This window comes from Vigna unguiculata, chromosome 10 (assembly GCF_037176805.1).
Source record: "Vigna unguiculata cultivar grain cowpea cultivar isolate G323 ecotype 2 chromosome 10, ASM3717680v1, whole genome shotgun sequence".
Classification (NCBI taxonomy): domain Eukaryota; kingdom Viridiplantae; phylum Streptophyta; class Magnoliopsida; order Fabales; family Fabaceae; genus Vigna; species Vigna unguiculata.
The window spans coordinates 735589-1023946 of NC_140801.1; the positions used below are offsets into that span (position 1 = coordinate 735589).

Below are 288358 nucleotides of genomic sequence, written 5' to 3' on the forward strand. Positions count from 1 at the left end.
AATAAAAAAGTCAAAACTTATCTGAGAAGTTAAATACAACTTTTTTGTCAAAAAGTTATTGTGTCTGTCAGACTTTCGATTTCAAGTGATTTACAAGTTATAACTTTCATCTGTCTGTTCAGTGTCTGTACTTTTCAAACAGTAACTTCTGCAAAGAAAAAGCTAATGGAGCTGGTACACACCAAAATCTTTTACCAACTTTTCTTAGTTAATATACTATGACTTACACATATAAAAAAATTATTGTCTTATTAATATGTTAATATTCTCGTCTTAACCTCTAACTTATTCTTTCGATTTATTTTTATAAAGAGTGAAGACATATTCAAAATCTCTGTGGTCAAGGGTATAATAGGGCTAGCAGCATGCATGGTAAATGGAATGGTTTACAAGCTTTGTTCTTTAAAGATTGTCACAATGCATATTATAGGTGTTGTCTTGCTCATTGTTTACAACTAGCACTTGTTGTAGCTACTACAGAAGTGGGTGATGTTCATCATTTTTTCTCAAATTCAGCATTGATTGTAAATGTTGTGATAGTTTCTCCTAAGAGACATGATTCATTATAAACTACTCAAGCAACAATCATTTCAAATTCGATTGCTTGTGATGATATTGAAACTAGTAATGAACTCAATCAAATAGGCACTTGACAAAGAGTTATAGATACTCGATGGAGATCCCATTTGAATTCAGGTCATAGCTTGTTATGCATGTATAAGACTACTTGTGAAGTCTTCAAAAGTTATATAAGAAGGTAATTTGTTCCCTCCATGGTGATGCTAATAGTGCCTATGATATTCTCACATCTTTTGAATTCTTTTTTTTTTTTGCTTCATCTAATGAGAGATATCTTGGCAATTATGAGCTTTATCATGCTTTGCAATGTAAGAATCAAGGTATATTGAATGCAATATCCTTGGTTTCCAAAAAAAAAAAAACTTTGATTCAAAGAATGAGAGAATTAGGTTAGGAAAGTTTTTTTAAGGAAGTCATATCATTTTGTGAGAAGCATGGAATTAATGTTCTGAGATGACTACCTTGTATATTCCTATAAGAGGTCGAGCTCGGAAAGATGTGATAACATTATAGTTAAACATTATTATCATATTAATTTGTTCATTGCTACACTTGATACCTAGTTATCGAAGCTTAATAGTAGATTTTTTGATAATATGGTAGAGTTACTTCTTTGAGTACAACTCTAAATCTAAGAGGACTTTACAAATCATTTAATGTGGAGAAAATTTATGAATTGGCAATAAAGTTTGATCCTAATGATTTTACATAACAGATAAAGTTGTACCTAAGAATACAAGCTCAACATTATGAACTTGATATTCCATTTCATTCTAAAATGAGAAATCTATTAACAATTTTTGAACTATGTCAAGGATTGGTGAAAACAGGAAAATATTTGACTTATCCCTTGATTGATCATTTAATTCAATTAGTATTAACTCTACCTGTTTCAACTGCTACAACTAAGAGATATCTTTTAGCTATGAAGATTGTGAAAAATATACTCCGAAACAAGATGAAAAATGAATTTCTAGTTGATTGTTTGATTACCTACACTGAGAGAAGGATTGTTGAGAAGTGTGATACATATTCTATCATTGATAAATTTTATGACATGAAAGAACGATGTGCATGACTTAAACAAAAGGTGTCATGTATTTATTTATTTTGATTTAATTTTATTTCCTTTCGACCTATCTTTCTTGAATTTATGGATTTGCCCTTGTTAAAGAACTTTTCTAAATTTTGAAAATCCAAATACATGTGAGTTTAGGTTAGCTCAAGTTGTGAAAGGTTAGGTCATGTCAATCCAGGTAAAGAAATATTATATTGGATTGAATTAGACCCGACTCATACGAGGTCGAGTTGAATTAAGCTCCAGTCATGAAAAGTTAGGTCAGATTGGGCCCAAGATAAGCCAAACTAGGTTAGGAATGATAAATAAATTCGTCCTCATACACATTATTTAAATTCATCTTGATTATGAAGGAGAATCTATGCATTGACCATATATAAGTACATATATGAGTAATATCTAATTTTTTAAATTGAGTATGAGAACGAAGATAAATATATACATATTTATCTCATTGTCATTCATATTTTTCTTTAAATTATTAAAATAATAACTTATTAGATAATTTAAGAAACTTATATTCATTACACTGGTTTGACATTGGTTTGTTTCATTTGGCAAAACCCTTCTTTCTTTTCCTACACAATATTTTATTCTCTATCTCAATGGTTAGACTTGTCAAATATTCACAAAATTCACTCACAACCTTAATGTACTTCTGTCCTTATTACAACTTTAATTACATATTTTTTATTTGAGCAATTTTGTTCAAATGATGAATTGTATTTCAAGAAACACAAACCTTAATTCTATTAAATAAAATAATGTCTAGAACACAAATTTTAATATTTTTACTCCACTTTAATATTTTATTTATTATTTTTTTCACATAATAATGTTTAATTTTCTATTTTGAAGTGTTTAATCGCATAAACATTTAGCTTATCAAGAAGCTTAACTTCTTTTTTCAACGATTCAACTCGTTCGATATCTATTAAATTGACTCATATTTTTGAAATGTTTTTTCTTTTGTCACAATCTATACAAATTTTTTATTTTTTTTTTAATATTTTAACTCGTCCAGTATCTATCAAATTTGCTCGTACTTTTAAGACATTTCTTTTCTTCTAACAACCATTAATTATACATTATTTTCCTTTATATGTTTTTTTTTTTCAAATAGTATATTACATTTCGAAAAATGAAATCCTTAATATCATTAAATCAATTCATTTTTAAGATATATAATTTATTTTTAAATTTTATTTTAATATTTTTATTTATTGTTTTATTTTTTATCATATAAAGTAATATTATACGACTTAAATACGTTTTCAAATTATGCTCAAAAATCTATTTTTAATCTGAAAATATATTTTAAATTATGTAATCTAAAATATAATTTCGAATAGTGCAATCTAAAAATATGAACATTTTAGACTTTTCCAATAATTATGGAGGATAATTATAGAGGTGCAAGAAGAAAACATATAATATATAATGCAAAAAGCAATTGCCCAAAAAAGGATAGGGCTGTATAGTGCTAGATTGGCCCAATAGTAATATTTGCTACTATTTCTTTTTCATTTTCCATTTTCTTATTTGATACAAATTAATACTATAGCCTAAACTTCAAGGGTGTGTTTGAAGAAAACCTTTCCATTAAAATTTTTAGGAATGAAAATGAAAATAAAAATACTCATATGAATTAAACAAGTATGCTCGATTTACCTTAAACAACTTCTAATTTAGTTAACTTTGCATAGATTCAGATATTACTTGCAGTTTTGTGTAAATTTTAGCTATTTTCCAAGAGATCGAAATATATATATAAAAAATACATTTTTCTATATTTTAATGCATTTTCATATAATTTTGAATATTTTTTAAGCAATAATCTCGGGGACTTATCAGTAAGAGATTTTTTTGTTTTTTATAATGAGTCATGTATGAAGCTTGAAAGCAGATCTTATGTGACAGTAAAAGATAGGTTTAATAAGTAGGATGGTACCAGTTTTGTTTAAATGTGTCAGTTTTGTACCTTTTTTAAAAAATGTGTCAATCTAGTCCCAATTTTTGAAAAAATTGTTTAATCAGGTCTCTTTCAGACAAAAATTACTAAAACCATTAAATTAATTCATGACTTTTACCACTAAATTTTAATATAAATATCAATACTTAATTTTGTAAGTCATTTTAAATAACAATACTGTTAATGATGTTAATAATTTTTTGCTGAAAATGACCTAATTGAGACATCTTTTCAAAAGTTAATACTCAATTGACATTTTTTTAAAAGTGGGTACCAAACTGACACGTCTAAATAAAAGTGGTACCATCCGACCAATTAAACCGTAAAAAATAACTATAGTACAAGCCACATATAAAATGTACACCAAAGTGTCACTGAAACTGCAGCACAAGAATAAGTTGCAAACATGATAACTGAGCATTCACCCTCACCAGCTCCAAATAATTGAGTGATTGTACCTGTCACATTCATAAAATTATTTTAGACTAAGGTCTAAACCAATAATTATTCACATTTTTCTAAGTTGAAGATTACATGAATGTATTTGAACTTAAATGTGCAGTTAAAAATAACACTAATCAAAATAATTTTTAAGAAATTTAATTCAATATTTTCAAATTAACTTAAGATATGGTTTGCACAAGTCCATATATTCTACTAAATGTTCTGGTGTTGTCCTCTGAGCATTAAAGATACACTACATTGATACTTTAAAAGTCTTTTTAAAATTTTAAAATCATTAACGATCAATATATTTTGAAGGCACGATAGATGAACAATACAGGAAAATCCAACAAAGAGTCCAGATCCAATTTGCATTCATTTAAATATTATAAATTGGTCTTATTTCTAGTTGATATGAGATTATCGATACACACTCTTCACGTCAATATATTTACATATTTAATAATAGTTCAATAACATGTGACAAAATAAACTCTAAAACTAAAGACGGATTACGTATACACGAGTGTGGTGGATAAACATCCTGTTTTTATTAAAATTATTATTAACTATATAAAAAAGTTTATTATATAACTGTCTCCTTCAACATATTACCTCTACTCTTTAGAATCTTAGATCCGTCGCAGTTATAAAGGAAAGTTTAGGTTAGATAAAGAACTTACTGAGTGATACTGCAGGAGGAAGTGCAAACTGAAGCAGGAGAATAAATTGATACAATGGATCATTGTGGATGAACCCTAAACGAACAACACCTTTAACTATGCCTACACCAATTCCTGGCAACACAATGCATCTAATCACAGTGATTCCAACAATCAGTGGAAGTTGCTTTCCAACTCCATTCAAACCTGAACAACAACAACAACATCGAATTTTTAGCATCACATATTATGAATCCGAGTTTTACATGAATAGAAAATGAAAATCAGATTATTCTATTTTAGTGATCGACTCAATCAGAAAACAATCCCAATTTTCCCACACAACTTCTAAATTCAACTATTACACCTTGAAAATTTCCAAACACATGTTCTAGATTCAACTCACTCTTTGAGATAAAAAAAAAAATTACCTTTGATAAGATTTGCTCCGACCAACAAAGTCATTACTGGAATGCATGCATACCTAGGAAACAGAGAAAACAAAAGTATCTGTTAGGTTTTACAGAGGGGGTTTTATTGGAGAGATACAACACACTAATGAGATCTGAGCCTAATTACATAAGACACTGACACCACTCTCAACCCAAAACCTTAAAGCAATGAGTTTATGGGTCTTTATTCTTATATAATGCTCTACTTTCTCATTTTTTATCAATGTGGGACTTAGACTCACACTTGAATTCTTAACAGTATCGATTCATATAAGGTTGTTCCTCTTCGCTCTGAGTTTCAGTTTATGGCCAAAGATGGATGAAAGAAACACTTACCCCACCATCACTATAGAGTCCTCAACCACATGGAGAGGAGCTTTATCACCAATTAAAAGTTTTCGAAATTGAGGAACTACACCAATTATTAAACCAACTATCTGCATGCAAAGAACAGAAAATCAAAAATAACAACTAATAAGGTTTCAATATTGTTACCTAATTTCTCAACTAGCAAGTTTTAACTTCACTCTTTTAGATTTTTTTTTTTTCCATATTTTATAAGAATTTTTATGTTAATTATTGAAATATTTATAGAAAAAACTAAGACATATACATTTTCTTAAGTATTTTCAGTGTTATTCTTTAACCAAGAAGGTTCGAGTTTTATTTTGGTAATTTATATAATAGAAGTTTACATAAAAAGTAAGTATAACTTGATGTTACTTATAAAACACTAAAATTACCTAAAACTTGTAAGCTTTATTATAGTAAGTCTCATTCTAAATATATATGTTACTTTTATATATATGCAATGAATTGAATGAAAATAACAGAAAGATTATCAAATAATCAAACACAATTAAAAACACATTACTTACAGCCCCAATTGTGGAGGGTGTGAATAGTATCTTCAGGTTGATTTTTTTGACCAATGTTTTCAGCTGTTTCATGATCATTTCCCCTCTTTGTGCCTGTAAAACTCTTCAAATTTGTAATCATATATAACTATTGTTAAATATTCAAAACCGTGTTATACGAAATTAAAATTTGTCTATATTTTAAATGTTGATACAGATTAATCCTCAAATTTTAAAAATAAATAGATATAGCCTTTCAAATTGAACTTAAATTAATTTTATGTATTAAACGACTTTTTAGGTTAATATTTGAACTAATTACACTGTTTAATACATTTAAACTCAAATATTAAACCTAAAATGTCACTTAACATGTAAAGACAAATTAATATTATTGTCTTAAAAAGATTATATTCATTCATTTCTAAAGTTTGTATTAAAATTTGAAACACAGACTAATTTTGATTTCGCATCCAAGTTTAAGAATTATAAATAAATTTAATATTTAATTATATATATTTAGGAATAAATGTACTACACATACCTCCTCTGTTTTTCCATCATCACAATTTGTACACTGGATTTCAAAGTTCTTGACATGATCTTGAGATTGTGATTTATCACCAACAACACTGAGAAATGGTAATCCTCTGGAACATGTTGAAGGGTTCTCAGGATCAGTTTTTGTTATGGACATTGGATTCACCATGGAATTTTCTGCAATTTTGGCTTCGTTGCAAATTTTTGGTGCATATAATCGAACAAGGTTGTATGCATAAGACCAGATGTAAATTGATCCTAACTGAAAAAATAAAACAGAAAAAAAATACTTAAAAGTTTAAATAGTTATAAAGCTTAATCATGATATTGTTTCTTTAAATTTGAGATCAGTTTAGTTTTTTAAAAATTGATATATATTTTCAGTTTTTGAAAATGTTTTAGCCTTTTTACCTCAAATGTTTTCGAAAATTTCTCTTATGTGACTAATTATTACAAACTATTTGTATGGCAACATATTTTAATTTTACATTCTTAATACTAAATGTCTAATCACATGTTTATATTTGTTTTCTTTAAGAAATATAAGGTCTAAAATAAGTTTTTTTCTGAAACAACTAGAAGGATCAACTTAAAAGTGAAAGAAAAAAAATTGAGTCAAACTTAAATTCAACCAACTAAAAACAAATTTAAATTTAGCTATGAAATCTCATGACATGCTTACATTTTTCATTTGTTTTTATATTAAAAACAACATGCCCTTTATGATTTCACATTTATTTGGAAATTTAAGTTGAAAAAGTCAATAATTTTGTGATAAACTAATGCAAGAAGGAAAATGCAGAAAATATTTGTTTCAGGTTCCTAAATTTTAAAATTTGTCTGAAGTTAGTATACCATACCGCCATTGATAGAGAAGCATATGCTAATGCATTTTTGTAGCAAACATTCACATCTCCAAAAGGATTTCCACTTTGTTTACACACAGCAGGAACTATAATTATTGGCAAATTTCCAAGATTTCCTGCAATATCAAACATTCAAATCAAAAATCATTAGACTAAATATAAAATTTGGACTCTCTTATGAGTTTTACGTGTTATCCTACGTTGTGTTTTCAAAATACACTAATGAACACTAACTGTGAAGTTTGAAAATATATCAAAAATATTTCTAAAATATTAACATCGATTGTATTTTTAATGTTCAACAGAGGACGATACCAAAAAATTCAGCAGAGAATTTGAACTCTTTGGTATATACATCACACATATATATAAATATTATATTAATGTGAAGTAGACTTTATGTCTAATTCAATCCTACAAAATTGACTTGTAAGATAAAATTTGTATACTTTTTTATAAGTTTATTTTGTTAGTAATTTTGGGTCATGCATATATATGATACATAATTAAATGTGTTAGGGCCATTATTTATAAAGTCAAATAATAAAGTGATCTGACTAAATTAAAGATTTGGTTAAAGGCATATGTCATGAAAATAAATATTGTGTAGAGACCATTTAGTAATTTCTAATTTGATGAGGGGCCAAATTAGAAATACTAAAATTTAAGTAATTCAGTTTATAAATGGTCGTGGTCCCCTTCTGAGAAGACACTGAGTCATAACGTACTCTTCAAGTTCCTGTTCTTTTATCTTTATCCCCATCAAGAGAGAAAACTAAAGGGAAATAAAGGTGCTTTACAAGATCATTGTATCAGTAGTGCTCTAATATCATCGTTATGGCTAATTCAGGTACGCTTCCGTTTACTATTTACAGCATGATTATCAGTATGGGATATTGTGTATGAGTTTATGATTGACTATTAGGATCATATTCTGCGTTTATGCTTACATATTTGTCTTATTTCTAATCTATCTCAAATCTTTAACACATTTCTTTTTTTCATATTAAAATATATACATGTTGAACGTGAGACTATATATATTATAGATGGTCTAATAGTGACCCGATAATAAGTGACACGATAGGTCTAACAAACAATAAATCTTACCAGGATAGACTTTTAATGGCTGAGATATCATATTAAGAGGTGAAATTTAAGTCTAACTTAACTCTATAAAATAGATTTGTAATGTGATATTTACACTCAATTATATATTGTATACTTGTATTATCGCTAATCGATCTGGGATCTCCATATATATAGTATAATATAATAAAATATAGTGCAATAGAGAGTTAAAAATACCTACCTGCTGCACAACACCCTAAAACAAGTCCTTGAAGATGATGAGGAACTCTAGTAAGTTTAACAACTAACAATCCAAGAACTGATCCAATAACAAATGTGAGAAGAATGTTGATTGGCATGAACCACCTATAAAATATTTTTGAAACCATCTTTGATAATTCATCTATGGAGAATTATATTGCTTGATAAGAAGATGCAGAAGAAACAAGAAATAAAAACTTACAGCATAACCACACTTCTTAGAGTTATTGTTTCAGCTAGGCTGCTATAAACTAGGGTTGGAGAAAAGACAAAATATACCATCTGTTATAAGAAAAAGAAAATTCATATCAGTTATTCATCAATAAAATTGCAGCTTTGAATGAATATAAAATATTGGAAACAAAAAAAAAAATACAAAGAAAATGATTAAACTTACAGTGTTGAGATTTTTCCTGGCAGTTTCTCCGAGTATGTCAAAGCGATTAATTGCAAGGATTGTTCCCAATGCAGTAATTAGCAACACTTTCAAAACTGGCATTAATGCAACAAAGAAAAGCTTCCAAAACTCCATTTTTGTGTCTTTTTTTCTTTCTTCTTGTTTAGCTATTAGAAATCAAGTGGTGGTAACCCTGAAATGTGAAACAAGTTTCAAATAATTAACATCAAATTCATTCATTGCAAATAATAGCTTCATCTTCTTTCTAATGCAATGCATGTACAAATACAGTATATTGTTTTATATTATAATTTCTTAACTGATTTGTAAATCAGTTATAAAATATTAAAAATTTAAGTGTAAGTTTAAGTCTGATATTGAAAAAAAAATAAAAAAGGTGAATAATTGATTTGTGTATCAGTTATAAAATACAAGAAATCTAATGAGTTTAAGTTTCATATTAAATAAAAATGAAAGAAAATTTATACAACACATATAAGAAAAAAGACTAATAAATTCATTATCTTGAAGTATTGGTTAAAATCTGTATCGATCTCTTATATTTCTTGAACTCATATCTCATTGATACCGTGTCTTTCGAATAAATCTTCTAAAACAATTGCATGACATGTGCATAAGAAAACAAGAAAGAACAATGTGGAGTGAAAAAATCTTCATTACCTTGGACTTAGAATTTGGCACATTAGAATGTGGTGGTGAGGGTTTTTAAAGGGACTTTTTTGTGGCTTTTAGTGGGAGATTAAGTGCTTATATAGTGTAAGTATGAACATTGCGCACTATCCCAAAAGTAGAAGGCAAAACTAGTATTGATTACCAAGTATTGCACTCAACTCATTTTTTTTTAAGTCTTGTTACCTTCAACACTTCATGCAAGATTCGGAAATTTAACTAAAAAAATCTCATATACCAAGAATTTGTCTTTGTTGACATGATATTTATTTTATAAAAATGAAAGTTTAATTAAATGTTTAGGTGTTTATAAATTTAGATATTTAATTGAATATTTATTAACAATTTTTGTTCTTAAGTATTTTATATTTTTATTGAGTGTTATGTTGTTTGATTTTGTCGACAATACCATATAGATTTTTTTTTTTTTTCATTTCCAACTTGCTAATCAATTCGGTTTTTTTTTTCTTCAATTCTTTTTTAATTCAGTAGACAATTCGTTCTTAAAAAAGAGAAGAGGGAGTTGACTAATGAATTAAAGGAAATTGAGAAAGAAAAGAGTAAATTTAAATTAACTAAAGAATCGAAAATCAAAAGATAAAACTAATTATTATGTCGTTAACAACAAAAATCAAAAGGCATAATATTTAATATATATATATATATATATATATATATATTAAATTGTCATATTTATGAGATGGTTAAAGACTTAATTAATTCAAAATAAAATGAATAATGTAATGGTAAAATTTCACCCTCCCTTTCATTGGAAATCTTTTGAAAGAATATTTAAACTTTAAAATGATATTAATTAATTTTTTCATGTAATGTTGTATACATTCATTGTGAAATGGAGATAAAAGTAAAATAGAACTTAACTTTTTGATTTGGTTGATTAATGAGATTGCAAAAGGAAGAATGTTAGAAAATGACAGAAAGTGTAGAGTAGGATCGCACACAATATAAAAATGGAAAACTCATAGTAGGCTTAGGTGAAAGTTTTTTGCTTGTTAATGGAATTCCAAATATGGGAATCAGTGCTCCATTACTTCAAACTTTATACTTATTCCATAATAATATTTAATTAACTATAATATTAATATGTTTGGAGGAGTTTTTTCATAAATTATAACTAAATTACATATAAGTTAACAAAAATTAGAGAACTACTTAATTTTTTACGATTAAATATGTTTTTGTCCCTTAATTTTCAGTGAATTTTGAAATTAGTCTATTTTAAAACTTTAGACCAATTTAGTCCTTCATCTTTCGAAATACGTGAATTTTATCCTTTTAATAAAACTTTATTAGGTTTATTTTATGTTTCGTACGCATTTCAGGATTGTATTTGAATTGTTTATATTGTTTGATACATTTTTACTTTAATGTTAAGTCAAATACTATTATAAAACGTGCTTGAAATGTCAAATAAACTTAACAAAAATTGATTAAAAAAACAAAATTCACGTATTTCGAAAGATGAATGACTAAATTGGTCCAAAGTTTCAAAATGGACTAATTTCAAAATTCACTGAAAGTTAAGGGAATAAACTATAAGTTTTTTATATATTTTTTTCACCTTAAAAAAACAACATTCAAACATGTCCTTGATGATACAAGAAAAAAAAAAAGTTAACTTTTGCTCTCTCTTTTTGAGTTTTCCTAATTTAACTTTTATCAAACACACAAACTTTTTAGTAACATTGAATGGTATTCATTGAATTAGCTCTTTTAGCAAAGGTTAATCATCAATTTTGTGTCGATAAAGATCAATAAAAATAAATATAGTTTTTTTTTCTCTTTTATCACCACTCAAATATATTTTTCTTGTTGTAAGGGTAGTTGTACCTACCCACAATAACACAATCATAAAAGAAGTGGTAGTAGTCATAAAATGATAATAATAAATTAAACAACAATGATGATAATTAATTATAATAATTATAGTGAAACTAATAGTGATGATGACAACAAGAAAAAAATTATGATGATTGAAAAGGGAATAGTAACGTGGGTAATAATTATAGGAGAGATTATATTAGAAAAAAAGTCAAAATATAGGTATGTTGTTAAAACATTCATCTTGAAAGAAATTGTTCCAAAAATTTCCTAGTGTCTTTAAAACTCATTAATTATATATACTTATTTAAAAATTAAAAAAGAATCTTACTTCTTCCAAAATTAACTCTCTTTTTTTTTTCTAACCACTTGATTTTATTCAAAACACCTTGCCAAACCATTTAATAATAATAATAATAATAATTTGATGATAATGTACAGTAAATATTTTTAGACAGCATTTCATTTATTAGGCCAAACTTATTTGATATATATTTTTAGTCATAAAAAATTGGCATTGTTTTTGTCAGAAATTATTTTTAAATGTGTAAAAAATTACAAGAAATAAAAAAAATCTAGAAATTTCTAATTCATTTGATAATTTTACTAATGAAAGATACAAGACTTTATAGTACTATAAGTTTATAGCGTTATTTAATACGAGATTGTCCTACACCATCACACATTTTTTTTTCACAACAAAATAACAGTTTTTTATTATTTACTGAATTTTTTAAAATTTCATGAATTTCTCTCTATAAGGAGTGAGATTTACCAAATTTTATTATTTCAATAAAATAAAACTCTATCAGTGTCAAAAACAAATTTTTTGATCAAATATCAAATTTTAAATTAATAATAAAGAAAACTAAAGAGTAATTAATCCTAATAAATATGTTAATCTTCCTCTTTCAAGAAAGCAAGCACGTGCTATTATTAGGTAATTAACATCTATACACGTGACCTCTTCGTGCACAAGTGGTTGCACACTTACATTGGACTAAAGAGGCCGATCTCATTTGAGAGTTAAGCTTCGGGCTTTTACTTCCTACACCCCCACGATTTCTTCGATGGTCCCTCAAAATTTCAAAATGATATTTTATCCTAGAAAAGTAACTTTTGGAATATTCTGATTTTTTTTTGAAAAAATATATTTTTAGCAAAATTTTCGAAAAAAAGAATTTCGGATTAAAATTTTCATAATATAATTTTTGGAACAGAATTTTTTAATTTTCGGAACATATGAAATGTATTTTGAAATATGTTTTGAGGAATAAGATTTATGAAATAAACTTTTCAAAATCCATATAATGCTTTCTAAAATGAGTTTTTGGCTATGATACACGGATACGATACGTGTATCTGATACGACACGTATACGATACGTTGATACGTTTATTTTTAAAATAATAGGATACGATACATGATAGATACGTAATATATGAATATTAAAAAATGTATAAAAACATAATAAATATATGATTGTTATTGTGTAAATCCAAATTAAAATTATATATACTAAAGTTGTCAATATAAAAAATATAATATAAGTTATTGTCATCATAAAAGTACTATTACAAAAAAACTCTTAAATAATGACTAATTTTAGTAACCAAAAATATGTTAGAGATCGGTTTTTTAATTAGAGACCAATTATTTTGGTAGCCAAAATCTTAGGAACTAATTCATAATAAAAACTATTTTAATTATCAATTTAGAAACCAATTATAATTTTTTGTAACTATTTTAGTTGTCAATCACTTTTAGTTTTTAAATTGACACCTAAACTGGTCATTATTCACAAAGTTTCTTGTAGTGCACCCTTCATTGATAAGTATCATAAAGTATCAGACACGAATACATGTCGAACACGGATACATGACTCAAGTTGAATTATAGATGCATCGTAGTTTTTTGGAAATGGGTTAAATATGTTTTTGGTCCCTCAAGTTTCAGTAAATTTTGGAATTAGTCCCTCATCAAAACTTTATACCAATTTAGTCCTTCATATTTCAAAATGTGTGAATTTAGTCCTTTTAACCAAATTTTGTTAAGTTTATCTGATGTTTCAAGCGCATTTCATGATAGTATTTAAGTTAACATTAAAGCAAAAATGTGTCAAACAATGTAAATAATTTAAATACTATCATGAAATGTGATTGAAACGTCAAATAAACTTAACAAAATTTGGTTAAAAGGACTAAATTCACGCATTTTGAAAGATGAAGGACTAAATTGGTTAAAAGTTTTGATGAGGGACTAATTCCAAATTTCGCTGAAACTTGAAGGACCAAAAACATATTTAACCCTTTGGAAATTCACATGAATTGTGTTTTGAAACGAGATTTCCAAAATAAATAAAATATGTTTGAAAAACATTTCTTAAAGTGAGTTTTTTTTTTTTTCATATTCTTTCTTTGCAACACTATTCCACTGTAATAAAATACGCATTTAAACATATAAAGTTGTCTCTTTAATGTTATTAAAGTCATGTTAGCGACAATAAATCCTTTCAACAACTTCAAACTACCATTTTCTTTATTTTTTTATTCATATATTTGATATATTTAATCACTTATTTTCATCTATCATTTCATCGCCTAAATTAAATATGAATATTTTTCTTAAACGAAGTTTCAAAGAGTCAACTTTATACACCAATTTAAATTTTAGTTATGCAACGATTTAAATTCTAGTTATAAATTTAAAATATCTTTTATACATTAAAAAGCAAATACTTTATAAATTAAAAAGCACAATGCCGTTTATACATTCAAAATAGTTATTTACGTAAGACCTTTAATCACTTAAAAATGAGCATTTATATTGGTAAATCACCAACTAAAATACTAATCAAATTATAATATAGAAATTATATGATTATAAAAGTTAATCATATTAAATTCGTGAGTACTTATTGCATTCCTCAATGAAACAATTTTTGTATAATGTATTTTAATACACACAAAAATGTCTATTCATTATTGATGAAGCATGACCCAATTAAATTATATTGTCTTTAAATCATATCAAAGGGGTTCAATTATGTTGGGTTCACTACTTCAATTTTAAAAGAGGTCCAAAATTAGTTCTTTGAAAATAAAAAGAATAAAAAGAAAAGGTGGTTGTTATTATACTCCTAAAGTTCATAGCCACCCACCCAATTCATCATAGAAAAATAAAAGAAAACACTAACACAAAAAGTTTCTATAACGTCACTCCGTTAACGTCTGTTAAAGGGAACACAGACGTTAAAAATGATCGGTGATATTTTTGTAAATAAAATATCAATTTTAACATTTGTCCACGTAAGTCTCGACGTCCCTTAACATTTGTTCTCCACGTCTCCGACGTTACGCAAACATATATAAAAAGTGTATTCAATTAACACTAAGATAGTTATTAAATGTTAATGTATATTACCTAAGTGAAACTATCTAAGTGAAGACCGTATAAAGAATAAGATATATACTAATAAAATGTTGGTTGAGTGTTCTAAATTAAATTTTCTTTAATAAGGTTTTTAACATTTAACTTTTTTTTTGAGATGGATACATCATGATTAAAAGAAAAGAAAACTCAATTAAAAACGATCAATTACAATGTTAATTATAGTTTATTTTCTAATTTTTGTTTTAAGATTTTGGTAAATCATCATTTTCTATTTCACACCAAGTTCAAAAGCATTTTTATGAACCATATAAATATGAAAAAAAAGAAGATAAAATCTTACTTATTTTGAGTTCTTCTCTTCTATAGATTTCTTCTCTTCATCTTTCTTTTAGAACTCTCAATAATACTTTCCTTCACATTCTAAAATTGTTCCTCACTTTGCTATTTATAGATTTATCACTCATTTGCATTCATTGCATCTAAAGATTATTTGTATAATTTTTTTTTCCTTAATAATTTATTAGGGCAACTTGAACTTGTCTCTTTCAACTTATAATTGTTTTTATTTTATAAGTATAAAGTACCTATGTAGCAAAAGTAAAACGTACTATTGATGGAGAATGGATTTGAGCTTTTTATTCACAAGAACTCGCCTTTTAATATAACTAATTGGATAAAAAAATATTAATTAATTATAGACTAATTTTAATTCTTTTGATAGTCAAAGCCTTGATAGCTAATATTTAGTGACCAATTTATTGCTAGTAACTAATATTTTTTTTGACACTAAAATTGGTTGTTAATAAGATATTTTCTTGTAGTGGTGAGACTTCCACCATAACTTTAATACAAACTTCATATGAAACACATATACACACACTTCAAGCTAAACATTCAAAGTTTTAAATCTATAACAATGCAAACAAGTCTCAGTTTCAATCTACCTTAATAGAAAATCATACCATTGTACAAAACATATATTTCAAAATATTTCACCTTAACCTAAAGTCATATACTTTCTAAGAAGATATATTAAAAATAAAATTTTATCTGCTTCAACTTTACAAAATTAATTTGTAATGTCAAGTTTACACCCACTTTATACTATAAATTAATTTTATCTTTAATCCATGTGAGATATTTAAGACATCCTCACAATGAGACATATACATATCGAATATGAAATTAAACATTAATGTGTGATCCAACAGTAATATAGTGACACGATAGACCCCATAAACAATAAATCTTGTTATAATATATTTCAAATAACTCTCATATCATCGTAAAAAGAGAATTTTAAACTTAATTCAACTTATTTGTAAATTTTATTTGTAAGGTGAAATTTATCCTCATTTATATAATCTAATTTTGCTTAGTTTTTGGTTCACATGAATCTCTAACAAACAATTATAAAAACTTGGGATTCAAAATATAAAAGAAGAGAAATACTTATTTTAATTAAATATTTTATATATTACAATGCTTTTTACTTAATCTTTACTTCATTAGTGATTTTTATCGAGAAAATAATAAGATTAGTTTTGAAAGAAAAAAAAAAGATAAATAATTAAAATTCTAATTTATATGTCTAACTTTGGATATTATGTAATCTTGTGGGTGGGTGTTGAGATTGAAAAATGACAAAAATGAATTAAGAGTTGAAAGTGAAGAGACAACGAGTTGGTAGCCGTTGATGTTGCTATGTGCTTCCCTTCCACTAACTACCACATTCTATTAACTAGCTTTTTTTTATCCTATTTCATATTGTGGTTGAAAAAATTCTACATTTATTTGTTTATTTATGTAACTATGTATTTTTTTTTTATATGAACACCATGGTTGGAGTTTGAGTGTCTAAAGACATTATTGCTCACTTATTTGATAACACAAATCAAAATTATTTTTTATAAATAAATTAAATTAATATAAAATAGCATTTCTCTTAATTTAATAAAGATAATGGAATAGTTATACTAATTTTTTAAATATGAAATTTTTTGTTAGATGTTAAAATAAAATATGAAATTATTGAAAATATAAAAACGATAGTAATTTTCACGATTTAAAATGATATAAAATATTCACATAATCGTAATAATAATAATAATTATTATTATTCTTATTATTATATGGTAATAAATTTGAAAACAATAATCTAAAAAATACATAAAATGTGTAAAGAGATAAAAGAAAGATACTTGTGTAAAGAGATAAAAGAAAGAATAATATAAAAGAGTTACAAAAAATTAGAATATCACTTTTTCGGAATAAATAATCATATTTGTAATAGAAATAAAGAAGTATGTTGATGATTGATATATATAGTTCAACCTCCACAAAAAATGGAAAGAGTTATAGCAAGCAATACGAAAGAACATGTTCTCTCATAATTTCATTTTAGAAGATATTAATTGTCGATAGAAAAAAAAAGTGTGCATGGACATTTATTTGTAATTTATGCACGAATGAATGAATAGTTGGATGTACTCAAAATAGTATAATGAAAATGAAATTGAAAAACATTATAATACTAAAATTAAAAATCCTATTTAAAAAAAATGGAAAAAAAAAACTAAAGAACGAGTCGTCATCATTATCATTGGAATGTGTAGGGAAACCTACAAACAAACTATTGAAATATTATAGAAAATGACTAATGTCTATTTGTGGTGGTTTAAGTGTAGGGTGCTAGACTAAGAATGCAAACATAATTTCCTATAATTAATTAAAAACTATGAAAATAAGTTTAATTATATGGATGGATTAAAATAAGTCATAAAAAAAATTAGAACAATAATTTAAACCTTAAGCTAAGAACATTTTTTTCTCAAGCAAAAATAATGCCAACTCAATCTTGTTTTATACTACATTTTTACTCAATGGAATAAATTTTCATTTAATTACGAAATTTTCTTCGTACTTAATTTTTTCCCCTTTTCCCGTGTTGTCTCTTTAGTGGATGTAATGTGAATGTTAAATATAAATTAAATATTATTTTGTATCTTTGTTGGTTATGACGTATGACGATGGTCGTTTGGAATAATAAGAATTATATGAATTTTGGATAAATTTGAAACAACATGTGAATCATTGCTTGATTTGTCTATGAAGTAAAGACATGTAACAAAAATTCACATGCTTTATTGATGGTTTAAGTCATATAAATTTTAATATGAAGTGGTGAAAAATTAGAAAATGAGGGTTAGGGATGACGAATGCAGGTCGACCCGACACATTTAGATTTGACCCGCATTAGACTCGTACATTGCGACTGGATTGGACCGCCATGTAAAGAAGTTGCAGGCTTGAAAATGTGACATGCCCTGTTTACTTTTGGGCCTGTAGGCTAGCCTGCATATTTGGGCATCTTGACTTAAAAGAAAAAAGTCATGGACATCATACTTTTAATGTTTGAAGCATCAAAACAGTACAATAAAACGAACCTGGAGCATGAAAACAGTTCAATATATCAAATCAAAAGAGTCCATAACATTTGGAACATCATAATTTTAATATTTGGAGCATCAAAACATTCAAACAAAACGAGTTATAGAGCATCAAAACAAATCCAATAAACAACATCATAACAGTCCAATAAAAAGTTTAGGACTACCAAAACAAGTATAATAAATAACATCAAAACATGAACTTGTTATTAAGTTAGGGTGAGAGGTGTTAGGTTATGTGGATCACATGTTATGCGAGACAAACTTTGACAAACATGCAGGTTCAATATATTAGCTCGCCCCATGTATTGTTGGCGGCTCTGCGAGCTGGCCCACCGGGCCAAACTCACATCGTTATCCCTAAAGAAGGTTATTATATACATATGTAAATGTATAGTTCCAATTGTAACCTTTATCTATATTCTTGGATCAAATTTTAGTTTCTAATAGAATATATTTAATATCTTTTAAAGTATAAATTTATGTCCGGTCTATATGATTTTTATGTTCTTTTTATTTGATTGAACTTGAATTTATTAATTAAAATATCTTCTTTTACGTACATTTTCTAAAATTTATTTATTTAGTTTATCTTTGTATATGTATTTTTATATGATGTATTACAATTTTTTGTATTGAATATATATAGTATGATTATTTTATTTTGATTTTTTATGACATAGATTATTAATAACTATCTTTTTTTTTTTCAAATTTACTTTTTTAATTATTACTTTATAAATTTAAATAATTATTCATAATAAAAAAATATTTTTTATTTTTATGATTTTAGTAACTATTTTTTTAATTCAAATAATTACTCATTATTAAAAAATTATTTACTCTTTTATCATTTTATTAACTACTTCTACAAATTTAAACAATAAAAAAAATCATTTACACATTATTATTTATAATACCTTTTATCTATTTTACTTTATTTTAAATATCGTATGTCTATATAAAAATAAGTTATTTATTTTATGTTAATTTTGAATAAAAATATTATAGAAATGTAGTATAAGATTAATAGTAAATACAGAATGTTATATATAAATGAAATATTATAAGAATTTAAAATTTGTATTTGTATAAAAGTATTGTATAAAAGCATTGTATAAATGTATTTAATTTCGTCTTTTATTTTTATTAGTTTCTTTAGTTGATAATCTTACAAAAATTTTGTTAGTTTAATAACTTTCAGCTAGTTTTCTCACATTGTTATTTTTTTTTATCAATTATGGATTATATTTAAAATATTTCTTAATAAATTGATACACTTACCAAATATTAAAGTTAAACTCCTCTATTTAAAAATAAATTATTAGATAATTATTATTGGATTAATTCAGCTATGGTGAGTTCGTAAGACTTTTGGCCAAGCTGTTGAGGAACAGCAATCAGTGTGCGAAAGGTAATTTTTTCAAACTGAACTTTGATTCATTTCTTATCTTTCTCCCTTTACAATTGCTTCGCTGCTTTTCAATTTGCTTTGTTTGTCTTCTATTTGGTCTGCGTAGTTTGAATGATAATGGTAACCCTTTTATTCCCAAAGGAACCTGCAAGTTTGTGAAACCCAGAAGAAAAATGACTCCTTCTTTTTGTTTTTGAAACCAAAACAACTTCACGTGCTCATAATCTCATCTGGGTCTTGCTCAAACAAGTCTGAATTGGTAGTGCCCGTGACCTGCTTGTGAAAATTCCCGTAAGACCTTGCTGCAGTAGTGTGTGAAATGGATTTCGTGTATGAGAAATAGAGGGATGTGCAAGTCTTGTGAGCTTTAGCTGCCTTGTTTTTGGTTTTGTAAATAGTTTCTGCGAGTTTGAGGTTTTTTGTAACTGATACTTTAGTTAAATGAAATGTATTATCGATAGTCAACGAGTTTCATTCTTTCGTGTGAAGACTTATTTTTTGTGATGTAATGACTTTGTTCCTCATTTAGTATTTAATAAGATTGATTTGACAATTGATTACATCCTTTTTTGTTTTTGCTTGAAGTCAGCACCTTTGGCTTGATACAGGTCAACAGATATGAGTGAAGAGTCTGATTCTAAAGTCGACGCTATGGATCTCTTACGCCAGTTGGAAGATATCCTTGAATCTGATGCTCTAATGTAAGGTTTAGTGATTTCATGCGCACAAACTCGAATAATACTTGCCCTGATGATTGCTTGAGAAACTTGTAAATTTTCTGGCATTCCCATCAATCAATATGCTGTTTTCTATTCTAGTTTTAACGTTTTCATAACGGATGCTGAATAGTAAGATTTTTAATTTGTATAAAAGCTAATACTAATTTATTTTAGTAAATTTTGTGAGCTTCATTCATATGAAGTCTCTGGATGATATAAAATATTGTAAAATATAACCTTGATGATGGAATAACACCCTCTAAGCAATGCCTCTTAGCTATGGTCAATCTTGTTTCTTTGTTACTTGATTTAACTATATTATGTTTCCTTCTTTAAATATGTTTTCCCTTATGTTTTTGGATCTAGTGACGAGCTGGGCTTTATTCATCCCTCACAATTCCCCTTGCTAAAGGAAGAATCAGACATTTCGTCTAATTTATCTTATGAAGCTATCCATCAATCAGAAGATGGAGCAGTAAGCCCCGTGGAATCTTCCAAACAAGACAACATATATTTCTGGAACCGAGATCATAAACTGGGAATCTCAACTCATGTTCTTCTACCGTTATATAAAACTGCTAAACATGCATTTATGATTACATTTAAACAATACAGAATGTGTGACAACCAATCTGACAAAGTTGGAATTTGCTTACCTGCCACTTCTAGTGACCATCTTGAAAGTACCCTTCTGAGACATAGCAAGTCTCTTCTGCTGCTAAGCTGTGATTTTATGACAGCTTGGAATTGCAGGTTCTCCTCTTATCTATTAATGAATTTTTTATACTTTTTTGTTGTTGAGATCTGGAAGACTATATTGTAAGTTGACAGAGTCCAGTAAATTGTTTTAACTTATGATAACAGGTTTATTTGACAGCATTTCCCTTTGTTCAAATGTCTAAATGATGACATATTCTTTTTATGATAGAAACATGCCTCTTGAGATGAAAGTAAAATTTTACTGCACAGTCACAAGACCTGTGGTACTATATGGTACTAAATGTTTAGTGCTCAAGAGTCAACAACAGCATAAGCTTAGTGTTGCACAAAATGTTGTGATGTATGAGGGAACGTACAAGATAGGATTCATATTGAATGTACTAAGAAAAAGAATTGATAACCTCTATTGAGGAAACATGCTGGGAATTTGATTTTTGTTACCAACTTATTAAGTTTTTCTGTGCAATTGCAGAAAGTTAATAGTGTCCAAGAAGCAGCAGCTCTCAATGTTTGTAGATGAACTTCTCCTGTCAGAACTTGTACTCTCATATTCACCCAAAAGTGAACAAGCTTGGAATCATAGGTATTCATCTTCTGGCTTTGTCCTCATCACTAAAAGAATGAATATATTTTCTAGATTAGTTTTATATAGGTCTGAATTTTGAATATTAATTGATCCTCCTGAGGCTTTGGAATGCAAATATCAATCTAATGTATAGAAGTATTTTATTTAGGCGATGGGTGATCAAGTCAATCTCTGCAAACTGTTCAAATTTCAAAGAGATATTGGGAAAAGAATCTGAGCTGGTGGAAAAAATAGCTGAGGTCTAATTTCAGTATGGGAACATCATAATGTTTAAATTGGAAATGTTTTATTCTATGTTTGTATGATTGATGGGCATTCGAACATGAGAGAAGGATAATTGTTACATTACTTTCACCTTTGTTCTGACCTTTTCTCAATACAAGGGAGTATTATACAATATCATATTGTAACATTTGACACATAATTTACATTATCTTGTTAACACTTTTGGTATTTCAATCCATTATACATTGTTAATGTAAAATTCAAAACATCATCCTAAAGCAGGAAAATGATGGGGTGGGGGAGATCTGATGATGGTTTTAATTGTGGATTTATATAATGCTTCACCATTTTGCCATCATTGTGACATCATATTTTCATTTTTTTAATTAAATATTGATTTTTTCCTTTTTGTTACCTCATCATTTGCAGAGATCAAAAATGAATTATCGTGCATGGAATCACCGTTGCTGGTTAGTCTCATACATGACCATTGACCAGGTTTTGATTCTGTGATGTTTTCTTTTTGTTGTAAGTGTTATGAGCTAAGCATATTTGACTGAAAAAAAATCTTGTTATTTTTTGTTGCATTTTTTATTTTAATTATAGTATATCAAATATAAAAATGAAGTTGAATCAACAACTGAGCATTCAATTCCATTCCTATTTCCTCTCCCATTGCTGATCCATAAAAAATCTTTTCATTAAATTACATATGACCTTGCTTGTCAATGACATAATAAATGGTTCTCATGAAGCTGTACCTATTTAGGTTCTGTGTGAGTTAAGGAAATCAAGAAGTTGGGCTGCACTGCATATCGCTGATAATTGTTGTTTTCATTATCGCAGAGTAAGTTTTGCTTACCTTCTTTAACCTGACTAGTTATTGTTTCCATGCTATAAAAACATCTTGAGTAAAAATACAGCATGTTGTGTGTCCTTAGACAAGCTTATGATTTTCCTCTTTTACCAATCATGGTTTCTATTATATTGCAGCGACTATTACTGAGAATTATGGAGGGTCCAAGTTGTCTGGAAGATACTGTATCTTGTGGTCGTAATGTTAATATAGTCCAAGCCTTGAAGGTAATATTTATGCTTATTTATTTCATATATTGTGCATGATCTGGTATCTTTGTTGAGTATGTCATATTATGTTTGAATTGAAAGAAAGGGAAGGTATGCTTTGCAATGAAATAGAATGACAATGTACAGTGGTTGAGGTTGTTGCAGTGTTCTTGCTACAGCTGAGATCTTGTGGTGGCATCATGTGATGCGCTCATCTTTCACTTCTGTTCTTTAGGTCATTCAAAATAGGAAGGAAAAATACCTGGTGGATTTTATTCACTTCCATTCCATTTAATTAGACTATCAATCGGATATCCAAATATAGTCTTAATCTCATCTGTGGCAGAAATGGTAGTAGAATGTGCAAAGACATTAAAAAGTTTCCTTTCAGTTTAATAAGAGCCGCAGGTTCCAGTTGTTCAAGAAATATGACATAAAGCATTAGAATTTTCTTTTAGAACAACTCAAGCAACAATATGTGAGATATGGCATTTTACTAAATGACTGGTTTCGGTATCCTCTATTGTAAAATTCATTAGTGCTTATACAACAATATAAGTCTTATCCCACTAGATGAGATTGGCCACATGGATTGTACATCATTGGGTTGGTTACAGATCAAGTTCTTAGGAATATTATTCACACGATATGTCTCTTAACAATTAATTACATTGCTTTCTTGGTCTTCCTCGACACTTTTTCAGGGCCAAAAATCGATTTATGAATAAAAAGTTAATTGAAAACCGAAAGGCAAGTAAGTTGGAAGACAATAATGCGAGTAAAATTTCCAAACTAGTGTGATGCTCCAAACATCATAGCTCAATTTATTAGGTGCATATATGCTTCAGTTACTATAACATCATGATCATACTGGTCATGGTTCTGAATTTGCATAATTCTTTGTTGTTTCATACTTGCTTTTGTACTTCAGTTCAGGGTCTTGATGGTAGTAATCTATGTCCGGGGCTTGGTTTTGATAACTCTGTATCATTGGAATGAATATTCAATGTACTACTTACTGCACAATAGGTTATGCAGCATGTACCTCCTTTTTAATACAAGAACTGCATATTGACTGATGTAATTGACATTACTGTATCACCTAAACTTTATATGCATGCACATAAATTTAGTTTTTAATTATGTTGCAACTATGGTTTGACAGGACGAGCTTGATTGGAATGAAACACTGATAAAACGTTATGTTGGAAGAGAGGTAGGTGACTTTTGTCTGTAATTAATTTCATAATTGGTCATCATATTACTCACTAGAGTAATACACTGATTAGCTGGAGTTTTGTAAATAATCTCTATCCATTACAGGATTTTTGGATTCTTGAAATTTGAGAAAATTGTTTTCTTGCTTATGAAATCCCATCAGATTATCACCTTTTTGTGATTTTGGGTTACTTGAGTGCAAGTGGTTTTCTATCTCAGTAATTTTCTTAAAGGTTTAGAATTAGATGTTCAATGGTGCTGACTTTTAACAGGCTCTATGGCTTCATCGGCGCTTCCTTTCCACATGCTGGATAAATAATTTTGTGCCTGATTCTGGTGATGAGTCCTACCATTCCAAGGAGGCAATAGACCTGTATCATGACTTTGGCACCTTTCTGCAGAATGAACTGTGTCTTCTCCACTCCTGCTCAACTTTTGTTGATGATGATTTTGTGGATGTCCAAGCACAAGCTGCACATTCTGCTTGTTACATTCTGTGGTTGAAAGTGGTATGTATGTAGATTATATGTCCATTAAGCTTTCCATTTTAAGATTGCTTAATTGAATTTCTTTCTCTGGTGTCTTCAATTTACTATGTGCATCAGCAAGTCCCTGAGTCTCTGGTGAATCAGCTCCAAGAGAAGCTAAGAGATGATGATCTGAAGACCCTGCTGAATAAGTCATGCCCAGAGAGATCCTCACTGTTCAATTACTTCATGAACTAGAAGAAAGCGTATGAGCTACATAGGATGTAGTAGATCTTATTACTCATTCTAACAGTTAGTTTATCTTATTTTATGTCTGGTACATTTGTGTATGAATTTGGCTCCCCTGACATGAACCTTGCACTTTGCAGGTTAAAAGCAGAGTTTAAATAACTCCGTACATGTATTTGTAAAAACATCCATAGGAAGTTGCTTTCATAACAAGTGTTCTTGATGTGTTTCATATGAAACTATTTACAGTAACAATGTTAGTTTGAGGTCATATTTCATTCATTACTTGTGATTAAACACATCCGATAGTGATTCAACTGCACCTCAGACACTTAATTTAAAATTTTACGCACTCCTATATATGTACTTGTAAAGAAGGGAACTATGCAGCCTATAACAAATTTGCCTACATGGCAACAAGTGTGGGAAGCATGTGATATGGTTGGAGTCTGCATGGGATCAAGGGAAAAGGGTTTGATGATCATTTGGGTAGTTGTGGGTAGCTGTTGCCACAAAGAGAAGTTTTCCTTCTCTTATTTGTTGTTTCATTCTCAATTTCTTATTTTCTGAACATTACCTTTGTTATTATCAGAGCACTGCCTTCCGAATGTTTTCTCTATTAAACCACAGTAATATTAGTTCCTATCACAAACAATTGTATATAACATATATTAACCACATGCCAAGAAATTCTGGGTTAGCTGTAAAATCTCTTAATTTGAGTTGATATCATGCGATGAAACAGAATTTTTTACCATTTTACAGCTCTGGTAGAAGAAAATGACACCCATTTATTTGTACATTACTTTAATATATTGTTTAGAACTATTGCCATTCATGTTTTCTTGCAAAACTAAGAAAAATTTACAAATGAAATATTTTACTTTCCAAAGAGTGATATGTGTGAATAACATTATTATAACAATAGATACAATTATCCCAAAGAAGAAAGACAAAAGAAAAGAGCAAACAACAACCAATGGTTTGAATGAAAAGTACATGACAATTCAGCAGATACATTGTTGAAGTAAAACCTGTAGTCTGACACGAGACAAAGCCATAATACAAGAGCCACATGATATGTGAGAATCATGACAGATAGCAGTCATAAAGTCTTAGACAGTGTAGTGTCCGTTCATGGCATCTATGTCTAAACCCCTTAGCTTGGCAAATGATTCCACTCTACCTTTCAGAGTGTGAAGCTCTCTCAGCCTGCATCACAAGGAAGAAAATATTAGTAAGGGGGGAAAGAAAAACCATTTAAAGGTAAAATTAAGATTGAAAAACAGTTTGAAGATGAACAAAGACTGTGACCTTGCTATCTCTGCTCTCCTCCTTGCCTCTTCTGCCAGTGTATTAATTTCTCTGAAGGTGTGCTTATCTGTAAACCCTTTTGACTCAGCAGAGTGGAGGCCATGTAAGGTTCTCTGCTCAGTAGCCCATGCAGCCTCACGAGCTTCTCTACCAAAGTCGTTTTTGTTGATGAATGCGGTCTGTTAATTTGCATCAGCAAGATGTCACATAACTATGTAAGTGCTCTAGTCATTCTGAGTTTTAGAGACTATAAATATATGATAAATCATCTGGCCTATTTTATGTTCTCAACCTATTTCTTATTATTCATTCTCCGCAATTTTTTGCTCAATTTATGAGGTTCAGTCATAGTACTAACCCTTTGGTTTACCACCAGATTCCATGCCCTTCCACTTAATGCATAACGAACTGCAAACTTCAAAGGATCTAGAAGTAAATAAGTGACAGTATTGTATAGCCAAATGGCTCCTGTCCAGCCCCAACCGATACTTCTGATCCCAGCAACACTCCAAGTGAGAGTGGCAGATATAACAGTAGCAATCTGTCAAAATTATAGCAAAATCATATAAGCAAGTTCAAATTGTGTTAGAGGTTTGAATAAGTAATTCAGGAAGGTTGAGAAAACCATGTACCGCTTGAGCAATGATGAAGGCAGTGACAAGCAAAAGACCAGGTCTTTCTGTGTAGGACCAACCCCTTGACCTTGTCACGAAAATTAAGGCTTGACTAATGGTACTAACTTGAAGATAGACAGCAGACCCCAACATTCTTTTGGTTGGATCACTGTCCTCAGCATTTGGATTATAATGAAAGTGTTTCACGCCAAAATGGTTCTGGGGAAAAATACTTCATGTCATAGCATTGAGTGAAATCAAAACGAAGTAGTGAACAACTGGTAAGAAGATACTTACAGGAAAGAAGTCTGTTTCAACAACTATATAGAAGAAGATCACAGTCATTAGAGCCAGATAGCTGCCAAGAACAATCCCAGTTGCAAAAATTTCACTAAGCTTCCAACTATCAGGAATTGGAGAGGGCTTAACCCTATCTTTAGATATTGTCATGATGGTACCTACAAGGATGCTAACAAGTAAGTGGACAAGAAAGAAAATATTTCATGTAATAACCACCAAACTATAATGAAACTTTAGATTAAGATACTAGAAAGAAGTTAATATTACCATCATTGAGAATGGCAATGACAAGAACCATAAAGGGAGGAAAGTCAAATTTCCAAAAGCTGTTCAGTAACATGAAACCAAGCTGAAATGAAAAAAAAAAAAAAAAAACTGAAAATGAGAAGAAGGTTGGTGATCAGGTTCATTCTGAATATATTCTTCATGTACAAAAAGCTTACCACAATACGAATAGTGATAGATATAGCATATATCTGCAAAGGAAAAGGAATAGAAGTAATCATGATTTGTTGTCAAACAGAAAAGTTAGAATTATTTTCTTTTACATATATGTAGATAGTTGTGGGATTACTGTGTAATTTTTCATTCTCTGGAAAATTGCACGGCTAGTTAAAACTGCACTTATGATCACACTCAACCCAGGTTCTGTTAGGACTATGTCAGATGCGCTTCTGGCAGCATCTGTAGCATCTGCTACAGCAATACCTATGTCTGCTATCTTTAAGGCAGGTGCATCGTTCACCCCATCACCAGTCATTCCACAAATGTGTTTTCTAGCTTGTAACCTCTTCACAATCTCATACTTGTGCTCTGAGGGAAACACACATTATCAAAAATTGAACATAACATTAAAATGCAGCTTCCTTTTGATCACTGCTTTCTTGGCTTACCAGGAAAGACTCCAGCAAAACCATCAGCATTCTCAATGAGATCATCAACAGCGACAGCACCCAATCCATCTTTGTTTTCACCAAGTAGCGATGAAGAAGGATACATGTTAGTCCCCATCCCGAGACGTCTTCCTGTTTCCTTACCTATTGCAAGTTGATCACCTGAAAGGTTTTTTTGTAGCATAACATGAGTATCCATCAGTGTAAAAAGATGATTTAACTTTGCCTAATATACTTTGGTTTTAAGAAAAACAACATTTTTGAAAATATTTGCATAACTATAGAATTAAAACAGTGAAAGAAAGAATCTCTCACTAGTAGACCGAAACTATCGCAGAAATTTTTCTATGTTCACTATGGTACCCAATGAGATAGGCTTTACTGTAGACTTTGAAAAGTTCAGGGTGTTGGAAATGTAGCTAGATGTCATGTTAAGCCATGCAATTTTAATTTGATTTGTTTTAATGCACTTTCTTCACTTCTCCACTGTCTAGGACACATTGTTCAGTAAGAGCAGTCTAAACAATAGCAATTAAAGCATAGAAGAAATCAAGGTAACAATTAAGACTGTTTAGTCGTTCTATGCATGAAGACAATTTCTTTAAAGAAAAGCTAACAGTAAGAAGAATACTAAACAGTGATAGCCCCTTAATTAGTTTTCCAAATAGAAGATTTCATTTATGATCATAAATAGTTTTATGTCTAGAATTTGTTTGTTCACATACCTTAAACGTTCATATTGTAAGCGCAATCAAGATATTTGCACTCTTAAATGAACATAAAGTAATAGTTATACATACCAGTGATCATTTTGACACTCACGCCAAGATCAAGAGCTCTTCTAATTGTTTCTGCACTATCATGGCGAGGTGGATCGAAAAGAGGAAGAAGGCCAACAAACTCCCATGGTCCTCCTGGACTGTCTTTAGTTCCCTCAGGCACTTCCTAAATTGGAGAAAAGTTCAATTTTTATAAACAATGCACACACAGTATACCAACGAGATGATGATGAATTCTTAGGGCCTAAACCTGGCGGGCAACTGCAAGAGAACGAAGTCCACGTTCTGCAAACTTGTCAATAATTGCATGAACCTTTTGTTGTATTTCTGATTTGTTATGTGCAAGATTGAGAATCTACAAAGTATAGTTAAATAATGATCAAACAATGTTACTCTTGTTGGTACTATGATTCTTAAGACTTGGATTATGTACTACCTGCTCTGGTGCTCCTTTGCTAACCCTGTGCATCTTACCAGCAGCATCAAGGTATGTTAATGCAGTTCTTTTATCAGTTGGATTGAATGGAAGGAAGTGAACTTCTTTTATTCCAGCTCTTGCCTTGCAAAGTAAAGGACCATTAGTAAACTAACAAAATTTCAACTACAGAAGATGGTGGAAACTTGCTTTTCTGAATGCTACAATTAGAATAGTGAAAATTTGTCTGTTAATAATGGATATTAATTAAGCAAACATCTGCAAATTTATAGAATTTTGGAATGCGCAGCAAAATGCAATGGTAAAAAGGCTTTAGTCTTGTTAATCTAGTAAAGTATCTTTGAACTTGTACCTCCTTTGGGTCTGCTAACATTGAAACTATAGCACCATCAATTGCATCCTGGTTCTCTAGCCTTGATGCTCTTGCAGCCATAAGTACAACCATATCACTGTCAACGTCTTTAACAAAAACCTACCAGATATTGATAGTTGTTTGGAAAAAGAAAGTTAGCATAACACCATCACTCAGATTCATTAATTTCTATTCATGTATGCAAACTTTAAAGGTTCAATATATGAAAGGATTCTTTCAGTGCTTTGTCATAAATTGTAAGTTGATGTCGATTATTAGCATTGCTAATTACTTTCCCATAATATGTTTCTTTAAGAAGTTGAGTAGTCTAACTATTAGCACTGCTTCAAGGAATCTCCAATGTCTTGTTTAACATTCTGATATATTAACATGACCTTGGACATTCTGATCTACATGTTTCCTGACATTTGACCCATATGAAATTATACCAAACCGTTTTCTATGTTCAGTTTTATGGTAGGAACTAAGAAGAAAAAATTAAGACCTCAATGATATTCTTGTCCACTGAAAGCTTGTTAAGAGTTAATGTGCCTGTCTTGTCACTGCATAACACATCCATTCCAGCCATCTCTTCAATGGCAGTCATTCTCTTTGTTATGGCACCCTGCAAAGGATAAACCCATGATAGTTATTATTAGCTCAACAACAAACAGATTAATGGTCTTATAAAAGCCATTGAAATGTTTGGATCACAAACCTGCTGAGACAACCTGTGTGAACCAATAGCCATTGTAACAGAAAGCACTGTTGGCATTGCAATAGGAATGCCACCAATTAATAGCACCAGAAGGTTATCAATACCATTTCTGTATCCCTTTTGATGGATTGCATATATCACAATGATTTCAATGACCATACCAACAGCAATTGAACAGATGCAGAAGTTCCCAATAGATGTTAGAACCTGTAACAATTATGTGATGTCACTGAGCATTATCTTGACAAATATTTCACACGGATATGACTTTACTTGAGACTACATTAACATTAAGAGCACTACAAATTCTATATGTGAGAACCTTCTGGAAATGTCCAACATGTGTTGTGTTCTCCACAAGATGAGCTGCCTTCCCAAAAAAGGTGTGAACTCCAGTTGCAATAACTACTGCCTCAATTTCTCCTTGCTTGCAGGTTGAACCAGAATATACTCCTTCTCCAGGGTGTTTGCTGACAGGAAGTGACTCCCCAGTAAGAGCAGACTGAAAAACACATGAACATATTATAATTGAATGCAAGAGGGGAATGCATGTAATGCAATAGAATGATGATGAAGTTAATGTCACATTTCATCTTTGCATGCATCAGCAACAAGAGCCTTTTACCATTAGCTTAAGATCAGTTATACAGACAAATTTGGATTTTCTATTTTTTTTTTCTTCTATTGTGCTATTAATAGACAATGATTTTGATGTTTTAAAATATATTAAAAAGAATTTTAATATACCAACATCACTGTATTTTTAACGCTGAGCAGATTGATAGTACTAGAAAACCTACCAGAGAATCTGAAACTCTACATAGATCACCACACGAAGCCATTTGGTTCAGACCAGTAGTTTTTCAGAGAGCATGAGATCCCTCTTACTAACTTTCTCCATCTATCTATGTGTGAAATGATTAATTTCATACTAATATAGAAAAATATTCCCCTTCTCTTGAGAAAATATTGGAACCATTTCAGAAGTTTCCTATTTAGTTCACATCTTATTTTAGTTTAAGATGGCTGATATGCATCAACCTCAGCCATTAACAGCCAATTTTACCTGATCAATCTTCAAAGGATCACCTTCAAGGAGACGTGCATCAGCAGGAATGATGTCACCAAGCTTGATGCTTATTATGTCTCCAGGAACCAACACTGAAGCTTCTTCTTCACTCCATTTTCCATCACGAAGTACCTGTAAATGTAATTGGATGTCAAAGGAAATGTAAACAAACCAGTATAACAAAGACATTGGTAGAGCAACCTGAAAAGGAAAACAAAAGAACATGCAAATATGATGTAGAATTTGGATTTTCTACTAGATTTTTATTTTTATGTGTTGTTCCTTTGCTGCGCTTTAAAATATTTTGACAGATATTGATTTTAATGTTTTAAAATATATTCAAAAGAATTTTAATATATCGACATCAGTGCAACACCGTAAAACTCAGCAGAAAATTTGAACACTTATAATGTAGGAAGCTACAGTTAAATCAGTTGAGGAGGGAAATTACCTTTGCTTTTGGGGCTAATCTGGCCATAAGAGCAGCTGCTGCATTGCCAGCATTGTTTTCTTCTATGAAACTAATGGTGGAGTTTATAAGTAGCAAAAGAACTATGCCAATAAAATCTTGATAATCTGCTCTTTCATGCTGCAGAATTAAGGAGTTATTGTTATATCAAATGTAGTGGATAATGTAGTAAACACTGACTAATTGATAATGATATATGACTTTTACATTCAAACCTATGACAGTAACTAGTTACCACCAAAAATCTAATCTTGCATGAATTATTAGTATCTATAACTTTCAAATTAAAAGTAGCAAAAGGAATGGAATAAAATTCACCATGAAAGTTGTAAAACATCAAATCTCTTCTTAAAATTTTAATAATTGATATTTTAGTCTGAAATAAAAAAAAAAATCATGAAATTGGGAACTATTAATCATTTTAGCCTTTAACATTAGGGTTTGCCTATTCAATTCCTAATTTTTGTAACCATTAGTCAAACTGCTCCCAACTTCATAGCCAAATTTGTCCCTCATGTCAGAGATTGAATTGACTAATGATTTCAATATGAGGATTGTGTTGATTGATTTAGTAATGTTAAGAATCAAATGGAATAGTGATGTCAATGCTATGAATCAAACTCATTGTGTCAAATAATCATGAACTTTATTTATTTATTATAACATGAAAGACCAAATTGATCATAGCTGTCAGATTGTAGTTTTTTCTTTTTTTCATTAATTAAATTAAACTTAGCAAAATCATGGAGAATAGCTTAAACTCAAAAGCAAAGATGAAGACTTACCCCTCCATGTGCCATGCCTATGGCCATGATAGCAGCAGCTTCCATAACCCATGACAGAGGATTCCACATAAACCCTAAAAACTTCAGTATCTTACTTTCCTGTTCAATCATTAAAAGGTATATTCAGAAAATATTCATGAGAAACCTGATAAACAATTTGAAAAGGAAATAAGAAACTAAAAAGGCATTGAAGTTTGGTTTTTTCACCTTCTTTTCTTCAAGCTTATTGTATCCAAACAAGTCTAGCCTCTCTTGCACTTGCTGAGAGCTTAAACCTTCTCTTGTGCATTTGAGATTATCAAAAACCTCTTCAAGAGGAATGTTCTCCTGCATAACCCAAATTTCAAGTTCATCAAATTAACTCATAATTTGCATTTAAGAAACTAAGATATGTTTTCACATACCAGATCAACAGCTTCCTTTATGATAGCCTCAAGTTCAACGGATCCCTCTCCCATTTTGAAGCTGCTTTATCTTCTACTCTCTTCCAACAACACAATATATGCACTTTTGAGCTCTGAGTCACAGTTAGAACCCTTTAAAATGTAGATATTGATGAACCATATCAGCAAAACATAATAAAAAATATTGCCAATACTCCAAAACATATTGCAGTTGAGACAATAACATAAATCTAAAACTGTGAGGTTTTTCGAGGAAGACACTAGAAGATTTGATACCAATGAGATATTTATATAAGAGACCAGAATACTACTTTCAACCTAAAACCTTAAAGCTTTTGGTTGAAAGTGATATTGTAGTCTTTAATATAAGTTTATACTAGAAAATTTGGTATTGTAAATATATCTATATAAAAGATCAAGACACCGTATTCAACCCAGAACCTCTTAAAGTTTTTGGTTGAAACTGGTATCTTAGTCTTTTATATAAGCTTACATCAGAATATCTAGTACCAATGAGTTGTAAACATACTCGTATAAGAGATCAGGACACCATTTTCAACCTAAAACCTTAAATTTTATGGTTAGAAGTGGTATCTTGGTCTTTTATATAAACTTCTTCACACCTCATTGATATCGAATCTCCTCGTGTGTTTCTTTAGAAAAACCTACCAGAAATAATTGCAGAATTACAACTTTCCTAGTTCACATGGTGAGTTCTATATCATTCTACCCCCAAGAAAACTAAATTTTTGATTCTCTTAGCCCCACTAAAGTTGTGAGCATTACCAGAAATCCACCTCTCAAAGAGGTTTGATAATCTCTCCAAATCCTCAGAACACTCTTTCAAGCTCAAATGAAAGATGACCTTAGGAATGACATGTATATATATGTAAACATATAAATAGAGAGAGAGAGAGGAATGTGAAAGAATGAAGAAGATGTGCTTAGAATAACAAGAATGACAAAAACTAGAAAAGGTGTAGAAAACAACAAAAAGTGGCATATGCATGTGTAACTCCGCCGGCCAGCTTCTTCTACAATGGAAAATGGATGTATTAAACAAAGCTATGGAGTTATTGCACTCAAACATCTGCCATTTTTGCCGCTATCTTCATTTCTTTACTTTTTCAATACAAAAGTTCATATTATTGCCATTTGGCCATGCAAATCAAATGCAATGTAAAATAATAACGAATATTCGACCGTACATTTTCTTCTCGCTTCTGTACTTTGTCACTCACATCTTTCTATATTAAGAAAAATACCATTGCAACACATTCACAGCTTTTAATCATGTTTTCTTGCATCATCTTCTTCTATTATGTTGTGTCAGAATGTCACAAGAGAGATCAAAATATATAAATATATCTTTGATGAGTATGGCAGAGTCAACAATTTTATATAAGAAATGAATTTTACAGTTAAGTTATAATTTTATACTATCAAACACTACCGTAATTTTTTATATTATATGTGATTTTTCTTACAAAATAATTTATAAAAAAAAATATTTATTATTATTATTTTTGAAAAATTTTAATTACCAGTAATTCCTTCTTGAACAGTTATTTTTTAAAAAATGATAAAATTTATAAATATTTTTTATGAAAAGTATTTTATACAGAATATTTTGTCAAAAAAGTTGATAGAAATTTCTTGCAAAAACAAAATTTGTAAATATTTTTAAAAAAAAAATTCAAAACAAAATCAACAAAAACATATGAATTTTTTAATAGTTATAATTATCCATGTCATCTATTTAAGAGATTAGAGAATGATTAGGGAACGATGAAATAATTCATATTTTAGCTTATTTTTGAAAATATATATTATGTCAACTTTATTTTTAACTTATATAAATGAGATGTCAAATAATTACATACTCGCGGACAATTAGTTAGTAATGTCAAGAATTTAAAACAATAAATATTTTTACAGGACTAAAAATATATGAACCATCCTACGTACTAAAAGCTTATTTAAGTTTACTTTTTTATGATTAATAAAATATTACATTTTTGTAATTTTGTCAGTGTATAAAGTAATGAGAATGTGAAAAGAATATGCTTACTGCAGAATTCTGTAAGTGGGTGAGGTTAAGTCTGTAATGAACCCAGATTTGTTCGAACTTATCTAAAATAACAGATAGATAACGTTGATTCTACGTAAATGTAAATAATAGTATTAAAAAAATTAAGACTAAGATAGGCAATATTTAGGAATATATATATATATATATATATATATATATATATATATATATATATATATATATATATATATATATATATATATATATATATATATATATATATATTAAGGGTGAATTTCTTTATGTGGGAGAATTTTGATGCAGAGTGCATAGCAAATGAAGTGGTAGACGATACCATGAAAAAGAGAAAAGGGTGCATGATTTATAAAGGTAAATGATAAAATATCACATGATCATATGAATATAAATTTCTTTAAAGTTAAATATGTTTTTTTTTCCTGAATTTTGATTTAAAATTAGATTTTATTTATGTGTGAAAATTCAATATATTTTGATCCCTAAACTTTAAAAATGAATGAATATAATCCTTTTAACTCAATTACATTAATTTTTTTTAGATGTCGAACGCATCTCCGGACAGATATTGAATCGGAAATGTGTCAAACAGTGTAAACAACTCCAATACTAACATGAAACGCGTTCGAAATTTTTAAGATAAAAATGTATCGAAATTTTGAACATAGAAAAATTTTAATTTGGGGTCAAAGTTCACGGACTAAAAACATATTTAACTTTTTTTTTATTATATGCCGAAAAAGATGCTAGTAAAAAAATGATGAAAAAATGGTATCATGAATTAGGGAATTTCAATAGTTGTTAATGAAAATCCAACCAAAGAGTTTAAATTGAAAGGAGTTTTGACTCTTCACACCTTTCCTATTCACAATAGCATAAGAGGGATTCGGAGAATTTTGAGATATTATATCATATATCATTTGTAAAATTTTAATTTAATTTTCAGTTCTTAAAATTTGGAATGAATGTGGTTCTTCAACTTTTTTTTTCAAATATCTGTCTCTCAAATTTAGGAAAAAAGAAGAAGACAATTTCAACCCCTAAACACTAAATTAGGAAACTATTTGAAACTACTTTTATTCTCTAGACAATAAATTTATAAATTTAAAAACTGAAATATAATTTTTATTTGAATGGTCAAAATCAAATTTATTTCAAATTTCTATAGTTAAAAATATATAAGCATTTTACTTTCTAACAATGCTCTTGTTCCATAAAAGTAGAATGTGACAATGTTGAGTTCTCATGCCATTTGAGAATAATATTACTAATTAATTAACATTTTTATTTTATTATTCTGAAATAAATAAGATACAAGTATATTCATCATGGTATCTATCATTGAATGTGACAAAATCCAAGTGCTTAGGTCTCCAAATTGGGAAGATGAAGTTTCAAACATTGTTTCGACCATCCCAAGATGTTCCATTGTTAATGTGTTCAAGCTTCAGAAAAAGAGTAAAATAAATTGAAGAAAATTCTAAGTGGTGTCTGGTTTTGGTTGTTCTTGAATTCAATATAGAAACTCACGAATGATACCATCAACATAACCCTAATTAATAATGCAATCATATCTTTTTTGTCCCACCTAATAATTTATCCATTATTCTTTGTTGCTCTAATATACTAATGTTTGTTTTCAACAAGAAACTTGCAAAAAAATTGACAACACTATAACAAGAATTTCTTTGTCATTTTGATCTTTGTCCAACCACAAACTCACAAAAAACGGAAAAAAAACATGACAAAAAAAATCACTTTTGAACTAATTAAAAATTGTGTTGTGTCAATAGTTGTGCTATTTTAAATATAGGTTAAATATGTTTTTAGTCCCTTAAGTTTCAGTGAAATTTGAAATTAGTACATGTTCACAAATTTTGATCAATTTAGTCCTTCACCTTTAGAAACATGTGAATTTAGTCATTTTAACCAAATTTTGTTAAGTTTATCTGACCTTTCAAGTGCATTCATGATAGTATTTGAATTGTTTATAGCGTTGGACACATTTTTATTTCAATGTTAACTCAAATATTATCATAAAATGCGTTTAAAATATCAAATAAATTTAACAAAATTTGGTAAGAAGGATTAAATCCACACATTTCTAAAGATGAAAGACTAAATTGATATAAAGTTTTGAAGAGGGATTAATTCCAAAATTTACTGAAACTTGAGGGACCAAAAATATATTTAACCCTTTAAACATTATATATTAATATAATAGTCTCATTATAAGAACACTTTAAGAGATGGTTCCAAAATAAACCTAGAACTCATCAAAGACCATTGTTATGCTTATAACTTCATAATTCCATCCTCAAAAGTATCTTATGTTCATCTAATCTTGATATTTTACAAGTGTATAATTTAGAGTGTTTTTGACCAAATTTGTAAGCTAAATTAGTCAAGAAAATGACAAATCCATGATTAAATTGTCATTAAATTTACAAATTTGATTTTTTTTGAGAGATAATATTCTTGAATCATCTTCTTTTTTTTTAATTGGATTTGGTGATGCAAGTAAAAAACAAGAAATAGTATATTTTGATAAGTACATCACAATAAACTATGAAACTATCCATAACATTAATTTTATTCTCACCTCATTCTATTAAAATGGGGAAAGTGATTTCTCTAAAATTGTTGCATTAAAAATAGTTTTTCAAGTATTAGTGTAATATTTTAAGCTTTAATAAGAACTAATCATTTATTAAAAAAGTTTAAGAACCTCCTTAGCAAAGTAGTTGCATCCCCATCCTCTATTAAACTAAAGTTATCATAAGGACAAAATGGTAAGATGTTATATTTTTTCATGTTGGATGAGTTAAAATGAAAATATCTATTCTTGGTGTAAACATTTAATTTTAAGTTGATTTTTGTTTAATTTAAATACTTATTTCAATTTTTTTTCTTTTGTTTAATTCTTAACCTCAATTAAAATTTTAGTCCTTTCCTTGTTCTTTTAGTAAAACAATTTTTGATCTCTTAAAAAAAGTAAAATACTATTACATTAACATTTAAAATTAAAATATTCAAAATAAATTCCTAAAATGTGAATAGACTACTTTAGTTTTATATTAATATTGTCACTTAGTCTAACGATTCTTTGACTTTTGACTAAAATATTAGATTGTAATTTTGTAAAGAAAACTTATAGATCATCAAATTGGAGTGTCTTTCAAATTACACAATTCAAAAATCAATTTTCACATAAACTAAGCACATTTTTGTCTTTTACACACTCCCGTGGAGGTGGGAAAAAACCATGGGGTGGGGTGTAGGAAGAAATACCCCCAGTGGCTATAAATCCAATTGAACTATGTAAAATGAGCTGGCCCAAAAGTTATTTGGATTTTACTTTCTGCACCCCCATAAATTTTCAAAATGATTACTTTATCCTTTGAGAAGAGACTTCCAAAATATGTATTTTGAAAACTTTTCGAAGCAATAACCTCATTAAATAGGATCATCTACTAATTAAAGTATTACAAATTAAATGTCAAGCATAATTAGACTTATAAGTATGTAATATGTATTAATACTCCTTTTTGAGAATATATATATATATATATATATATATATATATATATATATATATATATATATATATATATAATTTTATAAATCAGGAAGATTTATACGATACAAAATTTAAATACCTAAACTCCAACTATTTATTATTTAACCCTTAATAGTGTCAGCGTTGCTCGTCTCTCTCACTTGTAATATCCTATGCTCATGTATATATATACAATTATTGCATATAGATACCACAACACTATAGAAACAAAGTGTAAGGTAGTGAAATTTTAACAAGCTCAAACCACACACTAACTCAACCATCCAGCACAGCACATAAAACCATTCAATCATAATTTACCATTAATTAAGACATTAACTCGACCACACACTAACTCAACCATCCAGCACAGCACATAAAACCATTCAATCATAATTTACCATTAATTAAGACATTAACTCGATCAAAACTCAATTCCAAAATAACATGTATTGAGCCAAATACACGTGAAGTCTTACACATGTCATGTAACCTTATAATGTAATGTCATGACCAGCACAAATTTACTCTAGTATAAAATTTCACCTCAGGACAAGGTTAGTTCACTATAACCTAGCGAGAAAAGTGCTCGTTCACACCAAATTATGCCATAAGAACCTTCTTTCAACTATCGTTACCTAAACTCCTTTTTTAAAATGAGTTTATGAGTTTAGTAGAGTTAGGATAACTTCACAATCAAAACTCTTATTCAATATATACTCTAACATCAAACAATGTGATAATTCTCTTTAGAATTTACCACATTCATACAATTCACAAATTAACAATATTTTTCAATCATAGTCTCAAACGAAACTTAGGAAATCATCACCATTACCATTGATACTTTATTCTTCTCTTCTCATTCATTAGTACCTTATTATTCACAATCCATCTTCATTCGCCTACATATTGTTTTCCTTTTCTCTCTTCTTCCTAATAAAGATATTTGCAATTTAAAGTTTCTCATATTTTAGTGGAATTCTATCTCTTAGTTTTGACTCATATCCCAAACTAGAATAAATTCAAATTATTGTCAAGATTTAGCTGATACAAAATTTACAAGAGAATTGTGGTAATTTATTTTCTATTTCTAAAAAATAATTTCCATTTGATGACATTATCACGAGTCATGTCCCTTATTTCCAAAACCTAGATTTATACTTTTCTTCTTTCACCCAAAATCCACTACATAAATTGAAGAAACCACTAAATTCACGAGCTATATAATTGAACAAATCCTTATAATGATATCATAGATATGTAGATCTATATGTTTTGCTTTAGGGGCAATGATTTGATGACCACCAAACAATGTAAGCATGGTAAAACACAATAATGCATTTTATTGTGAAAAATAATGTGGAGGAAGAGCGTATTAGAAAAGAAAAAAATAAACAATTAAAGAAAGAGAGAAAGAAAGAAAGAAAACGTGTAAAAAAAGGAATTAGGTAATAATGAAAAAAATGAAAAGAAAAAGAAAAAAAAGAGATATATTTAAATAGGTAAAAGAAAAATGAAAAGGAAAAAATTATTTAAATATATATAGGTAATAACGTGGCGTTACACTTTTATGTATTAAACTAACCATGGTCCATACGATATAATCATAGGCATAATAACAAAAAATAAATTATTAAAATAAAATGAAACCGAGCAAAAACTTATATTTTTGTCCACAAAATTTATATCAAGACACTTTTAGAATCCAAAACCCTTATAGAAGAAAAGGTTATGAATTCATTATGTATTTTATCTAATATTTTGGATTTACATTATGCTAAGTTAATTTTAATTTTAATTTATAAAAATACTAAATTTTTAATTGTTTAAGACAGAAGAACTTATATTCATAATTCTTATTCTGATCTGTTTGATAATTCTTTCACCGTCTTCATTAAAAAAAAATTGAGATTATTTTCAAAAAACAATCACATAATTCATGAATTTGTTGTAATCAACACACATATTCACTATTAAAATTTAATTCAAAAAATAAATCCAGACAAATCACATAATCATATGCCAAATTACTTCACCTAAAAAGATATTCAAATTATAAAATAAATGAAAAACTTATACTAAGAAAAATAGAAAGTCTTATTATGAAAAAATTATACATAGAATAACCTAGAAAATTACGAAGGAAAATAATAAAATATTCTCTTCATATATATCATTAAATTTTATAATAAATTTTCTTTAAAATCAATCATAAATATGACTCATTTTTCAATTTAACTCATCTGAGCTCATTTTAAATTTTGGCGCAACACTTCACTAAATCCAGCTTAGCCGTTACTCTTTCTGGCTTGGCTCATGACTTCCAATTAAATGAGGAAAATTAAGCTTAGCTTTGGAGCCACGCATTTCGAACGCGGCTCGATCATAAGCCAAAGCCGCACTCTCAGCCGAGTCGTAAGTCCCAAGCCAAACTCTCGCGCCGTTCCTCTTCGGATCTCTTATCTCAGCCGCAAACTTCCCCCACGGTCTTCGTCTCACTCCCTTGAACCTCTGGTACGACGCGTTTCCACCACGCTCCTCCGTGTATTCCCCACGCGCCGCCGTATATTCATCACGCGCCTCTGCAGAAGTAGTTGTTGGCTGTCCCAAATCGACGGCGGTGGTGAAAAGGGTGGACGTGGATCCTCCGCCGCCGCTCTCCCGAGGTGAAACACCGCTGGGTGCGGCCAAAACCGCCGTGAGTGCATTTAAGTCTTGGTTATCGTCGAGGAGGAACCGTTGAATGGATTGAAGAAGAGCATAATCTTGGGATTCAAGAGTGGTGTTGAAATTCATTTGATTTTGGTCTTTTGGAACATGAAAATGAAGTGTAAGTGTGTGTGTTTTAGGAGTAGAATGTGTTATATTTATATGACTAAGGTTGTTTTTTCTGCCATTTTTGTTGGGACAATTTCTTAGAACCATCCTTTACCTCTTAAGCACGTGGGGAATGGGTTTTTGAGGCATTTTTTACTCACCAAAAACATTCAATCACGTGGTAGAATAATACATAAATAAACGATGATAATAATGCTTGGTAATTATTTTTATTTAATTTTAAAATATTTTTTGTAATTTTGTTTCACTAATTTAGTATCTTAGTTTATTTTATAAAATGGAGTGCAATTAAAGCAAAATCACTCAAAATGAAACGAAATTAAAAACGAGGAAGATTGTGATAAATACTACTACAAATAATAAAAAAAAAAACAAGGAGAAATTAATAAGACTTTTTTCTTTCTTCTTTTGATTTGATATGTCACGCGCTTACGTAAACAAATTTCAACTGCAATTTTTTTCATTCACACATAATAAATAACTATAAAGCAATGAAAATTCACTTAATATTTGAATAAAAGGAATCTAATTGTTCTAGAATCAATGTACATGTTTTTGCAGAAAATCATTTTAGCTGAGTGAGATAATGAACAGTAAGTGAACAATTTTCTTTTTAGTCAACTATTAACACCTCCTATGGTGAAGACACAAAAATAATTTCAGTGAAATATTTTCTACATTTCTCACTAAGAAAAATATAAATATCGAGTAGGAGATAAAACAAAATATAAATAATCCAAATTATTGTTCAACCAAATTATATTATGACGTAATTCTAATTATAGTTTCAATATTTTACAAAAAATGTAATTTGTTCTTTAATTTTTTTTGGTGACCCTAACACTAATATTGATTTTAATTATACACATGTTTAGTGGCACTCTTTAATCTACAAATATTTGTAAGAAAAAAAAAAAATAGAGGTTATGTTTACACATGTTTCATTTCATTATAACTAATAATCAAAGTTAGGTATATTCATTGAATAAGTAATGATTGATGTATGAAAAGCTTATCTATGCACATAATAATGATATATGAAGACAAAGAAGACCCTTGGTCAAACATTGACTACTATGTTATGGTTCAAAAATGGTGGGCAAGATTTTAATCACTAAGGTGACAAAGAATGTCCCTTGTACTCTTTATATGTAATTAATTATTTTATTATGCAACAGAAAATTTCATTCAAGGGTCGACAATTTTTGAGTCATATCAAATGGGGAAGTTTTCACATTGTGTTAAACCCTAAGTTGCTTCCTACTTCCATTATTAGGAAAGAAGGTTTTGATTTTCTTATTGCACATCCATTGGGGAAGTTTTCACATTGTGTTACCTTTTGCTTGAATGATGAAAAATGATTAATTACTTGCCTTCAACTACAACTAATGCCCATTAAAATATTATTACTTTCTTTTTGTTATTTTAAGCATAAGAGTGTTTTTTAAGCTAAGAAGGAATATTTTATGCTCACAAAACAACTTTTTTTTATGGACAAAATAAATTACTACCATTCACCCAAAAAAACAAGTTAATCTATAAAAAATGAAAGATAAAAATTTAATAACAAATTCAATATAATTAATTTAAGGGTTAAATATGTTTTTTGTCTCTTAACCTTCAGGAAAAATTGGAATTAGTTCATCTTCGAAACTTTGGCTTAATTTAGTCCTCCAAATTTGGAACGGTGTAAATTTAATTATTTTAACCAAATTTTGTGAAGTTTATTTGACGTTTTAAACACGTTTCATGATAATATTTGAGTTGTTTACTCCGTTTGACATATTTTTTTCTTCGATTTTAGATAAGAAACTATCATGACATACATTTCAAATCTAACAAAATTTGGTTAAAAGAATTAAATTCACATTGTTTTAAAATTGAGAGACTAAATTGGATTAAAATTTTGAAGCGAGACTTATTACAGTTTTCACAAAAAAGTTAAAAAGAAAAAAAAAATATTTAACCCTTAATTTAATATTTATTTCTCTCATTTTATGCGGTAATTATAAATGCTATATTTGTTGGAAATAAGTTTAAGCTTCACCTATAAATAAAAAAGTTAAACATCTTATAGGAGAAAAAAAATCTATAAACCTATTGTATTAGGTTAAAATAGTGCTATATTTCTTATATAAATTGAATTTATGTCTATCATTTATGTGATATATTAATTATTTATTTATGTGATATATTTATTGTAGGCATCATTAAGGTAATAAATCCTGACTAAAAATGAGTAACTTTTGATCTAACCGGAGAAAATTCTCTTAAAATATCAATTTGTACTTATAATCGGTACTTAATTAGTGTATGTCCGAAAACAAGATTTGTTTTCACCAATTTGATATAATATTAGTGACACTATCTAAATATTCGCGTCAAAGTCATAAAGTTTTTTCAGATTTTCCATTAGTAAAAGAAGATAACATGATATGAACAAACCACACGTGGGGATCATTCTGACACTTCAAGTTTCAAACCTAATTCAAACACTCCTTGTAGCTTCAAAGAAACATCTCTCACACATGAAAACATATCATTAAAGAAAAAAAAAATTATCACCACGTTGTTCAAACTTTCAACAAAAAAAAAAAAAAAAACAACTCCAAAACCCAGTGGTATAAATACACACCACACTATTCTCAGTAACCACAAAGTTCTTCAACACCAACATAAAAAAAAACACCACCTTTGGAAACATGGCCACCACAACATCATCATCAACATCATCATGTGATTTCTCATCCTTGGAATCTATTCAACACTATCTTCTCGAACCAGATTATTCCGACACTCTCATGAGCGTTTACAGTCACAAAGTTTTGTGTTCTCCGATGTACAAACCACTCCAAAACCCTACTACCTCGGAGGGTGTCCATGATGCAGAGAACATGTTGAAAAAGGAGCGTGAGGGTCACGCGCCGCCGGTGTGGAAGCGTTTCCGAGGTGTGAGGCGGCGGCCATGGGGGAAGTTCGCCGCAGAGATAAGGGATCCAGAGAGGAACGGTGCGAGAATTTGGCTTGGGACTTATGAAACTGAAGAAGAAGCTGGTTTGGCTTATGATAAAGCTGCGTTTAAGATGCGTGGTAACAAAGCTAAGTTAAATTTTCCTCATCTTATTGATTCTCATGTGTCTCTGAAACCGGTTAGAACAATGAAAGGTTCGAAACAAAACGCTTTCAAATCTTATTCATCGTTTTCTCTAACTTCAGAGACAGAAGAAGGTTCTAAGAAGAGGAAAAACATGGTTGAGTTGTTGAATAAGTTGGCTAAGAATAGAAGCCAAATGCAAGTGTTTGAAACCAGTTTATATGATTTTAATGTTCATCTATGATTTAATTAGTGTAATTAAGTATGATAATTAGTAGGAATAGGATGAATTTGGAATTTTGTTATGTTGTTTATCTATTGCGTCATAATACATAGATTACATCAATCAGCTATGATACTACTTATGGGTTTATATATATTTTTCATCATATATGGATTATGGTTATTGAGAGATTGTGGTTCCATATGATTATATGACATTAGTCTTACACATATACAATTACATATATACAAGACATTTGACACTAGTTTTACACAAAAACCTTAAGGCAATATTATTATGGATCTTTATCCTTATGTAGTGTTTAACTTTGTCTTTTCTATCAAATGTGGAACTTTGATTCACATTTGGACTATTCTCAACAATTACCATTAATTTTGATGTTTTAAAATATATTAAAAAAATATTTAAAATACACAATGTATTTTTAATGTTTAGCGGATGGCAGTACCAAAAAAATTAGTAGAGAATCTGGACTCGAATAGAATTAGCTCATGTGTGAGCTTTAATAATCATCCTCATTTTTATTGGATTTTGTTGTATTTGAGTAAATTTATGGATAATCCATCGTCTCTTTTCATTGTTTGGAATTTTAATTTACATGCAATTGTTTTTTAAGCTATTAATTCTGTTTTAGCTTGAATATAACAATAATCTTATAAAAAAATAGTCACTAAATCAAGCGTATAATTTGTTACACGATAACATGTTGTAGGAATTGAAAACATAATTTTAAGAACATAGTAGTCTAACACTTTAATTCGATTTACACTAATTTGATTTTATAATTTTTTTTATCACAAAACGATTGATATAATAAGACTGGTGGAATATACTGTACTTTTTTTAATCTTGAACCTAAATTATTATTTTTTTCATTGAAAAAGCTCAAATTTAAACTCATATTCAATTAACTTAATTTTTTCCTATTAAATTTAAGATGGGTTAACTTGGATCACTGAAGAATGTTTATACCTTGATTATCACAATGTCATATATATATATATATATATATATATATATATATATATATATATATATATATATATATATATATATATATATATAATTTTTTTCCTTGACTTATCTAGACAGTGTATAATTATTTGTTTGGGTAGTTTGTATTATTGTAATTATTGAGTGTCTTTGGATGAAGTTCAGGGGTGGAATCTTTTGTCACGAGTAGGACAAGCTTTGAAAATGATATACAAAGGATCTTTACATAAATATTTTAAAATTCAAAAGTATAATATATATATATATATATATATATATATATATATGATTTTCATATGTTTTTTTTATCTTGAAATTATTATAAAATAAATTATTTAATTTTTAAATTAAATTACAACATATTTTGTTTTTACGCTTTATAAAAGTTATATGAATATCCATAGATTATATTTTTCATTAACTTTTATAATATAATAAAAATTTACTTAAGTCCGCACTTATTTAAGTTTGCATTTCGTTTAAATCTGTATTTAAAAAGTAAAAATTTTCAAATCAATTATTTTGTGATTTTATTTTAGTATATATATATATATATATATATATATATATATATATATATATATATATATAAATGTTTACTGTACATGACAATGTATTTTATAATTTAATTTAAAAAAAAATAATTTTTTTTAATAAAAATTAGAAAAAAATATATTAATCCTCTATACAAATTATTCAGAAGTTAGTGTCAATGAAAATAAATACATAAATGGAAAAATTAAATATGAATTAGTTTTTCTATAAATATTAGAATTGGTATATTTTTGGACATTATCTGTAGTGGGCTCCTATTAATGGGCCTTGGCCGGTAGCCCTGACTATCAAGCTTTGGGTAGTTTTAAAAGAAACATTTTTTACCCGTCTCAAAATTGATAAAGTTTTAACCTTTAAAACAAAATTTTAAACTCATGCTTTTGAATTTCCATGAAACATTAAATATTTTTTAAATTTACCATGAAATAAATTATAACAATGTTTACATTTACAACCAGTAAAAGCAATATATTATTAAAACAAATAAAATATTTTATTGAGACAGGAATTAATTTAGTTAGATACTTTTAAATGGCAATAGAAAATTCGCAAGGATATCAATGTTTTTTTTTATCAGTTTTAAATATTAAATAAAATAATATTTGGTGTCCTAACAATTATAGAAAGATACAATATTAGAATAAATACCATTAGGCATTACCTATAACAACAACCTATTCTATTAGATAGTACCTACAAACAAAACCAATTAAGCTTAGTTCACAACTCCTAGTATAAAACATGTATAAAAGTTTTACATGAATAACATAGCATAGATGTTAATTTATATGAAATAGAAGAGTGTGAATAAAGAAAATACATATAAATGAAAGAGATGAAAAGAATAATACAGATGAAGGAGATGTGAAAAAAAATGTGGATAAAAAAATGTGTATAAATAAATGAAAAAAATGAATATGGATAAAGATAATGAATATGAAAAAAAAGAAATGTGCCTGAAAATGTCAAAAGATTTATAAACGTGAATGAAAAAGACTAGCGTAATTATAGGGTTAAGTATGTTTTTAGTCCCTGAAATTTGGTCAAAAATTGGAATTCGTCCCTGGTCAAAACTTTGATAAATTTTGGTCCCTAAACTTTAAAAATGAATGAATATAGTCCTTTTAACCCAATTATATTGACTTTTTTTAACATATCGAATGTGTTTCATGTTAATATTGGAGTTGTTTACGTCGTTTGACACATTCTCGGCTCAATATTTACTGAGAAATGCGTTCAAAACCTAAAAAAAAGTTAACAAAATTAGGTTAAAAGGACTATATTCATTCATTTTTAAAGTTTAGGGACCAAAATTTATCAAAGTTTCAACTAGGGACGAATTCCAATTTTGGGTTAAAGTTCAGGGACTAAAAACATACTTAACCCATAATTATATTTATATAAAATGAGAGAAAAATATTATAAATAAAGAGATTTGTAATCTTTAAATTATTAAGCTAAAAATAATTCATTGTTCATATTGGTTGTCATAAACACATAGATTCATTATCTATATAACTTAGTGTAACTTTAACCAATTTAAATAAATATAAATACTGAAAATTAATAAGATTAGCATTAACTTATCCAACATTAATCTTAGTTAATGTATCAAATACTAATTGCACAGTAACATACATATTTATTTATTAAAAAAAAAATTATGCATTTTAACATTTTTCTAAAATAAATTTTTTATATCGTGTTAGAGTCAATAACATCACAATTTAACCAAAACTAATATTTTAAACTACATTTATATTTTAAAACAGTGATTATATATCCTTAACTTTTAACACTATCATTATGTTTGAGACAACACACCTAATCCCAACCCACTCAATAAATATTCCTTTGTTTTTTCATTGCAACCCCATAAACAGTTATTTTTTAGAATATTGAAAAAGAAAATAAAAAAGAAAGATAAAGACAATATCATTGTATTAACAAAGCTAATCTTCTAACAAAGGATAATAGTTTGTGTTTCCACTTCGCATATTTCTTCTAATTAAGATTTTTAATGATAGATTATCATATTTCTTATATAGGTATCTGAACATATAATTTTAGGATCCTACCAACTTTTATAAAAACTCATTTTAGTTTTGACTCATGTTCGAATGATATCATAATGTTTTTTTTTTAATAACCACTAGTACATCGAAATATATCACAACAAAGCTAAATTGAATTTTAGAATCTCCAAAGTATCTCATTGGGATTTCAATTGGAACACCTAAAACAATTTTCAATTTCCATCGAACACTGTACCAACATGTGAAGTCATCGTAAACTTTTTAGTGTTTGTTCAAATTTTAGTGAGAAAATTAGGTTAATTAAACTCGTTTGTTGAGAAAAAAAAGAGATCCCGATATTTGTAGTTTCTATACCTAGACATAAAATGAAATTGAAAGTTGTTCCTATTTTAAACTTTAATACATTTTAGTCGTTAAATATTAGAAATTAATAGATATAATCTTTTTAATCCAACAACGTTAATTTTGTACGTTTTAAATGATGTTTTAGACTGACATTTGAGTTGTTTATACAATTTATTCCGTTCTAACTCAAATGAAAACTTAGAACACCTTTTAGCACTCCTAAATAAATACATATTTCCTGCCAATTTTGTTTTAATTTCTTTTTAGAAAATACTTACAAATTAATTTGTAAGAGAAATTACTACCATTTTCTTCTGCAAAATATTTTTCATAGAAGAAATTATAGAAAATACTTACAAATTTTATAATATTGTAGAAAATAATTATCCACGAAAAAATTATCTGCGAATTAAAACTCTTAGAGAAAATGAAAAAAAAAATTCTTACAAATTTTATAATAAATTTACAAAAGAAAATCTCATGAAATACTAAAAATTATAGTAATATAACACAGAAAAAAAAATTTAATATGGTTGAACTAAAAAAATTATATCTATTATTTTTAAAATTTATGATGAAATTATATGAAAAGTTTGAAATACTAATAAATTTCAATTTCACACATAAATTTAGATCATATATTAAAAAAAAAATTATTTTAAGTTTTAAGCCATACTAGCTTATTCATGATTCTGAAGAACTTGAGAGATAGAGAAGTGAATGAAAGAAGTGGAAAATTTGGGTGAGATATTGAATATGTCGCGTAATGATAGAAACATGTACACGTGTTTGAAATGTGTTTCCATGCAAAAGCTGCCATTGTTGATCGATTTAGGGTATGTTCATTCATGCCCATCAGATTCCTTCACTTTTCTAGGACTGCGTGTTGTTGTTTGTTTGCATAATTTTGAATTTTTCTAATGTTTCTTTCATACCTAATTCATATATAAAAAATTGATATCATTTTTTAACCTAAATTTTTATTAATATCCCCTTTCTTCCACAAACACAAAAATCGATTGCTATATTAATATTTAAGACTTTAATTAATTGTTATAAAATTGGTGAGCAATACCACCACATTATATATCAACATCATCCAAACAAGGAAAGAATATTATGTCATTTTCTTTGGTGCCATATCACATCTTTTATTCTATCGATTTCTCTTTTGGATTCGATGAATTATTAAATATATGAACATGATTTTATTAATTGGAATATATGAGATGTCATTCTTAGCTTTATTTGATTTTAAAAATTAGAAAACCCTACTAAACTAAATTTGACATGATTTACACAGTCTTGAAATAAAAAATCAAAGATTCTAATACATCCAAACCTAGGTTGGTTATCCCAAAACAGTTGTTTAACTTTGATAAGGAAAGAGAATTATGGATTTGATTATAATTTTGTTATATTAATAATAATAATTAAATATATAAAATTTAAATATATTATTTTTGTTTTAAAATTTTTTTTATTAAGATCGCCACTGCATTTAACTGTTAGAAATTTAAGTAACAATTAAAAGTTTTATATTTGATAGAAATAGAAAATTAATAACATTACAAAAAAGATTAAATATTTTTTGTCCCTTAAGTTTTAGTGAATTTGGAAATTAGTTCATTTCAAAATTTTGGACTAATTTAGTCTTTTATCTTTTGAAATACGTGAATTTAGTTTTTTTAATCAAATTTTATTAGATTTATTTGATGTTTCGTACACATTTCAGGATTGTATTTTGTTTATACTGTTTAACGCATTTTTGTTTTAATGTTAAAGTCAAATATTATTATGAAACACACTTGAAATGTCAAATAAACTGAACAAAATTTAATTAAAATAACTAAATTCACGTATTTTGAAAGATGAAGGACTAAATTGATCTAAAGTTTCAAAATGGACTAATTCCAAAATTTACTAAAACCAAAAACAAATTTAACCCTATAAAAGAATATACATGAACATTCTTTATATAAAAAATCATTAATGGAGATTTCAAGCAAACGTATTATGTTATGACCATCTTTTTCACCTTTTCCTTGTCTAATATAAAATAAGTTTACATTGATATTATTAGAAAATTCAATTGTAAATTTACTAGAAATGAAAAGTTGAACGATGTAAAAAAAAAGAAGCTTACAATTCGAAAAGATGTTGAACACCACCCTAAAATACAAAATTTTAGAACTATACCAAAGAAAAATTGGTTAAAGATAATATAAAAATCTAACTATACTAGTTATTTTTATCACCAACATAGAAGATATAATTTACACTAGTGCAATTTTACTATTTTAACTCGTATTATAGGTCTTGATTATCACTTAGCCGAAACAGGTGGCACTTTTGCAATTTTTTTCAACTATGTCTCGGTTCAGTATATACCCAAGGCAGAAAATGTCTTTCTGCTTCGGTTCTCAGAAAACTGGTGCCAAAAACTGGTTAATATTTCAAAAATACCACTACTGCAGTGATATTTGGCCTCGGTTGAAATTGAACCGGTGCCAAAAATTGTTTTCTACCTCGGTTAAAATTGAACCGAGGCCAAATATTGTTTTCTGCCTCAAGTGGAATTGTACCGGTGCCAAAAACTGCTTTATGCCTCTGTTAAAAATTGAACCGAGGCCAAAAGGTTCGTTAAGGTTCAAAAATCGCGAATCACTTTTTTTCTTCTTCTTCCTCGCATGTGCATTCTCTCTCTTAGCCACCCACCTCCACTGTTGCTATTGTGCTCTGACCACTTGCGACTACTTGAAGTTTGGCTCATTCATGTTCTAGCTTGGCGAGATGTGTAGGTGGCGACAGCTTGAAGAAACTTTTCGTTGCGATGGAGGTGGTTTCGCAATTTGGGGGAGGAGACGCGATTTAGGATTTGTGATTTGCTGCAAATGGTTGATTTTTGTTTGCATTTATGCAAGTGTGGTGTTCACATTTTCGTGTATGAAAAACATGGAGGTTCCATGGTGGTGGCACGATTCACAAATTGTTCTTACGATGAAGGAGAAGATTACAGTGGTTGCAGATCTTTGGTTGTGAATTTCAAATGTAGCAGTGGCTGACAGAGCTATGGTGGAATTATGGTGGCTGCCTAGGATTTCTGGTGGAGAAGATGAGATGTTGAAAATGCAGAGAGACACATATAGCCTCGGTTCTACTGAGAACCGAGACAGAATATAGAGCTTCTGCTTCGGTTGAGACCCAAGACAAAAAGTTAACATTTTTTACCTCATCCTAATATGTCTTGGTTTCAGAACCAGAACAACATAATAAAAATAACCGCTGTCAAAAATTCTTTCAACACTAATGTTTCTGCACTAGTGTTAATATGTTATTTTTGAACCGACATATTAAGATCTTCTATATTATTTTGCATCTACTTAAAAACCCGTCTTTCATTTCATAAACATACAAATCCAAGCAACCAAAAAGAAAAAGGAAAACACGTTTCTCTTCTCTCGGCGGCTGCGACAGAAGAAACATCATTGAGGTTTTACGTGCTTCACATGTTCTTCTAAATGTTCATGTTTCTCTTCTTCAAACACGTATACACTTTCTTTCGATTTTCCAATAAATGCATATTAAAACTATTTCTCAGAACGCCACGTGTAATAATCTCACAGGAAATTGTGAGTTGGTAGAAGAAGTAGAATGATCTAGATCTCAAATTTCTCATCACTTTAATAAAAATACGAATTAAACATTGATCTCTCTTAACATTTTTTAAATTATACTATTTTTTTTTATATTTATTGTTTATAAATGTACCAAAGTTTCCTTTTAAACACTAAGAAAAGTGTGTCAAGGAGTGAATCGATTACCAGTTTCTTCACAGGGAAGAATGCTTCCTCATTATCACGACGGAATCTAATGGAAATTTCAAATTTGAATCACAAAATTTCCATATAGCTAGCCCATTCAAGATTTGTCTTATTATATATATATATATATATATATATATATATATATATATATATATATATATATATATATATATATATATATATATATATATAGATATATAGATATTATAATTTAGTCTTTATTTTTATTTTGTTTTTTAATATAATTTTTTTTTATTTAATCCTAATTTTCGTCAATTCAATTTAATTTAACTTTTTTTGTTAATATTATCTAAATAATTAACTAACGTGATAATTTCTCTCTTTATTTTTCTCATTACACATTTATTTTCCTTTCACGTATTATCATCATCTTCACCTCCATCATCTATAGGTATCATGGCTTCAAATGTGTATATATAATTAAATATATCTAAAAGACCAAATTAGTAGTAAAAGTGTTAAAATATAATTAAAATCATTTCTTATCATCACGAATATATAATAATCCACGTAATTAATATTACGCTAATTAATACCTCGGTTTATATTTCAATTCTACTTTCTTCTAAACTTCAAAGAACCAACCCTCATGCAATAGTAAAATAATTGAAATGACGTATTTCTAAATTCAATTTCAAAACGCAAACATAAAATAGAATAAATAAATCTCTATAAATATGCAAGGCATGAACATGTTAAAGTTATTACAAATTCAAAAGAAGAAACGAACATCATCATACATCACTCACCACCACCATCATCATACATGGATGCTACAACATATTGTGATTTTTCTTCATTGCAATCTCTTCAATATGTTCTTGAGCTTGAACATGGTTCCTCACACTTGGACTCTAATGGCATGGAAAGTATCATTGATGAGAAGAAAGTGTCTGAAATAGAACAGTCTAGGGCAGCGCGTGAAGTACACGCCCCTCCCAATTGGAAGACGGCGGTCGTGGGGAAAGTTCGCGGCGGAGATAAGAGATCCAAAGAAAAATGGAGCTAGGGTTTGGCTTGGGACTTATGTAACTGAAGAAGAAGCAGGTTTGGCTTATGATAGAGCTGCTTTCAAAATACATGGAAGTAAAGCTAAGTTAAATTTTCCTAATATTTTTGCTTCTGATGTATTATCATCATCAGAGCCACTGAAAAAAATAGCAACAAACAAGAAAAAGAAAACCCTAGTTGATTTGTTGAATAAGTTGGCGAAGAATAGAAAAAGGGTTGGGTTATGAGATTTTAGATAAAATTTGTTCTTGAGAGTTAATCTAAATGTTCTATCTTTGTATGAACTTTTCAGCTTCCAGAATATAAATCACAAACATGTATGGTTTTTTTTTTTCTGAATTCAAAGGAAGTGATTCAGCATTCCAACAATATGGATTGAGTTAAATCGAATATAGGTAAACATGTTTTTGTCCCTTAACTTTCCGTGAATTTTGAATTAGTCTATTTTGAAACTTTGGATCAATTTAGTCTTTCATCTTTCGAAATACGTGGATTTAATCATTTTAATCAAATTTTGTTAAATTTATTTGACATTTCAAGCGCATTTCACGATAGTATTTGATTTAACATTAACGCAGAAATGTGTCAAAAAGTATAAACAACTCAAATACAGTCCTAAAATACGTACGAAACATTAAATAAATCTAACAAAATTTGATTAAAATGACTAAATCTACGTATTTCAAAAAATAAAAAACTAAATTGGTCCAAAATTTCGAAATGGACTAATTCTAAAATTCACTAAAAGTTAAGGGACCAAAAACATATTTAACCCTTGAATATATATATATATATATATATATACTCTAGTATTATGAGAAATTGATAATAGAGAAATTATTAGATGATATTGCATATAGTTTATATTTTTGTGTAGCATATAATTAAATGTTATCGATATTTTTTATAAATCTTTGAAGTTTAAGTATGTTTTATATGAAAATTGGTTTCCGAAATTTCCTTATTACTTGTATTTGTTGCAATTCAATAATTTGAAGTTTAACACAACTATGCTTTGAGATGGTTGCAACATGTCTTAAATTTATATTAACTTGGGTTTTCTCGATCAACTGAGGAAAAAAGAAATAATGTTGTATATTTATATAAATTCTCCGAATGATTGCATCTAACACTAAAATTTATTGTCAACATTGATTTTTAGTTATCTTACTCACAACTCAAATATTCTTTAATTTTGAATCAGTTAGGTTTAAGTGTTTGAAAGAAATAGAAACAAAACAAATACTATAATATTATAAGACATAAATAAACATATAAAAAAAATACGATTTCACATTTCAAGATTTACAACTTCGAACACTTAAGAAAATTATTTTATTGTTCATTATGTAACTTTTATTAGAATAAAATTATAAACCCTTTTATACAACTTTTATGAGATAAAATTATAGACATTCTTATACAATTTTTATAAGATAAAATTGTATATAAATTTTATAAAGATAAACTTACAAAACTTTTCATGCAACTTTATAAGATATCAAAACCATTTAAGTAACTTTTAAATACGAACTCTTTTATGATATACATAATTACCCAAATTCCTTATATACCTCATAAAATTTATTTAGTTGTGATAAGCACACTCAAATCAACTTCTTATTTTGATAATAATTTTCTACTTTTTTTTGAATTCTAACTAAGAACAATATCGCTTTACCAAAAATTTCATAATAATTCTCAGTCTTTTAATCCTCTACTAACTACATTTTAATTGTGAATGTCTAATATACCATCGATTAGATTACACCACTCTTGTCACTAGTGACCTTCATAGACTCATACACTGTCAATTTTCACCAGTCGGACTCATTGTCAGTAGCTTGTCGATATTCAAGATGGAATCTATCACTAATGTCATCATAATGACCAAGTTATATGTCACACAATTGTTGGGTTATATATATTTTTCATATATGGGTTATAGTCATTGTCATTGAGAGATTGTGGTTCTATATGGTTATATGACATTAGTCTTACACATATAAGACCTTAGACACCACTTTTACACCAAAACCTTAAGGCAATGTTGTTATGGGTCTTTATTCTTATATAGTGTTTAACTTTGTCTTTTTTATCCAATGTGGGACTTTGACTCACACTTGGACTATTCCCAACAATCTCCCCTCAAGGGTGAGTCCCTTGTTTTTTTTTTTCCTTTTTCATATGGATATATTTCCCTTCAGGTGTATGAGTGACCCCTTTTTTTTGTTATGGTTATGTGGTCAGTTACTTCGGTGACCCCTTTTTATTATGAAAAAATATATACATAAACCTATCAACAATCATAACCCCTAATAAAGGAACATCTATGTTCAACAAAATCATTATACAAATAAAAATTATCTACACTAACCTCTCTTCAAAAGACCAATCAGCACACAACATTGATAGTACTTATGCCAAATTACTCATCTTCCTCCATTGATTAGAACCTTCTTTGATATCATTGTTGGGAATAACACAATTAGACAAACACATACTCACATCAAAGCACAAACAAGAGCACACAAACAAATATAATTAATCTGGTTCAACACCTTAAGACCTACAAAAGTATTAATCAACATGCAAGTTTTTGCTAGGATAATTGTAAACCTTCATTGCACAATTATCAAAGTCTGTCATATATAGAAATTTTTTATTGTGTTGTGATAAAAAATATCTGAACCAACTCCTCACTTTCGTAATAGTTTCCTTTTTTTATTTTTTTATATTATTCAATATAAGACTTAACATTTCTTTCAGCTCCTCAAAGTATTATAATTTACAATTATGATCCATTATATTTCAATAATGTAAATTGGATTCTTCAAGTATATCATACTTGTGTAGTTTTTGTTAGTCTAGCAATTGTGATATATTTTCAAACTTTCTAGTGGGAGGTTAATGTTAATACCCAATGTGTTTTAATCACATGTTATAATTGCATTAATGTAAGGAATTTAGTTCTGGAATCAAAAGTCCCACATTGAGTGCAGATGAATGAGGTGAGCAATATAAGGAGTGCAACTCAAAAATATATTGTCTTACTTACGTTTAGATAGAGAATTTATCAATTTCTAAATTTAATTGATCTCATTTTAAATTGATTTATTTTAAATATTTTGTTTGGATAAGACAATTTCAATTTTAGTGAATATTTTTCTTGTTTGGATAAAGCATTTCAATCACCACCAAATTCAAAAGAATAATATAAAATAATTGTTAAACATTAGAAAAAATATCAACATTGATAATCTTTCGTTGTCAATCTTGATTCATGTTTTTTTTTATCAATGTTTTTCAAGTTTTTTTCGATTAATATTTGCAAAAAAAAAAATCTCAATTTATATTAAAAAAATATATTTTTAAGCTATGAAATGATATATCAGGTTGAGTTGAGTCAGGGTAAGCCAACATTCAATTGAGTTAATAAGGTAAGTCCACATCGTCTAGGTTGGGATTGACCCACGTTCAACCAAGTTAAGCTAAAACTATGTCAGTCCTAGTATGGTTAAAAAGAGGTTGGGCCTAGCCCAATCAAGACAAAGCTGAATCAAGTCAAGTTGAGTTTGCCTGCTCAGATTGAGTTAGCCTGAACCCAATCAAGTTGAGTTGGCATGTGCTCAAAGAAGTCGAGTGGAGCCAAGTCGGTCTGGGTACGGCTTAGGTCGATCCTAGGTCAGGTTTGGTCTAGGTGGGATTGAGAGAAATCAAGTCAAGTTTTACCAAGTTGAGTTAGGCCTATGTGGACTTGAGATATCAAGCTAGGTCTATGTCAAACTAAGTTGGATTGATCTCACATCAAATCGAGCTGAGTCTACTTGGACCCCAATCGAGCTAAATCGACCTAAACTACAATGACCACAATATGAATTTTAAAATATGAAGATTTTAAAATTCTTACTTTTTAGCTAGAATTTAAAATTATTTAACTTTAAGTGATCCAATTACTCTAATAAAATTCTAGAATTTCAATATCTTTCAAATTTTCTTACCGAAATAACATAGTTCATCATAAAATATTTCAATTTTTTTAAATTACTATCTTAAAATGTCTTGTAAAAACACAAGGTTAAGATTTTGGGTTGGATGTGGCATTATTGTTGAAAGGGGGAGCCTTTCATCCATAAATGAAGAACAATTTTGATGATGTCTACTGATCTAGGATAAAACATAGCTTGGTCCAGTTAGGATATGCATTAGGCAATTAGCTTCTCTTTATCAAATGTATTTCAGGCCTGCTGTGTATTTCTGCATATGATTAGTTCTTTAACTAATGGATTAGCTATGAGTATTGTACAAAGTAAGTGAAAATATGCTCACGATAATCGATTAGGTAAATTGCTAATCGAATTAGTGACAGCAAAAACCTTTGTATAAAAGCTGTTTTGGAATCTGTTTTGGGTCTGGAAAAATCAGAAAGATCATGCAGTTTTCATCTGAGATAGAGCCATCTGAGAGACACAAAATTTCAGAAGATTCTGCAAGATAACTCAAGTACAGATCCAAGAAGAATTGATGGTTGATTCTACCATGATGGATCTTGCTTGATTCAAGGAGCATCAAGTCAAATCTGCACAACTTAGGTGTATTCGTTTCTTGTTTTGTTTTCTGTATTTTTGATTACAGTTGCTTCAGTGTTTGAAGTGTGGACCTAGGTGCAATTGTGTGGATGCATTGCTCCTAGGGGGAGTTCTTGATTGTTGAATCAAGTTCTTGGGTTTTGGGGGTTAGAATTACATAGGTGTGCTTGTAATTCTTGGAACCTTTCTGTTTAGTGGAATCCTCCTAAGTGTGTTACTTAGGAGAAGACTGGATGTAGATTCGCCTTGAATCGAACCAGTATAAATTGTGTGTCTTGATTCCTTCTTCTCTCTCTTAATCCTTCTTGATTGTTTTAAACAGTCCATTAACCCAGAACTGTGTAATTGATTAATTGAGCTTTAAAACCTAAAGATCTTTCCAAGATTCATCTTAAACCAGTAAAAGCCTATTAATCAATTCAGATCCCCTTGTGGTTAAGGTGATTAGACAGATCTGATTTTAACAATTGGCACCAGAGCTGGCTAATCGCACGATAATCGATTAGAAAGATCCTGATATGTCTAATACATCTCAAACCTTTGCTGAAGGGGCATTCATCAACAGGCCACCTTTGTTTGCTGGTGAAAACTACCCTTTTTGGAAAATTAGAATGAAAATTTTTCTTGAATCAGTGGACAAAGGGGTCTGGGATGCTGTAGTTAATGGACCTTTTCAACCCATTAAAGTTGTGGAAGGCAAAACTGTTCTTAAAGAGTTCTCACAGTGGACTCTTTATGAAAATAAAAGGGCACACTATGATGTTAGAGCCAAAAATATTATATCCTCTGCACTAACTTTGGATGAATTTTACAGGGTATCTGTGTATGAATCCGCCAAAGAGATGTGGGATGTTTTGGAGGTCACCCATGAGGGCACGGATGAGGTAAAAAGAGCAAGGAAGAACACTCTCATTCAAGAGTATGAGATGTTTAGGATGAAGTCTGGAGAAAGCATTTGTGATGTGCAGAAAAGATTTACACATATAGTAAATCACCTCCTAGCTCTTGGCAAGACTTTTGACAAAGAGGAACTCAATATCAAAATTTTGAAGAGCTTAAATAGGATATGGTAGCCCAAAGTCACTGCAATTTCAAAATCCAGAGATCTCACTAGCATGAACATGGCCACACTCTTTGGGAAACTAAGGGAACATGAACTAGAGCTTGGAAGACTCAAGGAAGAAGAGGATGGAGAAAAGAGGCACACAATAGCCTTGAAGAGTGCTGTAAAATCTGCAGCAAAACTGAAGAAAGCAGAATCTGCAGATGACTCTAATGATGATTATAACTTTGACAGTGAAGCTTTGAGACTAATGGTAAAGGGGTTCTCAAAATTTCTAAAGCACAAGAACAAATCTAACAGTAATTCTGCAGAAATTAAAAGATCTTCTAGGAAACAAGAAAAACATGTTCCAACCTGCTATGAGTGTGGAACAATGGGACACATCAAACCTGAATGCCCTGCCCTCAAGCTGAAGCAAAAACTAGAAGAGAAAGGTGAGGCAGACAAGCACAAGAAGAAAAGGAAAGCTTACAACAGTGACTCCAGCTCATCCAGTGAATCTGATGGAAGCATTGAGGAAGAGACCAACCTCTGCCTTATGGCTGGAACAAGCTCTTCTAAGAGCAGTGTGAGTAGTTTCAACTCCAATGATGATGAAAATAACTACTATGAATTACTTGATGCTTTTAATGAATTGCATAAGGAAGCCACAAAATTGCAAAAGTCAAATAATAAGCGTAGAGGAGAAATTAAATGGCTTGAAGGTAGAGTAAAGCAACTAGAAGAGGAAAATGAAAATCTGATAACAAGTCTTGAAAAACTAGAGAAATCTAAGAAACACTCTAGGTCCAAAGATGACACAAGCTCTCCCCAATGTGAAAAATGCCCAGGACAGCTAGAAAAGATAGATTACCTAATGAAAACTCTCTCAAAATTCACTTTGGGAAGATCAAACCTTGATGCAGTGTTAGGATCTCAAAGGAGTGTGCTTAATAAAGAGGGAATAGGTTACAGTGGCAAATCTAATCCATTAGGCACCAGAAGTTTTCTAGATATGAGTGAACCAACATCTGTCATTTGCTCCTACTGTTCTGAACTTGGTCATGCATCAAATTCCTGCTATTTTAAAAATTGTGGGGTTCCTAAAGGAGAGTACAAATGGGTACCTAAAGGAACACCTCAAACCACTAACATGAAAGGACCCAAGTTCAATTGGGTACCTGCATCTTCTCTTTAATCTTTGTTTCAGATGTGTCTTGATGCAAGGAAAACAATGTAGCTTTTATATAATGGATGCTCAAGACACATAAAAGGAGATGTGAAGAACTTCTGCAGGATATCTTACAAAGCCAATTATTGGTCATGTTACAAGAGGTGATAATAACAAAGGTCAAATTTTTTATCCATCACATTGATCTTGGTTTCTATTTGCTCTATACTTCCATAAATGTCTGCACTCTGATGTTAACCTGTGCTACTGAGTTCACCTGCTGCGTTGTTAGTATTGTCATACTTTGTATGCCTACTGTGTTCAAACTATGTAGTTGCTTGCCTAACCTTGGCCTTAATCCATTATCGTGTTCTGTCTGAAGCTCAGTCTGTGTTAAGTTCTGCATCACATAGTTGCTACTTAATTTCTCAAAAGGAGCCCGCGAATCCATTATGCGAAATTGTTATGCATTCTAGTTGTTATCCTAGTTGTTATGCATTATCTCCTGCTGCATCTCTTACATTGCTGTGCTGTTTAGATACAATTTTCCTGATGTCCTGTATTGCATCCTAAATCTGTCTGATTTTTTTGCTAATGTCCAAAAAGGGGGAGAATTTGATATATTGATGGTTTATTGGTAGGGGGAGTATGTAATGAAAATGATATCTGTTATATGCCTATGCTGTTGTTTGCTTTGTGTGCTTGTACTGCTGTTGTGTTTGCTTAATGTGCTGCAGGCAGGCTTATCACAGTCCATGTTTTGGACATCATCAAAAAGGGGGAGATTGTTGAAAGGGGGAGCCTTTCATCCATAAATGAAGAACAATTTTGATGATGTCTACTGATCTAGGATAAAACATAGCTTGGTCCAGTTAGGATATGCATTAGGCAATTAGCTTCTCTTTATCAAATGTATTTCAGGCCTGCTGTGTATTTCTGCATATGATTAGTTCTTTAACTAATGGATTAGCTGTGAGTATTGTACAAAGTAAGTGAAAATATGCTCACGATAATCGATTAGGTAAATTGCTAATCGAATTAGTGACAGCAAAAACCTTTGTATAAAAGCTGTTTTGGAATCTGTTTTGGGTCTGGAAAAATCAGAAAGATCACGCAGTTTTCATCTGAGATAGAGCCATCTAAGAGACACAAAATTTCAGAAGATTCTGCAAGATAACTCAAGTACAGATCCAAGAAGAATTGATGGTTGATTCTACCATGATGGATCTTGCTTGATTCAAGGAGCATCAAGTCAAATCTGCACAACTTAGGTGTATTCGTTTCTTGTTTTGTTTTCTGTATTTTTGATTACAGTTGCTTCAATGTTTGAAGTGTGGACCTAGGTGCAATTGTGTGGATGCATTGCTCCTAAGGGGAGTTCTTGATTGTTGAATCAAGTTCTTGGGATTTGGGGGTTAGAATTACATAGGTGTGCTTGTAATTCTTGGAACCTTTCTGTTTAGTGGAATCCTCCTAAGTGTGTTACTTAGGAGAAGACTGGATGTAGATTCCCTTGAATCGAACCAGTATAAATTGTGTGTCTTGATTCCTTCTTCTCTCTCTTAATCCTTCTTGATTGTTTTAAATAGTCCATTAACCCAGAACTGTGTAATTGATTAATTGAGCTTTAAAACCTAAAGATCTTTCCAAGATTCATCTTAAACCAGTAAAAGCCTATTAATCAATTCAGATCCCCTTGTGGTTAAGGTGATTAGACAGATCTGATTTTAACAGTTATGTTTTTGTATATAGGTTGACTCGTGGCTCAAGACTCATTAGTTTAAGAATTCCTAAATTTTGTATGAACTTTCTAATATGTCGACTCGAGAAACCCAACAATTATAATTTTAGCTAATAGATAACATGTTTTTGAAACTTCAGAAAACATAAAGTTAGCTTTCAAATACCAGTTTCGGTCAACTTATAACATTATTAACATCATCTTAGCCGACTCTGATACGACAAAAAAAATTAGGGTTAAATATGTTTTTGGTCCCTCAAGTTTCAGCAAAATTTGGAATTAGTCCCTCATCAAAACTTTTGACCAATTTAGTCCTTTATCTTTCAAAATGCGTGAATTTAGTCCTTTTAACCAAATTTTGTTAAGTTTATATGACGTTTGAAGCGTATTTCATGATAGTATTTAAGTTAACATTGAAGCAAAAATGTGTCAAACAGTATAAATAATTTAAATACTATCATGAAATACGCTTGAAATGTCAGATAAACTTAACAAAATTTGGTTAAAAGGACTAAATTCATGCATTTTGGAAGATGAAGGACTAAATTGGTCAAAAGTTTTGATGAGGGACTAAACCCAAATTTCGCTCAAACTTGAGGGACCAAAAACATATTTAACCCAAAAAATTAATTAAAAAAACTATAAAAATGTAAAATTATTTAAAAATTATTTTATTAAATAAAGGGTTAACTATGATTTTGGTTCCTAAATTATAATACAATTTTTTGTTTTAATCCATATTTCAAAGTTTGATCTTGCTAAGTCCTCATGTTTAAGAAATGTATTGATTCAGTCCTGAATGCCCAACAATGTTAACTCTTTTTTATGTGACAAACGATGTGTCACATCACCCCTCCGCTTTTGGACATGTGTCCTATTTTTAATTCCACCAAACCCTTATCCCCTATTCTTTTTCACTTGAGATGGTTCTCTCTCTTTTTCATCCACACATGCAAGCCACCCTTCACTTAGTCAGAGCCATCGATGGTGACTATGGTCATCATCGGAAGCCTTAACAACATTATCGTTGCACCTATTTTCCAACTTTTACTATCTTTTTTTTTCCTTTATGTTTTTAACTATTTTTGCCCCATTATTTTACATTTCACAAATTTATTTCACTTAGCAATACTATTAAGAAAATTCAAAATTTTTGTGTGGTGTTTTCTAGTAATGCATGGAGATTTTTCATGCTTTTACATTTTACATTCTTTTTTATGGTGCTTTTATAAGTAGAACATTCCATCCATTTAGTGTTTTAGTCATTTCTTCCATTGTATTCATTTATTCTAAAATCTTCTTATATGAGAGTTGTGTTTGTTATGTAGGAAATTTTTCATGCTCATAGGGATTTTTTTTAAATATTTTTTTTTGAAAAAAAACACACATTTTATGACGGTTATAATTTTTACTGTCATGAAAAGTCACACATTCTATGATGAGTCTTTGAAAATGATAAAAAGTTCAAACTCGCATGTATCTGTCATTTGTATAACCGTTATAAAATATTTGTTATAATCGTCATAGAAAGTATTTTTTTCATTAATGTCTTTCTATTTCAATTGTTGAGATGCAAACTTTATTGTATCCTGACATATTGTTATAGGTAGAAAAGTCATTAATATTACAAAATATCATTTTATGATTATGCAAAGTTTCATTAGCAAACACATCAAATGTGGGGATCTAGATCTAGATCCCACATAACACACCAACTTTAAATCTTCACCTAGTGGATCTAGATAAACATTTATGTCATTTTTTGACTGTTTTGAATCATAGATAATATAGATAAAATCATGTACTTTCTCTTCATGCATAATCAAAGAGATAAATTGTAAATGACGAATATAACATGCCAACAACTTTGGTTGATATTTAAATTACCAAACTGATTCATTCCATCTAGAACTAAGCCAAGGCTAAGATTTCTTGATTCATTATCGAACCTAGGGAACCAATTTATCTATTGCATAAATACAGTAGGATGACGAACCAATTTGTCTCATCTTATCTCATTTGTATGTCATCTAAGATTTTTATTGTATTTTGGGTTTGTAAAGAAACGCTTAATCCTTCAAACGATTTGAAGGTACCAAACAACCTTCATAAGGTGTGCATCCTTTGTCATCTATTGAGTATTATCTTTATTGTTATTTTTCTTGTTGTACCATGATAAGTCACACTACGAATGTGTTTTCAACCATTCAAAAATTTTTTTGTACAAAATGTATAGGACATGCATGTGTCCTTTTATATTCCATTCCCACCATACCAAGAACTTTTTTAGTCTTGTAATTATGATTAGGTGGTGGATTTCAATTTGGAAACATGTTCTTCAATAAAACATAGCAATTCTATAAAAGTTTTATCAACTCATCCATTGATCACCTTCAAATTTATCAACTTTAATATTGTTAACAACCGTGTAAACTTAATTGATTTAACAAATGTATCCAATTCAAGAAGATTTATTTTTCGAATTCATTGGTACATATACAATTTAAATAACATTCTTGAATTTTAGTAAATTTTGTTAACATTTCGCATTAGTTTCGTGTAACACAAAATGAAAGTGATTATTAAAAATAATTAAATATACTCTTATAGATTAAAAATATATAGTTAATAAAATTTTATAAAATATAAAAAATAACAATTAAATATATATTTATATTTTCGGTAGCTTAAAGTCTAAACTACCAATTTATAGTCAATTCCTTACTTAGCTACATTCTAATAAAAATGGAAAATTTTAGTTAAATTATTTTTCTTAAAAAACGCGTGGAGGACAATTATTCATATTCCATGTCCAAGGCAATACTTCTAATGACAAATACACACTAACCAAAGTTTGAATTGACAATAGTGTGTGTGATTCAGCTCTTTCAGATTCCTTTCTCTTCTTCTCTCAAACCATCAAATAAACTATTTTTGCTTTTAGAACTCACACAAATATTCTATTATCAAACTTAACCCATCTTCTTAACTATGGTTTAGAGTTGTAAAAATTTTTAAATTTAGTTTTTTCCTTTCAAAGATTCATTCTTTTTTACATAATTTTGAGTTGCATTTTTTTGGTTAATTGAAATAGTAAAAGTGGTACTAAAAGTTTTGAACATTTTTGAAGAATAAAATATTTAATATACATATAATTATACTTATAACTGTTGAGGACTTATAGAATATAAGGGGAGATATCATGTATTTTTTCTTTAATTAGAAAAAAAAACATATAATAAGTGTTATTTTTATAAACATATAATTTGAAATAAATCTTTACTTTAAATTAAATTAAATTTAATACCAAATGTAACTAAGTTTTTTCTATATCCTTCTATAATATTCTTTTAAATAAGTAATTGAATTTTTCTTTTTCTTTAAAATTTTAATGCTATTTAATTGATTTGAACATTGGTAAAAATTTAATAATGATCACTATATTTGAGGTAAGGATTGGATGTTTTGTTATGATTTTAATTTTTTTTAAAAAGACTCAATATAATTCTTCGATTAGGTTAGTATTAACTCATTCCTTCCATTTTGATATGGGAATTGGACAAAAAATGAATCAAAATAACAAATGATTGTAATAATAAATGCTAACTCATCATTTTTTAACACTTATCTATTAAAAATAACACATTGAATCTTTTTATAAAATACAAAAACTTGTGTAAAAAATAAAAAGAAAAAAAAATATTTAGTCATTATAAATACAAGGATTAAAAAAAAATGAAATTAAACCTTAATCAATCAAACATGGATTATTTTTCCTTATTTCATACATACATAGATACTTGGTTTCTATTCTTGGCTAACCTATTAAGCAAATCAGCTAGGTTTCGTCTCTTCTTTGACCCTTGTGGCTGTGAACCATCCTCCGCCGTAGACAGTGGTGGCAAACAAGTCTCCGGCAGCTTCCGAGCCACTCCCGCCTCTCCCACTTTCTCCGGCGGCGCGTGGGATCCAATCAGGTGTGGAAAATTCAACTTTGCTTTGCTACCTCTCATCTTGAAAGCAGCCCTATCGTAAGCCAAACCTGCTTCTTCTTCAGTCTCATACGTTCCCAGCCAAACCCTGCCATGTTTTCTCTTCGGATCCCATATCTCCGCCGCGAACTTCCCCCATGGCCGCCGCCTCACCCCTCGGAAGTGCTTCCACTTCGGCGGCGCGTGCACCTCACGCGCTTCCGTTTTGCATGCAAATATTTGAGTTGCGTCATCGACATGACAAGGATACGCTATATGATTCTCGTATGAGGAAGAGTATAAGGTTTCTTGGTCGGAAACATTTACAAGAATGTGGGGATCGTGTTCAAGCTCGAATGATTGAACACCTGAAGATAAATCATTGGCCATGATTTTGAAGATAATGCCAATGAAACTGGTTTTTTTTTTTTTCTTTCCTTTTTCGTGTTTTTTTTTTTCTTTTTCTTTTTGTGGAATCTGCTTCGCAGTTTTGGGATACAAATGGTTTTGTTCTGTGTGCTTGAAGAAGAAAAATGCTTGTATTTATATACCATTCTGGTTTTTGGTGGTTTTGTAGTTTTAGTTTTAGAAGCTTGAATAATGATATTAATTAGCGTGTTTTTCATACATATTTATCTTTTACAGTCACATTAAAATGACATCAATATAAATTATAATAATTATTACACAGTTAAAGATTTTTTAATTATTATCTTTTCAAAATCTGGTTTTAGATTAAGAAGTTTCTTTCACCGAAATCATATCTATAAAAGTTTAAAGAACTTCAAAATTGTTTTCATATATATTTTTAGAAAAAAAGCTATTGATTAGGGTAAATATACTACGAAAATCCATTAAATTAGAGACAAAAATTAATCATTGATTTAATCTATTTGAGAAATTGTAGATTATTACTTTCGAACTATAATATATTGTAATCGAATTTGAAGTAATCATTAAATTCGTTTTTAAAATTAAGATTTTAGATACTTAAATTTAATTTTTAAATTGTTCTCTAATAATTATAATTATAGTAACTCAATTTTCAAATATATGGGTGTCATTTGAACACTTTTGATAATTATATATAACACATTTAAAATTGAGTATCTCATGAAAAATGTGGGGTAAAAAGTTAAAAATAAAGTAAATTTTTTATTACCAAATTTCACTGTTTATCTACGAATATGTTACCTTAAATATCAAACTAAGTGCTGCCCCCACTAGCCTGTGGTTTTCAAATTACCATTTTTATGTGATTATTATTGGAGAATGATTAGTTTCTTTGATGCTTCGGATAATAGCATTCAAACTTGAGCTGGCAATAGTTGTTTTTATAATTTTACTTCACTTTCATTGACTCAGAAAAAATTCCTAAACAGTGAAAATATAATAATCAAATGTTCATATCCCTGTATAAAAGCTTTGCCTCATTAATAAAATAGAAAAATTACATGCATGAGATGATATTAAATTTTAATAAACGTTTTAGCTTTAGAAATTAAGTTAAGTAAAATTATATTTAAAAAAATTATTCTTTTGAAAATAAATTTTTGGAATTATATGTTTCTCATTTCAACCCTTTTCCTTTATCCTTTACAAGAATCTTTTCCCTTGCCCCCACCATTAGTGATACTTGAATTATTTCATTTGTATTTTTAGTCAGATAAAAACATCATGTTCACACCATAAATTCTAGGAGAAATCCACACCACTACAAATTTTAGGGAATTTCAATATGATGTTAAATGATATAACTATATTTTAAATTTTTCTATAAAGATATTAATATTGTAAACATTTTCTAGTTAAAAAAAATATTATACTTCCCTAATATTTGTAATAGAATAACATTAGCACCTTTAAAGTAAACATTTACTTTATAATAAATAAACTTAGTTTCCAATAATAAGGAGTATATGAGAGTCATTTTAATAAAACATAAAAGAAGTAAGAATTTGTTTTAAAACTAAAAGGATTCAAGTGTATATAACCTTGGAAAAGATGAGTCTAATTTCTACTAAATTTTCTTAGATTATTACTTATTGTTGTACTTATCTCAGAGTACTTTCTAGTATAGTGTTTTTAACATGTTGATCGTGTCTATAAAGACATTCTATTAGATAATGCATATATATATATATATATATATATATGTTTAAGTTAATTGTTAGTCTTTAATAGTTGGTAGCATTAAATATTTTTAAATAAACCGAATTTTAATATATTTTTTATTTTTTTATGGATCTTAAGAGAGACTATTATTTTCATAAGTTTCCAAATCAACTCAATAAATTTGAAAAGTTTTTGGAGATATTGTCATTAGGATTAATTTTTGTATTTAAAGTATTGATCAATTTGAAGGCTCAAATTTTATCATTTTGTTCTTAAAAGAAATTTCAAAGGATTAAAGAAATAAATATACATGTCTATTTTTTTTTTCTCTCGACTTAAACAATGTGACATTATTAAATTAATTTTATTTATGTAACTAATTTTACAAAATATCTATTTTTAACAATTTTACATTCTTTTTTTCAAATTAAGTTAAAATTATTAACTCGACATAAAGTCAACTCCAGACTAAATGATTCAACTTTGCAACTCTAATCGTAGTGATCAAGACTAAAAAAAAACATTGAATCTATTCAGTTCGATATTATAGGTTTAATTTTTAGAGAAAATAATATATAAACATAGATTAAGAAAATAGAAACAAATTAATTACTTTTAGTTTGAAAAAGAGTCCAGATTCTCCACTGATTTTTTTATACTATTCTCTGCTGAACATTAAAAATACATTGTGCTGTCATTTTAAATATCTTTTTAATATATTTAAAAACGTTAAAATAAGTGGAAATCAGTATATTATAGAGACGATACGGTAGAGAAACAGTACCAAAAAAATCGGCAGAGAATCCAAATTTTTTGAAAAATATAGCTAAAATGCAAACCATAAAATACATTCATAACAGAGAAATTGAATGATTTAATGAAGTGAAAGTTTTGAAAGGTAAATTGTATATGCGAACAAGGATTTCAGTCTTTTATTTTACGTTTTGAAATTTGTCCTTATTATTAGAGTTGAAATTCTTACTTTTTGGAAACAATTTACACGTTTGAAGCAATGAGTACGACGCATGCAGCATGAAACACAAATTAATGGACAAAGAAATAATTTATCAAACCCTTTGCTGTTTTTCCACGCTAATCACTCGTATTCTCCATGATATAGCAATTTCAAGTTTTCTCACTGCATAAAATTTTAAAAATAAAATGTAGAAAACAATGTCACTATGATCTGGAAAACATGTATAAAATGTCAGCTTCATTTTGAGACAATGGAGCGTAATTTTTGCGCAGAAATATAAAGTAAATTATATAAACAATATTCCATTGATTTGGAAATTTAATATATTCATGTCAGCATATACAATATAATAAAAAGGAAGATATTACAATAAACTAATACAGAGGATCAAACGGAAACAATAATCCCTATAATTACATAATTTAAAGTTATGCTAACACTCTTCTTCTTCGAGTTGGAGAGTAAATATCTTTAATTCTCAAAAATTGTCAAGAGAGTCATAAAAGATCATTCTCGATACTACTTTGGTCAACATGTCAGTCAATTGGTTTTCAAAATTGATATATGGCAAACATTATAATCTTGTCATCTATTTCCTACGTGATGATATTTCTATCTCATTCATCTATTAATTGGGTCGACCCTCACGACATTCAGTCCGAGATAATCCTTCACGACCATTGACTTGAGATGACTCGTCTCAAATTTCGGCTCGAAATGGTCAATCGCGACATTCTGCCTAGGATGACCCATGTTGACTTTCAAACCAAGACAACTCATCTTGACCTTCCATTTAAGTCTCAACCTTTAGCTCAAAATGGTTCATCTTGATCTTTTTTCCATATCGACTCATCATGACATTCGACTCGACCGACTAATCTCGACCTTCGTTCCAAACTGGTCAGTCTCGACCTTCTACGCAAACCTACTGTCACATCTGATTACAATTCTACAAATTTATCCCTTGAATCCTCACATTGTTTAGTTACAAATGTCTATGTAGCAACTTCAACTACCTTTATATAATCCTCAGCTCTTGTTGGGCCAATGTAGACTTCAATTGGTCCAACTTTCTCTTCTACAAGAAAAAGATGATAATGAATCAAAAAAGAAGGACATTAGTCGTTCTAATTTTATGATATGTAACATTTTTATATAACTTGTATTCAAGTGTTAACAAAAAAAATAAACTTTTGGTGCCTTTTTAAAGTGTAATTATATATATATATATATATATATATATATATATATATATATATATATATATATATAAGAGAATTTCACACACACAAAAAAGAGTCAAAAATCGAATTAGGATAAAGTGTGTCTCAACAAAACAGGTTAATAGAAGACGCGTTCACCTTGAGAGACATTAATTCTTTACTTTAAAAACTAGCCAAATGATTTTGACGTTCGTCACTTCCAAGTCTCAAATCTGACCAATCTTCTAAGAGAAATGTGAAAACAATAAAAATAGAAGTGGGGACGAACACCAACTAATCGTAAACACTTCTTTTTGTGTTTCGAAATTGAAAAAAAAAGAGTGAAGATTTTACCACGTGGGACGAACCCTAATTCACATGCGTAATTAAGAACCTACACGGAACCACCACACATATTCCACGGTTGAATTGAATATTATTTTACAGTACTAGTGCTTTTCTTTCTCAATCGTCACGGCACAACCTTTTCATATATAAAACCAAACACAACCTTCGACACAACAACACTCACAAAGTCATAAGTACTCACAAACCTCACAACCTACGAAACTATCGAAACATATCAAACTTGTACGGAACGATGAACCCTCATGCTTCAAACACCCACGTGAATGATGCCCTTGATCTCTCCGAGCTCCCTTCAACGACGCCGTTTCAGGACGCGTCGCCGTCGTTGTGGCCGACGGCGGTGTTCGGCCGCAGCAGCATTTTCTCCGCGGAGCTGCCGCTGAAGGAGGACGACGCCGACGACATGGTTATCTACGGCGCTCTGCTTGAGGCCGCCGCCGCCGAATGGTTCCCCGCAAATGGCGGTGGGGTGAGCAATGTAGCAGTTAAAATGGAAAAGGGGGGTGGGAGCAGTGGCACCAAAGGCGCGAGTGGAACTCACGCGCCTCCGGTGAAGGGGTTGAGCTACCGCGGCGTGCGGAGGAGGCCGTGGGGAAAGTTCGCGGCGGAGATAAGGGATGCTAAGAGGAATGGCGTGAGAGTGTGGCTTGGAACCTATGAAACTGCTGAAGACGCAGCTTTGGCTTACGATCGAGCTGCGTTTCGAATGCATGGCTCCAAAGCAAAGCTCAATTTTCCTCATTTGATTGGTTCTGATGAAGCCGAACCAATTAGGGTTACGTCAAAGAAACGTTCGTTGAATGTTTTACCGGCGAGTTTGTCGTTGGTGACGGCAAAACGGAGTAAAGATAATTCTTTGGTTGATTCGGAGATGAAGAAGTTGAATATGTGGTAGTTTTCATAAACAAAAATGGTGAAAATAATATCGGGGTTAGAGTAATTGTGATGATAACCTGTGATGGGTTGACATGTTTCATATTTTATTTAAGGAGAATAATATTTTGAATATTAAATTTTAAGAAATTTTCTCTTATAACACTTATAATACGATGTCTCATTTTTCAAGTGATTTTAAAATATTAGAAATGAAAAAATAAAAAAAAAATTATTAAAAAAATTCACCTAAGAGTACGAGAAAAAATTATTAAAATTTAATAGTTAAAAAAATTATTTTCTTTTATTTAAATATGGAACTCATAATTGCGTATTATTTTTATTTTTCTTTATCAGCACATTTTGGTTCAAACATATTCACTGCATTTCCTTTTATGTGTTGTATCAGCTGCACTTAACGAATATAAGTTAATTTGTTTAGGAAATTACGAAAATGGTGTCATTTAAAAAAAAAAATTGAAGTTGGACAAAACATCTTCATAACGAAAAGATTGTATTAGTATGAAATGAATTGACCAAATTTAATTTAAAAAATTTAATTTAAAGTAATGTTAACATAGTACGATTTTTTTGTTTCATATTGACATAAAATCAAAAAAGTCTTATCATGTTAACATGACTTTGAATATAAAATTTAGCAAAATCAAATTTTCTAAAAATTTATCACTTCTGTAATTTTCGAAAACTAATTATCATTGGTAAGATAACCTAATTAATATGCATTAAAAAAAAATTTCACACTCAAATTTTTTTTATACTCATTTACTCATTTGGTACTACCCTTTATTGATAAGTCTTTGATTTCAAGAAAAAACTAAATAACAAGACTTCTTCCCCTTCATTCTATTTTTTCTTTTATTTTCTATACGTTGAATTAACCGTATATACGTGTGTTTTTATCTTTCCTATAGATTTTTTTTCATTCAAACCATTCTCTTAGTAAATTCTAACATGATTGCAGATATATTTAGAGAACGTAAGCTATATGCAAATGCTTTTACAAGTTAGGTTTTGATGGAGAAAGTTTTATTTGTTTGTAAGAAAATATTATTATTTGTTTTAGGAATAGTTTTTAAGAAACATATATATATGGTTTGCATGAATTATGTCCTTAGTTTGGTTCCTTCGTGTGCTATTTTATTTACTTTTTTAATTAATTAGTGGTCGATTAAAAAATTAATTTCTTTAATAATTAAAATATTTGTAACTAATTTTTGAGTCCGATTTATAAATAAATTTTAATTTTTTATTAATAATAATAATGACTAATCGTAACATATATTATATATTTTGTTGTAGACTATGATTTTGGAAAAAACATAATATGTAGTATGTAATTTCAAAATATTGATAAAATATTGATACATAAGAGTCTCAATATAAACTATGATTTTTATCTCAACCGTAGTCTATGCTGTGATAATAATTTCAAAAATATTACTTCATTTTTATAGGTTACATTATTTATGGTAATCTAGCTAGGTAGTTAATTTGTATATTAGCACGGATGATTATTAAGTATTTGGTAAGATGTGAGACGATTCTAAGTGAAAAAGTTTTCTCTTCTATTTTTTTTTAAAAAATTTAATTAGTAATTAATTTTTTCGTGGATTATTATTTTTTTAAAATTTATAAAATTTGTAACTATTTTCTATAAAATTTACTGTAAAAAGTATTTTATATAAAATATTTTACAAAAAAAAAATTGACAGCAATTTTTTATAAATTTTTTTTTCATAAAAAAATTTATAAGAATTTCTAAAAAAAAATTCAAAACAAAATTTGTAAAAATATAAGTTTTTTTAATAGTTTTACTTTCGTCATTATTGACAATTATTTAAGTGGTTAATTATTTGTCAAAGTATCCGGTTAGTAATTAAGTAAAATTAACAGCTTTTCACAAATTAATCGATATTATATAAGTAATGTCTTGCCTTAATTTAAAATTTGTGCCCTTTTCTTTAAATATTTAATATTTAATTATGAAACCTCGATAAAATGAGAATAAAATTAACACATGTGTTTTTCTAAATATTTTAACTATAAATGACTCAAAACTATGGTGAAGTTTTCAAAGATACTAGGTGACCATAATAATAGAAAATGCGTTTTTGTCTTTCAATTGATGGGATTCTAGAAGTGTGATATTCTGAATATTCCCTTTTTTAATTATTATTATTATTATTATTATTATTATTATTATTATTATTATTATTATTATTATTATTATTATTATTATTATTATTATTATAATGAAAACATTTGACTATTGAGTCTAACTTTGGAAAATTTTCACAAATTTTAGTGTTTTAGATTATCGATCCTCAAAAGATTATTTTTTTTGGAAAATCAAACTATCTTTTTCCAAATAAAATCCATTCTAAGATCAACTTAGATATATCATACTTACGTTGCAATAAAGTATTCTACACTTTTTTTTTATCTTTTCTTTACTGATAACTTGTTTTAATTTTATAATTTATGGTAAACTATTCGTAATAAACTATCCTAATATAATATTGAAATTTTTTTATTATGTAACTAAATTAATTAACAAAAATTAAATTTCTTTAAGTTATTATGATCTATAATAGACGAGTTATAATGAACTGATTAAAAGTACTTTTATTGTATAATTAAAATACTAAAGAAAGTAAACTACTTTTTGCAATTATCTTTTATTTTAATTTTACTTGTACATTTTGATGATTACTTTTTATTATAATAATCTTTTTAATTATATAAAATTATTTTCATTATATAAAAGAATGTGGCTTAGCAATAGCCCCATGTTTCCATTAGTATACACTCTACGCAAAGATCTTTTGAAACTAGTATTAATAATACTAATAATAAAAATAATAAATATTATTATTATTGAGATTAATATCTGATCAAGTATATTCAATTTACGAAAAAAAAATTAAGTCAATTAGTATGAATAATTAATTAATCACATATGATAAACGTGTACTTTGATTGTACTTTTCATTTAATGCCTTATTTTGATGACGTTATCAAGAACGCCAGAAAGAAAATAATAAACAAATAAGATTACGTATCTCATACTCTTTCATGGAAGGTGATCACAAAAGTTAATTATTTATTTTAATTTATAATTATGGTCTTTTTTAACCTTTTATTGGAAATTTTGATTTCATATTCTTTCATGCGTTTTTCTTGTTTGAATTTTACAAAATTAGAATTTCTTTAATATTGAATTTTAGATATAGTTTATTTTGTCTATTTTGATCCAATTGAACAAAGACTCGATATATTCTTTACAATTACAATAAAAAAAATTTAATTAATTAAATATAACGGGTTCGACAATCATTGCGAAATTTTAAAACATATTGATTCAAAATCGTGAAAAAATATAAGAGACCAATTGAAAAGAAATAAAAATTTCAACATAATTTATTCGGACACTACTAAAAACTCTCATATTATACGAAAATTTTCTTGTAATTTTACTAAAAAAATTTGCAATAAAAGACTTTTTCCTGTTATTTTTGCTAAAAATTTTAATTGATAGGAAATTTTTTCGTGGGTAATTATTTTCTACAAAATTATAAAATTTGTAAATATTTCCTACAAAATTGGTTGCGAATAGTGTTTTTGACAAAATATTTTACAAAAAAATTGGCAACAATTTCCTGCAATATTTTTTTCATAACAAAATTTATAAGTATTTCCTATAAAAAAAAATTTAAACAAAATTGACAGAAAATATGAATTTTTTTAGTAGTGATACTCTATAATTTTATCACTAATTTGAATACAATTTTTTTTTTGCGTATTCTAAAAATAAAATTGTGAAAAATATATCTTCAAAGTTTTATATTAACAAACAACTTGCGTCTATTTTTACCTCTCCTAAATAGAACTTTCAATCGTTTCACATTTTTTTCAATAAGGATGTTTTATATATTATTTTTCTTGTCTTTCCGAGAAAAGAAAATATTTTTCAAAGAGCAACGTATAAGGTAACATTGAAATTGCTAATGTGGAATTTTATTATTTAGACAAGTCTTAGTTATTTTTCTTAAATTAAAGTGTGCATTTCTAAGTTCAAGAAAATGATGGCTAAAGTTCAAAGACAAAAGCAAATTCAAATACTGATGTATTACATTTTGTAAATAGTAATTTCTAGATGTAGTTTTAAATATATTTTTTTTCTATTCTTGTAATTTTTATCTATAAATTTACATTTTACCATTTTTAATTAAGTTACATATATTATATTTTGACAATTACACATCAACATAATAAATTTAAGATATTTACTAAATGTGTTATCTTTTATTTTAATATTAACTTAAATCCCTTTAAGACTTTATATAAGATGAATAGTACAATATGCAAAGCAAAACAATATAACGATTATCAATAAATAAAAATTATAAGAGTTTAAAATTAATTTAATAACATATTATAAAGACTTAAAAATTAGTTTTATCAATTTAATAAACACATGTATCTTCATTAATGATGCATTAAGTTAATTTAAAAGATTTCAGCCGTTGATTCTAACCTTCTAAACTCACTTTTGAATTTTAAGTTAGTTTTTGGGAGACAATAACCTTAGAACATAAAAAAATTAAATATCATATTCGTACAAAGCCGTGAATTTTGACAAAAATTAAACCCCTCCAAATATATTCTCTTTGGATTTTTGAATAAACCCAAAATCTTCCACTTTTGAATTTCTAATCGTACTTAACATCAGAATGTACTATGGAAGCAACGTGATTTTCGTTTTGTTAATAGTAACTTTGACTATAATTCAAAAAGTTTAAATTAAATGGTTTAATTCAACGACAATTTTATCCTCAGAAAATTAAGGAGAAAATAATTCAACTACATTATTATGCATTACGTATATATAATTTAGGGTTAAATATGTTTTTAGTTCGTCTTCGATATTTTGACTAAATTATAAGTCTCCCAACTTCAAAATTGATGTTTCATAATAGTTTCTTAGTTAATATTAAAGCAAAAGTACGTCAAATGGTGTAAACATCTTAAATACTATCATGTAATGCGTTTGAAACGCTAAATAAATTTAAAAAATTTTGTTTGAAAGGACTAAAAACATATTTGACCCTATAATTTACTAATCATGATAACATGTTGCATATCCAGTCATATGTGCATGTGATTTTTTGTAGAAAAACACGACAAGTTTAATATTAAATTTTGGATTAAAAAATCAATATTGTACACAAATTAAGTTAAAAATATTGAAATTAACTTTATTGAGAAAGTATTGATTACGGCTTTATGTAAAATTATATTTTATAATCTAATAGATGAAAATTACATGTAATCTATACTTTCAAGAAATTGCAAGAATATGACCACATTGCATTTATTATACATAATTAAAAACAATTTTTGAAGTAGTGTTTCAAAAAATCGATCAATATTACAATAAAACTTTAAAATAGATTTCATATAGTAGTTTGGACACGGTCTAAGAAGCAAATAACCTCCCATTAGTTTCTAACAAAGAAGCAAAATAGAAAAATAAGATACAAATTAATTAGCGTGGACCTAACAAACATTTAATAAACTCTAAAATATTATTTGCAATTTTAAAATAATAGAAGAGAAAAGCGCAAATGAAAAAACAAAAACCCATCACATGTCATTTTTTGAGTGGCCTACATAATAAGTCATACAATTGTATTAAATTTTCAAAATTTCGTTATTAAGCCACATGTCACCATCTGAGAAGTGCATCACGTTAATGACGGTATAGCGTGGATTAGACCAACGCTAACTATTAAATTGGATATAAGGGTTTGTCCGATACAAAAGGAAATGCAAAATGAAAATATTTTTTTTATCGAAGAAAAGTTGAAACTTGTAGTGTAGCTAACGTAAAGTGTTATTTTATTCAAGAAAAGCTAAACTTGTAATTTATTTTTCTCCTTGTACTTTGTCGCCTCCCATCTTTTTGCGTTCCACGCTTATATTTCATTTTCAGTCATTTCACTCCAGTTCTGCTCGCACCTTTCACATTTCTTCTTCGCACAACACGATCTTGCATTTGGGCTTCACGTTTCATCGCAGTTGTTCGCGTGCTCCGAGCTTCCAAGACTGGTTAACGAGGTTGCTGCTATAAGGTGTGAGCTTTGGGTAAGCATTATGTCTCCAAAACCCTCATTCTTTTGTTTCTTTTAGGGTTGATGATGATGTTTTTCATGTTTTAAAATGATTGCTTGAGGGTATTGTAATTCTCATTTTTGTTGAGAGTGAGTGACAATGTGTGAACGGAAAAATTGTGTTTTCTTGCATTGTTGCATGTGTTAAGGGAAAAAGTTACCAAGTAATTTTAAAAAAGACATAGGAATCTCTCACCAAAATCAATTTTATTTGTTTACCATAATTAAAATCATATATTGTAAACCTATTTAGAAAAGTTGGTTTGTTGAAATTATGTTATGGATTCATTAAAGATTATTACATGATTGTGCTTACATTTTAGATATAAACGAGTAAATAAGCAATTTAATTAAGTATAACTTTTATATTTTATATATTAGAATAAATTAAGAAGCTGATCTTCCCAATGGTTAATGCGTTTTACTAAAAAAAAGCAATATGAAACATTATAATATTCTTTGCCAATAGCAACGTAGAGGTTGAAACTCTTACAATGAGATAAAATAGGTTTTTTTTTGTATGAATGATGATGCATGAAACATGTTCAATATCACTGATATGGGAAATCATTAGTAGGCCATGTTTGACCATTAATTAGTGTTTTAACATTAATTTGTTTGTTATTCTTTCGAATTCCTATAGTATTATGGTTTTGAAAGTTTTAATTAAATTCTTAATTTTATACTTAGTCAACGAAATACTATTGGGTTCTTCATAATTCTTGTAGATAAGCCTTCTGTTATATTTTGCAAATAGAAAAATAGAATAGGTAATTTACATAAATAGTTGATTGAAAAACTAGTGAGAGAAAACAAATTTATATGCACGGACAAATATTCAAAATTTATATAATTTATTATTGTCATTAATATAAAAATGAATATATAATTTAAGATAATTATAATTATGAAAAAATTACATATATCTAATAGATTATTCTTTTTTCTCTCAAATTATTAAATTCATTAATAATTAAATTAAAACTTAAATTTTTAAATATTTTTTCAATATAAAAAGTATTTTAATTCAATGTAAATAATTATAATTAAACTCATTTTATTTTACAATCTTGTTCTGATAAATTATTATAGAAAAAATAAATAATCTTTCTCTACATGTAAAATGCATTTTTTGTTATTGTCAAAGATTATATAATTTAGATATGACTGATAAATTTTAAGCTAGTTTTATCTTGAAATAATATGATATTGACAACTTAATAATAAAATTATTAATTAATATCAAGTAAGCAAATAAGTAAAAAAAAAATCATGATAAATATATTTTTTTCATATTTTTAAATGGTTGTTTAAATTTGATGTTTAGAAAGACTATTTCTTTTAGTACTTAAATTTTAAAATAATTATAATATATTATTATGTAGAAATTTTAGCTCAACCCATAACTTGTAAGTTGAGTTTGTTGACTTTGATATCCTACTTTTCGGTCACATTTTTTTTATTTATGATTCCAACAACCTTTAAGAAGTTAAAACTTACTCAATTAAACAAAGCACTTACTTAATTACTTCGTTTATTTTAAGTTATTTTTTTCGTTTGAATCATGATTCATTAAGCATGGTCAAAATCATTGGTTACTAATTATTCCATGCATTCGTGCAATAACTAATATGATATTTAATCACATGCATTTAAGATTAGTCAATGACAAAACTTTGTAAATAATTATCCATTTTTCTCATTAGACCATAATTGACTTTTTTTGGATCATTGAAAAACAATTAGACCATGTTTGACTGATACTGTTTTAACAAACACATTTTTCATAAGAAAATATTTTATTGAATAGTTTATTACATTACATAATATTATGGACAACATAAAGAAAAGAAAAAGTTTTATCAGTATCTACTTTAAATATTTTATTATAAATTCATAAAAAAAAATTATTCAAAACAAAACTAAATTTTAGAAACCATATTATAATTTTTTATTCATAATAACTATTTTAGTGATCAATAAATTTTTATTTTGTGAATTAGTATCTAAATTTATCTTACTATACTGATTAGCAACTTCTTATGGTCACTAAAATTAGTTATTAGTGATATTTTTTCTTTTATATTGGAAGCTATATTAGCTTCACTCATTTAGTAAATTATTTGAATATATAAAATTGAGTTCATATGATACATAACTATTTTTAATTATAAAAAAAGAATAATAAATTAAAATTTAAAAATACATTTATTCTCCCTTAATTTACCCATAACTTTAATAAATGAAAAAATGTCTTAAACAAGGAATATTTTCCAATTCTATTATCACATGTTTTTTTTTTCTTGTCCAACAGAGAAATAGTCCATAGTTTTTTTTTCTTTTTTTTTTCTTAGTTAAATGTGGATTAATAATTTAATACCATTTTCCAATCTAATTTCTTGAAAACTTACATACACACTTACACCAAAAATCTTAAGTTGTTTTATTGAGAAAATAAAGGAAATAAAGTACAAGAAAACTAAATTACACGCACATGCACTTTGGAATACTTTCTTTAATTTAGCTCTTATGTGAAAACAAAATAAAAAATAAAAGTGGGAAAAAAAATCATCAACTTCTTGTGTTTTGAAATTGAAAATAGTGTATATTCTACTACGATAGACAAACCCTATTTCACGTGAGAAATTAAGAACGTTCCAGGAACCACATGTCAGATTTTACAAAGGAGGTCTCACTGAGGAGAAACGACACCAATGAGACCTGAGCCCAACCACATAAGGCATTGACACCACTCTCAACTCAAAACCTTAAGACAATGGGTTTATGGGTCTTGATTCTTATATAGTGCTCTACTTTTTCATTTCTGGTCAATGTGCGACTTAGACTCACACTTGGATTCCTAACACCACACTCTAATTAAATGAATACAACGATTTTTGAATAGAAAATACTACAAAAATTAAGTAATATCAAATTTGCCCAAATATATTAGTCAACCAAATTATTTTTACACCTAGAAGTAATTATAAAATATAGTTTGTAGATCAGTAAGCTAGATAAACATTTCTTAATTTATATTTAAAACACTACAAGAAAATGTTTAATTAATGACTAATTTTAGGGATAAAAAATAATTAGTCATTATAGTGACCAATTTAGATATAAATTTATAAGCTAAAAATATTGGTAACTAAAATAGTTTCTAAATTGATCATAGTGAATTGATATCTAAATTTGTCATTAACATTAGTTACTAAGATTTTAGCTACAAAAAAAAAATTAGTCACTAAATTTGTCTCTATTAGTGACCAATGTAGATACAAATTTAGAGATCAATTGTTTTGGTAGCTAAATGTTAGTAACCAATTTAGAAATGAATTCACTATAATAATCAATTTAGAGATCATTTTTTTTAGAAATTATTGTAGTTTCCAATAAGTTTTAGTTTATAAATTGATTACTATAATAATTAATTATTTTTTGTCACTAAAATTGGTAATTAATTAGATATTTTCTTATAAGGAAATATTGAAAAACACTTCATACATACAACTTAATAACTTTCCAAAAGGTCGTATTAGACCGAAGATATTGAAGTAGTTGATGAAGATAGTAATTTTATATCTTCGTATGAAACTTATCTTTATCATTAGTTTGTTGCAAAATATATTGAAAATATTATCATGTCTTGCTACAGTAAACAATCTCACCACCTTTGTAACATTATCAAATATGAAAGATATGATGGCACATGTCAAGGTTTTTTACTTCGACATCATTAGAACTTGGAGGAGAATCACAAGGAACATTCTCAAATCTTCCAGATTCTTTTGCAGTAGTAGATAACTTGTCAAAGAGAAAACACATGTTTAAAGAAAAATAGTTATTTGACACATGGTACACATAATAGAAAATATTGTTCAGAGGTGTAAACTTTTGAATCTCTCAAAGGACTTTACAAAGGACATTAATGGTCAATTATTGTCTAAAAATTATAAAGGATTACTCTTTTGTTATTGAGATAACTTTCAATGCAAATTAAAAAAACGATTTTCTCAATCTAAAGAAAAAGCTTTTTATAAGATACAAGGTGGATTGATTAGAATGAACATCAAATATGTCTTATATTCTATATATTTGATTCAACTTATCGTCGTGTAATATAAAATAAACATATATTTTATTCAATTTTTTTTTCTAGCAGTTTCTTCACATTTGAGCATAGCACACTTGTTGGCTAAAAACGAATCTTCAAGTGGGTTTTTTTAATGCATCAATAGTGTTGACAAAAAAAAATATTTCAATTAAATAATTACATGTCTATTATAATTTTTTTTTTCAGATTAAGGAAACAAAATTATTTTTAAAATAATTACATTTCTATTATAATTTGTTTATTTTTTAATCAATATTAAAGTCAATCCCTCCCATCCAATTTAAATTGTTACCGACTATTTTTATATTTCGTCATCACACTTTTGTATTCCTTTGTTGATAACTTTTTCTTAGATATAATGAACACACTTTTTTGTTCTTTTGTTCATAATTCTTCTATTTAACCAACACATGTTTGTGTCCTTTATTTTTATTTTTTTCTTCAAAGTACCACACTGCTGTAAAATAATGTTATGGCCCTTTAGGGTGTGTTCCTTTTTATGGATGGATATGGGGGAGAGTGTGAAGATGGATTTGTGTAGATTTAAGAGGATGGATATTTGTGTTTTTTTGAGTGGATTTGGAGGGTAAAGTGAGTGAATTTGGAGATAATTTTTATGAAAGTTGGTGAAAGATTTGATTGATGTGATAGATAAAATTATATGTTAAAATTGATATATTTATTACTTTACCATAATACCCTTTTGTCAAAATTTCACACTGACAGCTCCTCCGCCAGGCGCGGCCTCCGGCGACTTCAAACACCACCACGTCCACCTGCACAAAACACAAAACATGAAAAAAAAAATTTATATATGCCCCTCGACACCGGTGTCGTAACCGGTGTCGCCCTTTAAGAAACAAGGCACCGGTTACGTAACCGGTGCCATCACCCATGCACACAGCACCACACCGGTGCCACCGGTGCCACCCCCACATCACATGCGAAAAGCGACTGAAAAATGAAGGGTAAAATGGGTAAAGCACCATCTTTATTCGCTAATCTTCTCCTCAAAGCGTGGATGGAAAAATCCACAAATCCCTTAAATCGTCGCTCTCAAATCAGCTTCAATTCGTTCAATGGAACACGATATATTTTACGATCCGCGCTTCCTAATTCACTTTAACAGTAATATCCCTACAAACGAACAGGCCCTTAAAGACACTGAGTAAACAACAGAGTAAAAAAAGTGGACATTTTTGTACCCTGCATTGGAATGTGTAGTTTTATTCAAATCATTTTAAATTATTAGTATTGTTGTGTGTCTTAAAATAGATTGATAGACAATAATTTTAATATTGTAAAATATATTAAAAATGTTGATAAACTAATATTAGTATATTTTAAAAATTTAAGAAAAAATAAAAAGAAAATTCTGAATTCTTGTTTACCTACCATGAAAAGTTTGAACAGCCATTACAGATAAATTTGTAGAGAGAATCCTTTATGTGTCTTTTAGCTGAACGCATTTTAAGATGATAATTAAATTATTTACATCATTTTGATATGTTTGGATTCAAATATAAAAAGTCTAAAATAATTAACATCATTAAATTAAAAGCATTACATCCATTATTTTTTAAATTTAGATATAGAAAATATATTGAAACTTCATAAGAATTTGAATTCCAAGATCATTATACTTAACTCGATTTAAAACAAAAAGGAAAGGTAGAAACAGGCTTCAAAATGGAATCTAAAAACATGATAAGAAAAAAGTACAGTGAAAATGCAAAAGTTGTTGAGCAGATACTTTATGAACAATAAATATGATGACAGAAGTGAATCAGAGGAAAAAAAATGATGGTTGTTGATTTTAATAATCCTTAAAAAATCTTTGTCCCTGTTTGGCTTTTTAGAAGTAAACAATTTCATCATTTTCTATGTATTGTGATTCCCCACACAACACAACAAACCTAAAAGAGCTTTTGAGAAGTACTTGGGAGCTTCATTGCATCTTCTACAATTACAATTTTTTATCTTGTTAAGGTTAATTAAAGAATTAAAAGAAAGAAATTTATTGGAGTTAAATTAGAACATATATATTACAAAAATTATATGAATAAATTGCTTTTAACTTCTTTACTAGTATCTCTTAAAAGTGTTAATTAGTTACCATTTGTCTTACTTTTTTGGTACTCAAATATAGTTAAAACTTGATTTATTTTTACCAATTAAAAAAGTATGTAATATCATGTAATTTAAAAAAAAATAAAAATAAAAAGCAAAGTCGCATTCTTTAGAACGATATCTAGAAAAGAAAACAGATTAATCAACTTAAAGATATTTTCATAATGATATCATCAAATAAAATGAAAAAGATTGAAATTTATTTATATTTAGGTCTATCAAAAACTTTGTATTGCTTATATTATAACTCATCATTGAGTTGGGAGATAGAATTTTAATTTTGTAGTAATGGATATTTTGATTTTGTTTGTATCGGAAAATAGAATGTTCACTTCTCTAAGAGCTTTCAATGATCAATAATCTGTTTTTTTTTTTTAAAAAAAAAAGTCAAAAGCTTAAGCCAACATGTGCTTAATGATTAATTCTAGCTAGTGTTTTAAGAATAGAGAAATTAGAGTTATGAATCATTTTTTTCTTTTGAAGTGTGAATGAGTCAAAGGTTACATTATATAAAAGTGACTAAGCTTAAGAATACATAAGAGTCACGAATTTATTATTTTAAATTTTTGAGTTTTTTTGTGGTTGATTATTTTATGATTTTAGGTTTGGAGGTGAAGGAAATTGTTTGATTGGATTGGCTTCTACTCGATCAAACATACACAAGTTAGAATAACTCACGCCATTTGTATTTAGACTATGATCAAATAAATTAATTGGAACATATTTAATAGATTACTTCTGAATATAATATTCCGTAAGGTAAGAATAGTTTATGTATAAACTAAATACAAATTGACGTGAGACAACTTCCATAAATTTTATATATATATATATATATATATATATATATATATATATATATATATATATATATATATATATATATATATCATAAAAATATTAATTGTGTTGATATCCATAGTATTCTAATATTTTAATTTGTTGAAAGAACAATATTAACTTTTAAAAGAAGTAATTCTTAGAGGTTACATAAAAGGGTTATGGGTTATGGTCCCATATGAGAGCATGTATAAAATTATTATTTCTTTCTCTTCCTTCCCATCAAAAGACAAAATCAACGGAAAAACCAAATATCATCTACTATTCTCAATGATCAATCTTGGTAAGCTCTTCTGCACCTAGTTTTTTCGGATGTTGGGAACTATTTAATTCAATGTAAGATTTATTGTTCTTTCATGTTTCTATAATCTAATAATTGATATTAGAGCCATATTATATTTGTTATTAATATTATGTCCCCAGTTGGCATGAACCCTAATATGCTCTTTATCCATTTTTTTACCAGAAACCCTTGTGAGATTTAGGGTTTTTCTTTCAATTGTTTATGAAAATACTTGTGTGAAATTTGGTGGCACTCTATCAATCCAGTGCATTCTTCTTAAAAACCCCAATTCAAATCCATGGGCAAATTTAGGAATCCTAATTTTGAAAAATTCGAGACGGGCTATACGGGTGAGTCGGATCGGCCTGGCCAAGGTTGAGTCGGATCAGGCTGGACCGACAATCAAGATGTGTTGAGAAAGTTTAATAATAATATTTAAAAAAATAATATATTTTTTATATTTAAAAAGAAAGTTCATGAGTTGACCTTGATCCAAAAGACTTTTGTGGGTTTGTTTAATAGAGGGCTTTTTAGCCATGTGGACTTTTTTTGGTCCCAACCCAAGTTGGTCAAAGGCAAGTCCTATGGACTAGTCAAATTGACAACTATATATATATATATATATATATATATATATATATATATATATATATATATATATATATATATATATGATAGAACTTTATAAAAATAAATAAGCTTACCATTATGTCTTGTTTGTGGTTGATTGTCCACCTACTATGATCGTGTAATACACGTGAGCATAAAATAGTGTTGGAGATGGTAATGCTCAACAATAGAGGTTAAAGGTGAAGAAGTGTTAGTGTTGTTATGTGTTTTGAGATTAGAAGTCTATGTATATATGTATTTTGGAATTTAGATATATATTTTTATAATTCTTTGAACTTTTCCTTTTGAAAAATTATTGAACTTTATGGAGGACTGTATATTTCCTATATGTATATATCCTAATGGAAATGCTAGGTTCACTTTATATCAAATATGTAATGAAGTAGTTAATATCATAGTTGGATTAATCAAGCCATTATATAGATAAATACTACAACAAGTTAATAAATATATATCGTATTAATCTCCAATAGATATAGACTGTATTTAATAGGTATAACCACTAATAAAAATAACTCCTACTTTATGCTTTATGATCATTGGTGAGGTTCATCCATAAATAGGTTCTCCTATACTCCAAATCACACATTTACTCATCTTCTCTCTTTTCCTTCTTCTCTTATATCCTAAGTTTTCTGTTCTTTAAAATTTGTTTACTAATTTTATCTTTCCCAAAAAATATTCAAGATGTTCATGTCATATTTGAGGAACTTGCACATCACACTATATATAATACATTAATAGTAATGACAATCACGTCTTAAAAATGTGATCTTCTCAACAATCAATGCTTTAGTTAAATTTATTACATAATATATGTGTTGGAAGTCTCACATCAACTAGAGATAAAACTAATTTATGATATATAAGTGGATGCAAACCTTACCTACAAGTCAAGTTTGTAAGATTGAGTTAAGCTTAAAGTTCATTTTTTAACATATTATCAGAGTCATGAATTAAAACAAAATATGTTGTATCTTAGATTTATTATTTTACCTGTTCTATAGTTATTATCAGACCAAACCACCTCTAGTCTCACACACGAAATACATATCTTTTGATATAAAAAATATCTATTAAAAATCTCACATTCATTAAAAAATAAAATCAATTTATAATATAAATATATTTAAATCTTATTTTACGAGTAAATTTTGTAAAATTGGAGTTATTATGTCCTTTTGAAGTTATTATGTGAATATATGAACAAATAAGTATATATACGTAGCCTTGAATTTGGTGAGATTATTTTGAAGAATGTGTTCGTGTAGGGTTAGGGGCTCAATGTGTAGGGTAACTGTTGTCGAATCTAGGACTTCGTTTTTTTAATTTTTGTGGGCTTCTTTTTCTATTTTGGGCAACGTGCTTACATATTTATCTCCTATGTAAATTCTTATTATTTATAATATATTTTTTATTTTGTTTATCGAACCAATATCTAATGAAAAAAATGGTAATGAGATAGTATAAAGTTTAGTTATTTTTATTTTATTAACTAGTTTTGTGATATTGATTAAATATGAATCTATCTTTTTCTTTTTTAATAAAATAAATAAATAAATATACTTAAATACTTAGGATGTAATAATCTATATATACAAAATTGGGTAGTGGTGAGAAGTACTCATTGAGAGAACCATCTAAACTTAGTTCAAAACCAATTTCTTTAATTACCCAATCTCTTAATAATAAACTTTTATTTCACCAATATAGCAAATTAAGGTTAAATTTCCATCATCCGAAATATCTACATTTAATTTTACTTTATTTGTATTTTCTTAAGAAATATCACTCGTTCAATATTTCTATTTATAAAATTAGAAAAAAAGGTTATCTTTTTGTTAACTTTTTCCTCCTAAAATTCTCAAGTTCTTATCTTAATTATGTTCAAAATTTCCACGAAAACAGCTAAATCCTTTTAAATATTTTTATAAATAAAATTTATGCTATTAAATAAACAAAAGTAAATAGCTTCTGCACCTTATGCTATTTCTTCCTTCATGCAAACATATTTTACTTTTTCCCTTCACTTAATTTCAATTCCTAATTTACTTCTATTTCAATTTCTAACCTTATGACACGATAATTAAGAAGTTAAGGATTATCTTGCATCGGTTGAAATTTTAAATAAAGTAAATATCTATTCACTCTATTTAATCTTTTTCTTTTTATTTTCATAAAATTTTAGTCATCATTTTTAATATGGATAGTTGAGAGTGATCATCTCAACTTCATTTATTTTATACTGATTTTTTGTTTTATTTAAATTCTTTGGAATATATATATATTTATATATATATATATATATATATATATTATGAAATCATTTTAGATGGATCAATAACATTGATAACTAATGCCACTAAATATTTTTAATTCAATAATTGAAAGCTATTTTACAAACTTTTAGTTTTCAGCGGTAATTTCTACGAGACATGTAATCCATAAATTCTAAAGTATCCATCCATGTTTTTGTGAAACATAACTACTCTCGAGTATAATTAGAGAAATAAAATAAAAACTATATTGTCTTTATTTCTAAATTTATTGACATGTATTCATTACGTATTATAACTTTAACACTAGATGAAAATAAAATTAGTTGAAAGTTTTACATTTACGTAAAAGTAAATAATATATAAGTAGAAAAATTATGAATTTATTTTATTAAGGTTTTAGGTTATCTTTATTTCATATATTTTTGTCATTTTAGTAAGGAGCGACTAAAATGGGAAAGAAACGGAAGTTTAAAATGTCATTTTGTTTTTCTTTTAATTAAAATTATGATGATAAACGACTTTGTCTGAATTATTTAAAATCATAAAGTTCCAACAAATCTTACCAAATCCAAACAATTAATCATATGTGGGGGCTTAGCATTATTTTGTGGGTCTCATCCAAACAGAACAAATAATCCAAAGCTGTTTTTTTTTTTTTTTTCATTTATGTTATAGCTAGATAGTGATGATGACAGTAATATACATCTTATTTTTTTATAGTTTGTAGGGTTTTAGTCGAACTACATCCAAAAGAATTATTATTGTAAAGGATTGAGAAAAAAAAAATATTATGAATTATATTATCGACTTTACATATGAGAATCACAGTACAATGAGAGAAATAAAATTACTACAAAAATATAATGTGCAAATTTCAAAATCGAAGAAAAATTATAAGTATTGTCTAATGACAATATACAATCATAATAATATTATGTGAAAATTTTTATAATATATAAAAAATTGTTTCTTGTTTTTTATTCAAAGTGCACTCAGACTCTTTAGAATACGAATTTAACTATACCTCACAATATTCTACTACAAAAGTATAAAAGAAGTCAAATACAAATTCAAAGTGTCTTAGACCTGGGGTGACTAAAACCATGAACTTAGAGTTCATTATATAGCCAACACACACTTTCTTGTTTATCATAGGTGATGTGAGACTTTTCAAGACGTATTAATTTCATCAACTCCACAATTTCCACCATGATTAAAATAAGCGTATCTTCATTATCTATACCAACAATCATACTCCACCATAAAGAGTCTACTCACTTGGAATTAAACCATCCCAATAATTTCCTTTCACTATGCACATGCATCAAAGATAACCAATGATTGTGTATAATCACCACAACTTCATCAAAGCTCAAAGTTTCCTTGTCATATATCAAGACAAGCTTGAAAAGCTCATAGAAGGACGAAAGAGACCAAATGAGTCTTAATGCTATATATTCTTCCCAACCTTAACTTCAATCTTTTCTAATTTAGAGACAATTTCATTAATATTACTAAGATGATCAGAGACTTTCGTATCATCACCATTGCGTAGGTTATGAAACTTTTCCTTCAATAACAATGAATTTGAGATGTCCTTTGTCTTATATAAGCCTTTGAGTCTCTCCTAAAGTTCCTTTGTTGTCGGCATCTTTTGTACGTTTGCAAGAACATTCTAAGCCAAACACAAGCAGATTGCACTAACAACTCTCAAATCTAGTTTCTCGCATTCCTTCTCCATGTCAGAAGTTCTTCCTTTCAAAGTCTTATATAGTCCAAATTGTATCAACACATCTTTGACTTGACTTTGCCACATGCCAAAATTTAGCCTTCAATCAAATTTTTCTATGTGACATTTCACAGGACTTGCAAATGTCATTGCAACCTCAACAACCAAGGATGATTATCCAAAAACAAAGAGTTAATTTTTATCCCCGAGAATCACCCTATCGATAAAGAAATGTGAACAACATAAGAATATAACGTAGAAAATCCAAAGTCGAATAAAAACCATGATTATTATCTAATAACATCTAGAAAAGAACACTGGGAGATTGTGTACAATAGAGACAATTCTCTGATGCCTTTTGACCACAAGTACACTCACACCCTTCAGAACAAGAATTTAACTACACCTCATAACACTCAACTACAAAAGTATGAAAAAAGCCAAACACAAACTCAAAGTATTTTAAACTTGGAGTGACTAAAATCATGGACATAAAATCCATTATATAACAACCAACACACACTTCCTTGCCTATCCTAGTAATCAAATACACTCATATTTTTTTAGAATAAGAATTTAATAATATTTCACAATATTTTACTACAAAAATATAAAAAAATCAAATACAAACTTAAAATATTTTAAATTTGGAGTGACTAAAATTGTAAAGTTAAAATCAATTATATATTAACCAACATGCATTCATATTTATTCTGGGTGATACGAGACTTTTTCCGATACATTATTTTCAACCATTCAACATATATCGCATTTAGTCACAATAATATTTTCAGTTTTCCCGATGAGATTTGAAACTTATCTCTTTGATTACTCGAATTTATTGGCTTTCTAAAAATAGTGTAGAAATCGAGCCAAATAAGATAAATAAAAAGGGAGAAAGAGAGAAATATAATCGTATAACTTATTTAAAACTGCAGTGATGATTAACAATTTAGATAACTTTTGGGAGTTTGTATCTTTTTCTATTCTTAGTCAATTGGTGATTATTATTCATTGTACGTATAGCATTTAATGAATTTTCTTTATGCTTTTATTTTCTTTAAAAGGTAATTTCACTTTGTCCACGTGAGGTGGAAAGTGGACCACAGTTAGCAAGTAATCACTAATCTTTTGTCTTGTAATTTAGCTGTTTCTTTATTTTTCATGGTAGTTGAATTCATCTTTCCATTTGGAAAGTCAATTAATTTAATTATGAAAGATTTTAGATAGAATATTGTTTAATAAAGCATTTCATCTACTGTGGATGAAATTAATAAATAAAATTTTAATAAAAAAATACTCTATGCTTTGGCAGTATAGGTTTTTTAATAGTTTTTATGTTTTTAGTAAATTATTTATATTCGTATTTGAAAATAATTTATTTCAATGGAACTTATATTTTGTTGTCAAAATCTTTAAAATAACAGTAGAAAACTTTAGTTTGCAAACCTTGCTTATGATTATTTTTTTATTATTGTTTTCCCGACAATTTGTTGAATTATTGATTCAATGTTACACTTATTTATTGTTGTTTTAAATATTCAATCATTTTTTTCAATAAAATATTTATAAAATTATAGAAAGAGGGTAATTTTATTATATGAATAAAAAAACAGTAAATTTATAATTTACATACATGAAATTTAATATTCATTATTTAGGACCATTTCATTTATAATATATATAATTTCATGGTAAAAAGAACAAAATACAACAATTTGATCGCTTGCTTTATCATTCAAGATGTCGGGAAAAGATACAATAAAGCTAGACCTTTCAATCTATTGAAGTGAAGAAAAAAGTTTAGTTTTTCTTTAAAAAATAGTTAACACTTTACACATTCTTTTCTATCTTAATTCCGAAGTTGCATAGTCTCTTCCAATAATCCTTATACGAGCCAACCCACAGCAAAAACAAAATAGCACCCGCTTTCAGTATACCTTTTTTTAATTATATATCGTTAAATGTATATGTCAATAGAGATAAGAAAAAGAAAAAGGAAAGAAATATAATAGATAATATAACGTGATAAACAAAATTAAAAAATATTATCATGTACAAGAGTTGGATATTTTAAACAAAAGTGAATATACTTGTTACAAAATTTCTTGTTCACAAAAAAAAAAAAATTATACCCAAAATGGATAAAGAATACGTAAGTAAAATAAAGGCTTAATTACTCGGATCATATCTATTTTGATTCGAAAATTTTAAAATGGTACCCACTTTGAACTTTGTCTCAATTTAGTACCCAATTTTGATTATTGCATCATTGTAGTACTCTCTGTTAAGTATTCACAAACACGGTTAACTACCTTGTCACGTGTCAGCTTATGAATTTTTTAATTTTTTTTGCCGATATGACACGTGGCATTGTCAGTGACACGTGGCAAGGTACTTGCCAAGTGTCATTGTCTTCCTTTTAACTTAGTCCCCATATATGTCTAATTGTTTTAATTTAGTACCCATATATGTTTATTTGTTTCAATTTAGTACCCAATTTATTTGTTTGAATTTTATTCAAATATATTTTTTTAAAATGGAGAAATATTGTATCTCTTTTAAGACAAAATTTATTATTTATATAAAGGTTATATTGATATTTGTTACTAAAAATGAGTTATAAAATTAAGTATTGAAATTTATATTAAAGTTAATGGTAAAAGTCATGAATAACATATTTGTAAGTCATTTTTAATAACAAATATAAATATAACATTTATATAAATAATAAATTTGGTCTTAAAGGAGACACAATATTCTCTATTTTATAAAAAAATATTCAGACAAAATTGAAACAAATAAATTGGGTACTAAATTGAAACCAATAAATATATATGGGTACTAAATTGAAACAAATAGACACATATGGGGACTAGGTTGAAATGAAGACAATGACACTTGGCATGTACTTGTCACGTGGCAATTCACATCAAGGATTTGACACGTGGCAAAAAAAAAAATTTAAAAAATATTAAAAAAAAAATTAAAAAATTAAAAAATCTAAATGCTGACACGTGACAACGTAGTTAACACCGTTTGTGAAGACTTAACGGATGGTACTACATTGATACAATAATCAAAATTGGATACTAAATTAAGACAAAGTTCAAAATGAGTACTATTTTAAAATTTTCGAACAAAAATGAGTATGATCCGAATAATTAAGCCTAAAATAGATAAAGTGACTAAATGAAAATAAAAATAAAAATAAAAAACAAATATGAATAATATGCATTATACAAATATTTGTAAGAAAGATTACACAAATAACTTTTTATATACTAGATAGCTACAATCAATATGCTGCATTGTTCACCAAAATTAATACTGCTGAAGAATTTAATTGATAATCTTTAAAAGAAATATAGTTTTTATATAAGTCTATCGTTCATAAAATTTGAAACATTATCATAGAGCTGGAGCATTATATCCAGAACAATGACATGTTAGGTAAATCATTACAGTAATTATTTATATTGGATATCCCACTAAAAAGATAAATGGTCAATGATCGCACGAACGAAACATGATTACACGAGCCATCCCCTCTTTACTTTATTAGGACCAAAACCCCACACAAACAACAGATAAACAGTGTTCTTGGACTTTAATAAAAATGCTTTAGATACAAACAAACAAAACAACCACAGCTATCACACACTCGGATAAAAAATGGTAACACTAGAAAAACAAGAAAAAAAGAAATGAACATCACCACCACACCAAAACTCTTACACCACTCACTACTTCTTCTTCCACTCCAAAACCCCTTCACACCTCGCCACCCTTAAACCCAGCACCACCGCCGTTGTTTTCCAATTCAGAAAACAACACATTATATATTTTTATATAAACTAATTTCTGTATGTACTCGTAGCATTACGAGTATAGTATACGGTATACGCGCAAAAAATGGGTTGCACAGCATCGAAGCTGGGCAACGAGGAAACCGTGATGCGCTGCAAGGAGCGGCATCGTTTAATGAAAGACGCTGTCTACGCGCGCCACCACCTCGCGGCAGCGCACTCCGACTACTGCCACTGCCTCCGCCTCACCGGCGCTGCACTCTACACTTTCGCCGCCGCGGAACCCCTCTCGGTCGCCGATGACACCCCTGCCGTCCTCCTTCACAAAACTACCAATAATTCCCAACCGTCACCACGTCCTCCTCCCTCCGCCGACGCCGCTTCAGCTAGCCCTAAAATCCCCCGCATAGTAACCTCCGGGGCCACGCGCCGCCGTCAACAGCCGTCGAGACTCCATCACGTTCTCTCCGAATCGAGTCTCTGTTCCTCGCCGCGAAGCGAGTATTCGAACTTCTCAGCCGCTCAACAACAACCTGAACCCACATCTACTTCACATGCGCCACAACCTCCTCTTCCCGCCGTCACTCGCCGCCGCAAACCGCCGCCGAAGCTCCCTCACATACTCTCTGAATCGAGCCTCTTCTCCTCGCCGCGAAGCGAATACTCGAATTTCTTCGCCACCGCGCACCAAACATCCACGCCTACTTCGCAAGCATCTTCCGTTTGGAATTGGGAGAATTTCTACCCTCCTCCTTCTCCTCCAGGCTCCGATTACTTCCGCCAACGCCAAAACCACAAACCGCAAACAACGCCGAATTTCGAAACGTCGGACTCGGAATCTGAATCGATGTACAATCCGTTCCGTTCAAACTCTCAACGCAATCGCAAAATTGATAACAGTACAAACGTCGATTCACATTCACAACAACAAAAGACAGAACCAGGGATTTCCGAATCAGAAACGGAATCGGAAGAGAAATACTTACATGAACCAGTTCAGACGGAGCGCGAGGAGGTTCGGTGCAGCGAGTGGGAGGACCGGTACAATTCCTCGAGTTCGTCGGAGCAGGAGGAAAGAGGCGCTAGAGTTACCTCACCGTCTAAGACCGAGTATGTCGCCGGAGGCTATGCTCCGGCCGCGAAGAGCGAGAAGGTCAGCGATGACGTGGCGGAGGCGAAAGTAGCGGTGAGACATAGGGATTTGAAGGAGATAGTGGAAGCGGTTAGGGAAAATTTCGAGAAAGCAGCTGCGGCCGGAGATCAGTTATCGGAGATGCTCGAGGTTAGCAGAGCGCACCTTGATCGGAGTTTCAACCAACTGAGGAGTAAGGTTTTCGTGTTCTTCAACTGGTGCCGTTTGGCTTCTCTGAAAGTGCGCCAAAATTTTAAATTAATTCGTTTTAGTCACCTTTTTTAACAAACTCATAAAATATATTTAATTTAATTATTCCTTTTATTATGTAATTATAAAAACGTTTCTTTTTCTTTAGATTTTTCATTTCAAAATATCTCATGTTAATTTTTGCCTACCTTATTTTTAATTCTTAAACATAGAGATTAACAGTAATTTTTTTAGTTATGATTTTGTTAATGTTACTTCTTCTCTAATGCTACTACATAGAAATATAAAATTTAATTTTTATATAATTGGTTTCCCTCATAATTCTATAAAACATTGAACGCAGAAACACTTTACCATTCAAATAGTGTACTCAGCAAGCTTAGCTCGACTTGGACCTCTAAACCGCCGTTAGTGGTTAAGTACCGGCTCGACGCCGGTTCGTTGGACGGACCGGACGGTTCAAAGAGTCTCTGTTCCACTTTGGAACGCCTTTTGGCTTGGGAGAAGAAGCTGTATCAGGAAGTGAAGGTAATTTTCTGATTTGTTCCGGGGTAATTTTGTCTTCTTGCAAGTACAATTTTTTAATTGCTAAAAAGTTGCGCAAACCATTCTGAAACTTACATAAATCAATGTCATTTTTTAATATCTATTATTTGATTTCTTATAGAAAACATAATTTAATAGTTTTTAATTGATATATCTTTAAATGATTTAGAACTAATATAAGAATTTAATAAAACTTTGGTGGATTGAAAGTGGGACCCACGGTACTTTGGGTAATTATTATACTTGATGGGTTCGGACGAGTCCCTTTGGTGTATTTGACTAACTTGTGCATTGTTTATTGTGTCCGTATTAAATGTCTAAAGTACCCCTACGTCTAAAAAATTTAAACTTGTAACACTATACATATTTTAGCCAAAATAAATTCAATTTAAAGCAAAATAAAATACATAAAAATGAGCTGTGAATCACTTGCACAATGGTTTCTTTTACGAAATCTCTGAAATACTTGTTTATAATATAAAATCAAATTAAATTTTAATATTAGAGAAAAAAAAAACACACAAAAGTTCCCTAAATTTTTGTGATGAATTGTTGGTTGTCTAAAAGAGGGGCAAAAATGTTGTGTTAAAAATTATACATGTAATATGTCTGTCTAAAAATGGATAATAGAAAAAGTAATGTAATGTTGAATGTTTGAAATTTTTGATGTTGCATTTACTTATATCCAAAATGGTAAAGTTTTGGAAGGTGTGTAGTGGTGATGTATTTTGGTTGGTTTGCATGTATAGGCAAGAGAATGTGTGAAGATTGAGCATGAAAAGAAACTGTCAGCTCTGCAGAGTGTAGAATGCAAAGGTGGTGATGAAGCAAAGGTAGATAAGACCAAGGCTTCCATAACAAGGTTGCAGTCATTAATTGTTGTTACATCTCAAGCTGTATCCACCACCTCAGATGCCATTAATGGCCTTAGGGATGCTCATCTTGTTCCTCAGCTTCTTCACCTCTGTCGTGGGTATGTATGTCTGCTCATTATGCAATTACTTCACTGTTTCTGTGTGTGCTCATACATGAAAGGATAATTAAACACTCTTACCCTTTTGAAATTGAAATTCTATAGCTACATCATGAACCCTATTTCTTGTTCTATGTTTTTCAAATAGTATTCTTCAAAGGGTATTCAATTATTAATTCACAGTGAGGAATTAGATACACAACTCATCAAAATATAAAACATGCTAGTGTGGTGGTTGAAGGAATATAGCTTACTGCTATACTACATCACTTGCTTCATCATTTGTACCAGAGTTTCTTTCCACCTACTGCCCAGCATCTGTAACACAATCTTGGCCCACATTTTACCCATCAAAATCTTGTCCTTTTTAAAATTTGAGGATTCATACATTGGTAAAAAGAATTTACTGATGGGTCAGAAATGAAAAACTACTTGGTACTGTTCATAGACTGTTCTCTCATGTCTGTGATATTACTTATGTACTAAATGCAGAATCATGTATATGTGGAAGTCAATGCATGAGTACCATGAAATCCAAAGCAACATTGTGCAGCAAGTCCGTGGCCTTGTGAACCAGTCCTCCAAAGGTCACTCAACATCTGAATCACACAAGCAAGCAACAAGAGATCTTGAATCAGCTGTTTCAGCTTGGCACTCCAGTTTCTGCCGCCTCATAAAGTTTCAACGTGACTTCATCCTTTCTCTGCATGGCTGGCTCAAGTTGAACCTTATTCCAGTCAACAATGAAAACATCAACAATAACACTGGATCATCGTCATCTCATGTGTTCTCTTTCTGTGACGAATGGAAACTTGCCCTTGACCGTGTTCCTGACACAGTTGCCTCAGAAGCAATCAAGAGCTTCATCAACGTTGTGCATGTGATATCAGTGAAGCAATCCGAGGAGCTGAAGATCAAGAAGAGAACTGAGAGTGCCTCCAAGGAGCTTGAGAAGAAATCTTCATCTCTGAGAAGCATAGAAAGGAAGTTTTACAACTCATATTCTATGGTAGGCATTACCCCTCCTGAGTTAGATCCTGCTAATGGACAGGGCCTGGATGCAAGAGACCCTCTTGCTGAGAAGAAACTGAAACTAGCATCTTACCAGAGGCGTGTTGAAGATGAAATGGTGAGGCATTCAAAAGCTGTTGAGGTCACCAGAGCTATGACACTCAACAATCTTCAGACTGGTTTGCCTGGAGTGTTCCAGGCTATGGCAAGTTTTTCTTCATTGTTCACTGAGGCTCTTGAGTCAGTATGTAGCCATTCACATGCTATGAAGTAGGTCATTGATGCTCTTTTTCTTTGTGTTTCGATCTTAAGTTCGTTGAGATAACATCATCAGGGTTAGTTATTGTATCTAACACTAATTAACCTGAATAATATATCTCTAACGAACTTGAAATTGGAACAATTAGGAAAAGGTTAGTCTAGAATCTAAAATCCTCATTCTGGATTACCTGCTGTGGAATTTTGAACAACAATATCAGTCAACACCTCTTCTTTGAGGTTAATCCAGTGTATGAAATCTTTATTTTGGACTGTCTAATCCAGAATTTAAAAGGGTATTATATAGACTGAGATTGTTGGAGTGCAGAAAGAAATACCCTTCATTGATTTATTCTGCATGGCAATTGAAGTTTAGCTTTTGATCAATATATCAGTATTTGATGATATGTAAATGGATTTCTCTCTTTTTGGTACACACAAATGTATTGAATCACTAAAGAGGATGGAAAATTTTTTATGTATGAATAAATCTCTGCATTGTATTTTGTTTAGATTTTATGCATATCAAAATGAGTTCATATATGGGCTATATAATATTTCCCTAATGAATTCCTCTCAAAAAAAAAAGAAAACATAACAAATTATCTAAAACAAACTCCTATTAAAATAACGATTATAAAGTTCAAGAAATAATAAATTTAAATTATATTAGGAAATGTATTTAATTATAAGGTGGAAGAAAAAAAAAAGTAAGAAGTGGAGGAAGAAAATATTCTCTTGAAAATAATTTTATTTTAGACATATTCTTCTTGATGTTTTGGGTTAAAAATTGTATTAAGTTTTTATATGGATTATATTCCTTATGAATCCTTTTCGAAAGAAAAGAAAAAACATCACAAATTATCAAAAATAAACTCCTATTAAAATAACAATTATAAACTTCAAGAAATAATACACTTAAATTATATTAGGAAATGTATTATAGTTATAAGGTGGCAGAAAAATAAAGTAAGAAGTGGAGGAAGAGAATGTTCTTTGAAAATAACATTTTTTCTAGGCATACCCTACTCTCATGTTTTTGTTTATATTTATTTGAAGAATAAATTACATGAGTTTGATGATATTGCACAAAACTTCTTACATTTTTAAATAATATACAAATAACGTCAGTAAAACAATTTTTTGAATTATTAAAGAAGGTAAATGTAGAGTGAAAAAATTAAACAGGGTTTGGGCTATCTTACAAAACCTAGTGAGTGCAATCTGTTCTTTTTTATATAGTGTCCTTGTAAATATGGTTTGATTTTATGCTTCAGGAAGTAAATCTTAATATTTTCAAAATTAAATTCTAGAAAAAAAACAAGATAGTTTTTAAACTTTTCTCAATAAATTTACTCTTACAAATAAACTCTCAATCAACACTAACAAAAGTAATAATAAAAAAAATTATTAAATGGGTACACAATTTAATTGTTTACTCGTACGATTTTAATTATCAATACCGATACATGAAGTAATGGAATTAACTCAATTAGTTTATGATAAAATAATTGGAAATACGTTTTATTTATTTAGTTATTTGTATGGGTATAATAAGTTCGAAATTTTCTTGCTGTGTGATCTCTTATTATAAAATTCAGTGTATTTTACTTTTCTCTTGCATTAACATCCTTAAAAAAAATAATAGTGTTCTAATCCCCAAAATTTAGAATAATTTTTTTTTTATCTCAAATTTGAAAACAATTCACTTGCAGTACCTCCTATTTGAGAAAAAAATATGATTTTAATACGTACAACACTAAAAGGACTAAAATGGTCTTTTTTTTAATTTTATTATTAATTTCTCAAATTTAATATTTAGGGACTTTTTAAAAATTTAAGGGGCTGAAATTTTTTTTTATTTGAAGATCAAAACCAAACTCATTCTAAATTTCAGAAAACACAAACATAATTAAATAAAAAAAATAAAAAGAGTTATCTCATCTGTTAGGAATGGTCTGAAGGATAAAAGACAGGTGAATACTCCCATCATTTGAGAATATTCTAAAATGAAGAAAATAAACTTGAAAAAATATAATATAGTTTTCCAAGTATTCATGCTTGTTTCATCTTCATACAAAATTATATTTTTCTTCAATTTAAAAATGAAAATTTATCTGTTTTTATCCCTTTTTCCTCCTTCTCCATTCAAACATACCTTGACTCCAGTCTAGATTTGTTATGTAATGTCATTGTCATGAACAAACCCTGTAGCAGCTTTCAGAAACATCCATGTTTTCATGAAAGGACCATAGAGAGAAAAATGGGGCATGAGCAAATTGTGACAAGGCTATAAAAAGACTACATTATATTGACAAGTCCCCTTTCATCCCCAAGCAAAGAATCTATCACACATGCAGCACAAATGTAGTAGAGGGGACCAAAAACAAACCATGAAAAGTAGTGATTGCATCATTAAAATGGAAAGCCTGTTATGTCAAATGTGGTCCTCATTTTGCTTTTGTGAATTCTTGAACAATCTTCATCTAACATCCATTCAATCATTTCATACTTTTATGTTGCATTTGTTGAGTTCTACACAATGCATTTTAGATTGAAGGTTGTTTTTCACAGCCCAAAAAGTAAATGTTATGATGGTGTAACCAAGAGTTAGATTTCATTCATGTCAAGGTATTGTAGGAAAAGTATCATCTAATGAAGTAAAAGTAGTTAACATTTGCATATATTTTGACAAGAAGACAAGTGTGATTTTGTTTTGCTTGTAAATACTTCACTATTTTTTGCTTAAGGACAAAATTTACATACAGTAGGCACAGTTCATGTTGTTCTGCTATTAAATTTGGAGTTTCACCCTTCTAACATAGAATCCATTTAATAAGATGCAAATTACCAACATGAAACTCAAAGTCTAATTGAAAACTATACCTATAGTACAGTATATAAGTTTTTTCCAAGACTTCAATCATTTAAAGACTAATATGTTTTATTCTTAATCATTGTTCTAAGAGATTCTATGTTAACTGACAAAATGAAAGAACAGCACACCACAATGCCATCAGATGAACCTGAATCCTGATAACATCACAAATCTTGCCCAAAAATGTAAAGAGGATTATAAATTATCATGAGAAGTATTTAAATTCTGTATAGAAACACTACATTATGGATTATGCATAAGAATTGAGGGATCAGACAAGGGGAACTGCTGAAGAACCTAATCTAAACTTGGGGTATCAGATTTCCAACTGAAATGGACTTTTACTACAAGGCACCAAAGGTAAGCTGAAATAACATGGTAATGCTGGCAGCACCCATGAAAATGACCAAGAATTGAGAATACAATAAAAAGTAGATTGAGGAATCCGAACTAAAAGAACTCAAAGTCCAGATATTTACCCCCAGACTTCATGTTGTCAGTAGTAGTAGCAGTAGTAGTACCAACTATCCTCTTACTAGTGCTGCCAACTCCAACAGCATTATCAGCTGGTCCAACCTTCCCCGGTAGTTCATTCTCCACCGGTCTCGGCACTTCCGGCGGAGTGCTACACCTAATCAATGCCCAGTTCACACCTTCAAAGAAGGGGTGCTGCTTGATCTCTGTTGCACCCCTTTTAACCCCTAGACGATGCTGTGGCTCCTTCACTAGCAAGCCACGGATCAGATCCCTGCTGGCATAACTGGTTGCTGGTGATTCCGGAAACCTGAGTTGCTGGCCTACTACGTTGAAAAGTGTAGCACGGTTTCCTGACCCTTTGAAAGGGGTTTTACCATATAACAGCTCATGCAAGAAAATTCCAAAAGTCCACCAATCAACTGCACTTCCATGACCTTCTCCTTTGATAATTTCTGGGGCAAGGTACTCATGAGTGCCAACAAAGGACATGGATCGAGCTGCAGTAGGCTCGGCGACAAGCTCTGGAAGGGTGCTGGATGGCAGACCAGGATCAGCTCTGGGCTTCCTTAGCTTCTTGTTTTTCTGAGGAAACAACCGAGGAATAAAACATGCAGGTTGGATGCACACTGATGATGGCTCAATACATGCAGGTTGCACACAAAATGCACCACCTGCCCGTTTGGAAGGATCCCCGTCATAGGATGATCTAATAAGAGTAGGTGACACGGCACATCTGAGGGAAAGATCAAAATCTGATAGCATTATGTGACCATCATCTCGGACCAACACATTTTCGGGTTTAAGGTCTCTATACACCACTCCAAGCATGTGAAGATATTCAAGAGCAAGCAGAACCTCCGCAGCATAAAAGCTATATGTAGAGAAAATGAGAACGTAAATCCTTATGGTGATTGTGTGCCCAAAAAGAATTTATTCAACTGTAAAGGCATGCTATGAAGAACAAGATCATCAAGCACCACTTGTGCGCACAAAAAGCAACAAATTGTAAGGCTAATTGCCTCAAAATTATGTCTATAGTTTTAAAGCAAGAAGACCCATTTTTTGTATAAAAATGCTACACAAATAGAAATACTCTTATAAGAGTAGCACTTCAGCAAGATACTTGTTTCATAGTTCCCTGAGTGGTAACCAGATCCAGCTAACAGTGCTAGATAGACACATATGAGCATATTTCATTAAGAAAATGCACCTCAAGATAACTCATACAAGCTAGATGCACTTAACCTAATCACATTTTTATTGCATCATTGATTATGAATATGATGCATGAATCACTTAATATGTTTGAATGAAACGAAGCAACAGATTCAAAACTTCACAAAGATTTAAACAAAAACAACCATACATAGAAGACATATAACAAAAGCAGCTATCTTTTCTTGAAATATTTCAGAAAGGCTACTGTTCAAGGGAGGGATTCTAGCAGTAGAGATCCAAGTACTTCGTTTAGTGAAGAAATCACATGAAACACATTACCAATGCAGTTGCATAAGCCAAATTATTCTTATATCTCAACAAATGCAAGACAAGAAAGAAACAAGAAATCAAAAAAATGTTTCTCTGATTCATAAAAATCGAGAAAAAAAAATAGTGCAAACTTTAGTTTCAGAGTGTCCTTTTAGCATATCATGAATTAAGAAACAATAAATCATAAGTAAAAAGGAAGATTAGTTACAAATCCTTAATTCCCCATTTCTTTTGAAGAAATTATTTTTTCTCAAACTCTCCAAATGTAAAAAGGATTAAGGAACAGGAAAAAAATTATGGTAGAAAATTTTCATGATGAAAAGTAATTATCAACAAAGAACTCAGGTAAAGAAAAGCAACTAAGTAAAACATAAAGCATACCGTGCAGCATATTCTGAGAAATGTTTCCCAGGTTGCCGCTGCCTTAAAGTGTGCAGATCACCGCCTGGACAATATTCCATCACCAAACACGAGAATCTGTCAGTCTCAAAATGTGTATACAAAGTTGGTAGAAATGGATGGTCCAGCAACTGCAATATCTCCCTCTCTGTCTGTGCTCTAGTCAGCTTCTTTCTGCTTGCAAGGGATGCCTTATCCATAACTTTCATTGCAAAATAACACCGAGTTCCACTCAGTTCTGAAAGATATACACTTCCAATGTCACCACATCCTAGACGTTTGAGTAATCTAAAATGACTCATGCCCAGAATTCCATCCCGTAATCGGATGGCAAGAATAGCCTTCCACCTAGGATCATTTCCTTTGTGAGGCTTATTGGCACTACCAGTTATGTTGCTCCAGTTGCTGTCATCGCTGAGGCCACTGCTATCACTTGCCCGGCTAGCACTAGTTTTTGCACTCTCCAGTGAATCCCCCCTTACACTCCCTTTAGTACTATCACAGTTTCTATCTAAACTAAGCATGCCATCACTAGTCATTGCATCACTCCGATATGTACTAGCACAACTATTAACAATGCTCATCGCAGTGACAACACCAGTACTACCGATACTACTCAGTGGACTGACATTGCCACTTGGAGGCAAAGAAGCATCCCAAACACATTCTTTTTCCTCAGCATCTGGAGGTAGGAGAGAATTCTCAGTATTCTGTGATGCCCGAGGACCCAGAAATGCCAAGTTCCCTATGTCATTTATTTCTTCAACAAGACTTTGCTCGGGAGTAAGAACAGATGGATTTGGTTTCTTTGCAGGAACACGAATTGAGAGATCTTCCAAAAAAGGGCCCTTTGTGGGCAAGTTCTTGATCAAGCAACCAGCCTCGGATTTGTTTTGACCTATCGGTACATAAACTGTTCTCATAAGATCTGTATCAACAGGCTCTGGGGGATGACTAGCACCAGCAAATAAACTTGGACCACCATCCTCAAATGAATAGCTGCTTTCCTTCAATGTATCAACATCAGGCACAAACTCCTCAGCTTCTGGCGAAGAGCCCTTTCCTTTCCATGTCATGGTAGGCTCAAATGTGAGGGACTCCTCAGAAGATCGAGCATCAAATCCCATATCTTCTTGTACCAAATAAATTCGTGCATTGGTTAACTGGGCCACTTCTCTGATTGAGGCCAGATGTGAAAGAGGGACATGCACATCCCTTGTTTTGGACAATTGATTCACTTCTCTGAGTGAAATCCCAGCAGCACCAGAAACCTCCTGGCGGTTATGTCTCTGACCTGGCTCTCTTGCACCAGATGCGTGTGCTTTGGAAACCTCAACAAGGATAGGCAAGTTCCGTGGAAGTAACTTCGGCTCAGCAACCCTCTCCATGTCACAATATCACATAACATCACACAAACAGTTCCAGTTACCAAGCCCCTGCAAAGAAAACCACGAGTTCATTACTTCAACTTGAATTCCAATTCTAAATTAGATAAACAACTATTCAGTATTTACCAACAAACAACACGATGAACATAACCAAGGCAAGTCTTAACAACCAGCCATCATAACAACGCAGAACCAAACAATGAACGAATCAAGCAATCCTAGTTTACATATTATAGTAAGTGAGGACGGCTAAAAGCACACCCAATAAAGAAATGCTACATATAGAAAGCCAATAAACAATGGTAATTGCTTCAAGCGCCAGAAACAACAAGGAAAAGTTTCACATAGTAGAAATCATAAAATGGTAGTGGAACTGTGGAATGTCATTGAGCTTGACGACGGTGCTTGAAAACAGAAAAAATATTACTTAGAAAGCAGCAAGATTCCAAACCCTTAACAAGAAAAAACCACCCCAGCTTGAAATCAATAATGAGAGAAGCCAGCAGATCAGGAAACTACAGAGTTGCTTGAAGCATCAAAACACTAACTCCATAAGCAATCAAAACCCACTTTAAAGAAAATAAAGTGGAATAAAATTGGTATCTGTTCACAGAAACATGAATCCAAAAAACCAAATTTCTTAACACATTGAAAATCGTACTAAGAATAAGAATAAGAAAAAAAAAAAAAAAACACCACACATTTCTTTGACAAATGACAGTACCCACATAAACCCAACAATTGCAAGCCATTCTTTTTGAGACAAAGAGGGATCTATGTTCCATAAAACAAAAGGGAAAAGAAGAAGAAACAAAACCAAGCAAAAGGGACAAAATACAAACCCAGCATTGAAATGAAAGAGAAAACTGTGTAATATATTATAATGGAGTCTGTTTCCCTTTGTTCCCACTACTTCAAAGCCAATAACATCAACCACAACAAACACACTCTTCCTATTTCCTTCCACCACAAACCTAACACCAACTCTCTCTCTCTCTAAAACTGGAAAATGGTGAGAGTGAAGAAGAAAGAATTCTCTCTCACACTCTATAAAGTGTTGCTGTAGCTGTTGGTGGTGATAGTTATGAACTGTGGGTACAAGCTTTAGCTTTTTTTTTTTAATATTATTGTTTTATTTTTTAATTCTTTCTATAATAGTTATTTTATAAAAAAAGGTATAATAACAATGAACTCTTTGTTGATTGAAAGTATAAGAAAGGTCTTGGACCAAATACTTATACACTTGACTTTTATTATGATTTCACTTATTTTATGTCTTGAGTATTTACATAGTTATAAAAAAAAATTAATGAAACTATGTAATCAATGTAAAAAAAAAAAAAAATCAGTGTTACTCAATTATAAATCAGTAAAAAAATTTAGTTTTAGTATAAAAATATTTACAGTGTTACTCCACTATAATAAATCAGTAAAAAAGGTTACTTTTAGTGCTACTACTTTAAAAGTATAAGTATAGTTTATGGCATGCATATAATTAAAAAAGTTATATTTGAAAATTTGACATCAACAGTACGTGAAATTAAAATTTTAAATAATAAATTAGTCATATCTAAATGAAATAAAGTGAATAAACGTAGATAAAGGAATATTAAAAAAATATTGTCTCAGTATCAATTATTGCATCTTATAGTAAATAATATGTATTAATAAGAATATATAATAATAATAATAATAATAAATATTACAGGAACATTAGACTGAAATCTCACATATAAATAATTTTTTTTCTCATTTTCTAATAAAATGTAATTTCCTTTTAGGAGTTTAATTTAATTTTAAATAAAAGAAAATTAAATTAATTAATAATACTATGTCTGTTTAAAACAAAGAGTAGAGTGTAATATATATATAATCACATTTTGTAATCTAAATAACATTTACTTTCTCTTTTCTCCTTTTCTTTTTACTTCTTATTGAATATCAGTAAATAAGAAAGAGGATACATTATATTTCTATGTTAAAAGAAAGTGATATCACATTTAATATAAAATGATTTTTGACTACTAATTTTTATCAATATTTTTTATAATTTTAGGTGATACTTTTTAAATAATTTTTTTTAAAATATTTTAAAATCACTTAAAAAAATAATACTTTATATTATAAAAAAAATCGTTAAAATTTAATAATCAAAATATTATTATAAATAGTTTTTCATATGTCATGGTATCAAGATATAAATAATTTAGAAATGGAAAAGATAAACTACGAAGGGAAACTGATAGTGATAATTATAGAAATAAAATATATTACATATATTAAAACAATTCACGATCTTCATTAATTCTAAAAATTATAATATTAGTCTAAGATAGAAAAAAAAATGAGAGTGGGACCCACAGTGTTGGTTCTTTAAGGTACACTTCTTTTCTCTCTTTCATCAACGTCAAGCCGTTTTCCTTGATTGGCTTTTGGAATTCTCAAATGGCGCGTGATTCCAACTTCTTTTTAGACGCGCGTGTGTTTCTTTTCCTTTGTTTGTTGTGATGAAGTGGAATATCCTTCACTGGAAGTGGATTATGATTAGCGAGAGGGGCCCATTTTTTTTTTTTCAAAATACCAATTTGGGTTGGCCCACTTCACAGCTGCTCTATTTTTCATTTAATGATAGTTATTAAGAAAGTAATGAATATTCTTTTAAATTTAGACAGAGGTATCAACTTCTTGGTCAGATCAATCTTATTTATTTTGAAGGTAAAAATTTTGTAATATGACTCTGTCTTTTTAAAAGTTTTGTAATCTAAATATATTTTATATATTTATTATATTAAATGAAAGTAAATTGGGTAGGCTCGTTTATTTAATAGCACTAAAATGAATATACATAACTATTTCATTAATAATTAATATAAAGATAATAATTAAAAGTTAAAATATAATATAATGAGAGATAAAGAAGGTTGAAGAAGTTAAATCCTACACCAAAGACTTTATATGAATCATATTCGTATTACAATTTTGCAATATGAATTTACATAATTACATAAAGATTAAGAATAATTAAGCAGTAAATCATAAAATAAAATATTCTATGAATCTTAGACTCATCAAACTGGTATATTAGTAAAATCATTTATTATAGTCTTACTATTTTACTAATTGTCTAATTAACTTTAGCATCAGTATCTTTCCAAGTTCTCCCTTTGTGATTATTCAACTGTTACTTTATAAAGAGACATCTACATTAAATGTGATGAGTCAAATTCGATCACGAATTGAGATTAATTGATTTATACTATAAGCTAATTATCTATTTATTATTAAAATTAATATTTAATTTAATACGTTTCTGTTTATACTTTGTGTGATGTGATTTTTGTATTTTTAATTCTTTCTAAATTTTATTCCAAAATATTATAATTATTGATTTTGATATGTTGAATGAATAAATTTTACTTTTAATCTTGCAAACTAGTTATTCCTTTATAGTATAAAATCATTAATTTTGATTTGTAAAATTCGTTTTAAAATAAGTAAATATCATTTATTTTATAAACCTAAAAAAATTGAAAGTATCACATATCGATATCATATTTCGAATCCTAGTAAGTATGATTTAGAATGTTTGATTCTTTTTTACTAAACACAGGCTACAGAAGCTGTCAGTGATAATCGTATTACAACAAAGATTAAAAAACTACATGTCAGAACGGTTGGGTGAGAGAAAACTAAAGAATTTTATATTTTAAAACTATTATTATTTTTAGTAATTAATTGATCATGGACAACTCATCATATAATAATAGTTATTAACGAATTTTAACTTTAATAACAACTCATCATATAAAACATTTGTACGAGGTTTTCAAATTAGAATATTTTAATGCTTATAAGAATTAAAAAATTTACATGACTTACAATAAATTTTTCTCTCTTTAAATTGTATAAAACCTAAAAAATTATAAGAACTAACACAAGAGAAGATTTAAAAAATAAAAAAAGAAGCGAAAACTAAAAATGTACTTAAGGTATAAAAACTAACGGCAACCATAAATATTTTTAGAATATGGAATACAATAATTTGGTGCATGGTTCCAACGGCTCTGGTTTCTTTCACAGTGTGAAATGTCAGGAAAGCCCTTTGAAAATGGACAAACAGTGACCGTACGATGGCGCCGGAGAAATTGAACAGAGGAAACGCATGCGCGTGCACGGTGGCCTCCGTGAACTGGCAATGCAACAGATCTTGCAGTGAATAATAATCCACAAAAACAAAACCAACCTGAACTCAATAGTGACCGATCAGAGACCCTAGTGTTCCTTGGTCCCATTATTCCCTACGGCTATGTTCTTCCCTCTTAACTTAGATCAATATTTATTTTTTTAATATTTTTTTTTGTCCTATTCAGCTTAGACATCGAAATCAAAATAATATCGTTATAAATATAAATTAGGTTTATGAAATATTATCCGTTTTGAAATATAAAATTTTGTCATAAATGTATTCTTAGAATATATGTAACGATTAAAAAAGATATAAATTATATATGATATTAATTTTTAAATAATGTGAAATTATTGAATATATCAAAATATAATATATATATATATATATATATATATAGTTAATTAAAATAATAAAAGTATGGTTAGTTATCATATTCAAAATATTTTATGATTCAAAATTTAGATTTACATCAAAATTTTATAGATGAAAAAAAAATTGGTTAAAATATGTTTTTGGTCTTTTAACTTTGAGTGAATCTTGGAATTAGTCAATCTCACAATTTTAGATCAATTTAGTCCTTCATCTTTCAAAATACGTGAATTTAGTCATTTTAATCAAATTTTGCTAAGTTTATAATAGTATTTGAGTTGTTTTGTACGCATTTTAGGACTGCGTTTAAGTTGTTTATACTGTTTGACACATTTTTGCTTTAATGTTATGTTAAGCCAAATACTATTACGAATAACAAAATTTGATTAAAAATATTAAATTCACGTATTTCGAAAAATGAATGACTAAATTGATTTAAAATTTCAAGATGGACTAATTTCAAAATTCATTGAAAGTTAAGGGAAAAAAAACTTATTTAATTCAAAAAAACTTCAAAAAGTAAAAAAAAATGAATTCATATTATTTTTAATCTGGATTTAAATATATATTATAAAGTACATAATTAGATTGTTACCAACTTAGTACCTACCATGTATTATTATTGTTTAAGGTTAATTAAAGAGAAGCATAACTTACTCTTCTTAACATTGAGTGCACTAAATAAACTAAAATATATTTATTTATTATTATTGATTTTATTATTCTATTGTCTATTTTACTACTTTTTATGTTTTTCATTTTTTTAAACGTTTTATCAATATGTTAAACATGTGGCATCCACGTATTATAATTATGTTTTTAATCGACATAAATGAATTTAAAGTAGATAAGATATAATTCGATATTTCGATTGTGTTTTTACTGAAAATGTTAAAATGTAGGCATGATATATATCATTATCTACCAAATTGTTATGTTGTTTAATTTGAGAGAAAATTATTAACATTTTTCATTTTTAAAACTGCAATCCTAACTTCTAAAACATTCTTTACTAAGAGTATTTTCAATAGAACATAGTTTAAAATTGTTGTTTTTCTTAAATATATAGATATTTGCAATGTTATATAGATTTAAAAATCATATATGATAATAAAAATATTTGTATTTCTCTAACATGGATACTAAACAATTATTTCTGACAGATATTTAGGAGTAGGAAAATAAATTAATATTTTTATTTTTATAGTTAATTTATTCTAAATTATTTTATATTTTAAAGTAAAAGTGTTAGTTTATTAGCGTTGGAGAGGTGTTGATTGAAAATTAGATGTTTATGTATCATTAACCTTAAGAATAATACGTGTACGCACATTTCATTTAACAGTTTATTAATGGGATAAGTAAGTATGAATATCTTGTTATCCAAATAAAAAATGTTTGTTATTCTTTATTAGTAACTTGTATTTGGATTTTATTTTTAAGAATCAAGTAATTAATTTATGTTATTTATTATGAAAATATTAATTATTGAATAATTGTTTATAATTTAATTTTACAAAACTATATTTTTGTATTTATAAAACTAAAATTAAGATATGGTAACATACTTTCTCTTTAGAATTAACGTAAGAGGGTGTTAAGCGCAAAATGTGGAGTGTGCATAGTAGTATTGTTTTTTTTGTTTAAGAAAATGTTATTAGGAGTATATTTCATCTAACTCACTATTATTATTAATTAAAATTTACTAAAATATAAAATTGTGAATGACATTCATTAGATATAATCTACAGAAATTAATTTTTCTATAATGAATTTCCCAGCAATAAAAAAAAAATCCAACGTGTTAAAAATATAACATTTTTTTTTTCATTCTATGCACCATCAATTTACAAATAGCTACAAATTTATCTTGCATCCACATGCATGCATTGACACATAAAAAAAAGTATATCCACAACAAAAAGAATCCAAGTCTAACTCTACCATTTTTCTTTTTCCTATTCTTTTCTATGAGTATTTTCTTTTGGACACAATCCTCATCAAAACATGGTTGAACATTGATGTCATGTTTAAATTTTGATAATTTATGTCATAAATACATTTGAGAGAGGAAAAACAATAAAAAGGATGAATTGTTTAAACTTATTTTTCATTATAAGTTATTTTGTAAAAACATATATTTATCTAATTTTTTAATTGTGTTGTATTTTTTAATTAATAATTGTTTTGAAGGGTTAAATATATTTCTGGCCCCTTAACTTTCAATGAATTTTGGAATTAATTCATTTCGAAACTTTAGACCAATTTAGTCATTCATCTTTTCGAAATACGTGAATTTAGTCTTTTTATTCAAATTTTGTTAAATTTATTTGACATTTCAAACGTGTTTCATAATAGTATTTGATTTAACATTAAAGCAAAAATGTATCAAACAATATAAACAACTCAAATACAATCATAAAATGCGTACGAAACATCAAATAAATCTAATAAAATTTGATTAAAATGACTAAATTCACGTATTTCAAAAGATGAAGGATTAAATTGGTTGAAAGTTTTGAAATAGACTAATTTCAAAATTAACTGAAAGTTAAGAGATCAAAAACATATTTAACCCTTGTTTAAAAAATCTATCTAGCAGTGTATAGATATTTGGAAGACAGGAATATTTGATACACAATTGAATCGACTATTCTTCTATCCATGTTTGCCAAACCTAATTTGTATGATAGTTGATGCGGATTCCTAACCTTGGAGAAATGTGCTTTGATGTTGATTTTTCTGATATCGTAGGGTACATGTTTCAGACCGTTGAAATTTTTGGAAAGAAAGAAAGAATGTTAGTTAGTTAGGGTTTATCCAAATTCTTACATTATCCCAATACGAGAAACAATTAAATTGCAATTTAGCTTGTGGTATAACATTTTTTGGGCTAAAAATATCAATAAAAGATTATTTTTCAAAAATACAAGATCTAATTAAACTTAAGTTATTAAAGGTATTTTTATTATGACATATCATAGAGCTTGAAGTCTTCTAGAAAGAATATTTGTAGATGAATTCGTCAATATCCTAGTAATTATAAAGAGAAATTCATTAAAAAATAAACAAAGAATTGAGGCCCCTATCCCATTAATTCGAAGAGTTACAAAACTCGATGAAACATAAAAGGGACATAAAAATTGAAACGAACTTAGGTTAGACATTGAAAGAATGGTTGGTTGTACTATTAAAGAACAACATCTAACAATTTGCATGGCCAAATACCAATATATATATACGAGGAATCACTTTTCAATTCTTAATATATATATATATATATATATATATATATATATATATATATATATATATATATATATATTAGATTCTAATGAGAAACAATGATGTAGAAAGAGACAAAATTGATTTGAAAAAAAAAAGGAGATCATCGTTTTATATATAAAAAAAAATATTTAACAACTAAATTTTGATAACTTTATATTATAATTTTAAGTAATATCTTTTATGTAGTTTCTTATTTTTTTATTTTTTTATATTCTAAAATTACTTAAAAAAATATCATTTTATATTATTAAGAAAAAATTGTTAAAATGTTATTGTTCTTTTATAAAAAAGAAAGTTAGTAGATGTTGTCAGCAATTAATTTGAAAAATCCAGCATGACTATATAATATGGTGATAGTAAATTTGTCAAATGAGATGGTAGAATTTAGGTATTTGTTAGATAAATTAATATTAAATTTTAATTTTTCATAATATGATATAACTAATGGTTATTTACGACATATTAAAATGTTTATGAACCATATATATATATATATATATATATATATATATATATATATATATATATATATATATATATATATATATATATATATATAATAATAATAATAATAATAATAATAATCTTTTAGAACAATCGATGCAATAATATATTAATTGTTCTAATGTCAATATAGTATGTATTCCAATAAACCTTTAATTGAGTATTTTTTTTGTAGTAATATATATTACATTGATTTTTATTATAACCGATATAGTATTTATTAATTTTGTATCAGTTTAACAATTTATGTAAAGATGATGAAACTTATAACATAAATAATATATTTTTCTTTTAAAATCAATACAAATACATATAAATAATTGTTATAAAATGTCTTCTTTTAGATGTTTCGAACATAGGTTATTGTGTACTCTAAAAAATCATCTTAAAAGTTTTTCCTTAGAATAATTATCTACCATATTTTCCATAATTTTCATGAACTTTATCTTTTCATCAACTTTGTCTTTGGTATAGAACAAATTTGATTGAGAGAAGAAAAAACAAATTAAGATAAATCATTGAATGTTTGGTAGAGAGGTAAAATGCGAAGAAAAGTTGGAAAAATTGGTGGGCCAGCATCAAAATACTTTTTCGCAGGCCACACTGAATGTATAACCTACTAGGTGTCTTTAATTATTTTTATTTTAAAGACAATATTAAATATTTAAAATAAAAATAAAAAATATAAATGTATATGGACGAATGGTAATAGGATAAAATTCAATTTTGGTATTTTGTAACCACAAATACTTATGTATGACCTTTTCAATTTATCCACCACACTTGCATCGTATGGGTATATTTTTATTAACCTTTTATCATTTTGTCATACTGATATTGTATGCTTAAACTTAGAAACATGTGTGTACGTAACATTTTCTACAATTTTGAATCTCATGTCAATTGAATATGGAGTCTTGAATCAACATGTAAAAACTAACATTCTCAAATTAAACTAGGGTTAAAATCGAAATAATAAATTAGAGTTTATCTTATGATGTGTTTGGATGAAGAGTGTAATTTATTTATTTGAAAATTTTGAAATTCTTTCAAGGAAAATGATATGTTTGGAAGAAGAAATTAAAAGAAAATTGAAATTGAAGAATTTTAAGAAGGTATCTCAAATAACTAAAGTAGTAAAATTTGAAAGTTACTAAAGAAAAAGGAAATTGAAATTTTTCAAGTTGTGAAATAATTCATTGGTTAGGACAAAAAAATCTATAGCTCCAAAATGTTGAGTTGGGTCGGCAAAAAGTCGAGCTAGACTGAGTCGCAGGTCGAGTAGTGCTAGGCCAACCCGAAGGTTAAATCGGGTTGAAGGTCCATTAGGCCGACTTGAGTCGAAGGTCGAACCGGTTCGGCCCGAGTCAAAGATCAAGTTGGTTCGACTCAGGCGGAAGGTCGAGTCGGGCCCGATCAAAAGTTAAGTAGTGTTGGGCCTGGTCGAAGGTTAGCCGGTCAACTTGAAGACGAGTCGGGCTAGGCCGAAACGAATATCGACTTAATCCAAAAGTCAATACGAGTCGTATCGAATTCAAGATCGTGCTAGGTTAAGTTAGACTCAAAAGTAGATATGAGTTTGTCGTAAAAATGAGATTAAATTGATTTATCCAAAAAAAAATATTTCAATTACTTCATCAAAAATAATTATTTATGAAATGAAGAAAATTCAATCGCAAGTAATTCAATTATTAGGCATTTCAATTTATTGGAATTGTTGAAATCTCTTATCCAAACATAAGGTTAAGGTTAAATATGTTTTTAGTCTATACACTTTGATACAAAATTGAAATTTATCCTTGTTCTAAATTTTGATACAATTTATTGCTCAAACCTTAAAAATTGATATAGTCTTCCTAACCTTAATGCATTCGTTTTTTGTACGTGTCAAACAACATTTTAAGTCGACATTTAAACTATTTACACTGTTTAACACATCTCAACTCAAGTATAAACCTGAAACGTTGTTTAACATATAAAAGAGTTTAATATTCTTGGATTAACAAAATTATATTCTATTCACTTTTAAAGTTTAAAAATAACAATATATCAAAATTTAAAATAAGATCGAATTTTCATTTTGCATTTAAATTCATGATCTACGATCTTAACTCATAATACTTAACGATGCGGGAATAATATTTGAAAAAATAATGAAAATAATGAGAGAGTATTTTAGTGGAGAAGAAAAAACAAAGTGTAGATATAACTATTATCTAAAGAAATACTTAATCGGTTAACTACATTTTAAAAATTGAATTAATTATTTGAAATAGATATGTTACTGAAGTTATTTTACGCAACATTACATAGCTTAAAAGAAATCCTTTTCTTCAAAAGGAACACCAAGTGGGTGACACCTTTTGTGCCCATTTATTATAGGCAACTTGCTTTTAAATAAATAAAAAAATATTAAATACAATAATTAAAAAATAATTTATACTGCAATATATTCACATTATAACATAGAAATGTACATTTTTTTTCTTCTGTAACACGCTTTGTATATTTTTAAAGATAACTAGCAAAAAATATAATGTTGTTTTCTACATAATTTGACTTCTATTCCCAGTGTAAACTATGAATAAGATCGCAACAAAATGAGCAAACTTTTTGTCTAAATCAAGCCAAATGCATAATTCTTTTTTTAATTTTTTATAATATTTAGGCTTCTTCAACTAAAGTGTTTTTCATACTTTATGTCCTAACTAACCAAGTGATTTTAGTATTTTCTTTATTCAAAAGCATTTATTGGGTTATAGATATATAATGAATGGTTTGTAGATAATTGAAGATCAAGATCCAATTTTACAAATTAATTGTGTTGGTTTATAAAAATAAAAAATTAAAAACCTACCAATCAGGGTTCAAATATATGAGAATAACCTTCAAACCCTAAATGAATCTCAACAATCTATTAGAGATGACAATTTTTGAAAAATTATTTAAGGAGACAAACCTTCTACCACCAGGAATGAGAGCGTTAGATTGGAAATTAATAGTATTTATTTGTAACCCGACCTGCAACAAAAAAATTCACTCACTATTTGTCTTGTCGTGTTACTTACGCGAGTACATGTCTAAAAAATATCAATGAGTTTTTTTAAAGTCTTAGGTACCCATGAATATTTAAAAAAAATATATATTTTTTATAAATTTTTAAAATAAAATTTAATTAAAATTGAAAAAATATATGAAATAAAAATAAAAATTAAATTAAATATAAATTAAATTTGAATTTTATTTAAATTTAATCTAATAAAATATGAATTAAAATTTTAATTAAATTTATCTTAATAAAATATACATTAATTTTAATTTTTTACGCGTAATAGATACCCTATGATATCCACACCTGATCCATTTATAAACAGGTATTAAAATACCCGTTATCCACGAGTAATGCACGAATACTAGCTATCCATCGCAAGTTTTATCCGCAGATACCTACAAATACTGGTATTTTTGTCATTCCTACCCTCTACGTCTATATCATTATAATAAGAAATTCTCTTTTGTTGGTGTAAACGATTTATTTTTCCAATTTCATTTTTTAAAATTAAAATAATTATTTTATTACTTTTACTACTTAAGCATTCATTAATTTAAATTTAATAATTTTTAAATTTTATCTTTTAAATTACTGTTTTTTTAAATTAAAATATTATCTTGTCATTTTTTAAATTACTGTTTAATTTAATTAACTATCTTATTATTTTTATTCATTTTAATGATTATTTATTTAAATTTAAATATTTATTAAAATAAATTAATTATTTACCATAAGAAAAAGAGACACACACGCATAATGTAAAAAAGAAAAAAAAAGTCACATAAATGGATCAAATCACTCTATTAAAATCCTGATTCAAGAACTCATTTATTCTATTAGAATATTCCACTCATAAGATATGGTGTTCAACAATCAATCTCTACCCTATAGAGTTTTATATAATATAGTTTTTGTACATACTACAATATTGCTAAGTTTGGTTAATTGAAATCCAAGTTTTCCTAACTTTCCTTAGTTGGCACCTATGAAAGACAGATTCAGATTTGGACCATGCGAATCCAATGACCAATAATTATGGCATGCTTAGTCAAGATCAAGATATTGGTGAGAGATTTTGGCAATATTAATTCCAAAATTGAATCATGCTAAGCATCATTAGGAGGAAACTTTTGTGGTGCATTTTATATACCCAAAGTTTGTGTTCAAATCCCATGAAGGCTCTCACAAACATAAACACAAACACTTGGTGATCAAAATGATTAGCATAATATTTTATCACTGAAACTCAATGTCCACATTTTCCAAAAAGGAATAGGGCCATGTGATTTCAATTTTTTATTTTTTTTTATTTTTATGTGGGGTTTGCACTTTGGTGTTCCTTCTTGCTTTTGCAAAAGTTGGGAAATTGGAGGGTTGAAAAGTGAGTGGTTGAGGCATTGAAATGAGGGAAAGTGGGAAAACATTCAAAGGTGGCCTCTTTCATGATTCCTTTCTTAGATGGCATTTGGTCCACAAGGGACTTTTTTTTTTTTTTTTCTTTTTTCTCACTTGTTATGTGTTGTCACAAACTCATTTAATCACTTAATTAATCCTACATTATACTTGGAACATAGGTTAACCCTTTTTTATTTTTTTATTTTTTTATTTTTTACCTTTTTGTTCTTGTTTTTTGGCTTCTTCTTGGTCAAAGAGACAAAAAGAAGAAGAGTTGATAATTAGATCAAATTCTTTAATAAAGTTTCTGGAAGGTTGGTTGAAGAAGGTTGGGTGAGTGAGTGAGCCTATGAGGTAACAAATAACAAATAACAAATAAAGCTTTCAAATTTTAGTACATAATTATATATTTTTTTAATTACAATATTATTAATTTTTCATTAAAAACGGTTTGAAATTAAAGCAATTTAGGTTTTTCTATTTGCACTCCATCGTTACTAACTACACCCCCCGTACTACTAAAAAAAATTAAGATAACCTTTTTCGCTGCATTGTGTCCCGTCATGACGCTTTACCTTGTTTTGAGAAAAAAAAAATGTTTTAGAAAACTCATTTAATGTATTTTAGAAAGCTTATTTCGAAATGTTTATTTTGGGAAACTCGCTCTGAAATATATTATATGTGTTTTGAAAACTTTGTTCTGAAAATTTATTTCATAAAACTTATTTCAGAGTAAATTTTCATGTGTTTTAGAAAATTTATTCTGAAAATTTGTGTTCAAGAAATTCTGACAATTTTAAAAAAGTTGTTCTGAAAGATTTTCGAAATAAGTAGTCCGGAAGTTAGAGAGGTGACATTTTTGTTTTAAATATAATGGGGTGCAGGTAAAAAATATGGAGGTGCAGGAAGAAAATGCGACATATGATTTTCTTTTAAGCCCCGACCCAGAAGACCCAACACAAAAGCATTCATTAGAATTAAAATAAAAAAAAGACTATTACTTTATGCACCTCCAAATATTCTTCTTGTACCTTTTCTTAAATTGAAAGGATGAAAATAATCTTTAAAATTCCGTACAATTTAAGAATATTCAGAAAAGGAAATTTAGGAAAAAGTATATTTGAGAACAGGGATTCTGGAATATGTTCTCCCATATTTCTGGAATAAATAGTTTAGAATTAATGTTGATTACTCATTTTGGAATGTCTCTTAACGAAATTTATCACTTTTCTAAAACAATTTTAAATTAATTTCAAACGTTTTTTTTAATTTATCATTGCCAAGTCAATTTATAAAATAATTTAGAATTTATAGGTCATTCTTTTGGAATGATTTTTACAAAGTAATCCACAAGTTTTTTTTTTTTTTTATTACATTATGAATAACATGTTTTAGAAATCGGTGGGATTTTAAAATATTAATTCTTTTGTTCCACTACAATAGAAGATGCAGAGATAAAAAATTATGATGGTACAGAAGGTGTTGCCTGACCCAAGAGTCTAAAATTTGAGCATTTCTTTCTCCACCCCTTTGTTCTTCCTGCACCGCTTATGTTTTGAAATTCCAAGTTTATCCTCGGTCCACTAAAAATCCTAAAATTCCCGATGTTTATCTTCTCTCCCTAGCTTTCCCTTTTGCAGCTGCCGTTAACCAAAGGTGACCATATGGTAAGAATAAGGAAAGACAATGTTTATAACATTAATCAAAGTCAAGTCTCTATCACTAACAATGACTTTTTGACAATGTATCACTCTTCAATAACAATCCTCATAGTTTGCTAAGAGCCCATATGAGGTTGCTCTTCTGCTCACTTGACAACAACACAAAACCTGCACTAAAATTTAAAACAGTTGATGTCACACCAACAATCTCAAGAAACAAAAACCTATATTTGTTGGTCTTGTATGTGATATCCATCAACAACACAGTGCTAAATGCATTTGACAACTTAATTGTATCAGGGTGTGTCCAAAATAGGTCGCTTACAACATCTAAAGACAACACACATTTACTCCAATGAACAAATTTATCACGCTCCAGCAACATTGTTACCTATTGCATTTCAGTTATGCATCCTCTCAAATATCTTTTATAAGCATACATTGCATTATACAATTGCTTTATTGTAGTCACATTGTCTTCATTATTTTCCTTCAGGGTAAGCAATATGTTTTCAGGCTTCACCAGACACTTAATCATATCAACAAGTACAAAATGCTAATGTGCCTTCAATCTGCCAGCATAAGAGATGACCAACTAAAGTTTTCGACAAATCATGATTGTGAGTGCCACATTTCACCTTTAGTTGCCAACTCTCTCCCATCCTAACTAATTTATCTCGCAACGTAAAGGGACAATCACATTTCCTTTTCCGAATTATACTTGGTTGCAAATCAAATTTGTATTTTCTATACTTACTACCTCTTTCACATCCAAGCAAAACATACGTCTTCCTTCCATATTGTCTATTAGCTTTGTCAGATATCATAATAACAACCACAAAACCGAGACCAAAACACAATTCCTCGCACCCAGTCAAGTAAATCATCATGCGTAGCCTATATATCATCTGTCATAAAAGGTCCACTCTAATATCCTCCTTCGACGTCATCTTCACTCTTTAACATTTCAAATTCTTCCTTGCACAAACTTTGGTCAACTTCTTTTGATACTTTACTAAAAAAACCATCTATGTCGAACATGTTAAACACTTTCAAAAGAACAAACATATTAGATAAAATCTCTGTCTTGTTTTTAAGCATACTGCAAAATTATGCAGAAAACATCCAACAATACTGGATTGGATAATCTGGTATACAATGCTAGATCCAGAAGATCATATCAGATTACTCAATCATCTTTGCAGAAACGTGTATTAGATTACGTAATCCGGTATGCTCTCCCGGATCCAATAATGTATACTGAATTTACCAATTTGGTTAGTGAAACACTATACTATATTGGATAATTCGGTATGTGTAACCAGATCCGGAGCATACCAGATTACGTTAATCGGTACACGTTTCAACAAACCAGATTGAGTAATTTAGTATGATCTTTCGGATCCGGGTATGCATATCAGATTGTGTAATATGATATTCTACCAATGAATTTTGTAATTCGATTCATGCTCCTAGATCCAATAATTAATACCGGACTATCTAATCCAAAAAAATTAAAAAACTTCAAGTACCACCATTATAGGGCACCCTTGCCAGAACCCTACCGGAGAAACTAATAAAGCTATTAAAACACATATACATCTTCTTTGATGCTAAGATGAACAAGGGATTGGTTGATTAGGAGCTGCTAAATGGAAAGAAGTAAACACTAAGACAAATCAAAACGAGCAAGATAAACTCTTGATGAGATGTAATGGTGAAGAAGAGGATGGCAACGCGGGAAGCAAAGCAAAAGTAAAGAAGACTTTATTTCTTTTTGGATTAAGGTTAAATATGTTTTTGCTCCCTTAATTCTCAGTGAGAATTCAAATTAGTAAATTTTTCGAAACTTTAGCCTAATTTAGTTCTCAAACTTTATAAATGTGTAGATTTAGTCATTTTAACCTTAAGTTTATTTAATGTTTTAAATGCATTCCTCAGCTAACATTGATGTGGAAATGTGTCGAACAAGGTAAACAACTCAAATGCTATCATGAAACACGTTTAAAAAGTCAAATAAAGTTAGCAAAATTTAGTTAAAAAGACTAAATCCATGCATTTCTAAAGTTTAGAGACTAAATTTGATCAAAGTTCTGAAAATAGAGTAATTACAATTTTCACTAAAAAATAAGGGACCAATACCATATTTAACTATTTTTATTATAATAACATTTAAGAAGAAGGGCATAAGCATGGGATTTCACGACTTAGGGGGTGCAGGAAGAAAAGGAGGGGATGCAGAAAGAAATGCTTCTAAAATTTACGTTGATGGCCCATTTCTGGGCTCATTACCCAGGTATATTCTTTTCATTAAGTACACATCCTTTCTTGTTTTTGTGAACCTCAAAATGATTATGGATTAAAAATAAATTTAGAAAGTGCTGAAGTCAAAACTTCAACAAATTAAATTCTAAAGAAAAATTATTATTTTTCTTTTTTGTTAGGTATGCATAGTGTGGAAATATGTTAGAAATAATATTTGTTCTTATCTTTTATATATAAGAAATACTCTATAAAAAATATTTCTTGTTTGATAGAAGAATAGGGAAATAGAAAAAAAAAAAAGAAAGAGGAAAAAAAATGAAGTTAAATAGGTCGAAGATTCGATGAGAGTTAAACATGAAGTAATCAAAATCTAAATTGATCAAGAAACTTCAAAGTTTCCCTTTATTCAACAATAAATCTAAAATATTGAACTACCACATTTAGCATTAAATTTTAAATACTGTTTAAAATCGGAGTTTAATCACAATTTATTTTTAAAATACACATCAGAAAACTAATGTAAATCCTCTTTGGCGTAAACTTATAAATGAAGTACAACTTCGGATTGTATCAAAACACTTCTCTCTTAAATCTTGATAAATATTTTTGAGGGTTAAAATATATATTCAAATTAAGCTTATTTTTAATATATATTCAAATGGATTAAATAGGTCATTGATCACTTCAAATTTGAAAATAGTATTTCCTATTTAAATTTAAAATTTATGTATAAATTTAGTCATTTTAATTTAATTTAATTAAATTTATTTGATATTTTAACTGTGTTTCTAAGTTAATTCAGAATTTAAAATATGTTAAACAATATACATAAATCACGAATATACATAAATCATGAAAACGTTAAATAAATCTAATAAAATATAATTAAAAAAATAAATTTAAATATTTTTAAAGTTTAAAAACTAAACTAGACTGAAATTAAAAAAATAACTAATTCCAGTTTTAGTTAGAAAACAAAAAGATATTAAACCGAGTAGAAACTGGAGTCCATTCTTCACACTTTAACAAACTTCTCTTCCTTCCATTCTCTCCAAGGAAAAAACCTAAGAAATAGTGAGTTATACTATTAATAACAAACAAAGATTATTTTTTTAACCGTTTTTTAATATACACATAATTTTATCTATATAAATTATTTTATTATTTTATCATTTACGTTTTATTCTTATATTTTAAAATCAAATTAATTTATCTTTAATATTTTATTTTGATAACAACAACAATAATAATTCATTTGCATGTATGTTTTGTGCTGTCAATTAAAGCACATTAATTTTTGTTGAGTTCGAGAGTATTAATTCAAATTAAATTTTTAACTGAATTGGGGTTTCGTTACTGGGGTAGCTTAGCTTTGATCATGTTTTCTTTTTGTTTTGGATAAAAATTAAAACTTCTTCCTTGCATTTTTTTTTTTTTGATGTCACGCTTTGGGAAATTGATTTTCGATCATCAAATAGAATTAACAATACATTGAAAATTAAATTTTTTTTTAATGAATCTTAGTAATACTTTTGGTTTAGACTCAAAACCCCAACTATTCATTTTCTTTTTTCTTCATGTAATTTAAAAAACTATAAATATTAGTAATTTCTAAAAGCTCAATGTGTGTTTTTCACAACTTCAACATGAACTTATGTTATACTTCTTAATTTCTTAATTGTTTTTTTTTAATTCTTTTCCATTTTTAACTAGCATATTTTTTACGACAGATGGCAGATGCAGAAGAGAAGAAAATTCACGTGTCACAGGTCAACATCGCCATTGCGTAGAGAATTGACCTTTTTTTTATCCGTTCACCGACGTTGACTAAAAGTTCAACCCTTCTCCCAAACCATAACCAAAACAACACTCTCAAATCAAATCATACAAAACAAAACGGTAATTTAACGACGCTTCTGCGGTACCGTCGCTGTTACTTAAAACCGTGTAAAACCCCAACCACCGGCCCCCTCGTCTTCTAAATTTTTAGATCTACCGAGTTTTTTTTTTCTCTCGTTCTTTTTCGCTCTAGCTCTTCGATGGCTTCCACGGTTGTTGCCGCCGCCGCGAGGAGCGAACCGCCATCGCAGTCGGTGGATCCTTCGCCGTTTTCCTCCCCCGACGTCGGTGATCGGAGCGATTCGTTCAATTCCACGGCGAACAACTTCTCCGACAATGAAGTTCAGGTACTTCGTTAATCACCGTTGCTTTCGATTCCGTGCTTGCTGCATTTGCGATTCTTCGAATTGATGCTGTGGAGTGTCGTTTTTGACTTGATCGTGACTTAATTGAAATGTCGTTTGGCTCGAGCGCGGAGTTGTTCGAAACAGATAGTAAAATCTATGAATTATGAATTTCGATGCTGTATGCCTTTGCTCTCTGGAATCTTCTCTATTTCTTTTTCGACTTATTTAACTGGAATTTATATTGCACTTAATTGAAACTTACATGAAGTTTCGATTAGCTGGAGTGTGAAATCATAGTTCAATTTATTGTTGCGGCTTCGGTGAAACCTATGAATTGTAGCTTTTTTATTTTATAGGATGCCTTTGCTATCTGGAATCTCCTAATTTCGACACACTTCACTTGATGGAAAATTGATGTGTCGTTTAGCCTGCGTATGTCATTGTTCGAAATAGGTCAATTTGTTGTCGCGGGTTCTGTGAAACTATGAATTGTGGCTTTTGATGTCACAAGATGGCTTTGCTCTATGGAATCTTCTATTATTGGTCACATTTAACTGAAATGAAATATATATCTTGTTTGAAGTTCGATATGCTATTTTGATCAATCTATTTTTTCAGTTGCCGACTCCTGACGCATTGAAGAGCGAAGAGTATCGTCAATTGTTCCATCTCCCCCCTGAGGAAGTAAGTGATGCTCTACCTTTCATATAGATATCTAATGTATAACTTTATGCTGTAGTTGGTTTAGTGGTCATCATCTTATAATGAAACAGTTGGCAATCTCTTGTCTTTCACATTAGCATGCTTTATCAATCAAACTCTTAAATACTCCATCGAACATTCCATACTACCGAAAACTGAAGTCCATATCAATCGTTTTTTGGAGTTCCTACTTGAGAACTTACTGCGATTTGATTCCCCATTTGTATTATGTAATTAAATTTTTTTAATTAAAGACACTTCTTTTGCATTCTTATTTTCCTTAGGTCCTTATTGAAGATTTTAACTGTGCCATCCAGGAAAACTTACTTATTCAGGTAATATTTTGCTCACAACTTTTTGGTATTAACTCACAAATACTATGCATTATCCTTTAAATTTGAAGAATTCTGCGTTATTTTTGCTTGGTTGAAAATAAGTTCAAATGCATCTATAGTTTGAACTAATAGCATTTTCATTTGTTTTCCTAATGATTTATTAATTGCTTGTTGTAGGGTCATATGTATCTCTTTGTCAACTTCATTTGTTTCTACTCAAACATATTTGGATATGAGACAAAGGTAAAGTGCTTAATGCAATTATCTTTTCATTTAAATATTCTTTTTAACTCTTCACGGGAGGAATTCAATTTCAATGTACCTATAATATGTTTATAAGTATAAGATATGTATCAAGGTTGTTCAATGTATATGCGTAATCTACTATGTTGACTTTCTGCTAGTCTAATATATATGTATTTCCTTTCCCTGAAGTAATTTGTGTTTGTGGTGTTGATCTTTGTAATTTCTCTTTAGTCATAGGAAGGATACCTAAAAACACTTGAGACTACCTCAAATTGTTATAGCTTAATTATGGTCACCTAAGTGGCTTCTGCTTTTAAATTGTGTGGCAGAATTTAGTTTTCTTCTTCAAGTTATTTTGGCAGTTGTTCACTACTAACCATTTATGTATTGTATTAAAAATCACATACATATGTTTACATTTAATTAATAACTAACTAGTGGATGAAGAGTTGGAATTTTAGTAGATGCAATAAAATATGAATTTTAATGGGAAAACTATCTCATCTCATGACTTTTTTTAATTATTATGAGATTTTGCTAGTAGTGCTGGTTTTAATTTTCATTTTTTCTGCTTATTGGAAATATCAATGTTTTTCAGAAAGTAATCCCATTCCCTGAAGTCACTAGTGTAAAGAGGGCAAAGACAGCTGGGATATTTCCCAATGCCATTGAAATTCAAGCTGGAAACAGGAAGGTGTGTTGGACATGGAGTACACTTATGCAAGTTGTATTTCAACTAATTTATGTCCCTAATATGACTTTGCTATTTGTATTTTCTGTTCTACTGTGCTGCAATGTCTTGATCCACCTATTTATTTCGCAGCACTTCTTCGCATCCTTCCTATCACGTGATGAAGCTTTCAAGATTATTAATGATGGATGGTCACGACACGGCAATGGAGCCATAATCATGGAGCAGAAGGTATTTGCTACAGAACTCTATGTTGATACTAGTTGTTTATTATTTTTTGTTCCCTTGTTAGTATATAAACATTATAAATTTGTATGTCGGCAATGAGGTCAATTTTAGAGAAGAATGGTGCCCCTCTACTGTAGTAAAATCTGGTGATGGATAGTGGCTCAGATAGCAGTTACTAGTTTGAGAGTTAGTTAGGAAGCCAAGGAGAAGCTCAGTCATTAATCAACAGCAGGATATTGTATGAAAAGTTTCTTGTAGGATTTTATATGTTGCATATCTGTTTTTTTTAATTATATTTTAGGTATTTCTCTTAGGTTTTCTACATTATCTGGATCAGTCTTTAGCTTATGGTCTTTTTGCCCCATTGTATTGAAAAACATTGTTCTGCATCCTATATTTGCCAAACTAGAGTAGTAACACGGATAATTAAATTTTCTATCGTTTTCATTGTTGTTTTCCTCCTGGAAAAAATATTGTTCCACTTATCATTTTCAGCATTCAGTTTCTCTGGAAAATTGCATCATTTGAGCATGATAAGCTCTTGTAATGCAAATCCGTTGGTCAAAATTACATTGCTGGTTTGTTACCCTCATTTATTTATTTTATTGCAGGAGACAGTGTCTGAGCCCAGCAGCCAAGATAATGGAATTGTAGCTGTTGAAAATGTCAACAGTTCTGATATACCTGACAATGCATCACTCTCCACTGACCTGTATGTCCATGACCATATTGTCTGTTGCTTTATAATTATATTATTTTTGTGTGCAACTCACTTAGCTTTTTCTTGTATACGTGAACCAGGAGCAAAGATGCAGCATCTCCATCCATTGTAGGAGATGTCCCTGTATTGGTGGGGGATTCAGAGATAGAACAAGAAGTTGGTGAACTTGAATTGAATAATGATGCTCCAAGTGAGAGTTGGAAGTGGAACGAGGAGGATATTGATGCCCCATCAAGTGAGTTTGTAATATATGTTATGTATATGTATTACTATGTGTATGTGTGCTTGTATAATGGATTCATGTTAAATAATCAAATATTTGAAGTCATTTAGAAATTGTTCTAATGGAAAATAACTCAATGATTTTTTTTTTTTTTTAAATTGTTCAAGGGACCCCCTGTATTTTCAACATTTTACATAATTTGTGGACAATGGTTCTGTTTCCTTATTAGTCTGTTTTCAGTTCATGCTCCGACACGCACATACATGTGTACACATGCACCCATAACATGAATCAATCTTAGGTCAACATCTAATTTTCTTTAGGACAAATTTCTCACAATATAACCCATTGAAGTGAAGTTTCTTTTGTCCCATGCTTATAAAATTTAGAGCATGTTTGAACCCAATCTTGAAGTCTTAAAATGTTTGTTGAGAAAGTACCAAAATATAGGAAAGTGTTAACTGTTTGATTGCATAAATATTCTTATAGTAAATTTTATTGACATTTGGTATGCAAGATCAATATGCCAATTACTTGTTGGACGGAAGCAAATTACATACTCTAGATTTGTTTAGTGGCGTGTGTAAACCCTCAAATATGCCACTTGACTTGTGCTTCTAGGGTGTTGTTAGAGAGAGTGTTGAAAACATTATGGTACCATGTTTAGAAGAGAGGAACCGAGAAGAAATATAATGAATTCTGTGTCTTATCTCCCCATTTAATGTAATCTAGTAACATTTCTAATATAGTCAACTTATATGTCTAACACTTTTAAGCTGGAGCATATGTATCATATGAGATGTGCTTGTTACAAATATAATCAACATAAGATCCATCTAGAGACTTAGTAAATATGTCAGCCAGTTGGTTGTGAAGCTGACAGAGTAAATCATGACAGCTAGTAGATATTTCCTAGACACGACTTTCTCTTTGTCAAAGTGGCAATTAATCTTTAATATGCCTTTTCCTTTCAAATCACATCTTTGAGATTCCCGTCAAGGTGGAATATATGTATCATACGGGTCAAGCTTGTCAAACATGGTTAGAGGACATGGTGGTGGGTCAAGCTTGTCAAACATGGTTAGAGGACATGGTGGTGGCTCCCGGAGAGCAACAACAGCTGCTGAATGTTCAGAGGATCTGGTGGCTGCTGGAAAGCAAAAATGGTAACAGGACATGGCAGGGTGCTGGAGAGCGAAAATGCTCAGAGTGTGATGAGTGTAAGAAGAGCAAATGTGATCATTGCACAAAAAATTTAAAGAATGTAAAGAAAATCCTAATGAAAAATCTTTGCCCTTCCTCTGCCTCTGTTGTGTTGCTCATCCTTCTGTTTTTGTTTATACCTTTTTTGGGGCCTAATCCCAAGTCTGTATTCTGCTTTACCACTTGCGCTGTATTTCTTGTGTTATGTTCTGTTTTGAAAAACTTCACAGTCCTCCTTAAAGCAGCTGGACTATTAAGAATGTGTCTTAGGTGTTATTGATTTCTGTGTTTAAGAATTTCTCTTCTTTTGGTAATTATAGATATACATTTTTCTAGTGTATCCTTTTATATTTGAGAATTTATAAATATGTAATATGAGTTATTTAGCTTGATTTACTTTATTGAGAATAGTGGTCATCTTGCTATACATTCTTTGGAGCTGGCCACTATGTGCTGCTATTAGGGTTTGATAACCATTGTATGCATCTGAAAAGGAGAAACATCACATGTGTAGATGTCCACCACATTTATCTTGTGGTATACTGCTGTTGGTTCACCTTATACGTGCAACTAATCTGATGGGATTTTGAACTTATTTTCTAATATGCAGTCGATGAAGCATTTACATGCGTCGCGGAAGCAGTGTTTCCGGTATAATCTTACTTGTAAATCACTAGATCTGTTTTTTACGTTTTAAGGTTTCCCTTGTTATTTTGATAAATCTTAATTTTAAAATTTAGAGATTTTCTCAAAGTTAGGTTTTACACATTGCAGATAAAGGTTGAAGACTTCTTTAGGTACTTTTTCTCAGATGATGCTGTAAATTTTCTTGAGTCTTTTCACAAAAATTGTGGTGATAAAGGTAACCTGCATGAAACTTCTAAACCTATGCATTTCAATTGACATTTTTCATTTTTTAGTATTCCTTACTATTCTCATTGTCATTTAATATTATTTTAGGCAAGGAATAGAATTAAATGATGTCTTTCTCCATACATTACTGTTTCATGAGTTTTTTTATCTTTTTATTTTTTTACTTTTTATTTTTTTTGCTTTCAGACTTTAAGTGTGGTTCGTGGCATCCTCAGGAGAAATTTGGGTATGCTCGTGAACTGTCATTTCAACATCCAATAAAAATTTATCTTGGTATGCTTCTGCTGTTTTAATTTTTACGTGTACATTGTATAATTGTTCTGACTTACTTTTCACATAAGTTTAGCCCATCGTATTCATAGGTAGTTTAAGCCATCGTATTTATAGGTTGTTGATTACTCAATAGTCACGTAAGCTAATTTAGATTGACATACATGTTCTTGAGTTATGGAGCTCTTTAATTTTATAGGAATAAGTTTAAGGATGGCATCTAAATTTTGCAACCAGCTATTAACACAGTTATTATTGACTGAATATATGTTTGAGTAAAGCTATTAGAAGCAAAAGCTAATATGTCCACAAGGTCACATTTTTATAAAATGGGACGCAGATAAGTGGGCCTAATGATAGCTAATGGGACGCAGATAAGTGTTATGTGTGACTAATTGAAGAACATTGGAACTAAATGTTTAAGGCTAGCTAGAAATGTAGGCATCCTACCTATGTGCCAGTGGACATGACTACGTTTCTTTTTCAGGAGCAAAATTTGGTGGCTGCAATGAGGTCCAGAAATTTCGTGTTTATAAGAACAGGTTTTTTCAATGACTTTTATCTCAGTCTATTTATGTTTTACATGTATTCATCTTCTGCTCTCACTGTAATCTTTTAAGGTAAAGTTTTCAGGGAGCTTCTAATAAAAAAATAAGCTAGGTAGAGGATAATTACGGGGTTGGATGTTGTGGGGTGGGTTGGATAGCGAAATAAAGTGTAGCAATAGCATATTTTCCTGTTTTATTGGCAAGCTTTAATGGGAGAAGCTGTGAGAATAAGATAACTATAAATGGTGGTGAGATAGGCCGAAAGAAAATGTCTCTCGCACTGTTTTTGTGCAGCCTGGATAAAGCTGTGTGGTGCCAGAGTTTACAGAGTTGATAGAAATAGAATTTTTTGGGTGCTGCGAGTTGCTTTTTTAAGAACTTGTGGTTGGGAGGTGGGTGTATATTGGAGAGAAATCAATTAACCAATTTAATTGTTTTAAATCAAGCATTATAAGTTTGGAATGGTGTAAGTGGCATACAAGTAGAAGCTTTTTCGTGGCTTGTTTACTTTGTTTTTATTTTTCTAATGTTGGATGATAAAAACTGGATAGGACTTAGGAGTGTTGATACTTATTATGTTATGTTTAAGAGTAAAAATGGTTGGTTTTGCTTCTCCTGTGCATTTTATTATTACCTTACTGGTTCAAACCGTGCACTAAGTTTGGAACGGAGTATGCAGCATACAAGTAGAAGCTTGTTGGTGGCTTGTTTACTTTGTTTTTACTTTTCTAGTCTCGCATAATATAAACTGGGTAGACTTGGGAGGTTTGATACTTTTATTATGTTATGTGGAAGAGTAAATAATTGCTTTTGCTTTGTGAATTTTATTATTCCCTTTATCTATATTCTTGTGTTCTTTATGTGATTTATTTGTCTAAAAGTTAGTTACTGCATTGACTACATGAAATTAAAATGTAGTGTTCTTAAGGTGTTTATAATGTGCTCTTATCTTGACATGTTTTTGTTATTTCATCCAGTCATTTGGTTATAGAGACATCTCAAGAAGTCAGTGATGTACCTTATGCAGATTATTTCCGTGTTGAGGTACAGATTTTCTTGAAACAATAATTCTCTAATGCACATTGGCTTTTAAGTAATTTTAATTTTTGACTGTATACATTTTTAATTAAATATTTCTTGGGTTATATTGTTTGAAGAAAGTAGAGTTTGTTAGAGGGGCAAATTTATTGAGATTAATTAAGGACTAAATATCTCTTCAGCAGAGGAACAAAAAGAATAAAAAGGAAGAGAGTAATATCATCAACACAAAAGTTTTCAATCATAAACCAATTGCCTCTCAAGGTTAATTTAGGGGAAGACAAATTAACGGTTTATATTGCATGGGCCCCATCTACTTTATATTGCTAGATACAACTACTTTTTTGGCACTGCTTTTGGAAAATCATTTGCACATTTTACTGACAGTGGTACTCAGAGGGCTGATATTGTGTCATTTTTAAATATAGTGGTCTCTTAAGGAATTAGGTTTAAAACATTTGGACTGTTTTCCATTTCTGGAGTCTCACTGAATGAATGAGTTTGATCAGTGTTTGCTGTTACTATTGCAGTATAATCTCTGGTATTGTATTTAATGTTTGATTTTATACTCTTGACATCAGGGTACCTCAACATGCATTTTATGTTTTCAATTAGTTAAACAAGTTGTAAATGAATTGCTTGTATCAATTTTGAGTAAATCAATCTATTTAGTTAAAAGATTACTATTTCATTACCTAAGTTTGGGACCCAATCAGGTTGTTATTATTGAGCTTTATTTTATTTATGAAGCAGTCTTCTTTTAGTTCTCTGTTTAGTAATTTCATTGTTAATTATGTTTCCCTTGAATTAACACTTTTTACTTATGCATGGTTTCTTTGTGAATTACTAGGGGCTGTGGAATGTAGATACAGACAAGGATGAATCAAAAGAATGCTGCATCATGCGCGTATATGTGAATGTGTCATTTTCTAAAAAAACTATTTGGAAAGGTGTGGGTGGAATTCTGATGTCTGTAATAAAAGATATTCAATATTGATAATATAATTCCTTAAATTTTTCTTATGTTTTTTATTTTGATGTTCTAGTTTATTCCTAGTTATAGACATTAGCATAACTCAATCACAGGAGTTTGTTCAATAAAAATCATCTGTCTCCGCCTAAACAGTTTATATTTCTCTAGTCTGTTTTTCTATTTGTCTTGTCATGAGATTGAAATTTCTTTAATTCTATGTCAATACAATCACAGGCAAAATTGTACAATCAACAATTGATGAATGTCGAGATGCTTATACGACATGGATGAACATGGTAATCTTGTGTTTGTGCTGTTTCTTTTATCATACAAATTTTGTTTTGCTGCTGGTGCAAGCTCTTTCGGATGTTTATTTGAAAATGTATGATATTTCAGGCACATGAAAGGTTGAAGGAGAAGAACCTTGAGAAACAAGGTTTGGTTTTTAAAATTTTTATATCTCCAAAAAATTTGAAGTTCCTTCTGGGTTCCATACAACACTATGTCCAGTGAAATGTCTAATTTTTTAGAAGTTATGGTTTACTTTCGTGATTCTGAAAGTGGTTCTGCTGTTGTAGATCAAAACGGTGAAATAAATTTAGGTAGAGATGTGAAGACTGGAGAATCTTCAGAAGGGTCACAGGGACAAAGTAACCTTAGAAAGATACTACCTACATGCAATGCCTTGGATGCTACTACTACTACCCACAGTGTTGGCTCTCACTTGCAAGGGCATTTCACTGAACCATCATCTGTTCCATTGTTCATAAAGCTTATGACAAAGTTCAGATCATCCTTGAAAAGTCATAGCAATCTTTCTCTGCTTCTTGTTACTATTATTGCCCTGATTTTCTTCATTCAGGTCTGTACTTTAGACTCAAACTTTGACACATTTATGTTTTTTCTCTTTATGTAAATAAAATTCTGTTAGGATTCTTGGACTAGCAGTACTTGTGTGTTTTCTTTCTTCAAAAGTGTTAAAAAAAGTGCACTTACTGGCATAAAAAAGGCTTGAGATCGCATATTATGTCACTTCAGTTTGTGACTATTTTTCACACGGAAAAACAAAATTTCAAGAATCTAAAATTCGTATTTCAGCTGTTGAGTAACAATAATATAATAGAATCATCCACGCCCTCAATTCTCATGTTTTCTGTGGAAGCATCTTTGTTGGGCTTTAATGCTTTGGTTACTACCAGTTTTTTTTTTTTTTAATTTCCATTTTCTAACATCTGGGATTTAATGATATGGTGTGTCCGTAAAGATTTATGTTTCAGCATAATTCCAAGTCAACTAATACTGATAACCTTCTATTCTCTGCAGCAGTTTAGCATACTTTTGCTATTGGCAAGACCTCAACACATACATATGAACACTCCTGTAGACTTCATCAATACTATGAACAATGATGTGACAAGAAATCCTTCAGACATAGCGTGGTTGGAGAAAAGAATTCATCACCTTAAAGATGAGATGTACATGGTTGAGAGTAGGATTGAAAGGATGCGGTATGAACATTCACTTTTAAAAAAACAACTAAAGGACCTAGAACAACACAAGTAGCTACCAAATTTCATTGGTGAATCGTAGTATATCTTTCTCCATAACATCCTTTTGTATATATGTATGTGTTATATGGATATGACATTTAATTTCGTAAATTCATTCTTCCTCGTTGTAAATGAGGACGTTGTGTTCTACCCAGAGTAAAAAAAAAAGAATGTTACTTATGGGTTGTTTGCCAGCATCCGAAAATAAGATTAATGCAATGTATCACTATTGTAATTTTAAGGTTAAATTGCAACTTTCGTTTCTTAACAGTTTGATTGCCATTTGGTCTGCTTGATATTTTTTCAGTTGTTAAAAGTCAAATTAATTGAAGGGTATATATTAGCCAAGGAAAAAGTGTATAAAATATTTTACTACAAACAAACAAGAAAAATAATGCTCAAAATGAGAACTTAATTTTGTATGTTCTTTTAATTTATATTAATTATTATGTCTTCTGTTCTTAATATTGGTAATTATAGAGGAGGAAATCGATTGAATTTTTATAACTAAAAAAATACGAAAATTAAATGCCTATTGAATTAGAGAAGCTAGGGTTTGGGTTTTTACCTGGGTAATTTGTTTATGAAATTACGAAAATGATGTAAGCTCCTATATCATGATGAATTGTTTCATTATTTACTTCACTTTATATAATCAAATATTTATTCTCTTCAATATTGTTTATAATATTAAACAATTTGCTTACATATCTTAGTAGCTTTTTTTTTTTGCTTTTTATCACTAGAGAAACTAAAATAGAATATAACTCCTTAAGATCTATCTCTCATAAGTCTAACAAATCCTCATTCAAAACATAAAAGTCAAAATTCCAGTAATATCTTAATTTTATTTTAACACTTTTGTTCCAAGACTAATAATATTATGTAATATTCACAGCATTCAAATAACTCTTCCTCCACCTCATTCATATGTCAAGCATATTGGTTACTCTTTCGTCACAAATTTATAAATATGACGCCCATAACGTTTTCTTCTCACAAACATATCTCGTATACGGGTGAAATAATAGAAAATATAATAATATTTAAATAATTGATTTTGGTAATCTGGGTATATTATGGAAAAAATATATATCTAAATTGATCCAAAATTTGTTTGTTTTAAGTTGTTATCAATTCTTTTATCAGCTTTTTGATTATTTGTTTTGATTGGTTCGACTCTAAACACTTTTACAATTATATACATTAGACTTGCATTAATGAACATCAAATATAAAAAATATTTACATGCAAATTTTTCATAAGTACAATTTATATATCAAACACATTATCAACAAACAATTATATTTTTAAAGACCCAAATACAGCACAAGTTGTTAAATGATCATTACAAATCAAGAAATACAAATCCCTTATAGTGTTAATTATGGTTGATTTGATGTCACCAATTTTATTTAATGTTACTTGAAAATTTATGTAAAATAGTGCTAAAATTGTTTAAAATATGAGAAATAATTAAAACATATATACTAATAACTACATAAAAAAATATCTTCTTAAATAAGATAACTGTATACTTTGTAACTAAAAATAAAGTTAGATAAATCTACAGTATAAAAACTAACAGTGTAATGTTTTTTTTTTGGTAGTGGAGCTAAAGCTTAAACTTTAGTAACCTACAACGCTACTAAAAAACTAAAATAAGTCAGGCTGGACTGGTAAAAATGGATTAAAAATTGTAACTTGTTCCACCATTTTTTTTTTGTTTTTTTTTTTAATTTTTACTTATAAAATTTAGTTATATACATATTTGTAAATAAATATTTAGAGCATATTTAATCATTTGTAAACTTTTAATTAAAATTAATATCTTTAGTTGGATAAATTAAAATAATAATTATATTTATATGTTCAATTATTCTATTATAACTAATAATTAGAACTTAACTTGTAAGTGTGTATTTCATACTCGCTGGGAGAGCCTACTCGCTGGGTGAATAAGTTGATATGCAGAATTATGCAGAACACTGATCTGCAGAATTATGCAGATTCGCATACTCGCTGGGCGAGTGCTACTAGCTGGGCTAGCATGGGTCAGTGGCTGGGCTAGTGCTTCTCGCTGGGCGAATTTCCAAGTAAGAAACTTCAGACCTGGACCAGTGGCTGGGCGAGTATACTAGCTGGGCGACATGAGCCAGTGGCGGGGCGAGTACTACTAGCTGGGCGAGTGAGTCAGAATCTGAAACTTGTATTTTTGGAGTTAAATTGAGTGGTATTTTAGTTCTCATAGAAGCTTTGTAATTATTATGAATGATGAGTATATGGTATGAGATTGTTTATATGAGACTGAGTTGAGATTGGTTGATGTTAACCCAAGGAGGATTAGCAGTGATTGTGGTAGTGTATGCATTGAGGTAGGGATTGTCTTGGCAGTTATCCTGACGCTCTAATAACCATTCAAATTCTCAAGTAGAGAGGAATGGGGTATGTGGTGAGAGGAGCAGGAGGTCATAGCCTAGGAGTTTTTCCTTGACCATAGGTGTTAACGGACTGACCTTGTATGTGGTAGAGTTTTGACTCTTAATCTGTCGCTCTGCAGAGCATGAGATGCCACTACAAGTGCATAACTGACTGGATCCAACCTTAATGCATGTATCCGGATTAGTTGAGTCGTAGTTTAGAAATATATGTGTGTGAATATATGCTTGTTTGTAGTTGTTAGATATATCAATATTATATTGTTTAAGAAAATTCTTTGGAAGTCATTAGCTTACCCTTCTTCCGTGTTTTTGTCTTGTGTTGTATGTGGTGGTGGATGTAGTTTCAGAGACACCTCTGGAGGTTGAGGAGCCATCTTTTAGGTTGAAGGAGGTCTCAGTGGCAAGTTGTTGTAAGTAGTTAACTTGTGTTTAGAGTTAGAAATGTTTGGTATGTATAGTTGATATATTTATATAGTCTGATCATTTGTAAGACTGTATTAATATACTTTATACATTTGTTTATCTGTTTTGAACACTAAGGTGGAATATCCTATTTTATTAGTTTTAAGATGCTAAAATTGGGATGTTACATTTTGGTATCAGAATACAAAAATAAAATATAAAAAATTTGATTTTTTAATTTTTAAAAATAAAAATAAAAATAAAAACGAGTCAGCGGATTACGGGAGGGTTGACTCGCCAATTTGATGGGCTAAGCAGACTGGATCAAAATGGACCAGTGGATTGAAAATTACAACCCGACCTCGCCCTTTTCTTGACGGGTCAGCCTGATATGCCAAACCTGCTTTGACACCCCTAATAAAATGTACGTTCAACTCCACTAAATGAAAATAATACAAAAGACACTAGACAATAAACGATATAAATTACAAAACAATAAACAATGCAGAACACTATACGGTAGACGATATAAAATTTATCATAGTCTTTAAAATGAAATACCATAAAAAAAATCTAGTATAATAAACTCAAGTACAAACAAACTAAACTTGATTTAATAATATCATCTATACAACACTCTTCATTTAATGGGAATGACTATTTGTTTCTATTCATTATTGAGATTATACAAAGCAAGAAAAAACAGTACTTATGCTTAAATTGGAGTTAAAAAAAAAAAATTATACCAAGTTCTTATTTGTCTTACAACACTACATAAAGTAAGTGGTGTACTCTAGCTAGAAGGCACCTAGATAAAGAGTGACAAGAAAGTCAATCAATAACAAAAGTGTCACAAAAAAATAAAAAAAATAAAAACAAATACAAATCACAAAAAAGTTAACTTAAGGGGACCCTATGAAGGAAACCAACCTTATAGGCTCCCTTTGGAGCACCATGCACCCCAAAATGTAAACATATAAAATGGAGGCCATTCTTCATTATTAATTTCTTAATTATTCAAACCATTTACAATATGGAGATAAGATATAAAGCTCTTAAGTTGTGGTTCTAAAGAGAAACTACATCCACAATAATATCTTATAATAAGTATTGGATTTTTTCACAATTATATCACAATAGAAACAATGTCATTTTGTGTTCTATATATAGTACTTCAATAGTTCTTTCAACTACAATGAAGTCACGATTATAAACTACTTGCATTAAAGTTAACATTGTATAGTATATTATGTGTTATGGGTGGAGAAATTTCATCATATCATATATATTAAGAAAAAAATAAAATAAAAAAAGTAAAAAAAATGTATTAGTTAAAATTAGGTCGTGAACAAATTAAAGATAATAATTTAAAAAAGTTATATAAGATAATTAATTTTAATCACAATCAAAATAACACACTAAATGTAATAATTACATAGATTTTTTTAAGATTTCAGTCACTAACATGTGAGAACCTATTACGTCATAAGCTTATGTCATCAAACACTTAAATGAGTAATCAAATTATTAAGTAGTGTTAATACATCACTTATTTCTCATTCCAATCAAGTTTAGAAAAGAAAACGCATCTCAACAAACTAAAAAAAGGAAAATTTGATACCATATTAAAACTTGAACAAAAATCAAATTTTTATACCATATTAATATTAATACTGTATGATATAGTACGGCAATGATTTGATAAAAATCAAGAAAAGAATGGCACATTAAAATAGTTACGTAAAAGAACACAATAACAAATTTGGATACAGTATTAAAACTTGAACAATAACAAAAATTTGAGACCCTACCAAAACTAGAACAAAACTAGAACAATTATTTTGATGCTCATATGATAGTGGAAGGTACGTGTGTCTCTACTCATTGTGCATGAACAGTGATGTATAACATAAAAGTGGAGGAGCACGAAGATAACACTGAGCACAGACACTATCATTTTTCTGCATAACCATTGGCCATGTGTTGCCAAGCAAACACGTGGGGAAAGTAAGTAGGGACCTTGAGAAAGACAAGACAATTAGGTCACAACAAAATTTCTCCACAAACGATGAAACAAATGCTGTTTCAAATGTAACAATCCATTAACCAGAAGAAACCATAACTGTCACTTATTTTTCTTGGTTGTGTCACATCGTTTCGATGGGTTGATGAACACGGTTTACTAAAAGAAGAAACCAAGTTTTAATTTATTGCCTAAATAAGGCACATGAAAAGCGAGTTCTCGAAGATAGAGGAGAATAAAATAATAGGTAATTGGTGAAATCTGAGAAGCTTGTAGTGTAATCTTTGGTTCAACAACCTTCTAATGGGATGCAACAACTTGCTAATGGGATGCAACAACTTGCTATTGTGGTGTAACATGTCACTATTGTACAACATGTTATGGTTCAACCTGATGTGGTGTCATCTACTGCTTCGTCTCGACCTATGATTCAGCTTGCGACACCATGTTTAACTTCTTACTTGGTGGTTAATTATGATAATCTTAGTATTGAGGATGAATCTTCTCTTGTGCATAATCTTGATACTACCATTGGTTAGGTGTCGGTGGACTCTCGCTCCTTGGCTAGTATGACTTTTCTGAAGGATGTTACTCTCATTATAAATAATTCTCCAGAGTTAGAACAAATTGATTCTCACAATAGAAATTCTCAAATAATTCCTAATTTTTTTACGTCTAAGGAAGCTCAGTTTGCAGAAGAATTGAAATTATCTTTTAATTGGTCTAATGTGGTGGAAGAGAGGGATGATTCTACCACTGAGAAAAACGATGCACTAATTCAAACTACTAAGAAACTAGGCAGGGGAAGACCTCCAAAGAAAGCTAACATTAACTTCTTTAGAGCAAGGGATTTTAAAAAAATCAATCATGAATTTTAGAGGTTTTTTTTTTGGAATTTGAGGGGACAGGCTAATGATAAAACTCTTAATATGCTATGAAATTTGATTATTGAACAACTCAATTTTCTTTTCTTAGTTGAACCAACAACCTCTTTTAGTTCTTATCATGCTAATTTTTTTTTATAGTCTGAACTTTAGGTTGTTGGTTGTCTCTAATTCTTTTACCAAGGTTGTTAAATTGTGGTTTTTGGGTAAAAGTGACTTCATGTTTGAAATTACTAGTCAATTTATTTCATTTGTTGTTATGGTGAATTATTTTAAATTACAGGTTGTTGGGGTTTATGGTGCAACTACTTATACTGCTCGTCACTCTTTATGATATTCTCTTGTTAATCTTCATGATTCTTGGTGTATCTTTGGTGATTTCAATGTTGTTCTTTGTGCAGAGGATGTGAAAGGTGTTGTTGCCCTTGTCCAATATCTTGTGCTGAATTTTCGGAGTGGATAAATTCTAATGAATTTGTTGTGATTCCATCTTCTGAATCTTATTATACTTGGTCAAACTTTCAAAGAGGTATGAATCGTATTGATAGAAGACTTGATAGAGCTTTTGGAAATTTTTCCTTGTCCTGAGAATTGATCTTCTTGTTGTGTTATAGGAGACTTGATAGAGCTTTTGGCAATTTTTCCTTGTCTTGAGAATTGGTCTTCTTGTCGTGTTAACGTTTTACCCCGAAACTGCTAGGATCATCATCCTTTGCTCCTTTGTCTTTCTTAATCGGTTGGGTTTCCCAAACCATACTTATTTTGGTTTTTAAAGATGTGGATGTCTCAGATGGATTGCCATTTCCTCATCAATAACTCTTGGAATGGTTGAATGATGTTTTCAGGATTTGAAATTTTCTTCTTTGGAGTTGGTTATTCAGTTTATGAAGTCTCCTTGTAGTCATTTGCTTAAAGTGATTAAAGTGGCTACCATTATTGCAGTTATTTGAATGATTTTGAGGATGAAAAATCATGATACATTTCAAGATTCAATTGTGTTTCCTCCTGTTATTTTTCAAATTAAGGAGTTAGTACATATAACTGAGAATAAATCTAATAAGCATATGAGTAATAATATAGATGATTTTTGGTGCTGAAAATTTTCAATATTCAAACTAGGGAAGGTAGACTGGGTTCATTTATGGACGTAATATGGCAAGCTCCACCTGTTAATTGACTTAAGGTGAATATTGATGGTACAACTAGGGGTTGTCGTGGTTTTGCTTCATGTGCTAGTACTTTTAGAGGAAGTCAGGGTGAATATGTGGGTCATTTTTCCAGCTTTTTTAAGGGTACAAATCTCTATTTATGTTGAGTTTTTTTGGGGAGGGGGGGGGGGGGGGGGGGAGCATTTATGGTTAACAAGCTTGGAGGGAGGGTTTTCAAAGGTTTTGGTTGGAAAGTATTTTTTCTTTAATTTTTCATGGTTTTTTTATCAACGAGTGATTCTTTGGAGTCTTAGAGGGCGTCATTTGTCAGCATATGCAGTTCAAAGTTTCTCATATTTTTCATGAAGGAAATCATTGTGTCGATATGTTAACTAATTTAGCTTTGATCCATAGAGAACAATATAAGTGGTTTAATATTTTACCTCCATGCATTTGTTTAGATTTTTTTCATAATAGGTATATTTTGTCTATGTTTCATGAAGTGTAATTTTTATCATGAGGTTGGTGTGGTCCCCCGTGCTTTGTATTCTTTTTTTTTTAATAAATTTTCATGTGATGATAACATGACTTTATTTGAAAAAATGGACAATACTTTGGATAAATTGATTGATCTTAACGATGTTATCTTACTAGACTTGAGATCGGAACATTAACGTCGTTAGTGAGAACGAAAATGTAACCCTTGACTAATGATTTGTTAGATACATCCCATAGTTAACATAACTTAAGAGTCAAGCTCAATAACAATTTAAATACATATTTCCCTTTCAACCCAAAACAAATAATATTTCAAACGCGATGATTGACTTTAATTATATTATCTCAACAAAATAATAAAAAATTATATCTGAGATTTTTTAACGTTTTTTACTTTCGAGTGGAAGAAGTTGTTTAAATCGTTGTGTAACTATTATTAAAATTTGACTATAAATCAGAAAGTTTTATTGAGTAGAAAGAAAAAATTTATATTTCTATATATGTTTTATGTTATTGAGAGGTTATGTTTATTCCACCAATATATTTTTATTAATTACAAAACAAAAGAGTACTTGGTATCCAACTTTTACTTTTGAATAAACCATCATGTACCTCCAATGTTGTCACCAAGCATGCATTGTTGTTCAGAAAAACGTTTTTTGTTCTTACATTTATGATTGATGAAAATGGTTCTTGAAGAAAATCTTCATCTGAAATTCAGAATCAATGATAGTGCTCTTCCTGAAAATGAATACGACCTAAGATTGTAGATCACAAACCAAGTGGGTTAATTAAATATCAATGAATGAAAAACCACTCTCCAACAACAACGATGAACCATAAATTTAATTTAGTCTACAATTTCATTATTATCATCATTATTTAATAGGTAAAAAAAATTATATAAGATAAATGAAAGCCAATGTTACAATCTACTACATCTCACCAATTGAGCTTTCTCTCTACATATTTGTCCCTTTAGGGTTTTCACCAAAGCATTCACAAATAGTTTAACTAATTACTCACAAATACTTTTCAAGAAAAAAGTTGAATTATTTATTCACTTAAGATATAATTGATAAAAATTATATAAGAGAATAGAATATAAGTTTATTAGAAAAAAACAATTTTGATGATGCAATGATATTGCTAGCATTTCTCTAATAAATAATTATTAAAAAATATTATCAATTATTACTTTTCTTGTGAGACAAGATGTGTGAGCATTTGATTTGATCTTGCACCATTTGTAATATTCTTCTTCCAAGTGCTGAATCCATACTCAACAAAGAGAATATGTGGAATATGCTATTAAAGTGAACTAGTTTATTTGTTTCACAAAAAAAGAAAGAAAAAGAAAAAAAAAATTAGTGGCATTGGTCATACTCTTTTCTATTGTGTATTACACTATTATCACTACTGTATATCATGACACTGACTACACTACTCACATCAATACCCACAAAAAACATTCCAAACAAATGCATAAACACATGACTGCTAACAATGTTATATTTTGTTTCATGTGTTCTCCCAAAGCACAAGCAATGTATATGTTTTAAGTTTTAAATCTAATAACTAAGAATTGATGTGTCATGGAGAAATTTCTAAAATTAAGAATTTAATTTTATATAAAAATCAAGTCTAAATGATATTTTAATAGTTAAATTGATTTTTTGAGTTGTAAATTGAGGAATAAATAGAAAATTATAAAATATAGGTTATTATAAAGGACGCTGGTATTTTGACACCATTCTTTTTTTTTACTATCATTTGATACTACTTCTCATAACTATTTACTTTCTCTTTTTTTTAAATATATAAAAGTTAACTTTTATTAAGACTATTTTTCCTATTATAAAATCTCACTATTTGAAAAAAAAATAAATAATATAATGTAATGATTGTACAATAAAATATCTTATAAGCTTCTTACATGAGAAACTTAAAGGTAAATGATAACGTCATGTCATAGGAGATGATTACTATACTATTGAATAAAAAAGTGGAAAACTAGTTTTTCATATTGAAACACAATGGAAATAATTAAAAAAAAAAACTTAAATGCAATAGATGAAAAGTTAAGAAAAAAATAATTGAAGTATGCAAAGCTATGATGCATCAGTATGTTGATGAAGGTAGCATATATGTGTTGATATATATATATATATATATATATATATATATATATATATATATATATATATATATATATATATATATATATATATATATATATATATATATATATATATATATATATATATATATATATATATATATATATATATATATATATGACACACTTTATTATTCTTGTTGAATTTCATTATCTTTTTTTCTAAATTAACAATCACATTATAAAAATTATTAAATTTTCTTTTGTTTATTAAAGATCCCTTTTTTTTGCAGCTAATAACCATATACATTTTAAATGGTTTCTAAAATTTTCAAATAATAATAACAATAAATAAAAATAGTTTTAAATAAAAATAGTTTTAAACAAGATATATATAAATTATATTTTAAAATATTAATAATAGCTAATAACGACTCAAAAAATCTTAAAAACTATAAAAAATAAACATTTAACCATGTTTAAGACTGTAATTTAGTATTTCTAGTTTATATATATAATTGAATTTAACATTTAATATTTATTAATGATTTTTGAATTGTGATATAATTTAAAACAAACTACAATTACATAATATTGAGTAAACCATCATATTAATACGTGTTATATCAATATTTTGTAACATAAGATGAATTGTAATATTGAATACAAATACTTGTAATATTCGATAATTATTTTGTGTCCATATATTATAAGTGTAAAGTATAATTATGCTTAAACTTGACAAGTGTTTCAAAAGAAACTCCAAAATTTAGAATAAAAAAATTAAGACAGAAAAGATATTTTTCTTCTTATTTTTGTCTATATCTATGTGTTTTTATCTGGGAACATGCAACCTCAAATATATACTCTCTAACTATAAAATATTCACTAACCATCTTAATAAAAATTCATTCATTATGTTTTATAAGTTCATTACTTTTTGAGAGATTAAACTTCTCCCTTATCATTATAAAGTTAATAGTTTTTCCAACAATTTTTGTTTTATTTTTTTAACTGTGATATTACAATAAGTAGTCTCATTCATTAAATTCAACATCCCTTTAAGTGAAAACTACAACCATACCTATGAATATCTTGTACCTAACAAAAAATTCACCTATCAAATCCAAAATAAGTTCACCAAATTTTCACTTGCATGAAGATTGTATTGTCTTGTCTTTTTTCATAAACAATAGTAAACAATTTGAAAAAGGCACACATGTGTATAAGATTAGATGAATAAAAGAACAAGTTATAACCATAAATATATTTTACCAAAAGGTGATCAATCATATTTCAAAAATAGTCAACCCCACCATATATCACTCTCCACTTTCTCCTTTTTTTTCCCATATATAAAGGTCATGCAAATACATAAATTGCAATATAGCCATAGTCACAATAATGAAGCTTGTAGCATCCTCTATTTCTCAATCCAACCCTAATTGTTCATCTTTTGAATCCAACCCTAATTGTTCATCTTTTGAATCCAACCTAAGCTCACAATTCAACAAGTCTTTACCATCATGGAACCAACTCAAACCTCTCTCAACCAAATGCAACTTTCCCAAACTTACACACAAATGGAAGCAATACCAAGGAATTAACCATTGGGAAGGTTTGTTGGATCCTCTTGATGATAACCTACGTTGGGAAATCTTAAGATATGGTCATTTTGTAGATGCTAGCTATAACTCTTTTGATTTTGACCCAACTTCTCTTACTTATGCCACATCTCTTTATTCAAAAAGATCACTTTTGAAAAAGTGTGGGTTGGAAAATTATGGATATAAGATATCCAAATATTTATATGTCACATGTGGAATTCATGTGCCAGCTTGCATAAATAAATTTTTCAAAAAGTTGTGTACTCGATCTAGTTTGATTGGCTACATAGCAGTATGTGTAAATGATAAAGAAATTGTTCGACTCGGTCGACGAGACATTATTATTGCTTTTAGAGGAACGGTTACATGTTTGGAGTGGTTGGAAAACTTACGAGTCTCCTTAACACACTTGCCAGGTCTTGTCACAGGAGAAGATGGTGTTGGTCCCATGGTGCAAAAAGGGTTTTTGAGTCTTTACACGTCCAAAACCTCTAAACGTGCAAGCTTGCAAGAGATGATAAGAAAAGAGATTGGAAGAGTGATTCAGAGATACACCAACGAGCCTCTTAGTTTAACCCTAACGGGTCATAGTCTTGGAGCCGCACTCGCGATTTTGAGTGCGAATGATATAACCACCACTTTCAAGAATGCGCCGATGGTTACGGTTATATCATTTGGAGGACCTCGTGTGGGAAATGAGAGTTTTAGGAAGCAGATAGAGCAAAAAGGAATTAAGGTACTACGAATAGTGAACTCTGATGATGTTGTTACAAAAGTTCCGGGGTTTATTGTGAATTTAGATGAATTGGAAAGTAATAAAGATGTTAGTGTGGGAATTTGGTCAAGATGGTTGTACAAGTACACAGAAAACATGCAATTGGTGTATGTTGACATTGGACAAGAGTTAAGACTAAGTAGTAGGGATTTTCCATGCCTCAATAAGAGAGATGTTGCCATGTGTCATGACCTCAAAACATATCTTCATTTGGTCAAAAATTTTGTAAGCTCCTCTTGTGCTTGCAAACACAAAAAGATTCATTCTGTTCAGCCATGAATTTGGATTTGTAATTAGTAATTAGTAAAATCTCTTGTGCTTGTAATTAGTAAAATCTCTTCTCATTTATATTTGTAATTTTTATATCTTTTTGTGAAGAAAAAGATTCATGTTTATAATTAATACAATTCTTGTTTTTTAACTTTCATTCTTTTTGTAAGATAAGGTAGAATTTTACTAGTTAATAAGAACCATTGAGTTCGACTTAATTGTGGAAAAAAATTTGAAACTTGATAAAGTAGAATTTTACTAATTGACAAAGATCATTGAGTTTGACTTAATTGTGCCAAAATTTTGAAACTTGATACTTGAAAACAGTTAATAGGTTTTGGAAGCTTACTTTATTAACACTAATATGTAAAATTGAGAAAGATGATATTTATATATAAAGACAGATTATATAATGTAAAAAATATGATGCTTTAAGAAGTTAATATTTTTTTCTCATAAAAAAAGTTTATGTTTTACTCTTATAAATAAATATAGGTTGATATATATATATATATATATATATATATATATATATATATATATTATGTTTTATATTTTGATGATTACTTTTCTAGTATTTTATTATAAATTATGCATTTGCAAGTGTATAATCATGAATTCCAGCTTGTTTTTCTTCACCAGAATTATTTTCTATTTACGTATTTCACACATTTATAATAAAGATTAGAAAATAACTAAAATATAAAACAATGCAAAAACAACATAAATTTAAGGATTAAACAAGATAAAAATGATAAATAAGTTGATTTTATTCACAAAACTTAACACTAATAAAAGGTAAAAAAAAACATCAGCTGATCTTTTACATAAACCAAATTATTTATGATAGAAATAAATTATTGGACAAGGTTGCTAATATATATGTGGTGCACGTTCAAATCCATGCAAAACCAATAAAGATTGTGTGAATAATATGCATATTTGATCATATGTTCTAAGTTGTTTTTGTCACACATTGTGATTATATCTATATATTGTTTAAGTACAATTTTATTTATAATAAAATAAATTAAAATAATTTTTACGCAATATAATTTGTATGTAATGAAATTATATTGTCTATACATAATTTATCTACAATTATTTATATGATAATTTTTTTAAAATCTACTTATTTAATAAAATGTATATAAAATTATATCACATTCATTCAATTTCTCACTTCTATAGATCATATACTACGTATTATCATCATTAAAACTTGTAAAAGTCTGAAATATTAAACCAGTTATTTTTACCTTGATTATAAGTAAACAAAGATTACAAAATGTACAATTACAAAGAAGTGAACATAGATATCACTACTAAATTTCTTTTGAAAATATTTCCTTAGATAATACTGACAAATTTTATTATAAATAATTTACAATAAATTGTTACAAATTCTTTTTTTACAATAAATTTTATAAAAAATATTTATAAATTTTATAATTTTATAAAAAATAATTTTCACGAAAAAGTTATTTATTGATTAAAGTTCTTAGAAAAAAATATTTTCTTATGAGATTTTAAAAATTTATTTTTAATTAAGTATCGGTCGCGTGCGTCCACATGAGAAATTGATGTCAGGGTTGAAGCAGAAATTTCACAAAACTAGAAAATTACAAAGAAGTTTAAATGTAACAGCTATAACATTGATGAAAAGTGATAAACATACATATTGAGTAAACCTAATCTACATTTTCACGTGTTTATTAAACTAACACAATATTTTATGGTTAAATTAGTATAATTATTCGATAACTTTATATCTAAATTAATAAATTAATTATAACACATTAAAACATTATATAAATCATGATTAATTTGTGATAAAATAAAAAAAATAATTATCACTGGAAATACATGATATTTTAATTATTTTTTTCAAGACCAAAACAATGTAGGTAAATCAGTGTTATATTTTAATTAAATTAATACTTGTTGAGTAAAGATTAAATAAATAGTGTCAAATTGGGGGTAGGAGTTTTAGTGGTGTATGTGTATTGTATTCTCTAACAGTGATTATGTTGACTTTTATATATAGATGATTAATATGACAAATTGCTGAATTAATAAATAAAGGTTGGACAAGACATATTAAAGGAGAAGGAGAAGATTTTAGAATGTTCATGTATAAATCAGATTATGAATTTATTTGGTGGAGTTGTATTTCTCTTAATTATTGTAGAAATATTTACAAAATAAATAAAAAATATTTACAACAAAATTATAAAAATGATTTATATTTCATTTTGTAATTATAACAATGACAATAATAATAATTTTATTATTTTTTATTATCATAAGAAAAAAAGTAAAACACATATAATTCTAACTATAATCTTAATCGTTTTACTAATTGACTTCTGTAGATGTGTCATATCGGCTTATAACATGTGAAAACTTCTGTTATTTTATTTAGAGCTTATGGCAAAGAACTTATATTCTTTGCAGTAAAGCTTGGTTAAGTTTTACTTCAAGAAAAATTTTCATATTTTACTGTTTTGTTCCTAAAAATAATTTTTTATTTTTGTTGTTCTCATTATTTTTTATATTATTTTAATCGTAAAAATATTAGGCAAATAGTTTTATTTTACTATTTAAAGCTATATAACTACAATTTTTAGACAAAAACAAAAAAATATATTTTTATTAGAAATAAAAAAACAAAACTCACAAATTTTCAAGAATCAAAAATATATTTGAATAAGTCGGAATCAGTAAACCTCTAAATCATAGAGAAACAAAATGCATATCATTTGAATAAACTTTTCCATGGAGAAAAAACAGAAAAACCACAAATTACACAAAGGAGAGAAGAGTGTTGCTGCACTGATTCATTCTGCAAGAACTGGAACACGAGGCTTAAAATTCAGTTAGGCTCAATGCTAATTCCTTGAATAGAATCAAAAGTAGCATTCAAAACTCCATGTCAAAAAAAAAATCTCCGATTAAGAAAATATTATTATGAGAAAAGGCAGAATGTCAAATCATAACTTGATTGCAAAATCAATCATAAAAGGAAAAACAGAAAACACATCAATTTGCTTGTCTTTCCTTTCTTGGCTTCTGCTTCTCCAGCACCCCTTTAGCTGAAAAAGGGAAAAAAGAGGCACAGATCTCTGTCTATCTATACTTTGTTTTTCACCTTTTGAAACATATATGTGATAATAAAACCTAAATTATGTTTGTTTTCTCATCAAATAAAGCAAAATCTACTTCCAATTTCACATCCACTTCACTAAACCAAACACACTGCTATACCAGTAAGAGACATCACTTCTATTGCTTATTGCTGGGAGTATCTCTTCTTACCCACTGTTGAACTGGTTTTCTTGGATTTCTTACAGTTGAACTAGAGTGGTTATCACTTCTTGCTTTCTGCCTCCTTGGACCGAAATTCCTCTGCCTGCTAGAACTGGGTCCATTTGACGTCCCACCGACGTGTTTTGCTGACACAACTGCAGGTGGTTCATTTTGTGTCTGCTCATCAGATTCCTTGGTTGATGTGGAGCTCGGCATTGCAACTGGTTGTGGAAGATACATACCAGGTAATATGACTATATCTTTTTTGGGTTCAATCAAGCCACTGTTCTCCTTCTGTAAATTTAGGATGGCTTCAAATTTATGTCTCCTAATGATCTCATTCTCTGATTGAAGGAGCGTATCTTCATCGTTGAGTTCTTCATTGTCTGAAGTCTGAAATCCAAGGGGAAACAAAGACTAACTTCAAGATCAAGATATAAGGAACTAATATTCAAAACAAGATTGTTGTCATTCAACCAATTTTTTGGCACTAATATCAAGTTTGAAGTTTTGACAAAGTCCGTCAAAATATTGACCCTATAAAGGCAACCACTGAAATTGATTCTTGGAATTGAGACCTCGTTCTGTTGAATAAAACTTCACTTCTGTTTCACAAGATTAAAACTTACAAGGAGCAAGAGTCACAAGCATCTAATAGTATACCACAAACAGCGTTGAAATATATTGTTGAGAATAAAGAAAATAGAGTTTGAGATTAATCTCTTGTGTATAAACGACACATAGGATAATCTATTTATAATAAAGAAAGATACAATTAAAAAAAGTAACTGAAAATAAATAGAGTAAATAGAAAATATTATTTGATATTGTGATTAACAATATCTTAATAATATCAAACAATATCTAACATATATATTTCTAAAAAAAATTCAATTCTTCTATTCCACAACCTAAATATCAGATTCAATTCAACACATCAAACAATCTAAAACAAACCCATTCTTGAAATGCATATAAAATAACGATTTGTGAAAATTATTTGTCCCAACTAGGCCTATCATCTAACTCCAAACCATTTAGACAAACAAATATAAACCAATAATGAAATTCTCATTTACAGTCCATGCAGTAGAGTTGAAACAAATAACTTACCAATTGGGAAGAGTATGATCCAACTAGGGCAAGCACATGGTCCAAATCCTTGGCAAGAAAAGGTTTGCGACAGACGGGACAATTTCCCACACTCTCTTCCATTTTCTTATGATTGTCTAACAATAAAAAACATAATTTCCTTGAGAATGTATAATACTATGAATTTTCATTGTTTTTTATTAGGACTGCATTATAGCAGGACAAATGAGGTATGTATTTCATGCAATGAAAAACAGAATAGACGTTAATATGCTACCTAAATACAATCTCTAAACTAAAATATCAAATTGTGGATATTTAAAATAATTATATAAAGAATCCATGACTAAAGAAGCTGAGTTATCTAATCCAAATGGATTGTCTTAAAATATAAATATCATCGATACCAAAAAACATAAATTCCTCGGCAAGAAAAGGTATGTAACAAACTGGGTAGTCTCCACACTCTCTTACATGCTATATTTCTACTTACTACTATGAAACCAACAACCGTGAAGAAAGCTTAGGCATTAATCATTGGAAAGCAGCAATGCGAGCTGAATTTGTTGCCTTGGTAACTAACAACTCTAAGTCTCCTGTGCCTTAACCTCTTCACAGTACCGCCATTCAGATGACTCCATGAATAACTATAAAGCATGGCTTGTTCCTAAACTTTTTAATAAAAAAATGGATGTGATTACACAGAGGCTTACTATGAGAATGATTTCACATAGAAGACTACGTGTAAACTTATGTGAAATTTTCAGGCTGTGAATGAAACCACTATTTTCAAGCAAAAGATTATTGAAAAACAAGATCAAGGAATTATGATGGGATCTTATCCATTTAACAAGATTCTGAACGACAAAAAATAAACAGGAATTACTCTAATTGAAATAATGTTATCAAACCTAGTTAGAAACTGAAAATTATTGATCTACTTCAGAGGCTAATTGTGATTTTCTACAGAATATATTAGCTCTCGAAGCTTCTATGTTTTGGTCGTACAAAAGAAAATTTTCATATTGAAAACTATGTTTAATCTTGTCAAAACACCTTCCAATTATCCATACCATGGTTCCGATGTGCAGCTACACTGTCTGTATTGGCAGAGTCTGGTTCTTTAGAACTTTGAAGCCATTTCCACCATCTAATGATACATTCACTGCCAGTTATAGACAATTACTAATCAGATATGGAAATCTAATGCTAAGCCATGACAAAATATAAACCCATAAAACTTCTAAAAATCTAGTGTTAATACATGTGCGAACAGAAGGGAAAAATTAGAATTATAAAATTAATAGACACACCTGTGGAAGCAGTGAAAACAAGACATTAACTTCATAAAAGGCAAAGTTTCGCTTTGCTGATCTTCTGGGACCAAAGGGAATAAACACAATGGACAATCACCATCAGGATGATTCATAGCTGACAGTTTCTCAACAGCTTCCTTCAGATACATTTCAACGATCAATTATCAATTATTACTGTATGAAAAACTATATTTGATATGACAGATGTATTTCCATGCTCTGCAACTATCATGTTATCCAAAGCTATGTCTGAAACTATAAAGCAATAAATTAACGTGTTATCAACAAAACAATAGCAACAAATGCGAGGAGTAATTTTTAATGAATATTTTAACCATTAATATTACTAATTTTTCATTTTGTTTGGCAAGACAATAAAATAGCTTCTTCTAGCTTATTTTACTAGCTTTTAAAAACACCAAAAAGAGTTTTTTTTATAAAAGAGCTTATCTCACTACTTTATAGCATTTTTTAAAACACTACTTTGTATAGCATTTGAGCCTTTAACCTCAGCTTATTCTTTTTCCAACTTTACCCTTTTTCTAAGGATTCCAACTTTTATCCCTATACTATTACTATTTCAGTAGAATTCCTCACTTGCCCTTCTTATCTTTAAAATTCCTTATCACACTCTCTCTCACTCTCATCAAATATCATTCCTTATAATCTCATTTCATTGGATAAAAATATTTTACAAAGGAATAAAACTAAAAAAAATCCTCTTACGAAAGTAGAATTTAAACTTAATTCAACCTCATAAAAATAACTTGGTAGGTATGTTTTACACTCACTTATATAGTATAATTTGGTTTTATATCTAGTCGATGTGGTATTTCCAACACTCCCTCTCATGCCGAGAACTAGACATCTCGAGTTGGGGACTAAGGGGAATCTAATAGCGGCTAACAAGATAGGCTCAACAAACTTAACTAAGACTCTAAATAGCATCCTAATATTTAAGATAATAAATCATTTGAAATTGAATTCATGAAAAATGGTAATTATTTGAAAATATATATAGTCTACAACTTTTTAAATTAGGGATAAATAATGAAATATTGTTATTTTATTCCATGTTATATTTATCAAATAATTCAATCAACTCAAATATTAGCATAAACATTCAAACTTGATAACATTTTAAATTGAGCTTACGTTACAGCATTGAGCTAGCTTATCCACTAATTTTGTCAAACCCTTTATCTTCTAAAACTTAGGTAACCAAATATTACAAGGTAAAGATATAAACAACTGCCATTATCTAAATATATATGTTGCTTAATTAATGATTTACCTACGAACTCAACGGAACTACTAGTTTAAAATAGTAGTCACGTGAAATTTTAGGCTTATAGACCTCACATGACTAAAGTATAATCCCAAGGAAGCAATGTACGAAGCAGCTTATCTTTCCTAAGCCACAATGAGGAAATCAATGCAGCAGACTGCTGCAATATGAAACATGTGTATGTGATGGAGAGGAATAGGCCACAGGTAGTTTCAGGTGGAGTAGAGGAAAGAGGGAGGGTAAGCTGGAGCTGGAACTAGATACTCTAGTACAAGGAAGCAAGTCCCTCAAAGCACTTGCGGAATATGGAGACCCTTATTTGACAATAGAATGCATAATTCAAGGCAAGCTTGTGCCCAATTTCTACTGTAACAGTATGGCTAGGTTTGCTACCTGAAGCTTCTCATACACCAGCCTAACTCCCTCATCCTGGGCTTAGTTATTCTGTACCACTGATTTGGTCTTGATCAAGTCTCCATCTGCCCATAAGTTTGAATTAAAGAACCAAAAAACATTGACTGAGGCATCTCCTATCACTTTATTTTAAACTAATGCAGGTTTTCACCGTGCTTTTCAGAACTTTCAACATTTGCTATTAGTCTCATTACTTTAAAGCATTTAAATTCAAGAGTCTTCCTCAATATCAAGGACTTGAGTGCATATAAAACTCATTTACTGATAAATATCACCAGATAAAAATAGTTTGGGGGAAAGGGACCTTATTTTTATTATATATTTTCATCTCAACCAGGACCAAAGCAAAAATGTGATCGAAGTAGATGCTATAGAGTTTACTAACTAAATGCTTATAAGATGATCCACAAACAAGAGACATACATGTGTATGGAGCAAAACCATCATTATTCTTGTTTTAAAATGTGCAGCTAGATCAATGATGCAATTGTTACCTCACAAAGAGCTACAAGCATTAAACAAGGGGAGATCTCACAGGCTTTACTTTGTATGTAATTTAATAGATGTTTCTGTCTCTGTTCATCCAGACCCTTGCAATCCACAAGCTCAATAGAAGGTGGTTCTTTTGGATACTACAACAAGAAAGGAAGCAAAAGTCAATTTTCAAAGTTACTTTACTACCTGTAAGGGAAACCCCATTTAAAATACTAGGTGCATGTGTTTTACACTGTGTACAAGTCAAGCTCCCTCTAAGAAAACTACAGTCTGTACATATACAAAGTGAATGTGATACCCCAACCTATTGCATTTGAAAGTAACAGTTAACTTTACTCAGATCACATGCATATTTACAGCAAAAATGCACCTGTAAGGTAGCTCGTATCTCGAGAACGGCTTCCACAAACTGCAAAGAAAATGAACACAAGAAACTACTAACAATCAGACACTTGCTCCAGTGGCAGAGCTGCACATCTAAAATCAACACCAACAGATTAAGGGAGATATAACTTTAAATCAACACCAACAATCACACACTTGGCTTTAATTTAATACATCAACAATCTAACTTGTGTAAAATTAGATTATTGTAACAACTACTTCAAAAGTCATACTTGTGATTTCTAACTGATTAACAATATAAAAATCTTCACACTGAAATTGCTTAAAATTAATCTCAAAAACAAAATTAACAAAGTAAACCCCCATTCCAATCACTAAAATTATAAGCATTCATCATGGTAGTCCTTAATTTTAAAAAAAATCTACTTTAGTCCCTAACTTTACAAAAGTCACTCATTCGGTCATTTTAATTCTACTGTCCTTTTGCCCTAACAATAAATACCAAAGTGAGAATTCTGTCTCAGAACTTATAATTTCAGATAGAAGGGAGGAACACACAAATTTGATAACACACTTAACCACACTCTTTGAACTAAAGACATATTACATGGTCCAAGGCTACCATATATCCATGATCCCAGCCAGTTTTCACATGACATGGAATTTTCAACTGACAAGAAGTTAAATTAAGTATGCGTTAAGTGATTGGAAAGGGACTATGGTGATTCTCTGGATAATCTAATAATTTTCTCCACTACTGCTAAACCAACCTTCCACCTTATTAAATTAACATAACTCTATTCCGATATTTTTATTATAATAACATTGGTACAAAGTATCCATGAACTATACTATTGAGTGATTTCAGCCAACAAATCCAGTCTACCACCTTTAGTAGGTATCCTTCCGATCAAGTTTTCACCTTAACTAAACCGAGTCTAGTTTCACTCCAACCAATGACTTAAGGTCTCCCATTTCAACCACCCTCTTTTATGATTTTTCTTTTTTCATCAAAAGGTCTCAATTTAAAATCTTGATTAAGTTATCCGAATCTAGTTCCACTCTGATGGCATAAATCTCTATATAATATAATAACACTGCATCTTAAGAGCAATTTTATGCGCAAGATTTACTTTTGGGGAGTTGGTGAAATAACAGGAAAATGGATTATAGTGAAATTGAAGGGAAAACAATGAAATAGAGAAGGGGGAGACCTGTTGGGAGGAAACATCAGCAGTTCTGGGTTTGAGAAAGAGGTGAAAATGGGGAGGAAATGAACTGAGAACGGTGCAATCGGTTCCATACACGGCTTCCACTGCTTCAACTTCAGCCACCAATTCCTCTTCTTCTTCGTTCCCCATTCTCTGATTTTCCTTTTGGGTTCCAATTAGATTGTGAGATGAAGTTCGAATTTGAGTTTGATTTGATAGCCACAGATCAAAACATTGATTTGATCATCATCTTTATGGAGAAGGGTTTGGTCGGTTTCTTTGATTTTTTCTTTTTCATTTTTTAAAAAAACTTCAACATGTTTTTCGCAAAATTGTCTTTTACTTCTAAAAACAATTTCTGTTGTGCTTCATCAAATCAAATTTCAAATGAAAATAAATTTGAAGTTTATTTTCTCCTCATTATTAAAAATTATGATAATTTATCTTTACCATTTTGTTTACCAATTTATTCTTAATAAATAATATTTTAAATTAAAAAAATTACCTTATTAATTTTATTTTTAAATTTAACCATTTTTTATTTAATATTTTTTTAATTTAATCATCTTTTAAAATTAAAATAATTATTTATAATGAAAAGTATCTATAAAATAAATAAAAATTATTTCTTTATTATAAAGTATATTTATGTTTACTTTTATAATTATAATTTTATTACTTTTTATCGTATGTTTTTCCTAATAAAAATAAAAATTCACAATCTAATAATGCATGTCATATTTTATAATAATTTCTTTAATTAATTATAGGTGTTAGTTAATTTATTTTGATAAAATTAAGAATGCACAAGGATTTTATTTTTAATAATAAAGTTACATGTCTATTTATATCTATTTGTAGATTAAATTTTACATATTTATTTAAAGACTAAAGAAAATAATCAACCTATTTATATCTTTTCAAAATAATACTTAAAAGTTATCTCATAATATGCTAGAATTGAATTTAATAATCATGAAATTCAAAATCATATGGAATAAGATATATTTATCTTTCATTTGCAAACTTCCAACAGTGGAGAATGAATTACATAATTGGGAAATGTATCTAACTACTTACTTCATGTTATTTACAATAATAAAATATTTTATTTTTAATAATCAAGTTAGTTTTTAATTTTAATTTTTTTTTCAAACGAAGATTCTCTTGTTAAACAATTTGTTAATTGTTTGAAACACATATTATTATGTGAGACTTCAATATTTTTTAAAACAGTTTAATGATAAAAGTTGATGATGTAAAAGAAGTAGCATCTTTTTTAGTTCATTATATGAACACAAACGCTCTCCATGTGAAGTTTAAGATTAACAAAGTTTCAAAAACTTCTCATTGTTTACTTATGTTTATTCTTCGACGTATGAAAAATGTTTTATATAGAGTTAAGAAAATATCCATGGTATTATCTTCAAACTTTTGTTTATCCACAAAACAACATAAATATATAAATATACATTAGGTTTAATTCATTTTTTGTCTGGTGTAGTTCATTTTGGTCCTTAATTTCTTTGAGGTTCAATTTAATCCTCCAGTTTGTTAAAACAATTTAATTTGGTCTTTCCCGTTAGTTTTGGTTAAACGGCATCAAAATAGTGCACCTGTGTCACTTTGGAACAGAAACGTGGCAGGTTTTTTAATAATTGGGCATCAATGTACTGTAATGAGGTGGCAACGAAGTATATGGAGGGAGAATTGGTCTTTTGCCCTAATTTCACAATTTATGTTGTTTGTGCGAGAGTTCTTCTACATTTGGTGTATGTTGATTGTGAATGATGTCAAGGGGGCACTCTTCTTCTTCTTGGTCGTGTAATTCGTGGGGAATGCAAATCCTAACTTATCCAGTCATGGTGGTGGCTTTTCCTCTCACGGTGGTGGCTTTTCCTTTCACGGTGGAATTCTCCTCTCATGCTTCTCCACCAAATCCCCTAATATGTTCTTCGATTGGCTTTTCTTCGAACCCTAACCCTAACTGCATTTATCCCCTTTGAAAACCAAGTTATTTTTTTAACTGAAGTCCACATCACCCAATCTCAATACACTAATACACTGCCACCTAATGCACAGATGCCAAAGTATCTCATTAAAACAATCTATCGTTAAATTTGTTAACGTTGTTAACGTCGAACTAAATCGAACCTCCTTAACAAACAGGACTAAATTGAACCTCAAAACAATTAGGGGACCAAAATGAACCACACATCATAATTAGAGGATCAAAAGATGAATTAAGCCTATAATATGTTTTATGAAACATGTTAATTTTTTGTTTAACTAGCCTTTAATAGATAGAGTTCTTACCCAAACTCAAGAAAAACATTTGACGCCATGAATTACTTTTATAGAGTTTATATAAGGCATGTTAGATTAAATATTGACCTAGAAGAACTTTAGTGCATTCTTTAATATATCTTTGATGTTGATAAGAGTTTTAAGATATCTTTCTTGACTTGATGACAAAAAAATTTATCTACAACTCATACATATAGGTCTTTTGACTCATCTTACATTTGCATTCCAAATAACTTTTTCTTGTAAATCCCTTGTGTATTGGTTAACTTTCATTTGGGATAAATCAATTTTAACTATGAGTACCTCATATAGATGGATCGAATTGAATGACCTTAAAGGATTTCAAAATTCCCCCAAATATATGCGAAGAAGTAAAGTTGAATATAACTTTTAACTCACATTGTCCTAACAATTTTCTCTTGTAATTCCTTTGTGTATTGGTACTTTTCTTAAAAAGGAATCAATTTTAACTACGAGTATCTCATTAGTCATATTTACTTTTACCACCATTTTACCATAACAGGACATATTTATCTATGTCAAATTAGGAAGGAAGTGAACTTATCTATAATTCAACTTTACAAACTTGCCTGTGAGATGAGACTTAAACTCTTCTTATATATTGTAACTTGATCTTGTATTTAGATCATGCGAGATCTTCAAACACCTAATCACATCGATAATTATGTTAGGATTAGTTTTATTTTCTTGTTGTTAATAAATCCCTAAATTGCAGGGATTTGGTTAGATTGAACTAGTCAGCTCCACATTTTCAAGTTTGTTAAATGTAGGTTGTTTTATTTCAATTTTTATTAGTTGTAAAGGCTTATATAAGCTTCAACTTATTAATAAGCAACACGATTCTTCGACAAAATCAGTGAGCACTAGTATAGTATCTTACAAAGCTAGTATCATAGCCTTAAAAGAGGTCTGATATAAAGTGTGAACAAAAAAGAGCGTGAGAGTCTGCTAAAAGTTATAGAAGAAACACCGAGTGTGAGAAGCCATGACTGCTAAAACTAATAGTTTCTTACAAACCTCCATCACAAAATTTTATGGAAACTATGATTATTGAAGTCTCTTTAAATTCGAGGAATATTGGAACATGGTTAAGTCAAGCTACGAAGAATTGTTGGAAGACCAAACCTTACCAACAGCTCAGAAGAAGGCATTAGAAGAAATGAAATTGAAGGATTTAAAAGCAAAAAACTACCTTTTTTCAAGCCATTGACAAGTTGATTATGAAAACTATTACTCAAAAAGAGACTTCCAAGCAAGCGTGGGACTCAACGAAGGTTAAATATCAAGGCAATGCTAGGGTGTAGAGAGCTCAACTACAATGTCTTAGGAGAACCTTTGAGCTCATCGAGATGAACATGGGAGAAATGGTCACTGAATATATCTCACAAGTCATGGTAGTGGCCATTGATATGCGAAATTGTAGAGAAGACATGACATATGCTAAGATCATGGAGAAAATATTATGCACACTTATAGAGAATTTTTACTATATTGTGTGTCCCATTAAAGAAGCCACAAATACAGACAAACTTATCGTTGATGCACCTCAAAGCTCCTTACTTGTTCATGGACAAAAGTTATTAAGGCGACGAGACAAGAAGGAGATTATCAAGCCCTGGAAATTGCATAGGAGAAACCTAGTGGAAGAGGATGCGGTTGTGGGTAAGGAAGAGGTAATGATAGTGCAAGAGGACGAGGACGAGGTAAAGCATTCGTTAAAGCAACTATTGAGTGTTTTAAGTTTCATCAATTAGGTCATTTTCAGTAAGAATGTCTTAAATGGGAGAAGGCAATAACAAACTATACAAAACTAGATGAAAAATAAAAGCTAGTAGTGATGGCATATGTGCAAGAAAAAAGATGCATAAGTAAAGAAGGCAACCACATGATTGCAACTAGAACTGGTTTCACACGATAGATGAATGTTTTTCACATTTCGTGAAATTGGGAAATGGCACATGCATGGCGATGCAAGGCAAATAGGACATCAAACGGGAGATATAAGGAAAAACACAGGTAATAAGTGATGTACTCTATATTCCTGAGTTATGTTGGAATAGGCCTATGTTTTAGACCCATTTACTTGTGGTTTTTAGGGTTAGTTTTGTGTGTATATATAACACCACTTTTGTAACATCTTATATCCGATCAATACTACATAATTCCCTTCTTCATATGTTTCTTTGTTATCTACATGGTATCAAGAACCTTGACCAGTCCATAATCCATGACCGAGAAGGGATTCTTATGATTGAGAAAATATTCTTGTAGTAATTTCTATTTGTGCATAGTTAGTGAGCACTAACATATCACCTTACAAAACTAAACCTCTTGGCCTGAAACTAAATAATTGTGAGTAGTCCATCAATGATCTAATAATGGATGACAAGATAGACTCAACAAATCTCACTTAATTTCATATTAGAAATTGAATTTAAACCTAATTCAAACTCAAGTAATAAATTTCTTAGGTAAAGTTTACACCTAATTTATATATATTACAATATAATAACATGACTTTATCTCTCACTAAACTAGACATTTCAACATAATATAATCAATTCTTATTTTTTGGTCGATGTAAACTTTTCAATACATCTCTCACGCTACAAATTAAAAAAATTGAAGAGGAAAGTAAGTGACATGATGTCCAAACACCTTAGTGAGATAAATTATGAACAACTCTTGTTAAATAAATTTTATATCCAATTATATAATTATTTATACATTTTTCAACGATATAAACCATTCATAAATGTTATGGCACTCAAATTTTGTTATAAAAAATGATTAAAATAACAAGTAATGAATACAAATTTTCATTAAAAGTCAGGCATATTCCATATATAATATAGAAAAATACACAATAACCCAACTTATTTATTAAATTTGAAAAGATATTTATGGTCACCCAACCTTTGGTGTAGTGTAGTAACGGTTTTTGTTCTTTGGTTCTATTTTCAAATAGTATTTGGGAGAACAGGTTCTGCGAATGGAACGAAAAGCTTGAACTTGATAAACCCTATCTTATCCCCCATTTCTGGAACAACCACCCGTGGTCGCGCCATGGGAATCCTCGCTTTGCCCTTAGTCATCTCCCTTCTCAAACCCCACGCCACCACTCGCCTCCGCCTCTCTCACTCCCTCCTCCGCCGCCGCCACTTCGCCACCAACGTCTCCGCCACCGCCACTCCCCATTCCCCTCCTCCACCTCCACCTTCACCTTCGCTCTCACGCCACTCGTCTGCTTCAACTCAGTCCGACAATCGTTCCGCTAACCCCCCAACCCTCACCTTCCAGCAAGCCATTCAGCGCCTTCAGGTCTTTGCATCAACAGAATCACATTATCCTTCCGTTTTTTCTTTTAAATTTATCACGAAGACTGTTCGATGGTTCAATTATTTTATCTTGTACGGGAAATTGCAGGAATACTGGGCTTCTGTTGGATGTTCCATAATGCAATGTAGCAACACAGAGGTAGTTAAACTAGTTTGCTGCATTGTGACTCGTCAATTTGGTTCAATTGTCTTATAAATGTATCGATGGTATATTATTGAGTATATTATACTGACATCGCCTGAGTTTGTTTTTTTTTTTTCTTGAGATTGGACACGGTACCTCTCCTTGTTTTTTTATCCTTACACTGACACTTACACCTCATATAACATTACATTAAACTTTTTTAATTGTTTAACAAACATTGCATCCTGTACCCTATGAAGTAGGTTATTGTGAATGTTAAATAAGGAGGGGTTACGTGCATCTCAAAAAACCTCAGGAGTGTTAGTGTAATTTACTCTATATTTTTTACTTCAATTTCTGTGAATTGTATGTGGAAAAACTTTTACATTCACAATCAATAGGAAATTATGTTAGGTATGACTTTTAAGTTATTTAAGTAGTGTAAGTCAACTAATTTGTACGCAATATGTAATTGGATGATAGTGTATAAACTCTTCGCTCTATCAATGACTCAATGCAAGGACCACTTTCTCTTAATATATGATATTATTATTGTTGTTGTTCTTGTAAATGTTGTATACTTTTAAGGGTTGGCTTCAAGTAGTGAGGTTCAGTTTGAACTTGGAATTTGCATTGAATCTTCTTTCATACCATTTTTTTTTTCATTTTGCTGTATTGAGCAGGTTGGAGCTGGGACTATGAATCCTCTTACATATTTAAGGGTTCTTGGCCCTGAACCATGGAATGTCGCGTAAGTATGTTTTAGATGTAAGTTATTGCTTTATGCGTTAGTTTTTAAAATATCCATTTTGTTCGGTCAAAGAAATTTTTGTAATGATTTTGAAATTAGTGCGCATGTCCTTCCCTGCCCTGAAGCAGTGAATATAATGATTACTGAGTTCTATTGTTGTATTCTACTAGAAGCGTGTTTTGTTTTCTCAGAAAATACTTATGGTTTTAAGTATACTTGTTTGAGTGGAAGCTATTTGTTCTTGTACCCTCAGTTGGGCTGTGACCATCTATGTTGAGCTATGTTGTTGGGCTTGGGATGGAGTGTCTATTTTTACATAGGAGGCATAGTGGTTTTATGAACTTAAGATTGAAGTGTTTGTGTTTAGTAAGCTTGAGACTGGGGGGCTGTGTTCCTTCCCTCAGGCTGTGATTGATCTATGTCGAGCTATTTGATCGATCTTTGAATGGAGTGTCTTTTTAGTTAACTCGAAACTGAGGGTTTGCGTACCCTCAAGTAGATTATTATTGCTGATTTTCATTAGCGTGAATGATCAGTCCTGGAGTGAGGTATGCTGAACTAACTTAGCGTGGCCTGACATTGAGGTTATTGAAGTCAGCCATGGCCGTTACCTACATATGTAATTTTTAACTGCTCTCTGGACATTACAGAATCCCTCCCTGTTTAGCTGGAATATCTAGGTACCAAAATGACAACAAACTAACAGCTTGATTATGTGGATAATATACTGCAACAACTTGACTAGTGATTGCAACTGCTTTTCTATAAATAAGCCTGGAATTATCATGTGAAAGGAACACACTTGAATGTTCTAGTTAAGACCTCAAGAGATTTTGACAAGAACAGTTCTTAATACTCATTTATTAAAATTCGTTAATTTTATTTATGAGTATGAATGCAGAGCAAGGAGGGTTTTGAATCTGAAATCGATGGTGTTTTTTTATTAATTTGATGTTAGGTATGTGGAACCTAGCATCCGCCCTGATGATAGTCGATATGGAGAAAACCCAAATAGGCTCCAAAGACATACTCAATTTCAGGTCAAGTTTGATGACATGATCAAATTCATAAACTTGTAGTTAAGCTTGTTTTTTCTTGAATGACTTGTGTTCATTTCTAGCATTGAATTCTTGGTTGTTTTCTGATCTCAGGTGATATTGAAGCCTGATCCTGGAAATTCTCAGGATCTATTTATCCGCAGCCTCACTGCTTTAGGTTGTAACTGAGACTGATAATCTTTGATTCACTTGAAATAGATTATATTTTTTTTGTTTATCTGTTGACTTATGAGCATTAAGCATACACATAGAAAACTCGCTTGACAATGGAAGAGAAACTTACAAAAGAAGTAAGAAAACTCTGTTTTAAGAAAAAAACTAAGAGGCTTTGATGTGAACAAAAGCATGTTCCTTTCTATTTATTATGGTTTTGGGCGGATGTTTTACTAGTTATTTCAATTTCTTAAGCTTGTCGAGAGTGCACAGGCGCTATTAGTTTTTATATCATAGATGTCTTTGCCTCTTCAATGTGCATTCTAATTACTAAAGGTGATCTTTTATTTGGTTTTAGGATTTGTGTTTTGGGAGCTTGTTTCTTTAGGTTAGAAGGGATAATTTGTTCTGGGAGTTAGGGTGAGTTTGTTGATGTTTATTGACTGTAAGAATTTCAGTCTAGATTCATTTACATAGTTGGCACTAGTTAGAATATTACTCAAGTATGGATCTTACTGTTGTAAATGATGGCTGATTAGTTGTGTGTTACTAATTGTCTGTTGTTTAACATGATGCACTCGTAATATTTCTATAAACACTTCTTCTGCAAGACAAAAAAAGCAGAGGAGATAAAGGGTCTCCTTGTCTATCACCTCTAGAGCATGAAAAGTACCCATTTGGCCCGTCATTTATCAACACTGAAAGTTTAGCAGATTTTAAAATTAACAGAATCCAATTTCAAAAATATCATTGAAATATCATGCTTTTATTTTATAGATAAATTATTTTAATTACATCTATTTTACTTTGAATTGTTATATATTCTATTAATCTTACATTATACCTTTTGATATTTCTATTCAAATTTAAAATAAATTAAAAACAGCATATTTTTAAATAGACATAATAACACTTTCATTATGTTAATTAATGTAATTGTTGAAATATCTTGAAGTATATTTCTAAAAATAATAAATAGTGTGATGGTAAAACAGACAATGTATTATGCAAAATGTTTAAAATTAATAAAAATAGAACAAATCTATCATCTATCAATATCAATGTCTCAAATTACAATCTACCACCTCAACTTAATAAATATTTTACCTTTGCTAATGCTTTAAAGCTTAAAAATAAATAAAATCCCACTAAATCTTAAAAACATAAAAATAATGAAGTCATGTCTTATGAGTGAATGAAGAAAAAAGTGTAATAAATTCATTCATGTCTTGTACAAAAAAGAGTAAAGAAAAAATTTAATAAATATTTTAAGTACAAAAATGGGAATAAATATAAAAGGTTTGAAGTTAGTTTTTGAAAAAAACGCTACATCAAGTAGCATTTAAAAAAATGCAACAAGCTACTAAAAATAGCTTATTTATCAAACATTACTAATAAGGTCAAACAAAGAACAAAACGCTAGAAACTAGTTGAAGTGATGCCAAACATGATCCTTGTTAATGGGAAAACCTGTGTTGTGTGTCTTGTACTGAAATTGGGGACTAAAACTAGATATTTTTAGGGTAACAAAATACATAATTCAGTGTTCTCACTCTTGAGTTTAACACCTCTGCTCTTTGTAATCCCAATAAGGGAGGTGAAAATGGTCTTACTGCCTCACTGTTTACTCCCCTTGAAATTAAGTTGCTGATATTCCTTAACCATTGCAAATAAGGTGAAAGAAATTTAGATTAATTAACTACTAAAAACGAGATAACAGTTTGAAATTTGTGCAGTTCTTATTATACCCTATTTTATCCATTTTCCACTTCAAAAACTCTGAATATGAACTTGTGGAGTGCATAAATCCTTGATAGGTATCGATGTTACTGCACATGATATACGATTTGTGGAAGATAACTGGGAGAGTCCGGTAATGTTTATTGTTCTGCTTTAAATCTTTTCATGCTGCTTACTTAAAGGAAATTTAAACCTTTTTCTTTTTTGTGTGTTTTAAATCTCATAAATTTGTGATGTCATCCATATGCGAATTGAAAATGTATATAGGTTCTTGGTGCTTGGGGTTTGGGCTGGGAAATTTGGATGGATGGTATGGAGATTACACAATTCACCTACTTTCAGCAGGTATGTTTTTCTTGCCATGACAGAATTTTTATTATTATTTTGTAATGGAGAAGAAAATTTATAAGAGAGAAGAATATTCTGCTTAAGAGAGATAGGGACTTTTTTTCTATAAAAAGAGGGGAAGAAAACAGATTTTTTATTTACGGTCATTTTCCATGATTCAGCCTTTGAATGCTTTTCTTTTATTGAAACAAAAAAGATATGCCAATTTAATTTCATGATCTCAACTCTCTCTCCCTCCAGGCTGGAAGTCTCCAGTTATCACCTGTATCTGTGGAAATTACTTATGGCCTTGAGCGTATCCTTATGTTACTGCAAGTAAGTTGGCTAGTTCTCTTTTTTCTTCAACCAATCTCTATCACCCATAAATTAATTAAGTTTCATAAATTTTGTGATAGGGGGTTGATCACTTCAAGAAGATAAAGTATTCTGATGGAATTACATATGGAGAGTTGTTCTTGGAGAATGAGTACTTGATCACTCTAACCACTGGCTTTGATTTGCATTTCATTTTATTTTTTTTTTGTAGTGAAATATGTTGATGTCATAAAAAAGTAAATCTTTCCTTTTTATTTGTTATATTTTATTTTACATTTTCTCTTATAACATTCTTAAAAAGTATAATCTAAGCTTGCTAAGGTAAGGTTTGCACCATTTATGTACTATAATTTGGTTTTATCTCTAGTTGATGTAGGATCTCCAACACACCCACTCACGCTGAGTACAAAACATCTTGAGCATGGGAGTAGGGTGGGTTGATAACAGGTGGCACAATAAGTCTAATAAATCTCATTAAGATATGCTCTTATAGGCTTTGATACCTTTTTAGAAAGTGGACTTTACGTCTAACACAACTTAAAAGAATAAACTTTTTAGGTGGGGTTTGCATCCCTCTTATTTAGTATAATTTGGTCATATATTTAATCAATGTGAGATTTCTAACACACCCTCTCTCTTTGAGGGCTGGATATCTTGAGCGTGGGAATAGAGGGGACCTGATATGGGGTGATACGATAAACTTAACAACCTTTGTTAGGATAGACTCTAATACCAATTTAGAGAGTGAACTTTAAGTTTTGCTCAACCTCACAAATTCGACTTCTAAGATGAGATGTGCATTAACTTATATACTATGATTTGGTCATATTTTTAGTTTATGTGGGATCTCTAACACATATCAAAAACATTTTGATGAGGGGAAAATGCTTATGGTTACATGGCCATTTTCTTGGTCTGAATTGGTTGCGAAATGTAAAGAAGGTCAAGGAAAGTTAAAAAGACAAATGAAATGCTATAAAGCAGGAAACTACTTTTTTTCAACTAAGAGTTCATGTTTTGAAATGAGAGTTCTGAGAAGGACAAAACATCCTAGTAAGACAACCAAAGTACTGGAAGACAAGTACAACAAAGTTGAACACATTAGGTCAGAAGACTTATAGTTTGGGGATGGAAGAAGAGAGGAATACAAGTGATGACTAAAGGCAGAAGAGAGGACATCTTTCTCAATTTTGTAGTACCCCACTTATTATAATTGGGAAAGCAGAGAAAAACAATTGAACTGTGTTATGCTTCCTCTTTCATTTTCCTCATCTTAATTATTTCATTTTTCACTGAAGAACAACAGAGTTTTGGTTGTACAGTGCATGAATGCAAATGCCTTGTTGTGGAACAGCCTTTACTAAAGTGCTTAGAAAGATAGAGGAAGATTGGAATAGAAACCCCAGTAATTGCATAGATGAAAATATTGAAGACTCTGGCAAGGGTTGACTAAACTTGAGCGTTAGGTAATATATTGGGGTATCACAAATTGTTAAGATCTTTTGTTGTAAAAAATGGGAGATGGATACAAATTGTGTATCAGCCATGAGATACATCTCTGAGAGGTGCTTAGTAGATAATTTTGATTTAAGATGATTAAAATATATTAATTTTAGATGCCATGTTGATACATGAACCATTCTAGTGGCTGTTCATCCTAAATTATGAATATGTTCACTGGTTATCCTATTGGGAAAAAAATTAGGTTATAGGCATCCGATGTCTAGCAAAGGAAAAAGTTAAGCTTGGTTTTATTGTTTACCTTTTTGCGAGTGTCCCCCTTTTTTTGTTATAATCTCCTCCTCACCATTGATATATTTGTATTCTTTCAAATAAAAAATTATGACATTTAAACAACTGTCACACTCAAGCTTCCAAGAATATTGTTCTCCTCCGTGTATGTGATTTTGAATTTGATTATGCAAAATGGGTTGTTTTAGTGTTTTTCATTACACATACATTTCATTGCAGTTGATCTTTATAAATTCTTATAAACTTCAATTTTTAAATAATGCACAATTATATCATATTTCAATTTGAAATTTGTTAGAGAGCTTAATGATATCAGTTGATATGATTTCTTGAATTTGGCTTGGCATAACTCAACCTGAAGCTCTACTTTGATGATACGTATATTCAATAGTGGATCTCAACATTTATAATGTACAAATCTCAGTTTTTTTCACTTTTACTCTTATTCTTATGGGTCACTAATTTGTCTTTTAGTAATATTGATTTTTTTGTTGATTAGTGGTGACAATACTTTTTGTCCTTTCTAGGAAGGAAATGAGTGCATACTACTTGGAGCATGCTAGTGTTGATCACGTTCAAAAACATTTTGATTTCTTTGAGGAGGAAGCTCGTACCTTACTTTCTTCTGGCTTTGCAATCCCTGCGTATGTTTATGACTTAAATATTCTATTTCTTGGATTTTTTTCCTCTCATTATCTATTCAATATGTTTTCTGTTTCTTCTCTGTCTTTGCTTCTGATGTATATTTTACCACTACATGCTAGGTATGATCAGCTTCTGAAAACATCTCATGCTTTTAATATCCTAGACTCCAGAGGCTTTGTTGGAGTAACAGAGCGTGCTCGCTATTTTGGCCGCATGCGTAGGTAGTGCTTGTTGCCTGACTTGTGAAGCATCTATATATATATTTGTATCACTTTCATAATTTGGTAAAGTCATAATCACAATTGAAAATTAATCCTTGAGATTGTCATGATATTGTCCTGTGAAAATCTATCTGATCAAAAGTTGGATACATTGGTGATATTTTGTCCAAAGTTCTTGTCTTTAATGTTATCATCTATGGTATTCTTGTTCAAATGCTGAGACAACTCTGTTCTTGACTTTTTTTTTGTCTAGTGCAAAATATTCATCACATATAAACCATATTTGGAAATATAGGATTCATGAACTTTAAGGCTTTTTGTCTTGTCTCCAAAATAAGAAATTTTGGAAGAGTAATATTTGTTTATGGCCCAGACTTGTGCAATCTTGATATAGACAAGATTGAAAGTACACATAGTTATGATGAAAATACTGTGTTATTTCTTCTGTGGATACATGTATTTGCCTGATTTGAATTTAGGAAAGTGCAGAACTGATCCCAATTCCAATACGATCTCTGGATCCTTCATCAACCCATATTGTTCTTGAAAGAATACCCATGTTTACAAGATAAAACCTATACTAGTAACATATAATTGCAATTATTCAATTGTTGAACAAATAGAAAAAAAACAAGTTGTTTCGTCAAAAATCTTTCTTTTCATTCATATATTTCATTTCAGCAGATGAAAATGACTCATTAAAAACTACAATTTTTTGCTTAACTGAACTGAATCAAGAAATAGGTAATGCCGTGTATCTGAGAGTCCTTGCTCTCTACCTCTTCCATACCTCCCCATTTGTTGTCTTTCCCCTTCTCCTTTTATATTTGTTAAATTACAAAGTTTTCAAGGGATAGGAGAGAGGAGAAAAGAAAAACACATTATCCTTGAATTATTATTATGATTTGCTACAATGATCTTGTGTATAAGACTAAGCAACTAACCCTCTTGATACTAATTAATAACCTCCTAATTCAACTTAAAGAAAAAGAAGCAAATCGTGATAATTACTAAAAGTATGAACACTAACCCTAGGAGATGATATTCTAGGATAATAGAACCAATCTTTAAGGACAATTTAAGATACTCTAAGGTAACAAACTAATCCTACGAAATAATTTGAGTAATAAATTAAAAATATTTTCTTAATACTCTAACTGCATTCACACAGGAAAGAATTTCCATCCGTATTGTTCCTCTTTATTGCCTCACTCTCAGGAAAACTGTAACATTAACCATTCCCTCCTATTATTATCTCAACACCCCTTCACCTTCCTTGCAATCTGCATCAAACATGAACCATTCTGTTACTGAGAGGAGAAGATCCTGTGCACTCCTTCCTAAAATTAAACTTGGCTTCCTGACGGATTCATGCTACTCTTGCACAGTAGTAATTATACACTATTTTCTAGTTCTAGTTTAAAACACACTATCAGGGATTAAATGATCATCTAGTTAAGTTATTCTATAGCACTTTAGCTCGAATCTAGTGTTCATTTGAGGACTTTGGATTTTTTAGGGTTTTAGTACTGTTTATTACATTAGTCTATAGTTATTTTGTCATCTCTTATGCTTCTTTGTCAGGATTCTCTACATTTTATGTTTTTCTCCTTCATCTTGGTTTTCTCCAGTTTGGCTCGCCAATGTGCTCAACTTTGGTTGAAGACAAGAGAGATGCTTGGCTTTCCCCTTGGTTTTATCTCTGAACCTGATCATTTTGTATTGCCAAAAGGAGTTTTGGAAGCTGCATGTGGGAAGGTTAGTTTGCATGTGGGTCACTCCCATCAACTTATCCCGTGTGAAATTTTGATGTTAATAGAGCTTGAGGCAATTTTTTTTTTCCTTTGAAAATTCTGTTTCTGATTTTCTTTATAGGTTTATCTGTCCTTTTTTAAATTTATTTGGTTAGAATAGGTCTTAAATAGGCTTTATTGAGCAACTCTTCCCTCTTATTTATTGTATCTGAACTACCACTATTATTATAAGTATGAGAACCTACAAGAGGGGAATTAAACTCTAATATATTTCTTTTCCCTTTCATTTATTACGGTATTAGAGTATCGCTGCTTGGTCACTATCTGCTATCCTTTGCATGACTTTCCTGACAAGACAGCTAATATTTCCAAATTCAAAGTTGTTGAACCAAAGTTATCTAATGAAGAATATTAGAAATATTTAAGGTTGAAATCCAACAGTCTACCACAATCATTTACAACTAGGAACATGTTAACAAATTGCATTTCACAATATCTGCACTGTCAAAGTCCATGAATTGAAGAAGTGACTCACCTCTCTAGCAACAAATAGAATATATGGTCTTGTTATATTGAGGTCCCTACAATGATGCCTAGGCTTTGTACTGGCCTCCCATGTCTTGTTAGTAGTATATATGACCTCGTTACGTTAGAAGTATATCACTTCATAGGCTTGGCTGGTTTCTCCTGGAATGTCATTTCCCTCAAATGTCTGAATTGTATTTCCTAGACAGATATATTGTAGCAGAATTGTTACTGTTTGCTGGTATTCTTGCTTCAAAGAACATTCCATCTTGTATTTTATTTTACACGTACATATTCTGGATGTAGTTTATTTGATGATTAACTCAATACAAACTTTAGACTGCATTTATGACCTATTCCTGTCTTATGTAAAGTATTGTCAGTAAGAATGGTGTGATATATTGAGAAACTTAATCTTTTAATATTTAGCTTAAGCAAGAGTATTTTTACTGATTATTTTCCTCAAATTTATTCGTATACTAATTTAAATGTGTATATTAATATTAATTTAAAATTCTATCTTTTCTCTGCTTATAGGTGCATGATCATTCCAGAGTATTTGTTCTTGAAATTGGGACTGAAGAGATACCACCTCAAGATGTTGTTGATGCCAGTAATCAAGTATGACTTGTTTTCATCTAATTAAAAATCATGAATACAGTAACCTTCAATTTATCATTTGTTTAACTTCACATATGGATTTCAAGTGTGTTCTTTTTCACTTTTTACGTGATATAATTTATAAATTGTTTCAGCTATTTTCTAGACAACTATTATTATATTTGTATTATGATTTTTCCTGTGAGTTATTATTATTCATTGTTTAATATGGATTTTACTATGCTGGTCACTGTAGCTGAAAGATTTAATGCTGCAACTGCTTGAACGGCAAAGGTTAAACCATGGTGAAGTGCAAGCATTTGCCACTCCACGTAGATTAGTGGTGCGTGACTAAACTTTATCTTTCATATGCAATTCTTTTTTCTTGATGCATTGCATTTTACTTAATTCCTCACCCTTATTGTTCCTACCCTCTAAGTTTTATCTCATTATAATCTATGTTCTGTATTAAATGATAAAATCTTATCTGAAGCATTTGCAATAATTCCTTTCAAGATTAATAGACAGTATCACCAAAATGTATGGATAGAATCATAAATTCAACCGAAGAACTTTATGTTTTGTTCTTGCATAAAATATTCAAATTTTATAATTCTTCAGATATGAAATGACAGTAATCATAAACTTTTCGTATTGTGAATTTCACAGGTTGCTGTTGAAAATCTTTACACAAAACAGGCTGAAAAGGAGGTTGAAGTTCGAGGTCCTCCTGTTTCAAAAGCATTTGATCATGAAGGAAATCCAACAAAGGTTTTACAATGCTTTAGGTTTTTCTTTTTATCCTAAGTTGATGTTCATGAAATAGTGCCTACATTTATATTATTTTTATCAGGCCATTGAGGGTTTTTGTCGTAGATACTCTGTACCACTGGACCTAGTATACAGAAAGGTCGATGGTGAGTATTCAGAAGCAGAAAGACTTGTTGAGTGAGTGTATTTTAGTGTTAATATAACTCTGTATAAGCTCAGTCCTGTAATAGGTACCTGATGTTGCAGGAAAAACAGAATATGTTTATGCACGTGTAAAGGAGTCTTCAAGATATGCTTTGGAGGTTTTTGTTCTTTCTTTCTTTGTCTTGCCTTTTTGTGCGTTTTATGTGGTCTGTTAAAACAAGTATTGCAAATGTGAGTGTCTGTTTCTTAAAGGTATTTCCTTAAACCTTTTAATCCTAAACCAATTAAATAGGCCAATATTACTATGACATATTCTAATAATATGATTTATAAATGTTGTATGCAGAGTCAACTGAGCACTTCATTAAATGAAATGAAGCTTAAGATAATAGTGCAATATTGTACCCTTGGTTTCACTAAAAAGTGCTTTGTGAACTTAATAGTCTTAAAGACAACATTTTTGAGATGTATAAACCTAATGGACTGTAGAGAATACCAGCTGTTTTGATGAATCAGTTTTGATTATGTTCAGTTAGTTACCTATGTTAAAGTTGGGAAACTGATTTTGATAGAAGTTCCAATTATCATAACACATTTATGGATATCTAATAGTTAGCCAAAGATACCTAATTTCTTCTATTTACGGTTATACCAGTCATAAATTTGCTTAGTCTTTCCAATTGTTTCTCATCTAATACATAATAAAAGGAAATTCAAGGCAAATTCACTTGAGATAGATTCAAGGGCAAGTTCTGACTGCAGTTCCATGATATGATGCAAGAGTTTTGAGATGTGAATCATACATCCTGTCATCTAGGGTTTATTTATCTTGCTTCTTACACATTTTATAGGAAAAATGCTATAGCCACTGATATGTTCTACTTTTATCAGGTCTTGTCTGAAGATTTGCCTGCTGCTATTGCTAAAATTTCATTTCCAAAGACAATGCGTTGGAATTCTCAGGTATGCTAAATTTTTAAGTGGGTATAACTAGGCAACACGACACTTTATCAGCATAGATCATAAAACATCTGAAGATAGATAGCTTTTGTCGTGAACTAACTAACTCTCCCAAAAGCTAAGTTGTTAGGTGAATTGAAGATACATTAGTAACTTTTTATCTAAGACCCCCTCTTATGCACAGCCCTTTTGTGCTTCAAACATGGACATTGCACGGGCCCATTGTCCATCATACCTGTTCGCTGATACTGAATTTTGACTTTTAGTACTTGAAAGAATGGGGGCAACAAACTAGCGATCACATGATTATAGAGACTCTGATGTCATATCACAAACCAACACTTCCGAAAGCTTAAGTTATTAGGTGAAGACATTGGGATGATTTTATATTACATTTCTGGAGATCACTAGACTTAGGGATGGTTTTAATATTAAGTTTCTAACATAGTGATTAGTATATACTAATAATAGGGTATTGATAATAAATGCCCTAAAGGTATATAGTTAAAAACCATTGAATACTCTCGGTTACTGAAAAGAACAAGTATTAAATAACTTGTGTTTTTAATATAATCAATGTTTTTTCATTAAATATTTTATACTTTTGTTTCCTTAACTAGTTTATTAGGACATTCAATTTGCCTGTTGTCATAGAACAGTCGAATGAGAAGCAGGAAAAAGGAGTGAATGTTGACTCAGAGGATGCATTGGACAAAACAAACTATTCTCTGCATCATTAAGTTATAAATAATTGAAATTCATATAATGCTATCATGGGGTTTTATTGTGGAGTGAAGGAAATCACAGGTTACATGAATTAACATGTTTTGAAACTTTTAATGCAGGTGATGTTTAGCAGGCCTATCCGTTGGATTTTAGCTCTTCATGGAGATGTAGTTGTCCCATTTACGTTTGCTGGGGTGACAAGGTAATTTATTCTTTTTAGGTATTATCTCTACTTTGCCCTCTCCTAAACCATGTGTCATACCGGACTTTGTGCCTTTTTTTTGTCATAGACACCATTTCAACAGAATTCCATGTGAGCTGTATGCTTACTCATGACTGTTTCCATGTCTTTTGAATAGATTTTATAAACTAAACAGTGTTAGCTGACCCCCTATTAAAGAGGTGCTTACTAATTAGTCTAAGTTGTCTGTTTGTAACAGTTAGTCAATTAGAGAGGAATATAGATGGTTGAAAATTATTATAAACTGGGTTTTTACATTGCGGTTTCAGTGGCAATGCATTACATTATACTATGTTTTTTGCAGTTATGAACAGTGAATAATAACGTCGGCTATGAACAGTGTGAGCAGCGATGGCAACAAACAATTCTTATTTATGTTGTTGGCATAGCTACTCAATAATTACTTTATTCATTTCTTTTCACTTATCCTCCCTCAGTATTTTTATTATACTGAAGATGGCTCACCAGAAACAAGAATATCATGAGGGAGTGTGAGATTTCTACATAGCGAAAAGTCAAAAGATCAAAGAATAAAACTAGGGAAATAATATCTTGGCCAATTATTCCAAGGCTTAGCTGACACACAATTTTGTTAAGCTTTGTGTTGTTTATTAGTTTATTATCTGATAAGTGTGAATAACGATTTCCATGTTTGTATATATTATACAGCGGAAACATGTCTTGTGGTCTTCGTAATACTTCTTCAGCTGTTGTCCAGGTGCATGCCTGAAGCACACTTTTCTACAACTGCAAATTAAGATTGTTTTCTTTATCACTCTCACTTTTATTCTATGACTTTTAGTTTGATGCATGGTTGAAAGAACATATTTCTTTGAGAAATATCTGTCCATATGCATGTCTGATTCTGTATGTGTCTAGTAAAACCCTTCCATTTGTGTGTAAATTTATACCAATGGTTCCAGATCGCTGCTTCATGTAGAGAAAGTATCAAATCTGACATGAACAAGGGCAGAGGATAGTAAAATCTGATTTAATTGATAGGAGAAATTCACATAAGTATATTGAGATTAAAACTTATATCAGTGTACTCAGAAAAAAGTTAAGAATATGTCTACGGCTTATGATGAAAAATCTTTAATAAACCCAAGATATAAATTAATATAATTAATCTTTCCAGAAAAATGTTACAAAGTGGATCTGTGGAGTTTTTCTCATGCTGATGTATAATTCTGCCCGTCATATGCAAGGAACATGTCGACTCAGGTAAATTTAGAACATTTATTTCTTACTAGAGAATTATAGGGAGATATTAAACATAAGATTTAAGCTTGGGCTATGAATGGGAAGAATGCCTGAGGTATTATTTGTGATAGAATGATGCCCCTGAACTTAAAGCTGTAAAGACTTTTGGACCTCGTGGTCATAGGACCAACAGTGCAGTGGTTATGTCACAGAATGATGTTGGGTCATAAAGTGCTAACCAGAACATAAATTCTATTTGGATGATGACTTTTGGTGGATGTGTGGTAAACAAGAAAAGGATAAGATTAGTAATGAATGTATTAGATAAGAAGTTGGGGGTGGCACCTCTTTACGTAAAGATGATAAAAAGTTGAACATGTGAGAAGAAGACCAATAAAAACCCTAGGTAGAATGGTTGATCAAATTGGATAGTTCAAAATATTTAGAGTGGAAGTAAACTCAAACTTAAATTGAAACCTTATAAGAGGATTTTGATTAACCTTTTTAAGGAATTGTCTTTTGATAGAACAAAATGGTATAATTTGATTCATATAATTTGGTTGAGTTAGCGAGTTTGTTTTTTATTGTTTTTCTTTGGTTAGTGTTTGCTTTAGTTTCTAAAAGTCTTTGCAAATTAGTTTTTTTCAATTCTAGTCAGCTTTATTGGTGTCCATCCATATTGTTTTTGTACCTTGAGTTGGGATGATTGCATATGTCGTAAAGATATATTTACATTAGTATGTGTGGTCAATATAATGGTTGCCATACATTTTGTTTTCTTTGTTCTCTATTGTATCCTTTTCATTTTTAATAAGGGACTTTTACATTCTTTTACATAAGGAACCATGCTATATTAATCGCAGGTGGAAAAGGCAGAATCTTATTCAGTTGCAATTAACAATGCAGGAATCAAAGTTTCAGTTGAGGTACAATTGATAAGTTGTTAATAAAAAAATTCATACATACATGCATATATATAATTGCAAATATATCTAAATAATTAGATTGGGTACTTTTTCAGGACCGTAAGAAAATTATTTTTGAGCAATCTAATGCATTAGCAAAAGGTGTAAATGGCCAAATTCTTATTCCAAAAGGTTTGCTTGACGAGGTAAAAATTTTTGTTCCTTCTAATTAATGTTGTTCACGTGCGTTCACTTCTAAGAATTCCCTTTTATATTTAATATTAGGTTGTAAATCTTGTTGAGGCTCCTTTTCCCGTGCTTGGAAAGTTTAAAGAAACCTTCTTAGATCTTCCAAAAGATCTTTTAACAATGGTGAGCATTTCACTTTTTTCTGGCTTTTTAATTTTTGTTTGGAATCCGTTTCTGTTGATCATTAAGCCAGTCCAAATCATAGTTCCATCTCAGATAGTGTGCATGGGCATGCTTATTTATAAGATGGATGATGTCCGCATTATTATTTTTTTTTTTAGAAGTGATATTGCAGTATGTAAAATTACTCTATACTTGTTCTTTGTAATATTTAAATTGTGCCCTTTTTTATTTTGAAGAGAATTATTGGAAAACCACCTTAATTGTGGTCAACTCTAGCCTGTCGGGAGAATTATTGGAAAACCATCGTATTTATATTCCTAAATTAGCTTTCCAGCCTTGTGTACATGTGTTAGGTGCCTCCTCAAAGAATGGAAAGAAGATAGAGAAAAACATATACTAAGACTCTTCTTTCTGTATTATTTTAGCAGTTATCAACTCTGATCATAGAATCAGCTTACAAAGGAAATCTCCTCCTTTTACATAGGGCATTCCCTGTCACAACAACTGAAAACTCTCCTTCCCCCTCACCCCACAAGATAAAACTATATATGGACTTTCTCGGAAAGTCTCACCCCAACTAAACTTCTTAACTATTTATATTTCTAAATTTCTTTCTACAATACACTTTCCACTCCTTCTCATTACTTCCATGTCTCACATGACTGATGTATTCTTGGCATAAATGAATGAAATCAATTTATTCTACCCTAAGTCCTGAGAGTTAGATACGTCACTCTTCCGTTTTCTGTTTTTCCTTCATGACAATTGCAATTCTCTAGTCTAAATATAGGTGTCTGTAACAGAATTTCAACTCTTTTCTGAATGTAAATTTTCAATTTTAAAAGCAGTTTTTTATTCAATAGGCATTGTATTATATCCTTAGATTAGATCAAATACTAAGAAAAGGAAATTCATCAAGAAAGCAAATTAAAGTAGAGAGTTAGAGAAGGCCTGCACATGTGAAGTAAAATTAACCAATATTAACAGCACCAATTATTCTATACATTTACTTTTAACTACTATTGAAGTAAAAATTAACAATATTTTAGATATATAGTTCACCATGAATTCAAGTGAATGCAATTGGACATTTTCTAGATGTAAGTTAATCATTCCTTATTTTAGAGAAAATTTGCTGCAGTAGAAAATTACTTCATAACTGGGACAGCACATTACAGACATGTTGGGAGAAAAACAATTAGAGACCTGCACTTTTTGTAGTATGTCACTATTGTCAATCCTATTCATAGAAGCCCGGACAAAAAAATGACATTAGGGGGTTGAGTTTACAAATGTGTTTAAATTGTAAGGTAACTATCTATAACATGGAACTAAAAATGTTATTGCTTTCAAAATCAGACCTATTGTTGAACTAGTAAAGACACCGGTCCTTGATTTATTGGTCTAACTATTCAGAATAGTGAGAATTAGGTATGTATTTTTCAATATTATATAACATGTTTTGTGGCAAAATATATGAAATCATATGAAACTGTTATGATAAAAAATTGATATATATATATATATATATATATATATATATATATATATATATATATATATATATATATATATATATGTGTGTGTGTGTGTGTGTGTGTGTGTGTGTGTGTGTGTGTGTGTGTGTGTGTGTGAGGTTTTGAAGAATATGGAAAATAGAAGCTTACTATTGTGCACCATGCCCGCAGGTTATGCAAAAGCATCAAAAGTATTTTGCTGTATGTGATGCAAATGGACAATTATTGCCTTATTTCGTTGCTGTAAGTTCTTTCCATTAATTAGTCTTCTAAAATAAGTAGCTTCATATTTTGAAATTTTATTTATTAAATGGCATGGTATTTTCTCAGGTTGCAAATGGAGCAATTGATGAGACTACTGTGAGGAAAGGAAATGAAGCTGTGCTCAGGTGTTCTTTTCTCAACTAATTGTGTCATATATTTTATTGAAAAAGAGATGCCCAGGCTCCTCCTGGGTTTGGTGTCCTTGACGAGTTATCAAACATTTATTAGTTGTTGGTTGTATTTGATGGCTTTTGTCAAGGGCAAACTCTCCTTACTGTTTAAGCTAATGGTAAAGATACATTAATGGTTTTATCTTTCGAGCAGAGTGCTCCTTAGGCTTGAAGCTGAGAAAATACACAATACCACTGTAGTTTGTGCTGAAATTAACTTCATTTAGAAGAATTGAAGCAACATGAGTGAAACTCTTTACTACTTGGACTCAAAGCTCTAATACCCTTTAATGGTAAATTTCATCTTAAAGCCAATTAGCATTAGGCAATGTTATCCAACAGAATATAATCCAAACTCGGAGAATTGAGGCAAACAATGTGGGACTTTCCAGCACCACTCATCCACAGATGCCTACCAAACAAAGCAGGCCTATCAGAATAGACAACTATCAAGATGAGTTAGAGGCTTTAATTCCAAGCTATATTTCAACTTAAAACCAATTGACATTGAGTAGAGTTGTCCAATATATATATATATATACATAAGAGACTTGCCTTAATACCGTTTCTTCAATTACTAAGAATAAAATTAACATATTTGAACAATGTAATGTGCACATTTCATATATTTTTTTTATTTAATGGAGAAGGCACATCAAAATCTGTTTGGATTATATTTGTAGAGCTCGCTATGAAGATGCAAAGTTCTTTTATGAGATGGACACTCGTAAGAGGTTTACAGAGTTCCGAAAGCAACTGAAAAACATTCTATTTCATGTAAGTTACAAATTAAACTTTTATTGAAGTGCTTGTATGTAAATCTCACAGTAATCAAAATATATATAAAACAATTATTCTAATTTGAAAGTTAAATAAATAGGCATTTATCATTTTCCATTAGTCATTTTTTCTTCTAAATCAGGTCAAATATTGATTCAATGTTTATACTGAGAAGGAATTAGGGGAAAGTCAGGAAATAAAGACAATAATAGTTTTATGTGCAAGTTGTTGAAAATATATCTCTTAACCTCTCTCATCTTGCTTGTTTGAATAACATGGAATGAAACAGGAGAAGCTTGGGACCATGCTTGATAAGATGACTCGTGTTGAAAACATGGTTGCTGAACTAAGTTGCATCCTAGACATCAGTGAAGATGTGCAAGATATTATCCGTGATGCTGCCTCTCTTGCAATGTCTGATCTTTCCACTGCAGTTGTCACTGAATTTACCTCACTTTCGGGAATTATGGGGCGTCACTATGCCCTTAGAGATGGATACTCGGAGCAGGTTGTTTAACTTTTTTTTTTGCTGTATTCGGTTATCTGAAATGTCATGTTTTACCACTGCAATATTTAAAACTTCATTGGATCATGTTTGGTTGGTAGAAACATAATTTTGCTTTTCCTTGTCATTTATCATCTTGCAGATTGCAGAGGCCTTGTTTGAGATCACACTTCCTAGATTTTCTGGGGACACGCTTCCTGAAAGTGATGCTGGCATAGTTTTGGCAATTGCTGATAGGTTGAGCTGATGCCAGAATTTAAATATCTTGCCTGTTTCTTTACAGTGATTGCGATTAATTGGAAGATTTTTTTTAGATATTTTCTGGCCAATCAGATTACTACTCAAATTCAAAACAAAAAAATACGATAGGAAAGATTACAAAGAAAAGTAAGGATAAGAATAAGATCAGTAAAATGCTTGTCTATTCTAAAGGTTCTAGAATTGATTCATTCTAAAATATCCTAATAACTTCAACAATAGAATTTTCCTTTATCTTGACTATAACATTGATATAAGAATAAATAAAGCTATCCTATACTTTCGGAAGTCATGTTTCCACTAATTCCTTAGTGTTCTTATTTTTATTATGGAATGTTCTTCATTGCAATGTGAAATGAGTTTACGGTGCATGTTATAGTGGAATATGTCCAAATGATATTGACAACATAGATCTGAATCTTACGAGATATGATAGTTTTCTGCAGATTAGATAGCCTGGTAGGTTTATTTTCTGCTGGTTGTCAACCTAGTTCCACAAATGATCCATTTGGTCTGCGAAGAATTTCATATGGTCTTGTAAGTACAACATATATTTCATGTGTCTAATATTTGTTAAAGACTTCAACTATTTCCTTTTATATCGACACTCCCCTTCCGCCCTCTCTACCCCTCCTGCTAAAAGCAGAAAATCTATAAACACAATTCCTTGCACTCAGAGATGCATTTTATACTCCAGGTGCAACTATTGGTGGAAAAGAATAAAAATCTAGATTTTAAAAAGGCCCTGGAACTTGCTGCAGAAGTCCAGCCCATTAAAGTAGATCCTCATGTAATCGATGATGTAAGATGAGATTATTTCGTAAATTCAATTTCTGCTGCTTCTTGTGATTGAAATCTGATGAGACAGTTTTTTCTTTCTTTAGGTACTTCAATTTGTTACACGAAGATTGGAGCAATTTCTGGTAGGTATTATAATCATAATATTTGGTCCTTTTCTTGACTACAGTTAAACTTTTCATACCGTTATCTTTTACCTCAAGTATTTATCTTTGCTTCTTTATGGCCAAATTAACTTCAATTGTTTTACACACTGCTCTTAGCAAAATAAGGTATGTCTGGTAAGGGAAGAAGAGGGTGCAAATGGTTTGATTTTGATTTTTTTTTTTTTTTTGGGCAAAAAAATGTATTGTATAAAATCTAATTCATATTACTCCTTAATTGCTTCTCATTTAAAACAGCAAGGACTTTACACAAACTAATTAATGGATATTTATATTAAGTATCATGGTTGGATGCAACCTTACCTTATAAGTTAACTTTGTGAGGTTAAGTTCTAAATCCACTTTCTAAGATGGTAACAGATCCTGTTTTAGCAAAGTTTGTTAGAACTTATCATACCACTCGATACCTCTCACAAATATCTAGTCTCATGTTCAAAATGTTGCATGAATGGATGTGTTAGAGAGGTCCCTCATCGACTATAAATATGATTAAATTACGGTATATAAGTGGGTGTAAATATTATCTTATTGGCTGGTTTGTGAAATAGTTAGACCTAAATTCATATTTTAAGAATATTTTGTTAACAGGTTGACAAGGGGGTGAATGCAGAGTTTGTGCGGTCAATCCTTGTTGAAAGAGCAAATTTTCCCTGTCTTGCAGCAAAATCAGCATATAAAGTAAGTATCAATCTTTCATTTTGCTCCATATTTCATAATGCATTGATGTATACTTAATTGATTTCGAGGTCTCTCTTGAAAGTTTCACGTTAATCTCTTTCCTTGATTCCTCAATCTAAATGATTTCGTATGCAAAAAAGCATGCAATTAGGGATCTTCTTTTGTATGCTCTTTGTAAGCATATCCGGGACTAGATTAATGAGTACTAATGTTGTAGAAATGTCCTTAGTCACACCTCCGACATTTTTTTCACCAGTAGTTATTTCTGTCAAGCATGTATTGTATAGTCTAGATATAAGTCACACGAACAATTTTATTTTCTCTAAGTCAATAAAAAACATGTGTAGATCTCTTTCTTTGGTTTGGTACCATTTCACCAATCCCTGTTGTTGTAGACTTTTGATATAAAACCAAATCGATTTTCCATAGTCCTGGTATCTTAATCCATGCTTATCAACTTTGTCCTAGTATCTTAATTTGTTCTCAATCAACTCTGCCCGTAATTTCTTTGTCTAGGTTATAAGTTTTATCCCTCTGTAGTTCACACACTTCTGAATATTTTCCTTGTTCATAATTATTAGAACCAAAATCTTCTATTATTTTATTTTATAGACACGTTTTACTTTAAATTTTAGATATTCTAGTTAAACTATTCAAATAATAGAATTTTAATTCAGCTCAATTATGGAATTCCATATCAATTTTTTGTTTGTTCCAAGTATAAAGAATTAATACTCTTGATTATACAGAATTGGAATTGAAATTAAAATTAGCTAAACCACAATTCAAATTCTTTCCTCCGAACAGACCTTTAGACATGTCTTAGATTCTTGGTTTAGCACTTTAATGTACCAGTTGGCAGGGATATAAATTACAATTTCTATAGAAAAATAACTGTTCATATGTGAAATTAAGGACCAAATGTTACTGTAATATGAGTAGTCACATGTTTCTGAAATATGGGAAATATTAGGTTTGCTAAATGATGTGATAACCACAAGTCTTTAGTGTTTTTGAATAGTAATTATGTACTCATGATTGTTTACAATGTTGATTTAGATGGAAAAATTATCAAGAGGGAACCTTTTTCCTAAAGTTGTTGAAGCATACTCCCGACCAACTAGAATTGTCCGTGGGAAGGAAGATGAACTTCATACGGAGGTATGCATTTTTCTTATTTTATTGTAAACACAGGGGCAACCAAATTACTGTCAAATCTGAGTTATGCATAACATAAAAGCCACCAGATTAAAAACTAAATTTAAGAGATCAAAGAGAAAGAATTGTGGTTAGATTTCATTGGTAAGATCTGAAAAGTACAACACTTTCAATAACTTTTTATTCAAGGTAAATTTCATTAATCGAACAGTTTCTGATATTATCTTGATGATCATGTATATTAAATTTCACTTAATTCTTTTGTTAGTGTGTTATCTTTTTTTGTAATCAAACGAAAGAAGGCTATGGCATCACTACACGATGCAAACCTTCTTAGAAATAGTATAAAAGAGAAAGCAATACAGAAATAGGGGTCATAAACATATCTCTATCATGAACCATTTATTTACGAGTGGTTTCTGCGTTTTTCTTCTACTATGTCTATTATTTTGACATTTATCTTCTCTTCATTCTTAAACCTACTTGATTAGGTGGATGAGGCTGCTTTTGTGACAAATGAAGAGAGAGTTTTATGGAACACGTTTTTGTCTGTTAAAAAGACTATCCATCCTGGTATTTCTTTTTCTTTCTATATGCCCCGCAATTTTTCGTTTATAGTTGATATTGTGCACTGATATAGTGTGCACTTTTATTTTATGCAATATAATTTTCTTTTAATTTGGCACTAGATCTAATATAATTTTTCCGAAATTCTGAATTACTGATACAGTGTGCGCTTTTATACATTTCTGAATTTCTTTTTCATTTTCTTTATTATGATTATGATTCTTATTTTTCTTTTGTTGAAATGTAATGTTCTTTTATTATCATGTATGGGATCCCTTTTTTAGGGTTAGGGTTAGGACTGATGACTCTTTGTATTCTGCCTATTTTTTCTTATATAAACAATGGTAAAACAGTAACAGTGATGGTTTTTCACTGTTTCATTTTCTCTAAACCTCTTCAAGTTGGTATCAAGAGCCAGAACATCTTCTCTGGTTCCTCTTCACTGTTTGTCACAGTGATTGTCGCCGTCCGCCGCTTGTCCGCCGTCCTCCGCCACCGTCCGCCGCGCCGTCCGCCGTCGCCGCCGTCGCCGCCGGCGTGTCTACTTTGGCGAAGTCAGGGTTAGGTGCGCCTCGAGGAGCGCAACCCATCCCCGCAAGTCACGTCCCCGGAATCCTCTGCACGCTCCGCCACGCGCCGCCACTTTCCGGCGGCCTTCAAGCGCGTGTTCACCACGCGCCGCCTTCCCGGCGCCGGAATCGCGCCGCGCCACTGTCGTTCGAGTCGCCGGAGCCTCCTGGGTCTATTTGTGCTCTTGTTTCTCTGTTTTGGTGGCCATAGCTTGTACCTAGGGTTTCTTCTCAAAAGTTCAGTTTTCTTTTATGGCTTCTACGACTGCTGGAATGACTCCCTCTCTGTCAGCTACTCCTATTATTACTTCTGCAAAACTGAACTGGAAAAATTACTCCTCTTGGTCAGCTTCGGTGGAGTTGTGGTTTCTTGGTCAAGGCTATCATGATCATCTTGAAAAAGAGGTCTCTACTATTTCAGAGGAAGAGAAACCTAAGTGGCAGAAATTGGATTTTCAGTTGTGTGCTGTTTTATGGCAATCGGTTGAGCAAGGGGTCTTAGACATTTTGAGACCTTACAAGACATGCTTCTCTTTTTGGAAAAGGGCACAAGATATTTTTGCTAACGACATTCAGCGTCTCTTTGATGCAACTCAAAGAGTAGCCTCACTCAAGCAAATCAATCATGATATGGTTTCTCATATAGGAAAGGCTAGGGCTGCAGTAGAAGAATTGAAGAGTTTTTTTGTGGCTGATTCATTAGACGATATCAACAAAAAACTTGATAAGTTTTACATGGTCTTAATTTTGAGGAGCCTGCACTCGAGTTTTGATCATGTGCGTGATCAAGTTTTAGCTGGTGATCAAATTCCTTCAATGGACAACTTAGTTACTAGACTTCTTCGTGTACCTACCTTGGTCAAAGATGAAAGTTCAATTGATGTTTTTGAAACATCAGCAATGGTAGCACCACGAGGAAGAGGAGGAGGTCGGAGCAACCGTGGAGGACGTGGTGGTCGAAGTGGGCGTCCTCAATGCTCATATTGTAATAGAATGGGCCATACCCAAGACAAGTGTTATTCCTTACATGGTTTTCCTGATAAAGCTGCTCATGTGTCCAAGTCTGATCATTCAGAATCTAGATTTTCTGATGAAGAGTACCAAGAATTTTTGAGGTACAAATCTGAGAAATCCAACAATCTTGGCCCATCCTCTTCAATGTCAACTGCATGCATTTCTCAATCTGTGGAAGGTCTTAGTCCATGGATTCTTGATTCAGGTGCCTCCGATCATGTCTCTGGTAACATTTCCTCTTTTTCCTCCATTTCCTCTCCCAAAATTCCTCATTTTATTACTGTTGCAAGTGGATCCAAAGTGGCATCTCAAGGAATTGGCAAAGTTTCTTTATCTCCTTCACTAAATTTAAATTCTGTTTTGTACATTCCTCATTGTCCTTACAATTTAATCTCCTTGAGTCAATTGACTCGTTCCTTAAATTGTTCTGTAACCTTTACTGCTAATTCCTTTACTATACAGGAACATGGTACGGGTCGTCTGATTGGAGAAGGACATGAGTCACGGGGACTTTATTTCCTAAAACCAAGCTCCTCAGTATCCTGTTTTGCAACTTCATCCCCAAAACTTTTGCATGATCGTTTAGGTCACCCAAGTTTGTCCAAGTTGAAGCTGATGGTTCCAAGTCTCAAAAACATTCAAGCCTTAGATTGTGAATCGTGTCAGTTAGGAAAGCATGTTAGATCTTCCTTCCCTAGAAAGTCTGAGACACGATGTAATTTTGCTTTTTCTACTATTCATTCTGATGTTTGGGGACCAAGTCGTGTCACTTCTTTTGGTTTTAACTATTTTGTAACGTTCATTGATGAATTCTCTCGTTGTACTTGGGTTTATCTAATGAAAGAAAGATCTGAAATTTTATCCATATTTGTGTCCTTCTTTAATGAAATTAAGAACCAATTTGGGAAGACAATTAAAATTCTCAGAAGTGATAATGCTAAGGAATATTTTTCTGCTGCGTTTTCTTCATTTTTATCTTCCCATGGAATTTTACATCAGTCCACATGTCCTCACACTCCACAACAAAATGGCATAGCCGAAAGAAAGAATAGACACCTTATCGAAACTGCACGCTCTCTAATGTTGAATATTAATGTTCCTGTTCATCATTGGGGAGATGCAGTCCTCACTGCTTGTTTTCTAATCAATAGGATGCCTTCTTCTTCTATTGAAAATAAAGTTCCTCACTCGATAATTTTTCCAAATGATCCTTTGTATCGTGTCTCTCCACGTGTGTTTGGATGTACTTGTTTTGTTCATAATGTCTCTCCAGGTCTTGATAAACTTTCTGCAAAGGCTATTAAGTGTGTCTTTTTGGGATATTCTCGCCTTCAGAAAGGGTATAAATGTTATTCTCCCTCAACCAAAAGGTATCATATGTCTGCTGATGTTACATTCTTTGAGGACACACCTTTTTTCTTGTCCTCCATGGAGGAGAGTTCATCTGTTCAACAGGTCCTTCCTTTACCATCCTGTGATCCCTTGGTTATTCCTGAAACTCAACCTCCCACTCAAAATGACAATGACAATGTTCAACCACCTCTTCTCACATATCAGCGTCGCACTCCAAGGACTCCTTCCTTGCCTGAAGATCCCTGGGACTCAAATCCTTCTCCACCAGACTCTTGAATCATGGATCCTACATCCTCTTCGTCTTCTCTTGACTCCGATCATACTTGGCCTATTGCCCTTCGAAAAGGTATTCGCTCTACTCGTAATCCACATCCTATTTATAATTTTTTGAGTTATCATCGTTTGTCTCCTCCATATTTCTCTTTTGTTTCCTCCTTGTCTACCATTAAGGTTCCTAAGAATGTTGATGAGGCACTTGGTCATCCTGGATGGCGACAAGCCATAATTGATGAAATGCAGGCACTTGAACACAGTGGGACTTGGGAACTTGTCTCTCTTCCTCCTGGTAAGAAGCCTGTGGGCTGTAGATGGGTCTATGCTATTAAGGTTGGTCCTACTGGTGCTGTAGATCGACTCAAAGCCCGTCTCGTAGCTAAGGGGTATACTCAGGTTTATGGCCTTGACTACTGTGATACTTTTTCTCCTGTGGCTAAAACCAGTTCTGTTCGTCTTTTCCTTGCTATGGCTGCCATTCGCCAATGGCCTCTGTATCAGTTGGACATTAAAAATGCCTTTCTTCATGGTGATCTGGAAGAAGAGATATACATGGAGCAACCTCCTGGGTTTGTTGCTCAGGGGGAGTCTGGGTTAGTTTGTAAGTTACATCGTTCTCTCTATGGCTTGAAGCAATCTCCTCGAGCTTGGTTTGGTAAATTTAGTCGTGTTGTGCAGAATTTTGGATTGAAACGTTGTGAAGCGGATCATTCAGTTTTTTATGGTCATACTTCTCCTGACAAATGTGTTTATCTTATGGTTTATGTTGATGATATTGTTATCACAGGAAATGATATCACTAGAATTGCTCAATTGAAGAACCATTTGTTTAGCCACTTTCAGACCAAAGACCTGGGTCGTCTTAAATATTTCCTTGGCATTGAAGTGGCACAATCAAAAGAAGGTGTCATCATTGCACAGAGAAAATATGCTCTTGATATTTTGGAGGAAACAGACCTGACAAATTGCAAGCCTATCGATAGTCCTATGGACTCAAATCAAAAGTTAACAAGAGATCAAGGTGAACTTTTCTCAGATCCAGAGAGATATAGAAGGTTGGTTGGAAAACTCATCTACCTTACTATAACAAGACCTGATCTTTCTTATCCAGTGGGAGTTGTAAGTCAATTTATGCAAAATCCCCACATTGATCATTGGAATGCTGTGATTCGCATTCTCAGATATGTGAAAGGGAACCCAGGACAAGGATTGTTGTATGAGAACAAGGGAAGTACTCAAGTTGTAGCTTATTGTGATGCAGATTGGGCTGGTTGTCCAATTGATAGAAGATCTACCACAGGGTATTGTGTATTCCTTGGAGGGAACCTTGTTTCTTGGAAAAGTAAGAAACAATGTGTTGTTGCTCGATCTAGTGCAGAGGCTGAATATCGATCTATGGCTCTAGCTACATGTGAACTAGTGTGGATTAAACAACTCCTTCAAGAGTTGAAATTTTGTGAAAATGAGCAAATGAAGTTATGTTGTGACAATCAAGCAGCCCTTCACATTGCCTCCAATCCGGTGTTTCATGAGAGAACAAAGCATATAGAAATTGATTGTCATTTTGTTAGAGAGAAATTACTATCCAAGGATCTTGTTACTGAGTTTGTCGGCTCTAATGAACAACTTGCAGACATTCTAACTAAATCTTTAAGAGGGCCTAGAATTCAATTTATATGTTCCAAGCTTGGAGCATATGATCTATATGCTCCAGCTTGAGGGAGAGTGTTGAAATGTAATGTTCTTTTATTATCATGTATGGGATCCCTTCTTTAGGGTTAGGGTTAGGACTGATGACTCTTTGTATTCTGCCTATTTTTTCTTATATAAACAATGGTAAAACAGTAACAGTGATGGTTTTTTACTGTTTCATTTTCTCTAAACCTCTTCAAGTTCTTTATACAGGTCTTGACATAGATGATTTTGTAGAAACTTCATGTCAGTTGATACAGCCACTTGAGGATTTCTTTAACAATGTCTTTGTAATGGTGGTACGTTAATCTTACTGTACTTGTATAATTACATATCAGGCGTTAATATATTTGTGGCGACTCTTAATGCAAGCACTTTAATAGTTTTCCATGTGAATTGAACGATCAAGACTCATTACAAGGCTGATAAAGATAAAATAAGTCCAGGAACAAAATTTGTTCAGAAATATTAGGCCTTGATATTGCACAGCTTTTCTTTCAAAAAGTTATTCATGGTATAAAATTAGGATTTTTCTTGTAGTTACTCTGTGCTTTGGACTGTAAAATTTATCTTGTATATTCTGCAATTTGAGTTCCATAACCATAATATAATATTTTTAACAGAAAGTATAATTTTCTTTCTGGTGTTTTCATAGGACGATGACAAGATCAGAGTAAACAGGTTAACTTTGCTAAAAGGAATTGCTGATCTTCCTAAAGGAATAGCAGATCTCACTATCCTACCTGGATTTTAAGGATTCGTAAGAAGATTATTTCTTTCTCTTAGAAGACCATATTATTTTTTGAGGCTCCAAATGTTCTTGAGCAATTATTTATTTATTTTTCACCCTCTTGCTTTTTCTGGTCGAATTTTTCCATCCTGCTTTAAGAGTTTCTTTCAATCCATGAGTCTGTAAATTTCTGTGACTGATTTGTAATATTCTTCTTCATAGATGAAATAAAAGACAATGTACTTTTTTTAATCTTCGAATGTATCTTTTTAATTGTGCATTATTTGTGTTTATTACTTTTTATTTGTACTAAAACAAATACGCAGGGCAGGTATTCACATTAAATTAATATAAGAAGTGTGAATGTAAGATAAAATTACTCAAATATTTCTAATTCAAAGATTGTGATAAATATAAATTATAAAGACTTATTATGGTAATTGGAAAGTTTGCTGAATTATTTGTATATATTGCCTACTAAAAAAATGTTTGGGCTTTTTGTATCTATGACCCATAACTCATAAAAAGACCTGAGATTACTAAATTGCCTTAAACGTTTTTTAAAATTCAGATTGATACACCAAAGGAAAATTAATTTCTTAAGATAAGTTATACTACAAAAGCATTCAACACCATTTGAGAAAGACTTTTATGAAATCAATTTTACAATATTTTGACACTTTAGAACACTAATAACATTTATCATTGCAAAATGAAAATTCTGAAATCGAGTAGAATTAATAATATTTTCAAAAAACATCTTTCATTTATCATTATAAAATGGGTTAAATATATTTTTGTCCCTTAATTGTGAAAATTGGAATAGTCAATCTTTCGAACTTTGATCTAATTTAGTCTTCAAACTTTAGAAACACGTGAATTCACTCATTTTAACTAATAATTTTTAAGTTTATTTGATGTTTTAAACAAGTTTTATGATAAATATGAGTTTAATTTTTTTAACCAAATTTTGTTAAGTTTATTTGACATTTTAAATGTGTTTCTTGATATCATTTAAATTGTTTACATTATTTGACACATTTCTGTTTTCAATGTTATTTGAAATGTCAATTAAATTCAACAAAAATTTGATTAAAAATACTAAAATTATATATTTCTAAAGATAAGTCAAAGTTTCGAAAAGAAATTAATTTCAATTTTTATTAAAAGTTAAAAGATAAATTAATTTTAATTTTCATTAAAAAGGCACACAAAATATATTTAATCTTTGTGAAGTTTATAGTACAGAAAAAATATTTCTAGAATGTCGTTTTAAGAGTGTTGGATAATATTCGTTCCAAAATGTCTCAAATAACATTATATGAATTGTATAATAGATATAATTGATTTCGAAACACTATTTTTGAGTTCCTTTTAGAATTGACTTCGTCGAATACTCATGCATTTATTATTATGGAATGAAAATTTAAGAGTACGGTAGATAGATGTTATAGTAGTCTTTTAATAAAGATGTTGAGTTCCCTGTAAAATAGTCTTGTTCAATGAATAACTCTTCTGGATGTAGCAATTCAAGTTTAGAAAGTAGTTTGGATAATTTGTTTATTTCAAGCTAAGAACAAACATTATCTTAGGTTACATTTGGGCAAATTGTGGATGACTTATCTTAATTGTCATACACACTCTTGAAAACATGTTGCGTTATCTATCACATCTTTCTAAACATTAATTTGCACACTTATAGTTGCAACTGCATTTAATATTTGACATCCTCTATTTTCTATATATTTTTGTGAAGTGATCCTATGACTTCAATCTGTTGTGATATTGTGAAATAAGCAGGGTTATCACTAGAAAGATTTAATTTATAATAGACCTAATCCTAAGGTCTAGTATGATATATATTGCCACATATTTTATGTCTTTAGTAGAACTGGTTGAGATGAAGAGACAATGGGAGGAACTATTACAAAAATAGTTAATGATTAATCAAGAATAAATACTTGTCACTAATAATTAATGATATCTTGGATCAACTTTGAGGAGCTTCATTATTTTCAAAAATTGACCAACAATCAGGATATCATCAAATTTAGGTGTGGAAAAAGATATTTCAAATAGTGCATTTAGGACCAACAATGGTCATTACAATTGTTTAGTTATCCTTTTGGGTAATAAATGGTCATGTAGTATTCATGGATTACTTGAGACAAATTTTCCACTAATTTTTGGACAAATTTATGGTGACATTTATTGATGATATCATCATCTATTCAAAAAGCTTTGAAGAACTTGTAAAACATTTAAGGATTATGTTGTAGATTCTAAAGGAGAGACAACCACACACTAAATTATTAATGTGTGAATTTTGGTGAAGGTCAATTTCAATTTGTTGGGTTATGTATTTCAATTGAAGGAATAATAGTGGATCCACCAAAGATTGAAGCAATAACACATTAGGATTTTTGGATTAGCTAGATATTATACCAAAGATTTCATTACCACTAACCAAGTTATCTAAAAAAGAGTGAGTATTAAAATAGAATGATGAATGCAAAACTAGTCTTTAAGAATTAAAAAGAAGATTAACTTTGTCAACAATTTTAGCCCTATTGGATGCAAAGAAGTTTGAAATGTATTGTAATGCATGGAGATAGAAATTATGTTGTGTTTTAACGCAAAAACAAAATTTTGTTACATATGCTTCAAGGAAATTAAGACCTTGTGAAGTGAATAATTCGTTACACAATTTAGAACTATTGATAGTGGTTTCCATAAATTTTGGAGACATCACCCTATAGGATAATATTCAAAGTTTTCAGTGATCATAAAAGCCTAAAGTAATTGAATATGCGACAAAAAGGGTGGACATAATTTTTAGAAGATTATAACTTTGAACTATTTTACCATTCAAGAAAGACAAATGTAGCAAAAAATGCCTTGAGCTGGAAGTCCTTGTATATTTTTGTTGTGATTGTAAAGGAATGATGATTATTTTAAAAAGTTTTTTGTCTCAACTTAGTAGTAGAAGTGTGACATAAGAGTTTGTACCAAGGAACTTTGAAAATCAATAATAATTATCTCAAACAAATCAAAGAGGCATAACAAACTGATCAATATTTATGGGACATCATACAATAAAAGGAGGAAAACAAAGGACAAGGTGCATAAAAGTAAACTATGTTTTTATCCAAGATCAATTAAGATGTATCAAAACTCATGAAACAATTTTTAGTGGTAAGGAATGAAAAGGGGTGTAGTAGGTTATGTATCCAAATGCCTAACATGCATAAAACAAAAGTCGAACATCAACGCTCACTAGGAGAATTACAACCTTTATAAATCTCATAATGGAAATGGGACAACATTTTTAATGGGGTTTTGTTTTTGGGTAACCAATGAAATTTTGACATAATAAAGGTGATTGTAGATTCTCGTTTCAATTCTAAATTTTGGGAAAGTGGTCTGAAAGCACGAGAAACTGAGGTAAATTTTAGCTCAACATAACATCTATAAATAGAGACAACAGATCAACCTCTAGAAGATTTGCTATAAGCATGTATGATAAAGTAATAAAGTAATTGGGATGATTGTTTTGCATCGGTAGAATTCACTAGCAACAACAATTTTCATGTTAGCATCAAGATGATGTTGTACAAAGCTTTATACACTACATAGTGCACAACATTAATATGTTGGTATGAAACATGTAAGCAACTCCTAATGACACTTAGTATTGTGCATAGGCAGAAGAAACAAATTAAAATGTTAAGGGTGAGGATGGAATGATAAAGAAAAAGTTCAACACCTTATGAATTTGATTAAGTGGTAAAAATAACCAAGTATAAAATATGGCCATGCAACATCTATAAGATGATGGTTTGGTTCAACAATAAATAGTGTAAAATGAAAGTGACTTTAACAAATAATATAATAATGTGCAATCTTGTTTTATGTTTGATAAGACATGAATGTGCTTAGACGATAAACACATATATTTAAACTAACTTTATACTATACAAAGACATAGATGTATGCTTATTTAATATTGTAGAGAATGTTTGTTAGTTTTGTCTACCAAAAAGATACTTTGTCAGAGCACAAGTCACATGAACTGATGTCTTAAAAAAAAGGCAAAGTTGTTTTTCTTCAACAATTCCTTGATGTTAGCATTATGAACTATGGAAAGGGTATCTATTTCGTACGACAAAACACTTTGGACAAATCTAATAAAGGAACATTAACCAAAAAAATTAGTACATTCAAGTATTACGATGTGTCAACACCCAATTTTGTCCGAATAATACCTTTTTTTATTTATTTTTTTTCTTATCTTATTTTACTTTTATTTTGATTTGTCATTTCATCTTATTTTACTTTTATTTTGTTTTATTCTTATTCTTATTTTATTTTATTTTTGTTTTTAAACTTAATTTTTTAATTTTGATTTTAATCATATTTTGTTTACCTTTTTTATTTTTATTTTTTTCCTTTTTCAAAAAATATGTATATAAAAAAAAGAAAAAAAGAGAGCAAGAAAACCATAGGTAACGTAAGGTCTCTCTGTATCAAACTCATGACTGCTATGCTATCATGTTTTTTGCATTGGGAATGACCGATAATAGCTAGCTGGCAATGGTCAGGATAGCTGAAGGAGCAGGAAGCAACATCTGCTCTCACCCTTATCCCATATCTCGAGATTGAAAGGTGTAGAGACAAAATGTAACAAAAGAGGGATCGACATAATAAAAGAAAAAACTAAGATTCAAAAAGGGGACACCAACCAAAAAAATGAAAAGAAACTTCCTTAGTTCTCCACCCATCCTTAGTTCTCCACCCACGGGATCAAAGGATTACGCATTCAGAAAGAACACAGTGAGAGGGATTTTACAACGAGAAGGGAGCAAAGTCGTGGTTGATAGGGTGAATTTCATCTTCAAGTTTTCACCTTCATCTCTCACCTACATAAAATCAAAGAATAGATACCCAAACAACCCCCAAACATTCACGTTTCATCTTCCCCAATCATTTCCACCCAAATACAAATCTGAAATAGAGAAAGGGAGAAGAGATAATCACCGGCGGCATTGCTGCTGGCGCGTCTAGACACAAATGGCTACGGCAAGGTGGTACAATGCGGAAACAATCGCAACATGCTAGCATCAGAGTGCGCGAAGCCTAGGCCGGGAAGAAACCCTCACGTAGGGAAGGGGGAAGTTGGCACTACCAGTGACGCGCACAGGTCGCGATAGCGGCGACATTAACGGTGGTGATAGCAGGCGTTGTGTCGACGCGCTCTAGTTGCAGCAGCAACGACGTTCATGGTGGTGGTTTGGGTCGCGACGGCCAGGTGGCGGTTTTTGTGGTGTTCGCGTGACTCGGTTGCGGTGGCCGGTACGGTGGTGGCGAGTCGCGCTGTCTCGAATGTGCTGGACAAACGGGGAGGCGTTGTTCACGGCGTAGGAGCGTTTCACGCGAGGAGCGGCGAGCGGCGACGGCGTCGCCGATGAGGCCTCTAGTGGAGGCTAGTGTCGTTGGTGGTGGCCAAAAGGTGAGCGCATGTCTCAACCGTCGGAGTCATGGTGGCTGCTGGAAAACGAGAAGAGACGGCTGCCATGGGTAAAGGAGAGCTTTAATTTTAATTAGGTTTAGTTTGAGTAGAAATTGGGCCTGACCATGTTATTTATTTGTGCACCCCCGTTTTTAATCTCTGCACCTCAATTATTTGTGTTGGATTGTTTGTGTATTTCTTTACGCACCCTTGATGTTTGCCAGCCTCGCACCCCATATTTGTTTTCGACTTGTTTGTTGTTACAGATTGCACCTCACTTTTCACAGTTCACACCCCTCCTTCTAGATTCACTTTACTTTTGACTTTTACTCGCTACACCCCCACCTTTTAACAAACACACCTCATTTACTTCATGTACCTCACATTATTCATGCACCCTCACATTCTGTTTTTTTCATTTTTATCCTTTTAAATTCTACCTTTATAATTTTCTAAAAAAAAAAGACAAATAAAACAGAATATTTTAAATTATAAAAACTACAAAAAAATAGAAAAAAATCTAAAAAAATGAAAATATTCTCTTTTGCTTTATTGTGTCTGTCCGGTCGCTCGCACCGTGTGACACTCACTTTCAAAAAACCAAAAATAGTTTTCTTTCTCTTTTAGTGTCTGTTCGGTCGCCCGCACCGTGTGACACTTATTTTCTAAAAAATACAAAAAATAATTTTCTTTCCCTTTAGTGTTTGTCCGACCGCTCGCGTCGTGTGACACATATTTTCAAGTAATTCAAAAATACCAAAAAAAATATAAAATTCCAAAAATATAAAAATATCAACATTTTCAAACAACCACATCTTTTAAGAACTACGTGATCCTTGATTCTCCAATGTGAGATACGTAGGAGCAAGGTCAGTCCTTGTCAAGTTCACCTCCAAAAATCAAATCATTTTCCAAATAGTTTTTTTTTTTAATATCTTTTCAAGAACTACGTAACCCTGATTTCTCACTTTAAATGAGAATATGTAGGACCAAAGTCAATCCTTGTCGGGCTCAAAAAATCAAAAAAATATTTTTGTTTCTTTTTAGTATTATTTGTCTTATTTTTGAGGAAAATTAACATTTTGAAAACCACATCACCTTTGCATTTTATTTAAAGGTACCGCCCTCGGGTGGGCGTTGTAGGGTGCTAACACCTTCCCTACACGTAATCGTCTCCCGCATCCAAAATCTAGTTTTTGGCAAACATGTCTTATCTTTATGGTTTTCCACAGTTTTCCAGAATAACTATGGTGGCGACTCCAAATCTCTTTCAAACCCGTTTTTCTTTTCGGTTTGCTTTCCCGTCGCGATTCTGGTTGCGACACGATGTTACATAAAAGACGAAAGATCACTTAACGTTGTATTAAGTGCATTTAAGACATCCTTCACAATCATGTTCACCATATGCAAGAGGGACATTCAAAAGGCCTGAAGTTGCTCAACTACTAGAAACAAATTTTCAATGGATACTTTCTTCATATTCATATAATGTCTCTCGAGAATAAGAAGAAATATATAGATCACATTGTATAGTATCAAAACGCTACCTAATTTGTTTTTTTGTCCGTAAAAAACTTCATCAAAACACATTGTGTTCAATTATAAAATTAGAGGACAATGCACAAATTTTGTATATATGAACAAAGATACATCTCTCTACTGAGCAACCTTATGATTTTTTTATCACTACCTAGATACTCTTTTTATCTTATCCATTAGTGGTTGTTTCACAGAAAAAAAAAAACTTTATTATTAGCCATGAGTGGATGTTGTTCAAAAAATACTTGATTAAGTCAAAAAAGGCTTGTGGAAAGAATATTTTGTTAAGTCATAACTGGCTTGCAGAAATACTACTTGATTAAGTCACAAGTGGCTTATTAAAAAAAAAACATGGATGAGGTTAACCAGAAGTGGCTACAAAGCAAAAGAATGCTTATACATGATTAACCAAGAGTGGTTGCGATTTGAAACAATACCTTAGGGATTAGTCAATAGTGGCTACGATCTCAAACAATATTCAAAGGGTTATTCATGAGTGACTACAAATCCAAACAATATTTTAAGGAATTAGTAAAAAATGACTACAAGCCCAAACAATACTCAAGGGATTAGTTATGAGTGACTACTAACCTAAACAATACCCAAAGAATAAAAGTGGGGATGAGACCATCATTAATTTGTTTACTGAAACTCAATCTGTTTATTGAGTATTGGAGGTAGAGTGTATAGTTAAACAAACCAATCATGGCATCACTCAATTAATAGTTAACTAAAGTGCATCATCATGCTACCTAGTTAAAGAAAAAAATGAACAATAAAAACTCAATTGAAAAATTTTAAATTTTGAAAACTTGATGAATCATAAAAAATTAATAGGAAGTTGATTAAAAATTTCTAAATTTATTAAAGACTCAAAACTTAATCAAGTCTAAAAAATAATATGATTAAATTAACGATTTTATATTTATCTTATAAAATCGACTTAAATCCAGCTATATCTTTTAAATTTGAATCTGATATGATTAATATGTCACTAATTATATAATTTTTCAATCTTATTTCAACCGGAGTACTTGTAATGTTTTCATATAATTATGGTGATGAGATAAGTAAAAATATAAACTTTGAAATGTTAAAAACAATCCACCGTGATCACCTTCAATTACTGTCAACACATATAATAAAAAACACTATTTTTTAAATGAAATAAAGATTAAATTAAAGATTCTTTTTTAAAATTATCTTAAATGAACACTTCAAATATTGGAAAAAAAACTTATTAAGCTTATGATTATAATTGAGCAAATAGGCTAATAATATCAAGTTATAAAATTAACTTCAATTATATTATTTATATTAGTATTTTTGATTAGTTTTTATATATATATTAGTTTGAATGATTTTTAATTTATGAAAATCACACATATGAGAAATTTATTAATCATTATGATTATGAATTTTTTAAAATTAGAAAAAGGTGTAATTTTATAAATTAACAAATGAAGTGAGAATATTTAGGTGATATATTGTACAAAAAAATGAATATGATAACATTTGCTTGCTATCATAAAATCATATTTATTAACAAATTTATTCAAATTAAGAAAATGAAAAACTTAGGAATTACACAAGAAGTGTTGTGAAAAAAAAAAAAAACTGTAAATGAAATTTGAAAGCATAAATAAATTGAGAAGATAGAGATTAGGTTAGCGTCACTCTCTCATCTCACCCTCTCTCTTCCCCTGCGGCTAGGGTTTTGTTCTCACTCTCTTTCTTCACACTTCATTCTCCCAATTCATCTTCTGTCTCAAATCAACCATGGAACCCTCCTTCAGTTAAACCTTTTGTGTTCTGTCGAAAGAAATAAGCTTTGTTGGGTTTTCCTGAGAAGGGTTGCGTTTCCAAATGGCCACTGCCAATCCCTTTGATTTATTGGGCGACGATGCGGAGGACCCGTCGCAGTTGATCGCGGCCGAGCAGTTGAAGGCCGCCGCCGCACCGAAGAAGGAGCAGGGCAAGCCTGGACCCCGCGGTGGTGCGGTAGCGCAGCAGAGCAAGCCGGCTCAGTTGCCTTCCAAGCCAGTTCCTCCCACACAGGCTGGTTAGATTCGTGCTTTTGTTTCTGTTTTCATTATTTGTTTTCTCAATTCTAATTGAAATTTTGCTTTTTCTTTATTATGTTTATTTGGGTCATGAAATCGTGGCTTTTGTCGATGGGGTTTAAAAGAGTAAGGAGATTTTTCTGTTCGTAGTTTTCGAAAAGAGGCGGCTTTTGTTTTTGATTTTAGTTTGGTTCATTTATTCATTACGTTTTGTTATGTAATTGAAAGTTGTTTGTTGTCTTATTATTTGGGTTGGGTTAATTGATGAGGTTGAAGGGGAAAATGGATTTATGAATTTGTTCTTTTAGAAAAGACGTGGCTTTTAGTTTAGATTGGATTTTGTTGTTACTGTCCCGTTGTTTGTATGGACCTTTTTGCTTTTAGTATTTTGGGATAAAAGGTATTTAATGTATTCATTTTACATCATTACTTGTTTTTTAGGAGTTATGTATGGTAGCGTGTGGGAGTTTATTGGAGATTTTTATGATACTTGTCATGTCTTAACGTATGTGGTTGAACAATGCTTTGGTTGTTGACTATTTGTTTGGAACATGTGATATGTCCCTGATATCTGCAGGCTTTTTAAAAGTTAGATTTGTTTATTGGTAGGTACTAAATCTCTTTAATTGTTTATTTACTTCTTGATCTCCTGTTTATTTATCTTTTGTAATTATCTTATCATGTATTTTAGTATATTTGTCCCTTCATTCAGTGTTGAGTTTATTTCAACTTGTTTTTCTTGCTACCTTGATTCCTGAAGAACCACTGGGTTCATGATATTCCTGTGTTGTTTTTCCCTTGGTTTTTTCCTTTCTTACTGATAGTGAGGGAGGCCAAAAATGAAACCTCTTTTGGTGGCCGTGGTGGTGGCCGAGGAGGTGGACGAGGATATGGACGTGGACGTGGTGGTGGCAGTGGTTTTGGTCGTGATTTTTCCAATGACGAGAACTCATCTGCCCCTGCTAACCAAGGATCTTTTGAAGGGGAGGCTGGGAATCCCTCAGAAAGACGTGGTTATGGTGCACCACGTGGGGCTTATCGTGGCGGTGGTGGTGGTCGTGGTGGACGTGGACGTTTTAGCAATGGTGAAGTTGGTGATGATGGACGCCCAAGAAGAGCCTTTGAACGCCACAGTGGGACTGGACGAGGGTAATACTATATTTCATTATTCTAGTTCTGTTTCTCTCTTCCTCTCTCTCTTAATGTATAATGTTATCAATCGATCTAATTGCAGAAATGAATTCAAGCGTGATGGTGCTGGACGAGGAAACTGGGGCAACCAATCTGATGAAATTGCTCAGTAAGCAGTGTTAATAGGAATGAAAATCGGATAACAAATTCTTCAGAAGAATGTATACATATCCAATTGAACGTTTTTTGATGATTTGTTTCTTTTGATATTAAATGTGCTAGGGTGACTGAGGAAGTGGCGGATGAAACTGAAAAGAATTTTGGTGATGAGAAGCCTGTAGGTGAGGAAGATGCAGCAGATGGAAACAAGGACAGTCCTGCCAATGAAAATGAAGAGAAGGAACCAGAGGACAAGGTGAATAATCACTTCCATTAATTATTTCCCCATTTTTTTTAGTCTCTTGCTGCAAATTCTAGGCTTTCTGCAGTTCATATAATCAGGAGACAAACAGAATATATGTCTTATGAATGAGTGCTAGGTCATGCAAAATACTCTATGGTTTTGTGTAGTGCATCTCACTGTCACTGCAATCAAATTAAGCTTTGATTGCATATTTTTACTTGTATGCATTATGCTTTAAGTGGGTTATATTTGAAATTCATATTCTCTAGGTTATTGTTCATCCATTGCTAAATGGAATTTAAACTGTTTTGTAGGAGATGACCCTGGAAGAGTATGAGAAAGTGCTGGAAGAGAGAAGGAAGGCCCTGCAGGCGCTCAAGACTGAAACAAGAAAGGTGGATATCAAGGAGTTTGCATCCATGCAGCCACTGTCAAACAAGAAAGACAATGATGAGATATTTATTAAATTGGTGAGATTTTTTGGTCTCATTTTGCCCTATATTTGAAATTATTTTATGTTAATTAATGATGCCTAATGATATACTTTGCCACTTCAATTTTTTTCCAGGGATCCGAAAAGGATAAGCGTAAAGATGCTTTGGAGAAGGAGGAGAGATCCAAGAAGGTGATACCGGAACACTTTGTTTTTTTGTATCTGATTGCTTTTTAACAAGCACCACGAGTAACCAAATTTCTCCTAAATTGTCAAATTATATTTGTTGCTCTAGTATCATTTTACCGTTTTGGTTGCATGAACACTAATTTTAATTAACAACTGTCACATTTCAATTTGAGGGTTAACGTCTTTTAGTACTTATTTTACTGATTTGAATACTTGGAGGATGCCATCTGTTTTAATGATTACAGATGGCAGAAAGTGATGAAAAATGATGTCAGTTGCCCAGGAACGTTAAAATTTCTGTCCCATTTTTTCTATGTTGGAAACCTGCTGTATATATATACATATTTAAAATATATTACCTGGAAATGCTATTTTACCCTAATTTTTTTATCTCTCCTGATTGCTTTTCTTGCAATTATAATTTCCTCTCGGTCGGTCAGTTATTACAGTGAAGAGGTTCATATTCCATCATCCAACTTCATTTTAATGATGTTGAAATTTAATGTTCATAGTTACATCATAACATTGCTTTTACTTTTATTGTTTTAGGTTCTACTCAATCTGTTCACTCTATTGATTCCTTTGGAGTTGATTCTAATTTTGATTCTCTAGTTTTCTGCACTAGAGATTGTGTTGCATGTTGATAATGGTTGTTCCCTTACGATTATTATTATTATTATTATTATCCATCTGGACAATACTTTTACTCGTACTTTGCTTTGTTCATTCTCTCCTTCAACTTGTGCTAGCTTTATATGATTTGTGGCAGGCACACCATTGGTTCATCATGTATTGATTCATTAGGCTATTAAGCAACAATCTCTTGATTTCATTTGCTAGTATTTTTTGCTCTCATCTAACTTTTGTTTCTTTTGTTGGACTTTGATGCTCTTAGTCTGTGAACATCAATGAGTTTCTGAAACCAGCTGAAGGGGAAAGGTTCTACAACACAAGTGGTCGTGGAAGAGGACGTGGTCGTGGTGGTGGTGGTAGAGGAGGAGGATACAGTGGAAATGCAGGGAGCAATGTTGCAGCTCCATCAATTGAGGATCCTGGCCAATTCCCAACCTTGGGTGGCAAGTGAGGTTTTCCAGAACCCTTCTGAGATTTCTCTGTCCTTTTTTCTCAATTTTGGGTTCTCTGATTTGGTGTTGAGCAGGAAAAAAAAGAGACTTTGGTAATTGGATTTCCTGAATTAGAAAGGTTATTTGACTTTTATGCCTTAAAATGTAAATTTAGGTTGTTCTTCATACGGTCACTGTCCTTGTAGCCTTTTCCTTATGCTTTTGCTGTTTTTTTAACGGTGGAGACTGTGGGAGGGTTATATGGTGGCGGATAAGACATAAATGTTGTTGAGTTTCCTTTTATTTATAGATTGAATTCTCAGTTTTGGTTTCAAATTTTGCTTCAATTTCTTTGGTGTTTTCACTGTCACAACAAACTTTGCTATATGCAGAACTTAAGTTTTTTCTTTTGAGACTAACTAATTGCATTGGTTGTTTTCCACAACTAATTGAAAACGAAAAAATTGAGATTTAAATTTAAGTTATAAATGCCCTTTCTCTAAAACATGGTTATTTTTTAAATTGTTTTTTATTAATGGTAATTCGTTCTTGATGTAAAGTGGAACGTAGTTCTGAGGAAATTGAATATTTTTTTAAAGACATTTGCGAATAAACAATATCAAATATTTGTAAGTAGATCAATAGTGATGTTGAGTTTGTTATTTCATAAAGTTTTGTTAGGAATATTTACGTTATTGTGTTTTGGAAATATGATTTTTGACGATATTAAATTGGATTTTTTCAATTGGTGTCCCATCTGAATATATTATATTTGTCCATTTTGTATAAATGGCACATAAGTAAAGTATTTTTTTAATTAAAATATAGTTTGTATACGTTTCATTTAAATTAATTTTGAAATGTTATTTTGGTTTTTTCATTATGCTGGTAATTTCATTTAGAAATTACTGGATTGATGCAGGTTTTTTAAAAAAAATTAGCACATGGGCAAGGTGTGAAGTTAAATTATGACGATCTCTATAAAAAAAATTCTTAAAAGGATTAACATATTTTTGTTTCATAATTTGATACAATTTTTGGTGTCATATTGACAAGCAATTTTTTTTTTAAAACCTGTACTATTATTGTAATTTCAAAATGAAACAAAAAATCTGTTATTTTTGTGCATTTGTTTAACTTAGTCATCTTTTTTTATTTATTTAAACAAATTGATTTTTTGTTAACCTTTTAAATCAAAATAGGAGTTAGACGAATAATAATGTATTATCCAAACACTCGATGGAAGGGAAAATAATATTTCAAAGGTAATTTGACTCTTTCGAAGACGAAGCAGTTTTTGAATTATTAACAATTCATCACTTTTGTCTATTTGTTTAACTTTGTGATTTTTCTATTTGTTACGTAATTTATGAATTTCATAAACAATTCATCACTCTAAACTAATCCAAAAAGTGACTTTAAATATATAAAATGCACTTTTATAATTGTCTGGTTTAGATTTATAGAATTAGATCTATGTTTTCCCTAATTGAAAATATTAATTATTACCTATTTAATGTTTTAATTATGCCAAATGAATTCTTTTATAGGTTGTATTCTTTTGGATTGCGAGTTATGATTATAGTTTGATTTAGTGCAGATTACTTTGATTTTAGTTTATTACAAGATTTGAATCAGATTAAACTGTTTCACAGTTTTTATAAATTTTATTATCATAAAGTTATTAAATATTTTTGAAAGAATTACAGATACTTTTAAAGAAGAAAATTATCGAATAGAAACGTGATATTTTTTTTTCTCAAAAATTAAGAATTATAACTTCCATATTAATAAATAAATGAAATAATTATAACTAAAAATTACAACAAAAATATGTTAAAATAATGTCATAAGTAAAAGAATATTATAAATAAAACAACATCTAAGATATATATACACATATTGTTAGTTACTGATTGTTTTTAAATGTGTAATATCATATTTAAATTGGTTTGTGTTGTTTTTAGTTGGAAATTGAACCTTTTAATTAAAAAAAAAAACACAAAATTTTAAAGAAAACTTTTGATCCATTTTTACTTTTCTAAATGAATTTGTAGTTATGTTTTTATTGGTTTGGTTTGAAACATTTCCAACCTTAAGCATATCTGACAAACTGTTTGTAATGCAGTGTCGTGTTTTTGATCTTTCAAGCAATTTGTTTGGTAGGGCGAAAAAAATAAGAAGGAAAAATTGAGGGACGAAAAATTAAAGAAAAATTATCCCGTAAAAGGTGTAGAAAAGAGACATAAAAATTAAGTTATTACTTTCTGAACCATATCCCAGAACCTATCATTGGGAAATTCATTTTGATGGGGTTGCAGCAAGAAATTTGATAGGTGTGGGAAGACAAAATCTTATGTTAATTCGTTGCCTAAAAGTTAACATGAGTGAATTCCACACAAAATCCTATCCCCACAGATTTAAATCTAAATGTCAGACAAGAGGAAGACCCACTTTTATGTATAAAGAAAATCATTATAATTTAAATTTCAAATACTTTATAAATTATGTATTTTTAAATAATTGGATAACATTATTATTTTGTGGTTAAATATTTTTGTCCCTCAAATTTCAGTAAATTTTGGAATTAGTCCCTCTTCAAAACTTTATACCAATTTAGTCATTCATCTTTAGAAATGCGTAAATTTAGTCTTTTTTACCAAATTTTGTTAAGTTTATTTGACATTTTAAATGCATTTTATAATAATATTTGAGTTAACATTGAAATGAAAATGTGTCAAACGATGTAAACAATTCAAATACTTTTATGAAATACGATTGAAATGTCAGATAAATTTAACAAAATTTGGTTAAAAGACCTAAATTCACACATTTTTAAAGATGAAAGACTAAATTGGTAATCAATTTTGAAGATTGACTAATTCTAAATTTCACTTAAACTTGAAAGATAAAAATATATTTAACCCTTATCTTGTTGGTAATCTTATTTTCTTGTCTCTCTACACATGAAAGATCTTATACTTAGATGTTATTTAAATATTTAACCACAAAAGTCTTACATCTCACAATACCAAAAAACAAGAAATAAAATAACAAAAAGGAAGCGATTACATCACTTAATTAATAATATAATAAATTAAACAAAACCTTAATTGAAAATTTTGAATATTAAATAAACAGAAAAATTTACTAAAAATTCAATTGAAATTTTATAAATTTATGAAAAACTTGAATTATAATTAAATCATTTATTTTTTAAATTGAAAATATACACATACAAAATTTTAAATTTTAAATTTTAAAAATATAAATCCTTAAAACCAACTTCCATAAGTTTTAACATGAGATATGAAATGAGATATGAAAGAATATAAAAATTGAGTTCATCAAGTGACAAGAGAAGGGTTTTTTCCACTCCTCAAAAGGCTCAAACTTTTTCCATAAAATAACGAATAAAAATAACAAGTAGCATTATGATTACCCAAGTTCTTTTGTTATTATATGCATACACTTTATTTTATTCTATAAGGGCCAAAAAAAAATGTATCATTTCAACGTAAAAAAATTCTTGTAATTATATATTTACCTAAAATTGATTTTCCCATTCTATAACTCCATCAAGGGTAATTATGTCCTTTAACATATATGATCATTTTTCCTTGCCTTCATTGTCCGTTATATCAAACAAGGAAAGAAAACTTAATTTTCTTTACTTAATCTTCTTTTCTACTAAACAATCCAAAACCATATACTTTGTTCTATTTTAATTAAAACAAATAATTCTATTTCTATTTTACTTTCCCTTCTTTCTTTCACATTCTTCTCTAAACAAAACCATAGAAGAAACATTGTGCTGATATCTAACCAGGCATTTTATATTTACTTCGACTATTTATATTTATTTATAGATCAAAAAGGCACAATAAGCAAAACGAATCAGCCCAGCAAAACTGATGTTTCACATCACAACCTTTTGTTCTGATGTTGTATGAAACTAAAGCATATTATATAAATCACAAAGTGGACACATGTTTGGAAGCAGAGTAAAAATAAAACTAGTATTGCCATGGTAATAAAAATAGACTAAAGTAGGAATAAAGTTTTATCATTAACAAGTACTAAGAAGAAGCATAGCATTCGAGTATATGTAAAGAATGGGATCACCTAGGCCACAATTCCCAAAGCAGAGGACGAATTATGTGACAGTGGTCCACTATTTAGTGAAATAACATACCCCTTACATGCAAAAGGTAAGTGTAGACCAAACAAAATGGATCTCAACACCATCAGGTTAGGAAGAGCAACAGCCACCTTTTTGCCCCACAGGTTGCCCTCTGATCTGCACTGTAGGAGGCCTTGCATTGTTTGCAGATGGTTGGCTTGCCATTCTGCACAAGGGTAAACTTACCATCACAAAAATACTTGCAAGAACAAGAAAATTAAATCTTCAATTGTTTGAATGGAACTCTGGAGAACCACAGATTACATAATAACTATCATTCAAGCACATTTATTTATTTATTTTTGTATGCATCTGTATTTACCAACTACAGATTAGCAATTCTGTGTGAATTGGCATCAGAAGTGATAAAAAGATGCCATATAGAAAGGTAACTGAGATGCTAAATGTGAAATTTTATGATGTCTTTCACTTCCAATTTCACAAATCAACAGTCAATGGAAAAAATGCACAGGGTAAATAAGATAAACAGGATTTAACTGAGATGCTAAAGTTCAATTATTCCAGTTGCAAATTTTGACTAATTTTTGTCTGAGTTGGACATATTTAGTTTTTTAACTTTGATGCCAATACCACAATCATTATAGAAAAAATAAAATAAAAGCATTTTATAATGTCTACAAGGACTTAACGATCGCTTTTAAAAAATGCTGATTCTCTGTTGATTTAAGATTTTTGTTTAATGTTAATTTACAGTGTTATCAATTTTATACATCGTGCAACAGTTATCATGTGCTGCTTTATAACTTAAAAAATATGTCCTATATATCCGTGCTTTGAATAAAAAGAGCTAAACAATTGTTTTAGTGCTTCTCTCGATAGCTAAAAAATGTAGTCTCGGTAAAAGATATACCATAAATAAACATTAAACAAGCTTAAAGAAGTGCACCCTAGCTTAAGTGATATTGTTTAATATCTGTATTCGTCCAATCTATGTAATAAATAGGAACAGGTACAATACCTATTCTTGATGGAAGCAGACATGGCCATGAAAGCATCTTCCACATTTGTAGCATCTTTTGCACTTGTTTCCATGAAAGGTATTCCAATTTGATCAGCGAACTCCTGCAATGGGAGAAAAACAAAACGTGGGTTGAGATGTGCATGTTCAGGAACACGAACATTTTCATGTCAACAATTATAAGCAGAAAGTGATATATGTCAAGGTTTTACTTTAGCTGTGTCATATGAAACAACTCTATTTGATGTCAGATCACTCTTGTTTCCAACCAAAAGTTTGTTAACATTATCACTGGCATAGCGGTCAATTTCACTGAGCCACTGCTTCACATTATTGAAGCTATCTTCATCTGTCACGTCATAAACAATCTGTGAAAGGAACCAGTCAGAGAAGAGTGCAACAAAATCCCCACAAAGATAGGGAACCTTCTACGTTTAAAATCTTAAGCTAAGAAAACCACCACCTACAATGATTCCATGTGCTCCACGATAGTAGCTACTAGTAATTGTCCTGAATCGTTCTTGTCCAGCAGTATCCCACTACAATAGTAAACCAAGTAAGAAAAGCTCAGTCAATACAATCAAGACTTTCAGTGATACTCAGAATCTCATATTGAGTAGTGATACAACATCTTAGAAAAAAATGGATCTTCAAAATTAATATAGAAATGAACAACAACAGACACCTCAAAAGATTAAACATATATCACAAGCTTACTGAAATATAACATTAGCAACTAAAAAAGCAATATCAAGACAATCAGATACATACAATCTGTAGTTTAATTGTCTTCCCATCCTGCTCAACAGTGCGAATTTTCTGCACAAAGTAAAATGTAATGATCAGTTGAGCAACAGTCTCAAATGAGTTCAAGTTAAAAAGGTGTTATATTGTACTCACAAAATCAACTCCGATGGTGCTTATGTAGCTCTCAATGTATGAATCATCCTGTAGCGCAGCATTGAAATCATCATCAAAGGTAGTAATTTAAAAAATAGTATTGAGCATTTGTGTACCGTCTCCAAGACAAAACAACATGAAAAATAAAGCATTAAGGTTATAGTCTTCCGCACATAAGGTCACTTCACACGTACTTTACATAACCACACAAGACCATTTAACTGCACACCATATTTTCACTTAGAAAGACCAATGAGAATACCAAGGGAGAAGAACTCAACAGGTTAAAGGGGATGCCCACCCAAAATAAACCAAAACCAATAATAGAGAATATGCGGGTAACTACTTTTAAGTAAGATGTTAATGTCCATTTCAAATAAGTTTACTCAAAGGATGTAAATCTGTTGGGTAGGAGAGAGAATATAAACTGTATAAGGAGGTGAAAAACGCGGTAAACAAGTAGAAGGAAACAACACAAAAACTACGATATAAAATTAAAAAAAGAGTGAATAACTTACAGCAAATCTTAGAAGAAGGCACGATTTACCAACACCAGAGTCTCCAATTAGGAGGAGCTTGAACAGATAGTCACTGCATAAATAACAGCATCACATGAAGTTTCTCATTTAAATTAGACCGATAATCAGCCGTAAAATCTCACCTCAAAGATCAACTAAGACCATTAAAATCATACACAGACAACAAATGATCGACCACTTGCTCCTTTAATTAAAGTTAAAGAAATATATAAATACAAACAAAAATCGTTACATTCTAATTTCAAATCTGGCACATTAGGTTACGAACAAAATATCATCCAGCAATTGTTAATCAGTAATAGTTTTAGTACCCCTCCCAGATTAATTATAGCATGATGATCCCCGTATAAAAATTATAGTCCAAATTATTCAAACCATGAATCCATTTTATTGGATCTAAAATCACTAGAAAATACAAACACCCTATCTATATTTTTTTTTTTTTTCAATTCACTCTTATTTCTCAGGTATCCTGATCAAGAGCCAGAGACTAATTCCTCCGTGTAAGAGATTGACAACTTTCGAGAAATTCTTCCACACGCATAGACATATATGAGATCATAGCCGCTTGATCACATGATCTCACATGAGGTCAATTAATTTTCAATTCATTCAAATCACATGCAGATACATATGTTTCTAATATTTGTCAAAAAATAAAAAATAAACCAACCACAAACCAGAAAAATCGATCCAATCTAGGGTTAACAAACAAAAAAATGGAAACCCAGAAACCAACCCATTCAAACAAAATTGGGCACATCCACAGACACCCTCTTGAAAAACAATAACAAAAGGATCAAATTGTTAGCGCAATCAGGAGGGAGAAACGAAACATACTACTCGGGATTCATATCGGGGAAGCGGCGAAGTCGCCGGAAAATGGAATGTTATGGGCGGAGAAGAGGGAGATCCGGTAATCGACGGAAGGCACCAATTCGATGAAGAAAACGTTGGTTTGGGTTGAGAAGAATGAAATGAAAAAGGGATTTTTTAGTTTTTGGTTTGATTTGGGTGCTTTTGAATGGAAATCGTGTGGACCACAGATGAAGGAAGGCTATACGGTGTCGTATTTGGATTTGTTGTTTTTTAAGTTTGGTTTTTATTTGAGGGATGCGTTTGACCATTCACACATGGCAACCGTTGACGCGCTTCCATCAAATTGAATTAATTATTTAAAATAACAACTTAGTATAATATTTAAACCACGGTGTATATTATTTTTTAAAAGTTAGATATGTTCTCGATCTTTATATTTAAAAACAGTTTAACATGTTAAAAAATAAATTATAATTAAACATACATTTTTATTACATTAAATAATATAATTTACTTATTTTTATGAAGAATTAATTAAAAAATATAAAAAATGAAAAACAATTTATGTTATATTCTAATTTTTGTATATAAATTAAAAAAATGTAATTAATTAAAAATTTAAATTAAGATATAAAAGAAAATAGTTGTATACTGTTGGATGTTGAAAAGTATAATTATGTATGTTGAATTTGTTAATCTGACTTAAAACTACTTATGTTCACATGTCATTAATTAGCTCAATATTTTGTGTACGTAGAAATGGCTTCTTTATTGTATCCTTAAATGTTACACTATTGAATTATTATATAGGCTTACATTTTTGTAGTAAATTGAATGTCACACATAGATGTTTTATGTGTTTTGCTTTTGTAAGTTATTGTGACTTTTTGTTGTGGGATTATCGTTTGTGTTTTTTATTTTATTTATGTAAGTTATTTTTTGGAAGCTTAAACGAATTATATTGCTACATTTTATTTTCCCTTTTTATATATTACTTTGTGTATTGGTTGAAACAATCAAATTGCCTTATAATATAGACATTTTTGTAACAAGACTTGAGTGTTAATCTAAGTAGTCAAATTTAAAACAATTATACTTTGATTAATAAAATAATAATATATTTGTTTTCATGAGTATTTACTCAAAAGTGAAATAGATAGTATAAATAGAATAAACTTAATTATAAAAGTATTGATGAAAATTTTGTAAACCGAAAAGTATTATACTCATATTAAGACTAAAGAAAGATTCTAAAGACATCTATAAAACGATATTTCTTGAAGTCTTAAAAACAAAATACAGAACCAAAACCAAAATTTAATTTGCAACTACAAATGAACAACATAAGATGTTTCTTTTGATGAAAGAACATCTAAAGAAAACAAGTTAACTAAAATTATATTCAAAGGATGACTGTAACACAATAAACCAAACATTAAGTTTGTATATCGACAAAATTTACTAAAGGATTCATTACCAATAAAATTTACCAATGGATCCATCACCAATAATATTTATGACAGATCCATTATTAATGGAAATTTATACTTATGTACATTATGACCACAAACTATTGATCTCATATTTAGAATTAAGGTTATTGATGAAATACATTTTACCGAATAATTATTATCCATCAATAAATATGACATTTTTTGTAGTGTGTGTAATTTGTTAAATTAGAAGTGATAAGGTACAATACTTATAATTCATTGTGATTAGTGGAAACCTTTATAAATTGCAAATGAGAACTTGACGTAACTTGAATTTGGATGAACCAATATTAACCAATTATATACTACTTTTTCTACTACAGTCTCTCCAAACACAACACGAGTATCAATGTCTTTAGGTATCATAAGTATCAGCCTCAGCCTCTTTAGTTGGGCCTCTTATTCTTCACCTTGTGAAGTCAATAAACGACTTTGAACCATCCTTTTGTTGGGATTTTCTTTATTACAATATTTTTGTATTCTTAATTTAAAAGAGTGATTGAGGCGGGTTAACAAGAAGTGGTTTGTGTACTCGTGATAATAAGGAAATATGTGATACTCATGCTATGAATTATGAAGGATCCAAGAAAGTGTAGCACAACAAGATAAGTCTTCTAAATCCTCACTATGATTTTTTTTAGTATGGAGGGGAATGAGAGCATACAAACAATGATTTGCAAGTTACAAGTCATTATCAATTAGTTGAGATCACTATGAAGAATCATTGATAGTTTATATATTATTGATATGATTTAAGAACACTTTCCCTTAATGAAGAGTGCAAGAAACAATCATTTGTCATTTAAAGAATCTTGAGATGTTGTCTTTGGATGAACTCATACAAATTCTCAAATTATATGAAAAAGTTTAACAATGAGACACTCAAAGGAGTAAAGGCAAGTCCATCATCCTCATTGTTCAAAAGGCTAAAAAGTTTAATCTAATAAAGGAAGTTGAGGTAGCAAACAACATATTATGCATTTCTTCTTTTCGCAACTTCAAGAGAATGCTCAAAAGGCTTGATGAATATGGAAAGGGTACGATATTCAACCCTAAGGAATATAAGGACCATGAGGAAAATGTGGTTTTTTATGATTGTAAAAAGTTAAGATACTTCATATTAGAATGTATTGAACAACACAACAAGAAGAAAAAAAGTTTTATTTTAGAAAACCTCGATTCCTCTAACTCAAATGTTGAAAATGATGAAGCTCATATACGTCTCATGGCAGATATTGCATACAATATATCAAATGGTGACTTTAATGAAGAGGTGTATTTTAATGATATTCAATTTATTACTCAATCTTATTATGAAGTTATATCTAATACTTCCATAGTTACAATAGTTTTCAAAAATATTAAAAGTAATTTTCAAAGTCTTTAAAGAAAATCTTGAGCTCAATAATGAGAATTAAAAATCATGTTTAGAGAACCCAAACTTGTTATAAAAACTTGAAACTTGAAACTCTCAACATAAAGTTTGAAAAATTAAAGAGAATAGTTACGAAAACTAAAATTGTTGGAAAAAGCTTTGAAGAAGAAGACGCAAGCAAAACTATAAATTATATGGTATTTGAAAAGACTTTACTGAGAAAAGTCATATTCCAATCAATTATTTATATTCCAATCAATTATTTATGTCTCGATCTTTTTATAAAAATATCAAAGAGACCATACGATAAAATATGATCAAATTTGAAGAAAAACCTCATTACAAGGCACTTGCATGATTTTATAGTACACTGTTTAGTGACATTCCTAAGAAGCAATCACACATATCAACTAATGTGAAATGACCCAATACTTTGTGGATACCTCAAAATAATATAATTCCTCTTGCAAGTATTCTCAATGCAAGACCCCAATCTTGGAACCTCGACAATGGATGTTCACGACATATGGTAGACAAAATGTATATGTTCCAAAGTTGAGATGCAAGTAAGAGGCGATGTAATAGTTGGAGGAAACCAACATGGAAGGATAATTTAAGTTGGTTGGATATGTATGAAACATTTACTTTCCATTGAAAAAGTATTTTTAGTAGATGGTATGAAACATACCCTACTTAGCATAAGCTAATTGTGACAATTAGTGAAACGTTGCTTTTAACAAAGACTGATTTGTATGGTCATAATATGTTTTTTCTTATGAGAATCAAAGAAGATCGTTGGATTTAACATAAAAAGTGTGGAAATGCTAGCTTGATATTACTTTCTAATATGTAAAAAGCACAACCTTGTAAAGGGATTGCAGGTATTCAAATTCAATATTCTATGTGATAAGAACATGATTTTTTTTTGTTTATAACAATTATATAAGCGTGAAATCATCGTAGAGAAATGCTTAGCTATAAATTTTTAGTCAAAGAATTTGAAAATTATACAAAAGTGTTGCATATAGACAAACGAAACCTCCACGTAAGATGTTCAAAAAGTCTTTGATAATATCTGTTGAAGTCTTATAAGAAAATAAAATATGAACATCTTAAACACAAGTTATATGTCACCAACGAATGATGTATCTTTTGATAAAAGAATATCTAAATGAAACAAGTTGACCAAAAGCACATCCCCAAGATGATTATGACACAATGCACACAATCAAAGTTCATATGATTGAAATGGTGTTATGAGAAGTACAAAGAGTTGGTTCTCAAGTGAGTATTCACTAAAGTCTCACATCAAGTAATATGAAGAAGATAACAATAGAAAAGTACTATAAAAATAAAGAATTGTTTTTAGAGTTGTCACCGTAACTCAATAAGTCTCTCTTGGTTGTATGAGGAACTTGGGTAGTTGTGTGTCATTGAAGGATTTGTAGTTTTGTCCATAAAAAATTGTATGAAGGTTTGTAAGTTTTGCCCGAAAAATTGCATTTTTTTATTGAGTATTTGAGAATGTAGGCCTTGAGATACCAAATCACTTTAAATTTTCTATGTGCTTTAATTTATTTATTTTTGCTTTTATTTGTGGATGTGCTTCCACTTGAAAATATTATTTTCTTAGTGCGTGATTCTCAACACAAAGAATTAATAAAGAAAAATATTTTCCACTTTACTAGTACAATAATCAAAGATGTTAATATTAGTTCAAGCATGATTGCTTAAAGTGTTGACATAAGGCAAACCACAACATGCAATCTTCATCATTTTGGTTTAAGATGTCCATAAAAGGGAAGTTTCTCCATGCAAATCAAACTAATGATTCAATATACATTTATGTCACGCATAAATGTTGCATGCAAAATATTTCTTCAATCTACTGAGTACTTTAAATATTTTTGTGTCTTGTAGACATAACATGATACTTATTTGTAAATCTTTTACTATTTTGAAGTTAAGACTCAACAAGGAGTGTATTTTTGTAATATTCTTTTAAGAGAGATTTTTTTCCTTACAAAACAACTTTATCATTATATTGTTTGAAAAAACTGTGTACGAATTCTAAACACCTTGTACTTTATACATCGAAAAAATGATAATTACAATAATCTTTATATACTTAAATATATTTTTCACTATAAGTTAACTCAAACTATCTTTATGTAAATTTTCGGTAACACGTCTCAATTGAAAAAAAAAGTCCTAAAGAAAGTTTGTGAAAGATGACCTTTATTTCTTTTAGGTATTTATAATAGATGATGTTAGGTGATTTTATGAATTTAATTATTATATATATACATATAATATATATATATATATATTGTAAAGAAGAATTAAAGTTAATATTGAAGTGAACTAATATAAATAAATGTTAATGCTTCTTACTGTTCACCATCTCCTTTGGAAGACTTTTGTAAGCTAGTTTTGAAATCCTTTCAAAAACAATATAAAACCTATAAATGTATAAATGATTAAACTTGCAAAATTCTGCAAAACATATTTAGAATTCTAGTCCAACCTTCATGTTATAGAGTTTATGTAAAAGTGTTTCCAATTTAATTTCACTTTATTTTTTTTATTTTTTTAATTTAACAAATTCATTAATGTAAAGATTGAGTCATATGATTTAATTTTAAAATTTTTGAAATCTTAAACTTAACCTGTTAACTCGTTGATATAATATCTTATTATAGAGTTATTTACACACACACACACATATATATATATATATATATATATATATTAAAAAAATATTAGATCGTATATTATAACATTACATATTTGATTTTACAATCTTTCCGACATTCAAAATCATATTTTACGTATGCATTTATAACATGATAATTCTCCAAGAAAGAAAAGAAATAAACTTTTCTCTTTAACTAAAATTAAACGACTAATTTGTAGAAATCTCACCATATTAATTTATTTAAAAATATTATTTGTAATTCAAGGATTAGTTCATAGAAAACTCTTTTTCTTTCTTTACTTTTCATTTTCTTCTCCCATATGTGTTTATTCCAAATTTTATCTAACCATATGTTTAACATGAGTTTTGTAAAAAATAAGAAGAAAATTTTATCTAATTACGTAACAAATTGTGTGCACAAAATTTAATAAGAGTTTTAAATTTTCATTACATTAGTAATTCATTAAAACTCTAAAATATTTAAATGTAGGATATTTTTCTAGGTTAACATGAAACTCCTGCTAGTTACATATCACTTGAGTAATAATTTTAAGAAATTGATTGAGATAATTTTTTTTTTCATAAACTATTATTATTATTTTTTTTAAATTCAGAAAAAAAAGCCAAAAATAAAAGTGCTTATGAACTTAACTTCCACTTGTTACACAAAGACAGCACCACCAAATGTTATCTATAACGGATAGGATAGGAATAGCAAAACTGTGACTCTAAATTCTGCAGAGTCTGAGTCTTCGCCGGAAAATGGCTTCTGTGTTCCTCACAACCGCTACAACCGCCACAACCCCAACCTCTCTTTCCTTCACCTCATCCTCCATTTTTCTCTCTTCACACCAATTCCACATTCACAAATTTAACTTTCCAATTCAGCCCCTCAAATCCACCACCACCTCCTTCTCAATCTCCTGCAAGGCTTCTCCCATTCCCGTTCTTAATTTCTCCGGCGAGAAGGTCGGCGAGTCCTTCCTCGACCTCCGCTCCGCACCGCCCTCAACCGCACGCGCCGTAGTCCACCGTGCCGTCGTCACTGACCTCCAGAACAAGCGCCGCGGGACGGCCTCCACGCTCACTCGCGCCGAGGTCAGCGGCGGAGGTCGGAAGCCCTACCCGCAGAAGAAGACCGGACGCGCGCGCCGTGGCTCCAACCGGACGCCGCTCCGGCCTGGTGGAGGCGTCATATTCGGGCCCAAGCCGCGCGACTGGAGCGTGAAGATTAACCGCAAGGAGAAGCGGCTCGCGATCTCCACTGCGGTGGCCAGCGCCGCGTCGAGCGCTGTCGTGGTGGAGGACTTCGGGGCGGAGTTCGCGGAAAAGCCAAGGACGAGAGAGTTCATAGCGGCGATGAAGCGGTGGGGGCTGGACCCGAAGGAGAAGGCGATGTTCCTGATGACGGAGGTGCCGGAGAACGTGAGGTTGTCGAGCAGGAACATTGGGACTCTGAAGATGCACACGCCCAGGACGCTGAATTTGTTCGACATTCTGGATGCGGAAAAGCTCGTTCTCACGCAGGGTGCGGTGGATTATTTGAACCAGAGGTATGGGGCTGATTACTTGGGGAGTGATGATGAAGATGAAGAAGAAGAAGATGATTATGAGGGTGGCGAAGAAGGTGTGGTGGATGGTGAAGAAGGTAAATCATTGGTGTTATTAACCTGATGAATTATTCTTGTTAGTCCACATTAAAATAACTATTCATACAACAGTATTTAGAGATCTTACAAGTGTTTGTAGAGAAGTTTTGAAACCTCAATAGTAGTTGATGATGATGAAGTAGTTGTTGTTGCTTGACTTGATTGCAATTGCATAGTTGGTTTTAGTTTCCTATGATGGTATAGAATAGCAGTTTGCACCCACAACTGCTATTACAATTTGTTAGGCTTATGCAACTGCATTGCGATCACAGTTACAGATAAGGTTCTAGATTGTGGTCAAGGTTGCGGTTTTGTTGTGGTTCTTGATATCATAGAAAATTTTGGACAAGTGGGACTGAAGTGGTTGAAATAGTGGTTGTGGAGACTCCATAGGTCGTGATGTTGCAAGTGTTATTGCGGTTGAGGACTTTTTTAAAATTTAAAACCTTGGTTGTATTGCATTTCTTCTGTTAGTGGATTGTGAAGAAAGTAATGGTTAATTTTATAACTGTTATAAATTATAGGGTAAGATTTGTTTTAGGTCTATTAAGTTTCAGTTAAAATTGGTGAGTTCTTAAATTTTTAGAATAATAATAATCAGTCCTCACATTTTAATAAGTTAATTTTCATTACTCCCTCTAGTATTCAAAGTTCAATAAAGAAGACAAAATTCACCAATTATAAAAAAAGTATGAGAAACAAAAATCATTGTTCTTAAAATACATGGACCGAAACTAATTTATTATAGTAATGAATGATGATGTTGCTGGTGTTCTTTGGCTAGATTGTGATTACATAGTTAGTCTTGGTTTCCTATGATAGTTTCAAATTGCTGTTTTTGAGGTTTATGGTGCCTTGCAACAAGGTTGCTGCCAAGGTTTTAAATTATGGTCAGTGTTCTAGTTTATGAAGAAATGTAGTTGATGTGGCTGCAATTGCAGTTGTGACGACCCCAGAAATCTTGATGTTGCAGTTGCAATTGTGACTGTTATTTTAAAACCTTGGTGGTGTAGCTGCATTTGGGCTGCTGGTTTCCAAGGAAGTATGGAGACTTCAAACTACATTTGTGTTGGAAATGAATTCATGCTGGATGTTTCATGGACACTATGTCAATAGAGATGAGAATATCACCATTATTAGATAAGCTGTAGTAGTTTGTGTATAAAGTTCTCCACAAGTACTTTTAGGGAAATAAAATAAGAAGGAAAAATTAAATGAACTTAATTTGATTTGTGTTTTGTGTTAATTTTATGTTTGTGTTATGGCCATGTCATATCTGTAGTTGGTTTCCCGTGGTGTTTTACCCCATTCTAGTTGGGTTGACATGATATGTGTGGGAAACTCGGTTACTTGTCGATTGTATATTGTGATGCATTTGATAAACCTGTTTGATGCCTGACATGCCAACAATTTTGTGCCTATTGGAAACTGAGACTTATATTGCAGGCAATGTGAATTTTGCCACTATTGGTAATCATTTTATGTTGTGTGGTGTTCATGTTTCTGCATTTTTTATTGCTGAGAAGACTCTGATATTGCTTTTAAAAATATTCTCCTGGAAAAGTGTCTCACCTATATTTGAAGTCATTGCTCACCATTACTTGGATTCAAGTTACATTTTGTTTTTACAAAATTATCGTGTCGGGCCATTGAAAAGATTTGAAGTCAATGCATTTCAGTATAGTTGCTTAAATCTCAGTTTGATAGTCGTTCAGTCTTGAGGATTTGTACACGTTTCACTGCACATTCATTAATCAACCGAGGATGTACTTTGTGTTACAAATAATGTTTGTAAAAAGAGCTAATGATGTGTCTGAGTGAAAGGTTTCTGATCTTATTTGCTTTATATTTGTGATACAGGACCTGCTACAGAGGATAGTGATGTGGTGAATTGAGGATTTAAAGTCTTCTTTGAGCCATTTTATAGAGGAAATTGCTGATGCGGGGAATTGAAGGTCTAATGTCTTATTTGTTCCAATTTATGTCTCTTCCCTTTCCATCTCGTAGGGATCCTTTATCCTGTAAGGATATTTACTTTTGCCCTATTTATAATCAATTGTTTTGTATAATTGTTTTTGCATGCTGTTTCTCTCTTCCTAGGAAATTATTTTCTTTTAATATATTGAAGGCTGCTGGCAGATTAAGAATCGTAGTACATTGATAACTAGTACATGTTTTTTTTGTCTGTCCCTTACTCCTGCTCTTTTCAAATATTTGTTCTGCCACTGTTGAAGCTGATAACTTTCTGCCATGTTCAACTGCAATGATGTTTTATGTAATTCTTGTCAAAATTCTAAATATTATAGGCTTTAGTTTCACTTTTATTTCATTATTCTTGTATTTTGTTGTGTGTAGATTTGTAGGTGATAGTGTGTCGGTGACTTGTAGCATGAAAAGAGGAAGCTTATATTATCCAAATCAATAAATGAGAAGAGAAGAGAATGGTTGGTCTAGGAGAGTAAGAATGAGTTGGGTGTGAGAGAAAACTAGGAACCCAAATTTCACTTGGTTCAAACTTTTTAATTGTTGAGAAATATGTGATATTCATAGTTATTTACTTATAAATTAAATAGAAATTAAGCAAATGTAGATGTAAAAATAAATCCTACAATTTTTTTATGTATACAATTTTAAAATTTATTTTGTAATCATACAAATGATTATTAAAATAATTATAGTAATAACAATAGCGATAAAAAAAGTAGGGATAGTATTCCTTATAATTTATTTTTTTATAAATGATTACTTTTCTTTGATTTATTATTTACCAATATAATTACTATATTTATAAACATTTTAATTATTACATTTGTTGTTCACAAATCAATAATTTAAATTATATAAAACACTCACCACTATTTTTTTTTTTCTATTTTTTTCTTTACTTTTTAATGAAACTTTCCAAATAAATATTACAAAAATAAATTATTTCAAAATTATAAATGCTAATGTTGTTAACCATTTTTTCTTGTTTACGTATTTTCTAGATAATTATTACTTAAAATATACTTTTGAAATAATTATTTTCAAAATTATTATATTCTATAATTATTTTTTAAATAACATTAAAAAAATGTTTTGCAAATAAATTTTTTGGAAAAATTATTTTTAAAAATTTAAAATTGTAAATTCTCCTTCCTTCAGTTTTAAATAATAAAACTTTCTATCAAAATTTGGAGTAATATTTTTAGTAAACTTACACTCGATCAAGTTTAGGAATCGATTTTCCAAAAATTGAATTATGAACTGTTACAATAGATCTTCCTATTTAAGTAATTATTAAGCATGTATGCTATTGGGTGAAATAAAGATAAAAATTTGTTATTTTGAAAAAGAAAAAATTACAATGAGAGCTCTGGCAAAAGGGGAAACCAACACGAAGCTCCAATTTCAAAATTTTTCCAATTAGATGCAAAGCAAAAGATTTTGACTATGTTCAAGTCAAAATTAATAAATAAATTCATAATAAATGACAGTTTACAATTGACTCAGTGCAAAGCTGATTTGCATGGTCATGATATATCCTATTTTATGTTTTAAAAGGGACACTAATAAAAAAAATATTTGCTTTAATTCAGAACACCTTAAAATAAAGGGTTAAATATATTTTTGTCCCTGAAGTTTCAATGAATTTTAAAATTAGTCTCTCTTAAAAACTTTATATCAATTTAGTCCTTTATCTTTAGAAATGCGTGGATTTAGTCCTTCTTACTAAATTTTATTAAGTTTATTTGACATTTTAAATGCATTGTATGATAATATTTGAGTTAACATTAAAGCAAAAATGTGTCAAACGGTATAAACAATTAAATACTAGGCTTAAATAGTCATTTGGTCCTAGTTTTGGTCAACTTTTTTTATTTTGGTCCTACTTTTGAAATTGTTTTCAATTTGGTCATACCTTTCGTTAAATGTTTTCAATTAAATCATTTTCCTTAACTCCGTCTAAATGGTTAACGGAATAGTGGCCAGCGTGGTTCTTTTCTGTGACGTGGAGTACTGTTCAGTGACGTGGAGCACTGTTCAGTGACGTGTCTGTTAATTTACTATGCTAACCATTTAATTGTAATTGCAACATTTAGAGTTTAAGGTTAATTGAATGGGGTTTAGGGTTCTGTTTGTAGAATTGGGGATTTGTTCGTCGATATGGGGATATCCTACAATTGCCCCTTTCAGATCAATTTCTGCCATCCAATATTGACGCTAATCTTTGAAGAATCGTTCGTGGAGGGTTGAAGGTGTTCATCACAGAGGTAGGTTTTGGTTTAGGGTTTGATTTTTGCTGACTATTGTTTGGGATTAGTGTTAATGATTAAGGTTAATGATTGCGCACCACTATAATGTCTCTGCAATCGCAAATTGGGGGTGAGCCTGAAACCCTAGAACCACCATGGCATGAATTCCAAGTTCGGTGAATCCAACTATTGCAAGAAGAGGAAGATGTCCCACGAGACATTCCTATTCAGCTTAAGATGGATGGAAGACAACCACATTTCAAAATCACACAAACCCTAACTTTCAATTATAACATCTGGTCTATGCATACAGTGGAAACGAACACGTCACTGAACAGCAATCCACGTCACAGAAAAAGACCATGCTGACTACTGTTCCGTTAACAATTTAGACAGAGTTAAGGAAAAGGAGTTAATTGAACAAATTTAACGAAAGATAGGACCAAATTGAAAACAATTTCAAAAGTAGGACCAAAGTAAAAAAAGTTGACCAAAACTAGAACCAAATGACTATTTAAGCCTAAATACTATCATGAAATGTGCTTGAAACGTCAAATAAATTTAATAAAATTTAGTTAAAATGACTAAATTTACGTATTTTTTAAGATGAATGATTAAATTTATCAAAAGTTTTGAAGATAAACTAATTCTAAATTTCACTGAAACTTGAGACCAAAAACATATTTAATCCTAAAATAAAAATAAACAAAAATCCGTTTATATTTATGAAAAGTAAAAATATAATAACAACCATACATTAATATACGATGATTAATTATGGCAATAATTAGGTCAAACTTACTTTTTTTTACAAGAGCATACCAATTTAAATATTTTCCAATCAAAATAAACCATTGATTGGATATGATCTTATTTTCCTTGATATGAGATAAAGACATAACCAAACTTGCATTCTATTTTTTCCTTTGAGACCTATTTTCACAACCTTACTTTTCTGGATTCATGCATGTGTGTGATGTCTGTGTATTCATTCATCATATTTATATTTATTAATAGAAGTGTGTAGTGTGGTCCTACAATGCTGCCTTCATCATTCCCTTAGAGCTGTCAAATTCTCAACCTACTCCTACTTGCTTTCTACTTTTCATTTCAAAATTGTTTTTTTTTTTCTTTTTTAAACATAAAACTTTCTTATGTGCTTATCCATCCTTTTTTTTTTCATTGTTAAATAATCTTTTGACTTTTTCTTTTATGTACTTTCATTACTACTTACTTTAACCTATATCAACACAAAAAATAATTAATATTCTCCTTTATTACATCACATCACGTAATTATTATTGTTATTTTGTTTCTATATTTATAACGATTCAATGTTCGTTCTTCATTTATATCTGATTGAATATGGTCTATATATTTTTTAAAAAAAAAGTTCAATATGATTTCTTATATTAGATTAATGTTAGCGTTATTTCTCTCATTTTATCTCTAAGATTAGACAAATAAATAAGTAAAAAAGTAAAAGATTATATTAGCAATGTTTTGTATATTAAGGAGAATTAATTTTTGTCGTTATTCCAAACTAATCTCCATAACATGATGTAAAGTATCTTAGTATTAGGTGGCAATAACTACCACTAATTAATTAAAATAAATAAATAATGTTTAAGCATGGTGGTTTAGGTATATACAATTATCCCACGTTCGTAGTTCTTGCTTTGTTTATGTTGCTTCACATGTTTGGTAACTTTTGTGTGTTCAGCTGGAGTAAATAATGAGATAAATTAATTATATATTTATATATATTATTGAAAACATATACATTAGCTTGCTCATCAATTTTAAATTGCTTTCCAAAAATATGAAGTTTATTAAAGAAAAAACATTTTCAATGGTCGATAAATAAAATTGAAAAAGTAAAGTTTTGCATGTTTTTCACTAAAATTGAGTTGTTTTCATAATTTTGTTGTATAAATTCTAAAATGTTGCTTGCATAATTAGACAATGTAAGCACACCCATGTATAACAATATTACAACAGTTTGTAGAATCAAAAGTTAGGATAAGATAAATTATGTAATAGTACATATTTAGTTATTTGCTGATAAAAGAAAATATATTTAATGAAAGAACTAAAATATTTTAAATAGGTTGAGTAGATATATTTTGAAGTTTTATGCAAAAGATTAAAATAATGCATACGCTTCCACATGGCAAGATTATAATAATTTGACTCAGATTTGGTCATCATAACACACACAAATATGTTCTAAAAGCTTGCAATGTGAGGATTGAAAAAAAAAATGGAAAAAAATTGGGAAAAAAATAAAAAATAGAGAATATGTTGACAATTCTTTGCTTCTGTCCTAGTTATTCCCTTCGCTAGAAACAATCATTCAGAACAATAAAATTCATTTCTATAATTTAAAAGAATATATATATATATATATATATATATATATATATATATATATTTTGTTCCCTTCAAAAGAATAATACATTAAAAAGCTATTAATATTTCTTTAAAGTTTTGTTTGGTGAAAAGGGGAAGTAAGTTGATGGAAATAAAATGGACGAGTTAAAATAAACTAAAATGAAATTGAAAAAAAAATTAAAAATTAAAAAAGTGAGAAAAATAAGGGAAAAATTATGTAAAACAATGGTTTAGAATTATTTAAAGTAGGTGAAGATGGTGACTGCAATCTAAAAGTTGACAACCACGAATATAAAGTTGATGTATATATATACATACAATTGGCATTACTATGGCATGATGGTGATGCATAATTAACAAATTTTCTACGTTAATGCCTGCCTCTATTAATTCCTGTTTTATAGAATATTGAACCTTTGGTTTGAATATTCAACTCTCACAACATTTCCAGCAACATAGCATGTGCTTTTATCCCTTAGATATTGGTTTATATCCCTTTTTATGTTCAAAATCTCATATAAGATAACTTTACATTATTTAAAAGGGTTAAATATGTTTTTAGTTTCTTAACTTTCAACGAATTTTGGAATTAATCTATTTCAAAACTTTAGACCAATTTAGTCATTCATTTCTCGAAATATGTGAATCTAGTCCTTTTAATTAAATTTTGTTAGGTTTATTTAACATTTCGTATATATTTCAAGATTGTATTTTAGTTGTTTATACTGTTTGACACATTTTTGCTTTAATGTTAAGTAAAATACTATTATGAAATGCGCTTGAAATGTCAAATAAACCTAACAAAATTCGATTAAAATGACTAAATTCACGTATTTCGAAAGATGAAGGACTAAATTGGTTCAAAGTTTCAAAATGGACTAATTTCAAGATTCACTAAAAATTAAGAAACCAAAAACATATTTAACCCTAATTAAAAGGTCAAAAATCTTATTGAATTATGTTTAAAGTCAGTTTTCTAATATAGTATCACAACTATTTAAAAATTTTCAAATAAAATTTATTGTTTGTTGAATTCTGTTATATCATAGGTTATCAAACCAACCATAATATTTTGTTTCACACTAAAGAAAACCAATGAAAAATATATTGACATGATGAGAGAAATCGGTAATCTTACATCAATCATAAATAAAATGAATATATATTGTATATAATTGCATACAAGCACAACATATTTTATAAGGTTAAATTAAATTTAATAGTATAATATTTTAATTTTGAACATAAACAACAATAAGTTAGTTAATTAATGATGTTGTTCCAAACATTCTAGTATTGTGCTAACTTAGAAATTTATATATGCTCCACTTAAACTAAATTAATATATTATATATGTAGTTTTATCTGTCATAATTCTCAAATTTCACCATGTTTCTTCATAGACCAGCTATGCCAGTTTCCAATTTGAGATTTGTACGTTAGCTTCCAAGAAGAAATTATGGGAAAAGAATCTGAATGCATTAGGTAGAAGAAAGAGGGTGACAGAGTCAATAACCACTCACTATTTTATCCACATATATACTTATACAAAGTTGGTGACACAGTAAGTAAATGGAGTTGGTGTTATATATATAACCCTCCTCGCACACCATTTTCTTGTCACTGCCAAAGCTTCCTCCAATCACAACCTTAAACCTTAAACCTTCTTCTTCTTCTCAGAAAATAGACATGGCTAAAGCAATTGCAGCTTCTTTCTTGCTTCTGATGCTGGCTTTTCCCACTGCCTTCGCTGTTGACTATGATGTTGGTGACACCAGTGGATGGGCCTCAGGGGTTGATTACACCAATTGGGTCTCTGGCAAAACTTTCAAAGTTGGTGATAATTTGGGTAAGTCTAAGACCGTTTAAATACTCGTTCTCCTTTTCACTATTTAGTTTAAAATGGTTTAAATATTCCTTCTTCTTTCTATGCATCTTATTTAAGACGGTTTAAATACTCTTTCTTCTTTCCACGTAAAATAATTTAGGGTTAACTATGTTTTTGTAACTTTCAGTGAATTTTGGAATTAGTTCATTTCGAAACTTTGAATCAATTTAGTCTTCCATCTTTCGAAATACGTCGATTTAGTTCTTCTAATCAAATCTTATTAGGTTGATTTGATGTTTCGTACGCATTTCAGGATTCTATTTAAGTTGTTTATACCGTTTGACATATGTTTGTTTTAATGTTAAGTCAACTACTATTATGAAACGCGGTTGAAATATCAAATAAATTTAACAAAATTTGATTAAAAAACTAAATTCACGTATTTTGAAAGATGAAAAACTAAATTGGTCCAAAATTTCGAAATAGACTAATTTTAAAATTTACTAAAAAGTTATAGGACAAAAACATGTTTAAAGGAATAATTTATTTCTGATGGTTAAGATTTTTATGATGCTAAAGCTAACTAATTTGTGATGTCTTATGTTGAAAAAAACAGTGTTCAAGTATGATTCGAGCCATGAAGTTGATGAGGTTAACGAGAATGGCTACAGCAGTTGCAGTTCAAGCAACCTCATCAAGAACCACAATGATGGAAACAGCAAAATTGCATTGTCTTCAACCGGAAACAGGTACTTCATATGCCCAAGGCCAGGGCACTGTGCCGGAGGAATGAAGCTTCAGATCAATGTGGTGGCCGCCAACTCCACCACCCCTTCGACCCCTTCGACCCCTTCAACACCTTCTTCTCCGCCGTCTGAGTCAGGTTCTCCTTCCACCACCAACACCACTTCACCGCCGTCAAAGCCTAACGGAGCGGTTGGAGTTTCCGGCAGCATTGGGCTTCTGGCGGCTGCTTCGGCGGTTGTTCTTGGTTTCATGGGCTAGGGAAGAGACAGTGCTGTTTTTTCATCTTTATTCATCGATATGTTTTTTTTTTTTTTTTGAGTTGCTGTGAGCTTCATTTGATTCACATGTTTGCCTCATCTTCTTCATGTCTATCACCCTTTGACTTAAGAAAATGACACATTTCTTCAACTTTTCCTTTCTATTTCATTTAATTATAGGGTTATGTTATGTAATCTTAAAAAATAAAATCATTTTATTCTGCCATCCAATTATAGATATTTATAGTAGTTATTTAGAAAAAAAATATAGCAACAATAATTCTGATTAATTGATAAAATCAAATTTTTTATATTAAAAAGATGATTAATTGATAAAAATGGGATAAAAATTACATAATAAAATTATAAATAAATTTTTATTTTAGAAAATAAAATAATCAAATTCATAATTGCGTTTGCATTCATTATAATGTATATAGTGGATGTTTGTTTGATTAAATTGATTAAAATTAATTTTCTAATACAGAATTAGTATGTACGTGTTATTAAATTGTTCTAAGGAAAATGATCTTTTGACAAAAATATTTTGACAAAGTTGACAAACTTTCCTTAAATAGAATTAAAATATATTATTTTTTTATTTTTTAACTAAAATAAAGTAATAAAATAATACTTTTTTACCCAAATTAGTAGTTTGTCAAAAAGTTTGTAAGAAAAACTTTGTTAACATATCATTTTCCTTGTTCTAATCCAATGGGTTGATAAAATGAATAGATATATTTGAATTTTGCTGTTGGAATGATTTATATAGCGAAACTAGCATGAGACCCGTGCGTACGCACGGGTCGTGTTTTTGTTTTTAAAAATTTTTGTTTAGAAAACGGATTTAATATTATTATCAATAAATCAATAGCGGGATCCGGGAAAAGAATAGAAAACGTGATTTCATTATATTTCTGACCAGGAATAGGGCTTACTACAAGAATATTTTTTTTTGTAGGGCGATAGTTTTGAAAAGACAGATTGCCTATCTTCTCTTTAATTTCAGGCGAAATACGATCATGGGGTGCCAATTCAAAACGTTCTGGTAAAATAAGAACAGCCCCCACATTCAAAGTTTATAGATGTTTATTTCTGAATTTAAAAATATTCAAACAACAAATTCATCTAACGATTACGTAATTATACATTTACGTATAATTAATTATTGATATATATTATGTGTTCTATGTTATATGTTTTTGAGTATAGATTGTTATTTTGTTTGGATTACGAAATCTCAGTTTAATTTTTTTAGAAATTTAATTACAGTATGTTGTTTGTGCTAATAAGTTTAGAGTTTTTGTGAACATTAAAGAGTAAAAAACAGGTGTTAATTTATTTGTTTTGGATTTTCTTGTTAGATTTAAAAGTTATTTTTTAAAAAGAAAATAATATTTATATTTACATGGTTATAAACAATATGTAATAATTATATTCTTTAAATAAATATAATTTTGAAATAATTTGCTACAATTAATTACAGTTATATATTAGTTTTGTTATATTTGTTATATTATTCTCTTATTCAATTATTTATTTGACAATTGATTTGAATTTAAGATCAATGTTGGTGAATTGTTTTATTTTTTTGTTTTCGTTTCTTGTTTAAACCTAGCAGTAGATTATTAAAGTGGTATGGTAAACGTTTTTACTACTAATTTAATATATCTCTCAGAATACGAAAAGATGGCGGCAAAACCAACTTATTACATGTCTTGTCGTGGGGATATTTTTTTTGCACGTTGATTGGTTTGGTCAGGGGGTTTTATTTCGTTCAGTCGTAACGCTTTGTGGCTTTAAATGGTAAGTTGATTCAGTGTGCGTGTGTTTGGTCAGAAAGAAGAAAGAAGCCATCATCCCTGTGTTTGGTCAGAAAAGAAGAAAGAATCCATTATCCCTGTCGCAGTTGCAGCAGCCTCCAAACGTTAAAATGTCTTCATCAAAGGCCATGAGCTTCAGAAACTTTTACCAAAACTCAGTGACTGTCATGGAGCCCGCAGAGGTTGGTGCATTATTTTGTTCGTTTATTTAAAGTTTCGTTTTTTGGATATCAAAACCTAGGTTCTGGCGTAAAGTTAATCTTTTTTTGTACGATGGTGTTGTGGTTGAAGAAGATGTAGAAATTTGTGTTGAAAGTTTTCATTTTTATGAATGCTACTGCTTTCGTGTATGTTAGGAATGTCTGGACTTCGAAGTTGGTTTTTATGAGCAATGGGGTAAAATGCTACTGCTGGGGACCAACTTCTTTAGCGATCCGAAAGGAAATACCATAAATATAGAGTTTGAGGAGGGTCTTCTGCGTCAGAGACAGTTTCGTGGTGTCCAGACCATTCGGTCTTTTTATAACGTCAACGATGTTTATTATGTGTGTACTGTTTACTGTGGAGACCGATTTTTTCGTATAAGGCTTTTTGATCTGGACTGGAATGAGTTTGACTACCCTGGTAGAGCAAGGACTTCTCTTGGATGTAACCCTTTGTCTTCAATAAGGTTTTTCCAAGCCTTTAGGGTGCAGTTTATCCCAGCGACGGTATGCTATATTAATCCATTGTTATTACATTTACAGTTGCATTTGTATGGCATTGATTCTAATATAGTTCATGTCTTGATTGTTGTCTTAGATGGTGATTACTGTCCCAGATTACTTTCAAATATTCTGTCGGGATAAACTTGCGTTTCATTACGCGATCAAGTTGTATGATCCCCTGTCAAAGATGTTTGAAATATATGTCGATACAGATGAGAATTTGAGGATGGTCCTGTTTGGTTTTAGTAGGTACATTCCATATTATGGGTTGACTGGTCCGTGTTACTTACATTTAAACTATGTAGGAAACAATGTATTTCTTCATAGGATATTCTCGGCTGAAGGAGTAGAAATGGATTATAACAGAAATTCGGGCAGTGCTGCAAACACCCAAGTTCCAGTTGCTGCTCCTAATTTTGAGAAAGAATTAAGCAATTATGATGTTAAAGCATCTTCTTTGGTAAGACAGATATATATAATCCTGCTTTCATACATGAATTCCTATCTATGATGCATTAACATGTTTTTTTGAATGTAGTATCTGGATTCCAAATTTGCAAAAGAATGCTTGATCAAGGGTCGCAAGAGCTACAGATTGACAAATGACCAAGCTCAATTCTGGGACTGTAAGATACGTTGGACGGGCAGAAGTTCGTATGAATGTTACTTGACCTGTGGTTGGAAGAAGTTTTGCAAAGAAAACGGATTGGCTGCTGGTGATCGGATAAGATTTGTTGTGGAGGATGAAGAAAAGGGCGTAATCCACATATTGAAGAATTAGGTTATTGTAATGCTTTGAATATTTTGTCTGTCAAAGTATTACGTACATCTTACAAACACTTAGTTTAAGTTTCGTTATTATGAATTTTGGAATATATAGTTTAAGTTTATGTTACATATTTAGTATATAAAAATTAATGTATTTTGGAATGTTGATATAAAACTGCTTATTTATATTGACTATTATATTGACTATATCTACTTAATGATAAATATGACGTCTCTTAGCATTATTATACCAAGTTCCAGCTTTCGTTATCTTCATATTTTGATTAAGTTTAAAATTTAAATTAATATAAATTGAAATTAGCGAAAACTTTGAGTAAATGTAAACTGTTATTACCAAATATGAAATTATTTGTTAATTAGTAAAAGTATATTTAAACCTTAGTATTCTTATTCGTAATATCATTTTATAAATAACATTATTTACTTCTATAACTGCTACTCATAAATAACATAAATAACAATATAACTCTTACTCTAATATTACGTTAATAAAAAAACAAAATAATGTCTATATTTGTTTCTATATAATATTACTTATTTATGTTAAAAAAGTCAATTTTATAAATAAATTTAATGTCCATAATTTGATGTATTTGATATAGTATGTATAGTTGTTAATAAAAGAAAACGGATCTTCATTTGCATCAGCATATTTGATTAATAATGTCAGACATCTGGGAGGTGCGTTTGATAATTAAGGTAGTGTGTTTAGTTAAATATTCAGTATTACTTGGGCTGCTTTTATAACGTTGCAAGGTCTTGTTGGGGTTCAAACCATGATTAAACTGACAATTGTGGGAGGTTAACAACATATTTAAGGTGGTGTGTCAAGTAAGAGATTCAATATGAATTGGGCTAATTATATGGGTGCAAGACAATATTATAAGGAATTGCTATATGAACCTAGCAGTTATTTAACAATATTATCTGCGCATATAATTAATTCTTGTTTTCTTGTTGGTCAATGGCAGTTTGCAAATTTAATGCAGTATGGCCAATACGAATTTACCATAATGTAATTGTCAGTTCAGACATGATAAATGCAAGGGATAACATCAAAGTACCACATACTCATTTATTACTGCAAGTCATTATGGCAAAAAACTTATACATTACGCCAACACATCATATTTAAGAATATCAGTTAAGTATTCTTACTCTGTAACTACTCCACATATGCATGGCTAGCCAAAAAAAGATCAGGTATGTAATCGTTCATTACACATTGTTGAAAACTTCTTTAAAAACTACATTTGTGGTAGCAGTCAAAGGCTTATTGTCGGTGTCATGGATTAAAATCTTTAATCCAGACTTGCTTTTAACTCTGGAAGCTGCAACATATAACTGACCATGACTGAAAACTGGTGTAGGCAGATACAATCCAACACAATCTAAAGACTGACCTTGAGATTTGTTTATGGTCATAGCATAAGATAGCATGATTGGGAATTGTCTTCTAATCATCTTGAATGGCCATGGTGACTGAGATGGAGACATAGACATACGCGGGATGTAAACTTCTGTTCCTTAGTATGTACGTGTTAGTAAATTGTTCTAAGGAAAATGATCTTTTGACAAAAATATTTTGACAAAGTTGACAAACTTTCCTTAAATAGAATTAAAATATATTATTTTTTTATTTTTTAACTAAAATAAAGTAATAAAATAATACTTTTTTACCCAAATTAGTAGTTTGTCAAAAAGTTTGTAAGAAAAACTTTGTTAACATATCATTTTCCTTGTTCTAATCCAATGGGTTGATAAAATGAATAGATATATTTGAATTTTGCTGTTGGAATGATTTATATAGCGAAAAGTGGTGATAAGATTAAAACTTTTTCTTTTCACTTTCTATTATACCTACGATGATGGTGTCGTTTTCTTTATTTTGTTTTGTCATCTTTCAGTTAACAATTATTCACCATGAAACAATTCCAATGCATTTAAGTGGTGGTCGTTTTCACAAGGAAGAAATAAAATAGAGATATTTTTTAAAAAAAAAAAAAACGAGTTTTAAGAAAAAATGCACTTTCTCCTCTTTTTTTCCTTTTCTTATTTTAATTTTGTCCTTTCGTTTAAAATATTTGAACTCATGTGAGCAAATAATCAACTACTACAGTTAAATATTTTGGTGATAAACTAAAGCACCATGTTTTTTTCTTATTAAGAATACAACTGGCATAAACTCATTAACACTTATTTTTTAATTACTACTTATAGATTAAGCCAACCACTACCACTACCACATGCTTATCACTTTCAATATTAGCCTTCGTGTTGAACTTTTATTTGTTGATAATTATTATTTATTTGCCAAAAGCTCAGTGCAATAATATATATTCTGTTGACAACCATGAAGTTGGTAGACTTGAAATTTTGTAAATAAATTTTTAAATTCATTTATTGTCAATTAAAAAATATGTTTGATAGAAGAAATCTCACTAAAATCAGTTCGGCAGATACTTTTAAAAATTAACTATAAATAAAATCATATTACAAGAAAATCATATTATATATATATATATATATATATATATATATATATATATATATATAAAGATATTTTTGTAAATTAAAGTTTAACGAATATATGTATTTATGGGTACGGATACTATAATATCTGTGCCCGTTATGTTAACCTGCAAATATAAAAAATACTCGTATCCGGAGATAGCAGGTATCCATTTTTGATCTTCGTTTCCTATCCGTTGCAAGTTTTATTGGGTACAAATTTTTTTAACATCCCTAATAACAACTAATATCACATGTATATAAACTCCAAATTGGAAAGATAATACTATATTCTTGTGGATGAGTAATGGTGCAAATTAAATATTGTTGGTACCTTTATTCTTGGGATTATGTGTATGCATAAAGGCACATTTTCCAAATTTAAAATGACTTAAAGAAAACTAGATGGATTAGTTAGGTATGGTCAAATTAATTATAATCTCCAATCACACAATAGCTCAAAGTGTGGATAACAAGTTTCAAACTCAGAAAATGCATTCCACAAAAGTCATGTGGTCCTACACCATCTACCACTTTTTACCAGTTCCTATATAGTTTACATAATGAGAATTTGCAACTCCTCCACCACCATAATTTAATTAACCTATAATTCTAGGTCTCCCAATATAGATTAAATTTTAATTTACAAGTAAGTTTTTCAATTATGAAGTTTTAATGTCAACACTCAGACAAAAATATTGAAGTTTTATGGGTATTACATGGACATTGGTAAAAGACTTTGCCGGCAAATTATACTTAGTTAACCTAATCCTAAGATTTACAATATGAATTACATTTTAGTTTACATGTAAGCTTTTCAATTATGGAGTTTTAATGTCAAGATTTCTATAAGACAAGGATGTTAAAGTTTATAGATAGTTACAAAGAAGTTCATAACGACTTTAGTGTAACTTAATTAACCTAACCATAAGACTCATAATATGAAATAAATTTCAATTTACATATTTTTTATCAATAAAAAACTCTCTTTCCTCTCTCTCTCTCTCTCTCTCTCTCTCTCTCTATATATATATATATATATATATATATATATATATATATATATATATATATATATATATATATAAAGAATACAAGGGATATTCAAATTCAATTTATAAAAATTTTAATTTACATGTACTTTTTTATTATAAAGTTTTAATCTCAAGACTTTTCTTGAATAGGAATATTAAATGGATAGTTAATGAACCACTTTGGGTGTATAATTTAATTTCAACTTATTGTAGTGAAAGTTTTATTTTTTTATAAATTTGTATATTTTTTAATTGAATTTTTATTAAATTCTTATTATTTATTGAATACTTAAAATTTCCATACCTTTTAATTGAGTTCTTGTTATTTAATATTTTTGTTAATTAAATGACAATTTTTAATTGAGTATTTATTAATTAATTACTTTACTGGTTAAATGACGCGATTCTTATCTTTCTTGCTTCATAATCTTGTTTTCTTATTTTCATAAAAAAATGTGTTTAATACAATAATATTATGAAAAAAAAAATAGTCACATAAGGAAAACTTTGTTGTTAACCTAAATGAGTTCCTCCTCGAGGAAATATTATATCGGGTGGGTGCAGGAAGAAAACGATGAGGTACAGGAAGTATTTTCAAAATATTAATGGCGCTTCAAGGTCTAAAAGAACAGCCAGAACATCTCACCTAGGACAATTGCTTTCTGCACCCCATCATTTTATTTAAATGCATGTATTGAACTATTCTAACCAATGAAGTTGATGTTGGGAGTAGCAGTGCGATAATGCTTTCAAAAAAGGAAGTCATTATTAAAATTTCCGAAGGAAATAATTACTACATAAAATCCGTTGCGAATACAAGGTTCGTTCAATCTAAAGGGCACCATTTAAGAAACACAGACAAAATTAAGATTCAACAATAAACTAAACATATTTTGAAAAATTTTCAAGCTCCATAACAACTACTTAAGCATCCACAAACTAAAGAAATATCACTACAATACGTAATCAAGGACAACCATCTGTTTACTCTATCAGATAACAAACACAACACAATACATTGTCAAATACTACATAAACTGTACTTGTGATTAATCATCTTCTCTTTCTGGAGGTAATCCACAAGGCAGGAGCATTTTCTGCACCAAAGATAGAATCTGTCATATAACTTATAAGGAAAAGATGATGACTTTGTAAACTACACTAAAGAGAAGGTTAAGAGGGTCTGGATTCTCTGTTGATTTTTGGTGTTGTCCCTCTGATGGACCTTCAAAATATACTGATATTGGTATATTAAAAAAAGTTTTTAATATATTTTAGAATATCAAAATCAATGTCTTTTGAAAACACAACAAAGAAACAACGCTAAAGATCCAGCAGAGAATCCAAGTTCAGGTTAACATGACAAGAAAAAATTCAGAGAAGGGTCATGCTATAACTACTCTTTAGATAATTGTAAATTATACTTCTTGCTTGCTAATTCCTTTCAGAATTCCAAGGCCCCCCCTCTCTCTTGATTGGATTAGGATGAATAAACACGTTGCTGGTTCAGAGACACCACAAAGCTCTGTCCCGCAATGTTTTTCCCATCCCATATCTCCAATTAAGAAGCTTCACATTGCTCAAATGCTACATAATTGTGGTATAGGGTGGTCACTTTTATGAATGTATGTGCTGAAATTATGATGTTTTATTGAGCGAAGGGAGACTATGAATAATACCTTATTCATACTGTGATGTTTTACAGTTTTAACGACACACAAGCACACTAAACCTCACTTATACAATTATGCTAACAAAAACACTCCTGATCTTAAAGAGCACATAGCTTCTTAAAGACAGCATAAACACATCTAAGAAGATAAGACTATATAAGATGTGATGTGGTAAGATATTGCAGATATTCTAGGATAAAAACAAGATACTGTTGGATAATTTTTTTATGATATAACAGTATGATCCATCATGTTAGATCCACAACCCATATTGGGCCAACACAAAAACTCTACTAAAATAACAGGATAAGCAAACAATAACGGCAGCAGTCAACAACTTCAGCAGAAAAGCATCACAAGTAACAAGTGATTTTCTTTTCACCATTGTCTCAAAAGTCCATAGACAACATGTTTGGCAGAAATTAATATATTTCACTACAAAGAAATATTAGTAACGCACTCTTGTCTATGCTATTGGGCAAAATTAACTTGAGACACTTCAGTTACACCAGTAACTGTTCCCACTCTTCGTTCATGAACTCTCCCAATACATTAGAACACTGAAAAGAAAAGTGTACTGCTAGCATTTATCTTTTACTAAGATGACAGTGAAACAAACTACTGGACATAGATAAAGACCTGACTTAATATCAAAGCTAGAAGACTATTGGGTTTTTATGAAGGAAGACACCAGGAGATTTGTCCCCAATGAGTTGTGAAGAAGACATAAGGGATAAGAGACCAGGACACCATTTCGAATTCAAAATTTTATGACAATGAGTTTACTAGTTCTTTTACTTATATATTAGTCATTTTACTCAGTTTTACCATATGTGTGACTTTCAACTCAGCTTGAACTCTTAACAATCTCTTCAATCTCTTCCTCAGGTGTGAGTCTCTTCACATTGGAACACATAACTCTCTAACACGAGTATCTTAGTGGTAAAAAACCCTTAAACTTTAGGTTCCTTCACCTACTTTATACCATAATTGTCGAGTCATCACCAGAATGAACCATAGGCTCTGCTCTGATACTACTGTCAGTTTTTCTCGGGAGATTCAGTCCTAATATGTTGTGAACAAGCCTATATAAAAGACTATGCCAATAAGTTCATGGGTTCTTTTACTTGTATATTAGTCATTTCACTCATTTTTAGAGTGGGACTTGCAATTCACTTGAACTCTTACCAAAGACAAGACACATCTATTATAAAGCAGAGACAAAAAATGCAAGTAAGTTGAAGGGGAAAAAAAAATGTCCACAGAGAAAGAGAAATAACCTGCATAAAACTATAGCGTTCCCTTCCAATAGATTCATTTTCAGCAATAGAAAAGTATGCCAGTAAAGGGTAGTGGCCAATGTATGATGCATAGCTATCACGCTGAATGTTCACTGCCCATTCACTGCACACACATTACAGGCAAGAAAAAACAAACGATTGGCAAATAATTTATAAAAAAAATGAAAAAAAAAAAACAAAAATTGAGAATGAATTTTGGGGAAAAGAATGAGAGCGAAACTGACAATCTGTTCATATCGGCATGACCAGTTCCAACATATTTGGCTTGGAGATGCTCGAGCTGAGAGTTGATGTTAAACCTATCACTGGCCTGCATAAAACGCCCAAATTTATTTTGGTACCCAAATTTCAAAACCCTAATTAACTCTAATTCACCCAGGGATAGGAAAATTGATAAGAAAATTAAAAATTGTATCGCAGGATTTGAAAGAAATTGGGAAAAGAGTGTACCTGCATGGTGTGGGATTGATGGGTTGAATTGAGTTGCTATAGACCAAATTACTCTCTCCCAATTCTTAGGGACAGGGAAGAGAGGGTTTTCCAAGCTTTAAGATTTAATGTTTGCTCATCACTTCTTCCTCGTATAGTGTGGTTGGTTTCGATATCTTTCGATAATTGAAACTACAATAAGATACTCGTATAATTCTTTATTTTATTTTATCTAATACAATAAATTCATATGTAAATTATTTAAAAGTTACTGTAAAAGACAAAAGATATAATAAATAATAAATAAGTTTAAAGAAAAAAAATAGAAAGGAATAAACATTTATTCAAAATTATGTCATATTAAAAATAAAGATAACGTAAATAAATTTGACGATTTATATTGATAGGTCGTTCTTCTTTATCTTGTTTGTTTTAAGTGTTTATTTTTTGTTCTTTTTTGTGATGCATTATCCTCTCTCTATATTTTTTATTTTTAATTATATTTCTAATTATGATAATTTGAATTTTTTTTATCTAATCATGCATGTCACTTGTTCATGTGTCATTACATATTATTTTATTATTTTTAAATTTTATAATTTAATTTACAATTTTATAATTTATAATTTTTAAAATTTTAATTTGAAATTATATAAATATAAAATTATGATTTTGTGAAATATAAAATTATGATAAATTTTTAATTTTTATTTAAATAATAAAATCGTGATTATATAACTATACAATTTCGGATTAAAATAATAATTAAAATAATAAAATTATAATTATCAAGGATTTGATATAAGAATTTCTTTTTCTCATGAATAACTACAAATCTATTTGATTAAGTTAAAGTATTGTTTCAGAAAATTTGTATAAATTTTATAGAAATAAAAAGTAATGTATTATTTTTATTGAAAAATTTATTAATTACATGATATATTTTTATTTTAACTAAAACTTTTAATTTTATATTTTTTCACTACATTAAAGAAAACCTAAATATATATTTTAAAAATCATTGTTTCTCTAAAATATTATTTAAAAAAATTAAACATAATAATATATATTTTTTGATATTTAAGATAAAATAAAATATTTTCTTTAAACAAAGGTTTCTTCAAGTATTTATTATCACTTATCAGAATTTGCCTTAATGGAGTTTAATCTCTAACATTGGATTTGAAAGATGTAAAATCAACTTCAAAAATTATTCTCAATAAGTTACTTGTGTTCTTGCATTATTTCGATGGAGCTGGTCTTGTCCTTACTTCTCAGTCTCTTAACCATAAGAATTATACCAAATGGAGCAGAGCTATGCACGTGGCCATTTCTTTGAAAAAGAAAATGTTCGCTTGTCGATGGAAGTCTTTTGCAACCTCTATTAGTGCAAAAATAATATACTTTGATTCAAAAAAAAAATAAACCTCTAATGGCATTTTTTAAATTATCGTCAAAGTATATGTTGCAGTTATAAGTTAATTGAAACCTATACCTTGATTAGGGATGTCAAAAAATTCATACTCGTAGGTATCTGCGAATAAAATCCGCAATAGATAGTAAATGGATATTGAAAATGGATATCCGCGGATAACGTGTACAAGTACTTTTTATACCTGTATGTTAACGGGACGGGTACGAGTATCATAATATCCGTACCCGTGAATACCTGTACCCGCTATACTCTAATTTAAATTAAAAGAAATTATTAAAATATTAACACATACATAGATTTTGAATAGGTTATTTTTTATCAATTGGTTTTAAAAAATCTTCATTTGTTTGTAAACTGTCATTCAACACTATTTAAATGACTTATTTTCCCTTTGTTTGAAATTTATAAAGGTTATGCATTGTATTTTTATTTGAATTCATGCTTAATTTTTTTTATTAAATATTAAAATTTTCTTTTGTAAATACCCACGGGTACATATGAATATCCGTGAATATTAAAAAAAATATGCGGATATATACCTGCACAAATATGGATATGGGTATGAGACGAATATTTATCTAGCAGGTAGGTTACGGGAGAGCTACTACCCGTACCCTACCTGCTCCGTCGACATCCCTAACCCTGACTACCTGAATGTAGCTCCAGTTCTCTCAAAGAACCAAAGTCTATACACACATAGTAAGGGTATAGGCTTCAATTAACTTAAAATCATAGCTTATACTTTGTCAATAATTTCAAAAATACCACTATGTTTTCAAAAGACTTTACTTGAGTGTCTAAATATAGATCCCAATTCTATGTACAACCAAAGCGTATACTCTAATTGTCTAAGTATAGGCTTCGATTCTTTGAGTGAACCATAGCCTATACTCAGCCAGTTTGTATAGATTTTGGTTTTACATAGAACCAAAACCTTTACCCCTCTATAGAAGGTTAATTTGTGAATATTTACAAGCCTGTGAGAGGTTCTGTTGCATCGCGTCACTGTAGAACTTGTCGTTCTTCTTCTCCACCATTGTAGAACTCACGTTTTCCTCCATTTTGTCCTCCATGAAGTCCTTCGTTGAGGTTCATTTATCTTTTTCGTCCTATTTTTCTTCTCGTTCATTGAGGTTTGTTTATAACTGCAAAACTCTAACATCCTTCTTGTTTTGTTTTGGTATCGTTGCATTTCAGGTTTTCCATTGCCATCGTGAATTTAAGGCGCTCTTATTGTCTCCATGGTGACCCATTGTTGTAGTCTCACTCTCGGTCTTGGTCTTGGTCTTGGTCTCAGTCTCTCTTGTTCTTGCTATCACTTGCTCCCGATCCAGGTTCCTCTCTCGCGACAATCATTAATAGTTTATTAGTGCACACACAGACACACAACCACACACACACACAACACACACATACACAAACACACACGCACATGCGCGCACACACGCATAGATTTTAAAGAGTTTCAATGAGATTAAAAGAGTTTCCCAAAAACACACAATAACTAGTAATAAATCAAATCAACACAAGTTTTCCAATCAGGAATGAGAAAAAGGTTCGAGCTGTTGCCATATGAGGTTCTCGCGAATTTGATACAAAGTGACTGAGCTTATGGATATCTTAACACTTGCAATCCAGTTGCTAAAGATCAAATGACTCATTTTTTTTTCCGATTAACCACACAGATCACTGCCAAGCATCACCCTCTTGAGACTTAAATCATCTCTCATATCACGATATATAAAATTACTCTCATGAAAAGTAAAATATCCAGATTTGACGGTGCACTTTTATGATTCATCATTCTTCCCTATGTATATGATATTTTCCTTCCCTCACCTCACATGAAATTTCTTTGAATACTCCTCATTTCCTTTTCCACTCGTTCAGACATTTTGAAGAACAATAACATCTAGTTTTTATTTGAAAAGTGTATGTACACAATTGATACCAAATAATAGACATTTCAATTTTGTTTTTCAGAAATTACTTTTTATTTCCATCATAATTGGTTCATATATATAATTAAACTTTTAAGTATAAGTGTGGAGAACATACTTTTTTTGGAACATGTTTAATTGAAATAACGGGTGGTTAATCAAATTATTCAAATTGTTGATCAAAGTTAGAAAGTAAAGAGTAAAAGTAAAATGTTAGAAGGAATGATGACTTTATTCGCATCAGCTTACACTTCACAATCTTTGTCATACCTATATTTCATCGTATTTCAATTGAATGCTATGATATTTGTGGTTATTTGGTTTTTACACTTAACACACATTTCAATGCGCACAGAATCTAATCTATAAAACTCTTCTTTCTTGAGTTTAACAGTTCTTCAAAGTTGCTGTTATTTTACGGTTTAAAATTTAAAAATTATATTTGATTGATTTTTTTTTTCAGGAACAATTGAGGAGGTAGTGCAAAAAGCTTAGAATGATATGGGATTATCATGTATCAAACAAAGGAATCACTTACTTCAATGATCGTAGAAATTAAGTTACATAAAACTCAAAAGCACATTGAACCTTATATGTTACGTGATCCATGGTTCCTCCAAATGGGAGTTACACAGAACCCCAAAGCATCAACCTTATTCCGACATAAAACACACATACATATATTACAACAAACATAATATAATGTCATACAATGTCATACACATGACATTTATTCATAAATGTGAAGATGTTGATTTCTCGATAAGGAACTTATATAGTTTCAATGAAAGGTCTTCCTACTTTTTCCATAGATTTCCTTTTCAGACGCAATTGCCTCTCTGCATATAATTCCTCAGCCAACCTTAAGAAAACAAACTCTCTCAAAATCAGTATTAATATATAATCAACAAAAAGAAAACATAGTATAAAAGTATTTACAATTCTATAACATGTTTTTTATCAAATAAGTCATGCTACTGATATTAAACATACATAGTAGTAAAAAAAACATCTTGAGAAAGTGATTGTACTAACTTGTCAAGAGCTTGAGCATTTGTTTGGTCAAGTTCATATGGGAGAAAAGTATTGACATTAATCCTCTTAACTTTTTGGGGTAACAGGTCATTTCCCACGTTTTCAAGGTTATCCATGTTCGTTTTAGAAGCATTATCTATTCTTTCCATGGATGGATCCAGGTTATACTCCTGCAATTACATAGACATATCATCAATCATTTTAACTCATACATTATTCCTTGTTAAATTCATTTTCTGTTTTGTTTTCTTCAATTATAGGTATATTGAAAAATTTAAGCACAAAAACCTAACTATGTATACCTCAATTCGAAGATAGTTATCTGCAGGTAAGAGGCCAGGGAAGATAGTGGCAAGGTAGTAATGCGTCATGTCTGTCCTGAATGACAGCAACAGAATTTCCTTTTCCCCATTGTTTTGTATCACTTCACTCACAGCAGCCATGGCCTAAAGTATTCAATCAAACTCTTCACATATTTCTCCATATTTCTTGCAAAAGATTTACTAGGTCTTAACTAGTTTAAAATCTTACGTGCTACTACAATCTGTTTAGGGTAAAAAAACATGAATTTATATATATAATTTGAGTTAGTGATGAATATTTACTGGATTGTTAGCAGCGAGAACACCATCAGCCAAGTCAAATTCAACACCATCGTTCTGAAATTCGTGAGGTGGAAAATAAGTTGGTGCAGCCGAAGTGCCAAGACCTATATCTGAGAGTTTCGCATTCAAGTAACTTTCTGTCTTCAGCTGCATCATCCAAACCACAATGTTAAATTTTATAACATTTTTTCATGCAAACATGCATGTACACGATTTTTATATAGCATGCTAACCTTGTAGTTGGAGAATATAACTGGTTTGGCTTTCTTCTCGTCAACAGTTGGTATTACCACGTTCGTCAACGTTTGATCGAGTCGTGTATCTTTCAATATCTGACGAGTTATATTTCCTAAGGCCGTTCCATCATACTTGGGACATTGGTCGATAATACTGCATGGTTTTACATCACAAGAACCCAAGCCTTTCAGCAAACTTACTAAGACAAAGGTAATAACTAAACCATTTTTATTAAATTTTACCCAGTTACATTTACTTCTAAAGTTTAGAAACTTAATTATGTTTGGTGATATAACATGTCTCAAATAGTTGTTATGACTATGTTACTTACCTAGGTTTAAATATATCAGGGCCATATCTCTTGTAGAACTGTACAATTTGTGATGGAGTAAAGAGAGGACGATTGGAATCAGATGCGTTTGGAGCTGATAACATAAGAGTCATGAGTCCACCAGGGCTTGTTCCTGATATCACATCGAAATAATCTGCTAACGATGTGTTTGAATCCTTTTCCTGCAACAAAAACACAATCTCAATGTTACAATTAATGTCACTACAACGATTTATAATTTAGACCATACTAAAATAGACAACGGCTAAATAAATGTAGCTTAAACATATAATAAACAACATTTTTATAAATGATGTATAAATATCATGAAAGTCCATGATTATATAATTGTTGCTTTAAACTATGTGGACAAAATTAGTAAAAATGTAGTCTAAAAACATATGTAAGGTATAAAATCAACATGTAAAACTGTTGTCTATTGTGAGAATTTTAAGCAACGGTTTTAAAAATATTGTCATACTAAAAACCGTTGTCTATTACCTATAGCTGCACTCACCTATACCACGCCTAAAAAATTGTGGTCTAATCTTTAGTCCATGGTTTTTATAATTTATATCATAATTTTATGCCGTTGTCTAAAGTGATTTTTGTTGTAGTGTGTATATAGTACGATTTTTAATCCTAGAATACATGAGTTTGTGAGATAACTGCTTAAAAAGTTGAAACCCACACGCAGTGATAATATAGTAGAAATTGGACCTTAAGTTTAGAGTCCAAGTGAACAAGAACAGCGGCTGGAATAAGTCCTCTGATGCCACCACCATCTATGCTCAGAATGGAAACATGATCTCCGTAGCTTGGAGGTGGCAATGGTGTATTGAATCCACCCATGAAGTGGCTTAAAAACACCAAACCAAACAAGAGGAATGACGACATTATATCAAAGTGTTCAAGACAGAAGAATAGAAGAAGGCTGTGAAATGGAGAATGAACGACTTGAGGATTCCTCTCTATTGTGGAGGCTATTTATAGACTTTTTTTTTTTTTCCACAATGCAAGTAGAAAAATTGGAGAAATGGTCTCAAATTTCAATATTATAATGTTATATATCGCTTGCACAATGTGAAGTTCGTGGCTAATTTACTACTACCACTTAAGAAGTATAATTATATAAGGTATGACTTTTAAATGATTTTCGTATAAATGTTTATTGGAACCGTATCAAATCATACTCTTTAATTTACTCTGACTTTGGTCCAAATCGACCTGGCTTGATTTCGGTTCGGACCATCTTTGCTTGATCTTCGATTTGTTCAATCTGAGTTGACTCCGCTCGCTCGTCGGCTTGAGTCGACTCGACTCGATTTTCGACACAGATCAACTCGGTTCAACCTTTGGTCTAGGTCGACTCTATTCGACCTTCGATTCGACTTGACTTGGTTTGACTTTCAACTATCGGATTGACTCGGCTCAACCTTCAACTAAGACCGACTTTGCTCGACTTTAGCCCGGGCCGACTTAGCTCAACTTCGGCTCCGACCACCTCGGGTCAACCTTTGGCCCAAACCACTAGCTCGACCTTCGACCAGGGTTGACTTGGTTGTACCTTCGGCAGGTCGATTCGGCTCGACCATTGGCCCTGGTCGATTCAGCTCAACCACCGACCCATGCCGACTTGGCTTGATCTTCGTTCTGGGCCGACTTGACTCAACCTTTAGCCCAAGTTGATTTGGCTTGACCTTCATCACAGGCCTACTCAACTCAACCTTTGTGATTGGAGTGATATATGGAGTGAAAATGAGTGATATTTCAATTTTTTTCTTTTTTAAGTGAATTTCAAATTCTATTTATTTGAAATACTTAAAATTCCTCAATTTCAATTTCTTTTTAATTTCCTCGTCCAAAAGTCATGTTACTTCAAAAAATTTCAAATTTTCTAAATAAATGAATTACTCCGTTAAATTGCCTTATCTAAATGCAACATTAAAAAAAAAAGAACTACGACTTTCCTTCACCAATACCCCACTTAGGATAGTTTTTTTTTTTATCAGCAATAAAAAATATGAATTGAAAATAAGGACAATAGGGTTGCCCCAACCCTTATACAAAAAAAAAAAAGAAAAGAATATGCTAGCAAATACACCAACAGACAAAACAAAGGATAAAGGTTCACATTCAACAACAAATTAACAACCGCAAACCCAATCAGAACGAACTTCCCAACAGAATAACAAGGGCTTTTACATCAAAGCTTCCACAGTATCAACCTCCGAGGCTAAAACCTTAAGAACATGATTGTTGACATTTGCATCCTAAACGTGAGTATATTCCTTTCCTTAAAAGGTGACATAAAATCCTTTTTTCCACTCACCATCATCACAAACTGGGTATAGAAACAAAAATTACAATGATATAAAAACAACAATTATAATGACTATACTTTAACAATCAAGATTAATCTGAACACTATTTAATTATCTGAACACTATTTAATTATATATTTAACGTCTCTTTTTTTACTTTTATTTTATTTTATCTTTTATGGGAAAAAGAAACACTTGGGGTATTTAAATTCTTTTACAAGAGCATTAGAAAAAAATCAAATCTACAAAACAATTGAAACAAAAAGAATCGAGCAACGAAATCAGAACTACAAAACAACTGAAATTTGTTTTATATCAACAATAAAAAATTTATTAATGAGGAATATTTGGGGTGTTCTAACCAAACATACAAAAAGAAGGTTCAATCACAAGAAGGTACAAAGACAAGGATACACAAACAAGAATATCATACATAGGTTTTATGATGTTTAACTAAAAAGGTTTGTGTTTCCATTTTCATTATCTAGCATTCCTTGTTGAATAGACCTTCAAGGTTTTGCTTCTTTATTGTTGAATCACTACATCTTTTGAATTTCCTTGCTTTCATTGGTGCTACACACAGATTTGCAGATTTGAGACCTGCAAGTGTTTCTCAGAAAAGTTTTAGTTGAAAAGATATTGTGACTATCCACAGCTACAACACAGAAAAATTAGTTCAATTGCATTGCATGCAATTAATTTAATTGTAATAAGCTAATTCATTTATATGAAAGATGACACCCAGTTAATGATTATGAGATAATAGAACATTAATAGGAGTTCATCCATATTGTTTGCAACTTATCAATATGAATTATAAAAGAAAAATAAAAGATAAAGAGCAAGTTCATTCATATTTTATTAGTTTACAAGTTTAAGTTTTTCATGTCATGAGTGAATTTTCGTTTTTTTATTTTTAAATGTTTGGCATACTGTTGATGCTTATGAGTGTCAAATACTTCATAATTTGGTTGGTGTGAGCATGCAGAGATCTGAACATTTAACATTCCTGACTTTCGAGTTGCTGTTAAAAGGGGAACTGAACTCAATCTTGCCTTCGAAATTATTCAAACAAAAAATTATGCTTTATTTACTTTGTCAACATTTTCTACGTTGTAACATTATTAACAAAAACATTTCTAACAAAACATTATTAATTTTAACTTTAACAATCAAGATTAATAGTCATCTTTATAGTCACATGTTATGATATACACTAATATTTCAATTTAGATTACATATCTATCCATGTTCGATATTTTAATGAAGTATCTAAATTTATTAGACAATAATACTAATATGATGACAATGAATATATCTTTTTTATGTTAACAATATTTAATATATATAATTTTAATTTTGATTCACAAAATAATAATTATATATTCTATCATACTTTTAATTATATATATATATATATATATATATATATATATATATATATATAATATCTTGTTATTTTTCACATAAACATATAAACATATTGGATATATATCATATCCAGTCTTATCTTTGAATCATAGTCACATATGACCATTTTAAAAGAAAAATTAGGTTTGTATTATCTGAACATTATTTAATTATATATTTAATGTCTCTATTTCTATTTCTATTTCTATTTCTATTTCTATTTCTATTTTATTTTATGTTTTATCGATAACAAAGAAAATATACAATAAGTACACTTGGGGTAATTCATACAAGAGCATTCGAAAAGATTCAAAACAAAGAGAACCATGCTTCAAAACACAAAGATAAAACTACACAACAACTGAAACAAAAAGAATTGAGCTAGAAAACAGAACTACAAAACAGAACTACAAAACAACTGAATCATTTTTTTTTTCTATCAAAAATAAAGAATAAATCAATAAAAACCATTTGGGGTGTTCTAATGAAACATACAAAAAGAAGATTCAATCAAAAAAGAGACATATAGAAGGATTCAAAAATAAGGAATATCCCACATAAGTTTTATGATCTTCAACTAAAAAGGTTTGCGTTTCCTTTTCCATGTAGCATTTTTGACATATATACTGGTGTATTATATGTCTTTATTTAAAATATCCATCAGAGTTAGCACATATATAATGAGAATACAAAGAAAATTTTTATGGGATTGGGGCTTAGAAGGGAGTAAAACAGTTTAGATGAAGAGGGCAACTTTATGTAAACCAAGGAGAGGGTGGTTTAGGTATCAAAAATATAAAACTATTTAACGAAGCTCTCTTGGATAAGTGGAAGTGGAGATTAAGTATTGGTGAAAAGGGGCTATGGAAAGATGTCTTAAAGTCTATATATGGATCTTGGAAAAGTTTGGATGATAGAAAGACTGTTCAAAGTGAATCAAGATGGTGGAAAGATTTAAGAAAGATTTATGGATCTAGTGATGACAGAAAATGGTTTGAAGAGAATGTGAGGTGGAAAGTAGGTTCGAGAAATAGTATTTTATTTTGGGAAGACAAATGGATGGGAGATAGATCACTTAAGGAGACTTATCCTAGGTTATATGCCAACACATATAACAAAGACAAAACAATAAGCGAATGTGGGAAGTGGGACAATGATAGATGGGAATGGATTTTGTCTTGGAGAAGACATTGGTTTGAATGGGAGAAACCTCAAATTGAAACGTTCTTGGAAGAAATTGTTAGAAAAAATCTTATTAGAGGAAGAACCAATATGTGGATGTGGAATAATGGGGAAGATATGATATACACGGTTAAGTCAGCATATAATTTGTTGCAAGGTTCATGCCCTTCAGATAAAAAATAATTCTTTGAGGGCTTTTGGAGAGTAAAGGTTATACCATCTGCAAAGTTCTTTGTATGGCGAGCTATTCTAAATGGGATGCCGACAATGATTAACTTAAGACATAAATGGTTTTTTTAAAACAATGTTAGTTGTGTTATGTGCGGTGAGCAAGATGAGATCATCAATCATCTTCTGATTACCTGTAAAGTGGCTACCAACATATGGAATATGTGTAACAAATGGACCGGGAACTTGGGGGTAAGCCATAACCAAATTCAAGCACATTTTGAACATTTTCATCTTTTAGGCTAGACCTCAAAGGTAATATGTTATGGAAATGGGTGTGGATTGCTATAGTATGGACTTTATGGAATCATAGGAACAATATTGTTTTTAAGAATGGTGTACCATACCCTAAAGAGATCTTTAGTTGGACCCAAGTGAAGGTATGAGCATAGTTGAAAAATAAAATGACAAATGTAAATTTTTCATTTTCTGATTGGTGCCTATGTCCCATTCTGTGTTTAAGGTCCATAGTTTAGAAACTTTTTATCCTTTTTGCTTTAATGAGCTAGGGGCAATAATAGGCTACATGTGTTTGGTTTTCTAACTTATAGCCTAGACTTTGATCTAGAGTGCTTTTTTTTTCCTTGCAGATGTAGTCTTCAACTCTCTATATGGATTAACCACTCTATTCTATGGTTGGATGAGCTCTTTGTAGAGTAGTTGCAGGGAGAGGTCTACCTAGAAATTCATTGGAACCACTTTCTTCACTTGCATTTCAATATGCAAGAGGAGTGGTTGTAACTTGTGACAAGCCGATATTTTGTGCTTGAGGACTGAGTATAACATAAATGAGTAAAAGAATATCCTCATGTTCTCACTTTACCTATATGTATAGGATAGTATTTATAATCCTTTGTGAAAATCTACAGCAAGATGAAAATGTTCTTGGTAGCTAAAACTATATGGTATATGTATTGGTTTTGTAATTGATGAACTAGTTATTTTCTGTGTAAAAGGGTTAAAGCATTTCAAATGCTTTATTATTAATATATCATTTAATTTGCCGATAAAAAAAATAAAAAATGTAGCATTGTGAGTAGACCATCTAGGTTTTGCTTCATTTATTGTTGAACCACTACATGGTTTTTATTTCCTTTCTTCCATTCATAACACTTCAGATATTTGCATATTTGTAATGTTTAAGTGTGTTTAAGAAAAACTTTAGTTGAAAAGGCACTGTCACTATTTACAACTACAACCAAGAAGAAACACTATAGACCAAAATTGTGGAATTATTTTATTCTACAATAAAAAATGATATGGTCATGATTTTTGTTTGTATATGTAATACATGATCCATACATTGTAGTTATGTAAAGGTAGGTAGAATAAAAAGTGTATCATGCATAAGATTTTTTACAAGTGTTTGTAGTATTTTAGATATAATCAAAGGCGACCCAATAGTTTAAGAGAACTTACGAATGAGATATTTTATTTAAAATTTATTTTTAGTTTTTTTTTTGCAAAATTATATATTAAATTGTTGTAATTATTTTTATTTAATTTTTATACTGTTCTCCAATTCCAACTTGTGTTCATCACTTATCTCATTAGAACTTTCACGTGTATTATCCATTAAAAAACTAAACACTAATCTAGTCAAGAGTTCTACAATTTAATCCAAACAAAATTTTAGCTCTTTATTAAAATATATGCAAAAGAACTCTTCAAACCCATAAATTAAAAATTACTGAAAAACAAAAAAGGACAAGAAAATATATTTATAATCCTAGTACAAATTTAACGAATAGAATAAAAATAACAACAATAAAAGTAAAACGAAAAACATACTAGAAATAAGGATAAAAATTTTGGTACACAGGAAACATGTGATTTAACGAAAAGAATAGGCTAAAACATTCAGAAGAAGAATTTGAGAATAGAAAAATATAAAAAGTAGAATCTGAGAAATCACATAAAGATTAAAAAAGAAAATACAAATCAATATATCAATATAGATTATAAAAGAATAAATATAACTAACGATTATTTTTTTCCTAAAAAAGTTATAGTTTATTGAAATGAAATGATTTTAATTCGATAAATATAATTTTTCATACCAATAAAAATTAACAGGTTTTTATAAAATCATAATTAGTTTAATAAAAATATATTAATATTAAAAATAATTCAATTATTTTTAAGTCTAGAACAAAAGTTTTACCTATTTTACTCCTGTGTTTTCTTTTATTCTCGATCATGGAACACTGATTTTGCGCCGGTGATGACATTAAAACTTGGACTTATTTTACATCAACTCAATGATGATGAATGACTTCATCTCTGAAAGCACATGGCACACAGCATAACAACAATAATCATGTGATCAACACTATCAGATTAATGATGATATAGAAGATAATATATGGTCAATTAATCTCATGCACAACACCATAATTTTATTTTATTTTATAAACATTATTAACGAGGAGTACGTGTGGTTTAGTCAACATTTACCAGCAAAAACAAATCACCACATCCTCTTCTATTCACATTTTCTTTGAGTTTGACAAAATACAACACTTGCAAAGCAATGCATTTGCAAAAAAGAAAAAGAAAAAAGACACATAACATTAATTTTGTTTAATGAAGAATGCATATGGAGAGTGAAATCTTTTTTCTTTTTAGATTATATTACCATTATAATTAATAAATATAAGTATATTAATTAAATCATGAATAGTTAAATCCAACATTTATGTGAAATTAAAAAGAGCATAGAGGAACAAATTTATCCAAGGATCTATGTTACCATTTAGATACAAATAAAAGTCTAAGTTGGATTTTTGGTTAGAAGTGGGCTTTAAGTCTAATTTAATCCCATAAAATTGGTTAATAAGATGAGATTTGTACTTTATTTATATATTATGAAATTGTTTTATCTCTATTCAATATGAGATTTTCAACATTTTTGAAAGTTCATAATTTTATTTAAGATTCACGTAAGAGTTTAAAGACATATACATAGATTTTCGTTTCAGACGATGCTGTCTTTTTCCATATAAAATATCAGCAACATTGAAATATGTCCTTTGAATGAACTCTGTGGTAGCTGATTAGGGTGGGTTTAAGTTGAATTAAAAATTTCATGTACATTGTATCTTTATGTGTATCTATAATTAAAGAATTAATGAAATTTCTAAAATTATATCTATATGCAAACAAAAGATATTCACATAAATATTTTGAATATTTCTAAATGACTAAGCTCCTAGCAGGAGCTATGTTGTTGGTCCAAATACGTTTACACCATTCAACGCCTTAAGAATAAGAAAATCATCATCTTCCTTGGACGAAATATCATCAACGTTCCTAAAATATAATATTATCTTTTATAAAATATTTTTAATTTTATAGGACTAAATAAAAATAAATGATTAAATATATTTTTGATCTCTTAACTTTCGATAAAAATTAGGATTAATATTTCTTCAAAACTCGGGACCAATTTCATCTTACACATTTAGAAATGTGTGGATTTAATCATTTTTCACTATATTTTGTTAAGTTTATTTTTAACACTTCAAATGTGTTTCTCAATTGATATGGAAGTGGAAATGAATCAAATGGTGTAAACAATTTAAATGCTATCATGAAACATGTTTAACAAAATTTAATTAAAAGTTAAAAAGAATTAAATTTACGCATTTTTAAAGTTGAGAGATTAAATTAGATCAAAAGTTTAAAGAGAGACTAATTCTAAATTTCACTAAAAGTTAAGAGACTAAAAATATTTAACCAGTACAAAAATAGAAATACATGAATTCAAATTTTAAATGGTTCTACCATGATTAATATTTTTTTCAATAACAATTTTATTTTAATAATTTAAAGTTTAAAATGATATTCAATAAAATTCATTAATAATTATTAACCGATAGTGGGTTTCGTAAATCAAATATCATGATATTTGTACTCACCAAAGCGTAAAAATATGATTTTGTGATGACTTATTATTATACAAGTTATAATCCACCAACTAAGTTACACCTGGTAGTTTCGTAAATATGATCTCAATAATGAACTTGATCTCAATAATCAAATGATCCCATTTAGTACTTTTACACCTTGGTTTTTGATAAAAAAAATTAAAAATAAAAGTAAATTTTTTTATCAAATTAGGCTACAACCTTAAATAATATATTTCCCTATTTTAAGTGGACATATTTTTTTAAGATACAAATATTAGGGTTTTTCTTCTATTTGTGTAACAACTCAACATTATTTTGCTGGCATCGGTTGAGTTTTTCTTTTTAGGATTTTATGTTAGTCCTTTTAAATAATTTTTTCCTTTTTTTTTTATAATATTTGAACTTTACTTTCATCTTTCTTTGACCAAATATTTCCTTCATCTGATCAAAAATTTTGTTTTTAAATATTAGCATTCTAAAAATATTTCATTTTGACGAAGTATTTATATGTACTATAAATTTATTTATATATTTAAATTAATATATATATATATATATATATAGCCTTTTTTTTATTTGTCTTTTTTACATATCTAACTTGATATATGTTTCTTTTATGAAATATAGGTTTTTGAACTTCATCGATCTTGATAACTTATCCACAATTCTTAATTGTTTTTATGTCCTATTATACAACATTAGGTTTAAATTCAAATTAAGGTCTTACCATTTATATTTCAATATTTTCTATATAACTATTTCCAAATGTTCAAATATTCAATATATGAAAATGTTTGAGTTAAATATGATTTTGGTCCCTTAACTTTCAGTGAATTTTGGAATTAGTCCATTTTAAAACTTTAGACCAATTTTACCCTTCATATTTCGAAATACGTGAATTTAGTTTTTTAATCAAATTTTGTTAGGTTATTTGATGTTTCGTACGCATTTTAGGATTATATTTAAGTTATTTATATGGTTTGACACATTTGTACTTTAATGTTAAGTTAAATGTTATTATGAAATGTGCTTGAAATGTCAAATAAACTTAACAAAATTTGATTGAAAAGACTAAATTCACGTATTTCGAAATATGAATGACTAAATTGGTTCAAAGTTTCGAAATGAACTAATTTCAAAATTTACTGAGAGTTAAGGGACCAAAAACATATTTAACCCAAAATGTTTAATTATTTATTACAAATAGTATATAATATATTTTTTCAAAAAATTATTTATTCTGTTTTCGTTTGAGATCATTTTGTACAAATATCCAATAATACTTTATTTTAATACTTTAATATGTGTCAACGTTATCTTTTATTATTATTACTTCATTTGTTATTATTGTATTCATCTTTCAATTTAAATATAGTTTTTTTTAAATACGAAATTTATAATTAAAACTAAATATTAATATCCATTGTAACAAGTCCTTATAATCTAGTATATTATTAGTATTTCTGAACTGAAAGGAACTTGTTAAACTATGGAGAGAACATTTTCAATTATAATAGGGAGATACATGGTACATTGTTTCATGATTTTAGATTGCTATATGAGTTTCATAGAACTCACATGCCATGAACCTTATTTTATAGTGCAACAAGCATGGATAAAGTACACAACATAGTTAACACAAGGTGACGACTTTAAATAAATAAGTTCTTTGCGAATGCCCAATTTTCTTGATATTTGTCCGAACGAACCCTAAGAGTTTCGAGAAGTGGTCTTCCTCCATTTCCCACATATTTTCCTTTCAGACGATGTTGTCTTTCTTCGTACAAAATATCAGCAAGCCTTCATAAAAATATAAAGCTATTTTAAAAAAATAGCTTATAGTTTAACTTAATTTTATAAAACAGATTTGGAAGGTGGAATTTACATTTATATATTTATATATATATATATATATATATATATATTAATTATGTAAACTGATTTTATGTCTAGTCAATATAAGACTTACAAAATTATTAATTATACCGAAATCAATACAAGAAAATCTCCTATTAATGATCAATTTTAGAAATAAAATATAATTAATTATTATAGTGATCAATTTAGATATCAATTTATAAACTAAAAATTATTTATAATTAAAATAGTTTCTAGATTTGTTACTATAGTGAATTTGTATCTAAATTAGTCACTAACATTAGATACCAAAATAATTGGTTTATAAATTTGTTTCATTAGTGACTAATTTATATACAAATCTAAAGACCAATTTTTGTAGTAACTAAAACTTTGATAACCAATGTTAATCACCAATTTAGAGACTAATTCACTATAATTTATAAATTAATATCTAAATTGGTTACTATAATAATTAATTATTTTTTCTTATTAAAATTGATTACTAAAATTTTAGCCATTAAAATTCATGTATGAACTTAGAAATGCAGGTAAAATTAATAATTAAGTAAATTAAAAGGTCATTTGTGTTCTTTTTTTTTCACCTGTCAAGAGCCTCAGCATTTGTTTCTCCAAATTCTTCTAAATTGAAAGTATCCAAATTCATCTTCACAACTTTTTCTTGTAACAGTTGTTTTCCAGTCTTCTCAAGGCCTTCCATGTTTTCTTTTGTGACATTAACTGAGTTGGAGAAATCATGATTCAAGTCGTGTTCCTGCCATTCATTACATCATTCATCAATATATATAATCCCAAATACAAATAATTTAAGCATAAAGATAATATCTTATCTTAATAATAAAAAAAGAAAAAGAAAATATATATATATACATCAATTCGAAGATAGGTACTCTGAGGAGGTTGGAAGCCTGAAAAGAGTGAAGCAAGGTAATATTCAGTTATGGCTGAAGAAGCACGACCAAGCATATCGTTTGCAACAAAAGCCCAATTTAATATTGTCCAATTGGCAGCCAAGCGAGCATCAAAATCAGGATTCTCCACATATTTTTCTGTTCCAGTTCCCAAAGACAGCACCAAGATTTTCGGATATTCACTGTTGTAGCACTTCACTTATTGTTGCTTGTGTCTGATCAAATTAAACATTGTAAAATATCATAATTACCATATATACTCTTTATGATATTTTTAATATCAATAATTAAATTAATGTTACCGGATTCCCAGCGGCTACACCACCATCAACCATATTGAACTCAACACCATCGTTCACAAAATAGTGAGGTGGTAGCTGAGTGGGTGCAGCTGAAGTGGATATGCATATATCCGACAACAACGCATTTAAGTACGGAGCATCCCCAAGCTGCATCACCCAAACATTATATTAATTCATGTTTCGATTTTAATCTACGAAGAAATTAATATATGAATATGCTATATGGTGCTAACCTTGTAGTTTGAGAATATAACTGGCTTTTGTCTCTTGAGGTCGAAAGCTGGGATTACAACATTGGTCAGTGTTTGACTGAGTCGTGTATCCTTCAACAGTTGACGAGTTATGTTATGTAAGAATTCCCCATCGAATTGGGGACCGTTTCCAGGTCTGCATGTTGGTTGTTTTCATCATCACAAACACAAAGGAAATCATGTTAGTATTTGTTGCTGTCAATGATTAATATTGATGATGTTTTGAGAATATTATATTAATGTTATGATTATACCTTGATGAATTGAATATATGAGGGCCATTTAGTTTGTAGAAGTCTACAATTTGTGCAGGAGTAAAGGCAGCACGAGTAGGATCATGAGGGCTTGGTGTGGCTAACATAGCTGTTATGAGTCCACCGGTGCTGGTTCCTCCTATCACATCAAAGTAATGAGCTAAATCTGCATTTGGATCCCTAGCCTGCAACTCAACAAAATTCAAGTTAACATCATAAACATTTTACATTCATGCAATTTCAATACATATGCAGAGTATATGAAGAATAAGAATGAACCTTAAGAGCCTTATCTAAGTAATCAAGAACTGTTGCTGGAATAATCCCCTTGATGCCACCTCCATCAATGCTCAGAATAGTTAATGTGTTTCCATTGTCAGATGGAGGCAGTTTCTGGGTACTCAATCCACCGATCACTTGGCCAGCAAACAGCAAAACAAAGAAAACAAAATGAGCCATTAATTGCTTCACGAGGGAGTATAGAAGTAGTGAGAGAATTGTGTGATTTGTGCTCAAATGCAGAGGCTATTTATAGAAATGTTTTTGCAGGATACATGCAAATCATCATTAAACCAATATGTTGGATAACTAGCAGAGACCCGTGCATGCACGGCTCGTGTTTTTTTTTTTTCTTTATATTTTTAAAATAAATATTATTATTATTATTATATTTAAATGAAAAATGTATTTAAATAATTATAATTATTGGTTTAATTATATAAAATAATAAATGTAATATTTAAATATATGATAAAGTTATAATATATTTAGAGGTTTACTTATTTAACAACAACTTTAATATAAAAAGAACGGTAATGATGATTATTTCTTTTATATATTTTTCTAGTATTATAAGAAAATATTTTATTAATAATTAATTTATTGATTAAAAGTGATTAATTTAGATATTGATTTACAAAATAAAACATTATTTATTATTAAAATAGTCATTGTTATGAATAGAAAAGTATAATTAGTATCTAAATTAGTTTCTAAAATTTAGCTACTAAAGTTTTAGCTACAAAAAAAACTGATCACTAAACATTAGTTACCAAAGTTTTTATTATCAAAGAAATTAATTTCTGAATTAGTCTCTAATTAATTAGTGACCAATTTATCAATTAATTATAATTTTTTATTCATAATAGTGATTATTTTAATAACCAATAATTTTTTATTTTGTAAATTAATATCTAAATTGATCATTATAATGACTAAAACCTTTTGATCAGTAAATCTTGTTGTTAATGAAGCATCTTTTTGTAGTAGAAAAGTGCATATTTTATTAGTTACAATATACTATAGTTTATGATCATTTTGTTATGTGAGAGTACAATTTTCGTAAGCTTTTTTCGTAAGTACAAACTTTATTTGGATGAAGCATTTCAACAATGCTGAGAAATTGAAATGCATTGTATTTGAATTGCATGCAATTAAATTTTCTTCATTTTCTAAATAACTTGTTTAGATAAAGATATTAAATACTTTACTTTTCTATTTCTTGTTTGGATAAAATAATTGAATTTCTTGTGAGATAAAATTTCATTTTATCAATATTTATTTTAAGCTTAATTATGTTTTGAGTTCATGATAAATTTGGAAACTGGTTGGTCAGGCTTGTCAGGTCAACGGGTCGGTTGGTTCGTTGGGCCTGCCCGACATGCCTGATTCGTCAGGCCCGCCCATCCTGCTTGGACCATCGGACACGCTAACCCGTCTTGGTTATCAGGTCGGTTCAGTCCGTCTCTGTCTTCGAGCCCACCCAGTTCGTTTGGGTCGTCAGGCCCACCCAACCCATTTATATCGTAGGGCCAGTGAGGTCCGTTTAGGCCGTTGGGCTAGCCCAACACATCTTGATCGTCGGGCCTACCTGGGCGGTGTGGGTTGTCGGGTTTGACCGACTTGTTTGAGTTGTCAAGCCTGCCCGACCCATATGTATCATCAAGTCACCCCGTCCATTTGGGTCGTCGAGCCCGCCTGACCGTATAGGTTGTCTGACCCGTCGGGCTCGCTCGACCCGTCTGGGTCATCAAGCTTGCTCGATCCGTTTGTGTCATCAGGTTGGTCCGATCCGTCTGGATCGTCTGGCTAGCCCAACCTGTCATGGTTGTCGGGTTTGCCGAGTCCGTTTGGGGTTGAGTCCAAAGTGTGAGGTTGAGTGAGAAGAATTTCAAATTCCACCTTTTTTGAGGGTATTTGAATTTCTTCTAATTTAGCTAATTGAAATACTTCAAAAAAATGCATGTATTTTAAATGCTTTTTAATTTCTCTATCCAAACAAAGCATTTCATTGCAAAGAATTTCAAATTCTCCAAATAAATGAATCACCCTCTTGAATTGCCTCATCCAAACACACCATAAGACATTTCTTATGCACGTTATATTTTGGATAATCTTGTAATTATGTGTGTATAAGGATTAGAGTACTTTAAGTGCTCTATTATATATGTATACATATTTTTGTCAAAAATAAAATGAAGTCTTTCATGTCATGAGTGAATTTTCACGATGCTTATGTGTGTGAAATACTGCATAATTTGGTTGGCGTGAGCATGCGAACATTTAAAATTTTCCTGCATTTGATTGAACTGAATCTTGCATTCGAAATTAATCAAACAAAAAATAATGCTTTGTTTTCTTTGTCAATATTCCTTTGTCGACATTTGTACGTTGTAACATTATTAGCAAAACATTTCTACGTTGTAACATTTCTAACAAATAAGAGTTTCTCGACAAAACATTATTAACGAGAAGTACGTGGGGTTTAATCAACCTTTACCTGCAGAAAAGAAATTACGACATCCTCTTATATTCCCTTTTTTTGTCTGAGTTTGACGAAGTACACTTTTCCTTCGGCTTATATTGAACTAAAAATATATAGAAGGACTTTTTATGAGAGTGGAGTCAAGAAGGAGGAAAAATTGCATGGGGTAAAGTGAAATTCTACAATTTTTAAGCTTATTTTTATGCCAATATAGTATCTTTCAAACATAATTAAGTTTGTATATTTTACCAAATAATTATGACAACAGAAACGATTTTAACATTTTTCAAGTAACATAGTTGAAAATTGTGAACAAAGGAAACTTGTGTTCAAATGTTTATTTATAGATATTGTTTGGAGGATGCATGCATGTACCATGATTAAAATGATAATGCTTTCTTTGCTTAGATAATCTGTAAAGTTTTTTTATGGTTGAAAGGATAACACACAACAAAATCCACTCTATCCTTTCGTATCACTAGTTTTGACGACCCGTCCAGACGGATCGTCAGAACTAGTGATCGGGCCCGTCTGGATCGTCGAGTCCGTTCGGATTGTGGGACCCGTCTAGATCATCGAGTTCGTCTAGGTAATCGGTCCCATCGGGGTCATTGGGGTCGTCCAACCCATCCAAATCGTTGTGTTTGTCCGGGTCGTCAAGCTCATCTGGATCGCCAGGTCCGTCAGGGACGTTGTGTCTCCGGATCATCGAGACCGTTCAAGTTGTCAGGGTCGTTGTATCCATCCGGATCATCGAGACCGTTCAAGTCGTCAGAGTCGTTTGGGTTTTCGGGCTCATCTGTGTTGTTGGGCCCATCTAGATCGTCAGATTCGTCCATGTCATCGTACTTGTTCGGGTCGTCAGGCTCGTCCATGTTGTCAGGCTCATTCGGTTCGTCAGGTCCGTCTAAGTCGTGAGGCCCATCTGGGTCATTAGGCACGTCTAGGTCTTCAGACCCGTCCAGTTTGTTGGGTCGGTTCGGGTCTTCGAGCTCGTCCAGGTCATTAGGCCCGTTTTGGACTTCAGACTTGTCCGTGTGATCATACCTGTTTGGGTCGTCAGGCCTATCTAAGTCTTCGGACCCGTCCGAGTCGCTCGACTTGATCTTTGATTCTGTCTTAATATAGTATTTTTTTGGGGACCCTAATCCACCTTATCCCTAACCTTAACCCACTAGAAAGGGAGTTTTGAAGGCTGAGACTTTCTTTTTGCCCCTCATTTAGAACCCTCCTAAAAAGTGACTTTATGAAGAATAAATTAGAACTGGTCTATGGATTTAGAAACCAAATTAACACCTCTACTAATTTAACTATTACATTTTACTATATGCATAATATATTACGTATATGCATAATATATTTCGGTTTTACAAAAATATAAATTATAAAAACACAGTAACATTTTTATAAATTTTAACAATTTAAATTAACAATTTAAAGACAACAGTTTAGATAAAAACCGTAGTCTATTCTCTCCACACAGAATATGGACTACGGTTCTCCCAAATAACTTTACCATGTTACTCACAAAAGACAACATTGTCATCTTAGAATACTTTATACCACTGGGAGGATTTTGTCTTTAAAAGTCATCGAGCTTATCTCGTGTCTGACATATTTATAAAAATATAGAAAAATAACCTGATTTGAGTTAAATAAAAAAAAAAAAAAACATATTTTATTTTATCTTTCTAAAGAAGAGTATCTGTAGATCAAACAATAATTCCCTTTTTCATGTGAGCTCAAACTTTAAATAATATTTAAGGTTTTTAAAATTGTTATGCAGATAAATTTTTTTAATTGTCTAAATAAGTCTGAGAAATATAGATGAAGATTATTTATATTAAATGATTCTCATACTTAACACCATAATTAAAATTTCCAAAATTATCACGTAAACACGCAAAATTCAAATTATCACTTATGGCAATTAGAAACATGATATAAATATATTTATAAAAAAAATGGAAACAAATTTTACAACTTAATGTATAAACTAAGTTTCTACATCTGAGGCTAGGGTAACTTAGAAAACCTTTACGTAAATAAATTGAATACCCCAAGTCGATATAAAAATATATTGAATACTGAACCTGTCTGCCCTCACGTTAAAACCAATGCTACATGGTCAACACGTCCTAAAAGAATAATCTTAAATTACTCTGCATAATATTGACATAAGATCCGCTGGTGAATTATAAGTAAAAATTAAGGATTAAATATGTTTTTTTTTTATAGAAAATTAAATTTCTTTTAAAAAAATTTAAATTAATTTAGTTTTTACTTTTTAGAAATGTATAAATTTATAATTTGTTAAGTTTATTTGATGTTTAAATATGTTTTTTAATTAATAAATTAAAAATATGTCAAAATAACTCAAATGTTATCATCATACACGTGTGAAACTTCAAATAAACTTAATAAATTATAGTTAAAATGATTAAATTTACACATTTATAAAATTAGGAGATTAAATTAGATAAAAATTTCAAAGTAGGACTAATTTTAATTTTATTAAAAGTTAAGAGACAAAAATATATTTAACCTATATATATATATATATATATATATATATATAAATTATTTATAATAATTAATAAAAGCATACAATTTTATAGTATTTTAAACAAATTTAATATTCAATTTTATTATACTAACATGTTATTGTTGAAAGGGGGAGATATATATATATATATATATATATATATATATATATATATATATATATATATATATATAAATTATTTATAATAATTAATAAAAGCATACAATTTTATAGTATTTTAAACAAATTTAATATTCAATTTTATTATACTAACATGTTATTGTTGAAAGGGGGAGCTACTTCAACTCATATGAAGATGGTTTTGATGATGTCCAAGGCTACACTTCATGTGCATTACCAGTTTAGAATTAGTCATGTTTTAGTTAGGTTGTGCATTAGGCTGTTTGTATGAAATTATCATATGTAAATCAAGCCTGCATTAAGTTGTAATTAACCATCACACTCTTGCTTGTGCAATCATAAATTGATTAGTTGTTTAACTAATGGATTAGCTGTGAATACTGCACTAAGGTAGTGAAAATACACTCACGATAATCGATTAGGTAAATTCCTAATCCATTAATGACAACAGAGAACTCTATATAAAAGCCGTTTTCTGAAATCTATTTTAGTTAGAGAGAAAATTTACAGATCACTGAAATTCATTATGAGAAACAGCCCTCTGAGAGACACATAGTTCTTGAGCATTCTGGAAGATCATTCAAGTGAAGATTCAAGGAGATTGATGGTTGATTCTACCTTGATGGGTCTAGCTTGAATCTATGAGCAAATTTACAAATCTGCACAACATAGGTGTATTCGTTTCTTGTTTATTTTGATTGTATCTCTGATTACAGTTGCTTCATTGTGTGAAGTGTAGGCCTAGGTGCAATTGCGTGGATGCATTGCTCCTAGGGGGAGTTCTTGATTGGTAGATCAAGTTCTTGGATTTTAGGTTCTAGAATTATATAGGTGTTCTTGTAATTCTTTGATCCTAATTGTATTAGTGGAATCCTCCTAAGTGGGTTGACTTAGGAGAAGACTGGACGTAGATTCTTTTTGAATCGAACCAATATAAACTGTTGTGTCTTGGTTTTTCTCTTCTCTTACAATCTTTCTTAATTGCCTTAAACAGTCCATTAACACAGAACTGCGAAATTGATTAATTGGGTTATAAAACTTAAAGACTCTTTCAAGATTCAACTTAAACAAGTGAAAGACTCATCAATTAATTCAGATCCCTTTCTGGGTTGAGCTATTAGACAGATATGAATTTAACAGTTATGATATTGAAAAAACGATTAAAGTCTTTCTATATTTAGTTAATTGCTATATTTTTTAGAACTATCCTTAAAAAAATAATTACCTGAACTGTCAAAGTAAAATAGTTAATTCATGGCTTAAATATACATTTGGTCCTATTTTTGTTGTTTATATTCAATTTGATCCTCATTTTTATTTTGTGTTCAATTAAGTCTTCATTTTCGTCAAATTTTGGTCCATTTGGTCCTTTTCACTAATGATGTTTAAACAGTTAATACGTTTTTAAACGGTACATGTCACGTGTCAGCTCTTGTTTTTTTTTTTACTTTTTTTAATTTTTTTAAATATTGTTAATTTAAAAAAAATTGTTCACCTGTTAAGTCATAATTGTGCCGCATGTCAATGCTAGTATCACATGTCAATTTGTAGTTGTAATATTTCTTTTCAAAAATCTAATTGAACACAAAATAAAAATGAGAATCAAATTGAATAAAAACAACAAAAATAGAACCAAAATATTTAAACCTTAATTCATTGAAAGATGAAGTATAACAATACTTATATTTATTATTAATCTTTTATATATATATATATATATATATATATATATATATATTAATCATATTATGTGTAATCTCTATATTAGATAATATTTTATAATTATTATAAAAGTAATAAAGTAATTAATAACTTTAATGTTTGTTTTAGTATAGTTATAAATCATGATTTTGCACATATGTGAGTATTTCTGTTATATACCACACCTAAGACTTTTTCAAGGGGAAATGACGTATTGGTAAATGTGTGAGTAATTAAATAAGAATAACAGCTTCCATTATTTGAAAAGTTAACAAATGCGTGCCCCACGCGGTTCTGAAAAACTCATTTTTTATAAGTTTTGTTTTCTCACATTACTTTAACATTTTATTTATTACTCTTTATCCATGATATAAATTTCATTCTAATACTCTAAATTTTTGGGAGAAAACATATATTTAAAACCAAAAAATATTATTCCTTTATTCTGATATCTTAGAATCTTATTTAAAGTTCTAGATTTTGAATTTCATGTCGTAGAAATTCTTTTATAAAACACTCACGCTTATATATTTTTATTACATTAACTAATTTTTTGTTTTCAAGAAAATATATAATTTTATACCATAATTTATTTTGAGTAAAATGGTTATACAATTAGATATTTTATGAAATAAAAATATCATGTTTTATTTGTTTAAGGATATAATTTTTAATTAAATAATAACATTAATTAAATAATCCAATGTATTAGCTAGAAGCAATCTTTTGTTAGTAATTACTTGTTTGGATTCACAATTGAATTTATATTGAATTGGAGATATCTTAAAAAAATATTAAAGATAAACCCAAAAAACTAATGCTACTACTTCTAGAACAAGGTTGGATTTATCTTGATTTTAAAATTTTATTCTTTAACGGTGATGCCATGCAAAAGCCATCATATGTACACCTTACACATTTATTATATTCTATATTTCATTCATTAATAATGTGTTTCATGAAAACATTATTGAATAGAGATAAATTTATAAGAATGACATAACCCATAGTCATCTACTACAAAGAAAAATTAAAATAGAAAAAAAAAGTGCATCTACCTACCTCTGTTTAGCACCTATATTCACTAAAAACAACATCCAAAATATGCCTTTTAACATTTTCTTAAAAACTAATATAATATATTTTATGAAATATAAAGACTAAACATATATTTCATGTTAGCATTTGAGATATTTATACCGTTTGACACATTTTTACTTTAATATTATTTAAGAAACTATCATGAAACGTATTTGAAATGTCAAATAAACTTAATAAAATTTGGTTAAAAAGATTAAATCCACACAATTTTGAAGTTGAAAGACTAAATTGAACCAAAGTTTCAAAGATGTGTTAATTTTAATTTTTACTAAAAAGTGAAGGACCAAAAACATATTTAATTTTTTTTTAAAGTATAACTATATTTCACAACGACCGAGATACATGTGTATACGTGTATATGAAGGATCTTTGAAAGAACTGTGGAGGATTGTAACTACATATACATATATTATACAATTAAATGTAAATAATTTTTCAATAAATACAACAGAAAAGATTATCCATGTGTTACATAATGCTAATTTTTTTTTTCTGTGGACATTACACAATTTAGTCATAATTTTTACCTCGGATTATTTTGCTTAAAAATAGGTAAAATGGGTTGTAACTATTAGTATCCATTTTGTAAAATCATTATGACAAAATATGGTCAAAAAATCAACACTAACAAGCAAAAGTTATCACTAAGTAAATCATATTTTTTATAATAATTCTTATTTTTTGTTATGAATTTTTTTATCATGTATTTGGTATACTTCCCATGTTTTATTCTATTTTTTTTTTAATAAAAAATAGAGTAAACTTCTACCTCACACGTGAGTTAAAACATTTTTCTTCTACTAAACATATTTTTTTTATGTTCTTACCTTGGAAATTTTTTAAATTTAAAACAGAACATAGAGACTTAAAAGAGTTTGTATTTTATAACGGACACGCTTTACGCACTATTCATTAATGTACATATAATATGATGGAATGAATATATTGTATATTATCCTTTCCTTTTCCAGCCTTAGAAAAACTCACCGCTTATCTATGCAATGAAAGCATTATCATGCATAAAATAACCTTTGACCAACATTTCTTTAATCATGTCCAAACAATTTTTATAAATAATCATTTCAGCACAATTTTCAATTATGTTACTTGTTTCCATTCACATAATTATTTGCTTAAATACACAAACTTAATCATGTTTGAATGATAGTATATTGCAAAAGCTTAAAAATTATATGAAATATAATTTTTTTTATTAACAAAAATAAATTAAATTAATGAGATAATTCAGATACCTCATTCCATATACACAACATAAATAAAAGATTATATGAAATATGAGGATCCCATATAAGCAAAAGCTCGTAAAGTATGTATCCGTCTGAAAACTTATTTTGTTTGCATATAGATATCGTATTTAGAAATTTTTTAAATATAAAAAAAATCTTTTATTAATAATCAATTTTAGTGACCTCACAAACAATATTAAATATCAATAAAATAAAAATCGAAGGTGAATTGCATAATAAATTATTCTAACCTAAGACATGTTCAAATAACTTTAACTTTTACTATTGTCACATGGTATTAGTATTTTACTTTAAATTAAATGTTTAATTAAAAATTCTAATGATTTTTAATTGTTAATATATATATATATATATATATATATATATATATATATATATATATATATATAGTGATGTTCTTTTACTTTTATGAGGGAAGACATCGAAAAATTTGATATCAATGAGTTGTGAACAAGTTTATAAAAGAGACCAAAACATCAACCTAAAATATTAAAACAATGAGTTTGTAAGTCTTTTTATTTATATACTTATCTTTTTCATTTTTATCCAATTTGAAATTTCCAACTCAATGTGAACTTTTAATAATATTTCTTTTAAGTGTGAGTCTCTCCACGTTAAGACATCTCCTTCTCAAGAAAAAATCTACCGGTGACTATTCCTTTAAAATATACATGTTTTCTTGAAACGAAAGACTTTTTATACAAGGAACCTTACATACATTTTATGAATTTTAACATTTTGTTAAAAATTAATATTAAACATTTTATTATATATAAAGACTAAACACAACATTTAAAGAACTAAAGAACTAAACTGAAATCACATATGTAAGAAATAATTATTATAAAAATAGAGACATGAGTAAGAAGTATCGAATAAGATAAGTCTTCGACCTGGATTATTATAATACTAAAAAACATAAAAAACATTGAGTTGGTGTATATGTTCATTCATTTGGTTCTTCTATCCACTGAACTATTCAACCGTTGATCATGTCTTCAAATTTTCTTATGTTACAGTCAATCCATTTGTGAGAGATGTTCTACTTTTTTTTTTTTCTGTGTTTACTTATATCTTTGACCACGTTGCAAATTCTAAAACTCAATTAGATGGTTAAGGTGAAGAAACATAGATGATAAATAAAATAAAATAAAGTGAAAATAATTCTTTAAGACCTCAAGTGTACCTATGATATATATTATTTAATGCCGATCATAAATAAAATAGAAAATAAAAATAGGGACATAAAACATATATAACTAAATAATATTCAAATGATGAAAACCTAATGCTTCTTTTAAAATGATCACGTGTGACTATAAAAAAAGACTTTTAATCTTGATTGTTGACGTGTCGTCGAAATTAACAATTTTAAGTCATATGTTATATAATTATAAACTAAGATGTGATTTGATACAGTCCCAATAAACTATTATACGTAAATTATTTTAAAAGTCATACCCTATATAATTATACGTTTTCGTGGCCCTAGTTAATTAGGTATATGAACTTCACATCGTGGAAGACATAAATAACATTATAGTAATGAAATTTAAGACTATTATTTTAATTTTTCTACTTGCATGGTGGCAAAAATAAAAAATAAAAAATTCTATAAATAGCCTCGACATTAGAGTGGAATCCTCAAGTTTTTGACTCTCCATTTCACATCCTTCTTCTATTGTTCTTTCTTGAAGAGTTTGATATAATGTCTCCATTGCTCTTGTTTGGTTTTGTGTTTTTAAGCCACTTCAAGGGTGGATTGAATACACCATTGCCACCTCCAAACTTTGGAGATCGTGTTTCCGTTCTCAGCATAGATGGTGGTGGCATCAGGGGAATTATTCCGGCCACTGTTCTTGTTTACTTGGACAATGCTCTTAAGGTCCGTTTTCTATTATATTATCACTGTCTCTGGGTTCAAACTTTTTAAGAAGTTAACCGTTAAGAATTTAAGTATGAGTCTAAGTTCTATATTAGTTAAAAATGAGAAAGTAGAATACTATATAAAGATAAAAACTCATAAACCCATTGTCTTGAAGTTTTGGGTTGAAAGTGATGTCAATATCTTATGCGGTTGGACTCGAGTTTGATTAATATTTGTGTTTTTGTTGCAGGCTAAGGATCCAACATCATCGTTGGCAGATTATTTCGATGTGATATCAGGAACAAGCACTGGTGGAATCATGAGTGTTATGTTAGCAGCTCCAAACGCATCCGATTCCAATCGTCCTCTCTTTAATCCATCACAAGTCGTACAGTTCTACAAGAGATATGGCCCTGACATTTTTAAACCTAGGTTGGTATCAAGCTCATAAAATTTGAGTTAACATACTCATAACAACTATTTGAGACATTTTTCAGACAAGAACAATTGTTTAAGACATATGAGAGAAAAATATGTCTTTGGTAAGACAAAAACAATCGTTTAAGACATATTACAGTTAAATATGTTTTTGTCCTTTAACTTTTAGAAAAAATCAAAATTACACTTCTTTATAACTTTAGCCAAATTTAGTCATCCAATTTTAGTCGTTTTAAAAAAGTTTTGTTAAATTTATTCAACGTTTCAAACACGTTTCATGATAACATTTGAGTTGTTTATACCGTTTGAAACATTTTCTCTTCAATGTTAAATGAAAAAAGCGTTTGAAACGTCAAATAAACTTAACAAAACTTAATTAAAAGATCTAAATCTACACATTTTTAAAGTTGAGAGATTAAATCGAGTCAAAGTCTCAAAGAAACACTAATTCTAATTTTCACTTAAAGTTAAATGATAACAAACAACGTATTTAACCTGACATATTATATCATCATAATTAAATAGGTTTTTTTTGTCTTTTAAAAGAAACTTTTTATAGCAGATAATTGGTATAATAAGTCATCATATTAGTTTTGTGCTAAAAGGTTTGGGTTCTTGTGATGCAAAACCATGTAGATCTATCTTGGATCCCATTCAATGTCCCAAGTATGATGGAAAGTTTTTACGAAATATAGCTCGTCAGATACTGAAGGATTTAGTTCTCGATCAATCGTTGACCAACTTGGTAATTCCCACTTTTGACGAAGACAAAATCCATCCAGTTATATTCTCAAACTACAAGGTTAGTATGCTATAATAAAATTTATCTACATCTATATATTCACGAAAATGTCTTATAAAATTGAATATTGCTCGTGCTTCTTCAATGATGCAGCTGAAGACAGAAAGTTACTTGAATGCGAAACTCTCAGACATAGCTCTTGGAACTTCGGCTGCACCAACTTATTTTCCATCTCACGAATTTCAGAATGATGGTGTTAGTTTCGATTTGGCTGATGGTGCTCTCGCTGCTAACAATCCCGTAAATATTCCACCTCCCAATAATCTTATATCATTTAGAAGTCGAGGTCTAAGACGGTTTAAATATCACTTTTTCCTTTCACTTTCCGATATGTCTTTTAAAAACAAAACCATGACGGACATGCTTCAAAGTAGGGGTGGGCAAAAAATCTAATTTTCTTCATCTAATATATTTTGTTCCGATCGAATCCATTTAAATTCTATTTTATTAAATATCCAATCCATTTAAAATCCATTTTAATGGATTTGGATTTCAATCTAATCTACATTTTATATATTTTATGGATCAGATATCTATTCTATAAATCAAGATTTTCAAATATGGATAATATAAAAAATCCAATCCAAATTTTAAATTTAAATTTTTAGTTGGGTTAGGGTAAAGGTTGAGATGGACTAAGCTAAATTCAAATTCGGACGGGCCTTGCTCGACGACCTGTATGGACCGGACAGGCCCAACGATCCTAAAGAGTCGAGCAGGCCCGACGACCAGAACTGGATGGACGAGCCTAGAGTGAACGGGCTAGGCAGGCCCGACAAATCGGTTGAGTCGGTCGGGCCAAACGACCCGAAAAAGTCAGGTGAGCTCGATGACTGAAACGGGACAGCCGGACCCGATGACCCGAACAAGCCAGGTAGGCCAGAAGACCGAACGGGCCGAGCGGGCCCGATGACCCGAACGGGCCATGCAGGCCCGAATACTCAGATGGGTTGGCCAGACGATCCATATGGTCCAAGCAGGTCCAATTCGGACGGGTCGTGCCCAATGACCAGTACGGACTGAGCAGTCCCGAGACCCTGATGGGCCGAACGAGCTCGAAGACCCGGACTGGCTGAGTCGTGTTGGTCTTAAGGACACAAGTTTTAGAAAATTCAATTTTAATTTCTTTTATAAAAAATGGATTTTGGATTTTGAACTTGATTCAAATATTTGGACTGGATTTAAATCTTGATCCAAATATTTGAATCTGGATTTTAAAAAAATCCAAACTAGTTTTGTTGAAAAAATGAATTTGGGTCGAAAATCTAATACAATTATTTAGATCTATAATGGATGTGGATTGGATCATTAAAAATCCAATCCATGCTCACCCCTACTTCAAACTGAATAATACCTCGAAAGTATAGTGATTGATCCTAACGATATCACTTAGTGGATTTAGGATCAAAACAAATATTTTTTTTTTTACATAATGCTGACATAGGGTAGTAGTAAGATTTTAACCTAGTTAAGACCTAGTGATTATTTTGCAATAAATATGGAGAAATATCTGAAGAGTTTGATTGAATATACTTTAGGCCCTGGTTGCTGTGAGTGAAGTGATACAAAACAATGGGGAAAAGGAAATTTTGTTGCTGTCATTAGGAACTGGAATTCCAAAAGCTCAGAACAAGTTAGGTGGCATCTTTGATCTTGGGTGCCAAGCTTTATGGCTAAGTTTACACCAAGATGTTTTCAATGAAGCTATGTTCAGAACAGACGTGACTCATTACTACCTTGCCACAATCTTCCCTGGTCTCTTACCTGCAGATAACTATCTTCGAATTGAGGTATGCATAATTAGGTTTTTCAAATACATTTTTCTATATACTTATAATATTTAAGAAAACAAAATGATTATAATATGTAATTGCAGGAGTATAACCTGGATCCATCCATGGAAGAAATGGATGATGCTTCTAAAAAGAACATGGATAACCTTGAAAAGGTGGGAAAGGGCCTCTTGACCCAAAGAGTCAAGAGGATAAATGTAAAGACATTTCTCCCATATGAACTCGACCAAACAAATGCTCAAGCTCTTGACAAGTCAGTATAATCATTTTTTCAACATTTTCTTAGATAATGATATTATAATTCTCATCTTTTGATTCTCATTCTTTATTCTTTGAGATGTGGTCTAGTATATGTCATTGATTAATGTACTACTATCTTTTTTTTTTGAAAGAATCAATCTCATATTAAATCACATCAAGGAATAAAGACGAAAGTAAAAAAATAAAGTCAAAGTATATTTTTTTTTTAATACTACGTATGATTAAAATTAGTAGCTAAACTTTGCTGATAAAAGAAATTAGTTCTCCGAAAGTAACCCGGTTATTTTAGAAAATGTTACAGAATTATAATTACTTTTATGTTAATGCTAATTTTGAGAGGATTTTTTTTTTTCTTAAGGTTGGCTGAGGAATTATATGCAGAGAGACAATTGCGTCTGAAAAGGAAATCTATGGAAAAAGGAGGAAGACCTTTCATTGAAACTATATAATATTTCCTTATCGAGAAATCAACAGCTTCACATTATGAATAAATGTTATGTTGGAATATGGTTCATGTTTTGGGGTTCTGTGTAATTCGCAATTGCAAGAACAATATATCATATAATAAGGTTGAATACTTTGGGGTTCTATGTAACTCCCATTTAGAGGAACCATGAAACATGTAACACATAAGGTTCAATGCTTTTGAGTTCTATGTAGCTTAATTGCTAGGACGATGTAATATTGAGAGTAATCCCTTCTTGAATGTTTTTTTGTGTTTTAACATCTCCCTCCAACTTCTATTTTTATAGAAAAATGATATTCTAACTCTCACATTTTGACTATTGTTATAATTCCTGTCGTTGATATTTGATTTCCTTTTATATTTTCTATTGTCGTCATTTTTGAGCAAGACTTACGAATACTCTTTGTAAACCAATAACAATATGTTATCTATGGTAAAACACTCAATATGTAAACCACTTTCAGTAAATTAAAACACTTCACTAAAATATATGAAAGCTATATTGAACATGATAAAATTTGTTATAGGATAATTGATCTACAACTCTCACATTACAGACATCATAACTCTGAAACTATTAACTGCTGACCACTGATATATTAAGTGTTGACCTCAATATCTACTCTAAACATGATTAACATCGTTAAAAATCCTTCAACAATTGAAAAACAATTATTCCATCCAATAAATAATTTGTATTGCTAAAATAAATTTTACTTCCCACCATTTGTGACTGCTTAATAATACAAACATTAACAAAGAAGTTGAAGCAGAGAGATCTTAAAACATTACAAAAGAAAAACACCAAAACGACAAGGGATCACTTTCTATAATATAGATGGTCGTAGCAATTAAGTTACATAGAACTCAAAAGCATTGAACTTTATTCCATGATCCATTGTTCCTTCAAATGGGAGTTGCATAGAACCCCAAAGCATCAACCTTATTCCAACATAACACATATTACATTAAACATGATAAACACAGCATAATATAATGTCATACGCATGGCACTTATTCATAATGTGAAGTTGCTTATTTCCGCAGAAGGAACTTATACATAGTTTCAATGAAAGGTCTTCCTCCTTTTTCCATAGATTTCCTTTTCAGACGCAACTGCCTCTCTGCATATAATTTCCCAGCCAACCTTCAAAACAATCCTCACAAAATTAGCATTCGATAAATAATCAACTAAAAAGTATATATAATATATATATATATATAACAATATTCGCAATTCAGTAACAATTTTTAATATAATTGGGTTACTTTCGAAGAACTAATTGACAAAAAATTGGGTACTATTCTGTTGAACAAAATGTATTCTTTTATTTAGTTATATTTTAGCTTCTTTTTAACCTAAATATTACAGAATACAGCACCCAAATTTAAAACTCTCAAAGTCCAATATGGAAGGATAAACAGATTAATATTTATATAACACAATCGACAATTTGATTTTATAATGTAAACCAATCAACTTTAACATAGGTGAAATGAAGGATATTTGGATAGTAGAAGAAAACCTTTACTGTCCAAACGTAGTCTATCAAACATAACATGTCGGTCACCTTACTGAAAATGTAGTCGACCTATATGATACAATGCTAATGAGATATGAGTCCAATCGAAATATAATAGATTGATATCATCAATAATCCAAAACTTTAAGATAATGAGGTTCTGGGTCTTCATCGTTATATAGTATTTCACTTTTATTTTTATTCATTGTGAGACTTAGATTCATGCTTAGATTTCTGACGTATAAGTCTGTAATTTGAGAAAGTGGTTGTACCGACCTGTCAAGAGCTTCGGCATTTGTTTGGTCTAGTTCAAATGGGACAAATGTATTCACATTCATCCTCTTAACATTTTGGAGCAACAAGTCCCAACCCACCGTTTCAAGGTTATCCATGTTCTCTTCAGTAGTATTATCCATTTCTGCCATGGATGAATCCAGGTTATACTCCTGCAATTACATGTACATCATGAATCATTTTAACTTATACATTACTTGTTCAGTTCATTTCTTGTTTTGTTTTCTTCCATTATAAGCACAGTGAAAAACTTGAGCACAAAAACCTAACTATGGATACCTCAATTCGAAGATAGTTATCAGCAGGTAAGAGAGCAGGGAAGATTGTGGCAAGGTAGTAATGAGTCATGTCTGTTTTTGATATAGCTTCACCGATAATATCACTGTTTCCAGCTAGCCATAACAGTGTGCACAGATCCTCAGAGGGGTCACCTAACTTGTCCTTAGGTTTTGGTATTCCAGTTCCTAATGACAGCAACAATATTTCCTTTTCCCCATTGTGTTTTATCACTTCGCTCACAGCAGCCAGGGCCTAAAGTATTCAATCAAATTTCATATTGTTAAACTCTTCACATATTTCTCCTTATTTGTTGCAAAAACAATCACAAGGTCTGAACAAATATATTAAAAAGAGTTATATAAAATATAAAAGAAAAAGATATAAATTTAAGTTAATGAAGAATAATTTACTGGATTGTTAGCAGAAAAAGCACCATCAACCAAATCAAATTGAACACCATCATTCTCAAATTTGCGAGATGGCAGAAGAGTTGGTGCAGCCGAAGTGCCTAGAGCTATATCTGAGAGTTTCGCATTCAAGTAAGGTGCTGTCTCCAGCTGCATCATCGACGAATCACCACCAACAGTGTTCAATTTTATAACTTTTTTCATGCATATATTGTTAAGAAGTAATGACGTATCTGTCGAGTGTCAAACTTGACACTAATAAATAGTTTGATAACAAATCAATAATGGAATAACGGTAGAATAATATGTCCAACAAAAACAAATTTTATTAGACTCTTACAATAATGTTGATATTATGTTATACTATGTTAACAAATAGACTTTAAATTTAACTTATTCCAAAAAATCAGTTTTTAAGATAAAATTTACATTCACTTGTATAAATTGATCTAATTTGTTGTGGATATTAAACTTTCAAAATATATACATGTACACAATTTTATTATAGCATACTAACCTGGTAGTTTGAGAATATAACTGGGTGGAGTTTCTTCTCGTCAAAAGTTGGTATTACCACGTTCGTCAATGTATCCCTCAGTCGTGTTTCTTTCAATAACTCTTCACTTATTTGTTCTAAGAACTTTCCATTATACTTGGGACAATTTATAGGACCCCTGCATGTGGTGCATCACCAGAGTCAAAATGTTTGACCAGAAAGGAAAAAAAATTCAACTTTTAAATGATTTTTTCTTCAATCATACCGTTTTTTTACGGCAAAAAAGAATAATACCTTAATTTTAAGAGTGTGTTAACGTTGGCTCAAATTAAGATTTGAAAAGTCACGTTAGCTACTTTAGGTCAACACTGTATAAATAGGCTTTTTTGTAATACTTTTGGGTCAACAGAAGTCATAAGATATACACCACAATTCCATTTTTGTCTTGTGGAGATTTAGATGTTATTTGTGCGATCCACTTTTTCGGAAAAGAAATTTAATATGTAAAGGTTTCAAATTCTCATCTCCAATGTTGTATTAATATTTTTGTACATGATTGAAACATTCTAATGTCCTATTCTTTTATTTGTATATTTAAATATTAGTTATTGTTGATAAAGAAAAATGTAGTATATAAAGTATTTCATTAATGTTAAGGTTGATGCTTATACCGTTGAGGTTTAAATATTTCAGAGCCGTATGTCTTGTAGAATTGTACGACTTGTGATGGAGTAAAGAGAGGATGATTGGAATGAGATGAGTTTGGAGCTGCTAACATAACAGTCATGATTCCACCAGTGCTTGTTCCTGATATCACATCAAAATAATGTGCCAACGATGTTGTTGGATCCTTTGCCTGCAACAAAAACACAACCTCAAATGTTACAACCTTGTAAGAGACTGGTTTAGTTAATCAAATATTTCATGGGAAGAATACATATATAATTTTTAAAGCTTAAAAATTGGAATTAAAATAATAGAAATTGAACCTTAAGAGCGTTGTCCAAGTGAATAAGAACAGTGGCAGGAATAATTCCTCTGATGCCACCACCATCTATGCTCAGAATGGAAACTTGATCTCCATAGCTTGGAGGTGGCAACGGTGTGTTGAATGCAGCCATGAGTTGGCTGCAAAACACCAAAGTAAACAAGAGCAATGAAGACATTATTATCAAAGTGTTCAAAGAGAGAATAGAAGGGTGTGAAATGGAGAGTGAAGAACTTGAGAATACCTCTCTAATGTTGAGGCTATTTATAGACTTCTTCTTTGCCACTAGATGCAAAGTAGAAGAATTAAAAAAATAGTCTCAAATTTTATTATTATAATTAAAAGAACTGATTAAAATAAAGGAGCATTATTGTTTCTTAGCTTAGTTTTTTTTTTATCAACAAAAAATAAATAAATTATAGGAGAATACTTAAGGGGTGCTCTAACCCTTTTACAAAAAATACACAACTAGTTGAGAGAGATAGAGAAGCGTGAGAGCATGGTCATACAAAATAGGATAGTCACCAAAACAAACATAAGCTATTGCAACAAAGGACAAACCTCTTCTACAAGCCCACAAAACATTACCAGTTCAAAGACATAGTTATAACCTTGGAAAATAATAGGCAATGGCTATCCAAGTAAAAAATTGACCACCTAACTAGCAAAACCTTTAGGGAAGGTTAGTGTTTGCAGCATCGTTGCTAGCAGTTGAGGTGTCTCTTCTGCCTATTAGCACTGTGATGTTGTCTCTCATTCAGAATAAGGGAGAGGTAAGAAATTGTTTTCATAGTATAACATAGAGTTGTTACTGAGATGAATTTGACTTTGATACTTCTCTTAGAATACGAGATAGGAAGATTTGTTAGGAGAAAAAGGCTCTAGAATGGAAAACTTATTCACTTTTCATTGTGTTTATTCAAGCCATAAGCAATACAATTTATAGGCTTACAATTTTCGTCCGTTGTACTCCCAACGGCTATAAACGACTAGTACATTAACTACCCAACGGCTAGTGCATTAACTATTCAACGGCTAGTACATTAACCACCTAACAGCTAGTACATTAACCACCCAACGGCTAATACATTTAAGTTTATTAAAATAAAAACCCAACAAAACTCCCCCGTAAACTTAAATGTTTCTTTTATCCTCCATCCCGATCAGTTTCCTGCAGTTATTGAACAACACAGTCGGTAATGGCTTTGTAAACAAATCTGCAACTTGATCTCGGCTTCCCACGTGCACCAGCTCCACATTGCCTTCCTTTACCTGTTCTCGGATGAAATGAAAACGCACATCAATGTGCTTGCTCCTTTCATGGTTGACCGGATTCTTCGCCAACTCAATGGCCGACTTGTTGTCCACTCGTATCACAGTACCTTCTTCTTGTTTCATCTCTAGTTTTACTTAGAAGATTTCTAAGCCATACCGCATGACATACACACCATGATGCTGCAACATACTCAGCTTCACATGTTGATAATGTTACTATGGGTTGCTTCTTTGAAAGCCAAGTGAACGCTGTGTGGCCCATGAAAAATACATACCCGGATGTGCTTTTCCGGTCGTCTACATCTCCGCACCAATCACTATCTGAGTACCCTACTAGTTCGTAGTTGTTTGACTTAGTATAGTATAGTCCGAGTGATATTGTTCCTCGAATATACCTTAGTATTCGCTTCAGAACCTTCCAATGATTGTAGCTCGGCTCCTCCATATACCTACTTACTATACCAACACTTAGTAGTAAGTCTGGCCTTGTACTCGTCAGATAGCGAAGGCTTCCAACCAAGCTTCAGTACTTGTTGGCATCAATTCGGTCTCCTCCATCAAACTTCGAGAGTTTTGTACCCGGTTCCATTGGGGTCGAAACCAGGTTGCAGTTTGTCATCTTGAACTTGTTCAAGATCTCCTCGGCATACCTTTCTTGGGACACAAAAATGCCTTTCTCACCCTGTTTGACTTCCAAGCCAAGGAAGTACTCCATCAATCCCATGTTTGTCATCTCAAACTCCTTTGTCATTATGTCTTTGAATTCTTGAATCATCTCAACATTGTTCCCCATGAATATAAGGTCATCTACATAAAGAGCAACAAACATTACATCACCTTTACTTTTCTTTATGTACAGAGCATGTTCATATGGACATTGCTCATATCCTTTCTTCTTGAAGTACTTGTTAATGCGGTAATTCCATGCCTGAGGAGCTTGCTTCAACCCATAAAGCGCTTTCTTCAATCTTAGTACTTTCTTCTCTTCTCCTCTTCTCATGTATCCCAGTGGTTGTTCAACATAAACTTCTTCCTCTAGGATTCTGTTCAGAAATGCTGACTTCACGTCCATCTGATAGATTGACCATTTGTGTTGAGCTGCCATTGAAATTAGCAGTCGAACTATCTCCATTCTAGTGACTGGCGCAAACACCTCAGCATAGTCAATTCCCTCCTTTTGTTTATAGCCTTTAGCAACAAGTCGGGCTTTGTAACGCTCTATTTCACCTTGAGCATTCATCTTCTTCTTATATACCCATTTCACACCAATGGGCCGAGCTCCTGTTGGGGGATTGGACAACTCCCACGTGTTATTGCGCTCAATTGCATCGATCTCCTCATCCATTGCAAGTCTCCACTTCTCATCTTGCACCGCCTCCTCAAAGGTTATGTTCTCAGAACCTGCCAAAAGACAAACAACATGTACCTGTTCAGTAGACTCATACAATTCTTGTATGGTTCGTATTCTGGGTCGTCGGGGTTCATCTTCATCGTCAGTGGTTTCAAAATTTTCTGTAGCCGGTGGTATAGCAATTGACGGGCTAGTATCTCCACTCATCTCTTCAACTGAGTTGTTCCAACTCCACTCATTGGCTTCATCTACTCGAACATCACGATTTACTATCACTTTTTGGTTTATTGGGTCTAACAATTTGTAGGCTTTTGTCATCTCATCATACCTAATAAACACATACTTCTTGCACTTATCCTCGAGTTTCGTTCTTTGCTGACTTGGTACGTGGGCATATGCTACACTGCCAAACACCTTGAGATGAGACACATTCGGCTTTTGTCCACTCCATACTTCTTGTGGTGTCTTTTCATTCAACCTTGCATGTGGACACCTATTTTGTATATAAATGGCACATTGTACGGCTTCTGCCCAAAACTCCTTTGGCATATTCTTACTCTTCATCATGGACCGAACCATATCAAGAATAGTTCGGTTTTTCCTCTCAGCTACACCATTCTGTTGTGGTGAGTATGAGGCTGTCAAAAATCTTCTTATGCCGTGCTCATCACAGTACTTCATGAACTCTGTTGATGTGAACTCGCCTCCCCTATCAGACCGAACAGCCTTAATGTGTTTGTTTGTCTCCTTCTCCACCATCACTTTAAACTTCTTGAACACCTTGAACACCTCAGACTTTTCCTTCAAGAAGTAGACCCATGTCTTTCGTGAAAAATCATCTACAAAAAAAATAAAGTATCTCTTACCACTGAAGGATTCAGGAGTAATTGGTCCACACACGTCGGTATGAATTAGGCCCAGTTGTTCCTTTGCTTGGTACTTGGCATTTCTCGGAAACGAAGTCCTCGACTGTTTACCGAGTATACATTCTTCACACAATTTACTTTTGAACTCCATGCTTGGCAACCCATGCACCATACCTTTTTTCACCAGTTCCATCAGCCCATCAAAATGTAAGTGACCAAACCGGAAGTGCCACATCATTGTCTCATCCTGGACATCAAGTTTCAAACACTTCTCTTGTATGATCTTTAATTCCAACTTATACATTCGGTTTTTCTTCATCTCTACACGAGCAATCAAACGTCCAAGTTTGTCCTTCAAGTCTAGTACTCGGTCTTTCATTAACACCGAGTAACCCTTTTCCATCAACTGTCCCATGCTCAAAATGTTACTTTTGAGATCAGGTACATAGTATACGTCTCGAATTTCCCCAACTCGACCATCCTTCTGCAAGTACCAGATCGTTCCTCGACCTTTTACCGCAACCTTTGAATCATCTCCAAAAGACACATCTCCAGCTTCTACTTTTGCTAAGTCTTTAAAGAAGTGCTCATCTCCGCACATGTGGTTACTTGCACCTGTGTCAAGGTACCACACCGAGTTGGTTGAACTGCTTTGTTGTCCTGTCGAGTTGTTCAATTGCATATCCTCGGCTGACATCATCAACAACCCTCCATTCTCTTCAACATCTTCTGTGAGAAAATTGGTCGTCACTTCCTTCTTACTTTCAGATCGACACTCTTTTGCAAAGTGCCCAACTTTACCACAATTGTAACACCTATCCGAGTTACAATCCTTTGCATAGTGACCGTACTTACCACACTTGTAGCACTCAACGTTTGAGTTGCTCACCCGACCTCCTCTCCATGAACCGCGTCCTCTTCCGCGCCAATTTTGGTTGTTGGTATGTTCTCTCTCTCCTTCCTGTCCGCCTCGACCTCGGCCACTGCAACCGTTTTCTCTACCTCCCCGACCTCTTCCTCTGCTTTGAGTGTTCTGAGTATAAAACGCCTTTTTCTCCTGGAAATTTGTTTTTGCTTGGAGTGCTTGGCCAAAGTAGTCTTCCTTCGTCTTTCTTCTTCTTTGTTCATACGCTTCCAAGGACCCAGCAAACTCCTCCACCGTGAGTTTTGAGAGGTCTTTGGATTCCTCTATGGCACACACAATGTTGTCAAAGTCAATTGTCAATGACCTCAAAATTTTCTCCACAACTCGGTTTGCAGGCAACGGCTCCCCATTCTTGCCGAGTTGGTTTGCTACCGTCTCCACCCGAGATATGAACTCGGTTACCCCTTCGTTCTCCTTCATCAACAGCCTCTCAAACTCTCCTTTGAGAGCTTGAAGACGAACCTGTTTCACACGGTCATCTCCCTTATATGTTTTCTCCAGGATCTCCCACGCCTCTTTTGAAGTCGTAGCGTTTGCTAACTTCTCAAGGCCTGCATCGTCCACAGCTCGGTACAATGCATACATAGCTTTCCTATCTTTGACTCGTGTTTTTCTCAATGCAGCAATCTGGGCGACTGTCTGTTCATCAGAATCCTCTGGCTCTTCGAAGCCACTTTCAACTACATCCCATACGTCTTGGGATCCGAGGTAGGCCTTCATCTGCATGCTCCACTTATCGTAGTTGGCTTTTTGTGTCAACTGGGGTAAGGACATATTGTTGGCCATCACTCTCTCACTATTTGTTTCACTCAGTCACTCTCTCTAACACTCAAGAACAACCTAGCTTTCTCTAGTTGTCTACCTAGCTCTGATACCAATTTGTTAGGAGAAAAAGGCTCTAGAATGGAAAACTTATTCACTTTTCATTGTGTTTATTCAAGCCATAAGCAATACAATTTATAGGCTTACAATTTTCGTCCGTTGTACTCCCAACGGCTATAAACGACTAGTACATTAACTACCCAACGGCTAGTACATTAACCACCTAACAGCTAGTACATTAACCACCCAACGGCTAATACATTTAAGTTTATTAAAATAAAAACCCAACAAGATTGTCTTCACATTAGAACACACGTTATCATTGAGGTGAATCAAACTCTGATACCTAGTTAGGTTTTTCAATGAGAGATATGGGAGAGTTAAGACACTAATAAATTTTGAACAAATTGAAATAAATTATCAAGTCAATATTTTCAACTCAAGACCTTAAAATAATAAGATTTTTTTTTATTGACAAAAAATTATGCATAAATAGTTACACTTGGTGGGAGGGTTTGATAAAACACTATACAAGAAAGCTTGAAGAAAAATATTTTAATAAAAGTATGAGAATGAGTTAGTTTACAGAAGTGAAATATGTTGAATATAAAGGGAAAATACAAGCAACAAAAAATCATAATAGAAAATCATAACAGAAAACTGAAAGAAGATATCAAAGATATCTTTAACACCCCTTGGAGGAATAAAGATTATGAAGGTCCAACTTGAAAGTAAAAAGTGGGATGAAGAGACTTTGTGACTTTCTTTTCTATTGAGAATCTTGAGAACGAGAACCTTGAGAATCCCGAGAATCTTGAGACGAAAATCCTAAGAACGAGGACCCTGAGAATGAAAATCCTTAGAACGACAACCCTGAGAACAAGAATCCTAAGAAACTAAAAAAATTGAGAAATCGAGAACCTTGATGGTTTTTTTAGCTACCCTAATCATCTAAAAAGGTATTGGTCTGAAGGTTTTACAATCAAAATTTCATTGTTGATAATTGTTATCAACAACAAAGAGATATACAAGAACAAGCACGTAGTTTTCTCCAAGATGAAAAAAATATAGGGTTAGGAAAAGAAAAACTTGTCATGGGTGAACCGTCGAATAGAAGGTAAGGTAATGACAGAAGTTGTGGAAAGTGTTTCATCTAATACGTTAGTGTTTGATAAAGCACAAGTTAAATATGGAAGAAAGATATTTCAATAAAAGTATGAGAATGAGTTATTACAGAAGTGAAATATGTTTGAAAATAAAGGAAAAATTCAATCTAACAGAAAATCATAATAGAAAACCTAATAGAAAATCATAACAGAAAACTGAAAGAAGAAATCAAAGATATCTTTATCACTTGGGAATGTCATAACTGATTTAGAAAGACATTAAGTTAAATTATATCATAATCTTTAACAAAAAATAATTATATAAAGTCATTATTAAAGATTTCACATCGATACAAGATAAGACAAATTTATAGTCTATAAGTAAATGCAAACATTACCTTAAAAGTTGCGCTAATTTAGATTTAAAGTTCACTTATTAAAATGGTATTAGAGTCAACCGAAACTCACCTAGTCCCATGCTTAAAATATATATGTCTTGATATTAGAATATATAACTGAGTGTAAACCTTACCTTACGCACTTGTAAAATTAAATTAAATTTCAAACTCGTCTCTTAATAATTCATTTTTCTTGTACATTGAATCATATTTCACAATCAAAGTTAGCTTGAAAAAAATATGCAAACAATTATTTTACTTGGTCAAGGTTTATAAACCCTTTTATTTATATATATTTTATTCATTCATTTTTAACCAATATAAAACCTTCAACTCATCTTAAATTTTTATGAAAATACTCTCCACTTACCTTCCGGCGAGCATTGTGAGAAAAGCACTTTGCAGGATGGTTTTGAGTTGCCAACGTTTTTTTAATTTTTCTTTGCCTCTTTGGGGAGCATTAACAAAAGTTGATGGTAGAGCAACTTAAATGCTGCAGCAAAAGATGATGAAGTTACGTGGCATCATTTATATGATAATTAAGACTCCTTTCATGCCAAAGGCTTAGGGAAAATTCTTAAATGGTAGAGCAAATAAAAGATCACCATATATAGCTCCTTTCAATCGTGTGAGGCAAGTTCAATATTTAATGCATTTTTATATGTGCCTAGATCATATATCTAACTTGAGCGTCGGAGTGGTTTTGCAGGCCCCCCGTCCAGTTCACCCTACACATCTGGAGAGGACACTTCGGCAGTGGGCAACACAGAAGGCTCCTTGTCCAGATCCTCGCACACACCTGGAGAGGACACTTCGACAGTGGGCCACATAGAAGGCTCCCCGCCTAAATCATCCCACACACCTGGAGAGGACACTTCGGCAGTGGGCAACATAGAAGGCTCCCCGCCTAAATCATCCCACACAATTGGAGAGGACACTTCGGCAGTGGACAACATAGAAGGCCTCCAGCCAGCGGAACTCTCCGCCGGAAGGAGATACTCAGGCCCCTGGAAGGAGATACTCAGGCCCTGGAAGGAGATACTCAGGCTCTTGGAAGGAGATACTTAGGCTCCTGTACTTAGAAGCTGGAGCGAAGCAGGTGGACGTGTGCATTTAATAGGTTATTGGTCCCTACATAACTTGTGTTCGCGGGTACTTCGGTATTCGGTAGGAACATTTTATCATTAAAATTTTTATTTGCATAAATTTTAAAAAGGGTTAAATATGTTTTTGGTCCCTTAACTTTCAGCGAATTTTGAAGTTAGTCCATTTTGAAACTTTGAACCAATTTAGTCCTTCATCTTTTGAAATACGTGGATTTAGTCTTTTTAATCAAATTTTGTTAAGTTTATTTGACATTTCAAGCGCATTTCACAATAGTATTTGACTTAACATTAAAGCAAAAATGTGTCAAACAATATAAATAACTCAAATATAATCCTAAAATGCGTACGAAACATCAAATAAACCTAACAAAATTTGATTAAAAGGACTAAATTCACGTATTCCGAGAGATGATGACTAAATTGTTCCAAAGTTTCAAAATGGGCTAATTCCAAAATTCACTGAAAGTTAAGGGACCAAAATCATATTTAACCTTTTTAAAAATTACTAATTATCTTCTCAAATCTCAAACTTGTTTAATAATTTCTAAAAATAACGGATTAGTACCGTTTTTTTTACTCTTAAATGACTTCCAAACTCAAGTCTAGTTTCAAAAATATTTTTTAAACATTTTTCTGTTATTTTTATAATTATAAACTATTATGACGAATTCTTTATTTTTTTTTCAAAGATTTTTTTGACCGGTCTTGACATTGATTGCATATCTTGAAAAGTTTCGTGCGTAATTTACTACAACCACTTAAAAAGTATAATTATTATATAATTTAATGGTTAATACAACTATTTAAATTTGGTATTCTATAAACCAGTAAGAAGTAATATTAGCTATGACTTTTAAAATAATTTATGTAAAATAGTTCATAGGAACTGTATCAAATCATTCTCTTAGTTTTTATAAAAAAATAAAATTGCTAACTTCGACTAAAAACTCACTTTTACAGTCAATTGCGATCATTTTCAAAGACGTAGGTTTTAATTATTTAAATATTATTTAATAATATATTTAATGTTCCCATTTTTATAACAATCATTACGGTATACACGAGATATATAAATTTTGTTTGTTTTTTTGTTCACTGCAGGATATATATGAAATCCCAAAGAAGCATGATAAACCACACAACACAGTTAATACAAGGTCACAACTTTAAATAAATAAGTTCTTTGGAAATCCCTAATTTGCTTGATTTTTGTCCGAACGAACCCTAAGAGTTTCAAGAAGTGGTCTTCCTCCATTTCCCATAGATTTCCCTTTCAGACGATGTTGTCTTTCTTCGTGCAAAATATCAGCAATCCTTCATTAAAATATAAAACCATTCCACTCAAAATAGAATTCGATATTATATATAATTGAATAAAAAAAGTATAGAATAAATTCATGTATCTCAACACAGAAATGCAGGTAAAATTTAAAATTAAGTAAATTAAAAGGTTTTTTATTTTTCACCTGTCAAGTGCCTCAGCATTTGTTTCTCCAAGTTGTTCTAAATTGAAAGTATTCAAATTCATCTTCACAACCTTTTCTTGTAACAGTTGTTGTCCAGTCTTCTCAAGGCCTTCCAAGTTTTCTTTTGTTACATTAACTGGGTTGGAGAAATCATGATTCAAGTCGTGTTCCTGCCCTTCATTACATCATTCATCAATATATAATCCAAACTAGAAATAATTATTAAGCATATTATTAACATGGAATAAGAAACAAAAAGTGACTTATTTAGTGTCGAATTTGCTTTTTTTTCTTTTTTAATGAAATCGAAAAAGGAAAAGAAAATATATACATCAATTCGAAGGTAGGTACTGTGAGGAGGTTGGAAGCCTGAAAATAGTGAAGCAAGGTAATAATCGGTGATGGCTGAAGAAGCACGACCAAGCATATCGACTGCAACAAAAGCCCAATTTAATGTTGTCCAATTGGCAGCCGAGCGAGCATCAAAATCAGGATTCTCCACATATTTTTCTGTTCCAGTTCCCAAAGACAGCACCAAGATTTTCGGATATTCATTGTGTTGTAGCACTTCACTTATCGTTGCTTGTGTCTGATCAAATTAAACATTGTTAAATATCATAATTACCATATATATATTCTTTATGATATTTGTAATCAATAATTAAATCAGTTTACCGGATTCCGAGCTGCTACACCACCATCAATCATATTGAACTCAACACCATCGTTCACAAAATAGTAAGGTGGTAGCTTAGTGGGTTCAGCTGAAGTGGATATGCATATATCCGACAACAACGCATTTAAGTGCGGAGCATTCTCAAGCTGCATCACCCAAACATTATATTAATTCCTATTTCTATTTTAACCTATGAAGAAGTTAATATATGCATATGCTATATGGTGCTAACCTTGTAGTTTGAGAATATAACTGGCTTTTGTCTCTTGAGGTCGAAAGCTGGGATTACAACATTGGTCAGTGTTTGATTAAGTCGCGTATCCTTCAACAGTTCACGAGTTATGTTATGTAAAAATTCCCCATCGAATTGGGGACCGTTTCCGGGTCTGCATGTTGGTTGTTTTCATCATCACAAACACAAACGAAAGCATCTTATTATTAGTTGTTGTTAATTGTTCATGCTGATAATGTTCTGAGAATATTCATTGATGATGTTCAGAGAATATTATAATGGTGTTATTATACCTAGATGAATTGAATATATGAGGGCCATTTTGTTTGAAGAAGTCTACAATTTGTGCAGGAGTAAAGGCACCACGATTAGGATCATCAGGGTTTGGGGTGGCTAACATAGTTGTTACGAGTCCACCGGAGCTAGTTCCTCCTATCACATCAAAATAATGTGCTAAATCTGCATTTGGATCCTTACCCTGCAACTCAACAAAATTCAAGTTAACCTCATAAACATTCATCCATTCATGGCATTTCAATACATATGCAGAGTATATGAACAATAAGAATGAACCTTAAGAGCCTTATCTAAGTAATCAAGAACTTTTGCTGGAATAATCCCTCTGATACCACCGCCATCAATGCTCAGAACAGTTAATGTGTTTCCATTGTCAGATGGAGGCAGTTTCTGGGTACTGAATCCACCAATCACTTGCCCAGCAAACAACAACACAAAGAAAACCAAATGAGTCATTAATTGCTTCACTAGGTACTATAGAAGTAGCTGAGAGAATTGTATGATTTGGGCTGAAATGCTAAGGGTATTTATAGATTTTTTATTTTTTTTCAGGATACATCAATTCCCATGGTTAAACAAATGTTGGGGACATGGTCCTCGTTGCTTACATATGCTGCAGAGTTTTAAATGGTTCCGAAAGGAAAGGATAATACAATAAAATCCATTATATCATATTAAATACATATTAATGAAGATACGTAAAACGTCTTCGATATTTAATACTGTTTGGTATCATAGTAATAATACAATAGTAATAATACAAGTAATCCAACTAAAATAAAAGATGAAAAATAAATGGAACAAAACGTATAATAGACAAACAATACAATTTTATTAAACTAAAGAAAATTACATAAGAAAAAAACAATAATAATATTTCTTGGAGATAGGAAAAACAAATATAAAAGAATCTTAAAGAAGAAACTAAACTTCTATCTCTTAAAAGATAAACTAATTTTTTTTCTTAATTTCTCTATCAAGCGAGAAATCAAAAGGAACGAAAAGGAAGAGATTTTGGAATGTGTTTCTAAAGAAACATTGGACTCCTTTTAACATGAAAAAGTAAGCCCTATGATAAGTTCTCATCGATGTAAGACTTCTTTTCTTACATTCTTTCACTTGAAGATTTTGATGAAATTAATCAAATCCTCACACCAAATTCTTTGTCATTATGTTGGAATACCCTAGGTTCCTATCTAAGGATCATCTTAACAGTACTTCAATGCTCTTCACCTACATTTTTTATGAACCTACTAATCACTCTCATTGTTTATGCAATAACTGATCTTGTACAACTTATTATATACATAAGGTTACCCATTACCAATGCATATGGTATTTGAGACATCTTCATCCTTCCTGCTTCACTGTTAGGACCCATACTTGATGATAACTTACAATTGATAGTAAATGGGTAGAAATTAGCTTGCAATTTTGCATGTCAAAACGCCACAAGATTTTCAATGAGTAATTCTTTTGAGCAAGCCAAATCTTCCTATCTTTTTTGTCTCGATGAATCTGCATTTCCTAAAATCTTATTTGTTGGCCCCAACTCCTTCTTATTAAGCTCCCTAGCTAATTGTGCCTTCATATCCTAGATTTGAGTTTTGTTGGGACCTATACACCTACAACATGTCATCCACACAGAACAACAAGATGATAAAATCATCCTCACCAAACATATTGTAATAAGTACGATGGTTTGAACTTAGTCTGTTGCAACTGAGGCTAATGAGGGAATCAAATCTCTTGTACGAACACTTAGATGTCATCTTTAAATCGTTCAAAGATCTATTCAATATACAAACCATGTTTTCTTGTTCTTTAAATCCTTCTGCTAACGAAAACCTTGTCGGTAGTGGGACCCCAAGGCAATACCCCTTCACATTGTTAGCATAGTCCAAGCACTTAATTCTTTTTCTAGTTTTAACCTCTACTCATGCTTTAAATTCCTTGAATACTGAAAACACATTTGATTTCCTTTTGATGAGGTACACACACATAATCTCGTAGAGTAATCATCATTGAACAATGCAAAATATTTTGCCCTTGATAGGGATCATACCAATGATTCCCCCACACACCATAATGAGCTAAGTCTAATATGTGCATGCCTTTAGTATCATGTTACACTAGTGCAACGAAGGGTTTTGGCACCAGTTATTTTTGACATTGTATTTCGATTTCCAAACTAAAGCATATCAAGACGAGATAAAAAAAAATAAAGAGTCTTTTTGCTTCGTTGATGAACGGAAACATAAAATTTGTATTAGGTTTTATTTGTCTCTAAAATTGAAGTCTAAAACAATAAAAAAAATAAAGAAATAGACTTTGTTTCTAAATAACAACGTAAGCCTTTCTACTATAGGCTTCAGATTCATGGGCAATCAAAACTTACTCTAGTATTTAGAACAAATCTATTGTCATTAAGTTCCTACACTATATTAAGAGTGAATTAAGAGTTGTTTAAAAAAATTTAGAAAAACAATTAATTTTCTTTTTTAGATTTGTAAAATAGAGGATGTCTCGTGAGAATGGCTATGGAAATGAGAGAAACCCTAGCCAGTCTTATTTTGGGGGCTTCTACCTGATCCCAAAACGTTTCTTCGGTATCCAAAAATTATTTAAATTTCTCCTTTATCCTCGATAAAAAGTAATAGAAGAAAGAGAAGAAAAGTAAATTATCTCGACCCACGTCTAGTAACCCAAAAAAATATGTTGCGGATGTCGACATCCGCAACACAAACTGATATCTGTTGAATATTATTGTGGATGTCGACATCCGCAGTATAATTTTATATTAACAACATTTTTTAGTTTTTTTAATTAAATCATATTCATATAATTAAAAAAAATTAACAAACTACTATATTAATGTTTATACATATTATAATATGGTTATTGGAATAAATGGATCAATAATCAAAGCCAAAAAAATTATATATGAAAATTTAAAAAAACAAATATATGTTGCGAATGTTGACATCCGCAACATAAATTGACATTCGTTGAATACTATTGCTTATGTCGACATCCGCAATACAATTTTACATTAACATCATTTTTTTTAATTAAATCAGATTCATATAATTCAAAAAAAAAATAACAAACCACTATATTAATGTTTATACATATTATAATATGGTTACTGGATTAAATGGATCAACAATCAAACCCAAAAAAATTATATATGAAAGTTAAAAGAAATGTTGTGGATGTCGACATCCGCAACACAAAATGACATCCGTTGAATATTATTGCGGATGTCGACATCCACAATACAATTTTACATTAACATCATTTTTAATTTTTTTTAATTAAATCATATTCATATAATTCAAAAAAAAAAGGTTAAATTACCCTTTTGGTCCCTCTATTTGTCATGAAATTTCGTTTTGGTCCTCTCGTTTTTCGTTGTCTCAATTTGGTCCTCATTTTCTTAAAAATGACTCAATTTGGTCCTCACCGTTAACTTTGACCAGACGGTGTTAAGTCAACGCCACGTGTCAATTTCTGGTTTTTTTGAATTTTTTTTTTATTTTTTTTAATTTTTTTTTAATTTTTTTTATTTTTTTTAATTTTTTTTTTTAATTTTTTTTTTAATTTTTTTTTTTAATTTTTTTTCTTTTTGACACGTGTCACTTAACAGTTTTGCCACGTGTCAAAGTGACTCAATTTGGTCCCTTTATTCGTTTTTAGTTTCAATTTAGTCCCAATTTTTGTAAAAATGAAGCAATATTGTCCCTCCTTAGATTGAGACTCAATTTAATCTTTGTATACAACTTATGATGATATTTTTAATAAAATTGACATTTTTATTAAATATTTATAGAAATATTTTTAAATAATTTTTTTTAGTTTTATTATTAAACAAAGTTAAATCCCAAACTTATTTTCAAAAATTAACAATTTTGTCATCATATATAAATGCATCAAGTGTATCATATTATACAAACTTGGTAAAGATTAAAAATCAAATAACTTGTCACATATAAATTTAGGAACTAAATTTCAAGTTCAAAACAAAATCAAAGTCTAATGTTTTGTGTAGAATTTAAAGTTAATTTAAAATATTTATAGAAATATTTAATAAAAACGTCAATTTTAGTAAGAATATCACCATAAAATTTATAAAAAAGTAAATTTAGTGTCAATTTGAGGAAGGACAATATTGCTTCATTTTTACAAAAATTAGGACTAAATTGAAACTAAAAACAAATATAGGGACCAAATTGAGTCACTTTGACACGTGGCAAAACTGTGAAGTGACACGTGTCAAAAAGAAAAAAATTAAAAAAAAAATCAAAAAAAAAATCAAAAAAAATAAAAAAAATTCAAAAAAACCAGAAATTGACACGTGGCGTTGACTTTAACAACAATCAAATGGATCAACAATCAAAGCCAAAATAATTATATATGAAAACTTAAAAAAATAAAATATGTTGCGGATGTCGACATCCACAACCCAAACTGACATTCATTGAATACTATTGTGGATGTCAACATCCACAATACAATTTTACATTAACATCATTTTAAATTTTTTTAATTAAATCAGATTCATAGAATTTAAAAATAATTAACAAACCACTATATTAATGTTTATACATATTATAGTATGGTTACTGGATTAAATGAATCAACAATCAAAGCCAAAAATATTATATATGAAAATTTAAAAAGAAAATGTTGTGGATGTCAACATCGTAATACAAACTAAAATTTGTTGAATATTATTGCGAATGTCAACATCTGCAATACAATTTTACATTAACATCATTTTTAATTTTTTTTAATTAAATCAGATTCATATAATTCCAAAAAAATTAACAAACCACTATATTAATATTTATACATATTATAACATAGTTACTGGATTAAGTGGATTAATAATCAAAGTCAAAAAATTAATATATATATATATATATATATATATATATATATATATATATATATATATATTTTGCAGGATATCGACATTCACATTATAAAGTAGGTATAAAGTAGGTGAGGTTATTATTGTCAAAAATTCTGACACTTGGATGTACTAGAAAAAGCTTGGGGGGTTCTCCCTGCACCTCCAATAATCTCTCCTGTACCCTCAAAACCTATTTTATTTCCATGTTTGCTCCTGGTTAAAAAAAAAGTTACTGTCTTTTTTCTCTCTTTCACCGCACTGCACCCCCAAATACCCCTTGCACCAATCTTATTCACGAGTTCTTTTCTTTGCACAGAACTGGAAATGGAATCAAGAAGAAAGAAATGGGGTGTGGGTGTGTGGGTGTAATTTTTAACAGAATATTATGGAAGGTTTACTTACCACTAACATTTAAAAGTAAGATTTAAAAATAATGGGGTGATCGTGTTATTTTTTTACGAATGGGTGTAAGAAAAAAATCAAA

At 30.2% G+C, this 288358-nt stretch overlaps 19 protein-coding genes, 2 long non-coding RNA genes and 5 pseudogenes across 33 annotated transcripts; 12 read left to right on the forward strand and 14 right to left on the reverse strand.

Moving 5' to 3' along the window:
- Positions 1–3536: 3536 nt before the first annotated feature.
- LOC114166347 (protein PIN-LIKES 3-like) lies at positions 3537–15519 on the reverse strand. The gene is made up of 12 exons (XM_085667836.1): positions 15445–15519; positions 9180–9372; positions 8985–9064; positions 8763–8887; positions 7445–7566; positions 6589–6846; positions 6066–6158; positions 5524–5624; positions 5167–5219; positions 4757–4942; positions 3952–4087; positions 3537–3576 (listed from the first exon to the last, which is right to left on the reverse strand). Exons 2-11 carry the CDS (start codon positions 9312–9314, stop codon positions 3963–3965), a joined length of 1278 nt encoding a protein of 425 aa, XP_085523962.1. The 5' UTR covers positions 9315–9372; positions 15445–15519; the 3' UTR covers positions 3537–3576; positions 3952–3962.
- A 4331-nt stretch (positions 15520–19850) lies between these two features.
- On the forward strand, positions 19851–25498 carry LOC114165090 (Protein prenylyltransferase superfamily protein). Of its 4 annotated transcripts, none has more exons than XM_028049744.2 (11): positions 19851–19967; positions 20553–20668; positions 21053–21439; positions 21879–21989; positions 22141–22231; positions 22647–22715; positions 22987–23064; positions 23211–23300; positions 24448–24498; positions 24773–25009; positions 25106–25498. In XM_028049744.2, exons 2-11 carry the CDS (start codon positions 20586–20588, stop codon positions 25223–25225), a joined length of 1317 nt encoding a protein of 438 aa, XP_027905545.2. In that variant the 5' UTR covers positions 19851–19967; positions 20553–20585; the 3' UTR covers positions 25226–25498. The 4 variants fall into 4 exon arrangements, with proteins under 4 accessions (XP_027905545.2, XP_027905547.2, XP_027905546.2 ...); XM_028049746.2 differs by having other exon boundaries at positions 19912–19967; positions 20557–20668; XM_028049745.2 differs by lacking the exon at positions 19851–19967 and adding an exon at positions 20003–20258.
- Positions 25499–25743: 245 nt separating this feature from the next.
- On the reverse strand, positions 25744–33580 carry HA7 (H[+]-ATPase 7). Its single transcript, XM_028052367.2, has 21 exons — positions 33350–33580; positions 33153–33272; positions 32946–33044; positions 32143–32280; positions 31689–31823; positions 30945–31124; positions 30623–30829; positions 30410–30529; positions 29905–30024; positions 29553–29675; positions 29367–29471; positions 29138–29282; positions 28338–28499; positions 28019–28257; positions 27888–27920; positions 27712–27793; positions 27442–27602; positions 27163–27363; positions 26889–27071; positions 26531–26709; positions 25744–26428 (listed from the first exon to the last, which is right to left on the reverse strand). Exons 1-21 carry the CDS (start codon positions 33401–33403, stop codon positions 26332–26334), a joined length of 2883 nt encoding a protein of 960 aa, XP_027908168.2. The 5' UTR covers positions 33404–33580; the 3' UTR covers positions 25744–26331.
- Positions 33581–41058: 7478 nt separating this feature from the next.
- LOC114167369 (uncharacterized) lies at positions 41059–41832 on the reverse strand. The gene has a single exon (XM_028052442.2). It carries the CDS (start codon positions 41773–41775, stop codon positions 41275–41277), a length of 501 nt encoding a protein of 166 aa, XP_027908243.2. The 5' UTR covers positions 41776–41832; the 3' UTR covers positions 41059–41274.
- A 2556-nt stretch (positions 41833–44388) lies between these two features.
- LOC114167567 (ethylene-responsive transcription factor 13-like) lies at positions 44389–45225 on the forward strand (annotated as a pseudogene).
- Positions 45226–53661: 8436 nt separating this feature from the next.
- LOC114165760 (ethylene-response factor C3-like) lies at positions 53662–54282 on the forward strand (annotated as a pseudogene).
- An 11828-nt stretch (positions 54283–66110) lies between these two features.
- LOC114165097 (ethylene-responsive transcription factor 2-like) lies at positions 66111–67048 on the reverse strand. Its single transcript, XM_028049753.2, has one exon. The coding sequence runs from the start codon at positions 66845–66847 to the stop codon at positions 66269–66271; it is 579 nt and encodes a 192-aa protein (XP_027905554.2). The 5' UTR covers positions 66848–67048; the 3' UTR covers positions 66111–66268.
- A 4214-nt stretch (positions 67049–71262) lies between these two features.
- LOC114167485 (ethylene-responsive transcription factor 13 pseudogene) lies at positions 71263–72142 on the forward strand (annotated as a pseudogene).
- A 21585-nt stretch (positions 72143–93727) lies between these two features.
- LOC146881972 (uncharacterized) lies at positions 93728–95132 on the reverse strand. Its single transcript, XR_014985040.1, has 2 exons — positions 94990–95132; positions 93728–94842 (listed from the first exon to the last, which is right to left on the reverse strand). It is a non-coding gene; the product is annotated as an uncharacterized LOC146881972 (long non-coding RNA).
- On the forward strand, positions 94110–98645 carry LOC114165076 (nitrate regulatory gene2 protein-like). The gene is made up of 4 exons (XM_028049730.2): positions 94110–95328; positions 95689–95873; positions 96641–96864; positions 97357–98645. Exons 1-4 carry the CDS (start codon positions 94110–94112, stop codon positions 98147–98149), a joined length of 2421 nt encoding a protein of 806 aa, XP_027905531.2. The 3' UTR covers positions 98150–98645.
- Positions 98646–101184: 2539 nt separating this feature from the next.
- LOC114166865 (serine/threonine-protein kinase D6PKL1-like) lies at positions 101185–105820 on the reverse strand. The gene is made up of 3 exons (XM_028051739.2): positions 105606–105820; positions 103358–104811; positions 101185–102359 (listed from the first exon to the last, which is right to left on the reverse strand). The coding sequence occupies exons 2-3, from the start codon at positions 104761–104763 to the stop codon at positions 101462–101464; spliced, it is 2304 nt and encodes a 767-aa protein (XP_027907540.2). The 5' UTR covers positions 104764–104811; positions 105606–105820; the 3' UTR covers positions 101185–101461.
- Positions 105821–123341: 17521 nt separating this feature from the next.
- Positions 123342–133514, forward strand: VAD1 (GRAM domain family protein). 2 transcript variants are annotated; one of them, XM_028052226.2, is made up of 18 exons: positions 123342–123672; positions 124291–124356; positions 124659–124709; positions 124887–124952; positions 125554–125649; positions 125779–125877; positions 126486–126586; positions 126676–126830; positions 128632–128672; positions 128796–128883; positions 129081–129167; positions 129652–129706; positions 130690–130756; positions 131601–131700; positions 131958–132019; positions 132120–132159; positions 132302–132585; positions 133050–133514. In XM_028052226.2, the coding sequence occupies exons 1-18, from the start codon at positions 123526–123528 to the stop codon at positions 133284–133286; spliced, it is 1842 nt and encodes a 613-aa protein (XP_027908027.2). In that variant the 5' UTR covers positions 123342–123525; the 3' UTR covers positions 133287–133514. The 2 variants fall into 2 exon arrangements, with proteins under 2 accessions (XP_027908027.2, XP_027908026.2); XM_028052225.2 differs by having other exon boundaries at positions 123344–123672; positions 133047–133514.
- Positions 133515–144192: 10678 nt separating this feature from the next.
- On the forward strand, positions 144193–145475 carry LOC114166904 (phospholipase A(1) DAD1, chloroplastic pseudogene; annotated as a pseudogene).
- A 2900-nt stretch (positions 145476–148375) lies between these two features.
- Positions 148376–155206, reverse strand: LOC114167360 (RWD domain-containing protein). Of its 2 annotated transcripts, none has more exons than XM_085668317.1 (7): positions 154914–155206; positions 153725–153788; positions 153354–153491; positions 151155–151294; positions 150915–151006; positions 149863–149978; positions 148376–149142 (listed from the first exon to the last, which is right to left on the reverse strand). In XM_085668317.1, the coding sequence occupies exons 1-7, from the start codon at positions 155000–155002 to the stop codon at positions 148726–148728; spliced, it is 1056 nt and encodes a 351-aa protein (XP_085524443.1). In that variant the 5' UTR covers positions 155003–155206; the 3' UTR covers positions 148376–148725. The 2 variants fall into 2 exon arrangements, with proteins under 2 accessions (XP_085524443.1, XP_027908234.2); XM_028052433.2 differs by having other exon boundaries at positions 153725–153763; positions 154914–155204.
- Positions 155207–160170: 4964 nt separating this feature from the next.
- EDD1 (glycine-tRNA ligase) lies at positions 160171–188626 on the forward strand. Of its 6 annotated transcripts, none has more exons than XM_028052034.2 (36): positions 160171–160559; positions 160665–160715; positions 161384–161451; positions 162410–162491; positions 162603–162666; positions 164480–164535; positions 164670–164747; positions 164991–165065; positions 165146–165216; positions 167345–167461; positions 167582–167683; positions 169315–169453; positions 170500–170583; positions 170819–170905; positions 171232–171333; positions 171416–171479; positions 171580–171635; positions 172369–172440; positions 173283–173365; positions 174074–174122; positions 175471–175533; positions 175629–175718; positions 175798–175884; positions 177573–177644; positions 177732–177790; positions 178519–178612; positions 178905–179123; positions 179263–179357; positions 179825–179915; positions 180076–180180; positions 180263–180301; positions 180929–181018; positions 182078–182179; positions 182668–182749; positions 187846–187943; positions 188300–188626. In XM_028052034.2, the coding sequence occupies exons 1-36, from the start codon at positions 160305–160307 to the stop codon at positions 188396–188398; spliced, it is 3240 nt and encodes a 1079-aa protein (XP_027907835.2). In that variant the 5' UTR covers positions 160171–160304; the 3' UTR covers positions 188399–188626. The 6 variants fall into 6 exon arrangements, with proteins under 6 accessions (XP_027907835.2, XP_027907836.2, XP_027907837.2 ...); XM_028052035.2 differs by having other exon boundaries at positions 160173–160559; positions 187858–187943; XM_028052036.2 differs by having other exon boundaries at positions 160174–160559; positions 169315–169441.
- Positions 188627–192880: 4254 nt separating this feature from the next.
- On the reverse strand, positions 192881–194057 carry LOC146881973 (uncharacterized). Its single transcript, XR_014985231.1, has 2 exons — positions 193412–194057; positions 192881–193293 (listed from the first exon to the last, which is right to left on the reverse strand). It is a non-coding gene; the product is annotated as an uncharacterized LOC146881973 (long non-coding RNA).
- A 3029-nt stretch (positions 194058–197086) lies between these two features.
- On the forward strand, positions 197087–201041 carry LOC114166721 (RGG repeats nuclear RNA binding protein A-like). The gene is made up of 7 exons (XM_028051501.2): positions 197087–197484; positions 198310–198634; positions 198720–198785; positions 198899–199031; positions 199334–199489; positions 199588–199644; positions 200537–201041. The coding sequence occupies exons 1-7, from the start codon at positions 197289–197291 to the stop codon at positions 200723–200725; spliced, it is 1122 nt and encodes a 373-aa protein (XP_027907302.1). The 5' UTR covers positions 197087–197288; the 3' UTR covers positions 200726–201041.
- Positions 201042–204750: 3709 nt separating this feature from the next.
- Positions 204751–208366, reverse strand: LOC114166638 (ras-related protein RABD2a-like). Its single transcript, XM_028051390.2, has 8 exons — positions 208147–208366; positions 207286–207358; positions 206768–206815; positions 206639–206686; positions 206335–206406; positions 206080–206235; positions 205868–205971; positions 204751–205054 (listed from the first exon to the last, which is right to left on the reverse strand). The coding sequence occupies exons 1-8, from the start codon at positions 208158–208160 to the stop codon at positions 204958–204960; spliced, it is 612 nt and encodes a 203-aa protein (XP_027907191.1). The 5' UTR covers positions 208161–208366; the 3' UTR covers positions 204751–204957.
- A 5981-nt stretch (positions 208367–214347) lies between these two features.
- RPL4 (ribosomal protein L4) lies at positions 214348–217897 on the forward strand. Of its 2 annotated transcripts, XR_014985475.1 has the most exons (3): positions 214348–215339; positions 217201–217361; positions 217696–217897. XR_014985475.1 is itself a non-coding variant. In XM_028051389.2 (2 exons), the coding sequence occupies exons 1-2, from the start codon at positions 214454–214456 to the stop codon at positions 217233–217235; spliced, it is 921 nt and encodes a 306-aa protein (XP_027907190.2). In that variant the 5' UTR covers positions 214348–214453; the 3' UTR covers positions 217236–217409. The 2 variants fall into 2 exon arrangements, 1 of the variants encoding a protein (XP_027907190.2); XM_028051389.2 differs by lacking the exon at positions 217696–217897 and having other exon boundaries at positions 217201–217409.
- Positions 217898–223542: 5645 nt separating this feature from the next.
- On the forward strand, positions 223543–225032 carry LOC114166196 (stellacyanin-like). The gene is made up of 2 exons (XM_028050882.2): positions 223543–223818; positions 224414–225032. The coding sequence occupies exons 1-2, from the start codon at positions 223659–223661 to the stop codon at positions 224800–224802; spliced, it is 549 nt and encodes a 182-aa protein (XP_027906683.2). The 5' UTR covers positions 223543–223658; the 3' UTR covers positions 224803–225032.
- A 7497-nt stretch (positions 225033–232529) lies between these two features.
- Positions 232530–235264, reverse strand: LOC114166073 (uncharacterized protein At4g14342-like). The gene is made up of 4 exons (XM_028050728.2): positions 235090–235264; positions 234864–234949; positions 234619–234742; positions 232530–232762 (listed from the first exon to the last, which is right to left on the reverse strand). The coding sequence occupies exons 1-4, from the start codon at positions 235093–235095 to the stop codon at positions 232715–232717; spliced, it is 264 nt and encodes an 87-aa protein (XP_027906529.1). The 5' UTR covers positions 235096–235264; the 3' UTR covers positions 232530–232714.
- A 3950-nt stretch (positions 235265–239214) lies between these two features.
- LOC114166906 (patatin-like protein 1) lies at positions 239215–241548 on the reverse strand. Its single transcript, XM_085667582.1, has 7 exons — positions 241372–241548; positions 240652–240833; positions 240317–240473; positions 240084–240230; positions 239781–239924; positions 239479–239648; positions 239215–239305 (listed from the first exon to the last, which is right to left on the reverse strand). The coding sequence occupies exons 1-7, from the start codon at positions 241546–241548 to the stop codon at positions 239215–239217; spliced, it is 1068 nt and encodes a 355-aa protein (XP_085523708.1).
- A 9774-nt stretch (positions 241549–251322) lies between these two features.
- LOC114165690 (patatin-2-Kuras 1-like) lies at positions 251323–253787 on the reverse strand (annotated as a pseudogene). Its single transcript, XR_014985263.1, has 7 exons — positions 253582–253787; positions 253303–253487; positions 253031–253184; positions 252798–252944; positions 252455–252710; positions 252169–252338; positions 251323–251506 (listed from the first exon to the last, which is right to left on the reverse strand). The product of XR_014985263.1 is annotated as a patatin-2-Kuras 1-like (transcript).
- A 10683-nt stretch (positions 253788–264470) lies between these two features.
- Positions 264471–268707, forward strand: LOC114165697 (patatin-like protein 3). The gene is made up of 7 exons (XM_028050263.2): positions 264471–264707; positions 264940–265121; positions 265764–265929; positions 266023–266169; positions 267468–267719; positions 267806–267975; positions 268342–268707. The coding sequence occupies exons 1-7, from the start codon at positions 264531–264533 to the stop codon at positions 268430–268432; spliced, it is 1185 nt and encodes a 394-aa protein (XP_027906064.2). The 5' UTR covers positions 264471–264530; the 3' UTR covers positions 268433–268707.
- A 593-nt stretch (positions 268708–269300) lies between these two features.
- LOC146881974 (patatin-like protein 1) lies at positions 269301–272625 on the reverse strand. The gene is made up of 8 exons (XM_085668115.1): positions 272438–272625; positions 272120–272304; positions 271470–271626; positions 270956–271102; positions 270546–270797; positions 270249–270418; positions 269510–269596; positions 269301–269391 (listed from the first exon to the last, which is right to left on the reverse strand). Exons 1-8 carry the CDS (start codon positions 272612–272614, stop codon positions 269301–269303), a joined length of 1266 nt encoding a protein of 421 aa, XP_085524241.1. The 5' UTR covers positions 272615–272625.
- Positions 272626–281283: 8658 nt separating this feature from the next.
- LOC114165691 (patatin-17-like) lies at positions 281284–283460 on the reverse strand. The gene is made up of 7 exons (XM_028050258.2): positions 283233–283460; positions 282953–283137; positions 282660–282813; positions 282427–282573; positions 282083–282340; positions 281752–281921; positions 281284–281599 (listed from the first exon to the last, which is right to left on the reverse strand). The coding sequence occupies exons 1-7, from the start codon at positions 283410–283412 to the stop codon at positions 281479–281481; spliced, it is 1215 nt and encodes a 404-aa protein (XP_027906059.2). The 5' UTR covers positions 283413–283460; the 3' UTR covers positions 281284–281478.
- Positions 283461–288358: the final 4898 nt, after the last annotated feature.

Excerpts from the sequence above, each read along its gene's own strand:
- LOC114166906 (XM_085667582.1), bottom strand. The coding sequence starts at position 241,548 with ATGTCGTCATTCCTCTTGTTTGGTTTGGTGTTTTTAAGCCACTTCATG. Across the intron at positions 240,834-241,371 it reads ACTTGGACTCTAAACTTAAG|GAAAAGGATTCAAACACATC; the intron begins GTCCAATTTCTA and ends TTTTTGTTGCAG. Across the intron at positions 239,925-240,083 it reads TTCTCGCTGCTAACAATCCA|GCCATGGCTGCTGTGAGTGA; the intron begins GTAAATATTCAT and ends TGAATACTTTAG.
- RPL4 (XM_028051389.2), top strand. The coding sequence starts at position 214,454 with ATGGCTTCTGTGTTCCTCACAACCGCTACAACCGCCACAACCCCAACC. Across the intron at positions 215,340-217,200 it reads TGTGGTGGATGGTGAAGAAG|GACCTGCTACAGAGGATAGT; the intron begins GTAAATCATTGG and ends TTTGTGATACAG.
- LOC146881974 (XM_085668115.1), bottom strand. The coding sequence starts at position 272,614 with ATGTCTTCATTGCTCTTGTTTACTTTGGTGTTTTGCAGCCAACTCATG. Across the intron at positions 271,627-272,119 it reads GAAATATTTAAACCTCAACG|GGGTCCTATAAATTGTCCCA; the intron begins GTATAAGCATCA and ends CACCACATGCAG. Across the intron at positions 269,597-270,248 it reads AATGCCGAAGCTCTTGACAG|GTTGGCTGGGAAATTATATG; the intron begins GTCGGTACAACC and ends ATTGTTTTGAAG.
- LOC114166073 (XM_028050728.2), bottom strand. Across the intron at positions 234,743-234,863 it reads CATGCCGATATGAACAGATT|TGAATGGGCAGTGAACATTC; the intron begins GTCAGTTTCGCT and ends ATGTGTGTGCAG. Across the intron at positions 232,763-234,618 it reads AACGCTATAGTTTTATGCAG|AAAATGCTCCTGCCTTGTGG; the intron begins GTTATTTCTCTT and ends TCTTTGGTGCAG.
- LOC114165097 (XM_028049753.2), bottom strand. The coding sequence starts at position 66,847 with ATGGCCAATGATTTATCTTCAGGTGTTCAATCATTCGAGCTTGAACAC.
- LOC114166347 (XM_085667836.1), bottom strand. The coding sequence starts at position 9,314 with ATGGAGTTTTGGAAGCTTTTCTTTGTTGCATTAATGCCAGTTTTGAAA. Across the intron at positions 9,065-9,179 it reads CCAGGAAAAATCTCAACACT|ATGGTATATTTTGTCTTTTC; the intron begins GTAAGTTTAATC and ends TTCTTATAACAG. Across the intron at positions 6,159-6,588 it reads ATGATGGAAAAACAGAGGAG|GCACAAAGAGGGGAAATGAT; the intron begins GTATGTGTAGTA and ends AGAGTTTTACAG.
- LOC114166865 (XM_028051739.2), bottom strand. The coding sequence starts at position 104,763 with ATGGAGAGGGTTGCTGAGCCGAAGTTACTTCCACGGAACTTGCCTATC. Across the intron at positions 102,360-103,357 it reads TTCTCAGAATATGCTGCACG|CTTTTATGCTGCGGAGGTTC; the intron begins GTATGCTTTATG and ends CTCTACATATAG.
- LOC114165076 (XM_028049730.2), top strand. The coding sequence starts at position 94,110 with ATGGGTTGCACAGCATCGAAGCTGGGCAACGAGGAAACCGTGATGCGC. Across the intron at positions 95,874-96,640 it reads AGCTGTATCAGGAAGTGAAG|GCAAGAGAATGTGTGAAGAT; the intron begins GTAATTTTCTGA and ends TTGCATGTATAG. Across the intron at positions 96,865-97,356 it reads CTTCTTCACCTCTGTCGTGG|AATCATGTATATGTGGAAGT; the intron begins GTATGTATGTCT and ends TACTAAATGCAG.
- LOC114167360 (XM_028052433.2), bottom strand. The coding sequence starts at position 155,060 with ATGGGGAACGAAGAAGAAGAGGAATTGGTGGCTGAAGTTGAAGCAGTG. Across the intron at positions 153,764-154,913 it reads CTGATGTTTCCTCCCAACAG|TTTGTGGAAGCCGTTCTCGA; the intron begins GTCTCCCCCTTC and ends TTTTCTTTGCAG. Across the intron at positions 153,492-153,724 it reads AGATACGAGCTACCTTACAG|TATCCAAAAGAACCACCTTC; the intron begins GTGCATTTTTGC and ends TTCTTGTTGTAG.
- LOC114165697 (XM_028050263.2), top strand. The coding sequence starts at position 264,531 with ATGTCTCCATTGCTCTTGTTTGGTTTTGTGTTTTTAAGCCACTTCAAG. Across the intron at positions 267,720-267,805 it reads ATAACTATCTTCGAATTGAG|GAGTATAACCTGGATCCATC; the intron begins GTATGCATAATT and ends ATGTAATTGCAG. Across the intron at positions 267,976-268,341 it reads AATGCTCAAGCTCTTGACAA|GTTGGCTGAGGAATTATATG; the intron begins GTCAGTATAATC and ends TTTTTTCTTAAG.
- HA7 (XM_028052367.2), bottom strand. The coding sequence starts at position 33,403 with ATGGGAGAGGGATCCGTTGAACTTGAGGCTATCATAAAGGAAGCTGTT. Across the intron at positions 32,281-32,945 it reads TAGGCATGGCACATGGAGGG|CATGAAAGAGCAGATTATCA; the intron begins GTAAGTCTTCAT and ends TTAATTCTGCAG. Across the intron at positions 27,364-27,441 it reads TTGAAACAGACTTCTTTCCT|AACCATTTTGGCGTGAAACA; the intron begins GTAAGTATCTTC and ends ATTTTTCCCCAG.
- LOC114167369 (XM_028052442.2), bottom strand. The coding sequence starts at position 41,775 with ATGAATTTCAACACCACTCTTGAATCCCAAGATTATGCTCTTCTTCAA.
- LOC114165090 (XM_028049744.2), top strand. The coding sequence starts at position 20,586 with ATGAGTGAAGAGTCTGATTCTAAAGTCGACGCTATGGATCTCTTACGC. Across the intron at positions 21,440-21,878 it reads ATGACAGCTTGGAATTGCAG|AAAGTTAATAGTGTCCAAGA; the intron begins GTTCTCCTCTTA and ends GTGCAATTGCAG. Across the intron at positions 23,065-23,210 it reads GTTGTTTTCATTATCGCAGA|CGACTATTACTGAGAATTAT; the intron begins GTAAGTTTTGCT and ends ATTATATTGCAG.
- VAD1 (XM_028052225.2), top strand. The coding sequence starts at position 123,526 with ATGGCTTCCACGGTTGTTGCCGCCGCCGCGAGGAGCGAACCGCCATCG. Across the intron at positions 126,587-126,675 it reads GCATCACTCTCCACTGACCT|GAGCAAAGATGCAGCATCTC; the intron begins GTATGTCCATGA and ends TACGTGAACCAG. Across the intron at positions 130,757-131,600 it reads CAGATTATTTCCGTGTTGAG|GGGCTGTGGAATGTAGATAC; the intron begins GTACAGATTTTC and ends GTGAATTACTAG.
- LOC114166638 (XM_028051390.2), bottom strand. Across the intron at positions 206,407-206,638 it reads AGACAATTAAACTACAGATT|TGGGATACTGCTGGACAAGA; the intron begins GTATGTATCTGA and ends TTACTATTGTAG. Across the intron at positions 205,055-205,867 it reads TCTGCTTCCATCAAGAATAG|AATGGCAAGCCAACCATCTG; the intron begins GTATTGTACCTG and ends ACCCTTGTGCAG.
- EDD1 (XM_028052034.2), top strand. The coding sequence starts at position 160,305 with ATGGGAATCCTCGCTTTGCCCTTAGTCATCTCCCTTCTCAAACCCCAC. Across the intron at positions 174,123-175,470 it reads CTTCTTCAGCTGTTGTCCAG|GTGGAAAAGGCAGAATCTTA; the intron begins GTGCATGCCTGA and ends TATTAATCGCAG. Across the intron at positions 187,944-188,299 it reads ACAATGTCTTTGTAATGGTG|GACGATGACAAGATCAGAGT; the intron begins GTACGTTAATCT and ends GTGTTTTCATAG.
- LOC114166721 (XM_028051501.2), top strand. The coding sequence starts at position 197,289 with ATGGCCACTGCCAATCCCTTTGATTTATTGGGCGACGATGCGGAGGAC. Across the intron at positions 199,032-199,333 it reads AGAAGGAACCAGAGGACAAG|GAGATGACCCTGGAAGAGTA; the intron begins GTGAATAATCAC and ends ACTGTTTTGTAG. Across the intron at positions 199,490-199,587 it reads ATGAGATATTTATTAAATTG|GGATCCGAAAAGGATAAGCG; the intron begins GTGAGATTTTTT and ends ATTTTTTTCCAG.
- LOC114166196 (XM_028050882.2), top strand. The coding sequence starts at position 223,659 with ATGGCTAAAGCAATTGCAGCTTCTTTCTTGCTTCTGATGCTGGCTTTT. Across the intron at positions 223,819-224,413 it reads CAAAGTTGGTGATAATTTGG|TGTTCAAGTATGATTCGAGC; the intron begins GTAAGTCTAAGA and ends TGAAAAAAACAG.
- LOC114165691 (XM_028050258.2), bottom strand. The coding sequence starts at position 283,412 with ATGACTCATTTGGTTTTCTTTGTGTTGTTGTTTGCTGGGCAAGTGATT. Across the intron at positions 283,138-283,232 it reads ACTTAGATAAGGCTCTTAAG|GGTAAGGATCCAAATGCAGA; the intron begins GTTCATTCTTAT and ends GTTGAGTTGCAG. Across the intron at positions 282,341-282,426 it reads GTGTAGCAGCTCGGAATCCG|ACACAAGCAACGATAAGTGA; the intron begins GTAAACTGATTT and ends TAATTTGATCAG.